This window comes from Pelodiscus sinensis, chromosome 21 (assembly GCF_052426305.1).
Source record: "Pelodiscus sinensis isolate ZL-2025 chromosome 21, ASM5242630v1, whole genome shotgun sequence".
NCBI lineage: Eukaryota > Metazoa > Chordata > Testudines > Trionychidae > Pelodiscus > Pelodiscus sinensis.
The window spans coordinates 11,239,346-11,473,700 of NC_143072.1; the positions used below are offsets into that span (position 1 = coordinate 11,239,346).

At 47.9% G+C, this 234,355-nt stretch overlaps 2 protein-coding genes, 1 long non-coding RNA gene and 2 other non-coding genes across 10 annotated transcripts; all 5 read left to right on the top strand.

Annotated features, from left to right (window-relative positions):
* Window positions 1–317: 317 nt before the first annotated feature.
* On the top strand, window positions 318–40,292 carry RASL10B (RAS like family 10 member B). 2 transcript variants are annotated; one of them, XM_006119606.5, is made up of 4 exons: window positions 888–1,025; window positions 12,936–13,307; window positions 31,780–31,904; window positions 32,751–40,292. In XM_006119606.5, the coding sequence occupies exons 2-4, from the start codon at window positions 13,092–13,094 to the stop codon at window positions 33,019–33,021; spliced, it is 612 nt and encodes a 203-aa protein (XP_006119668.1). In that variant the 5' UTR covers window positions 888–1,025; window positions 12,936–13,091; the 3' UTR covers window positions 33,022–40,292. The 2 variants fall into 2 exon arrangements, with proteins under 2 accessions (XP_089628214.1, XP_006119668.1); XM_089772088.1 differs by lacking the exon at window positions 12,936–13,307 and having other exon boundaries at window positions 318–1,025.
* Window positions 40,293–60,592: 20,300 nt separating this feature from the next.
* Window positions 60,593–65,974, top strand: LOC102449754 (uncharacterized). Of its 3 annotated transcripts, none has more exons than XR_016347648.1 (5): window positions 60,593–60,611; window positions 61,914–61,941; window positions 63,111–63,172; window positions 64,311–64,394; window positions 65,693–65,974. It is a non-coding gene; the product is annotated as an uncharacterized LOC102449754 (long non-coding RNA). The 3 variants fall into 3 exon arrangements; XR_016347649.1 differs by lacking the exon at window positions 60,593–60,611 and adding an exon at window positions 60,650–60,668; XR_016347647.1 differs by lacking the exon at window positions 60,593–60,611 and adding an exon at window positions 61,032–61,835.
* LOC112545211 (small nucleolar RNA SNORD49) lies at window positions 62,835–62,911 on the top strand. The gene has a single exon (XR_003088678.1). It is a non-coding gene; the product is annotated as a small nucleolar RNA SNORD49 (small nucleolar RNA).
* LOC112545213 (small nucleolar RNA SNORD65) lies at window positions 65,544–65,616 on the top strand. The gene has a single exon (XR_003088680.1). It is a non-coding gene; the product is annotated as a small nucleolar RNA SNORD65 (small nucleolar RNA).
* Window positions 65,975–87,013: 21,039 nt separating the features above from the next.
* CWF19L1 (CWF19 like cell cycle control factor 1) lies at window positions 87,014–180,514 on the top strand. Of its 3 annotated transcripts, none has more exons than XM_006119604.4 (14): window positions 87,014–87,138; window positions 90,359–90,443; window positions 98,487–98,565; window positions 102,131–102,232; window positions 107,955–108,169; window positions 119,219–119,337; window positions 128,960–129,044; window positions 134,646–134,786; window positions 146,873–146,984; window positions 157,671–157,750; window positions 162,058–162,267; window positions 163,002–163,121; window positions 170,502–170,599; window positions 180,190–180,514. In XM_006119604.4, exons 1-14 carry the CDS (start codon window positions 87,116–87,118, stop codon window positions 180,332–180,334), a joined length of 1,614 nt encoding a protein of 537 aa, XP_006119666.1. In that variant the 5' UTR covers window positions 87,014–87,115; the 3' UTR covers window positions 180,335–180,514. The 3 variants fall into 3 exon arrangements, with proteins under 3 accessions (XP_006119666.1, XP_006119667.1, XP_075761115.1); XM_006119605.4 differs by having other exon boundaries at window positions 163,002–163,117; XM_075905000.2 differs by lacking the exons at window positions 170,502–170,599; window positions 180,190–180,514 and adding an exon at window positions 163,560–163,657.
* Window positions 180,515–234,355: the final 53,841 nt, after the last annotated feature.

The following is a 234,355-nucleotide window of genomic DNA, read 5'->3' on the forward strand; positions in this document are numbered from 1 at the left end:
TGTGTTTTCTACCCGGTGCATTCACTCTTCCTTCTTTGAATATGTGTCTTTAAGGGCCTGATCTCAACCCAACACACAAACACACTCCACATGTGCCCCTGCACTCCTCCTCTACCCTCCCCCCCCCCCCCCCTCCCATGGACATGGTCTTGGTGCATTGATCCCCTCACCTACACGGCTTAACACTTCACGTCCAGCACATTGGTGCACCTATGCAAACTCCTGTGGTAGTAGTGAGCGCATGCACTCATAATGCACACCAGCTGGGCTTTGCATGAGCCCCTCCTCAGACCAGGCCCAGCCATCCAGTGCCACTAAGAGCCAAAGGGAGAGGGACGCTGCAAGTTCCTGATTCTTTCCCCAGAGCGCCCCCCACTCAGGACTCTGGGGAAAGCAGGATCCTTGGGGCTGCCGGGTGGAGAACTGAGGCGGGGCTCCTGGGAGGTATGGCAATCCAGGGAGATGAGGCTGGTCAAGCCCTTGGAGGAGCTGGACTGCGGCGGTTAAGTGACTTGCCAGAGGTCACCCGGGCGGGCAGGGGCAGAGCTAGGCAGTGGCCTGCTCCCCAGCCCCGCCCCTCCTGAGACCTCGGGCTGTTGCAAAGTGCTCAGGACGCCTCGGGGTCACCCTGGGTCCCTGCTTGCGCGGAGGGGGCTCGTGGCCAGCCGGCCCCAGGCTCGCCCCTCCCCGCGGCGCAGAACCTTGCGAACAGCTGAGCAGGCTCCTGGCTCAAGCCCGGCCCGGCCCGCGGGAACATGGCAGGCGCTGTGACCCAGAGGAGCCGCTTCAAGCCGAGGCGTCCTCCCTTCCCCCCTGCCCTGCACGCAGGGAGCTGGCGAAGGGGCAGCGAGCCCGGGGAAGCGAGGCGAGCTCCCCGGCGAGCCCGAGCGCGGGGCCAGCGAGCTCGGCCCCCGGCCCGCCCCCGCCACCTGGCCGCAGCAGAGCCCCCGGGGCCGGGGCCGCTGGATGGGAAAGCGCCCCCCGCGCAGCGCCGCGGCTCGTCCTTGGCATCGGACCGCGGCGAGGTGAGGAGCCGGGCTGGGAGGCTCCGGGCCAGGGGAAGCCCCCGGACAAGGCGCCAGCCGGGCGGGGGGCGCAGGTGGCCCCCACGGGCAGGAGCTGAGCCCATCCCCGGGGCCATAAAGTTCCAGCTGGGGGCGGGGGGTCCCAGCAAAGGAACAAACCAGGAATCCAAGTTGAAATTGTGCAGCGCAGGCAGCTGGGGGGCAGCGAGGCCGGGGGTCCTGGGACAGGACAGGGGGAGAAGCCGGTAAGTCCCCCTCCCGCCCAGCTCTGCACAGGGGCAAACCAGTGTTAGTGCATCGCCGGCTCCCTCCGCGGGCAGAGGATGGGCTGCTGCATTGAGAAGTGGGGCAAGCAGCGGGGGCAGAGGCAGGCCTGACAGCGGGGCGCTGGGTACCGGGAAAAGCCTGCTGGAGCCTTCCTGGCCGTGTCAGGGGTCCCGGGACGGGGGGAGATAGGGCAGCTTGGGAAGGTCCTAGGGAGTAGCAGGCAGAGTCCCATGGGGGGAGGGGCAAAGGGATGCTGCCTCTGGGGAAAGGATGAAGTTTAACCTCAACGTGACTCTCGCAGATCCTTCGGGCTCCCAGATCCTGGAATGCTGAGCCCCCCCTCCCCCACACACACTTGTCCCCCCTGCTGCTGTTTGGTGGGGAACTGGAGAGAGGTTGTCAGCCTGGTAAGGAGGGGAGGCTGAAATGTGAGATGCTTCCAGACCTTCCCGCTAGGATTCAGGGCTGGTCAGTGTCACCGGAGCCCCACTCCCTTGGCCTCCCTCTCCAGGGCTCAGGGATCTCCTCCCCGCCTGGCTTCCTGGTTGGTCAGTCCCACAAGCACTCCCCGGGCTCCCTGTTACACCCAGTTAGTTGCTAAGGTTCCATCTGGGTGTCCCTGACTTTCCCTACAGCATATTGTGGTGTGCGCTGGTGGGCGTAGCAGCTTATTTTTCTTCCAACTCTGCCACATAAACTCTCATGCATATTCAGGCACCGCGATCCTAACACACGGTCCCCAGTGACGCGTTGATGGGCACCTGCTGGCTGCTTGTGCCCTCCTGTGTGTGTGTGCTCACAGCATGGGCCGTGTGCACACACCAGAGTGCACGTGTCGTACATGGACCCTGGCACTCATGTTCCAGGGGTCGCGGCAAAGGCTGACTTGCTGGTGTCGCCATGGGCAGCCATGTGCGGAGGGCCCCCCGGGTGCACCCGTTCATTGCACACGTGCACTATTTACGTGCAAACTCTAACTGCTGAACTCTGCTACAAGGGGCTGTAAGAAGGTGGATGTTTGTCCAATATAAAAGTCTGCTGGACTGTGCTGCTTGCTACTTTGGCTCAGGGCCCAGCTGCCGATTTGGTTTAGCCATAGAGTTCACTTTTCAGTCTGTATAGCAGACCTCCCTTCAGAGAGGTGACCACTTCAAAAATGTGGAGAAAAACCAGGGGCCTTCCCACTCTGCCTTTATACGGCCCCCCGGCTGCAGGACCCCAGCACCTCACACTCGCTCCGTGTATTGAGCCTCATCCCTGCAAGGCAGGGCAGGGCGGTTGTCCCCATTGGGCAAGTGGGGAAACTGAGGCACATAGCAACTAATGGCCTCTCCAAGGCTTCATAGGAAGACTGTGGCTGCAGAGCTTATTGAATCCCGGTCTCCCTGATCCTAGTTTAGCACCCTAACTAGTGGGCCATCCTTCCAGTCTCTCACACCTTTGTGCAGTTGGCTTCCATGCAGGCCTCTTCCCCTGTGCCCAGGAAGGGGCCCCAGTCCTGGGAGGAGGAGGGTTTGCCTAGTGGTTAAAGCACAAGGTGGTCAGCAGATCTACAGTCTAGTCTCCGCCATTAGCCTGCTGGGTGACCTTGGACAAAGTCATGCCTCAGTTTCCTCCTCTGTTGGGCAGGGCTAACAGTCCAAGGAGGCTGGGGCACCCTGATTGGTTGCAGAGCACTGGAGGATGGGCTAGGAGATGTCTGATTATTTCCTTACCATTCCAGTTTCTTCCTTTAGAAATCCACGTGGTGGTTTCCTTTGGTGGGAGGGCAGGAGATGGGCCTAGAGACAAGACAGGGAGCCGTCTAGGGGGCTGCTGTGGCGGGAGGGAGCGAGGTGTGTTTTGGAGCTTTCTGCTTCCCAGAGCCCACAAACCACGGGTCTCTTCCTCAGACAAAACAAGCAGCTGCTTTGGATGCAGCATCCTATGCCGGCTGTCTGGAGACAGGGCCCAGCTGCGGGAGTAACCGGCTCCCTGCCAAGCCCCCTTGCCTTCTCTGGAAGAAGGACCTCCTGCGAAGGCAACTCATGGCTCCATCCTCTCCCCCCCCAACTCCTTCTTCCGGCAGCCTGGGGCCCAATCCCAAACTCTGGGAACGAGTGGGGCAAGAGAGCCTGGGCCTGGCATTGCCATGCACCCCCCCACAAACCCATCCCAGGCCCTCTCAAAAGCAAATGGAATTTCTTTTGGGGCAAAAAAATGTGGTGACGAATGCTGGCCAAAACCAGGGCTCGCCGGCTGCATCCCTCAGCTCCATGCACAAGGATCTACCTGTCTTATTAGCATTGGCCTGGCGGCTTGCTTCTCAGCCAGTAGTTATGTTGCCCTCAAGTGGAGGTGACCTGCAAAGAGGCTAAAAGCCTTAATACTGCTGTGAGCTAAGGGAGCTGCTCCAGCATCATAGAACCATAGAGCTGGAAGAGACCTCAGAAGGTCGAGTCCAGCCCCCTGCTCTAGGCAGGACCAATCCCAACTAAATCAACCGGCCAGGGCTTTGTCAAGCAGAGACTTAAAAATTTCTAGGGATGGAGACTCCACCACTTCCCTAGGTAACCCATTCCAGTGCTTCACCACCCTCCTAGGGAAATAGTTTTTCCTAATATCCAACCCAGACCTCCCCCAATGTAACTTGACACCATTAAGAACATAAGAACGGCCATACTGGGTCAGACCAAAGGTCCATCTAGCCCTACTGTGGACCCATCTGCCGACAGTGGCCAGCACCAAGTGCCCCAGAGAGGGTGGACCGAAGATAATGATCAAGCGATTTGTCTTCTGCCATCCCTCTCCAGCCTCTGACAAACAGAGGCCAGGGACACCATTTCTATCCCCTGGCTAATAGCCTTTTATGGACCTAACCTCCATGAAATTATCTAGCTTCTCTTTAAACTCTCTTATAGTCCTAGCCTTCACAGCCTCCTCTGGCAAGGAGTTCCACAGGTTGACTATACGCTATGGCTGTGTCTACACGGGCATGAATTTCCGGAAATGCTTAAAACGGAATACTATTCCGTTTTCAGTTTTTCCAGAAAAGGAGCGTCTACATTGGCAGGCTGCTTTTCCGGAAAAGCCCTTTTTCCGGAAAAGCATCTGTGGCCAATGTAGACGCGCTTTTCCGGAAAAGAGCCCCGATCGTCATTTTCGCGATCGGGGCTTTTTTCCGGAAAAGACTACTGGGCTGTCTACACTGGCCCTTTTCTGGAACAGTGTTCCGGAATAAGGACTTATGCCCGAGCGGGAGCAGCGTAGCTTTTCTGGAATAGCGGCTGATTATGTACAGTAGAGCGTCGTTGCTTTTCCGGAAATTCAAGGGCCAGTGTAGACAGCTCGCAGCTTATTCCGGAAAAGCGGCTGATTTTCCGGAATAAGTGGCCCAGTGTAGACAGAGCCTATGTGAAGAAGAACTTTATTTTATTAGTTTTAAACCTGCTACCCATTAATTTCATTTGGTGTCGTCTAGTTCTTCTATTATGGGAACTAATAAATAACTTTTCTTTATCAGCCCTCTCCATACCACTCATGATTTTATAGACCTCTATCATATCCCCCCTCAGTCTCCTCTTTTCTAAACTGAAAAGTCCCAGTCGCTTTAACCTCTCTTCATATGGGACCCGTTCCAAACTAGTACTTATTTTAGTAGCCCTTTTCTGAACCCTTTCCAAGGCCAAAATATCTTTTTTGAGGTGAGGAGACAACATCTGTACACAGTATTCAAGATGTGGGCGTACCATAGTTTTATACAGAGGCAGTAAGATATTCTGTGTCTTATTTTCTATCCCTTTCTTAATAATTCCTAACATCCTATTTGCCTTTTTGACCACCGCTGCACTCTGTGTGGAAGTTTTCAGAGAACTGTCCACGATAACTCCAAGATCTCTTTCCTGATTTGTTGTAGCCAAATTAGCCCCCATCATGTAGGTATAGTTGGGGTTATTTTTCCCAATGTGCATTACTTTACACTTATCCACATTAATTTTCATTTGCCATTTTGTTGCCCAGTCACTCAGTTTGGTGAGATCTTTTTGGAGTCCCTCACAGTCTGCTTCTGTCTTGACTATCCTAAACAGTTTGGTATCATCTGCAAACTTTACTACCTCACTGCTTACCCCTTTCTCCAGATCATTTATGAATAAGTTGAAAAGGATTGGTCCCAGAACTGACCCTTGGGGGACACCACTAGTTACCCCTCTCCATTCTGAAAATTTACCATTTATTCCTACCCTTTGTTTCCTGTCTTTTAACCAGTTCTCAGTCCAAGAAAGGACCTTCCCTCTTATCCCATGGCCTTGTAATTTACACAAGAGCCTTTGGTGAGGGACCTTGTCAAAGGCTTTCTGAAAATCTAAGTATACTATATCTACTGGATCCCCCTTGTCCGCATGTTTGTTAACCCCTTCAAAGAACTCTAATAGATTAGTAAGACAGGATTTCCCTTTACAGAAACCATGTTGACTTTTGTCCAACAAATTATATTCTTCTACATGCCTCACAATTTTATTCTTTACTATTGTTTCAACTAATTCGCCCAGTACTGAAGTTAGACTTACCGGTCTGTAATTGCCAGGATCGCCTCTAGAGCCCTTTTTAAATATTGGTGTGACGTTAGCTACCTTCCAGTCATTAGGTACGGAAGCCGATTTAAAGGATAGGTTACAAACCACAGATAATAGTTCAGCAATTTCCCAGTTGAGTTATTTTAGAACCCTTGGATGAATGCCATCCGGTCCTGGAGATTTGTTAATATTAAGTTTTTCTATTTGTTCCAAAACCTCCTCTAATGACACTTCAATCCGGGACAGTTCCTCAGATTCATCACCCACAAAGGACAGTGCAGGTTTGGGAATCTCCCTAACGTCATCAGCCATGAAGACTGAAGCAAAGAAATCATTTAGATTATCCTCAATGGCTTTATCGTCCTTTATTGCTCCTTTTATATCTCGATCGTCTAGGGGACCCACAGTTTTTTTTTGCAGGCTTCCTGCTTCTAATGTACTTAAAAACATTTTGTTATTTCTTTGAGAGTTTTTGGCTAGCTGTTCCTCAAAATCTTTTTTTGCTTTTCTTATTACGTTTTTACACTTGATTTGACAGTGTTTATGTTCTTTTCTATTTATCTCACTAGGATTGGACTTCCACTTCTTAAAAGATGCGTTTTTGTCCCTCACTGCTTCTTTTACATGGTGGTTAAGCCACGGTGACTCTTTTGTAGGTCTCTTACAATGTTTTTTAATTTGGGGTATACATTTAAGTTGGGCCTCTTATTATGGTGTTTTTAAAAAGTTTCCATGCAGCTTGCAGGGATTTGGCTCTAGTCATTGTGCCTTTTAATTTCTGTTTAACTAACCACCTCCTTTTTGCGTAATTCCCATTTTTTAAATTAAATGCCAGAGTGCTGGACTGCTGAGGTGTTCTTCCCACCACAGGAATGCTAAATGTTGTTATATTATGGTCACTATTCCCAAGCGGTCCTGTAACGGTTATCTCCTGGACCTGATCCTGCGCTCCACTCAGGACTAAATCGAGAATTGCCTTTCCCCTTGTGGGTTCCTGTACTAGCTGCTCCAAGAAGCAGTCATTTAAGCCATTGAGAAATTTTATCTCTGCTTCTCTTCCTGAGGTGACATGTATCCAGTCAATATGGGGGTAATTAAAATCCCCCATTATTATAGAGTTCTTTATTTTGGTAGCCTCTCTAATCTCCCTCAGCATTTCAATGTCAGTATCGCTGTCCTGGTCAGGTGGTTGGTAATATATCCCTACTGCTAATGTCTTATTATTGGAGCATGGATTGTTCCTTGTTCTGCCATCCGTCTCTACTGTGAACAGCCTTTCTCCATCCTCTTTGGAACCTCCCTTCAGGGAGTTGCAGGCTGCTATCAAATCCCCCCTCACTCTTCGCTTCTGCAGACTAAACAAACCCAAATCCCTCAGTCTCTCCTCATAAGTCATAGGCTCCAGCCCCCTAATCATTTTGGTTGCCCTTCACTGGACCCTCTCCAATGCATCCACATCCTTTTTGTAGTGGGGGGCCCAGAACTGGACGCAATACTCCACCATGGCTGTGGGTTGAGTGGGGGAGACATGTATCCGGCACGATGGGTGGGGGAGTGTGAGGACGGTGATGCAGGCCGGGTTGCTTTGTGACCCGACAGTGCCACATGCCTGTTGTTCGTGTGGAAACCTGACATGGATACTGGTGTGAAGCTGCCTGGCCAAGCGAGGCTTCAGATTCTCACCAAGTCAAATGCCCCGATGCTGGGACTCAGTGGCTTGGTTCCAGGAGGGAGAGCCTATTGTCGCCAGCACTCTAGTGCTAGTAGCTGAATTCCAACCTGGGACCCAGGAATATGGGTCAATGTGACCAGGGGGAAGCCTGTGGAGCGATCAGATGAAACCGTGCTCAGAGGAATAGGTGAGTGTGGCAGGCGGAAAGAATGCAGGGGCAAAAGAAGGCTCTGTAGTGCCTTCCATGTGCACATTCCCAAGAGCTTTACAAACATTAATTGAGGCTTCCAGCCCTCTGAGGGAGATCAGTAGTAGTATTCCCATCTTACAGCGGGGGGAAGCAGAGTCCTGGAAGAGAGAAGGGGCTAGTGCAAGATCAAGTTAGTGGCCAAGTCCGGAATAGAATAGTCCCAACTCCCCATCCTTTGCCATGGTCTTTTTGGGGACAAGAGAAGAGAAGCGAGCTGGCTGCGCTGTGGCTGCTGGTAGTCGGAGCTGCCGTCCTGTAAGAGCAAACTAGACAAACACACGTGTCAAGGGAGAGAAAAGAGCAGGCCTGGACTGGACTCTCATTTGCAGCCTTGCTGCCTGGCACATGGTCTGATCACTACACTGAGCCCTGGCGTGGTGGTGCTTAAGGCATTGCATAGAGCCATTCCTGCGCCCCGAGCAGCGGGTGCGCGACGCATGTGTGGCCCCGCCCCTCACCGCACTGCGCACCTTACAGCTGCCATCAGGCGCCCCCCATAGGTTGGTGCCCCGGGCAGCTGCCCGGCTAACCTCCCGCTTAATCCAGCCCTGCATATAGCCACCCCTCAGGTCACAGCGCTGGTGTAAAATCTACAGGCTTGACTGGCTTAGACAGGGTAACATGGGGAGGGGTAAAAGGGTGACGGAAGGTGGGGAAGGAAAAGGAGACACATGGGGAGCAGGCGCACTCTCAGCTCCTTGGCAGGGGTAGGAATTTAGTGGGAGCCTTTGGAGTTGGCAGTGTGATTGGGGACTGAGCTGTGGCCCTGCCTGCTCAGCATCAGGACCATGAAGGCACAGAGGTGTATCTCTGAGTACCAACAGGCGTGGCTTGCTCCTTCCTTGCCTTTAAATAAGCCAGCAGCCATGTCTGTCCCTCTCTTTATCGTCTGTGAGCTCCCCGAAAGGAAGGGCTGAGCAGAACCGCCCATCCCCCCTTACTTCGTTCAGCGGTTAGACTGAATTTCCAACCTGCCCATTTTGGTTTATTGCTTTCTGATCCCCCCCCCCCTCCACACACACTCTTCTTGCTTACCTGGCATAATCTAACCCGGTCCTTGAGTTAGAGCAGGAGGCCTTTGGGTTTGTACTAGTTCAGTGTCTCCCTTGTGCACTTTTGTCTTGTTGTTACAGTGTATGATGACACTTACAACTTTGTTCCACTTTTCCCCAGAAGTTCGCAGGCGGGGCAAAGTTGCAGGCCCAGTTATCCCCATATACTCAGGGACAACACTGGTAACCACAGTTGGCCAGCCCCGCACTGCTGCAGGGAGTGGGCCAGGGCTTGCCAACAGGGCAGACCTGAGCCCACACTGAGCTCCCTGTTTATTTTGGCTCTTATGAGGCCACATCTGGAGGATTGTGTCCAGTTCTGGGCCCCCCACTACAAAAAGGATGTGGACGCATTGGAGAGGGTCCAGCGGAGGGCAACCAAAATGATTAGGGGGCTGGAGCATATGACTTATGAGGAGAGGCTGAGGGAGTTGGGTCTGTTTAGTCTGCAGAAGAGAACAGTGAGGAGGGGATTTGATAGCAGCCTTCAACTTCCTGAAGGGAGGTTCCAAAGAGGATGGCGAGAGGCTGGTCTCAGTAGTGACAGGTGGCAGAACAAGGAGCAATGGTCTCAAGTTGTGGTGGGAGAGATCCAGGTTGGATATTAAGAAAAACTATTTCCCTAGGAGAGTGGTGAAGCACTGGGATGGGTTACCTAGGTAGGTGGTGGAATCCCCATCCCTAGAGATTTTTAAATCTCGGATTGACAAAGCCCTGGCTGGGTTGATTTAGTTGGGATTGGTCCTGCCTAGGGCAGGGGGCTGGACTTGACCTTCTGAGGTCTCTTCCAGCTCTATGGTTCTATGATTCTTTTCTGAATTATCTGCTTCCCTGGCTTAGACATAAAGAACCCCCTTTTCTTTCTTAACTGCCTATGTCTGGAGGGCGACACATGCATTTTAGAGTACAACCAGACCTCTGCAACAATGAGTCCATTGAAGTCAATGGAAGTTGGGTAACTGATTGTAGAGGAGCTAGAGTGCGGTTGTTTGAATGTGTCTCCAAATGCATCTGTACCGCTGTGTGTGTGCATTGTTATTTGCCTGTCTGTGTGACTGTAGCCAGGTGTGTTTGTCTGCGGGCAGCATTGGGGTGTGTGTCTTTGAGGTGGCGTGTGTGGATGACCATCAATGTGTGTGTCCATCTGTCTTTGTCTCTGCGTACAGTGCCTGTGTGTATCCATGCCTGTGAGTCCCAGAGCATGCCTCTGCTTGTGTGTGTGTACGCACGTGTCCTTGACCAGCGTGTCCACGTTTGTCTCCAGACATGAGTGTGCGTCTCTCCATATGTGTCTACGTCTCTAGTACTCAATGGATGTGTCTAGACTGGCCAGTTTTTCCAGAAAATCCGCCACTTTTCTGGAAAAACTTGCCAGCTGTCTACACTGGCCGCTTGAATTTTCGCAAAAGCACTGACTTCCTACTGTAAGTAATCAGTGCTTCTTGCGGAAATACTATGCTGCTCCCATTCAGGCAAAAGTCATTTTGCGCAAAACTTTTGCGCAAAAGGGCCAGTGTAGACAGCTCAGATTTGTTTTGCGCAAAAAAGCCCCAATTGCGAAAATGGCGATCGGGGCTTTTTTGCGGAAAAGCGCGTCTAAATTGGCACGGACGCTTTTCCGCAAAAAGTGCGTCCGTGCCAATCTAGACTCTCTTTTCCGAAAATGCTTTTAACGGAAAACTTTTCCGTTAAAAGCATTTCCGGAAAATCATGCCAATCTAGATGTAGCCAATGGATCTGCATGCTTAGAAATTAACCTCCATCAAGCTAATCGCATTACTGATCAAACCCTGAAATTAAACATTAAACCCCTTCATGCAGCAGAGTGACAGCCCCGGCTAAATGCAACTCCCCTTGTCCAAGCAAAGAGAAGATGGATTTCCCAGCTCTGGTGGGGGAGGTGTCGCTTTAGGAATTCCTGAAACTAGCTGCTGAATTCCACGTCTGCATCACCCCAAGAGCCTGTACTTGTTTATCCCCATTTCTCAAGGAGAGCTGAGTAAATAACTAGTTTTGTTTGGTTCCGGTGACAAACGAAAAAATCTGAGTCGGAGGGAGCTTGGTTCAGTTCAAACCAAAAAAGCTTTTTTTTCTTGCTGAAAGAAACCAAAAATAAATAATTTCAGGGCAAATAAAACACGTTGTGGGACCAAAAACTGGGTTGTTTTCAGGGATTTTTCACCTTTTTTTTTTCTATATGCAAAATTTCCAAATGTAACATCAAAATGCTCTAAAACTCTTTCGTCTCTGGCCTACACTGGGTTCTCGGAGGGGCTGCTACCTGGCCACCTTGTCTTTCTTTCCAGGGCTGACTCCTTTGGGATAGCAGCTGTCAAAAACTTTCACCTTTGGGCTGCCCAATTTTGGGGCCCACGGAAACAGCATGGAAAGTTAATCTAAATTAAGGTTTAAAGTGGATCATTGCGGGAAGTCCTTGTGTACCTATTCTTATTCAGAATTCACCTGGCCCTAATGCCTTTAGTTTGCTTCACGTGAATTAAGCTAACCTGAATTCGGACCACTTGAACGCTGACTAAGAGCAAGCGAACGGGTTCTTATTTCCCCGTGGTTGGAATTGATTTGTGGCAGCCTCTCTGGGCTCGTTGCCTAAAGCTAGGGAAGGGGTCGGTGGTGGGGGAAAGCTGAGCTGACAGGGTTCCCTCCGCCCAGGGAGCAGTGTGATTGCAGTCCTGCTGCTCCTCTGTTCCTGTTTTCCACCTAGGGGGTTTCAGTCATCTGGAGCTAGACCTGCCTTGTATCCTTTACAGGGAGCTGTGCATGGGCTCTGCTGTTGGGGCAGGTGACGTGTTGCTGGCTTAGCACTGGGGCGGCACCCTCAGCACGCGTATGCTTTGTGCTCTCCTGGCAAGCTGCAGTCACACTCGGGCCAGGACTGCTAATGCTGGCTCTATGAAATAAGGCTAATCCAGGCTCATGCTTCAGGGCAGAAGCTAGCTGCCTGCAGGGGTCAGGAAGGAAGTGGGGCCCCACCATTGGAAGCTCTGTGCAATGGGCTGTGGGGAGAATGTGCCTGCAGCTAGCAGCTGAATGTTGGAATGGGAACGAGGTGGGCAGGAGCGGACTATGGGCCTCTGGACTGAGCCAGCAGAGGAGGGGCAGGATGGCAGGCTGTGGAGCCCTGTGGAGTGAAAGGCAGGATACTGGTCTCTGGACCAGTCCAATATTGTTTGAGTCTGTTACAACCAGTGTGTGCTACTAGGGTGGCTGTGACCTGTTTGCTCTCTGCTGAGGTGTTACACCCTGGAAAGAGGGTTGCGCTGTTGCCCTTAAACAAAGTGCTCTGTCTGCAGCCCCTTTTTCCACCAACCTGTTGCACAATAGGGTATGTGCCTGGCTGCTTCCTCCACCCCAGAGGTGGCTGCATGTCCCTGACGCTACATGTAGCGAGTTTGTCAAACTGGGTGAGTTGCAGAATGCTTTCGCTGCTCATGACGGTCTCCCTTGTAATTGTTTTTAAAAAGGGAGGTTGTGACTTAATTTCTTGTCTCATTGCCCTGCACTATAGCAGGTTACCAAACTCTCTGGCACCTTCTGCCCCCTCTGAGCCACCATGGCTGTTGAAACGTTGCTGTGCCCTCAGCCCAGCCAAGAGCCAATCCATTCCCTCAACCTCCCTCTCAGCAGCCCCCTGCACCGGGGCAAGGGGGGATGGAAAGGTGCTGCTCTCAGGCAGATGATCCCTTGTGGACCTGCACCAGCTGATGTCATTTAAAACAGTCCCTGGTCAGAATAGGACTGTCAAGGAACTGCTCTCAAGGTGGCACTGAAAGGGAAGATCAGAGAGAGCCAAGGGGAAGAGAAGGGGCAGCTGTAGGACTGCCTAGTAGTTAGGGCTTTTATCTGGCCTTGGTTGAATTTCCTGCTCCAGACAAGTCGCTCACTCTTTCTGTGCGGCTCAGTTCCCCACCTGTGAAATAGGCGTAACGGCCAGGTGGGGCCAGGCAGGTGAATGCAGCATAAGGCTGGGAGAGGCTCAGGTATCATGGCGCTGGAGAAGAGCCGTGGCTAGCCAGGCAGGCCGTGTCATGTGCTGGCAGGAGGCTGCCAGGGCTACTTCTGGAGGAGTCACTGACTGGGTTGCTCTTGGTCTTGCAGTGACTGGCTGGCCTGAAGAGGAAATGCTTCCTGAATGGGGCTGAAACTGCAGCCGCTGGAATATGCAGCCCGGGGGCCTTCCTGGCAGTGCAAACGCAGTGGACTGTGCCAGAGAGCCAATCGCCTCGTCTCAGGGGAGGGCCACGGCCAAGCGGTATGGTGACAACCTTCAAGATCGCCGTGCTTGGGGCTCAAGGAGTTGGCAAGAGCGCCATCGTCCACCAGTTCCTCTACAACGAGTTCAGCGAGGCCTGTGCCCCCACCAAAACGCGGCGCGTCTACCTGCCGGCCGTGGTCATGAACGGCCACGTGCACGACCTGCAGATCATGGACTTCCCCCCCATCACCTCTTTCCCAGTTAACACGCTGCAGGTACGTGGGCCGGGCGCTGGCCCGGGGATGCCAGCCACAGGCCCAGGGGCCGGTTCGTAGCTGTGGGAGTCAGTTCTGATTCTTCCCCAGGTCAGATGTGTGCTGACTCCTCAACTTAAGAGACCCCATAGTATGAGCCTCGAGTCCCCTAATGTGGCATGTGAGGGCTGCCCTCTAAAGTCACTAAACCCCAGTCCGGCAAAGATGTTGCCCCAAGATATTGGTGCGGTAGTTTTTCTCCCAGGATCGTGTTGGGTCAGATTTGCCTGGTAAACAAATGTTGAAGGAGGGGGTTGCTTGGAGAAAGTTTTGTCTAGTACCTGGAGCCTAAGAGGGGAATCAGGACAACTGGAGTCTAATCCCCAAATCATATTATATAGTAGCCTCTAATCATCATGCCTCCATTTCATGTTTGCCAATTGCTTTGAGAGCCTTGGTTGGCAGGCGCTAAACCAGGGAAGGTGTCGTCACTGAGGCCTTGCCCACACTAAATGGAAGATTGTCACTGCTGCAATCCATCTTCTGGAGTTTGATTTAGTGAGTCTAGTTAAGACCTGCTAAATCAAACTCAGAGAAGGCATTCCGTGCTCCTGCTTTTGCAAAGAGTAAGGGAAGATGACAGGAGTAAGCCAGCTCCGGCTACGTATTCTATGTAGTTAGAATTGCATGCCATAAGCCAATCTGCCAGGTCTGGTGTAGACCTGGCCTTAATGTTAAAATATTGCCCTCTGGCTAATTCTCATGATAGGTACGGTATTTGGCAGAGGACAAGCTACAGACTCAGGGGAACTGGTGCCTTTCTGGACTGGAAAGAGTGTGTCTCCGTGAGAATTGCAGGAATCACGTAAACATTGTGACCCGATTATGCAAACCCCAAGTAACAAACCTGCCCAGCTGAGGCTCCGTGCTTAGCCGCTTCTCCAGTCAGTGCATTTGTCATTCTCCCCAGGCCTGAACCCCCAGTTAGAGCCAGATATTTGTAATGCCCTCAGAAGAGCATAGATCATTTTAGATACTTCATGTAGTTTCAGAGGAGAAAGGAGAAAGCAACATTGCCTAGTGGATAGAGAGCTGGACCAGCATTCAAGAGACCTGGCTTCTATTCCTGGTTCTGCCACTGGCTTACTGGGTGACCTTGAGTTCATCCCTGCTCTGTGCCTCAGTTTCCCCAGTAACTAAAAAGCTGGTGTCTTCTGAGCTCGTCCAAGGGACAGCAGGAGTTGGGCTGCTAAACATGGGGCACATTCGGCGTTCAGCGAAACATTGGCACTTGTGCTTTCCTGTAGACCCTGCTGGAGTCGTGCTGGATATGGCAGCCTGGAAGCGTAATTGCCAGCACACGCAGAGGAGCATGCACGGGCCTGGTTCTAGCTGTGCGCTAGGAAGAGCTGTGGCGCAGGCCAGCACAATCCTTTCTGAGAACCTGGGCGGCTCCTCCTGCCACCCCTACGACAGTGCTGTTATTTTTAGCATGCTAGCTTGATCAAAGGACTCGGACCGGGACTAGGGCTGGAAATTCCACCTCCAGCTGCTGTGTAGATGTAGCCACTGACTTAAATCTACGCGGCAGTTTGTCTGTGTGTCTCTTTGTCTGTCTGACTGGCCAAGAACTCCTAAATAGTAAGAACTAGGGCCACCAAATTTGCTATGCAGCTTCCTCTTCTAACTTAAAGCAAGGCCTGGGTTTGGTTGTGCCAAGAAGCAGGGACGTGCACCCCTCCCCCATTTATGACTGCCTCGGCCCCCCCAAACACCCTTTAGGGAGGATCGTGGGGCTGAAGCTCTGTGCACCTCTGATTTGTATAAGGACATTGCTGTCTGCTCCCCTTCGTCAGGGAGTGAGGGGAAAGTGCAAAGTTTTCTGCATTGTTCACTGGCTGGGGAAAGCAGGAGACAGGAAACTGCACTTGCCCTTCACCAGCTGTGCCTGCTGGAGCTGCAGCAGCCATAGAGAGGCGCTTCTCATCTGGCCCCACGCTGCTGTGGTGAGGGAGGGCTGGGGGTGTCCTCTCTCCCCAGGGCAGCTGCATCCTGATCCCCTCCTCCCCAGCCCCACCCAGAGCGCTGATGTATATGAAGCAGGGATGTCTTCATCTGATTCTCCAAAACCCCCAATGAATTGAGCAAAGGACCCGAGCGATGCCAGGTGAATCTTCAGAGAGAGAAGTGCAAGCTGAAACACTTGGCTGACGGGGAGAGTGAAGCTTGTTTCCCTTCTGCAGCGGGATAGAAACCTGGCCTACTGACGTGCCTCCTTTGGCCAGACTTCGGGACAAGCAGGTTTCGTTTCCCCATGTGCCTAGCTCCCAGCATGAGTCTGTCCTTCCCCGATGTGTTGGATGGATTTGATCTGCCAGGAACAAGGGGCTCCTCTCTTGGTTCTTCACAGAAAACACACGTAGGGCCCTTGGAGGACATTTGGCTGCTGCAACAGAGACAGGCGGTCCTGGGGAAAATTAGTCCTATGTGGGATAGTCTGTCCTCCAGCATCAGTCGCTGACTCAAAGGCCAGAATGGATGATATACCACCCAACTGACTGTGGGAGTGATGGACTACCCAGCATGCTGCGGTACCAGGGCTCTAAAGTGTTCAGCACCCTGCTGCCACCGGGCAGTGGAATTCTACTGATCAGCCATCAGATGCGGCACGTCCAGTCACCACAGATGTCTGATTTGTTTGCTGAGACATGACTTTCATGCCTTCTGTCTGGGGAGGTCAGTGCACTGCACTGGGCAATCAGTCAGTGGGTGAGGGGATTGCAGGGTCGGTAGGGGACCGGTGAGGGTTCTGGAGTTAGTCAGGGCACTGTGTCAGTCGTTAAGGTTGCAGGACACAATCCATGTTCCAATTCTCACCTCCCATGTAGAGATACCCTGTTGGTGGGTGCTCTGCAATTAGCCAAATGTTTATAGATTACCCAGGAACATAACTTCCAAAAATGCCCTTTGCTTTCTTGTGCTTAATTTCAGCCCAAAGCTGAATCCTCCCAATACCCTTTCTCACAGATGGGTAAAGCATAGCCCCAGAGGAGTTAAAGAAGAACACAAGAGGAACCAGATTGGCTCAGACCAAAGGCCCATCTCGCCCAGTCTCCTGTCTGCCAGCAGTGGCCAGTGCCAGGTGCCCCAGAGGGAATGAACAGAATAGGACAATTTTGAAAGATTCATCTTATTATCCATTCCCATGTTGACTCTTCCCAGCTTGTTGTGTTCATCTCTGTGTCTAAAATTCTGTTCTTGGCTGTGATTTCCAGTTTGCCAGGTACTGAGGTTAGGTTTGCTGGCCTCTAATGGCCAGGATGACTGTGGTGCCTTTTTTTACATTAGAGTTATATTAGCTATCCCTAGTTATCTGGTACAGAGACTGATTCATGCAGTGGATTATATACCACAGTTAATAGTTCTGCAATTTCATATCTGAGTTCCTTAGACTCATAGAACACTAGGCCTGGAAGGGACCCTGAGAGGTCATCAAGTCCAGCCCCCTGCCCTCCCAGTGGGACCAAGCACCATCTAGATCAGGGCTACTCAACATGCAGCCCACTGTGCTGTTTGGGTTTATACAGGGGCTCAACGCACAGCCTACAGATGGGAACCTTTGAACATGGCCTCCACTGGGAACATGTGAGCATTGAAAGATGCGAGCGAATGGGCTGGCTGGAACAGACCGATACGGGATGTTGCCGTTTCTAGCCCCCAGGGAGAAGGTGCCAGGAGCATCGAGGCATTGTGAGAAGTGCTGGTTGCTTAGCCCTGTGGGCAGAGCCTGAGCGGTGTTGACTGGCTCACACTGGCCACATTTGGGCCAGGCGCTGTGGCCAGGCAGCCCCGCCTCCATCCCGCACGGAGCGATGGACTCCCAGGTGGGGATGTCAGCCCTGCTGGGAATCCAGGACAGGGCTCCCCGGCACCTGTCCTTTTTTGCCTCTCCTATCCAAGCTAACTCGCCCAGCTCCCCGCCCGCCACCGTTTGGAGTGCTCTGGCTTGGAAATGTTTCTTTTTACAGTAAAATCGCTCAAAGAAATGCACAACCTGAAGCTTCAAGCTAAACACCCCAAACACTGGGTGTTTTCTTTTTAATAAGCATTAAAAGTGGCAATAAAGAAGATACACTTGTTGGATGAATGCAGGGTTTATAACCCTGTTTGGGAGATGGAATTCACTTTTGCAGAGAGAAATGGAAAACCAATGTGCCATCTTTGTTAAAACACTATCGCTGCATTAAAGAAAACAAACTTGCAACCGCACCATGAATCTTCTCACCCTGAGTTCAAAGAATTGTATCCACCTGACAGCAATTTAAGGAAAACCAAGATACTGGAAGGTTACCATATTCAACAAGATATGTTCCGTTCACAATTGTGAAGCCAAAACAAAAAAGTAGTCAATATAATTGTCTTCTGTTGATATACATTTTAGTAGTTAAATTCCTGGACTGTCATTGCTCATTAAGTGCTGTCATATGGATAGAAATTGGGTATTGCATAGATATTGCATTTTATTAATATCAGCAGAACTGACTGTTGTGTAGTTTTGCCTTAATCTTTGTATTCATGCCCGTCAGTGTGAAAGAAGCTATGTGCATATATTTGCATATTTATTTGTATGTATATGCAACAACACTTAAGTTGTGGGCCTCAGCATGTGCTGTGAGTATCATTGTGGCCCCCAGGGCTTCCAAAGTTGAGTAGTCCTGGTCTAGGTCATCCCTAAGAGGTGTGTCTGTTCAACCTGCTCTTAAATATCTCCATTGCTGGAGATTCCACAACCTCCCTAGGCAATTTATTCCAGTGTTTAACCACCCTGACAGGTAGGAAGTTTTTCCTAATGGCCAACCTAACCCTCCCTGGCTGAAATTTAAGCCCATTGCTTCTTGTCCTATCCTCAGAGGTTAAGGAGAACAATTTTTCTCATGCCTTCTTGTTACACCCTTTTAGATACTTGAGAACTCTTCAGAACTCCTGGGTAAACATCATCTGGTCCTGGTGTCTTTTATTACTCGTTAATTTGTCAATTTTCAAAACCTCCTCTACTGAAACCTCAATCTGGGACAGCTCCTCAGATTTGTCACCTAAAAAGAATGGCTCAAGTATGGGGACCTCCCCCACATCCTAAGCAGTGAAGACTGATGCAAAGAATTGATTTAGCTTCTCCACAATGGCCTTCTCTTTCCTGAGTGCTGGTTAGTGGTCCTGCTGACTGTTTTCTAATGTACTTAAACACAATTGCTGGTAGAAGAGTGATGACTAGCTAAGATCACAAAACCATTCTTGGCAAATCTTATCATACTTTTACACTTGACTTGCCAGTGTTTATATGCCTCCCTATTTTCCTCAGTTTGATTTGACTTCCAGTTTTTTACCTGTTTGCTTCTAACTGCCTCTTTTAGCCATGGTAGTAATATATATATTTTTTTCACTATATTTTTTATTTGAGGTATACATTTGCTTTGAGCTGCTGTTATGGTAGTTTGCATGCAGTGTGGAGGCATTTCACTCTTGTGACTCTTTCTGTAGATTTTAGTTGAACTAGCTTTCTCATTTTAGTGTAGTTCCCCTTCTTGAAGTTAAATGATACCTTGGTGGGTTGTTTTGGTTTTGGCATTTCCCCCTTACAAGGATGTTAAAGGTGGTTGCTATTACTAAGCAGTTCAGCTATGTGCACCTCTAAAGATCCTGTGCTCCACTTACGACTAAATCAAGAGCTGTTGCAAAAAAAAGCAAACTTCATTCTGGGCTCTAATTAACAAGAGCATTGTAAACAAGACACAAGAAGGAATTCTTCTGCTCCGCTCTGATTAGGCCTCAGTTGGAGTATGATGACCAGTTCTGGATGCCACATTTCAGGGAAAATGTGAAGAAATTGGAGAAGGTTAGATTAGATTAAAGGTCTAGAAAATGTGAGCTATGAGTGAAGACAGAAAGAATTGGGATTGTTTAGTTTGGAAAAGAGAAGACCGAGAGGGAACAATATAACAGCTTTCAAGTATATAAAAAGGTGTTACAAGGAGGAAGGAGGAAAAATTGTTTTCCTTAACCACTGAGGAGAGGACAAGAAGCAATGGGCTTAAACTGCAGCAAGGGAGGTTTAGGTTGGACATTAGGAAAAACTTACCAGCTCTTGGGGTGGTTAAACACTGGAATAAGTTGCCTGGGGAGATTGTGGAATCTCCATCACTGGAGATATTTAAGAGCAGGTTGGACAGACACCTGTCAGGGATGATCAAGATGGCGCTTGGCCCTGCTGTGAAGGCAGGAGACTGAACTTGATGACCTCTTGAGGAACCTTCCAGTTCCAGTGGTCTGTGATTCTACGAGTTCTAGGACAAGCAGGGATTAATTCAAGGCAGCTCTCTGGCTTGTGTTAGGAGGGCAGAGCAGATGATCACAGTGGTCTCTGCTGGCCTTGGAATCTATGAACTTCAAGCATGTGCCAAGGGCTAAGCGCAATGCCAGTGCCCCAGCTGCATCCCATTCAAGCCCAACTCACCCCTCTGTGCTCTGCACCCGGACAGATAGAACTGGGATTCAGCTGAGCGGCTCTGGGGGAGTTGTCTTCATCCCCCTCGGCTGGGGAGGGTTCCTGGGGTGCTGCACCTAGTCCCTCCCCCCTTTCTCAGGGAGGCGCATTGGTGTGATGCAAGAAGTCAAGAGAGCAAAGGATTCTCCCAGAGCAGCAGGAGGGGAGGTTAGGAAGAGAAGAGGAGGAGAAAAATGAAACACTGTGCACAAGGGAACAAAAGGTCAGCGGGAGAGACAGACAGAAATAGCAAAGGGTAATTTTTTGACATGGCAGACAATGCCTAACAAACTCAATTAGCTCCCCACCTCAGCGTGCATCAGCACGGGTAGGCAGTGCCAACAGGGAAGGGAAGGCCCCTGATCTCAAAGGAGGAAAGGGAGACGAGAACCACGGGGGGGTTGGCTCCCTCTTGTGCGCTAAGGACAAAGCTGTGGGGGAGAAATCAATGGAGAAGGGTGAGACTCCATTGCCTGGCTGAGAAAGAGGATGTGTGGCATGGATGGCTCCGGAGGTTGGTCATGGTTTACAAAGGCTTTCCCTTCTAGGTCACCCAATTGGTCCAAGTCAGTACTGACCAGGGAGTATTGCTTGGGGACTGGCAGTAGAACACGGGTTGGGTTAGAATTGATCCAGGGCATCAGATGCTCCCCATCAGAAGTGGCCCCTTTCCTGGCTGTGTCGGAAGAAAAGCTGAGGCCAAGTGAGGTGGGGTCCCTCCAGGGCAGGGATGAGGGGCATGTTCAACTCGGTGTGCAGATAGAGAATATATGCATGTCCACCCCCCACTAGGCGCTCTGGTTATGGTGAACACTGCACTGAGCTTCTGAAATGGGTCAGTCCCACTTTCCTGGACCTTGGGGAAAGTTGAGCTCTGGAGCGAAACTTCATAGCTTGGGCTCCTCTCGTGGCTCCACCCCCGGCGTGCTACACACCTTACAGCTGCAATCGGCTGCGCGGTGCCTGATTGCAGCTGTAAGGGTGCCGCACGGCCGGGCGTGCAGCGCCCCTTACAACTGCCATCAGGCACCCCCCCCCATAGGTTGGCACCCTGGGCAGATGCCCGGCTAGCCCCCCCCCCCCAATCTGGCCCTGCCCCCCTGTATTCCTCTGGGTCTGACTGAAAAGACCAAGTCCTGTAGATGCCACAAAAAGAGATGGTTCTTCAGGGATTCCAAGCCCAGTTGGTGGACTCCTCATCTTGTTATTTCTGTAGCGCAGCGCCAGTGGATTGGCAAGTGAATCCAACCCTTATTGGGAGGCCAGGCCTTCCAAGAGAAGTGCCCTTAAGTCACAGCACCATGTGGAGCCACGGAAGGGCCGGCTTTTCCATCAGTCCCAGCATCCCCCCCCTCCCCCATATCCTGCTTGTGGTCCTAGGGGGCCTATTTGGCTCCTTGCTTGGAAGGCTGCACAACAGCTTCACCTCCTGGCATCCCAGGCTATGCTAGGGGTTAGCTAGACATCACCAGGCTTCATGGACAGGTGCGGGGGGGGGTCACCCTAGCCATCTGAAGTAGGGAGGTAAAATCTCAGTTGATCAGTTAACCAGATAAATGTTCAGTTTATCCAGTTAAGCAATTAAACAGGATCACGGGCGGGAGAGGGCTCCAGCCTTGCGCCACCTCTGGCGTCAGTTAACCCATTACCCGTTCACATCCCTGTTAGGAAATTTAAACAGAAGATTGCCCAGGATTCATTGGGGGAAAGAAGGGGCAAACCTCACTCCTAAGAAAGGAAAAGAGTGATGGGGCCCCACACACAGAATCTCACATGGGGGACCAGCCCTGCAAATAGAATTAGCCACCAGGCCTGGATCCTGTCACCCTACCCTAGTTGCTTTAAGTAGCTTCCCTTGTGTCTCTGAACCAGAACTAGGGAGCAACAGGGCCCAGGCTGCTCTGGCACTGAGCGGAAGGCGATGCTCAGCAGTCTATAAATACGCAGTGTTTGTCAGCACACACCACAGAGGGCTGCTGGCAATGCATAATTCAGCAGGGCTGAGGCTGCGCAGGAAGCCAGCTAGCAGGAGCTAAGTGCCTCTCCCCAGGCCCACCCCAGACATCCTCCAGCAGACCCTTCTCAACAGCTTTTCCCAGAATGGCCTGATGGTAGCACCAAAGAGGTGCTGTTGTGAGGAAGAATGCACTCTTCTTTCTGCTGGAGGAACATGGACTTGGCAGCTGAGAGCACAGGGCTCTGTGCTGTGTTCTGGCCCAACAAACCCTGCCCCTTTGGAATGCTTACACATTGATCCCCGCCCTTTTGGAATGTTCACTGATTAATCCCCGCCCCTTTGGAAGGCTCAGCAGTCTATCAGGCTGATCTCCCCATCCACTAGGCTTTATAGCCACGGTGACACTCCTTCGGGGGACAGTGTACATGGTCCCCTGTCAGAGGAGATTCATAGAGAGAAGGGCGGGCCTCCAGACCTGACGGTCGCTCACTTTTTGGATGGTGCTTTCAATCAGAAAGAGCAGCAGGGACCAAATTCATAGCAAACGTTCTGACACTCATTCTGCAGGGGACACAACAGGAAAGCAGCAGGGTGAGCCAGGCTCAGTTTCAGGGGTGTGTCACATGGAAGATAATGCTGTAACACAAGGGGGGCAAGATGTGGCCCACGGAACACATCCAGCCAACCCAGCCTTTTAATCTGGCTCACTACCCACTCCTCTGGGAACCTTAGCCTGGGAGCAGCTCCACACTGTTCAAAGCATCTAGCTGCTCTGTGTGCGCTTCTGTACATGCACTGGGGAGGTGGAGGCTTCACGCACTGCCCCCGCCCCCAGCACAATCTCTCATAAAATCATAGAGCTGGAAGAGACCTCAGGAGTCATCAAGTCCAGCCCCCTGCCCAAGGCAAGGCCAACCCAACTAAATCAACCCGGCCAGGGCTTTGTCAAGATGAGACTTAAAAACCTCTCGGGATGGAGATTCCACCACTTCCCTAGGGAACCCAGCCCAGCGCTTCCCCACCCGCCTAGTGAAATAGCTTTTCCTAATATCCAACCTAGACCTCCCCCCACTGTAACTTGAGACCATTGCTCCCTGTTCTGCCATCCATCACTACTGTGAACAGCCTTTCTCCGTCCTCTTTGGAACCTCCCTCCAGGAAGTTGAAGGCTGCTATCAAATCCCCCCTCACTCTTCGCTTCTGCAGACTAAACAACCCCAGATCTCTCGGCCTCTCCTCATAGGTCATGTGCTCCAGCCCCCTCATCATTTTGGTCACCCTTCACTGGACCCTTTCCAGTGCGTCTTTCCTATAGTGGGAGGTCCAGAACTGGACACATTGCTCCAGATGTGGCCTCACCAGAGCCAAATAAATGGGAATAATCGCTTCTCTAGATCTGCTGGCAATGCTTCTCCTAATGCACCCTAATATGCCATTTGCCTTCTTGGCTGCAAGGACACACTGTTGACTCATATCCAGCTTCTCATCCACTGTAATCCCCAGGTCCTTTTCTGTAGAACTGCTACTTAGCCAGTCGGTCCCCAGCCTGTAACAATGCTTGGGGTTCTTCCCTCCCAAGTGCAGGACTCTGCACTTGTCCTTGTTGAACCTCATCAGATTTCTTTTGGCCCAAACCTCTAATCTGTCTAGGTCCCTCTGGACCCTATCCCTGCCCTACCTCTCCCCCTAGCTTAGTGTTATCTGCAAACGTGCTGAGGGTACAATCCATCCCCTCATCCAGGTCATTAATAAAGATGTCGACCAAAACTGGTCCAAGAACAGATTCTTGGGGCACTCTGCTAGAAACTGACCAGCAACCAGACATCGAGCCATTAATCACTATAAATTGGGCTGATGGTCTATCTAGCCAGATTTCTGTCCATCTTACAGTCCATGTATCCAATCCATACTCCCTTAACTTGCTAGCAAGAATATTGTGGGAGACTGTATCAAAAGCTTTGCTAATGTTAAAGTATATATCATCCACTGATATTCCCATATTCACAGAGTCAGTAATCTCATCATAGAAGCTAATCAGATTGGTCAGGCATGACTTGCCCTTGGTGAATCTATGTTGACTATTCCTGATCACTTCCCCCTCTTCCAAGTGCTTCAGAATGGATTCCTTGAGGATCCTCTCCATTATTTTTCCAGGGACTGAGGTAAGGCTGACTGATCTGTAGTTCCCTGGATTGTCCTCCTTCCCTTTTTTGAAAACAGGCACTACATTTGCCTTTTTCCAATCATCCGGGATCTCTCCCAATCTCCACAAGTTTTCAAAGATAATGACCAAGGGATCCACAATTACATTTGCCAACTCCCTCAGTACCCTTGGATGCATTAAATCTGGACCCATGGATTTGTGTATGTTTAGCTTTTCTAAATAGTTTCTAACTTGTTCTTTCCCCACCAAGGGCTGTCCACCTCCTTCCCATACTGCGTTGCCTAGTGCATTGGTCTGGGATCTGACCTTGTCTTTGAAGACAGAGGCAAAGAAAGCCTTGAGTACTTCAGCTTTTCCCACATCATCTGTCACTAGGTTACCTCCCTCATCCAGTAGGGCCCCACCCCCTCTCTGATCACCCTCTTATTGCTAACATGGCTGTAGAAACCTTTCTTATTACCCTTCACATCTCTTGCCAGCTGCAATTCCAGTTGCACTTTTGCCTTCCTGATAACTCCCCTGCATTCTCGAGCAATATATTTATACTCCCCCCAGTCATCTGTCCAATTTTCCACTTCTTGTCAGCTTCCTTTTTGTGTTTAAGCTCACCAAGGATTTCCCTGGTAAGCCAATCTGGTCACCTACCATATTAGCTTTTCTTGCTGCACATCAGGATGGTTTCTTCCTGTGTCTTTAATAAGGCTTCTTTACAATACTGCCAGCTCTCCTGAACTCCTTTCCCTTTCATGTAAGCATCCCAAGGAATCCTGCCCATCAGTTCTCCGAGGGAGTCAAAGTCTGCTTTTCTGAAGTCCAGGGTGTGTATTTTGCTTCTCTCCTTTCTTCCTTTGGTCAGGATCCTGAAATCTACCATCTCATCTACCTTCCCAGGGTGTCACCCACCTCTACTTTCCCTATTAGTTCCTCCCTGTTTGTGAGCAGTAGGTCAAGCTGCGCATGGCTCCTGGTCGGTTCCTTCAGCACTTGTACCAAGAAGTTATCCCCAACATTCTCCAGAAACTTCCTGGATTGTCTGTGTACTGCTGTATTGGTCTCCCAACTGATGTCAGGGTGGTTAAAGTCACCCATGAGCACCAGGGCCTGTGATCTGGAAGCTTCTCCCAGTTGTCTGAAGAAAGCCTCGTCTACCTCATCCACCTGATCCGGTGGCCTGTAGCAGACACCAAGCACAACATCACCCTGTTACTTCCACCTCTAAACTTTATCCATAGACTCTCAACAGGCTTTTCTCCCTCTATATACTGGAGCTCCGAGCAGACATACTGCTCTCTTACATTCAATGCAATTCCTCCTGCTTTTCTCCCCCGCCTGTTCTTCCTGAACAGTTTATACCCTCCCATGACAGCGCTCCAGTCATGCAAGTCATCCCACTAAGTCTCCGTTATTCCAATCAAATCATAGTTCTTTGACTGGGCCAGGGCTTCTAATTCTTCCTGTTTGTTTCCCAGGCTTCTCGCATTTGTGTACAAACACCCTAGATAGCCAGTTGATCGCCCTACCTTCTCCATTCGAATCAGGGGTCCTCCTTTGTTGCTCGTTCCTCCTTGTGTTTCTTCCCAGTATCCAACTTTCTCACTTGCCTCAGGGCTTTGGTCACTGTCCCCCAGTGAACCTAGTTTAAAGCCTCCTCACTAGGTTTGCAAGCCTGCCAGCAAAGATGCTCCTTCCTCTCTTAGTTAGGTGAATCCCATCTCTTCCTAGCAATCCTTGTGCCCAGAACAGAGTCTCATGATTGAAGAAACCAAAGCCCTCTCTCGGACACCGCCTGTGCAACCACGCATTTACTTCCTCAATTCGACGATCCTTACCTGGCCCTTTCAGCACCTATTGGCCAGAAACCAGTCAATGGGAACAGAGAGATTGTCCTAGGGGCGGGGGCAGCACACAAAGTCTCTCCCCTGCCCCCATCACATGGTGCAGAGAGGCACATAGAGCAGCCAGCCACTTTAAGTGGTCTGGGGCTGCGGCAGACAGGGAGCCTGGCTGAGGGTCCTGCTGGGCTGCTGGCTGGGAGCCCCTTAAGTAAGTGCCTCTTGCCTCTGGCACCCCACACTCTTCCTCTCCCCACAACTCCCTGCCCCAGGTCACCACCCAAACTGCAGCCCTCCACTTCAGGTCACATCTATCTCCCAGACTCTGCACCCCTTCCTACATCCCACCCCAGGCTAGCATCTTCTCCTGCACCCATATCCCCTCCACGACCAAGCACCCCAATCTCCTGCCCCAGGTCACAGCCCCCTCCTTCACCCAAACTCCCTCTCAGACCCCACACTCGCTCCTGCACCCTAGTCCCTCCCTTCTGCATCTCGACCCAGACCCTGCACCCTCCCATAGAAAAGTGTGGCCCTTGACCACTTACCAAAAATCTTGGAGTGCCCCCCCTATCAAAAATGATTGCCCACCCATGCTCTAACAGTTGAGAACCCAGAACAGCCTGCTGCGTGTACTGACAAAAGTCCAGGTTCACTCAGCTCACATTCAAGAGCCTAAGATTATGTACCTGCCTAGTCTCCTTTTCACTTACACCAGAGTAAATCCATTGTCTTCAGTGGAGTTACTCTCAGAAATTGTCCTACTAGCTCAGACCCAAATCCATCCACTCCTGTGTCCTAGCTGCAATAACGGCCAGTACCAGGTGCTCCAGAGGAAGGCATACAAACCCCATAGCTGGTGGGTTTATGCTATGGAACAACAGAGAACCAAGCTCAAATGGTTCAAGTTTCTCTCTAGCAGAACTCAACGGAGAAGAGTGGTTACACCTTATAGAGAAACCAAATAACTCACTATTCCGAAATGTGTCTTACTCCTCGTGAAATGAGGTTTACAGGGACATCAGAATAGTGAGCCTGAAAAAACAGGCTTGCTGTTAAGACATGGGATAGCTATTTCAGGATACTCTGGTATCCCAAAATAGTGTTGCAGTGTAGACATAGCCTCTCTGTCTAAACTAACCCAAGTGCTTAATCAATAAGCTACTCCAAACTGCAACTGATCATTAATGAACTAATCATTGTTCCTTGGGTTTTTTGTATGGCCAATAATTTTATTACAATGCTTAACTGCAGGAGTCATTAGACAAAGAGACTTGAAATCTATAGAAGATAAAAGCACCCTGGTAAAATCCTGGTGGACAATGCTGAAAATGAGTTGCGCAATGGCATTCAAGCAAATGGCATCCCAGCCTCAATATTCACAGAGTAATAAACTCATCTCTCAGGCATGTCGGAACTCTCTCAGAAAGATATTAACCCACGTCTAATCCGCTGCCATTGTACTAGTCTTTATCTCTTCGGGAACAGTCATGTGAAGAATCAGCCTGTCATTTTCATGCCCTGCCTGGGGGGTGGAGGTGGCCCCAGAACTGAACAGGTTTCTTTCTTTGCTAATTTCAGTGATTCAGTCCAACCTTTATGGCCTACAAAGCAGAGATCCAAGAAAGTGTCCCTTGCCATTTCCTCCATTCCCAGGGCTTTTTGTTTGCTTTATTCCCAAATACCATAACCTTGAGAGGGGGTGATTCATTGTAGGAAAATGTCTTGCTACAATAGTTCCTTCATAGGGTACAGCTAAACTACAAGTTTTTGTCGGAAAAAGGTACGCAAAATGCACTCCAATTCTTTTCTTGGCTCGGTCTAGACAGGCCAAATGTCAGAAAAAACCCCTCTTTTAAAAGCCCCTTTCTTCCTTAAAAAGCGGCGAGGAGTCCTGTGGCACCTTATAGACTAACTGAAGTGTAGGAGCATAAGCTTTCGTGGGCAAGGACCCACTTCGTCAGATGCATGTGACATTCATCTGACGAAGTGGGTCTTTGCCCACGAAAGCTTATGCTCCTACACTTCAGTTAGTCTATAAGGTGCCACAGGACTCCTGGCTGCTTTTGCAGATTCAGACTAACACGGCGACCCCTCTGATACTTGACACCTTTCTGCCTTGTAGAACAAATAAAGGGAAGAGCAAATGCGTTCCCTGGACCTCTGGTATCCCAGAAACCCCCCCCCCCCAGTCTAGCCATACCCTGGCTGTATGTTTATATGCCATAGTCAAGTCTCAAGAAATTTTGCAGTTTCGCCGGCATGTACAGCTGTCCCACTCAATTTGTGTCCCTATGATATGGAATCCTAAATCTCTCCCCAAAATCTCTCCCCACTTCCATAGGGTCAGGGACTCCTACCCTGTCCTCATTCCTTAGGGCAGCTGCCATGTACACGTGCGTGTTTCCTGGTTTTGTTAGCAATTGTGGTACGCTGGGAGAGGTCCCTGGGGTGTCCATTTGGTTGGCTTACAGGCTGCCAGAGATCAAATCCCCACAGCTTTGTGGCTCTGCCTTGGATTGGCTTCTTGTGTACTGCCACAGGCAGACGGCACGTCTCCTGTGTGTGTTTCCTGGGATTTGCATCTCTTCCATCCTTTGACAGCCGCTGTATTTCTAGCATTGCCTTTTCACTGGGCTTATGTCCGGGCTTAGAGCATTCAGTGAGACCTGATACACTGCAGCGTTAGCTGCTACTGAACGGTGGCGTTTAAGAACATAAAAGGAAGGCATAGTACGAACAACGCACTGACTGTTCTGTCCGGAAAGTGCTTGAAAAGCTCCATGGCTGTGTCTACACTGGGCCACTTGTTCTGGAAAATCAGCCGCTTTTCTGGAATAAGCTGCGAGTTGTCTACACTGACCCTTGAATTTCCGGAAAAGCAACGACGCTCTACTGTACAAAATCAGCCGCTATTCCAGAAAAGCTACGCTGCTCCCGCTCGGGCATAAGTCCTTATTCCGGAACACTGTTCCGGAAAAGGGCCAGTGTAGACAGCCCAGTAGTCTTTTCCGGAAAAAAGCCCCAATCGTGAAAATGACGATCTGGGCTCTTTTCCAGAAAAGCGCGTCTACATTGGCCACAGATGCTTTTCCGGAAAAAGGGCTTTTCCGGAAAAGCAGCCTGCCAATGTAGACGCTCCTTTTCTGGAAAAACTGAAAACGGAATAGTATTCCATTTTAAGCATTTCCGGAAATTCATGCCAGTGTAGACACAGCCCATCTGTTCCCCACACATCTTTTTGTAACATTTTATAACCCTAAACTGTGTAAGTAACATGCCTCGCCCCTCAGTCAGAGCTAGCCCCCTGCAGACTAGATGATGCAGGGGGAATACCTAGCCCTGGAACTAGGGACTGACACTGTGCTAGCTAGGGCATCTCAATCCTAACTCGCAGCATCCTCTGCTGTTATCCTGGACCCCCTTGGCTCGACTAGTACATCCCATGCTGATCTATGGCCTTCCAGTCCTGGAAGACTCTCTCTCCCCCCCCCCACACACACAAGCACCACCAGTCTTGATCTATAGCTCCTTCTGCTGTTCCAGTCCTGCAGCCCTACCCCATACCAGTGTTCTCTGTAAGCTGAGTGCTTGGGCGTCCACCCAGGCGAGATTCAGGTGCCACCCAGCTGACCACAGCTAGCAGCATGTGTTTCTACGGGTGGTGCACATCTGTACATGCCTTGGTACACATACCAAAATATATTCCACGTATGGGTGGAAAACCTCTTGGTTACTGAGGACAGGACAAGGAGTAATGGGCTTAAAGTGCAGCAGGGGAGGTTTAGATTGGACATTAGGAAAAAATTCCTAACTGTCAGGGTGGTCAAATATTGGAATAAATTGCCAAGGGAGGTGGTGGAATCTCCCTCTCTGGAGATATTTAAAACAGGTTAGATAGACATCTGTCAGGGATGGTGTAGACGGAGCTTGGTCCTGCCTTGAGGGCAGGAGGCTGGACTCGATGACCTCTCGAGGTCCCTTCCAGTCCTATTATTCTATGATTCTATGGCCCACAGTCATTCTGCGAGGGAGATGAATGGCCAGTCTGAAATCGAGTCAGAGCAAATGAATGTCTTCTCCTGCTCTAAAAAAATGTGTACCGCCTGGCTCAGCAGAGGGGAAAACTTCATGGAGCAGAATATTCAGTGAATTCCTTAGGCAGAGACAAGCATTATAAATCTAGCAAACAAGCTCATTCAGGACCATGGACAGATCACGAGCACCATCAAGTATCTAGCAAGCCAGGTGAATTTCATGCTGTTGAAAAGTGCTTACTAAGCAGATCTGGCGTCTGAGTTCTTTCACGTGCAAAAGTCCCCTACATTGCCCGGCCACTGGGGGGAACAAACTTTTAGGTGCTCGGCTTCTCACCCCTTCCCCCAACCTCCATCACAAACAGCCCACAAATATAAGCCACTTGGATCACTCTCTGACTGAGTCAGGTTTGAACCCACCCTCTAGAGGTGAAAGCGGACTTCGCCCAATGCTGTTCCCTGATCTCAAGATTGCCTGGAGGTGTGGTAGTTGGAGATGCTGGTGAGGGCAGTTTTTGTTGATGGGGTTTAGTCTGACCTCCTGTGTCACACCAGCCATAGGACTTCCCTGATTTAATTCCTGTTGGGGCTAGAACATGCTTTTATTTGCAAGGGTGGAAGTCAGAGGAGACTGAGAGGATAAAGAGAGGGAGAGGGGGAGGAAAGTTAGTGACTGGGCTGAGAAGAGGTTGAGGGGGCAGGTGGAGAAGAAATACAGGCACACAGCAATTAGGTGACTGCCCCATTGTCTCACAGTCAACAACATAGCCAGGAATAAATCCCAGATCACTCGACACCCCAGCACTAGATCAAGGATGGGCAATCATTTTTGATGCAGGGGCACTCCAAGAATTTGGTAAGTGGTCCAGGGCTGCACTCTTCCACAATATTAGTGGAGGAGGTACAGGGCTCTGGAATGGAGCTTGGGGTAAGGAATTAGGATGCAGGTGGGGGGGGATCTGAGGGAGTTTGGGTGAAGGAGAGGGGTTGTGATCCGGGGCAAAGGACTGGGGTGGAGGAAGTGGTGCAGGGTCTAGGACAGAGTTGTGACCGGGGAGCAGCGTAGGAGGGAATGCAGGGTCTTGGAGGGGGTTATGTCCTGGAACAGGAGAAGGTGCAGGGATTTGGTAGGGTATTGGGCTGCAAGTCCGGGAGGGGTTTGTGACCTGGAAGAGGGGGTGCAGGTGCAGGGTAATCGAGGTTTTGGGTTCCATGAGGTAGGGATACAGGAGGGGGGCAGAAGGTTAGAAGGAGGGGCTGTGGTGCCAGAGACAGACTCTGGCTGGGAGACACTTGGGCAGCTCCTGGCCAGCATCCCAGCAGGTTCCTCAGCCAGGGTCCCTGTTATCTGTGCCCTCGCGCTGGCTGCAGGGGCCACATTGGCTGACTCTGAACACTGCGAGCCCAGAGGGGACTGGTACTTTGCACACTGCCTCCTCCTGTAAACAGGCAGTTGTCATTGGAGGGAAACTGGACAATGGGACTTGCAGGATATTCTTGGGGGTGGGGGCAGCATGCAAAGCCTCTCCCCTGGGCTCGCTGTGTTCAGAGAGCTGCTCGCTGTATTCAGACAGCCGTATTTTGCCCGCCCCTGTGCCTGCTATAATTACCTGCTACTTATTCCAGCTGGGTGCGGAGGCTACTCTTGGGAAATCGGGCTGGGAATACCCCCGTTATGCCTATAAGATCACCCATCCCAAAGCAATGGTCCCTGCAGGCTTGGACCCATGGTACTGTATACAGCAGGCCCAGGGATGCTAGAAACAGACGAGCACGGTGGGTTCTGTGCCCACCCACCACACTTACAGAAGCAAGCCTGGCATTGCATGAGATGCAGTGTCCAGGACCCCAGTATCAGAAGGCCTGGCCTGGTCACCCAAAGGCCCGAGAGACACCCTGAGGGCAGTGCCAAGGGGGCTGTCTGTGCCAGAGTTTGGACTAATCCCTGTGTGTGTGTTACAGGAGTGGGCGGACGCGTGCTGCCGGGGGCTCCGGAGTGTCCACGCCTACATCCTAGTCTATGATATCTGTTGCTTTGACAGCTTTGAGTACATCAAAACTATTCGGCAGCAGATCCTGGAAACGAGGTAGGTGCCTGCCGGCCTTACTCCTGGCCTGAGCCCAGTTGAGCTGGGGAATGGGCCCTGCTCACAAAGTTAATCAGCTTTCAGTGGTGTGTCGTCCCCAGGGATAGATTGGGGAGGAAAAACAGGAGCTCCTGGGCTCTCCAGGAGTCTCATGTCCCCTTTACGGCTGTAGAGACTGAAATCTTCCAATAGGTGCAGGCTAGAAGGAGGCACCTTTCACCCACACAAAATTCACTCAAGCATCATAGAAAGGCAAAGGGCCACAAACAGCTCGGAAGGGAAATCTCTGAGCTGCTGGTCCCAGCCACAGACACATTAAGAGCCACAGTGGGGCCAAGTTTAGTCCTCGGGACAGCAGCTTTGTGGTTCTTAGCGATGTCTGTAGCTGCGCTGCCGCAACAAGGCAGGTGAGTAACAGGGCAGCTTGTGGCACAGACTCCGACATACCCCTCCGTGCAGAACAAGGCTCCCTGCTGATCGCCTGACAGCAGCTGCCAGTCTGTCCCCCTCACTCCTGCATTTCACAAGGAAGGTGCTGGGTCGCCATCCTCTGCCACTGGGACCTGAGGGGCTGGAGGCAAAGGATGGGAGGGGATCCCCGGGAGAGAGAAATGCTCGTGGGAAGGTAAAATAGAGGGAGAGTAGGGGTAAGCTGGTGGAAAGCAGAAGAGCTGTCACAGGAAACTGGAAGGTTGTTGGGGAAGCAGGGAAGAGCCACTGGGGGACAGGCTGGAGAGTACCGGCCTGTGGCCTTCACGCCATGGAAGAAAGTGACGTGTTTCTTGTTTTCTGTTACCAACGCCCCACCCCGCTACTCCACTGTCCCTCTGCCCTGCCTCTTTGCAGGGTCATTGGCACCACAGAGGCCCCCATCATCATCGTGGGCAACAAGCGGGATCTGCAACGGGGCCGGGTGATCCCTCGCTGGAACGTCTCCAACCTGGTGAAGAAGACCTGGAAGTGTGGCTACATCGAGTGCTCCGCCAAGTACAACTGGCACATCCTGCTACTCTTCAGTGAGCTGCTCAAGACGGTGGGCTGCGCCCGCTGCAAACACGTCCACACCACCATCCGCTTCCAGGGGGCGCTGCGTAGGAACCGCTGCACCATCATGTGAGGCCCTGCCCCTGCCGCCACCCTCCCAGACCTTTTTGTAAAGCGGAGGAGTGGGGGCGGGGTGACACGAGCCAAGGACGAGCCGAGAAGCTTGACAAAGGAAGCCAGGAGGCCCGGGTCTGCTGGGTGACACCCACTCTCCTCCCTACCCGACCCCAGGCACAAGCAGTGTGGCCTGTAGATTCAAGGAGGTGGCATCATGCTCCAAAGAGCAAAAGGCTGCGCAACGCCTTCCTTTGCATTGGCTTGTGGACTGGCTGATGTGGTGTTCAGCGAAGAAAGGGCACTTTGGCAAGAGCAGGGAGGGGAGATGTATTTCTGGTTACCACACAGTCGGGAGTGAGTCTCCTGCCATCCCCACCAGACAAGGCGGCTGAGTAGGACAACTGCCTGGGTGGGAGCCGTCCTTTTAGAGAGCCAGGATCAAGTCCGAGGAAGGGCCTGACCTGAAATCCTGGATCCAGAACACACCCCCATTTGGAGCTGTTTGGATCCAGATGTGAATGGCTCAGGCCCATCTTAGATAGTCCTGATCCATCGATTTATGACCGAGAAAGACTGGAGCTTGTCACTGGAATCCGAGCGTTAGAAGTCAGAGCGGTTGAATGGTCAGTCCCCGGTAGATGAACCTCAGCAGTCTCCGTGACTCTGCCCCCAAATTACCAGCACAATATTTAGCCTTGTGTGGCCACATCTGTGTTCCGCACCAGTCACCCCTGGCAGGCCCTTATCTCACTGCTCTTTCTTTGTTCTCCATGGCAATTTATTTGCTCCCTGCTTTGTGGCTGCTCCTCTCTGTTCAGCCTGCTCCATCTTCCCATTACCCTGCTCAAGAACAGGTGCTTTGGCCCCAACCTGGCCCTTTTCCAGAGCTTGAACCATCAGTGGTCTGCTTACTTGTCTGTCTGTGCCCAACGAACAGCACGTCTGCTCTGCACAAGTCTATGTCACCAGGCAGCTAACTCTTTATGCATCTATCCCATGCTGGGTCCATGCCATCGCCATCCCAGCTTTCTCTGTCTTCCCGGCCTGCCCTACAGCTCTCCTCCCATACGGTTTTCTTTCTGCTTGTGCATCTGTCCCACCAGCAGGAGCCTTGCTGCGTCAATCTCCGTCCTACCACATCTCTCTTCACAAGGCGTCTCTGTCTCCATACACATCCCACCACATCTGTCTCTCCAAGTCCATCTCCTCAGAGATCTCTCCTTTCCAGGCATCCGTCCCACAGTGTCACCTGCAACTTATCCTTCCTTAGCAAGGAGAAAGGAAGATCACGCTCAGGGGATAATCACCAGTGTTCCCTATAAGCTGAGCAGTTGGGTGTCAGCCGAGGAGAGATTCAGGTGCCACTCAGATGTTTTGCAGAGCGCCCACAGCTGACCACATTGGTGCATATCTGCACGTGCCTTGGTGCGCATAAAATGTATTCTGTACACAGCTGGAAAAACTTAGAGGGAACGTTGATGATCACACTGTCTGGTGTGTGCATACAGCTTCCATTGCCCTTGCTGACCAAGCCCTGGAAGTTATCTCTGAGGAAAGTCTCTCCTAGTCTTGACAAGTGGCAGATTTGTATGGAGAGCCATCTGAAATGCCAACTGCCACTCCAAGGTGTGGTGTGGCATCCCCTGCTGCCTGGGTAACCAGAGGTGTCTTCAACTGCCAAGAGGGATGCCAAGACCCAGTGAGCCTTCAATCAACAGGCCCTTCCCCCTCATGCCAGGAGAGTAGCATGGCCTCTAAGAAGCCAAATCCTCTCTCCTTTTGCCCATTGGATATGGAGCTACCTGGCAGCCAGAGGCATTTCTGAAATGGATTTTTTTTTTACTTCAGGACAATATTTCCAGATGTTCAAAACCACCCCTCCAAACACACACAAACCCCACACCCACTAGTCCACCCTTCCCTGTTTCCTTCCTGTGTTGTGTTTCTACAGGCTCAGAACCATATTTAAAAATATCTCAACAGCGTGAGTGCATGTCTGAGGGTGGCCTTGATTGGCATGTGAGTGTCCATTCTGACATGTGTTTGCATCAGTAGCCCTGTCTTTCCATTTCAAGACCTCCAGATTTGGCCATTAGCTGTATAATGTTTATTTTTTCTTTTAAATTGATTTTTCCCATCAGCTGGCAATTTGGCCCTAGGATTAAAGCAAAATGATCCTGAAATTCTAGGGTTAGTTCCACTCTCCTGGCCTAACCCCTGTCTGAGTGTACTAGATTTCCTGGACAGGTCCTGGAGTTCTACCTCTTGTTGGAGCCGACACGGTCAGTTTTGTAGAGATTTAAAAATGATCATAATCATGAAACAAAACTAGACACCGGCCTCCGTGAAGGATAACAGACATACTGTATATACACACGTAAGCTGATCTGGTGTGTGAGAGACCCTACAGCTAATATAAACATGATGGTTTTCATGCTCATTTACGTGCAGGCTCTTTTGCGCTCCTCTGTGTCAAGAGGCATGAGCATAAATAAGTAACAGAACTGTCCATTTATAAATTGTGCTGACCTACACATAACTGCATCTTGCTGTCATGATTTTGTTAATGGCAGGGAGAGATCAATGAAAACAAATTCAATTAGAAACACCTACTTTCCACAGTTGTTTCATGTAATTGACCTGCTCGATTCACCCCGACTTACGGCTATGTTGTAAAGACCTGCCAATGTCTCAGCTTATATGCAAGTATATACAGTTCCCTCACAGGCAAGTCCATTCCTTAAACTATTTAAAAGGGCTGATCAGGAGCTGCAGTGGATGTCACTAAAAGCAGCTTAATTCTCTCTCACACATACTCACCTCCCCCGGGAGAACTGTTGTAATAGAACAAACGAAACTTGAGCGGGATGGTTCTGTGTTCAGGCTTTACTCGAAGGAGGTGCTGTGATACTTCAACCGTGGTTACACTTTCTGAGTTCTTCTATTACTTTTGTCCTAGACCAGGGTGAGCAAATACCAGCCCAAGGGCCAGATCTGGTCTGCTAGGGTTAGCCCCTGGTGGGCCCCCACACTGCTATATTTACCTGCACCTCCTCAAGCACAGGGAATCACAGCTCCTCATTGGCAGTGTGGGAGGTCTAGGTTGACTCTTAGGAAAAACCATTTCCCTAGGAGTGTGGGGAAGCACTAGGATGAGTTACCTAAGGAGGTGGAATCTCCATTCCTAGAGGTTTTTAAGTCCCAGCTTGACAAAGTCCAAGCCGGGATGATTTAGTTACAGTTGGTCCTGTTTTGGGCAGGACTCAATGACCTCCTGAGGTCTCTTCCAGCCCTATGATTCTATGATTCTAATACAGTAAAGGGTCTATGACACACAGCCAATAAAGGGCAGTAATGCGTATTCACAGCAATCAATACATTACACTATGAATAGTCAATTGTAAATTCTAGACTTACGATTCTCCTGAGATGTTTGGAGGACTTGGTCATGGTTTGCAACATCAAGAGAACCTTTTGCTGGAACTGTGATTCTAGAATTAACTGTTGCTTGTTATTTATCCTGTACACTGCATGTAATACAGTGTAGTGACATGCTTTGCTACAGGTGGGTCTAATGCTATCTCTTTGGTATTTAATTCTTATTGACATGTTATGGCTGTGTCATTGGTCTCTTACCAGTTATCCCTTAAACTTCTTAAGAAATCTCTTCTTAAGAAATGGAAGCTGCGATTGCCCATACCTGCCTAGGGCCAGGTAAATACAGTGGCAGGAGCCCACCAGGGGCTAACTCTGGTGAACCACCACTGTTTTATTGCCCACCCTATCCTAGACAATCCTTCCCTTAAACAGGAAAAACTTAAAAAACAACAAATAGTCTAGTAGTACTTTAAAGACTAACAAAACATGTAGATGGTACAAATGAGCTTTAAAGGAAGATGACCCACGAAAGCTCATGATACCATCTACATGTTTTGTTAGTCTTTAAAGTGCTACTAGACTATTTGTTGTTTTTTAAGTTTTTCCTGTTACAGACTAATTTGGCTTCCCCTCTGAAGCTTCCCTTAAAGGGAATGCTTACCAGGAATGCTGGTGCCCTCTAATGGCAAACTCCTGAATTACATTATACGAAGGTAGTCAATTTGCTACAATTCCTACAAAGGAATGAAGGGGTTGAGGGGGAAGGATGCTAATTTATGATGGATAAAAAAAAATCTTTTCTGCTTGTATTTTACATTAGAAATTGAGGTCTTGTCTACCCTATTTTCCCCTGGTTTTCCCTCTCTTTAACTCACTCAAACATGAGAAACACTTAAAGTTTTAAGGGGGGAGGAAGTTTCCAACTCATGCCTGAGACCACCAAGTTCTCTAATAAAACCAGACCTGCAGCTTCTAAGGTTAAAAAAAGCCTTACTTATCTATCATAAAAAATAACAAATATTTTCCCATTAGTTGGTCCCATTTCACAGTAACATGATTATTGTCTTGGTAACACTTTTTATTAAGACATTTCTAAACTTTAACAAATTTGTTGTTATGACTAACACCCTGGAATTGTGCTGTCAGGGTTTATATGATCACCCAAGTCACCTGATGGAATAGAAACTAGTGAGATCACCTTTGCAACTTGATGGGCTTTGATTTAGCTAATTACCATTGACGCTAAAGAGAGGAGCATTGCTAGGTCATTATCCAGCATGCTGAACTTGCATACTGTGTGCAGTGAGGTTTGTAAATGGAATGCTATGGAATATACAGCAAGAAAACTGCAACAAATCTATGGCTACCTAGGTATTACACCATAGCCACTTGGAATTTCACAGTACAAGCCCCCTGCTCAAAAAATGCAGGCCTCTATCTACACTGTAAGGTGGATAGAAAGTTGGCTGGATTGTCAGGCTCAGCAGGTAGTGATCAATGGCTCGATGTCTGGTTGGTGGTGAGTGTTAAGAAGTGTGCCCCAAGGATGGTTGGTTTTGTTCGACATCTTTATTAATGACCTGGCTGAGGGGATGGATTACACCCTCAGCAGCTTTGCAGATGACACTAAGCTAGGGGGAGAGATAGATATGCTGGAGGGAAGGGATAGGGTCCAGAGTGACCTAGACAAATTGGAGGATTGGATCAAAAGAAATCTGATGAGGTTCAATAAGGACAAGTGCAGAGTTCTGTACTTGGGATGGAAGACTCCCAAGCATTGTTACAGGCTGGGGACCTACTGGCTAAGCAGCAGTTCAGCAGGAAAGGACCTGAGGATTACAGTGGCTGAGAAGCTGTATAGGAGTCAAAAGGGTACCCTTGTAGCCAAGAAGGCTAATGGCTTGTTAGGGTGCATTAGGAGGAGCATTTCTAGCAGATCTAGAGAAGTGATTATTCCCCTTTATTCAGCACTGATGAGGCCACATCTGGAGTATTGTGTCCAGTTCTGAGGCCCCCATTACAGAACAGATGTGGATGCATTGTAGGGGGTCCAGCGGAGGGCAATGAAGATGATTGGGGGGCTGGAGCACATGACCTACGAGGACTTGGGCTTGTTTAGTCTGCAGAAGAGAAGAGTGAAGGGGGATTTGATAGCAGCCTTCAACTTCCTGAAGGGGGGGTCCAAAAAGGATGGGGAGAAGCTGTTCTCAGTGACGACAGATGGTAGAAGGAGCAATGGTCTCAAGTTACAGTGTGGGAGGTCTAGGTTGACTCTTAGGAAAAACCATTTCCCTAGGAGTGTGGGGAAGCACTGGAATGAGTTACCTAGGTTGGTGGTAGAATCTCCATTCCTAGAGATGTTTAAGTCCCAGCTTGACAAAGTCCTGGCCAGGATGATTTAGTTGCAGTTGGTCCTGTTTTGGGCAGGACTCAATGACCTCCTGAGGTCTCTTCCAGCCCTATGATTCTATGATTCTAATACAGTAAAGGGTCTATGACACACAGCCAATAAAGGGCAGTAATGCGTATTCACAGCAATCAATACATTACACTATGAATAGTCAATTGTAAATTCTAGACTTACGATTCTCCTGAGATGTTTGGAGGACTTGGTCATGGTTTGCAACATCAAGAGAACCTTTTGCTGGAACTGTGATTCTAGAATTAACTGTTGCTTGTTATTTATCCTGTACACTGCAGGTAATACAGTGTAGTGACATGCTTTGCTACAGGTGGGTCTAATGCTATCTCTTTGGTATTTAATACTTATTGACATGTTATGGCTGTGTCATTGGTCTCTTACCAGTTATCCCTTAAACTTATTTCTTGAGAAATCTCATTTGTAAATGCTAATAAAGCATTTATAAATGTACTAAAATGTAAACATGTCACGTATTAAGCCAATACATGGATTACTATAACCCTGTAGCCTTTAGTTCATAACATTTGGTCTAATAAATGTTATTACCTCGCCCACCTTGTTTTTATAATATCCTGAGACAAAGACGGCTACAACAATACTCCAAATAGTTTATAATGCACTTAGTTACAGGTTTTATAGCATTACATATTTTGAAAAATGTTATATAAGTAATTATTATATTCTACAGTGATTTATAGACAGAGAAAATTATATTAGTAATAATACTTACAATTTATATAGCATTTTCAGCTTCAGAGTGAATTACACCTACCACTTAGAATCCTCACAATAGTCCAGTGTGGTGTGGTTATTTTACAGGTAGGCAAATAGGCTAAAAAGCTCATGTGATTTGACCAAAGCAATAGAAAGAACAAGTAGCCAAGCTGGAATTAGAAATGAGGAATTCCAGGGTTCCAAGTCCATGCATAGATCCCAAGGTAATAATGGTTGGTACAAGAAATGGGATGTGAATCCACAAAAACAGGAAGGAGACAAGAAGTGCAATAGTATTTATAATTAAGCTCTTTATAACTATTGTAATAACTAATCACATAATTATTTATGAATTAACAGCCCATTTATAAAAATATCCTTAATACAAAGTGTTACCATTCTGTTTCTTTAAACAAGATTCTAAGAAGGAATATACAGGCAGTCCCCGGGTTATGTACAAGATAGGGACTGTAGGTTTGTTCTTAAGTTGAATCTGTATGTAAGTCGGAACTGGCGTCCAGATTCAGCCGCTGCTGAAACTGACCGCCAGTTCTGACTTACATACAGAATCAACTTAAGAACCCCAAGTCAGCTGCTGCTGAAACTGATCAGCCGCTGATTCCAGGAAGCCGGGGGCAGAGCAACTGTGCCTCGGGCTTCCTGTAGTCAGCGCTGGTCAGTTTCAGCAGCGGCTGACTTGGGGACACCTGGGGCAGAGCAGCTGGGGTGCTGCTGGGTTGCTACAGTAGCGCTCCTCGGCGCTACTGGACCAACCCAGCAGCACCCCAGCTGCTCTGCCCCAGGTGTCCTGATTCAGCCGCTGCTGAAACTGACCAGCAGCGGCTGAATCAGGACGCCTGGGGCAGAGCAGCTGGGGTGCTGCTGGGTTGGTCCAGTAGTGCCCAGAGTGGCACTGCGGGACCAACCGGCAGCGCCCCAGCTGCTTTGCCCCAGGGTCCACAACAAAAGCCTGGTCTGCTGGGGGGGGGGGCACACTAGCTGTGCCCTCCCCCCCCCCAGCAGACCAGGGACACGGGGAGCAAAGCTTCAGCAGCGGGGTGCCTGCCTCTGAGGCTTTGCTCTGGGGCGGGACCCGCCGCCACTGCGGCTTTGCTCGCGGTGCCCCTGGTCTGCTGGAGACGGTCCCCAGCAGACCAGGGGCACTAGGAACAGCTTTTCTCGCCCCGGAGGTCGAGATAGCTGACCGCTGCCTTCGAGCTCCGGGGCGAGAAAGCCCCGTTCGTAAGTGCGGATCCGACATAAGTCAGATCCGCGTAAGTCGGGGACTGCCTGTACATTTTTATATACGCAACCTGGCAGGAAAATTGTTCACAAATCTTCCTTGTGACTCTCTTCCCTGGGAGGGTTCAGGGAAGAGCCACATTTCTCTCTGCACTGTGCACTTCTTATTTATCATTCTACATTGGAGGAAACATACAGACGGAGAAGTGAAAGTCTCTAATTAGGACTCTCTCTCTCTCTCTCTCTCTCTCCTGCCCCACTCCAGGATGTTCTTTATTTGACTCATTTTGTTTTCAGGGGTTTGGGACTATTTGGGACTATTTTTTCTATCTCCCCTTGGATTTCTTGTTGGAAATTCCCTGTGTGTCTGTAAAGTCTGTAACACACTACAACCCTGTTATCTGAAATCAGATTAAAATCAGGTGTATTTCCCCTTGTTTTTTACCTAAGTCTCTGTCATTTTCCTGTGATGTTTGCTTGCTTTCTTATAGCCACATGCCTTATCCTCACCAAGTGACCTTCTTGAGCATGTCTGCTTCTAGAAACAAAAGAATTGCCAGACTGGATCACAATCAAAACCCAACGGCTGTGTCTAGATTGGCCAGTTTTTCTGGAAAATCAGCCGCTTTTCCAGAAAAACTTGCTGGCTGTCTACACTGGCTGCTTGAATTTCCGCAAAAGCACTGACTTCCTACTATAGGAAATCAGTGCTTTTTGCGGAAATACTATGCTGCTCCTGTTCTGGCAAAAGTCCCTTTTGCGCAAAACTTTTGCGCAAAAGGGCCAGTGTAGACAGCTGAGATTTGTTTTCTGCCAAAAAACCCCGATCGCGAAAATGGCAATTGGGGCTTTTTTGCAGACAAGCGTCCGTGCCAATCTAGACGCTCTGTTCCAAAAATGCTTTTAACGGAAAACTTTTACGTTAAAAGCATTTGCGGAAAATCATGCCAGTCTAGACGTAGCCAACTAGTCTAACATTCAGTCTCTCCAAGGGTGTGTCTAAACTACACGGCTACATCTAGACTACATCCCTTTTCCGAAAAAGGGATGTAGTCTAGACGTAGCCCATGGCTCCATTGATGGAGCCATGTAGATTAGGCTGATCGGCAGAGGGAAATGACTATTTAAATCGCGGCATCATTTAAATATAAATGGCTGCCGCACTCTGCAGACCAGCTGATGATCAGCTGTTTGTTGGCAGATCGGGTCAGTCTGGACACGCCGCGGTTGACAAGGAAGCCTTTGTCGACTGGCGCAGGTATGCCTCGTGAAACCAGCTGGTCGGCAGAGCGCGGCAGCCATTTAAATTTAAATGAAGCCTCAATTATTTAAATCGCGGCTTAATTTCCCTCTGCCCATCAGCCTAATCTACATGGTTCCGTCGACGGAGCCATGTAGTTTAGACACACCCCAACAGTGGTCAGCACCATTTGCTTTGGAACCCTGCAGTAGAATCATAGACTCACAGAATGCTAGAACTAGAAGGGACCTCGAGAGGTCATCAAGTCCAGTCCCCTGCAGGAACAAGCACCATCTAGCCTTCCATCCACCCCATATTAGATCTGATCCTGGTCTTTAATAGTTGGAGGTTTTCTTAAACCCTGATAGATGAGGTTTAATCTCCAGATTTTTCTTATTAATTATGTTAATGCTGGCTACTTTGATAGCCATATAAAGATCCAATCAAGTTCTCATGAGCTTTCCACATACAGCAACTTCCAACAGTTTTATTTTTCTTTTAAATAATCTCATTCCATCTCCTCAATTGATACCAGCAATTTCTTGCTAAAGCAAATTAAGGACACTAGTTGGCTGTGTCTAGACTGGCAAGTTTTTCCGCAAAAGCAGCTGTTTTTGCAGAAAAACTTGCCAGCTGTCTACACTGGCCGCTTGAATTTCCGCAAGAACACTGACGATCTCATGTAAGAAATCAGTGCTTCTTGCGGAAATACTATGCTGCTCCCATTCGGGTAAAAGTCCTTTTGTGCAAAGCTTTTGCGCAAAAGGGCCAGTGTAGACAGCTCAGATTTGTTTTACGCAAAAAAGCCCCGATGGCGAAAATGGCGATCGGGGCTTTTTTGCGCAAAAGTGCGTCTAGATTGGCACGGACGCTTTTCCGCAAAAAGTGCTTCTGCGGAAAAGCGTCCATGCCAGTCTAGACACTCTTTTCCGGAAAAGCTTTTAACAGAAAACTTTTCCGTTAAAAGCATTTGCGGAAAATCATGCCAGTCTAGACGTAGCCGTTAGGATTTTTTTTTCTTTTAGCCAGAAATCAAGCTAATGTTGACTTCATGAGGTGAGATTTAAAATTGAAGAACACATCTTTTAGATGGTTACCTTGAAACTGCAGGGGCTTTAAAGCAAAACAAAAGGGGTTGCAATTTACAGTGAACACATGGCTTTTAACTCCGGTTGGCAGGTCAGATCAGCCAAAGCATGCCTATAGTCTTTTCATTTGACCTGCCAATCTGAGTGAAGAGCCAAGCTGCCATGACATCACTGCTATTTTAACTTGAACTAGCTAGCCCAAGCTAAGAGATCAGTTTTTGTGCACTCTACCTACCTTTTGTGGCACATGAACTGATTTTAATGGGTAGTTTTACATTGAATGAAGACTGTACCTTTTTTTTTTAAACCCAGCAGAAATTGTCTGTCCTGGTTTTAGTCATATCCAAGAAAAAGATGGCGGAGTTTTGCCTGGTAAAACACAACTGGCTTTACACCTTGATATTTAGCACTCACTCAAAAAGGCCACATTTACAAAGCTGAATACTCTTCTCAGCCATCTCAGCTAGGAGAAAAAATGTGAATGATCATTGGGAATTAAGAACACTTTACGAGCTGCCCAAAAAGCCAGAACCCTACAGTCAAGTTAGAAGGCGATATAGCCTGTGAGGTTCATGTTGAGCCAGTGGGCATGCAGCACTAAAAGCACCTTGTCTGTAAAGGCAGAAGCATTGCCTGAGCCTGATTTTCCACTGCTACTGCCAACTTGGGTGGTGGGGTTAGTGTTTTATAGCAACTGTGCAGAGCTGTAAGTGGGACAAAGAAAGAATCTGGGTCCTTTGGTTTTTGTCTTGTCCCGATTTCCAGCTGGATGTGAAGGGGCCTTTGCTGTTGTGCCTCCACACCACAGGAGCAGCCTTGAGAGAATTTGAAAACACTAGCTATGTAACAAACCCAGAAGGCATTCTCCCCCAGCCTAGAGTTGCTAAGCACATGCGGGAATAGTGGGCACAGCTCCACTCTGGAGAACCTGAGGGAAGATGGTTCCTAAAGAGAGCTTTAAAAGGAGGATAAGAAAGCCTAGAGGGATAACAGTCTCCTAGTCAAATTGCAGCCTGGACCTTCTTCCTCCAAGCCATATTAATCCAACAAGGTGAGACTTCCTGATCGCTAGACATGGAGCCTATGAATGGAGGCCTGGTTCATAGCAATAGTTGTTAGCTGCATTACAAGCTGGTGTAACTGGCACTTCTTGGGACGGAATTTCCCTGGGCCATGTCAGCCCAGCCTTTTAAAGCTACATCAAACATACCCTCATCACCTGAGTTAATTAAAGGCCCTGTTGTATTGAAGACCCCATCCTGAGGCCCTCACAAGTTTGGGACACTCGCTGAAGGGTGTCAGAACATCAGTGGTGTCTCTGTAATCCTGTGTTGATACCTAGGGAGGAGTATATAGCATGTAATGGAAAACAAGAGCATTTTTATAGAATTTAATAGCAAATCTTCTCAAGTGTTCAGAAAAACCTCTAGAAAGGAGGTCATGCTATATTAAAGGCTCTAGAACTTTCTAGAGCAATTTCTGTAGGCTACTTTCAAATTGCTGGGTGATGTAAGCCACAGCTGGCCATTTAGGAGAGGCCACTATGGCTCTGAGTCAAAGTCACTGGAAAGATTTCTATGTACTTTATTGGGGTTTGGCTCAAGCCATAGGTGCTGGAGCTCAGAAAAAAAGTGATGCCCATGCCCTTTCCTATACATGCTAATCACCTCACCTAACTGAACTGCCTAACTCTCATTCCTAAGTACCATGGAACCTGCAGGGCCTGAACGTTCCACCTGGCAGCATACCCTCACCCGTCCCTCGTCCCTCCCACCAACTCCCAAGGAACCTTCAGGGCCCCAATATTACCCCAAGTTTGCCACCAAACCATCCCCATCATCACTACCATCAAGCGCCATGGAACCTTGAGAGCCACCTGACAACTCATCCCCTGCTATGGTTGCCGGGGGTCCAGTTTTTGACTGGGAACGTCTGTTGAAAAGGGGATCTGCAGTAGGGGACAGTGCCCGCCCTGGTAGCAGGGTCCCCTGCTTAGCAGAGACAGGGTGAACAATTGTGAATCCCCTGGCGCAGGAGGTGTCCAGATGGCTGGGGGGTTTGGAGCAGCACCGACCACCTGACATCTTGCTCCAGCTAGCTTGAGCAGTGCTGCCTCTGGGGCTGGGGGAGGAGAAAGGAGCCCCCTATGGAGCCATATGGTGTCTTCTCTCTGGCTACGTCTAGACTGGCATGATTTTCCACAAATACTTTTAACGGAAAAGTTTTTCCGTTAAAAGCATTTGCGGAAAATAGCGTCTAGATTGGCACGGACGCTTTCCGCAAAAGCACTTCCGCAAAACCAATCTAGACACGGTTTTGTGCAAAAAAGCCCCGATCATCATTTTTGCCATCGGGGCTTTTTTGCGCAAAACAGTTTTTAGCTGTCTACACTGGCCCTCTTGTGCAAAAACATTTCCGGAAAAAGGCTTTTGCCCGAACGGGAACATCAAAGCATTTGCACAAGAAGCACTGATTTCGGACAGTAGAACGTCAGTGCTTTTGCGCAAAAATCAAGCGGCCAGTGTAGACAGAAAAACTTGCCAGTCTAGACGCAGCCCCCCATGTAGTGGTGCAAGTAGTAAGCAGTGCCTGGGACAATCCACTCCCGCCGAGCCCCTGGGAAACAAAAGGGCCGGTGCTTCCACCTGCCCCTACCAAGCAGATCTGTGCCTTACCTGGTTTCTGCTTGCTGGGTCCCTGCAGCCAGGCTGTGCCATGTCGTCCTGGAGCTCGGGAGGGCTTGGAGCAAAGGCCATCCACTGGGGGTGGACAGGGAGGAGACACCTCCCACCAAGTGCTGCAGCAGTTTTGAAGAGGAAAGGACTGGCCCCAGGCCTGTGGTGCCTCCGCTAGCTGGGTGGCAGAGATGTCTCTCAGCTAGGTGGGTGTGAGCCAACAAACTGGGGTTAACAAAGAAGAAGCTGCAGACAAGCATTGGGGAAGGGCAAGTCTCAGGCCCCAACTCCACTCCCCAGCAGCAATCCCAGGTAGGCATAAGCCCCCCCTCCATTCCCAGTAGCAGTGCCAGGCTGGCAGGGCAGGAGAAGCCCCAGGGCTCAACCCTGGTCCCCTGCAGAAGTGCAGGATAGGCAGGGGAAGCCCCAGCACGTGGGACTGCAGTACAGACCTGGGATTGGGTGAGCTCTGGCTCCCTGTGGTAGCCTTAGGGCTGGGGGAGTTCCCGCTGTCCACTGCAGCCCTGGCGGGAAGAGGGATACGGAGCTGCTCTGGCTTTGGGGCCCAGGGGGAGGCAGAAAGGGAGAAGAGGGATCACAGTGTGGGGGCAGAATGAGGCAGGGCTGTGGGTAGAACAGGGGCAGGTCCATAGGGTGGAATGGGGGCAAGACCGCAGGTGGAAGGGATGCCCCCTCACTTGTTCTGGCTCAGAACCCCACAGAACCTTAATTCACCTCTACTTCTATTTGTGTCACTGCCCAGTGGGCAGCCAGTGCTGCATGCCAGATAGTTGCACCCAGCACATGATGAGGGTCCGCCATTCAGGCCCCATTAAAATGAAGGGGCTGTGAAGAGCAAGCAACAGATGGAGAGGGACAAAGAGTGGGGACCTTGTGGGGGTGGGGGAGGGGGAGATGCAGGGCACGGCGTTCAGTTTTCAGCAATTAAAAAGGGGGCAACCCTTACCCCCACCCCCAGCTCCAGCATCATTACTACAGAACCTTCAAGGCCCCCACATGCCATCTGAGCACTTATCCTCCTGTAACGGGGGGGGGGGGGGGAGGGGTCGCGGCTCATCTCCCATGAGCACCCCCACCTGGCTGAGTGCATGTGCCTGCACTGCCTCTGTGTATCAGCCTTTTTTTGGGCTACTCTGCCCTCTGGCTGAGTCACACAGCCTGGTGTGAGTCACTAAAACTCCTTCCAAGGCACACACTTAACAGGAGCCCATCCTGGGGCCCTCTGCTAGTGTCTTCAAATCTGATCCCCACTCAGGCTACATCTACACAAAACTCACAGCGCATCCACACTACAAGCACATTTTTGCTCAAGAAAAAGTACAGTAGATCGTCAGAAGACAGGGCTTTTTGTGCAAGAGTTATTCCGGTTTTTATGAGGAATAAGACTTTTTGCACAAGAGCTCTTGCACAAAAAGGCACGTGTGGACGGACAACAGGGGTTTCTTGCGCAAGAAACCAGTATCAGAAAAAGCACAGGTGTTCTGATGGTCATTCTGTGAATGGCCATCAGAGCTTTCTTGTGCAAGAGCATCCATAGCAGTGTGGACACTCTCTTGCACAAAAGCACATGGCAGTGTGGACGGGCTTTTGTGCAAGCACTTTTTGCGGCAGATCTCTTCTGCAAAAAATACTTGCGCAAGAAGCCTGCAGTGCAGATGTAGCTTCAGAGAGAGTGGTGCCTCCAGGGCTTCCCCTCCTAGGCTGTTTCCAGACTCAGGGGTTTTTTCGAAAAAAGTAGGCTTTTTTCGAAAAAACTTCCCCTGCGTCTAGACTGCAGCCGCGTTCTTTCGAAATTAAATCGAAAGAACGCGGCTTTTCTTTCTACGGCGGTAAACCTAATTCCACGAGGAAGAACGCCTTCTTTCGAAAGTGCTCTTTCGAAAGAAGGCGTTCTTGAAAGCAAACAGGCTTTTTAGAAAGAGAGCATCCAGACTCACTGGGTGCTTTCTTTCGAAAAAGCGGCTTGCTTTTTCGAAATTCCGCGTGCAGTCTAGATGCTCTCTTTCGAAAGAGGCTCTCTTTCGAAAGAGCCTCTTTCGAAAGAGGCTTGCAGTCTAGACATAGCCCTAGAGACAGCTTCCTCAACCAGCCTCACAGTCAGCAACACTCCTTGAGCTGTGCTCTGTTCTGACTGCTGCTGTTTTGCAGCTCTCTTTGTAGGGATAGGGTGTGGCCAGATCTCTCTCTCTCTCTCTCTCTCTCTCTCTCTCTCTCACACACACACACACACACACACACACACACACACACACATATCCCTACCATCACTACCACCAACTGCCAAGGAATCTTTGGGGCTCCCTTTGTTCCACCTGATAATGTATCCTCCACCCCCTCATCACTGCTACCAATTATCAGGGCAAAACCATTCCAGGAGACAGCTCACCAAACACCATCACTTTCTACAAGCAAATTTCTATGCCCCTGAGTCAAAGAAAGAACATATCAAAGAATTGTCAGCCCCTTTTATCTAGTCCTCCTTACCCTGCCCACCCTGTTCACAGCTGGATTGTCTACTCTGCAGAGGCTATCCCTATTCATAAGAAGCTGCCTTGGCTGGCGGAGGGGGGGGGGGGGAGAATATAGGAAGTATACATGGAGTTATGAGAAAAAACAAGCTTTGTGAAAAGAAAAGAAAAAAAAGTCAAATTTCAGGTGTTAAAATTTCAGTGTTGCTGTTAAACATGCAGGCTACGTCTACACTGGCCCCTTTTCCGGAAGGGGCATGTAAATTTCACTAGTCGTCGTAGGGAAATCCGCGGGGGATTTAAATATCCCCCGCGGCATTTAAATAAAAATGTCCGCCGCTTTTTTCCGGCTTTTAAAAAAGCCGGAAAAGAGCGTCTAGACTGGCCCCGATCCTCCGGAAAAAGTGCCCTTTTCCGGAGGGTCTTATTCCTACTTCGAACCCTTTTTAAAAAGCCGGAAAAAAGCGGCGGACATTTTTATTTAAATGCCGCGGGGGATATTTAAATCCCCCGCGGATTTCCCTACGACGACTAGTGAAATTTACATGCCCCTTCCGGAAAAGGGGCCAGTGTAGACGTAGCCGCAGAGGGCAAGGTCTGCAAAAATGGAACTAACTAGGGCATTGATCCAGAAGACCTCCATCAAGAAAGAAGGAAAAAAATATCCCACACAGATTAGTGAGAGAGAGAGAGACTGTTTCATTTCTGTCCTCTCTTGACTTGGAGGCCTCACAATTATTGGTCATGAGACATTTCTGTCCATGCCGTCATTTGCTCACATACATTTAGGTACTTGAGGTTGGGTTTCTTTAGCTGCACACAGCCGCCACGCTGAGCATGAAGGGAGAAGGCTTCAGCTCCTTTAAAGCCCTCTTCAGTTGGAACCAAATAGGGCCTAATAATAGTGCTGTGTATTTCCTGATAACTGCCACATTAGCGCATCTCCCTGAATCCCTGCTGCCTCCAGCTAGCCTATCAGAGACAGAGTCCTGAAGAAGAAACCCCTGTATCACGGGAAGCTTGTCTTCAAACTTTAACTCCACAAAAAATGAGTTTCCAACAGATGTAAGACACAGATGCTCAACCCCTTCTCCAGAGATCTGCTTCCAACTGGATTCCTAATCTCCGACTGCCTCATTCTCATGTCACTTGAAACAATCACTAAATTGCTTCCTGATAATGAACCAGGCAGAGAGAGCTGTTTTACTCTTCCTGGCAGTGGAGGGGGTAGGTGTGTATAACTGATGATGAGTCATGGAGGACTGTAAAAAGTTTCAAATCCATATTGCTACAGACCTTATAGTAGCTACAGCAATACCAGGAAAAAACCCGTTGAGAGAGGGCTGGGTAAAAATTTACAATAAAAATGTTTGCAACAGAAAATTACGTTGACAATGTGTTGACAAACCTAATGCCCCAAAACTGGACTATTTCCTCTAAAAGCTGAACACTTGTGAAATGCTGCCATGCCGTGGTGCCTTGTGAGAATTGTAATTCAGATGTCTCAAACTCTCACAAGCAAGGATTCCCAGGACTTCATCTCCCATGATGCATTTCCAATGTGTGACTTCCAAGGATGCACCAACTAAGAAGGGAGATGTGCTGTGGCATGGCATATACATTTTGCAATCAAAATGTCTTGGTTTTAGGCAGAAATAGCTTACGAGAACCTCAGTCTTTTCTGTGAAAAGTGTCCTGACTTTCCCCACTCTACTTTCAGACTGTTTATCCGGGAACATGCAGTTCTACATAAAGAAAGTTAATCTGTATCCAATGCATTTAAATTAAATGGGTCTGCAATGACTCTTCTCCATTTGCGTTGATTCTGTATATTTCTGACACTATCCAACATGGTTATGTTTGCAAAAGTATTCTCCTGAGCTTATCACATAAGCCTGATCATAAACTAACTGAAACCACTCCAAGTGAATGAGTTTTGCTGATTAGCTAAATAATTTCATTTCATTCTTAAAAGATTCCTTTTGCCAAGTTGTCTTGTTCCATGAATATGCTAAAGTTCTGAGGTCGCTCCAGGGTGCTGATTGTTTTTGTAATTTTCACTGAAAAATTCATGGCTAAGTCTGGGACAAAATAGAAAGAAACCAGAATTCAAAGCAGACAGGCAGAGGCAGGAAATTTGTCAGAAATACATCAGGGTGCACGAATGGCCGTGCAGGGCAAGGGGTTGGACTTGATGACCCCCTGAGGGCTCTTCCAACCCTATGATTCCATGATTCTAAGGAGAATTAACAGATACAGGCAGTCCCTGGGTTACATGGATCTGACTTACAAACGGGGTGAGGCAACCCCGCACTAGCTGCATCCCCCCAGCAGACCAGGGAGACGCGAAGCTAGCGCCCCTCCCCAGCAGACCAGGGAGACGCGGAGCGGCTTTTCTCAGCAGACACCTCAGCTTGAGAATAAAGGACTGAGGGAAGTGAGGTGTAGGAGAATAAAACTGAGCTCTGGAGAAATGTTTGGCTAGAGTTTCCCCTACAATATGTACCAGTTCCGACTTACCGGTACATACAAATTCAACTTAAGAACAAACCTACAGTCCCTATCTTGTACGTAACCTGGGGACTGCCTGTACTTTCAATTTCTAATTTCTATGATCTATTTCATACTATACCTCTTGTCTTGCTAGATAATTTATTATTCTTTAGCTGCCTCCACCAACACAAACGGCTCAACTGTTGTCTTTTTCCGTCACTACTTGTAAAGGACTTCAGCAACAAGGATCTTCCTTATTATAATTACCTCAGCTGCTGCACCGAACAAAGCTGTGAAACACTGTTATACTCCAGAGGGAAAGATAGCAAGAAGGAAAGGATGGTCTTGTGGCTATGATATTGTATTGGGATTCAACACTGAATTTCCAGCAATGCAACACACTCCCTAAGCCATTTTAGACAAGTCACTTGTTTTGACTGTGCCAGGGTACCCAAAGGTTCAATGGGGCTTATAAGTGAACCGTCTATTTTATGTTTCCTTCTCTGAAGGCATTTTAAGCATTCAATGTTCAATTTTCTATTTTTATTTATTACAAAAATATTTTAAAAATAAAAATGAATCAGGGTTCTGTTTCTAAAATATAGATGATCATGACACTTAAAAAATTCTCTGTCAATAGACCAAGTAAAACAAAAGGGATACTTCAAAGGGCCAAGGAATGATGGGGGGACAGAGAAGGGCTCTCCCGGTCAGGGGGCATGGGGAGAGAGAGAAGGCCCATGCTAGCTAGGAGGGGCTGGGGAAGAAAGACAGACCATGCTGGCCAGGGAAGAGCCTGGGGGGAGAGAGAAGGCCTCTGCCGGCCAGAAGGTCTTGAGGGGGAGAGAGAAGGCCCATGCCAATCAGGGTTCGGGGCTGTGGGGAGAAAGAAGGCCCCTGCTAAATAGCAAAATGCAGGACAATGTAGCACTTTAAAGACTAACAAGATGGTTTATTAGATGATGAGCTTTCGTGGGCCAGACCCACTTCCTCAGATCAAATAGTGGAAGAAAGTAGTCACAACCATATATACCAAAGGATACAATTAAAAAAATGAACAAATATGAAAAGGACAAATCACACTGCAGAACAGGAGGGGGATGCGGGCGGGGGAGGGGGGGGAGGAAGGAAGGTAAGTGTCTGTGAATTGATGATATTAGAGGTAGGGAGAGTGGGATGTTTGTGAGTTAATGGTATTAGAGGTGATAATTGGGGAAACTGTCTTGGTAATGGGTGAGATAGTTCAAATGTTTGTTAAGTCCTTGTTGGAAAGTGTCGAATTTTAACATGAATGACAGTTCAGAGGATTCCCTTTCAAGTGCAGATGTAAAAGGTCTTTGTAGCAGAATGCAGGTGGTTAAGTCATTGAGAGAGTGTCCTTTCTGGTTAAAATGGCAAGAAACTGTTTTCTCTTTGTGATCTTGTCTGATATCTGTTTTGTGGGCATTAATCCTTTGGCAAAGTGTCTGAGATGTTTGTCCAATGTACATAGCAGACGGACACTTTCGGCACATGATAGCATAGATTATATTTCTGGATGCGCAGGAATATGTGTTCTTGATCTTATAACTCACTTGGTTAGGTCCAATAATGGTATCAGCAGAAGGAATATGTGGACAAAGCTGGCAACGGGGTTTGTTGCAAGGGAAGGTACCAGGGTTGGTATTAGTGTGGTATGTCCTGTGGTTGTTGGTAAGAATCATCTTGAGGTTAGGTGGTTGTCTATAGGAGACTATGGGTCTGTCTCCCAGAGCCTCTTTGAGTATGGTATCCTGTTCCAATATAGGCTGTAGTTTATTGATAATGTGTTGGACTGGACAGGTTTAAGTTGGGGGTTGTAGGTGATGACAAGTGGTGTTCTATTGTTGGTTTTCTTGGGTCTGTCTTGAAGTAGATGGTTTCTAGGTATTCGTCTGGCTCTTTCAATTTGCTTTTTTATTTCTCTGGGTGGGTAGTTGAGATTTATAAATGCTTGGTAGAGATCCTGAAGCTTCTGGTCTCTGTCAGTGGGATTAGAGCAGATGCGGTTGTATCGAAGGGCTTGGCTATAGACGATGGATCGTGTGGTGTGTTCTGGATGGGAGCTGGATGCATGTAGATAACTGTATGAGTCGGTGGGTTTTCTGTAGAGAGTGGTGTCTAATTTTCCATTGTTGATTTGTACGGTGGTGTCCAGGAAGTGGATCTCTCGTGTAGAATGGTCCAGGCTGAGGTTGATGGTGGGGTGTAGGTTGTTGAAATCTCTGTGGAATATCTCCAGTGTTTCTTGGCCATGCGTCCAGATCATAAAGATGTCATCGATGTACCGTAGGTAGAGGAGGGGTGAAAGGGGACGGGAGTTGAGGAAACGTTGTTCTAGGTCAGCCATAAAGATGTTAGCATACTGTGGGGCCATGCGTGTACCCATGGCTGTGCCGCTGATCTGGAGGTATAAGTTGTTCTCAAACTGGAAATAATTGTGGGTGAGAACAAAGTTACATAGGTCTGCTATCAGGTTGGCAGTAGTGTCCTCTGGGATAGTGTTTCTAATTGCTTGTAATCCGTCTTCATGTGGGATGTTGGTATATAGAGCTTCTACATCCATGGTGGCAAGGATGGTATTATTGGGGAGGTTATCGATGTTTTGTAGTTTCCTTAGGAAGTCAGTAGTGTCTCGGAGATAGCTGGGGGTATTGGTTACGAAGGGTTTGAGAAGAGTGTCTACATAGCTGGATAGACCAGTAGTGAGCGTGCCAATACCAGAGATGATGGGACGTCCGGGGTGCCCAGGTTTATGGATCTTGGGAAGTAGATAGAACAATAACCAGGAGGCAACCAGACAACTCTCGAACACCACATTTTACAAACCTCTCCCCTCTGATCCCACCTTGGACTACCAAAAGAAACTACACTGCCTCCTTAAAAGCCTCCCCACAGCTACTCGGGAACAAATCCTCACAGAATCACCTTCTGACCCCCGACCAGGATTGTTCTATCTACAGTTTCTTGCCATTTTAACCAGAAAGGACACTCTCTCAATGACTTAACCACCTGCATTCTGCTACAAAGACCTTTTACATCTGCACTTGAAAGGGAATCCTCTGAACTGTCATTCATGTTAAAATTCGACACTTTCCAACAAGGACTTAACAAACATTTGAACTATCTCACCCATTACCAAGACAGTTTCCCCAATTATCACCTCTAATACCATTAACTCACAAACATCCCACTCTCCCTACCTCTAATATCATCAATTCACAGACACTTACCTTCCTTCCTCCCCCCCCTCCCCCGCCCGCATCCCCCTCCTGTTCTGCAGTGTGATTTGTCCTTTTCATATTTGTTCATTTTTTTAATTGTATCCTTTGGTATATATGGTTGTGACTACTTTCTTCCACTATTTGATCTGAGGAAGTGGGTCTGGCCCACGAAAGCTCATCATCTAATAAACCATCTTGTTAGTCTTTAAAGTGCTACATTGTCCTGCATTTTGCTTCAACTACCCCAGACTAAGACGGCTACATTTCTATCACCTGCTAAACAGGACAGACAGAGAAAGCCCCACCTGATGGGACCCCTCCTCATCCCCAAACCTCACTTTTCCATACCCCCAGCCTCCTGCCCTGCCCTCTTCCATCTTCAAAGCCTTGCCCTGACTCCTGCACCCACCCCCTGCCCTGAAGGATCCAGGCAATCCCGGGTAAGTCTTCTCATGACAACCTATTTGTTCCAAAGCTTCCAGCTTCAGTCCCACTGACGTTCTAGGGCTGCACCGAGGACGAGTGATGGTCATGCCACCTCTGTTTATCATTATTCTTGCCTCCGTCAGAGTCATGGTGGAGCACAACTTCTGCTGCCTTGAATATGGAGAAAGCCATATTCGTCCCATATTAACAGACGGGGTGGGAGCAAAACCTGCTGCTATGGAACTCCTACCCCAGGGACAAACACAGCCCTGGCATTAAGCTGACACAATTTTCATGGCCTCCCAATTGTACCTGCTCACCCCAAGACTTAATCTGGTTCTCGTCTGCATAAACACATTTAAAATAGGGGGGCTTGGTTTTAGGTTGCCAAGGGGATGATATGCACATTGGGTATGTCTAGACTGGCATGATTTTCCGCAAATGCTTTTAACAGAAAAGTTTTCCGTTAAAAGCAGTTGCGGAAAAGAGCATCTAGATTGGCACGGACGCTTTTCCGCAGAAGCACTTTTTGTGGAAAAGCGTCCGTGCCAATCTAGACACGCTTTTGTGCAAAAAAGCCCTGATCACCATTTTCACGATCGGGGCTTTTTTGCGTAAAACAAATCTGAGCTGTCTACACTGGCCCTTTTGCGCAAAAGGACTTTTACCCGAATGGGAGCAGCATATTATTTCCGCAAGAAGCACAGATTTCTTACATGAGATCGTCAGTGTTCTTGCGGAAATTCAAGCGGCCAGTGTAGACAGCTGGCAAGTTTTTCCGCAAAAACAGCTGCTTTTGTGGAAAAACTTGCCAGTCTAGACGCAGCCATGATGAGATAGGCAATGAAAACTTTGATCCTGCAAATTCATCCCTTTTCCTGACTGCTGAGGACAAAACACACTCATGGGTCTTGTAGGACTTTTCATGTTCAGAGTGATCCCCTCCGAGATGCTTCTTTCTCTCTTCCATATTCTTCATTTTCCTGGAGGTACCGCCATATTCCAGTCCTTCCCCTGGTTCTTAGACCAACCATCTTAATGCAGGCTGGGCACTCAAGCACTCAACAATAGCTGAAGCAACATAATCAGAGTTGTATTTCTCAGAATCGATGTTCCCATTTCATGTCTCATACCTGCAACGGGGTTGTTCATGAGTTTTCCATGACAGCAATTGGACATAATGAAAACGGAACACATAGCAACAGTGTGGGCAATGGAAAAATGAAAAAAATACTTTAATGTTGACCCATTGCAATTAGGGTGTAAAACGGCACCCTCTACGCATCTCTCAAGTCAGTTCCCTGAGCCTTAAGGCTTTTTCTGAAGATGTATTGAGATTCTCACTGAATCTCTTGTCCTTGAAGACAGAAGCACTGCTCTGCCTAGTATGACTTGCTCAAAGGGTTATTAATGTTCCTACCAGCCTCACTGAATATACTTCAGCTCTAAATCTTGCTGAGGCCACTTTAAAAAAACAACCCGTGTGAGCTGTTCAAACAAATCACTCCTCATCTGGTTGAACAGCATCTCAGACCCCATTTGCCCTCCTAGTCTGGCCACAGTTTTAAATATGGAGCTGGATACAAGTGGACCAAATGGTCCTATTTCCTGCTCCCTTCTTTAAGAGCAGAAATTTTAAAATCCAGACTTAAAAAAAAATTCAAGTTTTTGTAAATCAGCATTCCAAAAAGAGACAATTTCTCTCCCACTCTAATTAACAGAGTCCCTGCAAACTCTTGAGTTCTCATCTTTACGAACTCATGTTTCTTATTTAATCCTCTCTTGGAAGGCCTGTTCTTAGGTCCGAGCTTAGGGATTTCTGATGACCCAAAGGAAAAGAAGGCTCTTTGGAAACGATTTAGCCCACGTAAAGTGCAACAAGGGTTCCTCTAGTAAGTTACATCATCCCTGGGTTATAGGAATAATTCCTACCAATGGTTCAGTCTTTCATTTCGCTACTGAAACAGCAGAATTACTGAAACTGAAGTAGAGGTTTTGGAATGTCTCTACTGCACACACAGTTAGGGTTACCAGGTAGACCCTGCCAAAAAAACAGACACATTTGATCATGGACAGGAGAGGGAGGGACCGGCCGGGAGAGGGGCTGGGCTGGCCGGGGTGGTGGTGGGGGGGGCGGGAAGCAGAGTTGGGGGGGCCGTGGGGCTGGCCGGTAGGAACGGGGGGAACTGGGAGGAAGGGGGACCGGGGGCCGTGGGGCTGGATGGGAGGGCCTGGAAGAAGGGGGGCGAGAAGCGGAGCTGGCGGGGGTGGGGATGGTGCAGCCACTGGACGCAGCTGGAGTCCAAGGGGCCACGCCCCTGGCAGGCACTACCTTGAGTTGCTCATAGAAGCCGGGCGGGGGCAGGGGCAGGGGCAGGGGCAGGGAGAGGGGCTGGAAGCCACTCCCCCCGCCTGGCTTCTGCACACAACCAGAGGCCCCCAGCTGGGAGGCAGAGCCGCGATTGGCGCTGGGAGCCTCTGGTTGTGTGCAGAAGCCAGGTGGGGGGAGTGGCTGGGAGTCCTAGACCCCGATCCTCACCCCCCCACTTTTGTATGTGACCAGAGACTCCTAGCGCCAATCATAGCCCTGCCTCCCAGTCACTCCCCCACCCCCACCAGGGTTCCATCCGGTGCCCAGCTGAGAATTCAGAAAATACCAGACATTGCATATGTCCGATATTTTCTGAATTTTTCTACCGGACAGAGGGCGCAAATACCAGACTGTCCGGTAGAAAACCAGACACCCTATGTACACCTATGTACACAGTCTGGTGCCCCTGATGTAGGCACCAGACTCACCCCCCCCCCCCCACCCAACAGGACATGTCAGACATAAGCCTGACATATATGGTCTAAGTTTACTTCTACCTGCCTCAGTGCAGTGGACTTAACTGCCTGTAATTTTGAGGCCTCTTCCAGCCCTATGTTTGTGATCAATCATATTTCTAGACTTTTAACATGACAAATATAATCACACCCATCCTTCTGTCTTCTAACCAGGTTGCCCATACTCTACAAAGTATAAATAGCCCCATGATCCCCTTCTCCCTGTAGGCTGCCCTGTACTACTGTGATATTTTCAGTAGAATCCTGTTTATAAATATACAGGGTTATAAATCATCTTGGTATCCTTCCCACCCTCTGCACCAGAAAGAGAATGAATTGCTGGTTATAAACTGGATGTCATTTCCCTCTCCCTCCAGCCTGTTAGCCACTCCAAATAATGTTCCCAGAAGCCTTTACTCCACTAGGTCTATTCTAGTCCTCTGGCCATGTTGAAAAGCATTCCGCTCTAGAATCCTCTCACTGGCCATTCACAGAAATTACCAAGTTTGCTGCCTCTAAAGAGTCAGTGTATACAGCTGCTTACTTGACTGACCAAGAAGGCACATCCTATATAATATCACAGCACTGAGATTGTATAAGATGATATAGAATGTATTAGCAACAACCAAAGATTCTCAGAATCAAGTAATCACGGAGTATGAAAAATGGAAACAGTGCTGGTTACAAATAAGACAAAAGTAAATACCATGCTTCTAACACTGAATAAGTTAGTCACTGGTCACATGTAAGGGGGATCTGAAAGGCCCTGTCATGCCTGCCCAAAGGCCCCCGGCCGGAGGGCGGCAAAGGGCCAGAGCCTCCAGATGCTCTGGGGGGGCTAGTGAGGAGGCGATGGGGGAAGCCTGTTGCCCACAGCAGGGGTCCGTCCCTCCTGCACTCACTGGTGGCTTCAGGGGGAAGCTGAGCAACTTCTCTGCTCTGCTCCCCCCAGCTGCTATTGGAGGGGTGGGAGTGTCTCCCTGCCTTCACCACCGGGAAGTGGAGTGACATGGCTGGCACCTAAGGAGTGGAGCTGTGTCACTTCACTTCCCCTGCTGCCACCACCATTGAGTGCAGGGGTGCTGGCACCAGACTCCCCTCCCCACTAGTCTCTGGGGAAAGGGACTTGGGGGAAGAGGCAGGAAGAGGTGGGGTAAGAATGTTAAAATGTATTTACATGCTGGGAGTGAAGTTTTCCCAGCCCCGCACTGCTGCCTCTATATCAGAGGTAGCAGCATGGGAGAGGGGGAGGCAGTTGGCTTGGCAGGAGCTGCTACATGCAGAGAGCAGACTTGAAAGCTGGCTGCCCACATATAACAGCTCCCACCTGCGCTGCTGCCTCTGTGGGAGGCCGCATGGGGAGGGGAAGGTGTCTCCGTGGGAGCCAGCATGCGCCTCCCCCCCACCTCTGAAAGAGAGGCAGAAAGGGGGAGCGCTGCATGTAACCCCGAGAGGGTTAACGATGAGTCCCACCTGACCCAGCTCTTCTCGGGGTGACAAGGGGAGAAGTCAGGTGGAGGGGAATCCCTCTTCAACAGTCACCCCTAAATTTTAGCAGGCTACCAGCCTTATCTTAAAAAAGCTTTGCTGTGTTGCTAGCCCTTCCCCTCCCCCCCTCCGCCTCGGGGCCAGCATTCAACTTTCATGATGGTAAAAAAAATGTCCTTTTGTGCTCCATTAGACACGGGCAACCAAATGTTTCATTTTCCTCCTTCTGATGATCCGGTGTCCCTTGGAAATGTGCCTTTTTGAAGCGCAGACTCAGATAAGATCCCCAGCGTTCTGAAGGCATGCTGCTTTCCCCTCCTCCAGAGAACACATTCTTGTTTAGCACAGGTGCCAACCAACTCTGAGACTGTCTCTACACTGGCGTGTTCTCACGCAAAAACTCTTTTGCGGAAGAGTTCTTGTGCAAAAACACTTCCACAAGAGAGCGTCTACTCTGGCATGTGCTTTTGCGCAAGAGATGTGCTTTTGCACAAGAGCATCCATACCAGTGTAGACACTCTCTTGCGCAAGAAAGCTCTGATGGCCATTTTAACCACAGGGGCTTCTTGCACAAGAAATTCATGTTGCCTGTCTACACTGGCCTCTTCTGGAAGAGCTCTTGGGCAAGAAGGCTTATTCCTGAGAGGGAGAGTCAGAGTTCTTGCGCAAGAAGCCCTGATTTTCTACAATACAACATGGCTGTGTCTAGACTGGCCAGTTTTTCTGGAAAATCAGCCATTTTTCTGGAAAAACTTGCCGGCTGTCTACACTGGCCTCTTGAATTTCTGCAAAAACACTGACTTCCTACTGTAAGAAATCAGTGCTTTTTACGGAAATACTATGCTGCTCCCGTTCGGGCAAAAGTCCCTTTTGCGCAAAACTTTTGCGCAAAAGGGCCAGTGTAGACAGCTGAGATTTGTTTTGCGCAAAAGTGTGTCTAGATTGGCCACGGACGCTTTTCCACAAAAGTGCTTTTGTGGAAAAGCATCCGTGCCAATTTAGACGCTTTTTTCCGCAAATGCTTTTAACAGAAAACTTTTCCGTTAAAAGCATTTCCGGAAAATCATGCCAGTCTAGACGTAGCCCATCAGTTTACTTATGCAAGAACGCACAGCCAGTGTAGACAGGCAGCATGTTTTTGCACAAGAGCGGCCGTTTTCACGCAAGAAGGCGCCAGTGTAGATGTAGCCTCCTGATTGTATTTGACTTGCCTCCTGGATGTCAGAGACCTAGGCAGAGAAACGAGTAGTCCTGTGGCACCTTAGAGACTAACATGTAATCTCTCTCTCTATATATACACACACGCCCACCCCCACTGAGTTTGTCAGGCCTGCACAGAGCTGCTGACACCAGTGAGCCACCAATGAGCCTGTCTGCCACAGCTGCCTGAGCGCTGTTAGGGCCCAGCTCAGAGTTGCAGAGTAAGGCACTCTGTCCCTAGAAATGCAGCCGTGTTAGTCTGGTGCAGCTGAAACAAAACACAGGACGATGCAGCACTTTACAGACTAACAAGATGGTTCATTCAGGGATGAGCTTTCGTGGGCCAGACCCACTTCCTCAGATCAACTAGGGGAAGAAAATTGTCACAACTTTTTCATGTGTCCATTTTTAACTGTCTCCTTTGGTATTTATGGTTGTGACTATTTTCTTCCCCTGTTTGATCTGAGGCAGTGGGTCTGGCTCACGAAAGCTCATCCCCGAATGAACCATCTTGCTGGTCTGTAAAGTGCTGCACAGCGCTGGGTGCTGGCCCTTGCGGTGGCAGACGCAAAGAGAACTCACTGGCTCACCCCCCCCCCCGTCCTGCGATCGAATGTTCCGTTCCACGGCCGCGAGGCGTATTGGAGAAGGCCCTCGAAGAGTCTCCCCTGCCTCACACGATGGTACATTCCAAAGCCTTAAAAGCCGCCGCCCGGCCGCTGCTCGCTCTCTTGTGTCTTGTACGTTGCCGGAGCTGGCCTAGGGGCGGGGCGGTGACTCGGGGGCGGCCTCCTCGTGCCCTGGCCGGGCGGGAGCGAGCAGCCTGTCTCCTCGCGGCACCCGGGCCGGAGGGCGCCCTGAGGCGGGGGCGATGGGCGTAGCGCGCCCGCGTGAGGGGAGAGGCGGGGCCCAGGCACTCGGCCTCCCCGCGGGGCAGCGGCCGGGAGCCGACCCCGCCCCCCCCGCAGCGGGCCAAGATGGCGGCTGAGCGAACCCTGTGGGAGGCGCGCGCCGGGCCGGGCGCCTTGCTGCACCGCGGCTGAGGGCGAGTTGGGCCGCGCGCCACCGCTCAGATAGTGGGGCCCACCGCGAGGGCGTGGCCGCCTTAAAGGGGCTCTGCCCGTGCTGCCTGGGGGCGCGGACCCCGTGGCACCGAACCCGGGTCACGCGGGAAGCGATGGAGCAGCCCGCGTGGGAGGAGGGCCCGGCAGAGCGCGTGTCCTCGAGCGGCGCCCCGCCCTCCTGGCGGCGTATCTCCGCGTGGGCCTCGGGGCGCAGCACAGTCCGCGCGTGGGGGGGCAGGCGGGGCCGCGGGTTTTAGAGCCGCCCCCCCCGCGGGCCTCGGGAAGAGCGGGCGTCACGCGCTGGTGTCGTGGCCGGCCCCGTGAGAACGGGGGGCCCCCGGGCAGAGAGAGGAGGCGGGGCTGTTCCTCCGCCGCTCCCGACACAAGCGCCGATGCAGGGTTTAAGCTGCTTCCTAGTGCTCAGGGTTGAGCAGTTTGCTCCAGAGCCGCGTGTCTGTGCTGTAGATGCAAATACCCTGCGATGGCTCTTCCTTGTGCCCTGTCAGTGCAGCACCGAGCTTCTCCAGCGCTGCTCTGGAGCGGGGGTCTAGTGCTGGATTCTCTCGTGCTGTTAACTTCACAGACTGAGGCACAGGGACTGTCGAGCCAGTTGTAACAGGCGCTGCTGAACGTTAGAAGCAGTGACTGTTGACTGGGCAAGTTTCTTGCAGATAACTTGAGCCTTAAAGCTCATTTTGAAATCAGCATCTTAATGTCCATAGAAGCGTAAGGGACCTGGACAGTCCCCCGGCTTATCTAGACCTATATTCCTATAGAATTGGTCAAATCAAAGGTGATGAAACAACACAAAAAGCAGCTGGAGTTGCCCGCAGTTTGGTGGTGGTGAGAATAAATTGACCAAATATTCTTTGTCTAATACTATAATGTTGTCATGTGATAATTGGTATTTCCTCTTTTTAGGGCAGAATGGTGTCTTGAAGTATATATGGTAAGCTTTATTCTTGCATTAACTTGTATAAATGTTTAGCCATTTCTGGGATTTTTACTTACTTTGTTGACAAACGAAGGTTGAAATGGGGGCCTTGCCATTCATCTTCCTGGTGGGTGGGGGAACTCTAGGTAAGTACTTGATAGTGATGTACCATATGGACTTGCCTTAATGCAAAAGGAAGAGTTGATTAGATTATTTAGGGTTTTTGAAGCTGCTCCATGAGGGTTGAAACTCTAGAAGCATTTCAGTAACTTAGCTGAATACACCAGTATAAATCTGATCTTTAGACTTGATTAAGTAACATGGATTTGAACATTTAGTGCCTTGGAACCTATTCTAGCCAAGCGGAACGTTCGAGGAAAAATTTGCAAGTGTTGACTAGGGATGTTAACTATCGGTCATGGTTTCTTATTGGTTAGTTGACTTAGTCTATACTCCGGAGGGGTGAAGCCGGCCTCACTCCCAAGGATCCCCCTGCCACTCTGCGGGGTACCAGACGGGAGCTGGTCTGTGAGGAGAGCCAGTTTAAAAAACAGCAGAGTGGCAGGGGGCAGCAGAGCAGGTTGGCAGCAGCCCCTGTCTGGGGGCAGGTTCAAGCTCCCAGAGCAGCGTGAGTCGAAACTGAGCTGCCTGCCCACCTGGCTCTTAATACACTTTCAATACAACACTGCCGTGGGTTAGGTCCCAGACCCTGCAGAAGCCAGGACTGAGCTGAGCTGCTGACCAACCTGCTTACATAATTTACTGGTGCATGGCCGGGGGGTGGGGGAGGAGGAAATGTGTGTAGCATTGACCGATAAGCTTTTGCTTATTGGTTAATCTACTACAGTATTACGTATCTAGTGTTGAGCTTGTGGTGTTTATCTGTACAAACAAATGCAAAAAGCTGTTGACATGATGATACCTTTTGAATAGGAAGTGCCGTCAGATGCGAGAACTGACGATAACCTTCTCAACTTGTCTGAAATACAGCTATATGTATATTGAATTCAGGTTGTCTGGAGCTCTGTATGCTAGAACTTGGTACTAGGAGCCAAAAGACAATTCGGTATGCAGTTTATCTGAAGACTGGCTATTCTGTGCTTGCTGTTGTCACTCCACCCTCAGCCTACTCAGGGCATCATGTAATCGTCACTTCTGTTCTCTTGTTTCCATTTGCTAAGCAGAGTCTTGACTTCAGTATTTCAGAGGAGTGAGATGTCGATATGAGTGGAAAGCAGCTTCCTTGGTAAGTGTTGATGAATTGCCATGTCTCCACTATACCGGAATCCTATTCCAAGGTCATGCCTGCATGACAGGAGAAGGCAGACTTCTCCAGCTGTCTCCTTGTATTTACCCATAGCTTAAAGCAGTGTTTCCTAAATGGTGTTCTATGGAACCCTGGGGTTCCGCAAAGTGAAGATGCGGGTTCTGTGAGAAAATTCCAGTACAATAACATTTTATGATTTAAAAAATTATTTAAGCATTTATGAATTTTATTGAAAACTATTTTCATTTGCATTTGCCATGATAAGTGTCCCTGTGTAATGCCAGCTTAGCCAGAGAGTGGGGATGATGGTGTTACTACTCAGTGCTGTGTGCACAGTCAGCGGTGCGATCACCTGTTATACACCACTGTAAATCCCTGTACTCACTCTCAGGGAGCGTGGAGCACGTGGGTGACTGAATACGAATATACTAACGTCGCGTCAGACAAAGTTGAAGCTTTAGCTGTCAAACTAGTTGCTGTTAGGGGTTCCGCAAAATTCTTTCAAGTTTAAAAGGGTTCCATGGCCAAATAAAATTGGTAAACACTGGCTTAAAGTATGTAAGGTGCCAGTCACATTTCACTAGCTTAAAGTGTACGGATTCTGTTTATGTAAGAATAGTGTCTAGTGTAATTCAGCAGTGCAATTCACAAACGTGTCAGCAGTGGACTGGTAGCATAGTCATTCAGGAATCTGGACAGAAAACATTGCCTCTTCCATCTGTTGTGATTCCAGATCACTTGTCTAGTGGTGATTTTTTCCTTTCCTGCTAGAATGTGGTGCTACCATAATGAAAGAAATACTCAGTTTCAAACACTTGTACTGTTAAAGGTATATGTGTGTAAACACTAAGCATTCAGAAAATAAGAGGCCAGACAACTCTTAATCACATCCCCCATAAGTTTCCATCGTGGTAATTTTGCAACTATTCTGCTTCCCTTGCCCTCCTCCCCATTCCCCAGTAAACTCTTAATTTTCTCACTTCTTGAGAAAGAAAAAAAAAAAATACTCCCTTCCTCCCGAAGTTCGCAGAACCAATGTGCCTAGACCTCACTAGCAACTCTCTGTAGGCAGTCCTTTATCACTTGAAAATTGGTTTCAAAACTTGTGTGTTTACAGCTTCCTCCCCCCCAACCAAAATATCATGGAAGTGGAATGACTTTCCTGCAGTACGGAAAGTACCGCTCTAGAAAATCTTTTTGGGTGAGTTTGAACACAAATATTGTATATGTTGAGCTATAAACTCATGGGCTACATCTAGACTGGCATGATTTTCCGCAAATGCTTTTAACGGAAAAGTTTTCCGTTAAAAGCATTTGCGGAAAAGAGCGTCTAGATTGGCATGGACGCTTTTCTGCAAAAGTGCTTTTGTGGAAAAGCGTCCGTGCCAATCTAGACCCATTTTTGCGCAAAAAAGCCCCAATTGCCATTTTCGCCATCGGGGCTTTTTTGCGCAAAACAAACCGGAGCTGTCTACACTGGCCCTCTTGTGCAAAAGCTTTGCTCAAAAGGGACTTTTGCCCGAACGGGAGCAGCATAGTATTTCCGCAAGAAGCACTGATTTCAGACAGTAGGAAGTCAGTTCTTGCGGAAATTCAAGCGGCCAGTGTAGACAACTGGCAATTTTTTCCACAAAAGCGGCTGATTTTCCGGTAAAACTTAACCAGTCTAGACGCAGCCATGAATGAGAGATCGTTAGCTACTTTTCTGTTCAATTCAGATTCTATGGGGCATAATTGATTTTTCAGACGCAGAGTGCGATATTCTTTTCTTAAACACACTGGCACAGTTCTAGGTGCTAATGCTATTTTAAAGGCTAACAGTTAACAGCTGATGTACAGATAGCATCAAGCACAAGTAATTTGTGCTCGGTAAAACTTTCAAGTGAACAGAAAGTGACCAGTAATGGAGGCATTCGATCTTCTAGATGAACACCCCTGTGGCACTGTGGGTATAATTCATAGTGTAAAAGCCAAAAATGGCTATGAATTTAGGTTTTATTGGCAATCCTGGAATCTTAACAAAAACTAGAAGATTTACCCAGCATTGCTTGGGTCCTTAACTGGAATGTTTTGTTCTTCATTGGGTGGGGCTGCTCCAGAGAGGGCAACTAACCCCAGCCCTCTCACAGCAGTCACTTGGGACCAGGTGACAAGCCCTTGTCCATGGTAGCTGTAGCAGTCACAGCTGGGGAAGGAGGCCATGTCTCCAAGCTGAGGGACAGACAATCTTGAGGCTCACTCACTAGCCTAGGTTTCCCATTGCTGTTCTACAATATACCTGTCCCTCCTGCCAGACCCCTCTTGTTGTATTTGATGAGAAACAGATGTGTTTCGCTCAGAACAAGATATCAGATGATGAAACTCACCAAAAATAGCTGGAATTACCGGCAGATTGACTAGTGGTGAACAAAGGTTTTCTGAAGACATCTTGTACACTAATGAATTGGTTGGGTAGGATTTCATATTGCAGTAGAACTTATTTGTCCTCTTGTGTTGTAGGTGTCCATATTACAAGCCTGGTGGTCTGCAATAGAAGAGCATCATGAAACAGCCAAATGAGTCTGAGAATTAGCCTCTCTTTTGTGAGCACTACCAAATGTGTAAAGAATGAGCAGACACTTAAGTATGAGATGGATACTGTTTAGTGCATAAATGTTAAAATTTTGATATTCTACTCCTTGTATTTCAAATAACTTGCATACTAGAAACCTACTGATCATAATAGAAGATACCCTTTATATATACTAAAGTAGTGCAAATAAAGCTTCAGTGTAACTAGAACATACTAGATTTTTGTGCTTATTTTTTTTAACAAAATTGCCTTAAAACACTGCCTGTAGCTGAACTGAGCTTTGGAGGAAACAACCTTTACATTTAAGACGCCTTAGTGAAATATTCTTCTAATACAGCGTTTCCCAAACTGAGCTGTGGCCCAATACCGGGCTGTGGGGAAAAAAATACTGGGCCTCAGCATGGCGCTGGGAGGGGAGCAGAGCAGGGCGGGCTGGGAGGAAGGGTGTGTGGAGTGGGGAGAAACTGGCCACCAGGAAGCAGGGTTGGGGGCAGCAGGGCTGTCCTGTGAAGATCTGGGCTGGCGGCTGGTGGAAGCAGGGTTGGGGGTAGTGGGGCTGTACTGCAGAAATGGGGGGGAAGGCGGGGGCGATGACACTCTTTTCCGCAAATGCTTTTAATGGAAAAACTTTTCCGTTAAAAGCAGTTGCGGAAAATCATGTCAGTCTAGATGTAGCCTGCTTGTTTTCAGTTGGTCTAAGTTACCTGTTCAATTGACATGGTGTTAACTTTTAAATGAGACGGTGGGTGACGTATGTTGGTCAGACTTGTGTTGGAGAAAGAGAAAAGCTATTATGAAGAGCCCTAAGAGTCTTTCCAACAGCAGCTGGTCCAAATCCCTAATTGGACCAGCTTCCGTTGGGGAAATTAACTTGCTAGCCTTTATTTTAGGATCAACAGCATCACATGATTTTGAATGACTCCTTTGTACTGAAATGACCCTTCACTTAGAACAAATAAGATTTAAAATGTGCTGGCTGTACAAAAGTCTCTTCTTGTCCCACATAGCTTCCATTTTTAAACAACTGAAAGGTTTTCATGTCATTGTCGTCTCTGACCTGGAATTGCAGATTCTTTTGAAACAAAAAATAGATGCTGAAGAACTCCAACTGTAGCAGGATGTGGAGAGGGCAGGGTAACACTACATTCAGAACTATATTGCCGACAAATACCAATTTCAAACAAATGGTTAAATTGTAAAATTTCAAAAGAAAGTCCTTAATGTGTGAAGATTATTAACCTGCCTGGTTTGGTGTAGCAAAAATGGCATGGAAAGACACCCTCTTGCAGTTTGAGGTGTTTTAGATATGAGCAGGGTTTGGAATCCAGGGGGCTGAGCTGTAACATTTTACCACTCTTTGTAGCCCAAGTCAGCATTTCAGATTTAATATTACCCATTGGAATATGGGTAACATTCACTTCGTCAGTGGAGAACCTAAAGGAGACTGCAACTTACCCATGTTCTTTATCATTGGTAAGCATTTATATTAACTAGTTCAGTTCTGTGTGAAAGTCCGAATAATTCCTGCCCTGAACTGCAGACTAAAATGCAGAGTGAAGAGAGTGGGGAAGCAGTGTTTCCTCTAAGCTGAGTACCAGAATAGCTTCACAGGTCATGAATCAGCTCAGTCAGTCAGCTAAGGGCACCTGTGAAGCTGTGTTGCCCAGCAGCTTACAGGGAACACTGAGGAGAAGGAGGCATAGAATATGTGAATTTAGTATAAAAGTAAACCAATATTCTGAATTGTCACAACTTTGTTTTGGCTTCTTGTTTACTACCAAGCTACTGTCCTTGTATGGGGGGAGAGTAAAATCTGAGTCTGAGATCAACTGTAAATAGTCAGGATTCTAACAGTAGAGAAATTTGATGTCTGCTATTCCATATGCTATCACAAGTGTCTGGCTTTAATGTAAAAAAGTGAGCTATCAAAGATTCCTTCATTATAAACTTTGCTTCAGACATGTTTGCTGAGGCTGTGGAACTAGCCTCTTACCACTGATGCCAATGTGTGCTGGGGTTGGGAGCAGGGTGCCAGTGGGTGCCGGGGCAGGATACTTGTGGGAGCCTGCGGGGGAGAGGACAGGGATCAGTACATGGTGTGGAAGAAAACATTGTCCTCACTCTGCGTTGTGTTTAAGCAACAAGTAGCCAGAGGCAGTTTTATTACAAGCTGCAGCAAGGGAAAAACTGGTTTGGACGGGGGGAGCCCCCCCCTCCCAGGCAGATCTTTGAATACAAGCAATTATGAAGAAGTTTATCTACTGTCTATTAAATATAATAACAATTAGTCTCCTTCCCCTTACAAACACCAATGGCTAACAGTTACTTAGTTCCACCCAGATGCTCCTTATCTCAAGGTCCCTGCCAGAGTCAGCATTCTAGCCTTATCTCTGTATAGAGGCAAAGGCAGCATCTAATTACAGATCTCGAGTTGTCAGGCCACAGACTTAGCCTGACTCTTGCTCTCTTGTTAACAAGACCAAGATGGCTGCACACAGATTCCCTTATTCCCTTTTCCTGCCTCCACAATGGGGATCCCTGTAGCTGCATGCCAAGGCTCTAGAAGTGTGCTGGCTGCTCCTCCATTCCCCAAACATTGGCTCAGTACCTGAAACACTGGTCTGTCACATACCTGATGCCTTCCAGCACAGGGGAAGGGAGAGTCCTGGACTGTGCCAACCACAACTGCTGGAGCTGGTGCGCTGGGGACTTTATTCCCCCACTGCCTTCCTGCTTGGGGGGAAGGGGAGTCCCAGACCATGCCAGCCCCAACTGCTGGGGCAGTGCATGCTTTGTTCCCCACAGCAGTGTGCACCACCCAAGCAGCCAGAGCTGGCACACTCCCAGACTCTCACCCTCTCCCCACGCGCAGGAAGGTAGCAAGGGAACAAAGTCCACAGTGCACTATGGACCTGCATTTTAGGTATCGTGCCAGCAGTTGGGGGGGGGGGGGGAGAGGAGAGCAGGCTGCACATCCAGAACCGAGCATGCAGCTACAGAACTCCCCCCGACCCCACAGAAAGCCCGCACTACCTCCGCAGTCCCTGGAAGTAGCATCAACTAGGTGTTAATCTTGAGGAGGAAGGGTAGCAAGGGGGGGAGGGCAAAGCCTCATGATCGACTGGTCGAACCTCCAGAACTAAGTTACCGGGTGCTACAGCCCCAGCTGTTCAGGCAGTGCGCCTGCTTCTTTGGGGAGGGGAAGTGCTTCCCTTCCACTGTGGATCATGTGGGGTCACCCCTGTCCAGCACCCCCCTATTGTGCCGGCTGGGAGCAACTGTTCCTCTCTGCCCCCGCCTTGCTACGCCTCTGCGTTGCCAGGATGGAAGAGGAAACAAGTGTGCTGCTTCTTTAAGAAGCTGACTAGCCGGCGCTCTCTCTTTCAGAGGGGGCGGGGGAGTGCTGGCTCCTCGCAGAACCTCTACTTTCACTTCGCAGAACCCCAGGGTTCCACGGAGCACCAATAGGGAAACACTGAATTAGTCGTCTTTGTGAATGCAGCTTGGAACACTAAAGAACACTGATTGTTCGAACACCGTTTAATTAAAATTCTTAATAGAATCACAGTCTGTTCTGCTGTCTTGTGAAATGGAAATGTAGTCAAAAGCACTTTTTGTATTACAACAAATATGAGGCAGTTTGTTTTTCTTGGTGTAGTTTTAGTATATTGCAAACTTGTTCAGTGTTTGTGTTGACATAACAAAATAGCTACATCTAGACTGGCATGATTTTCTGGAAATGCTTTTAACGGAAAAGTTTTCCGTTAAAAGCATTTTCGGAACAGAGCGTCTAGATTGGCACGGACACTTGTCTGCAAAAGCACTTTTTGTAGAAAAGCGTCCGTGGCCAATCTAGACGCGCTTTTGTGCAAAAAAGCCCTGTTCGCCATTTTCACAATCAGGGCTTTTTTGCAGAAGACAAATTTCAGCTGTCTACACTGGCCCTTTTGCGCAAAAGTTTTGCGCAAAAGGGACTTTTGCCTGAAAGGGAGCAGCCTAGTATGTCCGCAAAAAGCACTGATTTCTTACTGTCGGAAGTCAGTGCTTGTGCAGAAATTCAAGCGGCCAATGTAGACAGCTGGCAAGTTTTTCCGGAAAAGCGACTGATTTTCCGGAAAAACTGGCCAGTCTAGAAACAGCCAATATGTTTCTCCAATGCTGTTTTATGCTTAGAAAGGTTATTTTAAAAGCTAGAAAACATCATCTGGAAAGATAACTTTGGGCTACAAGGGGCTCCGTATAGCCCTACCCAGATACAAAATTGTATCTTCATCTGTATTGGCAAAAATGAACTGTGGATATCCATATCCACGAAGGTGGGTACCTGGAGATGTAAACCAGACATCTGCAGATTTGCAGCACCCAAAGAATCTGATCTCCATTGATATTAATGGCCATTATGTACTCTCGCAGATCTTGTTTAGACTGAAACAGCTCAGCAATTGTTTGCATGCTGGGGGTTTTATTTTTATGCAGTTTGTGTGGATACATTAGCTGCAGTCTATGTGACTAGTGTGGTGTTTAAAACCTTTGTTTTTTATTAACATAGGCTTCTTATATAATATATGGGAGTTTACTGAGATTACCAATTGGAAGAGCTCCCACTGAGCCAACCAGAAGGTGTTGATTTGGAAATGTTTGTCTACATTCAGAAGACACTTTATTAGCTGGAATTTGGATTTGAATAGTGTTTGCCAAATTATGTGGGGAGTTTCGATTATAACATTCATAATAGTGCTGGTGCTGTACCAGCGCTTCCAGAGTAAATTAAAACCCCTTAAATTGTTGCATTTAACCTGATGGGTTAAAGAACCCTAAAGTCAAGAGAAAGGAACTATAGGAGTATATTGAGGCAGCCCATGGTATCTTGCTGAGAACTGACAAACTCAAATCATTAGGCCAGCCTGAGAAGCATACTTACGGTGACCCTGGTTCCCCTGGCAACCACATTCCAAAGGGTCTCACTTTGATAAAGCCGGTACTAAACAACCAAACAACCACACGGGATTGTTTTTACGATTTGCTTTATTCCTAGGAAATAACCTTTGTTCCAAAGGAGCTAGCTGGCTTTTAGCTCAGAGGATAGAGACTCTTATGTCCATCAGTGAAAGACCACCTACTGGACACCAGAAGAATCAAAATATTACAAGGTGATGTGCTGGTAACCTCTCCCTGCATGATGCTGAACCACGACTGTTTCAAGAAAAAAAAGAGGAAAAGTCCGCTTCTCTGACACTGCCAAAGCCCAAAGATTTCTGACTACAAAAGGACATTAAGAACTGACGTTGGTGAAAGAAGCAAAGTATTGTATATTGTCAAGGAGAAACTTGTGGGAGTGGTTTGGGTTTCTCCCTTTGATCTGGACTCTGTGCTTATGGACGGGTACCATCAGCATGTACTGCCCTCCCTAATTGGTTTTTAGATGCAATTAACCCTTAAGTTCCAAATACCGTTTAATTGGATTACCTTAGTACCCGACCGATTCCAAAATCTGCGTTCACCAGAGGTCCAAAGAAATCTCTGAATTTCCATTTAATCCATAGCACATTCTCTCTGGTGTACTAATTATGATATGTTGTGTTATGTTACTAAAATTATAGAACTGCCCCATCATAGAATTATATTGGGGATATTAATGATTATATTGCTTTTGCTTATTAAAGGTTTCATATTTGATTGTTGTTGTAAAAGATGTAGTAATAGAAATAGCTTTTATGTTTGTACTAATTATGTAATGTTTAATGAAAATAAAGGTTTAGAAAGACAGTTGTGCTGTAAGCACAAAAGGGGGGATTGTGGAGGCAGGAAAAGGGAATACGGGAATCTGTGTGCAGCCATATTGGTCTTGTTAACAAGAGAGCGAGAGTCAGGCTAAGTCTGTAGCCTGACAATGCGAGATCTGTAATTAGACGCTGCCTTTGCCTCTTGCCTCTATACAGAGATAAGGCTAGAATGCTGACTCTGGCAGGGACCTTGAGATAAGGAGCATCTGGGTGGAACTAAATAACTGTTAGCCATTGGTGTTGGTAAGGGGAAGGAGACTAATTGTTATTGTATTTAATAGACAGTATATAAACTGCTTCACAATTGCTTGTATTCGAAGATCTGCCTGGGGTGGGCTCCCCCCCGTCCAAACTAGTTTTTCCCTTGCTGCAGCTCGTAATAGAACTGCCTCTGGCTACTTGTTACTTACAAACTCAGAGTGAGGACAATGTTTTCTTCTACAGCAGTTTATGCTGTATGTGTGCTGGAATGCTACTACTTGTACACCACCATCTCAGCATTGATGACTACTTGTACACCACCATCTCAGCATTGCTGAGTGTAACTATGACTGGTTCACACAAATTTTGATATGGCTTCAGAAATACCCCTGCCACACGTTCAGGACGACAGGAGAAATACATTCACACTCGAGATTTTCTTGGGAAGTTATTACATGCAGAAAAACACCTAATCGTTCATTAGATCTGTAAAGACATGTGTTACAAGCAGAGCCGGACCGAGGGGTGGGTGAGCTGGGCAGCTGCCCAGGCCGCCAACCGCGCCTAATGGCAGCTGTAAGGGGTGCGCAGCGTCTCTTACAACTGCCATCAGGCGCTGCGCGCCCGGCTTCCCGCAGCCCCGGCCAGCAACGCCCTTCCCCCCACGGCCGCGGGGCCATACACGTGCCAGGCTGTATACAAGTTGCTGTAGCCGGGCTGCGCATTGGGCCGTGTGTCCCGGGGGTGGGTCCGGGCTGCGTGCCAGCGGCTGCAGCTGAGCTGCGCATGCGCCGTTAACCCCGAGGCAGGGCCTGCGCACCATAGGAGGGCGGACCGGCCCCCCATGGGCGGGCACGCGCATCCGCCATGCGCCCGGGGTCGGTGCCGCGTGCCAATGCCCGGGGCACCAGAATACCTAAGACCAGCCCTGGCAAGAGTGATGCCTGTTTCCAATGCCTCCTCAAACAGCAAGCTTCTTTTCAAGCATAACGCACCGCAGTTTATGCTACATGTGCGTTAGAATGCTATGACTAATTCTACACCACTATCTCAGCTTTACAGAGGGTAACTATGACTAACTAACCACTGTTTCACACAAATTCTTATATGGCTTCAGAAATGCCCCTAATACCGTGCCACAAGTTCAGGACAACTCCAGAGCTACATTCGCCCACGAGATTTCCTTGGGACAAACTTACATGCAGGAAAAACACCTAATCGTTCATTAGATTTCTAAAGACATGTTTTAGAAGATTGATGCATGTTTTCAATGCCCCCTCAAAGAGCAAGTTTCTTTTCAATCATAAAGCAGCCCAGTTCATGATACATGTGTGTTAGTGGTGTAGCATTCATAGCATTCTATCTCAGCATTCCTGAGAGTGTAACTATGACTAGCTAGTGATAGAAATGTAGCCGTGTTAGTCTGGGGTAGCTGAAGCAAAATGCAGGACAATGTAGCACTTTAAAGACTAACAAGATGGTTTATTAGATGATGAGCTTTCGTGGGCCAGACCCACTTCCTCAGATCAAATAGTGGAAGAAAATAGTCACAACCATATATACCAAAGGATACAATTAAAAACAATGAACACATATGAAAAGGACAAATCACATTTCAGAACAGGAGAGGGATGCAGGGCGGGGGAGGAAGGAAGGTAAGTGTCTGTGAATTGACGATATTAGAGGTGGGGAGAGTGGGATGTTTGTGAGTTAATGGTATTAGAGGTGATAATTGGGAAAGCTATCTTGATAATGTGTAAGATAGTTCAAGTGTTTGTTCAATCCTCTTTGGAGAGTGTCAAATTTTAACATGAATGACAGTTCAGAGGATTCCCTTTCAAGTGCAGATGTAAAAGGTCTTTGTAGCAGAATGCAGGTGGTTAAGTCATTGAGAGAGTGTCCTTTCTGGTTAAAATGGCAAGAAACTGTTTTTTCTTTGTGATCTTGTCTGATATCTGTTTTGTGGGCATTAATCCTTTGGCGAAGTGTCTGAGATGTTTGTCCAATGTACATAGCAGACGGACACTTTCGGCACATGATAGCATAGATTATATTTCTGGATGCGCAGGAATATGTGTTCTTGATCTTATAACTCACTTGGTTAGGTCCAATAATGGTATCAGCAGAATAAATATGTGGACAAAGCTGGCAACGGGGTTTGTTGCAAGGGAAGGTACCAGGGTTGGTATTAGTGTGGTATGTCCTGTGGTGGTTGGTAAGAATCATCTTGAGGGTAGGTGGTTGTCTATAGGAGACTATGGGTCTGTCTCCCAGAGCCTGTTGGAGTATGGTATCCTGTTCCAGTATAGGCTGTAGTTTATTGATAATGTGTTGGACAGGTTTAAGTTGGGGGTTGTAGGTGATGACAAGTGGTGTTCTATTGTTGGTTTTCTTGGGTCTGTCTTGAAGTAGATGGTTTCTAGGTATTCGTCTGGCTCTTTCAATTTGCTTTTTTATTTTTCCGGGTGGGTAGTTGAGGTTTATAAATGCTTGGTAGAGATCCTGAAGCTTCTGGTCTCTTGTCAGTGGGATTAGAGCAGATGCGGTTGTATCGAAGGGCTTGGCTATAGACAATGGATCGTGTGGTGTGTTTTGGATGGGAGCTGGAAGCATGTAGGTAACTGTATGAGTCGGTGGGCCAGAAGGCAACCAGACAACTCTCGAATACCACATTTTACAAACCTCTCCCCTCTGATCCCACCTTGGAATACCAAAAGAAACTACACTGTCTCCTTAAAAGCCTCCCCACAGCTGCTCGGGAACAAATCCACACAGAAACACCTTCTGACCCCCGACCAGGATTGTTCTATCTACTTCCCAAGATCCATAAACCTGGGCACCCTGGACGTCCCATCATCTCTGGTATTGGCACGCTCACTAATGGTCTATCCAGCTATGTAGACTCTCTTCTCAAACCCTTCGCAACCAATACCCCCAGCTATCTCCAAGACACTACTGACTTCCTAAGGAAACTACAAAACATCGATAACCTCCCCAATAACACCATCCTTGCCACCATGGATGTAGAAGCTCTATATACCAACATCCCACATGAAGACGGATTACAAGCAATTAGAAACACTATCCCAGAGGACACTACTGCCAACCTGAGAGCAGACCTATGTAACTTTGTTCTCACCCACAATTATTTCCAGTTTGAGAACAACTTATACCTCCAGATCAGCGGCACAGCCATGGGTACACGCATGGCCCCACAGTATGCTAACATCTTTATGGCTGACCTAGAACAACGTTTCCTCAACTCCCGTCCCCTTTCACCTCTTCTCTACCTACGGTACATCGATGACATCTTTATGATCTGGACGCATGGCCAAGAAACACTGGAGATATTCCACAGAGATTTCAACAACCTACACCCCACCATCAACCTCAGCCTGGACCATTCTACACGAGAAATCCACTTCCTGGACACCACAGTACAAATCAACAATGGAAAATTAGACACCACTCTCTACAGAAAACCCACCGACTCATACAGTTACCTACATGCTTCCAGCTCCCATCCAGAACACACCACACGATCCATCGTCTATAGCCAAGCCCTTCGATACAACCGCATCTGCTCTAATCCCACTGACAGAGACCAGAAGCTTCAGGATCTCTACCAAGCATTTATAAACCTCAACAACCCACCCGGAGAAATAAAAAAGCAAATTGAAAGAGCCAGACGAATACCTAGAAACCATCTACTTCAAGACAGACCCAAGAAAACCAACAATAGAACACCACTTGTCATCACCTACAACCTCCAACTTAAACCTGTCCAACACATTATCAATAAACTACAGCCTATACTGGAACAGGACACCATACTCAAAGAGGCTCTGGGAGACAGACTCATAGTCTCCTATAGACAACCACCTAACCTCAAGATGATTCTTACCAACCACCACAGGACATACCACACTAATACCAACCCTGGTACCTTCCCTTGCAACAAACCCCGTTGCCAGCTTTGTCCACATATTTATTCTGCTGATACCATTATTGGACCTAACCAAGTGAGTTATAAGATCAAGAACACATATTCCTGCGCATCCAGAAATATAATCTATGCTATCATGTGCCGAAAGTGTCCATCTGCTATGTACGTTGGACAAACATCTCAGACACTTCGCCAAAGGATTAATGCCCACAAAACAGATATCAGACAAGATCACAAAGAAAAAACAGTTTCTTGCCATTTTAACCAGAAAGGACACTCTCTCAATGACTTAACGACCTGCACTCTGCTACAAAGACCTTTTACATCTGCACTTGAAAGGGAATCCTCTGAACTGTCATTCATGTTAAAATTTGACACTCTCCAAAGAGGATTGAACAAACACTTGAACTATCTTACACATTATCAAGATAGCTTTCCCAATTATCACCTCTAATACCATTAACTCACAAACATCCCACTCTCCCCACCTCTAATATCGTCAATTCACAGACACTTACCTTCCTTCCTCCCCCGCCCTGCATCCCTCTCCTGTTCTGAAATGTGATTTGTCCTTTTCATATGTGTTCATTGTTTTTAATTGTATCCTTTGGTATATATGGTTGTGACTATTTTCTTCCACTATTTGATCTGAGGAAGTGGGTCTGGCCCACGAAAGCTCATCATCTAATAAACCATCTTGTTAGTCTTTAAAGTGCTACATTGTCCTGCATTTTGCTATGACTAGCTAGACTTTGCAAAAGCGGCGGCGAGAAGTCCTGTGGCACCTTATAGACTAACTGAAGTGTAGGAGCATAAGCTTTCGTGGGCAAAGACCCACTACGTCAGATGCATGTAGTGGAAATTTCCAGAGGCAGGTATAAATATGCAGGCCACGATCAGGCACCTTGTCCCGCAAAGAAAATACTTCATGAACTCGCCGCCTTTTGCAGATTCAGACTAACACAGCTACCCCTCTGATAGCTAGACTCTGTTTCAAACAAATTCTTATACGGTTTCAGAAATGCCCCTAATTATGTGCCACAAGTTCCGGACGACTACAGAAATATATTCGCCCACGAGATTTACTTGGGACGTTCTTACATGCAGGAGAAACACGTAATAGTTCATTAGATTTGTAAGACGTGTTTTGCAAGACTGATGCCTGTTTTCAGCTGAAGACAGTTGTTGCGGTCTCTGGAACAAGTGACAGCTCTTTCATGCATTTCTGAAGTAAAACTGAGAGAAACATTGTCCCGCAAAGAAAATTCTTATTGGCAAATGAATTAGAGGTGCATATCCGATCCAACTAAAGAAAGCTGAACAGGAGAAACACCTTAGAATTTGCACACAAAAGCCTGCAGAAGGCCATTATGTGTGCTGGAATTTGCTGAAACGTATAGCGGTAGTGAGCTCCATTCAAATTCGCGATTAAGCTTTCCATAGATTATGCTCGCCCAAGGAAATCTTATAGATAAACAGAGGCGTTGCATTGTGCGGAACGTACGCCAGGTTTTTCATGTCTTTCTGAGGTCATCTAAGGAACAGAGTGGAAAAGTGTCTCACAAAGAAAACTCGAATTGGGAACAGTTGCTTTGCCTATCTCTGTGACGGAATCTCCTAAAACCTATAGAGTTAGTGAATCTGCGAGCGCTGTTCAGATTCAAGATTAAGGTTTCTGCATGTTAGTCTCACCCAAGCAAATCTCACAGATAAACATAGGCGTTGCTTTCTCCGGAACGTACGCCAGGGTTTTCACGTCTTCCCGAGGTCATCTAAGGAACAGAGTGGAAAAGTGTCTCGCAAAGAAAACTCCTATTGGGAACTGTTGAGGTGCCTGCCTCTTCTCTGCTCACAGAAACCCTTGAATGCGCTAGATCTGGCTGGAAAAGGTCTGGAAATGATCTTCAGCTAATGAGAGAGATTGCTGAAAGGGGAAGAAGTTGACAAAGCTCCACTCCTCTCTGTTGCGCAGGTCAGCTTTCTGCATGGAAGTGTAACCAAAGAAAGTCTGGCCAGCTGAAAACTGTTTTTGCGGTCTGTAGAACAAGTGACAGATCTTTCAGACATTTCTGAAGTAATAATGAGAGTCACATAGAAAATTCTTATTGGCAAATGAGTTAGAGGTGCATATCCGAGCCAACTAAAGAAAGCTGAGCAGAAGAAACACCTTGGAATTTGCATGCACCAGCCTGAAAAGTCTACCGGAATTTGCTCAATCGTATAGAGGTAGTGAAAAGTGTGAGCTCCGTTCAAGTTCGCTATTAGGCTTTCTGCATGTTAGTCTCACGCAAGCTTATCTGACAGATAAACAGAGGCTTTGCTTTCTCCGTAACATATGCCAGGACTTTCACGTATTTCTGAGGTTATCAACGGAACAGAATGGAAAAGTGGCACGCAAAGAAAACTCGAATTGGGAACTGATGAGGTGTCTAATTCTTCACAACTCACAGAAACCGTGGAATGCACTAGATTTGGCTGGAATAAGTCTGGAAATGATCTTCAGCTAATGAGAGAGCTTGCTGAAACGGATAGGAATTGACAAAATGCTACTCCGTTCTGATGCGCAGGTCAGGCTTTGCCAGGGAAGTATAACTGAAGCAAGCCTGCCACATGAAGACGGTTGTTGCGGTCTGTGGAACAAGTGACAGTTCTTTCATGCATTTCTGAAGTCAGACTGAGAGAAACATTGTCTCGCAAAGAAAATTCTTATTGGCATATGAATTAGAGGTGCATATCCGATCCAACTAAAAAAAGCTGAACAGGAGAAAAACCTTAGAATTTGCACGGAAAAGCCTGCAAAAGGCCATTATGTGTGCCTGAATTTGCTGAAACGTATAGCGGTAGTGAGATCCGTTCAAATTCGCGATTAAGCTTTCCGTAGATTATGCTCACCCAAGGAAATCTTATAGATAAACAGAGGCATTGCATTGTGCGGAACGTACGCCAGGTTTTTCACGTCTTTCCGAGGTCATCTAAGGAACAGAGTGGAAAAGTGTCTCGCAAAGAAAACTCCTATTGGGAACTGTTGTGGTGCCTACCTCTTCTGTGCTCACAGAAACCCTTGAATGCGCTAGATCTGGCTGGAAAAGGTCTGGAAATGATCTTCAGCTAACAAGAGAGATTGCTGAAAGGGGAAGAAGTTGACAAAACTCCACTCCTCTCTGATGCGCAGGTCAGCTTTCTGCATGGAAGTATAACCGAATACAGTCTGGCCAGCTGAAAACTGTTTTTGCGGTCTGTAGAACAAGTGAAAGCTCTTTCAGACATTTCTGAAGTAATAATGAGAGTCACACAGAAAATTCTTATTGGCAAATGAGTTAGAGGTGCATCTCCAAGCCAACTAAAGAAAGCCGAGCAGAAGAAACACCTTGGAATTTGCACGCTACAGCCTGAAAACACCTTAATGTCTGCTGGAATTTGCTCAATCGTATACCCTAATCCTAAACCCCAACCCCAACCCCTAGCCCTAACCCCTAAACCCTTAACCCTTAATCCTAACCCTAACCCTTAACCCTAACCCCTAAACCCTACCCCTTCCCCTAACCCTACCCTTAACCCCAACCCTAACCCTAAACCCCAACCCCTAGCCCTAACCCCTAAACACTTAACCCTTAACACTAAACACTTAACCCTTAACACTAAACCCTAACACTTAACCCTTAACACTAAACCCTAACCCTAACTCCTAAACCCTACCCTTTCCCCAACCCTACCCTTAACCCCAACCCTAAACCCAAGCCCTAACCCCTAACCCTAACCGCTTAACACTTAACCCTTAACACTAAACCCTAACCCTACCCCTAACTCCTAAACCCTACCCCTTCCCCTAATCCTACCCTTAACCCCAACCACAACCCTTAACCCTACCCCTTAACCTTAACCCTAACCCCCCTAACCCCAAACTCCAAACCCTAACCCCAAACCCCTTAACCCTACCCCTAACCCTAACCCCTAACACTAACCCTAAACCTTACCCCTAACCCTAACCCCCTTTCTAACCCTAACCCTAAACCCCTAACCCTAAACCCTAACCCTTAAACCTAACCCCTAACCCTTAAACCCTAACCCCCAACCCTAAACCCTACCCCTAACCCCCTAACCCGAACCCTAACCCCTAAACCTTAACCCTTAACCCCAACCCTTAACCCCAACCCCAACCCTGTGGCAGATAGCTGTGTGTCTGTGCAGGGGGGCAGTGAGCCTGTGAGTGAGACCCCCCACCTGTGTATGAGGCCCGGGGCCATCTGGGGCACAGATATTGCTGGGGTGTCGGAGGGGTTTTGCTCGTGAGGCTTCAGGCAAGCAGCTGAAGCGCTCTGTGGGACTGGTTTGTGGCCTGTTTGGAGAGGTCACCAGTCGGGGAGCTGTAAGGAGCCCCAAAGTTGAGCAATTCGCCCTGAGCGGACGCCCTCAGCTGGGGGACCCTAGAGAGGGGCGGGAGGGGGCATCAGGGGAAAAGGAGACAGGGGCAGTGAGGGAAGGGGGAGGCACCAGGAGGGTACAGGGGTAAGGGAAGGTGCAGGTGTCAGGGGATTCTGGAGGTGAAGCAGAAGGGCAGACACCTACAGGGGATGGACCAGCACCAGAGGAGAGAGGCAGGGCGGGGTGTAGAGGGAGGTGTTAGGAGAGGGGATGAGGAGGGGTAGCTCACATAATCAGAGTGGGGCTACTGGAGGAGTGGGCACAGGGGGGACAGAAGTGCTGGTGAAGGGGGGCAGGTCGCAGAAGGGCTGAGGGCAGTGAGAAGGGCAGGAATCAGGACAGCAGAGGAGGGTGAGAGGTTGGGAGCAGCAGGCACCAGGGGAGCTGATGGAGCAAGGGGAGGAGTGGGATCCTCACTTCTGCAGAGGGGTGCTGGGCTTGCTGGGAGATGTCTCTCTGCCTTGCCCTGTGCACTGCTTCGCACCAACATCAGTGACTCACAGGAGGAGCAGCTCCAGGTTCTTGTTTTGAAGTAGAGTCTCTCATATCATTGACTCCCTGCCATGCCTGTCAGGCACTGACCACAGTTCATACAACTGTCTCCTCCCATCTACACTATTCCCCAATTCCCCGAGTTATAAAACCATGGAGCTACATCTACATTGGCATGATCTTGTGTAACCCTTCTGCCAGGTAGGCTTGGCAGTAACCAGGGCTGGGTTCAATATCTTGGGGTCCATCTCACATAGAACCGGCTCGAGTCCCCACCCAGTAATCTGGGAAATTCACACACCCCTGGGCGCCTCTGAGAGGCAATGCTTCCCCACTTGCAAGCACTGAGTCTGAGTGTAGGAAAGAAACATTTAATGAAACAGAGAGAAAAGTCATACGGCATTAACTTGGGGAAAACACTACAAACAGAGTTCGTAACCCAAACATAAGCCAAGCCCCTAGCCAAGAATCACCCGAAGTCCAAAGAGTCCGACACCCCAAAAGTCTCTGTCCCTGGTCTGTGCCACCCAGAGTCCCAAAGTTCACCCACAGGGTTTCACCTCCCAACTTGGGTAGAAATGGGGGTGGAGGGATAGATAGGGGGCACCTTATATGAAACTCCGCCATGCTCCACCAGCTGTCTTGTCCCATACCACTGGACGCTCCGCTGGGTGCCTGCCACCACTTCTCGCCTGCTGCTGCCGCTAGTTGCCACTCCTCGCCTGCCGCCGCTCCAAGCCACGCTGCTGGTTGCCGCCACTTCACTGGCTGCAATAGGTCTGGCTTTCAGCCAAACCAGTGATTTCAGCTCTCTCTGATTTCAACTTTTTAGCCACCAGCTGGACTGGCAAGGAATCCAGCTTCCACTGGACTAGCAAAAGAAAAGACTCCTCAGGGAGTCTGCTTTAGGTCTGTCCTTAAAACAAAGGGGCTATATCTAGACTGGCATGATTTTCCGCAAATGCTTTTAACGGAAAAGTTTTCCGTCAAAAGCATTTGCGGAAAAGAGCGTCTAGATTGGCACGGACACTTTTCCACAAAAGCACTTCTTGCAGAAAAGCATCCGTGCCAATCTAGACGCACTTTTGTGCAAAAAAGCCCCAATCGCCATTTTTGCGGAAAACAAATCTGAGCTGTCTACACTGGTCCTTTTGCACAAAAGGACTTTTGTCTGAACAGGAGCAGCACAGTATTTCCGCAAGAATACTGACAATCTTACATGAGATCATCAGTGCTTTTGCAGAAATTCCTGAGACCTGCCCCCCTCCAGCAGCCCTTCTCTCCCTCTGTGCCCACTCCTCCAGTAGCCCCACTCTGATCATGTGAGCTACCCCTCCTCATCCCCTCTCCTAACACCTCCCTCTACACACCTGCCCTGCCTCTCTCCTCTGGTGCTGGTCCTTCCCCTGCAGGTCTCTGCCCTTCTGCTTCACCCCCAGAATCCCCTGGCACCTGCACCTTCCCTTACCCCTGCATCCTCCTGGTGCCTCCCCCTTCCCTCACTGCCCCTGCCCCCTTTTCCCTCTTTTTCCCTGATGCCCACCCCCTCACCACCCTCTGCCCCCGTTCCCCTCATACCCCTGTGCCCTCACACATGCCTTGCTCCATCCCTGCCTTCCTCATGCCCACCCCTTCTTTCAAGCCTCCCAGCACCTCCCCCCTCTAACCACCAATGCCCTTCCCCTCTCCTCTCCCAGCATCACTCTGTCCCCCTCCCACTGACACCTCCCCTCCTGCCCTTTTCCTCATTGTCTGCACTTGGCCCCCTGGCATTTGCCTCTTCTCTACTCTGTCCCTTGGTGCTTTTCCCTTTGGGTATGTCTACACTAGCGGGGGTAATGTAGTCATCCGCAATTGCAAATGAAGCCCGGGATTTGAATTTCCCGGGCTTCATTTGCATGAAGCCGGCCGGCGCCATTTTTAAATGCCGGCTAGTTCGAACCCCGTGCCGCGCGGCTACACGCGGCACGGAGTAGCTAGTTCGGATTAGGCTTCTAATCCGAACTATCTGTACTCCTCGTGGAATGAGGAGTACAGCTAGTTCGGATTACGAAGCCTATTCCGAACTAGCTACTCCATGCCGCGTGTAGCCGCGCGGCACGGGGTTCGAACTAGCCAGCATTTAAAAATGGCGCCGGCCGGCTTCATGCAAATGAAGCCCGGGAAATTCAAATCCCGGGCTTCATTTGCAATTGCGGATGACTACATTACCCCCGCTATTTCGAACTAGTGGGGTAGTGTAGACATACCCTTTCTTCTCCTGACCTGCCCCCCTCTCCTCAGCTCAAGCCCCTTCCTCTCCCACCCCTTCCTCTTATTTTTCCCTCTTTCCCTCCCCTCCCCTCTCTTACCTTCGGCTTCTGCCTTCCAATTCCTGGAGTCAGAGCTGGCCCAAGCTACAGGCCAGCCAGGCTCTAGCCGGGTGCCTCTGGGACACCGCGTGGTGCTGCTGGGCCGGGCAGGGGCATCCCCAGGGCGCGTCAGGGGGGGCCGCGTGGTGCTGCTGGGCTGGGCGGGCCTCACGGGGGGCTGTGCAGTGCTGCTGGGACGGGCAGGGGTGCTTCGGGGGGGGCCGTGCAGTGCTGCCGGGACGGGCGGGGGCATCCTCGGGTGCACAAAGGGCGGTGCTGCCGGGCCTGGGGCACAAAAATGGCTCGGGCTGGCCAGCATTTGTAGTCAGGCCCCAGCTCCTTCTGGAGCTGGGCCACGCAATTTGAAATTCCTGGGCCATGACGTCACACCATGCCCGGGCGTCTCCTCTCTTACCTCTTGTGCGGCATTTGAGCATGCCGCACATGCGCTCTCTCTGCCCCACAGTGCCCTGTTGATGGCCGCGTGGAATTTAAAGTGAGGGTGTGCGGGCGTCCTGTCACAATTCCCTCTCCTCCTCCAGCAGCCGCTAGTGGGCCCGCGACGTTAGGCAAAAGCATCCATGCCAGTGTAGACGCTCTCTTGTGCAAGAAAGCTCTGATGACCATTTTAGCCATCAGGGTTTCTTGTGCAAGAAATTAACGTTGCTGTCTTCACTGGCCTTCTTGCTCAAGAATACTTGTGCAAGAGGGCTTATCCCTGAGCGCGAGCGTCTGAGTATTTGCGCAAGGACCACTGATTTTGTACATTACAAAGTCAGTGTTCTTGCACAAATACTCGTGGTCAGTGTAGACAGGTGGCAAGATTTTGCGCAAAGGCAACCGCTTTTGTGCAAAATCATGCCAGTCTAGACGCAGCCCATGAAGAGTCTTTTTGCGATTCCAGTGGAAGCTGGAATATTTTGCCAGTCTAGATGGTGGCTAAAGATTTGAAATCACTGGGGCTATGTCTACACGTAATGGACTGGCGGACAGGCCAGCTGGAGGCTGCTGGAGGAGGAGGGGTGTGATGGGACAAGCCCATCCCTCCACCCCCACAAGAAGATGCTGGCGGTCGCCTATGGTGTCCAGTATTGGCCCGGACAGCCTGGTATTTGCGGCTTCTGTCTGATTAAAAAACCGGAAAATACCAGACATTTTTTCTTAGCTGGAAGAAGAAATACTTGGGACATTCCTCCCTTGTCATGTCTGGCGGGGGAAGGGAAAGATTTAAAGGTACGGTGACTCTTTGTTTTGGTGCTTTTTTTAATCTTTTTTTTTTTTTTTTTGCTCAACCAATTTTTTCCCCACAATGTTCAGTATTTTTTGTGAAAGTATCTGGCAACCCTATGCCCAACGCCTACGTGAGATGAATAGCTGGGGGCTGTGTCTAGACTGCATCCCTTTTCCGTAAAAGGGATACAAATTAGACACCTCGCATTTGCAAATGAAGCGGGGATTTAAATCACTCCCGCTTCATTTGCATAAAAATGGCTACCGCTTTTTTCCATCTCGGAGCTTTGCCGGAAAAAAGCACCAGTCTAGACGTGGATCTTTCGGAAAATAAAGCCTTTTCCGAAAGATCTCTTATTCCTTATTTTAAGAGGAATAAGGGATCTTTCGGAAAAGGCTTTATTTTCCGAAAGATCCGCGTCTAGATTGGCGCTTTTTTCTGGCAAAGCTCTGAGACAGAAAAAAGCGGCAGCCATTTTTATGCAAATGAAGCAGGGGTGATTTAAATCCCCGCTTCATTTGCAATTGCGATGTGTCTAATTTGCATCCCTTTTACGGAAAAGGGATACAGTCTAGACACAGCCCCAGGGTTTAGGTCCCTCTGGGTTGCCAGGCCTGGGGTACAGCAAGCCTGTATATAGGGGCTGTGGGTTGGTAGGATTTGGCCTCAGCCAGGCTGGGGGGGCTGCTAAGCATCTGATTAGTGGGTCTGTTCTGTACGTGGAAAACTAAACCCTCAACATGTTATTACCGCTAAGACTGGGAACAACAAACTGTCCAGTTAGCTGCTTGACCCAAAACAGTAATAAAATGAGTGCTGGAAAACGCAGAACAATTTCTGCAACATTTGCATACACAAATTATGGGTAGATCAACTGGATTTTAAACTTTTTTTTCTTCTGCTCAAAATCATTAGACTAATTAGGCAGAAACCAAAACAGATTTTGGTTAAAAAGCAATAAAATTTAATTTCATTCTTTGGGCCATGTAACTACTAGCTCTAGCTATTTTGTGTGTACACCAAACAGACATCAGATATTTTAAGAAGTTGATACATGCTTTACATGGAAAACCCTTTGCCAGAGGGCAAGGTGAGAAATTAACAACACTGATTTTAAACTGTAGTCATAATGTCAGCTGTCTTCCCAAAAAACTTCTATTAATTTGAAAGCAGTTACTAATCTTGAGGGAAGTAAATTCTTGGAATTCTTGGTATTTGAAATCAGAGTTAAAATGTATATGAAACAATACTATTTTAATGGAATGAATAATAGGCAGCAGCATATCAGCAGTGACAAAAAGGAGTCGGGGAAAAACTCACCACAAGGTGACGTGGATGGTTGTCCTGCTCACCCTGCCCCAAGTGTTTCAGAGCATCAGGAGCTTGGCCCTACCCTGGCTCTGCATTGCTCAACTCCTGCCCGCGGCCACCTGCTCGGAGCTGCTGCCAGCCCTAGTGCGTGAGCAGGGCCTTTTGCTCCAAGCTGCTGGCACTAGCCCAATTTGTAGGGCACAGATACCCTTGCCCCTACACACAGCACCAGCACGTACTTCACCCCTGCACACAGCACCACCTCCACACCCTCTGCCCTTGCCCACAGTGCCACACCCAGTCTTCCTCACACCGTGTTGTGCCACCAGAGCGTACTCACACATCCTGTCCCTGTTCACACTACCACACATATACTGCCCATAGTGCCACTTCCACACACCCTGCCACTACACGCAGCTGCTCCAGCAAAACCACTCCATGCCCTGAGGCACAGCACCACTAGCACAACCACCTCCCCACATACCCTGCCTCTACCTACTTCACCATCTCCACACACAGTGCCACCAGCAGCTACACACACCTGGCACAGCACTATCATACACACCCTGCCCCCACAAACCGCCCCCCCTACGGGCCCAAACCCACCCGACTGGCAAAGGGCGGTGGAAGGAGCTTTTAGAGGGGTCACACGACATCCTTTATTCCTGGTCATGTGACCCCCGGAAGCACTGCTACTCCTGCAACTGGTGGGCGAGGCCCAGGGGATCACTGTGTGTGACTGGGCTGGGGGCGGGGCTACCGTGTCCCCATCCCTAACCAGGGTGAATATTTTATTGAAAAAAGCCAAAAGCTTCACAGAATTCTTGGTGATCAAAGCACAACGCAGGACTCCCTGAGAGCCAGCGGGTACCGGGACTGCTGCTGAGCCCAGGGGCTATGGAAGGGGCATTTGCGGGGAGCTCCGCTCGCAAAGTGACAGCTCATTGGCCACCCGCTCAACCAACAAAGTGCCCCTCAAGGGTTAGTGTGAGGCACGCGGTGATCACCTTCCGGGGGGAAGGGTTAGGGTGTGGCACGCGGTGATCGCCTTCCGGGGGGAAGGGTTAGGGTGTGGCACGCGGTGATCGTCTTCCGGGGGGAAGGGTTAGGGTGAGGCACGTGGTGATCGCTTCCGGGGGGAAGGGTTAGGGTGAGGCACGCGGTGATCGCCTTCCGGGGGGAAGGGTTAGGGTGAGGCACGCGGTGATCGCCTTCCGGGGGGAAGGGTTAGGGTGAGGCACGCGGTGATCGCCTTCCGGGGGGAAGGGTTAGGGTGTGGGACGCGGTGATCGCCTTCCGGGAGTAAGGGTTAGTGTGAGGCACGCGGTGATCGCCTTCCGGGGGGAAGGGTTAGGGTGAGGCACGCGGTGATCGCCTTCCGGGGGGAAGGGTTAGGGTGAGGCACGCGGTGATCGCCTTCCGGGGGGAAGGGTAAGGGTGTGGCACGCGGTGATCGCCTTCCGGGGGGAAGGGTTAGGGTGAGGCACGCGGTGATCGCCTTCCGGGGGGAAGGGTTAGGGTGAGGCACGCGGTGATCGCTTCCGGGGGGAAGGGTTAGGGTGTGCGCACGACGGTTTCAGTTCCTGGGGGCAGTCTGTGCGGAGGCAGTTGCAATGTCCGGGAAACCTCTGAGAGTGTGAGGCGAGGCGAAGCGAGGCGGGGCTGGTGGGGCTCTGGGGTGCGAAGGCCCTTGTCCCTTCCCAGGCACGCGCTGCTGCCGGGCGGGCTCGGCCTCTGTCCGGGCCCAGTTGTGCTGCCGGCGCCCTGGGCTGGAGGCTTGTCCCGGAGCCCCGCCCACAGGAGACACTTGTCCGATACCGCCCAGTCCACGCTGCGGCGCGAGTTCAGGGCGTTGCTGTAGAACAGCGACCCCCACCGGGCGCCAGGGGGCGTGGCCGTTCGCCTGCTGGGCACCAGAGGGCGGGGACACTCGCGCACCTGGGGGCGGGGCCGTGCATACGCCACACCCCCATGAGCCACGTGCCTGGGGCCAGGAACCCTATGCGCCCTGTGGCCGCCCATTTGCAGCAAGCCTGGGGCCAGCACCTTCCCCCCCCATAGCCGCGCGCCCAGGGCCAGCACCTTCCCCCCCCATAGCCGCGCGCCCAGGGCCAGCACCTCCCCCCCATAGCCGCGCGCCCAGGGCCAGCACCTCCCCCCCATAGCCGCGCGCCCAGGGCCAGCACCTTCCCCCCCCCATAGCCGCGCGCCCAGGGCCAGCACCTCCCCCCCATAGCCGCGCGCCCAGGGCCAGCACCTTCTCCCCCCCCCATAGCCGCGCGCCCAGGGCCAGCACCTTCTCCCCCCCCATAGCCGCGCGCCCAGGGCCAGCACCTTCCCCCCCCCCCCATAGCCGCGCGCCCAGGGCCAGCACCTTCCCCGCCCATAGCCGCGCGCCCAGGGCCAGCACCTTCCCCGCCCATAGCCGCACGCCCAGGGCCAGCACCTTCCCCGCCCATAGCCGCGCGCCCAGGGCCAGCACCTTCCCCCCCCCCATAGCCGCGCGCCCAGGGCCAGCACCTTCCCCCCCCATAGCCGCGCGCCCAGGGCCAGCACCTTCCCCCCCCATAGCCGCGCGCCCAGGGCCAGCACCCCCCCCCATAGCCGCGCGCCCAGGGCCAGCACCTTCCCCCCCCCATAGCCACGCGCCCAGGGCCAGCACCTTCCCCCCCCCATAGCCACGCGCCCAGGGCCAGCACCTTCCCCCCCCCCCCCCATAGCCGCGCGCCCAGGGCCAGCACCTTCCCCCCCCCCGCATAGCCGCGCGCCCAGGGCCAGCACCTTCCCCGCCCATAGCCGCGCGCCCAGGGCCAGCACCTTCCCCGCCCATAGCCGCGCGCCCAGGGCCAGCACCTTCCCCGCCCATAGCCGCGCGCCCAGGGCCAGCACCTTCCCCCCCCATAGCCGCGCGCCCAGGGCCAGCACCTTCCCCCCCCCATAGCCGCGCGCCCAGGGCCAGCACCTTCCCCCCCCCATAGCCGCGCGCCCAGGGCCAGCACCTTCCCCCCCCATAGCCGCGCGCCCAGGGCCAGCACCTTCCCCCCCCATAGCCGCGCGCCCAGGGCCAGCACCTTCCCCCCCCATAGCCGCGCGCCCAGGGCCAGCACCTTCCCCCCCCATAGCCGCGCGCCCAGGGCCAGCACCTCCCCCCCATAGCCGCGCGCCCAGGGCCAGCACCTCCCCCCCATAGCCGCGTGCCCAAAGCCAGCGCCTTCCCTCCCCATAGCCGCGTGCCCAAAGCCAGCGCCCTTCCCTCCCCATAGCCGCGTGCCCAAAGCCAGCACCTCCCCCCCATAGCCGCGTGCTCAAAGCCAGCGCCTTCCCCCCCCATAACCGCGTGCCCAAAGCCAGCGCCTTCCCTCCCCATAGCCGCGTGCCCAAAGCCAGCGTCTTCCCCCCCATAGCCGCGTGCCCAAAGCCAGCGCCTTCCCCCCCATAGCCGCGTGCCCAAAGCCAGCACCTTCCCCCCCATAGCCGCGTGCCCAAAGCCAGCACCTTCCCCCCCCATAGCCGCGTGCCCAAAGCCAGCACCTTCCCCCCCCCCCCATAGCCGCGTGCCCAAAGCCAGCACCTTCCCCCATAACCGCGTGCCCAAAGCTAGCACCTTCCCCCCCATAGCCGCGTGCCCAAAGCCAGCACCTTCCCCCCCATAGCCGCGTGCCCAAAGCCAGCACCTTCCCCCCCCATAGCCGCGTGCCCAAAGCCAGCACCTTCCCCCCCATAGCCGCGTGCCCAAAGCCAGCACCTTCCCCCCATAGCCACGTGCCCAAAGCCAGCACCTTCCCCCCTATAGCCGCGTGCCCAAAGCCAGCACCTTCCCCCCCCCCCCCATAGCCGCGTGCCCAAAGCCAGCACCTTCCCCCCCATAGCCGCGTGCCCAAAGCCAGCACCTCCCCCCCATAGCCGCGTGCCCAAAGCCCGCACCTTCCCCCCATAGCTGCGTGCCCAAAGCCAGCACCCCCCTATAGCCGCGTGCCCAAAGCCAGAACCTCCACCCCCCCCGCCATAGCCGCGTGCCCGGGGGCCGGGGCGGCCACTTCGCCACGTTCCCAGGGCCGGTGCTCCGTGTGCGCCATGCTCCTGGGACCAGCTCCGGCACCGCACATGCGCTATGTGCCCGGGGCGGGGCCAGCCCCGAGCATTTGGCGGGCGCACACAAATGCCATGGCGCCCGCGGGCACCATGTTGGGGACCACTGGTTTAGAAGGTGTTGGAAACTCACAGTGCTCATTGTTAGTGCCTTTTAACAGTTTTAGGGCTTTTAATGAACGTCTGGATTGGGGTGTGACTTAGCTCTGTTCCAAGCCTTAGGTGTCTGAGACCTCCATAGCTTGTAATACAAATGGAACAGGGGCTTCCACTGGCATCAAGCACTTTTTTATTTCTTTGTGAAACTAAAAATACAGGACTCTTTAAAATTATAGAGTATTAATATTTTCCTTTAAATATGTAAAAATCAAGAAATTCTTGTTTTAGTTGCCCATGCAATCCTAATTCAGACTTGTGCCTTTTAATTCAAGTTTTAATTAGGTGATTTTATCTTCTATATTATACTATATAATACATTTGGTATATATAGGGTGGTAAAAATGTTATCTATTATGAAGAGATGTGCATTAGGCAGCACTTGATTTTCCCCAGTCCTCAGAGGTTGCAGGCCATCTGTTCTCAAATTCTTATTAATCTGCATTTAGACATTAGTTATTTTTTAGTTAGGATTTTACAAAACCTTGTTGGTGAATCATTGGCTGTAAGACAGGGTCACAATTTTTAATGTTACCAATTAAAAATTTAAAGATACACTAATTCATTATGGGTGTCATCTTGTTCTCAGTCTCTCTTATTTTTCTCCTTAGACTGGCCTGTGGGGATGTTGAAGGAAAATTTGATATATTGTTCAATAGAGTGCAAGCTGTTCAGAAGAAAAGTGGAGAATTTGATGTAAGATTTATATTTCTGCTTTTGTGTGTTAAATTAGAAGTGTTTCACTGTATAATGCCTCTCATTGGCAAGTGAAAAAATCCTGCCCTACAAATGGTAAAAAAGCCAAATGTTCATTGTGTTAGATTCTCCTAAATGTAATATGAATTAAAGCACAATAGTTTTTAGTTAGTGCTTGCAGCTTTAAAATATTGACCAAATATTAATATTCAGAACATTAAAGTTGGTACTAGGGATATTAAAATTCATTTAATTAAGTAACCATGTAAGTGCTCAGAATTTCAGTGTTTATGCATGGGGCAGCAGTCGGTTTCCCGGGAACCGGTGGGTGCTAGGAACCAGTCTTGGAGACGGCTCCCGATGCATACTGGCCCCTGCTTTTCCCCTCTGTCCCTGTACTGCAGTCTCTGATACAAAGAAAGTAGCGGGGGTGGTGGTGGTGGTGGTGGGGGGGGGGGGTGGTCACCAGGAGCCGCTGCAGGCAAGAAGCTGGCTTTTAAGCCAGATCCCCATGCGTACTGGGAGCCTGCATGTATCCATGAATGTTAACCTATGAGTCCAGCCTAATTGGTTAACTGTGTACATCAGTGGTCTCCAGCCTTTTTAACCACAAGATCACTTTTTCAATTTAAGTGCAATGTAAAATGTACCTCAAACCCAAATCCCCTTGCCCCACTTCCTTCCCACCCCTTCTCTGAGACCCTTTTTCCAAGGCCTCACCATTCCCCTGCCTCCCCCATCCTCACTCACTTTCACCAGGCTGGGGTAGGGAGTTGGGGTGCAGGCTTGGTCTTGGGCAAAGGGGTTTGGAGTGTGGGAGGGGCTCTGGGCTTAGCCCAGAGTGGGTGATTGGGGTCCAGGAGGGGTTTCAGGGGGTAGGTTCTGGGAAGGAGTTTGGGTGCAGGGGAACTCACATCTGGAATAGGAGGTTGGGTGTAGGAGGAGGTTCAGGGCTGGGACGGGTTCAGGAAGCAGGCTCTGGCTGGGCACTGTTTAACTAAGATGGCTTCTGAGTGGTGGAGCAGTGGGGTTAAGGCAGACTTATTCCTGCCCTGGCCCTGCACCCCTCCTGAAAGCATCTGGCATGTACAGCAATGGCTCTATGGTGCCATGTGCTGCCCCTCATCTACAGGCACTGATCCCACCGCTTCTACTGGCCACTATAGTTTATTGATCAATGGGAGCTGCAGGCAAGGACAGCCCGGGGAGACCCCCCCTTCTCTGCCTTTCTCAGGGGTTGCAGTGACATGCCAGCCACTTCCAGGACCAGCAGTTACCACAAGGATAACGACTCCAGCCACAATAGGTTAGGCATTTGAGAACTCACTAGTCAAAAAATGAAATTTAAGTGTGAGAGAAATGAAAATTATGAAATGCACAGACCAGTCAAAAACCCAAAATAATACACTTTGCAATCAGTAAATGAAGTAACCAACCCCTGTGTGTGTTGGGTCAGGAGGTGAGAGTGGAGGACAGTGTGTGTTTGTGAGAATAATAAAGACACACACACTGTGTGAGAGACACAGAGATTTTCATTGCCAAGCTCCTTTTATTTCAGGCCTGGACAAAATATAACTTGAGGGCTGAATCTGGCCTGCCAAGCCACTGGATCTTGCCCACGGACACTGTGGGGAGCTGCAGGCAAGCTTCCTGCTTGCCTTGCCCCACTTGCACACTGCTCAGAAACATGGCTGCGGGGCAGTTTCACTTTAAAAACTGACCCTGGCAGGGAGGGAGGAAAGCTTTAGGAGCTGCTTCCACCCCTAGCACAATCTCATTTGCCAGCTTCTGGCCAGAAACTGGCCAGTGGGAGCTTCCTGTTTCAGTAACAGGCAGTCACAAAGCACAAGCGGTTCATAGTTATTTACAGAGCACATGTGCAGGTGCGGGGCAGGCAGGAAGGCTCATTCAGGAGTAGGTTGTTGGCTGGTAAGTCTCCTGGCCAGAGCCTACCTCTGGCACCTCAACCCCTCCTTTCCCTAACCCTCTGCCCTCCACTCCTGCCTCCTTCTCCAAATACCCAAATCCTCTGCCCCCCTCCTGCACCCGTACCCCCTCCCAGGTCCGGCACTCCAATCCCCAGCCCCAGATCACAGTCCCCTCCTGCCTTAGCTCACAACCCAAACCCCTGCATCTCCTCCTGTACCCCAATTCCCTGCCCTGGGTCACAATCCAACCCCTTGCACCCCAGTCCAGTGCCCCAGGTCACAACTGTCTCCTTCACCCAAACTCCTTCCTTAACCCAAGCTCCTGTGTGCACCTAACCTCCATCCCAGACTCTGAACTTCCTCCACTAATATGGAAGAGTGCAGCCCTTGACCACTTGCTCAATTCTTGCAGTGGCCCAGTGTATAAAATTATTGCCCACCCCTGTTCTATCACCTTCTCTGTGTGTGGAGATAAGGTACAGAAGTGGGGGGAGGAGGGACACCCTAACATCAGTACCCTCCTCTTCTGCCTCCCATACTCTGCACAGTAAGCAGGAGGCTCCCGGGAAGGGGCAGCATGACAGTGAGTGGAGGGGCAACTGAAGTGCCAGTGCTTGATAGCTTCCTGGCCAAACCAGTCAGGATCCCCTGTCTGGCTCCAAGATCTACTGGTAGATCCCGATCTACTGGTTGGTGAGCACAAGTGTACATGGTTACACTTTCACATCCCTAGTTGATACTACAGATAAGTTGTCTTATTCTCATATTTACAGGTGGGAAACTGAAGCAAAGGGGTGCAGTGACTTGTTCAAGGCCTCTCACTGAGGGTATGTGTAGTGGGATGTAAAATCCCAGTTAATCAGTTAACTGATTAAACATTAGGTTAATCTAAAAGCAGGATCTGGGCTGGAGACCGTTCCAGCCCAGCTGGAGCTGACAGCCCAAAGGACTCTGCCCCCAGCCCTCACACTGGGACTGCTGCTGGCTCCCAGCCCTCCCTAACCCATACCTTGGAGCAGCTCTTACCCACAGTGGGGCTGGGTTCCTCACAGACAGAGGCTGCTCCAGATGCTAGAGCAGCCCCTGCCTGCGGCTATTGAGAATCTCTGCGGACAGATGCTGCTCCATGGGTGCAGGCCCTGCCTCTGGGGCCAGATCAGCCTCTTTTCATAGGGAGCCCGGGCCCGCTATGAACAGGAGCTGCTCTGGACTAGAACAGCCCTTTTCCACGGTGAGCCCCCTGCGAGGCGAGAGCAACTCCTGTCCGCTGGGAGGTGAGAGTAGCTCCTATCCTCTGTGAGGCTAGAGCAGCCCTCTGCCTGCAGCAGGCAGGAAGCTGCTCCAAACCTCTACCCAGTTACCAACATAACCCCATAGCATAGAAATAGTCTCTGCTAATGAACGGGTATTTCCATTGTTGTAAGAAAACTACCTCTCCAAGCCGCTTGTATGCTGGGGATTAGATTGTCATAGCGATGGCACTCAGGGTAGTGGTGGTGGCAGTGGTAGTGGATTTTTCACACACCCCGAATGACACAGCTATGCCAGCCTAATTTTAAACGCAGATCAGACCTCAGTGAGTAGCAGAGTCAGAAACAGAACCCATTAATTCTGACTTAAGCCTCCTGCTTGTTCTACATTAAACCAAGTGTAGAACTTTGTTTATTTTGCCAAAACTGATTTTTGATTTCTGACAGAAAATTAATACAAAGGTTTTGGGAAAATTATTTTTCTTAAAACTATGGGGCGGTGCCCCCTGCTTGCTATGCTCGCTAACCCCCGTCTCCAGAGGTAGGCAGCCCCGGCCACTCCCACAACCACCAGGGAGGGCCAGACCAAGGCGTGGCAACCCTGGCGTGCCCAGCTCTTCCTCCTCCGGCCATCGGATGGAAGGGTGGACCTAGGTTGTTGGGCTCTCCTGAGGCTGGCCCAGTTCCCTCCCTCTGGCTGCTGGGGGAGGTGGGAGTTGGGCCAGACTGTGTCCGAGGCTAGGCCAGGCCTCTCCCTCTGGCAGGGAGGGGGAAGGGTGTGTGGCCCCTAGCCCTTTTCCTCCAGCCGTGAAGGGGGAGGCCATGTGGCTCTGGTCCCCTGCCGGCAAGGGGCAAGGCTGTACGACTCCTGCGTGCCTCTCAGACCACTGGGGATGCTGCCCATGTTATGTGCACTCACCTACCTGAGCCCCTGTGAGGCTCTTTGGCTCACATGCGCATGCTCCCCCCCCCCGCCCCGAGCTCCTGCAGGCCCCTTCTACCCCCTCCTGAGCCCTAGAGAGGTTGCATGGCTCACCCAAACTCCTGCATCCCTCCTCCCTGCCAAATGCCTGCCACTCCCCCTCCTCCACCCTGTACAATGGAGGAGCCACGCGGCTCAATTTTAACTCCATCAGATGCCTGCCCACATTGTGGCTGCCAGAGGGACATCTCAGAGGGTGGAGCTAGTGGCAAGGCCTGTTGGGGGAGGTAGAGGGCCCCACTGCAGAGACCCAATGCAGGGTGGGTAGAGGGCTAGACTGGGGGAGGCACCCTGGCATGAGCCAGGGCTGTATGTCCCTCCAGCAGCTGCCACGAATGGACGGCTGCCGGAGGGGCACCCAGCCATGGCTTGGGCAGGGGTGATTGCCACTCCACCCCCCACACACTGGGCCTCTGTTGCTATCCCCCTCCAGAAATTGTAACTCCCAGAATCCTGCCATGTGGCAGCTGCTAGAGGCACGTGGAGCCCTGGCCCCAGCCTCAGCCCAGAGGCTGGGTTGCATCCCAGCTCGGCTCGGGCCAGAGTGTCCCCCATCTGGCAACCCCCCCACCCCTCCCTGCAGAGGCCTCTCTGGTGGCCCCCTGCCTCCCTATCTCGGGCCTCGCCACCATTCTCCCTGCCACTGGAGCTTTTTTAGCCCCCCCGCCTACAGTGGGCCTCTCTGCTGGCCCTCCGCCTCCCCCCCCCCCCCCCCCCACTCCTCAGAAGCTGCTCAGCAGCACCTTAGCTTCAGTGCTGGTCGCGAGTCATGGATTGCTGATCCCTGCTGGGTTAGCAGCAGGGAGGAAGGGAAGAGGTGGGGCAGCTGCGGGGGAGGGATTGTGGGATGTAGAGTGACATGATGATGTCACTGTCATTCCGCAGGAAAAACTTTTTAAAATAATATAGATAGATGTGGACATTTCCAAGTTCTTAAAATCTCTTAATTAAAGAGGGTGGAAGCAAACGTGGCTTAACTTATACAGTATTTTCCAGTAATATATGTTGTTCTTAAAAAAAGTGAGCTGTGTGACAAGAATTGTTACCTGCAGCATTGTTGTAACTGTCTTGGTCCCAGCATGTTAAGAACATAAGAACAGCCGTACTGGGTCAGACCAAAGGTCCATCTAGCCCAGTATCCTGTCTGCCGACAGTGGCCAGCACCAGGTGCCCCAGAGAGGGTGGACCGAAGACAATGATCAAGCAATTTGTCTCCTGCCATCCTTCTCCAGCCTCTGACAGACAGAGGCCAGGGACACCATTTCTATCCCCTGACTAATAGCCTTTATGGACCTAACCTCCATGAAATTATCTAGCTTCCCTTTAAACTCTGTTATAGTCCTACCCTTCACAGCCTCCTCTGGCAAGGAGTTCCACAGGTTGACTATGCGCTGTGTGAAGAACTTTCTTTTTTTAGTTTTAAACCTGCTACCCATTAATTTTATTTGGTGACCTCTAGTTCTTCTATTATGGGAACTAATAAATACATTTTCTTTATTCGCCCTCTCCACACCACTCATGATTTTACATACCTCTATCATATCTCCCCTCGGTCTCCTCTTTTCTAAACTGAAAAGTCCCAGTCGTTTTAACCTCTCTTCATATTAGAGAGACAAGGTGGGTGAGATAATATCTTTTGTTAGACCAGCTTCTGTTGGTGACAAAAACAAGCTTTCAAGCTTGCACAGACCACTTTTTCAGGTCTGGGAAACTTCGTGTCACGTTATTGGATTTTAAGGTGAGCAGGCAGATCATTGTTGCACCCGCTAGTGTGTGTTTGTGCCAAATTCTGTATGAAGTGGGCCAAGTGAGGTGTCAGATGAAAGTTTATGCAATGCTGATTCTATGTACGCTACTCATATACTGGTATGATATTTTTATGTACAGTTATGGATATGGGCTCTGTACTTGTATTGAAATGTCCTCTGTTTGGGAGTAAGCAATGGACCTCCACCACCTATTTTGAGGAATGGTTATCCAATGAATAGCTATGCTAATTAGTGATGCTGCATAGACTAAGGCTCTCAAGGTTGCCAATATACACCTGAGTAATGTGTCTGGAAACTGCAAACCATCATGGCTACTTGCGTGAAAGACACAGACAGGTCACTTGATCATGTGACCAGGTCCAGTTTGGGAGGCACCAGGAACATAAAACCCTAACAGTCCCATTCTCAACCCTTTTCTTTCTTTTTTAATAAACCTTTAGATTTTAGATTCTAAAGTATTGGCCCAGCGTGCTCTTTTGGATAAGATCTGAGAAATAAATTGACCTGGGACACTGGTTGGTCCTTTGGGACTGGGAGAACCTGTTCAGACATGGTGAGATTGGGTTTTATAACCTCTCATCTGTGTAAGGTCTGGGTCTGATTGTGGCACAGGGAATGCTGGGGTGTTGTAGGGGTTTTGGCTTGTGAGGCTTCTTGCTGGCCAGAGGGGCAGCTGAAGTGCTCTGTGTGACTGGTCTGGTGCCTTTACAGGGAAGGACATCAGTCGTGGGCTGTAAGTTGCCCTGATTCTGAGCAATTCGCCCTGATCCGACACTCTCAGCAGTGCCCAGACTGACCTGTTATGTTATACTTAGGCCTTCACTGCATATCTTTGATATAACTATATTACTCAGGGGTTTGAAAAATCTACAGCCTTGAATAACTTAGTTATGCCAGTGTTAAACTGCCATGTAGACTGCACTATGTTGGTGGAGAGCTCCAATCTGTATAGTTGCCCCTCTCAGAGGTGCAGTTACTAAGCTAATGGGAGAACTTCACCAGAAGTTTGTAGGGTTGACCTGCCCTTATTCAAAGTGACACATCTAAGTACAAGGTGAAACAGATGGAATGGTCCCTTAAAATGTGTGTTAACTATTTATGCTAGAGAAAGTGAAACAGCCAATTAACTTCCCACCAGTCATGGGGAGGAAAGAAAGATGGGTGAAGCAGCTGAGGAGGAGGTTGTAATAAATCATAACTCTAGTATCTCTTTAGTTCATGATTTTTGGTGTCTAGTTACAAATTTAAGCATTCTGGGTTTTTTTAAGTATGTTAGTTTTCCTATGAAATGATCTGACCGATAGGTCAGATACATAGTGCTTGCTTTGTGAAAAGCAAGGTGGATAAAAATTATTTTTTTAAAAGGGATTTTTTTAATTTAAATTGGATTTTTTGATAAAATGCTTTTGGAAGAAAAAATCACTAAGATACATTATAGCTTGAATATATCACATCATGGAATAGGAATTATAAATTTTATTTCTATACTATGAGACAATATGTTCATGCACTGTTTAAGAAAAGTTTTTTGTAAATGAGTTTCAATAGTTCCTGGATGAGGGATCCAATCTTACCGGATTCCAGAGGCTTTTGTATAGCTTATTTAAATTAATCTTTTTTTATCTACCCAATGAGACACAGAGCTCCGTGTAGAAGATACCATCAGAGATGCTTAGTTTTGCAGTTTTCAAACTGTGGATTTGTGTCTCCAGAGATACCATGCTTATTAACAGCAAAACATGTTTTTAAATAAATAATATATGGAGATGAGAAATAACAGACAATTCTGTGACTGGTGCTTTTTTTGTAAGAAAAATGGTGCCAGTACTCTGGGGCAAACTTGTTGAGCAAAAAAAAAGGAGCCAAAGCACCGTGCTGAGAGCCAGAGAAAAAAACACTGCACGTCCCGAGCAGGCTTCTGTCAGGAGCCAAGCCGTCCCAGTAAAACAGGTGCCAGTATGCGTGGGGGAAATCCCATTCCTTTTCTGTGGGCTGGGAAAATAGGTGTGACAGTAAGAAAGTAATGAGGAGGGCAGCCGTGGTATTTTAACATCATAATTATTTTCCTGTTCTTACAACTGTTCTCTTGTGTTATTTTTTTTAAATGATTTTAGCTACTTTTGTGTGTTGGGAACTTCTTTGGCTCTGCTTCAGAGACCGAGTGGGAGGAATACCGGACATGTGTCAAGAAAGGTAAGGAAAGGGCTTGTATATTAGATTACTACATAATGGAGGGAGGGGCGAGGGGAATGTAGGATGTGGCTGCACTGAGCAATGTCTTCACCACACATTTCATTCCTGTATTGCTTTATTAAGTTGTTCAGTGTACAATTGCATACTGAATAGAGGGATGGCCAGAGAGGGCAAGAGTTGTAGTGGGTGTCAAAGTATTTCAGCTCTAGTGTATGGAAGCTGATGGCAATGTACTCAGCACTGCTCTGTGGTGCTACAAAAAGGATTAGGGTGTGGCTTTTGGGCATGCTGAAAATGTTTGTTTGTATGCAAAAAGCTGATGACTGTGAATTGCTATGTGAAATATTCTATTATATTCATCTAGGCCCTGCTGCTTAGCATTGGTTGGATTAATAAGTCTCTGTGCAGTGCAACTTGCAGCTATATGTGTAACTTTTCCAGCGATGTACAGTTCTGGGGTGTCTTCTCTTTGCCATTTATCTGGAGGAAGCTCATATTTGTTAATTATCAACTCATGTAGTTGGCCATATCTATTTCCTGTTGCTCCCATCTTTTCCCTTTGGCAGCTGCACCAGACAGCAGCACTGTGCTGCCTTTTAAAAATTAATGAACAAGCAATGAAAATAATTAGCGTTAGTGTTCTTTCCTATTGGCTTTCCTATCTTGAGATGTGGTTCATTGTGATAGTTGTCTTGCACAGGTTTTCATCATGGGCAGGAGTGCATAATAAAAGGCCAAAAGCACTTTGAACGTTCTGTGTCTAGAACAGAGGCACATGAGGACTCTGTTTTCATTCAGCTGTGCTACAAAATATTTCTAAGTATGGAATGCTTTGTTTCTTATTGAGCCCATCTCTTATTACCCAAGCATAGGCTCCTCATTCCCTTATCCCACCGGTCCGTCTCCCTGCTCCCTTCCAGGTACCATCACCACATTTATATGAGACGCTGTCTCTGAAAATCTGTACAATTTCTGCCTTACCTAGAGTATATCTACAATTCAGGCTGGGGGTGCAATTTCCACCTTGTAAACATAGTTGCATTAGCTCTGGTCGAGCAAATATAAGTGACATGATACAGCTGGCAGGAGGGGCTAATATCTTATCTGTCTACGATATTAGGCACCAGAGTGGATGGATATAAAATTATAAACTTTTAGTCAGCAAGAAGGAAAGCTTCATTTAAATGATAGGTTTAATGGTGTTTTCCAGCTGTATTTTTTTAGTTATTTTCCTGAAGAAATTTGATTACCAGTGGTTGGTAACAATTAAAATATGTTGACTAGCAACTAAGTGTAGCCTGTACACTAAATTTGATGCTTCTTGCTACACATTTATTTAAGCAGTTATATAGCCTAACTTTACATTTATTCAGGTTTTTATTTTTATTAGAAAATAGTGGGTTTTTTACTTGTGATTTGTCAAGTAATATTAGATTGAAATTCAGATTAATTTAGAAACTCATGAACAACATTATTTTTTAAATAAAACTAGTTAAAATTTGCCGAATATGTACAAAAATTGTCTGAACATGCTTCACATTTAAAACTGATTATACAAAGAAAGTATTATAGGTAGTGAATGGAACTAATTATATCTGGCAAGTTTGGCCTTCAAGATATTGGAATTGGTAGATCTGATGATCTTCCACCTTGCTAGCTTTTATTAATAAATTGGAAAAGGAAAACAAGCTTTCCTGTTTTTTCAACTCCTAGTAGATTTCTCTGAATGGAATTGTCATTGAGTTGAGATATTTGCATGGAAATAAAGAAAATATTCTCACTGTACCTGCAAAAGAGTCTACTGCTGGGAGAAGATAGTTTAGCAGCTCAACGAATTCTAGGTCTGGGTGCTTAGCTAGTGATTCCCACCAGTTAAGTGACTTAATATTCTTTAAAACTCGACAGCAAATATGTACTGCTTATTTTTGGTATTTAATTAGAATTATTTTAATAGATCGGTAAATTTTGACCTTAGCATAGACTGTCAATTTTAGATTTAATTTTAAATTGGTTTATTTTAAAAATAAATCTGTTTTTTAATTTGATTAAATTCAATTTTTTTCAAACAGCTATCCACCATGTTAGGCCTGTACTAGCCCCTTCCACTCCTTGCCCCTTGCTGTGTCTGTTATTTTTAGCACACTAAAAATCAGTGCTAGATTATGTTTGTCTCTTCAAGTTGAGAATGATACCCCCAACTCAAGTGTAGACGTACCCTTAAGTTCCTTACTGAAACCTTCCTTTAGTAATTGGGTAGTAAGAAGGCAGCAGTGATTTTTGCTTTCCAGCTAAACTTTATTCTGTTGCTACCTCATTTCCTTCATCTAGCCCTACCCTATTCAGCTTCTTCAATCTGTCCTGTCTAATGTATAAATTGTAGTTTCTAGCGTAGGAACTTTCTTCTTTGTTACTTGCCCTTCTGTCACAGAAGGATTTGTTCTTGATTGGATTTCCTGGGGGCTTCCATAATATAAAGATATTTTTTTCCTAAGAGCAATCTAAGTTATGCAACTTCAGCTATGTGACTAGTGTAGCTGAAGTCAGTGTACTTAGATCTACTTAGTATGGTGTCTTCATGGTGGTGCGTCAACAGGAGGAGATGCTCTCCTATCGACTCTCCTTGCACTTTTCATTCTGGTGGAATACTGGAGTCGAAGGGAGAGCAATTGGTGGACGATTTATAGACACAGTAAATTGACCCTGCTGAATTGGTCGCTGCCTCATCAATCCAGTCTATAGGGAAGAGATGCTCAAAGATGGGGAAGATGGCAATTAACTTGTGTGTCGAAGCTTTGCTCTTGCCTCAGTGTGTTCAGTGCTTTCTGGCGGATTATGCTCATCTGAGAGGTTCACTGTGACTCTCAGTATAGCCCTTCTCTCTCCAGCGACCAGGGTTCACAGCCTATTGTGTCACTTCCATCACAGACGCAACCAGGAGGTGGGTGGGAGAGCTCCCACAGTCTCTGTTATCTGGTTTATCTGTTCAGCTTTTCGCAGTACATTTTTATAGGTGAAAACTAAACTGACGTAACCAGTTTTAAACTGATGAGAGTCCACACACAAATTGTACTGCTTTAACTAAACACATTTAAGTGACATTGGTTGTGTGTATAGGCAAGCTTTTAGATCTTCGGAGTCAAAGCTTAATGAGCTCCAAGTCTTGATTATTTATACTGGCTTTTCATGAAGGGGAGTTTATAGTTGATGGGGGCAGAATGGGAGAATCGTTACATCCTGTTGACATTGAGGGTGAAGATGTTCTTAAGAGATGCAATCAATGTGAAATCTGCCAAACAGTACTTTAATATGCAATACAAGTATGTGCTATAAGGTTCAAATCAGGTGTTTGGGTTTGTTTGGTTGGGTTTTTTTAAATGGTGAATTAATACATTCCAGTGAAATGGACAGGCTCTAACAAGCTCACTTTCTGGGTTCTTAATGTACATTATGCGTGTAATGGCTCCATTTTCTCTGTAGTGAATCTTTGCTTCATAATAGTAAATACAGAATCGGAAACATTTCACAATTCTGAATCGAGAATTAATTTTGTGTGTTTCTTCTCCAGCTCCTATTCCAACGTATATCTTGGGTGCCAATAACCAGGAAACTATATATTATTTTCCAGATGTGAATGGCTGTGAACTAGCTGAAAATATTACGTATTTAGGTATTGTTATGAATTTTATTTTTCTGATGTGCTTGTCTTTATGGGAGTATAAAAGTATTGCTGTTGTGGGACCTTAATTAAGATTGTGGCCTTTCATTCCAAACCCCTCCTTCATTTGTTGATACATTAAGCTCTTCAGAGCTGTTTGGGCCATCAAACTGAGTTTGATGGACAAATTTCAAATTCCAAATTGCAGGGAAACAAGTTAATGTCGAAAGAACATTACTCCTGGTGGAATTTTGTGCCAAAAGATTAAAATTTCTGCAAAAAAATTACTTTTTTTCCACACTCTTAAAGTTTTGCAAAATTCTTGTGACGGGTTCTGTCACAGAGGTCCCCTTGTGACTGTCACTTGATATGCTGAAATACCACAGAGCCTACTTTCCTGCCCTACGTGTACGCCTCAACACTGTCCCCCCTCTGGCTTCTTCCCACACTAGCACAGAGATAGGATCACAGCCTTTTGCAATTTAATACAGACACTGAGATCAGCTCGGCTAAAGAGACTTGCCTTAGCACCCAAATGCACAGCCAAATGGGATCTGAAGCCCAGATAAATCCACTTCATTCTATACTAAAAAACTTACCCGGGTCCTTTGGGGCAGGGAACTGGCAGGGGGAGAGGGGTGGGCAGAGGAGAGAGAGGTGTGTAGGAGTCACTGCTCCTTGGGATGGGGGGGTGGCAGTAAAGGAAGCTGGGAGTGAGGGGGTGCAATAGTGAGGGTTGGAAGGTGAGGAAGGGCTCAGGGCATGGGGTCCCATCTGGCACAGTCCTTTTCTTTCCCCACAGCCCCCCTTCCTGGCCACCCAGGGGCCTTTTGTCTCCCTGTAGGCCCTCTGCGCCCCGGTTACCAGGGGTCTCTTTTCCTTCCTCAGTGCTGCGGCCAAGGGCCAGGATGTGGGGAAAGGGTTTGGGGGGTGCTAGTTACTTAATTTGCTGGCAGGCAAGATGGTGGATCCCAGCACTGCTGGCCATTCCCTTGGTGGTACAGCTGCTCCCAGGAGACACTCTGAAGGATAGCTCTCACCTGTGGGCTTGTTGCCCCCAGTGGCCACACCCAATATCACTTCCTTCCGAACAGTCCCTCCCTTTCCATGTTATGGAAAACAGTCCCTTTTTCAGCACTTCTGGTTGTTCTAGCAGAACCAAACTCTGACTTTGCTCTAAGTTAGGAGAAGAGGAAGTTGTGTACCAATAATAACGGGGGATTTTAATTACCCCCATGTTGACTGGATACATATCACCTCAGGAAGAGAAGCAGAGATAAAATTTCTCAATGGCTTAAATGACTGCTTCTTGGAGCAGCTGGTACAGGAACCCACAAGGGGAGAGGAAATTCTTGATTTAGTCCTGAGTGGAGCGCAGGTTCAGGTCCAGGAGATAACCGTTACAGGACCGCTTGGGAATAGTGACTATAATATAATAACATTTAACATTCCTGTGGTGGGAAGAATACCTCAGCAGTCCAGCACTCTGGCATTTAATTTCAAAAAGGGGAATTACACAAAAATGAGGAGGTTAGTTAAACGGAAATTAAAAGGCACAATGACTAGAGCCAAATCCCTGCAAGCTGCATGGAAACTTTTTAAAGACACCATAATAGATGCCCAAGTTAAGTGTATACCCCAAATTAAAAAACTTAGCAAGAGACCTAAAAAAGAGTCACCATGGCTTAACCACCATATAAAAGAAGCAGTGAGGGACAAAAAGGCATCTTTTAAGAAGTGGAAGTCCAATCCTAGTGAGATAAATAGAAAGGAACATAAACACTGTCAAATCAAGTGTAAAAATGTAATAAGAAAAGCAAAAAAAGATTTTGAGGAACAGCTAGCCAAAAACTGAAAAAGAAATAACAAAATGTTTTTAAGTACATTAGAAGCAGGAAGCCTGCTAAAAAACCTGTGGGTCCTCTAGACGATTGAGACATAAAAGGAGCAATCAAGGATGATAAAAACCATTGCGGAGAAACTAAATGATTTTTTTGCTTCAGTCTTCACGGCTGAGGACATTAGGGAGATTTCCAAATCTGCATCATCCTTTGTGAGTGATGAATCTGAGGAACTGTTCCGGATTGAAGTGTCATTAGAGGAGGTTTTGGAACAAATAGATAAACTTAATGTTAACAAATCTCCGGGACTGGATGAACTAAATGGGAGTTCTAAAAGAACTCAGATGGGAAATTGCTGAACTATTATCTGTGGTTTGCAACCTATCCTTTAAATCGGCTTCCATACCTAATGACTGGAAGGTAGCCAACGTGACACCAATATTTAAAAAGGGCTCTAGAGGCGATTCTGGAAATTAAAGACCAGTAAGTCTAACTTCAGTACCGGGCAAATTAGTCGAAACAATAGTAAAGAATAAATTTGTGAGGCATGTAGAAGAACATAATTTGTTGGACAAAAGTCAACATGGTTTCTGTAAAGGGAAATCATGTCTTACTAATCTATTAGAATTCTTTGCAGGGGTTAATAAACATGCAGACAAGGGGTAGCCAGTAGATGTAGTATACTTAGATTTTTCAGAAAGCCTTTGACAAGGTCCCTCACCAAAGGCTCTTGTGTAAATTACATTGCCATGGGATAAGAGAGAAGGTCCATTCTTGGATTGAGAACTGGTTAAAAGACAGGAAACAAAGGGTAGGACTAAATGGTAAATTTTCAGAATGGAAAGAGGTAACTAGTGGTGTCCCCCAAGGGTCAGTCCTGGGACCAATCCTTTTCAACTTATTCATAAATGATCTGGAAAAAGGGATAAGCAGTGAGGTGGTAAAGTTTGCGGATGATACCAAACTGTTTAGGATAGTCAAGACAGAAGCAGACTGTGAGGGACTCCAAAAAGATCTCACCAAACTGAGTGATTGGGCAACAAAATGGTAAATGAAATTTAATGTGGATAAGTGTAAAGTAATGCACATCGGGAAAAATAACCCCAACTGTACGTACAGTATGATGGAGGCTAATTTGGCTATGACAAATCAGGAACGTGATCTTGGAGTTATCGTGGATAGTTCTCTGAAAAGTTCCACACAGTGTGCAGCGGCAGTCAAAAAGGCAAATAGGATGCTAGGAATGATTAAGAAAGGGATAGAAAATAAGACACAGAATATCTTACTGCCCCTGTATAAAACTATGGTACGCCCACACCTTGAATACTGTGTACAGATGTGGTCTCCTCACCTCAAAAAAGATATTTTGGCCTTGGAAAGGGTTCAGAAAAGGGCAACTAAAATGATTAGGGGTTTGGAACGGGTCCCATATGAGGAGAGGTTAAAGCGACTGGGACTTTTCAGTTTAGAAAAGAGGAGACTGAGGGGGGATATGATAGAGGTATATAAAATTATGAGTGGTGTGGAGAGGGCGAATAAAGAAAATGTATTTATTAGTTCCCATAATAGAAGAACCAGAGGTCACCAAATAAAATTAATGGGTAGCAGGTTTAAAACTAAAAAAAGAAAGTTCTTCTTCACACAGCATGTAGTCAACCTGTGGAACTCCTTGCCAGAGGAGGATGTAATAGAGTTTAGGACTATAACAGAATTTAAAGAGAAGCTAGATAATTTCATGGAGGTTTGGTCCATAAAAGGCTATTAGCGAGGGAATAGAAATGGTGTCCCTGGCCTCTGTTTGTCAGAGGCTGGAGAAGGATGGCAGGAGACAAATCGCTTGATCATTGTCTTCGGTCCACCCTCTCTGGGGCACGTGGTGCTGGCCACTGGCTACTGGGCTAGATGGACCTTCGGTCTGACCCAGTACAGCTGTTCTTATGTTCTTAATCTTGGTGCTCCTAGCTCTTACCATTTAGGAGGAGTTCTTCAACAAACAGGCAAAAAAGAAAGACACACAAACTCTCAAATATATATTAGATACAATTAGTTTTGCTTGCTTATAAACCCACTTTAAGTAATTGTTGCCTTGTGGGGGCAAGGTGTCTTTGTGTATCTCTCTTTACAGTGAGAAAGAAGGTGAACATGAGTTACCTTGGAGAAGCTTCCACTCACTTCTCCACTGACACTACTATCACCTCCTTGTGTTACAAATTTAGTACAGTTGCACCAATGCCTCTCAATTAAGATCAGGGCCTGCTTTTGCTAGGTAGTGAAGAAACAACCTTATTACAGTAGGCTTATAGTTGTAAGAGCTAAAGTTTTGATTAGGTAAGCATTTATATTATGGGCTTAACTTTTCAGGGGGTGAGTAATCTCTTCGATTTCAATGGGATTTTTCACCTATTTAAAATTAATCATGTCCTTAAATATTAGCAGAATTATGAATTCATTGAGCAAATTAACCTTTTAGGTTGTTTGGTAGTGCCTGTCAAAGTATCAGATTTCTAAATCTTATCATTCAACTAATGTAGATTTCCATTTTAGTTGTGTTTAACTTTTCTCCTCACAGTTAAACTTCTCATATGATCACATCTGTCAGATAGAATTTGGCAAATAGTACATTTAAATGGAATGGAAATGCATGTTCTTCCTTCCTACCTCTAGCCTCCCAGATTAGCATATATCATTGAATGCTACTCCATGTCTATTATGTGAGCATATACTGAAAGGGTCTATAGTATTGAATATCTGCAGAGGGTAGAGTTATGATGTTCTGGAAACCTTATTTCTGAACTAGCCAATTAGCCCGTCATAAGACGGGATTTTCAGGTCTCTCCTCCACGTCGGTCTTCTCTCCTGAGCCTCTGGTCTCTCACTTCGTCTCTCTCTCTCTCCTCTTCCTACTGCCTCCCTCCCCCCCCCCTCAGCTCTCCTTCACCTCCTGCCTCTCTTTTTCTCTTCTCCTTCTCCTGCCTCTCACTCGGGGGACTACGGAGCCCAAATGGCCATTTGGGCTACGCACTCCCTGTGCTGCATGGGAGGTGCGGAACCCAAATGGTCGCTTGCGCTGCTTGCTCCCCTGCGGCGGCCTGGCTGAGCAGTGCAGAAGTCAGCCGAGTGCCACGGTGGGAGACGAAGGGGGGCAGGACGGTGACATTCACAGCCAGGGGACGGGGCCTGGAGCCGCTATCACGCTGCACGTCACCGCCCCGCTCCTCTTCACCTCCCACCGTGGTACTCTGCTGAATTCTGCGCCGCTCAGCTGGGCCGCCACAGGAGAGCAAGCGGTGCAAGCAGCTGTTTGGGCCCCGCACTCCCCATGCAGCACGGACCGCCCAGAGGGAACAGCCAGCATTTCAGGCAACAGCACATCCCCAGAAGGAACAGCCAGCATTTCAGGCAACAGCACATCCCCAGAAGGAACAGCCAGCATTTCAGGCAACAGCACATCCCCAGAAGGAACAGCCAGCATTTCGGCGTTACAGACTCTCAGACACTGGGCTACTATATATATGATTTTCTGATTTCCATAGTTAAATTCTCAACCCTAATATCTTAAGTTTTGCATTTTAGTTGAATATTTTTTGTCATCCATCTTAAGCTGGTCAACCTTTAGGTTGGACGTTTGACTTTTATGTCATTGGGGTATTTTTTTTGTTTTGTTTTTTTATAGGAAGGGAGCAAATTGGGTGACTTTTTTGTTTTTAAATGGGAAGGGTTTCCAGTCATTGAGCCAAATCCTGGAGTCTGGCTGCAGTTAATGCATTACAAGAGTCAGTTTCCTCATAAGAAAAGACTGAATAAATAAGCAAGGACTGCAAAATTTGTCCTGTTGTTAGCATGATACATTTTAGTGCCTTACAACACTTAATGTCATTTGTGTTTTACTACAGGTCGTAAAGGTATTTTCAACAGTGTCTCAGGATTGCAGATTGCCTACCTGAGTGGTACAGAATCCCAGAGTGAGCCTGCTCCTGCCTATAGTTTCATCAACAAGGATGTGGCAGAACTAAAAACATCTTTATTATCTCTTCCAAATTTCAGAGGTGTTGATATCTTGCTGACATCCCCTTGGCCCCGAGATGTAGGGAATTTTGGAAATAAACCTGTAAGTATTCAGTTTTCAGTTGAAATTGGTTAAGTATTCAGCTTACTAGTACACTAACTCTATTCGCTGTAGCTGTTTGTAGATTTTTTTTTAAACACATTAAAATGGTTTGTCACTGATTTCTGTTGTGAGGATGCTTATCTTGGCATTTCCCGTGTGAATCTGAGCTCTTGAATTGGATAAGTAGGGCCCCATGCGTGTTTTTGAGTTCAGATAATGAGCTGCCTATCAAAGGATCATCTTTCTTGTGGACTAATTGTTTTCCGCACTAGGATTGTTTGTGGTACAAATTTGAACCACTTTTAATTCCAGTTAATCCTCTGAATTTTTTACTAGGTGACTTGCTGATTCTGTAACTTCTTAAGTTTCATGTGTGTGAAGTGTGCCATATAATTCGATTTCACCCACAGGCCTCTTGCTGACTGTTGCAACAGAAGCTTTCCTCTTCCTGTGGCCAACAGATAAGTCAGACAGGTTACTTGTTCCTTCTGGTTTCACCTCACCTTTGTCTTCTGAATCCTGAGACTCCTTTGAATTTGAGTCAGGGATGGTCATCCTTCTGCTCTTCTTTGTGTGACCTGCATCAGGGGCTGCTAATTGACCGTTACAGATGCCAGGACTGGTGCATGTCCCATGGTCAGGGCAGAAGCCTTTGGCTGTGTGCTGTCTGGCCATCAATGCTTTACCCATATCAATGGGATGCCCTACGGTTGTGGAAGTCCCTACCTTCATCTAGCTTGAAGACAAAATTTCTGGCCAGGTCTATGATGGTGACCAGTGATCCTCCTGCAGGCCCAGGCACCAGTGGTCTTTTTCCCTGCAGAGTCTCCAGAGTCATCCTATTCAGGTCCAGCAACCTTGGAACAGCATTTGGTTTGGCTCAGTTAAGGGCCTTGTCTTCATCTCCAGATTTTACTGCACTGCAAGGCTCATCCTTCCTTTCAGTACCAGAGGATTTTAAGGTGTACCAAGATCTTTTGGAGCAGTGTTGCTGTTCTCCTCTTTCAAAGTTCCTTTATGACCCCAGGGGAAGTGGCAAAGCTAGGGCCAATGATGCTAAGTAGCTTGAGCCAGCCCTGGGTGGCAGGGTTCGGGGAGGGAGCCTGTCTGTGTTGCAGGGGGCGCAACTAAAAATTGCAGTATCACTGCAGCAGAGATCTCCCCCTGCTGCCATCAGAAGGGCTTGATTCACAGCCGACCATGCGCTGTGTGAAGAAAAACTTCTCTTTGTTTGTGCTGTGCCTCGTTTGTTTGTGTCATGCAGATTAGGGATGTAAGCAAGTAGTTGACTATCCAGTAAACCTAGGCTTATCAGGTAGTTGAGTCAACTACTTGCATTTTGACACACCCTATCCTTGCTGCTTCTGTATCAGAGGCAAGTGTTAGGGGGAGCTGGCTTAAAAGCAGGTTCCCCTCCAATATCATCTCTGTGGTGCTGCTTGCCCCCGCCTCCCAAGCTCCTGCATGCAGAAGCTACTCTGGCCACAGCCCCTGACTGCAGAGGGGCCCAACTCCCCATTGGGACCTTCCCCCAAGGACAGGGCTGCTGCCAGCTGGGCAAGCAGCATACTCCTCTTCCCCTGGCTCCTACTGTGTTTTAAATTGCAGAGCTGCAGTGGGATTTGGTCCCAGCATGAGTCTGGACTGAGCCAGCTGCCTATCGACTAATTGAGTAGTCAACAGAATTTTTATCGATTGACTGCTCAGTTAGTAAATTAACTACTTCTTTGAGTGGTGTCCCCCTGGGTGCTCCACTGTAGATGTCAGGTCATCCCAGCACCACAGATCTGAGTTTCCTTGAGCAGTGGTCATCGGACCACACATGCGCGGCCCACGTCTCACAATGTTTATGCTCTTTGGACACCAGTTCCTTCTTCACCGCCCATGGTCGCAGAGCGTGCCATCTCTCCTCAGACAAATCATGTCAGGAGTAGAATTGATATTTGGTTAGTCTTTGTAGTTACAGTTACAGTTCTTATAGTTCTAGTTATTATAGTTCATTTTTATTAGTTTTAAAAAAAAACTCTCCCTGTTTTAAGAAGTGTGCCACAAGCCGTGACGCCATGCCAGCTTTGGACGCCATGCCAAGTGTATCAAGTGCCTCAGTGAGGCTCATGTACCTCAAAAATGTGTCCACTGTGCCAAGTTGACGGTCAGGGCACGTAAGGACAGGGAGATGAGATTAACAATATTTTTATTCAACAGTGCGTTTCAGCCACTGGAGCATTCTCCTACAGTTTCCACTCTGTGGTCTCCTAGGGTGGAGAAAAGAAAGGCCATTTTGCCATAGTCAGCACCAGCTCAGTCTTTATCGACAACATTGGCACCTTAATCATAGAACCATAGAGCCGGAAGAGACATCAGAAGGTCATCAAGTCCAGCCCCCTGCCCTAGGCAGGACCAATCCCAACTAAATCAACCCAGCCAGGGCTTTGTCAAGCTGAGACTAAAAAATCTCTAGGGATGGAGACTCCACTACTTCCCTAAGTAACCCATTCCAGTGCTTCACCACTCTCCTAGTGAAATAGTTTTTCCTAATATCCAACCTGGACCTCTCCCACCTCAACTTGAGACCATTGTTCCTTATTCTGCCATCCGTCACTACTGAGAACAGCCTTTCTCTAGCCTCTTTGGAACCTCCCTTCAGGAAGTTGAAGGCTGCTATCAAATCCTTCTGCTTCAGAAATGTCAGCAAACGTACCGATGACCTCAACACCGTCGACCTTGGCACCGTCCACACACATGCCAACCAGCGCAGCACATACAGTGGACTTGGATCTTCGGCACCATATGCCTTGTCCAGCTCTTTGATGCCAAAGAAAGCACTCCACAAATCCACCTTAGTGAGATCAACGAGTCCAGAACTACTTACGTTCTCACCGGCACCATCTTCTGCACTACTTTCTCCATATTCTCCTTGATTAACAATGGATGACATGGGTCGCATCCCATGTTAATAAGCTAGGCACCATGAGCCTAGGTACTGTTTATCACTGTCCCCTTATACAAGATACCTACCTCACTCTCCTCCTCCTTCTTCAAGAGCATTACCATGCTCACCTGGTTCCCACACCTACCAACGCATCATCAGATGTACTGCAGGAGTAGCATTTCATCTTGGCACGTTTCACCGGTGTGAATTTACCACAGACGACACAGTCCAACATACTACAAGTATTATTCTTGGCATGATTCAACTAATCATCGCTATCATCACTCTAAATATGGCTATCCTTGCTGTCACAGTCACCCTACTTCTCATGCTCCCTGTTTCCCTGCAGCCTTTACGTACTCAGGCAGTAGCAGTGTCTCCACCTAACACTCCCTCTACAGCTCATCAGTCAGAACCGGAGGAAGGTCAACTCTCCGAGGTAGAAGAACACCCACCAGATGTATCACTGACTGATCAGTCGTCATCATCCCCTGATGAGGTGGTCATACCTGATGACCAGTCTCCTCCTGACAACATGAGGCAGTTTCAGGAGCTTTTCAGAAGGGTGGCTGCATCTCAGGACATTCCATTAACTGAGGTACCTGAGAAACAGCACAGGCTCCTCAAAAATCTCCAGCCTTCACAACGGGGAGATGGCAGATATGGCAGACTTCAGCTTCAGCACCTCCAACTAACAGAAGAGCTGACAAAACATATTTTGTTCCTCCAAAGGGAGCTGATTTGTTATTTTCCCACCCTCAACCAAATTCTTTAGTTGTTGACACTGCTCAACACAGAACCAAATTGCCACAATACAAAAAAATAAACATGAAAAACAGAACTTTATTCTTTGGCCACCTTACTCTTGAGTATAGCAAACTCTTGAGTATAGTGCTGCTTTCTAATCACAACTTTGATAACTTCATGAAGTTGACTTCTCTCTTAGAACCCCTGCCAGTCTCCAAAAGATACCTATTAAAATCCATGTTCAGGAGGGCTATGCCTCCTCCAGAACAGCGCTCCAAATAGCACTTGACATTGCTGACACAGCAGCCAGAGCTATTGTGACATCAGTAGTTATAAGGAGAACCTCCTGGTTACAATCTGCGGGGGTCTCTTGTGAGCTACAGTCGAAAGTGGAAGATCCTCCTTTCGACAAGCAAAAATTATTTGCTGAAAAGACGGATGACGTGCTGCATTCCAGCAAAGACTCTAGAACAACATTGCACACACTTGGGATGTATACTTCCCCATTCCGTCATAAATAATACACTCCATATCAAAAGCAGCAGGAGTTCTCCTATTCCAGGTACCAACAATGCACTTTTGATTAATCAAGGAGCAAGCAACGCCCACAGAGGAGACGTCTACAGGACGCTTGTAATACCAGCAACCAGGCGAACAAGCAGCAGGTGTCACCTGTTGGTCGAGGGTCTGCAAAATCTCCCCATCTCACACGAACATCATATCGTTCCCTGGCCTTCCACCACCGTCGGAGGCCTTTTCATCATCACTGGGCTGCCATCATATCAGACTGTTGGATCCTTGAAATAATATCATGGTACATCATCCCCTTTACCTCGCTTCCTACCACCTCCCCACCCTTCTTCAGGGACCCCTTTCATGAAGACCTATTAGAACAGGAGGCACACTGACTACTCAGCCTAGGAGCAGTGGAGATAGTACCAGAGGACTTCAGAGGCGAGGGGTTCTACTCCCATTACTTTCTCACACCAAAAAAGATGGAAGGATGGCGGCCTATTTTGGATCTCTGCAAGTTGAATCCTTGTCTTGGAAAGCAATGATTCAAAATGGTTACCCTAGCTTCAATAATCTCAGCATTAGAGAAGGAAGACTGGTTTGCAGCCCTCGACCTGCAGGATGCCTATTTTCACATAACTATTCACCCCCGCGTACGGACGATTCCTACATTTCGTGGTGGGCACAGATCACTTTCAATACCAAGTACTACCATTCGTCCTTTCATTGGCACCCAGAGTGTTTTCAAAGATGTTGGCCTTTATTGTGGCCTACCTTCACAGACAACCCTTGATTATTTTTCCGTATCTCGACTGTTGCTTAGTAAAAGACCCATCAGAAGTGGAGACACAGCGAATGGTGGAATAACCAGGCAAACATTTGATCTCTTGGGTCTTATACTTAATGCATGAGAGTCAACACTACAGCCTACATGAATTCTAGAATTCATAGGTGCCAAGCTAGTTTCCGTAACTGCAAGAGCATACCTCCCTATGCAAAGATTCCAAGCAATCCAAGAATTGGTTACTACTGTTACTCTCAGCCCTATAGTTCCCATACTCACCTGTCTCCAACTTATGGGTCATATTGCTGCTACAACCTATGTGGTCAACCACACTCGTTTACATCTTCAATGTCTTCAGCACTGGCTTGTGATGGTATAATCCCATTACAAGAGACAAGTGCACAAACTGGTCTCCCCTGTAGCTCACATCTTAAAGTGGACCAATCCCTGCAATCTTCTAGCGGGGTGTACCATTTCATTGAAACCAACCATCTGTATATATAACTACCGACGTGTCCATCGGATGAGGAGCCCACATGAGTGCCATAAGGACGATGGACCACATGAGACTACTTTATATATCAATTTATTAGAACGATGCATGCAAGCATTTTGTTACATACATTCGAGGCAAAAAGGTCAGAATATTGACCCACAACATATCAACGATGTACTACGTAAATTGTCAGGGAGGTGCCCTTTCTCATGCTTTATGCACAGAGGCAGTCTGATTATGGAACTGGTGCATATGAAACAAAATTACCCTCGTCACTTCATATTTACCAGGAGTAAAGAATGTAACAGCAGACTACTTCAGCAGACACTTTGCCCCAGACCATGAATGGGAGCTGCACCCTCGGGTCCTCCAATCCATCTTCCAACAATGGGGTCCACTGGAAATTGACCTATTCGCTTCCTACATAGAATCATAGAAGGGACCTCGAGAGGTCATCGAGTCCAGCCCCCCGCCCTCAAGGCAGGATCAAGCTCCGTCTACACCATCCCTGACAGATGTCTATCTAACCTATTCTTAAATATCTCCAGAGAGGGAGATTCCACCACCTCCCTTGGCAATTTATTCCAATATTTGACCACCCTGACAGTTAGGAATTTTTTCCTAATGTCCAATCTAAACCTCCCCTGCTGCACTTTAAGCCCATTACTCCTTGTCCTGTCCTCAGAAACCAAGAGGAACAAATTTTCGCCTTCCTCCTTGTGACGCCCTTTTAGATATTTGAAAACCGCTATCATGTCCCCCCTTAATCTTCTTTTTTCCAAACTAAACAAGCCCATGTTTAGAGAACATGACCTATGAAGCCAGGCTTCATGAACTAGCAGGATTTAGAACCGTTAACAACAACTCTCTGACTACGGTTATCCAGCCAATTATGCACCCACCTTATTGTGGCCCTATCTAAGTTATATTTGCCTAGTTTATCAATAAGAATATCATGCGAGACCGTATCAAATGCCTTACTAAAGTCTAGGTATATGACATCCACCGCTTCTCCCTTATCCACAAGGCTCGTTATCTTATCAAAGAAAGCTATCAGATTAGTTTGGCATGACTTGTTCTTCACAAACCCATGCTGGCTATTCCCTATCACTTTATTACCTTCCAAGTGTTTGCATATGATTTCCTTAATTACCTGCTCCATTATCTTCCCTGGGACAGACGTTAAACTGACCGGTCTGTAGTTTCCTGGGTTGTTCTTATTCCCCTTTTTATAGATGGGCACAATATTTGCCCTTTTCCAGTCTTCTGGAATCTCCCCTGTCTGCCATGATTTTTCAAAGATCATAGCTAAAGGCTCAGATACCTCCTCTATCAGCTCCTTGAGTATCCTGGGATGCATTTCATCAGGACCTGGTGACTTGCTGACATCTAACTTTCCTAAGTGATTTTTAACTTGTTCTTTGTGTATCCTATCTTCTAAACTTACCCTCTCTCTGCTTGTATTCACTACGTTAGGCACACCTCCAGACTTCTCGGTGAAGACCGAAACAAAGAAGTCATTGAGCATCTCCGCCATTTCCAAGTTCCCTGTTACTGCTTCTCCCTCCTCACTAAGCAGTGGGCCTACCCTGTCCTTGGTCTTCCTCTTGCTTTTAATGTATTTATAAAAGGTCTTCTTGTTTCCCTTTATGCCTGTAGCTAGTTTGATCTTATTTTGTGCCTTTGCCTTTCTAATCTTGCCCCTGCATTCCCGTGTTGCTTGCCTATATTCATCCTTTGTTAGTTGTCCTAGTTTCCATTTTTTATGAGACTCCTTTTTTATTTTGAGATCGTGCAAGATCTCCTTGTTAAGCCAAGCTGGTCTTTTGCCATATTTTCTATCTTTCCTACACAGCGGAATTGTTTGCTTTGGGGCCCTTAACAACGTCCCTTTGAAATACTTCCAACTCTCCTCAGTTGTTTTTCCCTTCAGTCTTGCTTCCCATGGGACCTTACCTACAAGTTCTCTGAGCTTATCAAAATCTGCCTTCCTGAAATCCATTACCTCAATTGTGCTGGTCTCCCTTCTACCTTTCCTTAAGATCATGAACTCTATTATTTCGTGATCACTGTCCCCTATACTGTCTTCCACTTTCAAGTTCTCAACTAGTTCCTCCCTATTTGTTAAAACCAAATCCAGAACAGCTTCTCCTCTTGTAGCTTTTTCAACCTTCTGAAACAGAAAGTTGTCTCCAATGCAGTCCAGAAACTTATTGGATAGCCTGTGCCTCGCTGTGTTAGTTTCCCAACATATGTCTGGATAGTTGAAGTCCCCCATCACCACTAAATCTTGGGCTTTGGATAGTTTTGTTAATTGTTTAAAAAAGGCCTCATCCACCTCTTCCACCTGGCTAGGTGGCCTGTAGTAGACTCCTAGCATGATATCACCCTCGTTTTTTACCCCTTTTAGCTTAACCCAGAGACTCTCTACACAGCTATCTCCTACGTTCATCTCCACTTCAGTCCAAGTGTGTACATTTTTAATATACAAGGCAACCCCTCGTCCCTTTTTTCCCTGTCTGTCCTTCCTGAGCAAGCCGTACCCTTCCATACCAATATTCCAATCATGCGTTCCATCCCACCAGGTTTCTGTAATACCAATGATATCATACATAAACAAGAAGTATTGCCATTACTGTTCCCGAGCAGGCTTCGGACCTGGGTCTCTAGGAGATGCCTTTCTTCTCAGTTCGAAGAGCCCCCTTTAAATGCGTTTCCCCCATCCCGCTCATTCACAAGGTGTTGGAGAAGATCGCCAGAGACAGAGTGACAGTTATTCTCATAGTACCATTTTGGGCATGACAGATATGGTTTCCTTGTCTGTATCTGATTTCTCCTCAGCCTCCCTACCGCCTTCCAATTCACCTCGATCTTCTAACTCAGAACAGAGGAACCTGACTCTACCTGCAGCCACATCTTCTCTGCCTAACAGCATGGTTTATTGTTTGTTCCACCAGGAAGAACTACAGTGCTCTGACCAAGTAAAACAGGTACTTTTGCACAGCAGAAAACAATCTACCCAAACCACTTACCTTCAAAAGTGGCATAGGTTCCTCTCTTGGTGCTCTAGCAAGTATTTAGACCCCCCAGCACAGCACCATTACGTACAGTTTTGGACTACATACTGTCACTCAAGGATGCTGGATTAACCTTCTCCTCTTTAAAGGCACATCTTATCAGTGATCACTGCCTTTCTCTGACCAGTTGAGTGGTGGTCAATTTTTGCTCACCCTATCACAAAGAGATTTATAAAGGGTCTTTCCAACCTATACCCACCATGCAGGCTACCACCGCCATCATGGAACTTAGAAATGGTCCTGGACACAATTACCCGTGCACCTTTTGAAACTCTAGCTACTTGACCACTGTCTATGATGACACTAAAGGTATTTTTTCTGATGACAATCACTTCTGCCCGCAAAGTCAGTGAGTTAGCAGCCTTGATGGCCTAAGCCACGTTCAACGATGAAGAATGTAATATCTAATTTATTGGATGTACGTAAAGCTCTTGCATTCTATATAGATAGGATCCGATCTTTCTGCAAGTCGAATCGTTTGCTTATTTCTACAGTGGACTGCAATAAGGGATATCCGCTATCGTCAAAACACATCTCCAAACTCATAGTCTCCTGCATTACATAATGTTATATTTTAAGGAATAAACTACTACCTCAAACACCTAGAGCACATCAGTAAGAGCGGTGGTGACTTCTCCTGCTTTTCTCCATGGGGTTCCCCTCAAGGACATCTGCAGAGTGGCTACATGATCAACCAATGACACTTCTATGTAGAAGCATGCAATCTTGCAGGCTCAAGCAAAAGACATTATCGCGGCCTCCACGGTCCTATCGACTGCTGTCAAACCATAAATCTGAGGCCCACCTACCTCTTACACTGACGACTGCTATACATTCATCTACAGTGGAGCACCCATGGGGATACCACTCGAAGAAGAAGAGGAAGTTACTCACCTTGTGCAGTAACAACAGTTCTTCAAGATGTGTGTCCCTGTGGGTGCTCCACTACCTGCCCTTTTCCCCATATCAGATTCTTTCCTTAATATCTTCCAGATACTGGGGTGGGCTCGAGGAACTGGTGGGAGCCGGACTACACGGGAGATCAAAAGAGCGCAAACAGCGTGAGACGCATGCCGTGCATGCATGATCCGGCTGACCACTGCTCAAGAAAACTGATCTGCAGCACCAGGACAACCCAACACCTACAGTGGAGCATCTCTAGGGACACATCTCGAAGAACCATTGTTACTGTACCAAGATGAGTAACTTCCTCTTCCTTTTAACATCCCTAATGCAGATTCCGTGAAGGATTAAGCAGTTTCTTCCCAGATGATTTCTTAATGAATAACTTTCTGCATCAAGACTGAATATGAAATAACTTCATCTGTGCCTCCCTCTTCCCCGTCCCTCTCTTCCCCCATGAGGGCACAAGCAATGTCCATACCATTCTTCAGTGACATTTCCATTTTAGACATATTTTAGGGCTGCCAAGTGGTTGATGCATACATTTGTGAACCCTTCCAGGTAGACGTAGGCTTTGGTAGACTCCTCTTACAGTCTTTTTTTAGATAGATTTCAAGCCCCTTCTCCTGGGAGGGGCACTGCTTGTGAGTTACCTAAGTGGAATACCCATCCACATCTACTTAAGAAGAAATGGTTACTTACTGTAAATGTATTTGTTTGAGATGTGATGCAGTTGTCTATTCTATGACCTATCCTCTATCTCCTCTGCATTAGTCTCAATTCTGGGCATTTAGTGCAAAGGAATTGTGGAAGTGTCACAGTGGCACCACCTCATGTAGCTTGGGGAGGGGGTACATCCATGAGGCACATATGTCAACCCTCTATTAGTACTACTAGGCAAATTTCTCTTGCTCCAGCACACTTGGCATGCACACACACAAGTGGAATACCTGTAAGCATCACATCTAGAAGAACTGCAATTAAAGTAAGTAACAGTTTATTTTTGGCAATAAAATGAGCAGGCACAACTCTGGATATACATGGCTCACTCCTGATGCACTGACTGACTTCAGTGGAAATAGGATCAAGTCCCTGATTAATTAAAAAGATGCCATTTTTATAGTCACGTTTCAGAAAAGAGCTAGATTTGAATGCAGTGTTTCTCAACTTTTTGGTGCTGGCCATCCCCTTTGGAATCAAAAAATTGTGAACCTGCCCCACTGGAAAAAAATGCAAACCCCTACCTGAAGATTAGAATTGGGCTTGTACCCTGAATGGTGCAGGCTGAAACCGAAGCCTGAATACTAGAACCTAAACCCTTGTGCTGATGGGACCAGGGCTGAAACATTGAAATTAGCTTTTCAGAGTCCCAGGCAACTGTCCTGCTTCCTACCCTCTAACATCAGCCCTACTTGCAACCATCCTAAAACTCCTCTCTTCCCTTCCTCACCACCACCGTGGCTCACAAATCCCTAGTTTGAGAAACACTGCTGTCATAGCCATCAAAACAAACTGTAAAATACACAGAACACAGAAACTGTGCTGAACCATTTTTCTCTGTATTGCAAACCCACAGGGTTTTATTTGTATTTTATAGGGACAAGTGGATACTAAGAGATGTGGCTCCGTGTTAATATCTCATTTAGCTACAAGTCTGAAGCCAAGATATCACTTTGCTGCATTGGAGAAGATCTATTATGAAAGACTTCCTTATAGGTATGTAGGACCTTGTGAATCTACTCTTATTTTATAAGAAAGTTTGGTTTTCTAGTGCACATGGGAAGGAATTCTAAAATTATAATTTTCTAAAGCCACTAACCACTTTATCATTTTAGCATTTATTCTCATATACACCCCAACTTCATTTTAAGCATGTTTTGTGGCCATAAACCTTATCTATACTAGGAAGTTAACCCACTACTGATAATAGACGTCAACACTGCATCACCATGAACTAATATTGTAATGGCTGCTGTGGATTTCAGAAAACACATTTTCTCACCAAGAGGTCATGGCAGCATTATCATAGAACCATAGAGCCGGAAGAGACCTCAGAAGGTCATCAAGTCCAGCCCCCTGCCCAAGGCAGGACCAATCCCAACTAAATCAACCCAGCCAGGGTTTTGTCAAGCCGAGACTAAAAAATCTCTAGGGTTAGAGACTCCGCTACTTACCGAGGTAACTCATTCCAGTGCTTCACCACTCTCCTAGTGAAATAGTTTTTTCTAATATCCAACCTGGACCTCTCCCACCTCAACTTGAGACCATTGTTCCTTGTTCTGCCATCCGTCACTATTGAGAACAGCCTTTCTCCAGCCTCTTTGGAACCTCCCGTCAGTAAGTTGAAGGCTGATATCAAATCCCCTCTCACTGTTGGCTTCTGCAGAGTAAACAGACCCAACTCCCTCAGCCTCTCCTCGTAGATCATATGCTCCAGCCCCCTAATCATTTTGGTTGCCCGTCGCTGGACCCTCTCCAATGCGTCCACATCCTTTTTGTAGTGGGGGACCCAGAGCTGGACACGACACTCCAGATGTGGCCTCACAAGAGCCGAATAAAGGGGAATAATCACATCTCTGTAGTTCGAACTAGGAGGGTAATGTAGGCATACCGCACTTGCAAATGAAGCCCAGGATTTGAATTTCCCGGGCTTCATTTGCATAAGCGGGGCGCCGCCATTTTTAAAACCCCGCTGTTTCGAACCCCGTGCAGCACGGCTACCCGGGGCACGAACTAGGTAGTTCGAACTAGGCTTCCTAGTTCGAACTACCGTTACTCCTCGTGTATTAGTTTTCTTTCTTGTATTAGTTTTATACCTCTGCTACCCATTAATTTCATTTGGTGTCCTCTAGTTCTTCTGTTTAGGGAACTAATAAATAACTTTTCTTTATTCGCTCTCTCCACACCCCAGCAGACCAGGGAGATGCGGGTGGCGGGACCGCCTGCGTCCTCCATGGCTTTGCTCCCAGTCTCCCTGGTCTGCAGGGAGACGGGGAGCAAAGCCTTGGAGCACGCCCGCAGCGGGACAGCCCGGACGTGCCCGGGCTGTTCCACTGCGGGCGCGCTCCAAGGCTTTGCTCCCGGTCTCCCTGGTCTGCTGGGGGGGGCATCTGGGCGTCCCGCCGCTCCAGTCCTCCGGGGCGAGAAAAGCCCCGTTCGTAACTGTGGATCCGACGTAACTCAGGGACTGCCTGTAATAGGCACGTGGAAACTTGATGGAATGAGGACAATCAATGTGACACAGTCATACCAGGGTACAAAATATATAGGAAGGACAGAACTGGTCATACTGGTAGGGGAGTGGCACTATACGTGAAAGAAAATGTAGAATCAAATGAAGTAAAAATCTTAATTGAGCCGAAAAGTTCCATAGAATCTCTATGGATAGTAATTCCATGCTCCAATAATAAGAATATAGCTGTAGGGATATATTATCGATTATTAGATAATCAGGACAGTGATAGTGACTATGAAATGCCAAGGGAGATTAGAGAGGCTATCAAATTTAAAAACTTGATGATAGTGTGGGGGATTTCAACTATCCCCATATTGAGTAGGTACACGTCACCTCAGGACGGGATGCAGAGATAAAATTTCTTGATACATTAAATGACTGCTTCATGGAACAACTGGTTCTGGAACCCACAACGGGAGAGGATATTCTTGATTTAGTCCTAAGTGGAGCGCAGAATCTGGCTCAAGAGGTAAATATAACTGGACTGCTTGGAAATGGTGACCATAATGTAATAAAATTTAACATTCCTGTGGTGCGAAAAACACCTCAGCAGCCCAGCACTGTGGCATTTAATTTCAGGAAGGGGAACTACACAAAAATGAGAAAGTTAAACAGAAATTAAAAGGTACAGTGACAAAAGTAAAATCTGTGCAAGATGCATGGAAACTTTTCAAAGACACCATAATAGAGGCCCAGCTTAAATGTATACCTGTGACAGGGTGTACGAACCCTGCACTGGCAGTGGAGGGATTAACCAGGCTTGCTGGGCTGAGAAGGCCCCTCCCCTGAGGCCCTTCTGGGCATGCTCCAGCTGCATGATCAGTTTAAAGGCCAGTGGACCAACTCAGTCAGGGTTGACCACTGAAAGGGAAGGAGTTCCTGCCAGAGTCCAGGAGCAACTGCCCCCATGGAACCAGCCAGAGCTGCCGCCGGAGCCGCTGCCACACCAGCCGGAGCCGCTGCCTCACGAGCCGCTGCAGCCCTTGCTGCTGCGCCAACCACGGGCCACAGCCGTGGCACCTATAGCTACTGCTGCGCCAACTACAGCAGCTGTACCAGCCGCCACTGCCATGCCAACCACAGCCGCCAACACCACAGCATTTGCCAGCCCAGGTGGGGATGGGGCCAGCCAGCGGACGGGGGTAGGAAGCATCCCAGGGCAGAGAGCAAGAGGTATCCCAGGGAACTCGGCATGCTTCGGGAGCAACTCCCTGCCAAGCCAGTGGTGGGAATCACCCACCGCTGATAAGGCCTTGGGCTGGGGCCCAGTGGAGAGGGAGGGCCCCCTTACTCCCCTACCCTTGCACCCCAGACATGGGGCATTATAGACTCTGCCACTGGACCATATTCACCCCAGACGGGGGGGCATTATAGACTCAGCTGCTGGGCCATATTCACCCCAGACAGGAGGCATTATAGACTCGGCTGCTAGGCCATATTTACCCAAGCCCAGGGGGCATTATAGACTCAGCCGTTGGGACATATTTACCTCCAGACAAGGGGCAGTATAGACTTGGCCACTGGGCCAGATTTATCCTCCAGCGTGACCACTGTGACACCGTTGGAGAACGTGGGCAAGAGTGACAATCCCTCCCCTGCCATAACAGGAATGTAGAGTTCTTTTGTTTCAGTGCCGGGGAGGGAGAGAGGGCCCCTGCCAGGCACGGCGGAGTGCCACGATGGATCCCAGTAAGGTGTTAGAATGGCTGGCGGACCACCAGCAGAAGCATGTGGCACAAAAACAGCAATTACAAAACCAGTTGATTCAGCAATTGGCAAATCAGCAGCAGCTGCAGGCCACCCATTGACAGGAGCAGTGGCAGCAGCAGCTTCTGAGGGAGTTATCTACCCATCAGCAAGCCCAGCAAGTGCAGTGGATGAAACAAATCACCACACTTTGGAAGGTGGCCCCTCCTCCTGCTCACAGTACGACAGGAGCAGATACCGGCGGAGGGGTGACCGAGTTACCTATATGGCGTAGCAAGATGGGACCTCACGATGATCCTGAGGGTTTCCTGGTGACATTTGAGTGGGTGGCCACCACAGCCGGATGGACCCCTGACCATTGGGCCACGCTGCTGGCGCCCTATCTGACCGGGCCAGCTCAGATGGCTTACCAGACCCTGGACTCCTGTGAGGCACTATAGTACCTCTGAGTGAAAGCTGCCATATTAGACCAGCCTGGGGTGAATCCAGAGACCTATCACTGGCAGTTGCAGCAGGAGCAGTATGCACTGGGAGCCAGGCCCTGGGCCGTGGCTCAACAAATCCACGACCATTGCTGGTGGTGGCTGGAACCTGAACAGCGAACGACAGCCCAGGTAGCCGAGGTGGTAGCCCTGGAGCAGTTTGTGCAGATCATGCTCCCCGGAGGGAAGGAGTGGAACTGAGAGCACAATCGGTCCTGGCTACAGCGGGGCCGTGCAAACTGACAGCCGCACCGCCGACAGTGGGCACATCGGCACTGGCAGTGGGAATAGCTGTAATGCCCGCGGCACCAGCAGCAGGAACATCTGTGATGCCGGCAGCATCGGCGCTGCCAGCACTGGTAACTTCAAAGCATCAGGGGAGCTTGCCGGCACCAGAGCAAGCCTCCTCAGCACCTCATGACCTGGCACCGCTGCAGGCTAACATCACGACGGCACTGGGAGAAGCCTGTGAACAGGCAATTGTGCAATTGGGGCTCAATTCTCCGGCTCCAACTTTTTCACCGGGGCCACCCCCCTTCCTGACAGCACATCATCATCATTACAATAGGGCAGGCAGCCCAGTCTCTTCTGATGACTATTCCTGCTACACAGAGCCAAGATATAGAGAGAGGAGGCTCTCTCTCTTAGTCCTCATCTCCAAGGCATTCATTACATTACTCATGATCGCCCATCCGGTCACCAAGACTGCATTACTATACAAGACATAGCAGCGTGTTCTCTTCCAGGCATTCATCACCTGCATGCTCAGAGCAGTACCATGGTCATTACCACAGGGGATACTACAACCCTATTCATCATGACCGGACCCCCCAATGCTACAAGAGACACACACGCTGCTGTTCATCTACCAATTCTCACTTACCAGTACCTCAACGCACTCAATCGTCACCTCCTCCTCTGAAGAGCCCAACGATTCAGTTGGAACACTCTGAGCCTGAGGAGGGTCAGTTGTCTGACCCACAGGATCCTCAGCAGGGTCCTTCACCAACAGATCACTCATCATCTTCTCTAGATGAGGCAGTGATCCCAGCTGATGTCTCCTCATCAGATGACCTGAAACAGTTTCAGGATCTGTTCAAGCATGTTGCAGATAGTCAGGAGGTGCAGTTAGAGGATATTTGTATGAAACAACACCGCCTCTTAAAAAATCTACACCCAAAGCATCGCAATAGAATCGCACTTCCCATTGATGAGGCAATCATAGAGGTCACAGAAGAAATTTGGCAGACTCTAGCATCCCTTCCTCCAGCATCCAACGAATAAAAAAGCGGATTAAAGTATTTTGTCCCTTCGAAGGGTTTGGACTTTCTCTCTAACCACCCACAACCTAATTCATTGGTGGTTGATGCGGTGCAACATAGATCAAAGGTGCCACAGTATAGAAATAACATTCCAGAAAAAGATAATAAAAAGCTAGATATCTTTGGAAGGAAAGTGTATTCATCAGCTACGTTACTAATACGTATTGCCAACTATTCCGCTCACCTTTCCAACCACAACTTTGACAATTATTCAGAATTGGCAGCCCTTCTACAACATCTCCCTCACTCAAAAAGACCGCTACTCAAATCCATAGTACAAGGGTACGCCGCATGCACAGCTGCATTGGAGAGCGCCATGGATGTGGCAGACACTGCTGCAAGAGCCACTGCAACAGGTGTGGCAATGAGAAGATCTTCATGGTTGTCACCTGCAGCAGTCCCCAAGAAACTCCAGAATAAGGTTGAGGACTTGCCCTTTGACAAGCACAAACTTTTCACTAACAAAACAGATGAGGTTCTGCACTCAGGGAAGGATTCCTGAACTATGCTTCGCACACTAGGGATGTGTACACTCCCCTTCAGATGAAGGCATTATTATATGATTTCTCCTTCCATAAGCAGCAACCTCATACCCAGGAGCATCAATGAGTCTATCAGCGTCCTCAGCACAGATGACAGCAGCCAAACCGTACCTCAAATCAGACGTCTACGAAACAGCAAATTTGAAGGTGTAGTCGAGGATGCGAACAAAACTCCCGCCTCACTTCTTTTCCAACATCGTTTAAGACCCTATTACCATCGTTGGTCCACTATCACCACAGACAAATTGTAGCTTCTGGTCTTACCATTCCTTTCATTTCACCCCACCCATTCTGTCCCTTTTCAAGGACCCATCTCATGAGGATCAGTTGAAACAAGAGGTCCATCATCTACTCAACATTGGAGCAATAGCGAGAGTGTCCAGGGAAAAGGGTTCTAGTCTCGATATTTCCTTACTCCAAAGAAGAACGGAGTATGGAGACCTATATTGGACCTACGAAACCTAAATTGATACCTCTGGAAACAACGCCTCAAAATGGCCACCCTAGCTGCAATTTTACCAGCTCTGAATGAGGGAGATTGGTTCGCAGTCCTCGACTTACAGGCTGCTTATTTCTGTATCGCAATACGTTGACGCACTTGTGCATACTTACCAGCAGAACGCTTCTCCCTCCCCTCCATTTTTTTCCCCTTGTGCCCCCTCCTCCCCCATCCCTTCTTCCCTTATTTATTCTTGGATCCGGACTTCCAAAACTCCTGTCATCTGAAGAAGTGGGTTGTGTCCACGAAATCTCATGATACCATCTACATGTTTTGTTAGTCTTTAAGGTGCTACTGTTATTTTTTAATGTTTTCCTGTTACAAACTAACTCGGCTACCACTCTGAAGCTTAAAAAAAACAATGAATAGTCTTGCAGCACCTTAAAAACTAACAAAACATGTAGATGGTATCATGAGCTTTCATGGGCGCAACCCATTTCAGATGAACGGAGTTATTAATGGTCCATAAATAGAGAATGGGGGGAGGACAGAGAGGAGGAGGTAAAAAGGGTAAAGAAATAGTCAGTGTCTCCATGGTACATGAAGCTGATAGAGAAGGTGCAAATTGTTCTTAAGTACCCATTGTTTGGTTTTTCATGTCATTAGGATGTGGAATGTAGTGGAGTCCAGTCAATGTCTTTATTTATACCTTTGTTATAGGAATCAAATCCGTAAATGAAGTTAAGTTCTAAGGCTTCCCTTTGTAATTGGCTTGTGGAATTGGCCTGAAACAATGCCGTGATTTTGATATCCATTAATGAGTGCCCAGGCAAGTTAGGGTTCAGAGAATTGCCAGAATGGCGATTAAAGTATTAGAAAACACCCCTAATAGTGATGGACTCAAGGAGCTCAGTTCATTTAATTTAAGAAAGAGAAGGTTGAAGGCTGACTTGATTATAGTCAAAGTACCTACAAGTACCTTTGACTCTCTTAGATAATTGATTAGCAGGATCCCTTGGGAGGCTAAGATGAGGGATAGAGGAGTCCAAGAGAGCTGGCTGTATTTTGAAGAAGCCTTATTTTATTGAGGACACAGGAACATACCACGCAGAAAGAATAGCAAATATGGTGGACGACCAGTTTGGCTTAACAGAGAAATCTTTAATGAGCTTAAACACAAAAAGGAAGATTACAAGTATTTATTAATGGAGATCGCCTATCTCCTAGAACTGGAAGGGACCTTGAAAGGTCATCGAGTCCAGTCCCCTGCCTTCACAGCAGGACCAAGTACCATCCCTGACAAATTTGTGCCCCAAATGGCCTCTGCAAGGATTGAACTCACAACCCTGGCTTTAATAGGCCAATGCTCAAACCACTGAGCTATCCCTAAACAAATGACTAGGGAGGCAGGGGTGTAAAGAAGAAGGCCAAAGCACAACGGGATTTGTAACTAGCAAGCAATGTGAAGGGTAGCAAGAAGGGTTTTTACAGAGATGTTAGCCAGAAGAAAGTGTTCAGGGAAAGTGTGGAACCCTTACTGAATGAGGAAGGCAACCTAGTGACAGATTATGTGGGAAAAGATGGAGTACTTAATGCTCTTTTTCCCTCAATCATCACAGACAAGATTAACTTCTAGATTGCTACACTGTGCAGTACAGTGTGGGGAAGAGGTGAGCAGCCTTTGGTAATGAAAGAACAGGTTTAGGACTATTTTGAAAAGCTCGACATGCACAAGTTTATGGGGCCGGATCTAATGCATCTGAGGGTGCTCAGAGAGTTGGCTGATGTCATTGCTACAAGCTGGGGACTGACTGGCTAAGCAGCAGTTCTGCAGAAAAAGACCTGGGGATTACAGTGGATAAAAAGATGGATTTGAGCCAATATGGATACTGGCCCTTGTTGCCAAAAAGCCTAATGTTATATTGAGCTGCATTAGTAAGAGTATTACCAGCAGATTAAGCAAAGTGATTATTTCCCTCTATTCAGCACTGGTGAGGCCACATCAGTTTTGGGCCCTCCACTACAGAAAGCATGTGCACAAATTGGAGAGTATCCAACAGAAGACAACGATTATGGAGCAGGGGCACAGGACTTATGGGGAGAGGCTAAAGAACCTGAGCTTGTTTACGCAGAAGAGAAGAATGAGGGGGGATTTGATAGCAGCCTTCTACTACCTGAAGGGGAGTCCCAAAGAAGATGAAGCCAAGCTATTCTCAGTTGTGGCACAGGACAGAACAAGAAACAATGGTCGCCAGTTACAGTGGAGGAGGTCTAGATTGGATATTATGAAAATTTCACTAGGAGGATGGTGAAGCACTGCAATGGGTTTCCTAAGAAGGTGTTAGAATCTCCATCCTTAGAAATTTTTAAGGTTGGGCTTAACAAAGCCATGTCTGGGATGATGTAGTTAGGGTTGGTCCTTTGAGCAGGGTAATTGAACTAGTTGACCTTTTGAAATCTGTTCTAAACCTAATTTTCTATGATACAAGGGAGCAAATATTTAACTATCAACATTTTAGTCTACTAGACAAAGGTATAACAGGTGCAGTGATTGGAAGCTGGATCTAGACAGAGTCAGACTGGAAAGAAGTCATACGTTTTTAATGTAACTAATCACTAGAATAATGTACCCAGAATCATGGTGGATTCTCTAATGCTAACAGTTTTAAAATTAAGATTGGATATTTTTCGGTGGTCTATGTTACCCAAGACATCAGACTAGATGATCACAATAGGCCTTGAATTTGAACCATTACAAAAATCCTAGCAGTTACACGTGCTGCAGTATAAGTATAAGGCTTATACTGCAGATCCTGCAGCACAGCTGGCTCCCCAGGAATGAGGCTGGCAGCTAGAGCCAGTGCGCACCAGGAGCTGGCTTATAGTATACTATAAAAGCTGGCTCCTGGCATGCACCAGCTCCCGGCTGCCAGCCCCGATCTTGGTGAGGCAGCTGCATTGTGGGCTCTGCAGTATAAGCCTTACACTACAGAGCCTGCAGTGTAGGTCTGGCAGCCAGGAGGTGGCATGTGCCAGCAAGGCAGAAGAGTTCAACCAGGACCAATAAACTCCTGCTTATCAGTTAAATGGTTAAATTCTTAGGGTATGTCTACACTAGCCACCCTAGTTCGAATTAGAGTGGCTAATGTAATCATTTGAACTTGTAAATGAAGCCCGGGATTAAAATATCCTGGGCTTTATTTGCATGTACCTGGGCGCCGCCATTTTTAAATGCCTGGTAGTTTGGACTCCCTTCCAAACTACCTCATTGCAGGAAGAGTAACAGTAGTCCGAATTAGGGGCTTTGAACTACCTAGCCCGTGCTGCGTGTAGCCGCGGGCAGGGAGTCCAAACTACTGGGCATTTAAAAATGGCAGCACCCGGGAACATGCAAATAAAGCCTGGGATATTTTAATCCCAGGCTTCATTTGCAAGTTTGAATGATTACATTAGCCACCCTTGTTCAAACTAGGGTGGCTAGTGAAGACATACCCTTACATCCCTAGTTTATTCATTCTTTGCCTGGTAGTTAGTAATAACAGTGAGCAAACAGTAACTTCTGCTGTAATAATTTTGTCAAAATGCATTTAAAATGTTTGCTTTTTCCAAAGAAACCATGTGGTTCTACAGGAGAATACACAGCATGTGAGCAGATTTATAGCACTGGCCAACGTTGACAATACAAGCAAAAAAAAGGTAATGACAGATTTTGATTTTTTTCTTCTAGAGATATTGTGGAAACAAGCATATCTTTGGTCACTTAATTTATTTTTAGAGTATGACTGGGGTCATTTAATGGCTGATGGAGCCTTTCCGATGTCACATCTACATACAGACTTGCAACAGTGCAAAGTTGGAGTCTCATCACTCAAGTAATGTTCCCTATGCTCCTATATATAGGATCATCAGCTTCTCTATTGTTCCTAATACCTAGTTATTTATAGTTAAATAGTTATAGTTAATAGTCAAATAGTTCATAGTTATAGATGTAGCAAATTGAATAGTTAGTTTCTTTTTGGAAGGTTGATTTTTATCCCTCCTGTGTGCTTCAACACCAGGGCATACCTGGGTCTCCAGGCTTCAAAGCCTGTGACTTCCTTATCAAACATATGCCTACAAGTGACCCCCTCACTTCCTGCTATTTGGGAAAAAGTCATCAGAAGGACTGATGTGCAATTTGTAAAACCTTCAAACCATGAACTCTCAAAGGTAGAGATCAGCAACTGAAAGTTCTTTTCATGGAAGCAGCTCTGTGGCCCCAACCAAAACGTGCATCAGCTGGCTTGGCACTGAGTGCATCTTCCTTGGTGCATAGCGCTCCAACGCAATCAAGTCAACTTAAGGCAATATCAAGACTCTCAGCACCTGTTGGGCTTGTCTCGGAGCATGCATTGACAGCACTGCTCGCCATCTTCAGTGCCACAAAAGAAAGAGCCTTGACACAAGGGAGATCTCCCACTTACAAGTCCAAGAAGTGAATCTTCATGCCGTGGCTTTGTGCCGGGAAGTTCAACTCTTCCTTGGTCGTCTTGTACAGACACCTTGGAATCAGAGTCTGACTCAGGCCAATCCTATCAAAAACCAGCAGGCTGTCAACTTCCATCCAGGAATGACATTACGTGGCACCATGGGCAGATCAGTGGGAGCTAACTACCCAGTGGCCCTTTGGGTGCCATGGGCTTTTCACCAAAGCCAGGGTCAAAACCCAAGCCGTCACTCCAGGGCATCAACAATGGCATTGGCCACCTTTGTCCTGCCATGGGCACCATCAACTTTGGGGACAGCACACGGAATGGAACCCTCAATCCATTTTGCACCTATACTGGCTGCAGTGTCAACGCTGTTACCAGACCTGACACCGCAGATACTCCTTGCTCCTGGACCAACTGTGTCTGTAATACCAACACTGGTACCTGTCTCCTTGGCGCCGACACTGATACCATTGACAACACTGGCACCAATTCCAGATATAATCCCAGTACAGGTGCAGGCACCAGTATTGACCACTGCACCAATGCCAGTACCAACACGTCTGGCACCTCCCTTAGCACCATTAGAATCTGTTGACACAGCAGTGCCACCACCTACCCTGATGAGCCCTGTTCAACAGGAGCTCCAGCCCTTGATCAGTACCTCCTCCTCATCTTCTCCAGTTGAGGCAGTAGCAGACTCAAGTACTGCCCCCGTGTTGGAGGATTATAAAGCTTCTTAGAATTAGGGCTCAGGGTCTTAACATTCAAGCTGAGGAGGTTGTAGAAGATGTTGACCTTGTGATAGACATCCTGCCTTCCTCTACCTCTGGCCACATTGCCTTCTCATTGAGTCCATTTTGGATGCTACCAAAACTCTATGGCAGACACTGCTGCCCACTGCCAAGTGTAACAAGAGGTGATATTCATCCCATTGAGGGATACAAACATCTTTACTCTCATCCTCCCCTAGATTTCCCTAATGGTCAATGTAGCTAACCATTGGGAATGCCAAGGTCTTCAGGGCCATTCCCCAAAGAACAGAGAGGCAAAACACTTTGATCTTTATGGCAGGGAGTTTTGTTGTACAAAGGATCTTCAACCCTGAATTGCTAACCAACAAGCACTGGTTAGCAGATATGGTTTTAACACCTGTAGTGCCCTCTCAAAATTCACGGAACTGCTCTTTCAAGACTCCGGAGCCAAATTCTTGGTGGTTAGAGGAAGACTAGTTTCCAGGATGTCCCTGCAGGCTGCTTTAGATGCTGCAGATGAGTTACATGGATCATGGCCACTGGCATTGCCATGAGAAAAGGGGTCTGGCTACAAGATTCAGGCCTGCCTTATGAGGTCCAGCACGATACTGGACCTTCCTTTTGAGAGTACATCCTTCTCTGAGAAAACAGATCAGAGACTCCAGAGAGAGAGATTCTAGAACAACCCTTAGAACATTAGGTCTCCACGTCCCAGCCACCAGTGCAATCACTTTATGCCTCAAGCACAGTCATGCCCTTACCTTCCTCAGGGCCACCAAGAAGGCCTTAGGAGAAGAAACAGAAATGACAGGGCACATCAGCAGCAGCCATCATTGGGACAAGATTCTGGCCAGTCAAAACTCTCATCAAACCATTGGTGGCAGTTTTTGAGGGTATGGTGGAGGATCTGTTGTTCCCTTACCTTCTTTTCCTGACTATCTTCTGTCTACCAGACATGGTAGGTGACAGAGCTAAGCCAAGTCAAGCCCTTTAGGCAGTCCTCTCAATTGTTCAGAGTGGTGGCTGAGAATGAAGGATCAGCTGGTGTCATCGCAGTGCATTTTATCATGGATGTACCCTGCATCAAGGAGGGTATGTCTACACTAGAAAGTTAGTTCGAACTAACGGACGTTAGTTCGAACTAACTTTCCTATGCGCTACACTAGCGCTCCGCTAGTTCGAATTTGAATCGAACTAGCGGAGCGCTTAGTTCGAACTAGGAAAACCTCATTTTACGAGGACTAACGCCTAGTTCGAACTAGCTAGTTCGAACTAAGGGCTGTGTAGCCCTTTAGTTCGAACTAGTGGGAGGCTAGCCCTCCCCAGGTTTCCCTGGTGGCCACTCTGGCCAACACCAGGGAAACTCTATGCCCCCCTCCCGGCCCCGGACCCCTTAAAGGGGCACGGGCTGGCTACGGTGCCCGTGCCAGGTGCAAGCCTGCCAGCACCCAGCTAGCAGACCCTGCACCTGGCACGGCACAGAGCCACCCACCCGATGCCTCCCAGCCCACCCCCTCTTGCCGGGACCAGGCTGGCGGCTCCCGGGAGCTTGCCCTGGACCGCAAGAGGCGGGCACCTTCCTGGGCTAGTGCGGACATCGTGGACCTCGTCCACGATCTCCGCACTAGGCACAGGAAAGTGGCCGGCTAGGGCAGGAGAGCTGCCAGCCTGGCCACCCAGGAGCAGGTGTGCATGAAAATCAAGGGGGTCCACTGAGACCCCCGACCCTGAGCCCTGAGCTTACAATGGCCGTCCTGGGTCAGACCAAAGGTCCATCTAGCCCAGTAGCCTCTCTGCCAACAGCGGCCAACCCTAGGGACCCTGGAGGGGATGGACCGAAGACAATGACCAAGCCATTTGTCTCGTGCCATCCCTCTCCAGCCTTCCACAAACTTTGGGCAGGGACACCACTCCTACCCTCTGGCTAATAGGACTCCATGGACCCAACCTCCATCACTTGATCTCACTTCCCTTTAAACTCTGTTCTAGTTCTAGCCTTCACAGCCTCCTGCAGCAAGGAGTTCCACAGGTTAACTATTTGCTTTGGGAAGAAGAACAACTTTCTCTTACTAGTTTGAAGCCTGCTACCCATTCCTTTCCTTTGGTGTCCTCTAGTCCTTCTTTATGGGAACTCATGAAGAACTTTTCTGAATGCACCCTCTCCACCCAACCCCTGCTTTTAGAGACCTCTATCCTGTCCCCCCTCCGTCTCCTCTTTTCTAAGCTGAACAGTCCCAGTCTCTGTAGCCTCTCTTCATCTGGGACCTGTTCCCAACCCCTGATCATGTTAGTTGCCCTCCCCTCTCCCAGCCTTTCTCTTCCCCTCTCCCACCTCCTTTTCCCAGTCTCCCCCAGTTTTGTTCAATAAAGACAGAGTCAATGTTGGAAGAAACATTATCTTTATTTTGTACATCAATAAGAAGGGGGGCTAGGGAAGGGCAAGTGGAAGAAGGTGAGGGAGGAATGGGGCACGAGCCCCCGATGGGGAGGACTGGGCTGGCTCTGCGGGCTTCTGGGGGTGGAAGCTCTCCTGCAGCCCCCCAATTACTCCCTCTCCCCAGATGGCAGCCTGCGGCAAGTGCAGCCGGGCTGATGGCCGAGTGGTGTGATGTGCCCAGTGTGGGCACTCAGGGCACTCCAAGCCAGAACTTCTTTGCAAGCGGGGCACCCCTTAGAACTGTGTGTCCGGGGTGGGGGTCGGGACCCTTTAAGCGCAGCCCTCGGCTAGCCTGAGACAGTATCTCCACGCTCTAAGTCCTCCTTTTATGCCCTGCCGGCACTGCTTCCGGCCATCATTAAGCCCTGTTCAGAGTCCACTCAATGTGGACTTACTAGTTCGAACTAGCAAAACGCTAGTTCGAACTAGTTTTTAGTTCTAGATGCGTTAGTTCGACCTAGCTTAGTTCGAATTAACTAATTCGAACTAAGTTAGTTCGAACTAGCGCTGTAGTGTAGACGTACCCGGAGTGTTACTAATTAACAGACATAACTCTGCTGTCACTTTCAGCACATTCTACCTAGGGACATGCTTCATATGCACCTTTCCTGGCTCATATTCCTACTCAGGAAATCTGCAGGGCTGCAATGTGGTCCTCTAGTCGCACTATATTATCACCCAGCAGTTTAGGGATTATGTGACCTTTGGAAGAATCATGTTACAAATCATTATAGAGTTCCACCTCCTCCTGAACCTTGGTTTGGGAATCATCTAATTTGAAATGCACATGAACAATCACTCCTATCTCATAGAGCTGGAAAGGGACTTTGAGAGGTCCTTGAGTCCAGTCCCCCGCTCTCATGGCAGGACCGAGTACCATCCCTGACAGATTTGCCCCAGATCCCTAAATGGCCCCCCGCAAGGATTGAGCTCACAAGCCTGGATTTAGCAGGCCAGTGCTCAAACCACTAAGCTATCCCTCCCCTCCTTTCCACATGAAGAAAAAATGGCTATGTACCTTCTTGTAACTGTTGCTCTTTGAAATGTGGTGTTCATGTCCATTCCAATACACTCCCTCTCACCCCTCTGTTGGAACAACTGCCAAGAAGGAACCGAGGTGGGAGGAGTTGGCGGGGTGCTATATTGCACACCATGGAGTGCAACTCCAGGAGGTGCCCAGATCAACTCTACGGCTAGCTGCTGGAGGAAAAAATCTTCCAGCTAAGGTACACATGCATGCATGAACACCTAATTTGGACTAGACATGAACAGCACATCTCAAAGAACGGCAGTTACAAGAAGGTACGTAACCATTTTTGAGATGTTGGACCCACCAAAGATTCCAAGAAACCTTAGAGGGAAAGGTGGGTTTTGACTTTTTGGAGGGGAATGGGGCGGGGGAGGGGGGGAATTGTGAACAAGTGTTATCAGAGTAAAGGGATTTGTCACTTTTCCTTATTGTTTTCTATAATCCATTTATTGAACACTACTTCTAGATTACTCTTGTTGATCAGAAACATCCTAAAAATGGAAAAGTAAAAGGAATTGAATGCTTGTTATGAAGCAATGGTTCATTTTCAGAGCTAGCATCTGCACTGAAGCTGATTTTGTGTTAAGTCATTTTTGTTTTTTCCAGTATCTCTATGCATTCAGTATTCTCCCAATGAGCTCAATGGACCTCACAGAGCTAGTGAAACAGCCACAGGATGTCACTGAGAACCCATATCGGAAACTTGGGAAGGAGGCATATAAGCCCAAGATGCTGTCAAGTGCAGAGGTACATTATAGTCAGCCTTTGTGTGTATGAGCAGCTCCATTCTTCTACAGCACTAAACAGTGCTTGGGTTTCTTCTGCAGCATAAAACATTGCTTGGGTTTGTAATCTTTGAGTCTTTCCATCCAAAGAGTTTTTAATTTCTGAGAGATGGTTTGAGTTGATACACAACCCCAAGTACAGACTTGGTATGGCCCCTGGAATTCTACAAGTAGCACAGTGTATAACAGTGTGTCAAGGCTGCAGGCCAAGCTTCAACTTAATCTCAGTGACCAGTCTGCTTGCTAGGACTTGTTCTCCATGGTCCTCTTTGCGTTCTGGGCCCATGTAGGACAGGTGTCTACAGTGAAGCTGGAGTGATTGTGGTTGGCATGGTTTTTATCTCAGGGTACAGCCTTAGATTCCTGGTAAATTGTCAGTGCAGCCCTGAACTCTACTAGTTCTATTTCCTCCATGCACTTTCTCTTTCCTTCTACCAAAAGTGATTTTGTGCCTTCCCTAGGCCTCTCCACTCATAGACCACCACAAGGAACACAAGAACCTGGGAAATGCGTTAGCTCAAAAGGAATTATTTTGGTGTCTTTCTATGGCCATTGTTACACTGGAGGTCAGACTAGAAGTTGGCAATGGTCCATTCTGGCCTTAGAATGAAAGATTCCATCTCTAAATTAACTCTCCCCATGTGTCATGTCTTGGGCTATCTATTGTGTCCTTTGGACCAGAGTTACGTGCTCTATATAAAGTGATGTCTACCTGTGGTACCGTATACACACATTATTTAATGATCATCTGCAATCTGAATACATTATGGCCATGATTTTATAAAATAGTTCATGATCTGAATTTTTCTGTTACTAATGTAAATTTGTAATATTTTAATTTTTAGAAGAGCATACTCAGAATTGTTAGTACACTAAGGACTCAGTTGGTTTCCTCAGTAAAAATCACATCCATGTTTTTTGTGCCACTTAAAAAGCCATGTTGGTGAAGAAGTTTCATCATAGAATCATAGAACCATAGAGCTGGAAGAGACCTCAGAAAGACATCAAGTCCAGCCCTCTGCGCTAGGCAGGACCAATCCCAACTAAATCAACCCAGCCAGGGCTTTGTCAAACTGAGACTTAAAAATCTCTAGCGATGGAGACTCCATTACTTCCCTAGGTAACCCATTCCAATGCTTCACTACTCTCCTAGTGAAATAGTTTTTCCTAATATCCAATCTGGACCTTTCCCACTGCAACTAGAGACCATTGTTCCTTATTCTGCCATCCATCACTACTGAGAACAGCCTCTCTCCAGCCTCTTTGGAACCTCCCTTCAGTAAGTTGAAGGCTGCTATCAAATCCCCACTAATAGAATCATAGAATCATAGAACTGAAAGAGACCTCAGAAGGTCATCGAGTCCAGCCCCCTGCTCTAGGCAGGACCAATTTCAACTAAATCAACCCGGCCAGAGCTTTGTCAAGCCGAGACTTAAACACGTCTAGGGATGGAGACTCCACCACTTCCTTAGGTAACCCGTTCCAGTGCTTTATCACCCTCCTAGTGAAACAGTTTTTCCTAATATCCAACCTGGACCTCTCCCACCACAACTTGAGATCATTGCTCCTTGTTCTACCATCTGTCACTAATGAGAACAGCCTCTCTCCATCCTCTTTGGAAACTCCCTTCAGGAAGTTGAAGGCTGCTATCAAATCCCCCATCACTCTTCGCTTCTGCAGACTAAACAGACCCAACTCCCTCAGCCTCTCCTCATCACCTTCTTTTTGTTAACATTCCTGTAGAAACCTTTCTTGTTATCCTTCACATAATTAAGCCAGTTGCAATTCCATTTGCACTTTCGCCTTCCTGATAACCCCCCCGGCATTCTCGAGCTATACCTTTAAACTCCTCCCTGGTCAGTTGTCCAAGTTTCCACTTTTTGTAAGCTTCCTTTTTGTGCTTAAGTTCACCAAGGATTTCCCCTGTAAGCCAATCCGGTCTCCTACCATGTTTGCCTCTCTTGCTACGCGCCGGGATGGTTTCTTTCTGTGCCTTCAATAAGGCTTCTTTAAAATACTGCCAGCTGTCCTGGACTCCTTTCCCCTTCATGTTAACATCCCAGGGGATTCTGCCCATCAGATCTCTGAGGGAGTCAAAATCTGCTCCTCTGAAGTCCAAGGTGTGTATTTTACTACTCTCTTTTCTTCCTTTGGTCAGGATCCTGAAATCTACCATCTCATGATCACTGCTTCCCAGGTTGTCACCCACCTCCACTTCCCCTATTAGTTCCTCCCTGTTTGTGAGCAGAAGGTCAAGCTGCGCACGGCCCCTGGTCGGATCCTTCAGCACTTGTGTCAAGAAGTTATCCCCAACAGTCTCCAAAAACTTCACTCACTCTTCACTTCTTCAGACTAAACAGACCCAAGTCCTTCAGCATCTCCTTGTAGGTCATATGCTCCAGCCCGCTAATCATTTCGGTTGCTCTCCGCTGGACCCTCTCCAATGCGTCCACATCCTTTTTGTAGTGGGGGACCCAGAACTGGACATAGAACTCCAGATGTGGCTTCTCAAGAGCCAAATAAAGGGGAATAATCACATCTCTGGATCTGCTGGCAATGCTCCTCTTAATGCACTCCAATATGCCATTAGCCTTCTTGGCTACAAGGGCACACTGCTGACTCATATCCAGCTTCTCATCCACTGTAACCCCCAGGTCCTTTTCTGCAGAACTACTACTTAGTTGGTTGGTCCCAGCCTGTAACAATGCTTAGGATTCTTCTGTCCGAAGTGCAGGACTCTGCACTTGTCCTTGTTGAACCTCATCAGATTTCTTGTGGCCCAATCCGCCAATTTGTCTAAGTCACTCTGAACCCTATCTCTGCCCTCAAGCGTATCCACCTCTCCCCCAAGCTTAGTGTCATCTGCAAACTTGCTGAGGGTGCAATCCATCCCCTCATCCAGATCATTAATAAAGATATTGAACAAAACCGGTCCTAGAACTGAACCTTGAGGCACTCCACTAGAAACCGACCGCCATCCTGACATTGAGCTGTTGATCACTACCCGCTGGGCCCGGCCTTCTAGCCATCTTTTTATCCATCTTACTGTCCATTTATCCAATCCACATTCCCTTAACTTGCTGGCAAAAATATTGTGGGAGACCGTATCAAAAGCCTTTCTAAAGTCAAGGTATATCACATTCACTGACTTTCCCATGTCCACAGAGCCAGTTATCTCATCATAGAAGCTAATCAGATTGGTCAGTCATGACTTGCCCTTTGTGAATCTATGCTGACTATTCCTGATCACTTTCCTCTCTTCCAAGTGCCTCAAAATGGATTCCTTAAGGATCCCTTCCATGATTTTTCCAGGGACCGAGGTAAGACTGACTGGCCTATAGTTCCCTGGATCGTCCTTCTTCCCTTTTTTGAAGATGGGCACTACATTTGCCTTTTTCCAATCATCCGGAATCTCTCCTGATCTCCCCGAATTTTCAAAGATAATGGCCAAAGGCTCCTCAATGACATTTGCCAACTACCTCAGATGCATTAAGTCCAGATCCATGGATTTGTGTACGTTTAGCTTTTCTAAGTAGATCCTAACCTGTTCTTTACCCACCAAGGGCTGTCCTTCTTCATCCTATCTTGCATCACTTAGCGCATTATTCTTCTTCTAGTGGTCCCCGTGGGTGCTCCAGTCTTGGTGTCAGGCTCGTCCTGGCACCACTGGCTGGAGGTTTTCAGTAGCAGTTGTCAGCCGGACCGTGAGTGCGCGGTCAGCGTCTCACGGCTTTCATGCCTTTGATTGCGCGGTCTGGCTCCCATCAGTTCCTTTTAACTGTCCTCGGTTGCTGGCAGAGCTTCTCTGTTCTCCTCAGTGAAGCTCAGCTTCTATAGACAAAAAGAGTTAGTTGTAGTTATAGTTTCATGTAGGATAGTAGTTAGTAGTAGTTAGTTAATTGTTACTGTTACTGTTTAGTTATTGGTTAAAAGTAAGAAACTGAAATGGACATGCCTGGTTCTTCAGGCTTCAAACGGTGTTCCCATTGCTGTGAGGCTGTGCCGGCATTGGACAGGCATGTGGCTTGTATCCGTTGCCTGGGAGAAGCTCACATCCCTCACAACTGTGAGCACTGCCTGAAACTGACATCCAGGAAGAAAAGGGAAATGCACCTCAAGCTATTTTTATTTGATGAGGCTCTACAGCCTTCAGGCGGCGTTCTGCCACTGGCTTCAGCTAGTACTGGGGCACGAAAGAGGAGTGCTTTGTCCCCTGGACCATACCCAGATAAAAGAGTGAGGGCATCTCCCACCCACTCTCTACCAGCTGCACTGAGAGCCAGCGGAAGGGGCGAGCCGGGCATGCCAGGATCTGCAACTGCTGCCCTTAAAATGACTGCCGGGGCCGCAACAAGGAAATCAGCTGCCCCGGCGCCACGAGCAGGTGCTGTGCCAGCATGGAAGGCGGCCTCGGCGCAGGTCCCAAAAGCCGCACGGAAGGTCGGCTCGGACCTGCCGGGACAGCTGTCAGCAGCAGAGGCGTAGCAGGCACCGACACTAACAGCTGCGCATGGAGCTGGCTCTGCACCGCCCGAACAGCTGGTGGCAACGGAGTAGCAGGCATCGGAGCCGGCACACAGAGCCATTCGTAGAGACAGCTCTGCACCACCAGCATAGCTGGCGGCACCGGAGGAGCGGCAAACTCCGGTGCCGGCACCAAGAGCCGTGTGCAGAGACAGCTCTGCACCACCAGCACAGCTGGTGGCACCGGTAGCGCAACACACACTGATGCCGGCACCGATAGCTGCGTAGACTAGTGGCTCAGTACCGACACCACAGCTGTTGGCACCGGACATGCTGCAATCATTGCCAGAGGTATCGGCACCGGAGGGGTCAGCTGTCATGGAGGCAGCAGAGCACAGTGGGGAACCAGGGTACTCTCCAGCACTGATAGTGCATGACAATGGAGACCATGCCCAGCTGGAAAACAGAGCAGTTGCAGCACCAAGAAAAGCCGCTTGCAAAACGTCCATGTGCCTGACAGTTCTCTCCCTGTTGCCAACTTTCTCCCTGGTACCGTCTCCTTCGCTTCCTAGGCACTATTCCCCCATGCAGAGGGCCATGCACTACCATGACTCTTGGGGGTCTTATTCGCCCCGGCGCAGTCTAGACCCCGGAGATGTCACATATCACCTCGTCGCAGATACTCATCGGCAAGGTGCTTGTCTCGCTTGCCACGTTCGCCGAGGCGTTCTCCCTACACAATCTATTATAGGTATCGTGGCAGTGTTACATCCTCCAGACGATCCTCCCCAACCTATTCTGACCGTTACTATGATCGATGCCACGGAGCGTACAGCTACTACAGGTCCCGCTCCTATGCTCAACCTACATGCTGCTGCCATCCCCCGGACTATCAGCATGCCCCAGCGGGATCACACACACAGCAGAAGAGCTACCTGTCTGTACCATCTTTGATCAGTCCTCAGGCACAACCACAACAGTCTGATCCTGAAGAAGGACAGATATCTGAAGCCGAGGATCAGCCTGAGCAGATGTCACCGACAGACCAGACCTCAGTAGCTCCAGATGAGGCGATCTGTCCTGAGGGTATGTCCCATCCAGATGACCTGAGACAGTTTCAGGAGCTGTTCAAATGAGTTGCTGAGTCTCAGAGTGTGCAGCTGTCAGAGGTGCAAATCAAGCATTATCACCTACTGCAGAATCTCCATCCACAACAATGTTCGAAAATTGCTCTTCCAATCGAGGAGGCAATCATGGAGGCTGCAGACGAAATATGGCAGTCACCAGCCTCGACAAGGACGTTTTGCAATCCCAACAAGCAAATGGGTCGACAAAAGATATTTTGTCCCACCCAAAGGCTTCAAGTTTCTCTTCAAACACCCGCAACCTAATTCCTTGGTTGTGGATTCCGCTCAACAACGATCGAAGGCACCACAATTCAAAACCGTTGGTGCAGATAAAGAGGCAAAAAAACTCGATATCTTCGGCAGGAAGTCCTAACCCTCTGCCACCCTACTGCTGAGCATAGCGAGTTATGCTGCCCTACTTTCAAATCACAATTTTGATAATTATTCCAAATTGACCGAGCTAGCTCAATATCTTCCAGATTCCAAGAAGCCGATCTTGAAGTCAGTGGTACACAAAGGTTATGCTACATTGGGGCAGGACGTCAAATCGCACTGGATGTCACGGACACAGCAGCACGCTCTACGGCCACAGCCATTTCCATGCGCAGACCGTCCTGGCTGGCCACAGCAGGAGTCCCCAAAGAACTGCAGGCAAGGTGAAGGACTTTCCCTTTGACAAGCAGAAGCTGTTGCAGAGAAAACAGATGAAGTCCTCCACTCTGAAAAAGATTCCCGTACAACCTTATGCACTTTTGGGATGTACACCACTCCATTTAGGCGCAAACGGTATTATCTGTACCAGAGGAGATGCGACCAGTATCAGAGGCAACAGCAACGTCCGTATGAGCAGACGCGTCCAAAACAGTGACCCCAGTGCAGATGGCCTCAGCCCATACGAGCAAATAATCCATCATCTGCGAAGCAGCAGGTTTGACTTCTTGGTCGAGGGCATGCAGACATCGCACATCGTCGCAAACCAACATCACGTTCTTCCCTTGTTCCACCATCGATTACGGCCCTTTTACCATCAGTGGGCTGCAATAACATCCAACCGATGGGTGTTGGAGCTGATGACATCCGGATTCACAATTCCACTCACCTCCGTCCCTTCTACTACCCCACCAACCACGTTCCTTTTCAGGGTCCCATCTCACGAGGAACTCTTACGACGAGAAGCCCACTGTCTTCTCTCCATCGGGGCAATAGAGGGAGTTCTGAACCAGTTCAGAGGAAGGGGTTTTTACTCCCGCTACTTCTTAACTCAAAAGAAGTCCGGAGGATGGAGACCCATTCTAGACCTGCGGGGATTGAATTGTTACCTCCAGAAGCAGATGTTCAAAATGGTGATGCTAGCTTCAATTATCCCATCGCTCGACAATGGGGATTAGTTTGCAGCCTTCGACGTGCAAGATGCTTATTTCCACATCACCATACACCCAGTGCACGGGTGATTCCTTCAGTTCATAAAAGGGAACGATCATTTTCAATATTGTGTCCTGCCCTTCGGTCTGGCGGTCTCTCCAAGGGTTTTTTCGAAAACGCTTGTAGTTGTGGCGACACATCTCCGTAGGATGAACGTGGTGGTATTTCCTTACCTGGACGATTGCCTCGTGAAGGGCAGGACACGACAGGAGGCGGCACACGCATGATTATGTTGACCGTTCAGACTTTCAACTCTCTGGGCCTTATAATCAATGAGGAAAAAGTCCTCTTTGGAGCCTACTCAGGACATAAAGTTCATAGGTGCCATGCTTGACTCCATTGCTGCGAGAGCGTACTTACCTGTAGAAAGGTTTCACACAATACAAGACCTCGTGCATGAAACTGATGGGCCATAAGGCCGCTACCACTTTTGTAGTTCTCCATGCCTGGCTACATTTTCGATGTCTCCAGCACTGGCTAGCGTCCATATATGTACCTTCAAGGCACAGCATCCAAAAGATAGTCATGCCCCAGCCTATGTCCGCAAGTCCCTTGCATGGTGGACGAAGCAGCACAACCTCGTGGCGGGAGTTCCATTCCATCGGCCACAACCTTCCCACCAAATAACAGACACTTCCCTCATCGTTTGGGGCGCGCACATGAATGGAGGGAAGGTGCAGGGCAGGTGGTCGGACTCCGAGAGACTTCTCCACATAAACCTCCTAGAGCTGAGAGCTATTTTTCTTGCATGCAAACACTTTTGCACCCATATCATGGGTACTGTGGTCAGGGTGTTGACAGACAACGTTGCTGCAATGTATTATACCAACCGGCAAGGAGGAGCGAGATCACGTTACCTGTGTGCGGAAGCAGTCTGTCTATGGAACTTCTGCATCCAAAACAACATCACCATCACAGAGTCATACTTACCTGGCTCCGACAATACGATCGCAGACTCTCTGTCGACAATTCCCGCTGGATCACGAGTGGGAAATATGTACGGACATCCTTCATCAAATTTTCTGCAGATGGGCAACACCTCTTACAGATCTATTTGCCACTCCATACAACAGGAAATGCTGTTTTTTCTGCTCCAGGGCAGGAATTGGGAAGGGATTACTGGGGGATGCACTCTTAATCAGCTGGAAGGGATCGCTACTTTATGCATTCCCTCCAACAGTACTCATACCCAGAATATTGGAGAAAATCAATGCCGACTCAGCACGAGTAATATTACTGGCCCCGTCCTGGGCAAGACAGGCGTGGTATCCGTTCCTCCACAGGATGTCGGTGAAACCGCCTTATCTGCTTCCCCCCCATCAGATCTCCTATTGCAGAAGCGAGGTTCTGTCCTTCATCCCAGGCCAGGAACTCTCCACCTCACGTCCTGGTTCCTGATTGGCTCAAAACAAACGAGCATCTCTGTTCGGAGCAAGTGAAGTCAATCCTTTTGCACAACAGGAAATTATCTACCCGAAAGATTTACCTGGCAAAGTGGATGAAGTACACACAGTGCAACAGTCAGACTAACCCCGAAACAGCTCCTCTCCATCGAATCCTTGATTACGTTGTTCATCTACAGGGTTCCGGTCTGGCGATCTCTTCTCTGAAAGTACATATGGCGACGATTAGTGCTTTTCATCATCCTATAGAGGTATTCTCCATTTTCTCCCACCCAACTACTAAAAGGTTTCTAGAAGATCTGACTAACCTTTACCCTCCACGGAAACCACCTACTCCTTCGTGGAACCTAGATTTGGTACTCGATACCATGATGTATCCTCCCTTTGAGCCATTAGTAACTATAACATGTCGAATGTTAACAATGAAAGTAGTCTTTCTACTGGCGATTACATCAGCACATAGAGTCAGTGAGTTGGCTGCACTGATGGCAAATCCACCGTTCACAGTGTTTACTAAAGAGTTGGTCACATTATGCTTGCACCCGACATTTATTCCGAAAGTATGTTCTTCGTTCCATCTCAGTGAACCCATTGTATTAACATCATTTTATCCAAAGCCTCACTCATCACACAGGGAAGCCTTATTACACACCACACCCTTGATGTGCGCAGAGCACTCTCGTTCTATATCGATAGAACTCGGGACTGGTGCACAACGGACAGATTACTAGTGTCAATAGCACAACAATTGAAAGGCAGCACGCTTTCCAGCCAACGTATTGCGAAGCTCATTGGCACATGTATTACTAATGTCACGCTACCCGAAACAGACCTCTTCTTTCACAACCAAGAGCTCATTCCACGAGAGCGGTAGCTACAACCACAGCCTTTGCCTGTAGGGTGTCCTTGGAAGATATCTGCCGGATGGCCACATGGACATCAAATGCTACCTTCGTACAGCACTATGCAATCACTCAATGTTTAGCCAAAGACTCAGCTGTAGCTTCAGCAGTATTATCGATTGCGGACAAACATTAAGTCCGGAGTGCTATCTGGGTACTGCTCTACAGTCACCAAGAGTGGTGCACCCACGGGGACCACTCGAAGAAGAAGACAAAGTTACTCACCTTCGTGCAGTAATGATGTTTCTTCAAGATGTGTCCCTGTGGGTGCTCCACATCCCGCCCTCCTTCCTGCTCTGGAATTTGTTTCTTTCTCGTTACAGACAACCGAGCGGTAAGAGGAACTGACGGGAGCCGGACCGCGCGATCAAAGGCGTGAAAGCCGCGAGACGCTGACCACGCAAGCGCGGTCTGGTTGACGACTGCTACTGAAAACCTCCGACCAGTGGCGCCGGGATGAGCCCAATACCAAGAGTGGAGCACCCAAGGGGACACATCTCAAAGAAACATTGTTACTGCATGAAGGTGAGTAACTTCGTCATCTGGGAGCTGACCTTGTCCGTGTATACAGAAGCAAAGAAAGCATTGAGTACTTTATACAGAAGCAAAGAAAGCATTGAGTACTTCAGCTTTCCCCACATCATCTATCACTAGGTTACCGCCTTCATCCAGTAGGGGCCCCACACCGTCTCTGATCACCTTCTTCTTGATAACATGCCTGTAGAAACATTTCTTGTTATCCTTCACATCCTTTGCCAGTGGCAATTCCAATTGCACTTTCGCCTTCCTGATAACCCCCCGGCATTCTCAAGCTATACATTTATACCCCTCCCCCTGATCATTTGTCCAAGTTTCCACTTTTTGTAAGCTCCCTTTTTGTGCTTAAGTTCACCAAGAATTTCCCCTGTAAGCCAATCCGGTCTCCTAGCATATTTGCTTCTCTTGCTACGTATCAGGATGGTTTCTTTCTGTGCCTTCAATAAGGCTTCTTTAAAATACTGCCAGCTGTCCTGGACTCCTTTCATGTTAGCGCCCCATCAGGTCTTTGAGGGAGTCAAAGTCTGCTTTTCTGAAGTCCCAGGTGTGTATTTTACTACTCTCTTTTCTTCCTTTGGTCAGGATCCTGAAATCTACCATCTCATGATCACTGCTTCCGAGATTGTCACCCACCTCTACTTCCCCTATTAGTTCCTCCCTGTTTGTGAGCAGAAGGTCAAGCTGCATGTGGCCCCTGGTCGGATCATTCAGCACTTGTACCAACTTGTACTTCTTGGTACAAGTAGAAGTTTGAATAATAACATTTGTGTATCTTAACTGTTTTGTGAATGTTAAGTAACTGAACTATGGTTGATATTCACTTCATAAATCTTTACCACAGTTGCGTAGCACTGCTTCATGTCCTCCCAGAGCACTGAGATATACTTCTGACTGGGATCTCCCTCCTCTTTAGCAATATAAGAAGGCAGTCTGGTCACACATATTGGCACCTGTTTGTGACTGTTTTAGGAGATGTAATTTCCAGGCTGATAATCCATGTCATATTCTGTGCTTTGAGAGCATTCAGAGTGTGGCCAACTGCTGATCAGTGCTGATGAGTACAGCAAAGAAAATCTTGTGCCTTCTGCAGAGCATAGTTAAAACCCAGCGAGGAACAGACTTGACATGGAGTGTCTGTTTCTTCACATAATATAGTGAAGAGGCCTGTAACAGGTGGCAAACCCCAAATTAAGGAATGTAAGATTAAGGGACTGTGCGATCATTTGTGTATCACACAAGGTAGCTTAGTTAAGCTTGCACATGCAACATGAATTGTTCTGGCAATTGATAATTTTGAGTGCTTAACTATACTACCTTAATGTTATTTAAACATAATTTGTGTTAAATTGTAAAATTACACACTATAACAACGTGTCAGGAGGCCCCTGACCCTGCACCCTCATCTGCAGCCAGATGTGACTCTCAGCCAGCCAGTAGAATAGAAGTTTTATTGGTTCACAGAGACACGACCTAGCTTAGGGTCGATGTTACCACAGGAGACAGGGCAACCAGCCTTATTCCTCTCGGGGGGAAAGGGGTTAACGGGCCTCTGAATCCCCCTGTCCTGGACTTAGTTTGCTCTCCTCAAGCTTCCCTCAGCCAAGACTGACCCAGCTCCCAGGCCCTACCCCCCAGCCAGGTGGCTGTCTCTGCCTATCTTCCTTTGTCTCTCCCTCTCAGAACAGCCTTCTTATCTGCTCAGGCTGGGACTAAATGTCTGGGCCAATACACATGTGAAGTGAATCATTGGGAATCAAACAACACAGCTAGGCATGTGTGTGCACACACGCACGCACACACACGCACGCACGCACAAAAGGTTTGTCATGTATGGCTACTGAGAAGCCAATCAAAATTATAATACAAATGAATGCCCTACCTTCAGCACCAGCTGAGATATGGAAAAATATCTTCTGAATAATTCATAAAACTCAACAGCTCTGAAAGTAAGAGGGGCAGCTGAATGGACAATGGGAGTAACTGTTTTATATCACTCTCCAAGGCTGGGGATGTGGTTACTAGGCAGATGGGCTTCATTGCATTAGTAGAGGAGAAGATCAAACCATTACACTCAATGCATCACTTATCTGCTGAGTAAATAGCAGTATTTTCAAAAGGACCTCTTTGTATATTAGGTGGGGCTTCATCATATAGACAGAGTACAATTGAGTTTGGTTTTCTTTTTCTGAACAGGAAGAACCAGCTTGTCAGTTTTTCTTTGATTTGAGCAAACAGCATGGAAATAAGCGGCAGTCAGATGAAAAAGGAGGACAGCATTTCCAGCGCAAGCAGCTTAAGAAGATCTGTAAGTAGCAGGCCATTTGGTGCTTTTGGCAAACTCCCTGGAAGCTATCCTAGAAAAATAAGACCGCAAAATATTCCTGAATAGTGGTTGTAGTTCTTTAAGCACCATCAGTTATGGTGCACCACTGTAGGCATATCTGCGCCCTAATCAGAAATTATAGGTAGCAGATTCCATTCATTCCACACATGCACTCTTCTTCCTTTGTGATCTGCCTCAAGGCTATGTAGTACTGTGAGAGCAAATTGTCAGATGCTTCTTGACCATCTTTAGCCTTAAAGGAAGGTACAGCAGTCCCATTGTCTACTTCACTGCATCACAGTGTTAGCATAATCTATTGGGTATACGACACACTTCCTCCTCTTCTAGAATTGTCATCCCAATCAATGAGGTTCCTCTGGATCCATCTAAGGTCATTTGGCAGACAACGGCTCTGTTGCATCAACATCCTAAAGGGCTGGTAAAAAGTATTATATTCCCCAGGAGCTGGACTCTCTCTTTACCACTCTCAGCCAAACTATTAGGGTAGATGCAATCAATGCTCCGGGAAAGCAAATATCACTCCAAATCCACTACTTAAGATAGAGACTGGAAGAGGTTAAACATCCTTGGACAAAATGCATGTTTATCTGTGTTACTGTTATTTATGGGCCTCAAACTATCAGGACCTAAACTATCAGGACCTCAAACTATCAGGACCTAATTCCCAACAAGGCTTTCTTGAAGTAGAGAAGGAACTGGGGGGCAATTCTCCCTCTCAGTGCTGCATAGTCTCGAGGCAGACCATAAGAGAGCAAGGGTACATGTGTGGGATGAATAGATACTGCTACCTAAAATCTTCAAACCAGAGGTCCAGTGGCACAAATACATTTACAGTTGATAACTGATAGGGGAACACATCTCAGCTATCATTACTGCACAAGGTAAGTAACTTCCTCTTTTTAAAAACTTAAAAAATAACAAATCAGCACCTTAAAGACTTAAAAACCATGTAGATTGTATCATGAGCTTTTGTGGGTGCAACCCACTTCTTAGTTATGTTGTGGTAACATCTGAATGCCCCACTCAACAACAGAATCCCATTATGCTAAGACCTGTGCAAATACAAAGAAATGGTCCCTTGCTCCAAAGCAGCTTGCAGACTAAATCAATTACACAATCACAGGGTATATCATACTCAGCATTGATACAAAACTGTCAGTGCCACTTAAAAAACTTAAGTACGAAGCTGGTGTGATGTAGAGCAAACTGACTTTACATATGGGCTATGTAGGTTGACTAGTATTAATCTAGAGTTGCTGCACATGGAGAACTCACTCACATCTGTGTGCTCTAACACAGGAGAGCTGAATATTTTCACTAGCAGTGTCCAGCAGTGATTGTTGGCTGTGCCTTGTATGCCCTCTCAGCCCCCATCCTCCAGGATACAAATGAGCCACCAAGCCTGGATGTTTCCATAGTTCAAGTACCACAAAGAGAGTAATATAGATGGAGAAAGAACAGTGAGAAGGATCTTCCTACTATATTTGAGGATGCTTATTATGGTTTCTTCTGAATTGGCAAAATATCCCTTTCCTGTATAGATGACAGCCATGGTCATAATTTTTTTTAGTTTGTGAAGCTGGCTCCATTAAAAACCAAGTGCATATAATCCTAATCTGGACTCTGTTATGATTGTACACAGTAAATGGTCAAGTTATCATTTGTTCATAAATTGACATTAATTTTTAGTTCTGTGATTACTTCCACTTTATCTCTTATAGTCTGATACAGAATTCCGTTGTATTGGTTGCAACATTTTTTGAGATAGGAAATTATTTATAATTCTTAGAAATTCCTCAGATTTTCTCAGTAGTGCCAGCATGAGACATAGAGAAGACCTCTTTGTGGCTCGAAGGCTTGTCTCTCTCACAAACAGAAGTTGATTGAATCGGAGCTATTACCTCACCAATCTTGTCCCTTTAAGATCCTGGGACAGATATGGCTACAAATTCACTGCATGACTCCAGCATATATCACTCAGATTGAAGCCCCCATGATAGCAGTTTCCCCCCACATTATAAACAGGTGTATAAGGAGGCAGTCATTCTTTTCCTTTAGTATAGTTTGGTGGTCTGTTGCAGATACCAGCTGGTATTTTATCTTATTCTTTATCCTTAAGTGATAGAAATGTAGCCGTGTTAGTCTGGGGTAGTTGAATCAAAATGCAGGACAATGTAGCACTTTAAAGACTAACAAGATGGTTTATTAGATGATGAGCTTTCGTGGGCCAGACCCACTTCCTCAGATCAAATAGTGGAAGAAAGTAGTCACAACCATATATACCAAAGGATACAATTTAAAAAAAATGAACAAATATGAAAAGGACAAATCACATTGCAGAACAGAAGGGGGATGCGGGGGGGTGGGAAGGGGGAGGAAGGAAGGTAAGAGATCCACTTCCTGGACACCACCGTACAAATCAACAATGGAAAATTAGACACCACTCTCTACAGAAAACCCACTGACTCATACAGTTACCTACATGCATCCAGCTCCCATCCAGAACACACCACACGATCCATCGTCTATAGCCAAGCCCTTCGATACAACCGCATCTGCTCTAACCCCACTGACAGAGACCAGAAGCTTCAGGATCTCTACCAAGCATTTATAAATCTCAACTACCCACCCAGAGAAACAAAAAAGCAAATTGAAAGAGCCAGACGAATACCTAGAAACCATCTACTTCAAGACAGACCCAAGAAAACCAACAATAGAACACCACTTGTCATCACCTACAACCCCCAACTTAAACCTGTCCAACACATTATCAATAAACTACAGCCTATATTGGAACAGGATACCATACTCAAAGAGGCTCTGGGAGACAGACCCATAGTCTCCTATAGACAACCACCTAACCTCAAGATGATTCTTACCAACCACCACAGGACATACCACACTAATACCAACCCTGGTACCTTCCCTTGCAACAAACCCCGTTGCCAGCTTTGTCCACATATTCATTCTGCTGATACCATTATTGGACCTAACCAAGTGAGTTATAAGATCAAGAACACATATTCCTGCGCATCCAGAAATATAATCTACGCTATCATGTGCCGAAAGTGTCCGTCTGCTATGTACATTGGACAAACATCTCAGACACTTCGCCAAAGGATTAATGCCCACAAAACAGATATCAGACAAGATCACAAAGAGAAAACAGTTTCTTGCCACTTTAACCAGAAAGGACACTCTCTAAATGACTTAGCCACCTGCATTCTGCTACAAAGACCTTTTACATCTGCACTTGAAAGGGAATCCTCTGAACTGTCATTCATGTTAAAATTCGACACTTACCAACAAGGACTTAACAAGTCTTTGAACTTTCTCACCCATTACCAAGACAGTTTCCCCAATTATCACCTGTAATACCATTAACTCACAAACATCCCACTCTCCCTACCTTTAATATCAGCAATTCACAGACACTTACCTTCCTTCCTCCCCCCCCGCCCGCATCCCCCTTCTGTTCTGCAATGTGATTTGTCCTTTTCATATTTGTTCATTTTTTTTAAATTGTATCCTTTGGTATATATGGTTGTGACTACTTTCTTCCACTATTTGATCTGAGGAAGTGGGTCTGGCCCACGAAAGCTCATCATCTAATAAACCATCTTGTTAGTCTTTAAAGTGCTACATTGTCCTGCATTTTTATCCTTAAGCATTCAAAACAATTATCGTTTTAGTTATCAGCAACTTGGAAACAGGCAATGCCATTTTTCACAGTCCAACTTCTCCTTTTTTGTTATTCAGAAGGTCATCTAGTCCAACCCGAACTAAATCATTCCAACCAAGACTTTGTCAAGCCTGCCCTTAAAAACCTCAAAAGATGGAGATTCCACCACCTTTCTAGGTAGTCCATTCTTGTACTTCACCACCCTACTTGTGAAATAATTTTTCCTAATATCCAACCTAGTCCTCCCCCCTCCCGCCACTACTACTTGAAACTATTGCTTCTTGTTCTGCCATCTGCCACCACTGAGAATAGCTAGGTCCATCCTCTTTGGAACCCACTTCAAACAGTTGAAGATGACTGTCAGATCCTCCCTAACTCTTCTCGTCTATGGACTAAATAAGCACAGTTCTTCTTCGAATGCTTGTTCACTTCAATTCCAATGAAGGTGTGCGCATGTTACATGCACGGTCATCAGAAACTTTTCCCTAGCAGACTCCATAAGGACAGCCAGGGGTCTTCCTGGGGTGGCGTTGGTATGTGGTGCTATATATGAGCAGGCTTACCCCTCCCTCAGTTCTTCTTACGGTCTGTGAATGTGTTGGAACATCACTCACTTGTTCTGCAAGTGCCCTATTCCCTAGCTTACTTCTTATTCACCGTTGACAGTTTGTTGTTCTCACTTCAGTGTTGTTATAGTTGTTAAACAGTTGAGTGGTAAAAAACAGCTACCGCCTGCCTTGAACAGTGTGCTATGCCACAAACCCAAGGCTTCAAGCCTTGAGGTTCCTGTTATAAGCCTATGATGAATAGTGGCCCCCACAACTCCTGTCTACGCTGTCTGGAGGAAGCTCACCAAGTAGGGCAATATAAGTTCTGCAGATAATTCAAACCTTGCATGAAAAAGGAGAGGGACTTTCATTTATGGCAGTTCCTGATAGAAGCAGCTCTTAGGCCAGTGGCTGCATTTCGGAGGTTAGACATACTTCTCAACATAGGAAAGTCAACTCTCATCCTCTCACGAGAGGTCTGGCAACTCTAGTCTCACCTGGCTTTCCTTCCCAAGGTGGAGTCGCAGTTCCACGTAGGTCAGGATATCTTCCTCTTTTTATTCTACCCTAAGCCACATACTAATATGCAGCAACAACTGTTGCTCTCTCTAGATGTATGTAGAGTGCTCACTTTTTATATAGAGCACACAAAATCTTTTAGGAAGCCATCGCAACCACCATTGCAGAGCTTGTGAGAGGGCTTCCAGTTTCCTCTCAGGCTGTGTCCAGACTCAGGGGTTTTTTCGGGAAAAGTAGCCTTTTCCCGAAAAAACTTCCCCTGCGTCCAGACTCAAGCCGCGTTCTTTCGAAATAATTTTGAAAGAACGCGGCTTTTCTTTCGATGGCGGTAAACCTCGTTTCACGAGGAAGAACGCCTTCTTTCGAAAGTTCCTCTTTCAAAAGAAGGCGTTCTTCAATGTAAATAGGGCTTCCTCGAAAGAGAGCATCCAGACTCGCTGGGTGCTCTCTTTCGAAAAAGCGGATTGCTCTTTCGAAAGATCCGCCTGCAGTCTAGACATAGCCTCAGTGTGTCTCTTTGTGGATCACAGGCTGTATCCATAAGTGCTATGAGTTAGCAGGTGTCCCATCTCTCTTGATTGCTGCACATTCTACGGGGGCCATTGCCTCTTCAACAGCCTTCATAGCCCAAGTTCCAGTCCAGGATGTCTTCAGTCCACACATTCACGGTCCATTATGTCACTGCCTACCAAGCCCAAGATGATGCCGCTGTGGGCAAGGCAGTCCTACAATCAGTGACCAACTGACTCCAACCCCACCTTCTGGGCTTCAGCTTCGGAGTCACCTTCATTGGAATTGATGTGAACAAGCACTTAAAGTAAAAATAGTTACTGATCTTTCATAACTGTTCTTAAAGATGTGGTGGTTGCATCCATTCCAATACCCATCCTCCTTCCCCTCTGTTTGTGTAGCTGGTAAGAAAGAACTGAGGGAGGGGCAGGTCAGCATGTCCTGGAGGAGAGGTCAATCAGTGGCTACTAACCAAGCTGGTCAGGGACTCAATTCATGTTCTGAGTGGCCTAAACCTTAACTGTTGGAAGCTGGGACTGAATACCAAGATGAATCACTTCAGATTGCCCTGTTTTGTTATTGAAAGATAGAACCATAGAGCTGGTAGAAACCTCAGAAGGTCAAGTCCGGACTCCTGCTCTAGGCAGGACCAAGCCCAACTAAATCAACCCAGCCAGGACTTTGTCAAGCCAAGACTTAAACACCTCTAGGGATGGAGATTCCATCACCACCCTAGGGAACCCATCCCAGTGCTTCACCACCCGCCTAGTGAAACAGTTTGTCCTAATCTCCAACCTAGACCTCTCCAACCACAACTTGAGACCATTGCTCCTTGTTTTCCCATCTGTCACTACTGAGAACATCCTTTCTCCAGCCTCTTTGGAACCTCCCTTCAGGAAGTTGAAGGCTGCTCTCAAATCCTCCCTCGCTCTTTGCTTCTGCAGACTAAACAGACCCAACTCCCTCAGCCTCTCCTCATAGGTTATAGGCTCCAGCCCCCTAATCATTTTGGTTGCCCTCCACTGAACCCTCTCCAATGCATCCACATCCTTTTTGTAATGGTGGGCCCAGAACTGGACACAATACTCCAGATGTGGCCTCATCAAAGCCGAATAAAGGGGAATAATCACATCTCTGGACCTGCTGGCACTGCTCATCTTAATGCAACCTAATATGTCATTAGCCTTCTTGGCTACAAGGGCACACTGCTGACTCATATCCAGCTTCTCATCCATTGTAACCCCCAGGTCCTTTTCTGCAGAACTACTACTTAGCTGGTTGGTCCCCAGCCTGTAACAATGCTTGGGATTCTTCTGTCCGAAGTGCAGGACTCTGCACTTGTCCTTGTTGAACCTCATCAGATTTCTTGTGGCCCAATCCTCCAATTTGTCTAAGTCACTCTGGACCCTATCTCTGCCCCCAAGTGTATCTACCTCTCCCCCTAGCTTAGTATCATTTGCAAACTTGCTGAGGGTGCAATCCATCCCCTCATCCAGGTCATTAATAAAGATATTGAACAAAACCAGTCCTAGAACTGAACCTTGGGGCACTCTGCTAGAAACCGACCGCCATCCTGACATCGAGCCGTTGATCACTATCCGCTGTGTCCGGCCTTCTAGCCATCTTTCTATCCATCTTACCGTCCATTTATCCAATCCACATTCCCTTAACTTGCTGGCAAAAATATTGTGGGAGACCGTATCAAAAGCCTTGCTAAAGTCAAGGTATATCACATCCACTGACTTTCCCATGTCCACAGAACCAGTTACCTCATCATAGAAGCTAATCAGATTGGTCAGGCACGACTTGCCCTTGGTGAATCTATGCTGAGTATTCTTGATCACTTTCCTCTCTTCCGAGTGCCTCAAAATGGATTCCTTAAGGATCCCTTCCATGATTTTTCCAGGGACCGAGGTAAGACTGAGTGGCCTATAGTTCCCTGGATCGTCCTTCTTCCCTTTTTTGAAATTGGGCACTACATTTGCCTTTTTCCAATCATCCCAAATCTCTCTTTTCAAAGATAATGGCCAAAGGCTCCTCAATGACATTTGCCAACTCCCTCAGTACCCTCGGACCCATGGATTTGTGTATGTTTAGCTTTTCTAAATAGTTCTTAACCTGTTCTTTATCCACCAAGGGCTGTCCATCTTCATCCCATCTTCTGTCACTTAGCGCATTAGTCCGGGAGCCGACCTTGTCCGTGAATACAGAGGCAAAGAAAACATTGAGTACTTCAGCTTTCCCCACATCTATCACTAGGGGTGTGTCTAAACTACATGGCTCCATCGATGGAGCCATGTAGATTAGGTTGATCGGCAAAGGGAAGTGAAGCCGCGATTTAAATAATTGCGGCTTCATTTAAATTTAAATGGCTGCCGTGCTGAGCCGACAAACAGCTGATCAGCTGTTTGTTGGCTCAGCGTGCTAGTCTCAACGCTCCCACGCCAATCTGAAAGCCCTTTATCAACCTCCCCGTTATGCCTCGTAGGATGAGGTTTACCCGGGAGGTTGATAAAGGGCTTTCATGTCGGCAGGGGCGCGTCCAGACTGCCCCGATCTTCCGACAAACAGGTGATCGGCAGAGCAGGCAGCCATTTAAATTTAAACGAAGCTGCGATTATTTAAATCACGGCTTCATTTCCCTTTGCCAAACAAACAAATCTACATGGCTCCGTCGACGGAGCCGTGTAGTTTAGACGTACCCTAGGTTACCTCCTTCTTCCAGTAGAGGCCCTACACCCTCTCTCATCACCTTCTTCTTGTTAACATGCCTATTGAAACATTTCTTGTTATCCTTCACATCCTTTGCCAGTCGCAATTCCAATTGCGCTTTCGCCTTCCAGATAACCCCCCGGCATTCTCGAGCTATACATTTATACCCCTCCCCCTGGTCATTTGTCCAAGTTTCCACTTTTTGTAAGCTCCCTTTTTGTGCTAAAGTTCACCAAGGATTTGCCCTGTAAGCCAATCCGGTCTCCTACCATGTTTGCCTCTCATGCTACACATCAGGATGGTTTCTTTCTGTGCCTTCAAAAAGGCTTCTTTAAAATATTGCCAACTCTCCTGGACTCTTTTCCCCTTCATGTTAGCATTTCAGGGGATTCTGCCCATCAGGTCTTTGAGGGAGTCAAAGTCTGCTTTTCTGAAGTCCAAGGTGTGTATTTTACTACTCTCTTTTCTTCCTTTGGTCAGGATCCTGAAATCTACCATCTCATGATCACTGCTTCCCAGGTTGTCACCCACCTCCACTTCCCCTATTAGTTCCTCCCTGTTTGTGAGCAGAAGGTCAAGCTGCGCACGGCCCCTGGTCGGATCCTTCAGCACTTGTACCAAGAAGTTATCCCCAATATTCTCCCAAAAACTTCCTGGATTGCCTGTGTACTGCCGTATAGGTCTCCCAACAGATGTCAGGGTGATTAAAGTCCCCCACAAGAACCAGGGCCTGCGATCTGGAAGCTTCTCCAAGTTGTCCAAAGAAAGCCTCATCCACCTCATCCACCTGATTCGGTGGCCTGCAGTAGACAACAACCACAACATTGCTGCTGTTGTTTGCACCTCTAAACTTAACCCATAGACTTTCAACAGGTTTTTCTCCCTCCTATATACTGGAGTTCAGAGCAATCGTAGTGCTCTCTTACATATAGTGCAACTCCTCCTCCTTTTCTCCCCTGCCTGTTCTTTCTGAACAGTCTATATTCTTGCATGACAGTGTTCCAGTGATGTGAGTCATCCCACTAAGTCTCTGTTATCCCAATTAAATCATATTTCTTGGACTGGGCCAGGGCCTCCAGTTCTTCCTGTTTGTTGCCCAGGCTTCTCGCATTAGTGTACAAACGCCTCAGATAACCAGTTGATCACCCTATCTTCTCCATTTGAATCAGGGGTCCTCCTTTGTTGCTCGTTCCTCTTTGCATTTCTTCCCGGTATCTGACTTTCCCACTCCCCTCAGGGTTTTGATCACCGTCCCCCAACGAACCTACTTTAAAGCCCCCATTGGGTTTGCAAGCCTGCCCGCGAAGATGCTCCTTCCTCTCTTGGTTAGGTGGATCCCATCTCTTCCTAACAATCCTTGTGCCCGGAACAGAGATCCATAGTCGAAGAAATCAAAGCCCTCTCTCTGACACCACCTGCACAACCACACATTTATTTCCTCAATTTGACGATCCCTCCCCAGTCTTTTCCCTTCGACAGGGAGGATGGACGAGAACACGACTTGCGCTCCAAATTCTTTGATTCTTCTTCCCAGCGCTACATAATCCGCAGTAATCTGCTCAAGGTCATTCTTGGCCGTATTGTTAGTTCCCATGTAGAGAAGCAGGAAGGGGTAGCGATCCGAAGGTTTGATCAGTTTTGTAAGCCTCTCAGTCACATCCTGAATTTGAGCTCCCAGTAAGCAGCACACCTCTGGAGATTTCAGGTCCGGACGGCAGATGGATGGCTCAGTCCCTCTTAGGAGGGAGTCCCCAACCCTCCCCCCCCGTTGTCTTCTTTTGGGGGTGGTGGTCATGGAATCCCCATCCCTAGGACTGCGCATCCCATGCCTTCCAGTAGATGGTGTTCCCTTCCAGTTTCTTCCTTGTGAGGTCCCTTCCAAAGCATTCACCAGTCCAGATCCTGTGGAGAGAGCCTGAAAGCGATTATTTATTTCTGTAGCATTGGGGGATTCCTGTGTTGGCCTTTTCCCCCCTCAAGAAGTTACCTGCTGCCAGTTCTCTTCCTGGTCCCATGCTGCCCTCTCTGGCTCTTCCGCCTGCCATGCTTGCAGAATTAAACACTGCCTTCTATCGAGGAAGTCTTCATCCTTTCTGATCGAGCGTAGGGTCGACACTTGGGCCTCCAGTCCCCTAATTTTTTCTTCCAAAATGGTGACCAGCTTGCACTTAGTGCAGATGAAATCTGTTCTTTCTTCCGGGAGGAAGACAAACATGGCACATGCTGTGCAGGTAACAGCGGCAGACCTATCACCATCCATACCTCCTGTCCTGGAGAAAAGATTTAAAAGAAAGGCAAGAGAATCTTGCCCCTTTCCCAACTCCCTCTCTAAACTCCCAATTCAAACTTTAATTAGAAGCCAACAGTTTCTACCTGCCAGTCACAGCACACACTCTGTGAAAGGGAAGGGGAAGAGAAAAAAAACCCTATCTGGTTGTAGTCACTGTCAGAAGACAAGATATTGGGCTAGATGGACCATTGATCTGATCCAGTATGTTTGTTCTTCAATGGACAGGATACCAGAAAACATAACTCTGGCCTTCCAACCAGTTCTTATACCAAAATTAAGTATATTTACACTAACATACATATGCTAACCTTCCAGTGTTTAACTGCAATTCTGTTGTCACTATGAACACAATGTTTAACGCTTTTTTTTTTCTTCTTCTAATAAAGCCAAGCCAACTGGCCCCTGCTGGTTCTGTCTTGCCAGTCCTGAAGTTGAGAAACATTTGGTGGTTAGCATCGGCACACACGTGAGTACTTGGCACATTCTTCTCTGAGTGCAGTGTTGTGCTGACACTTACGTTTTAATGCCATTTTCTTTTTAACACTTGACATTGAACTGCAATCAAAGAAACCTAAACTATACAGAAAAGGCTTGTTTGTCAGATACAGGTTACAGAAACCCTCTGATTATCCTTTCACAAATCTCAAAGGAAACGTGACATTGCCCAGTGTGATCACCATTCAGCACAAGAGGCACCACACCTCATTTGAACTATGTGTTAACACAAACCATGTCTTGAGTGTGAGCATGTAGTTCTGTGATTCCAACTTAAATCATCTACCTGAGGAGGTATAAAATCTCCCAGCAGGGCAATTTACTCTACTCTGCTGTTAGATAGTAACCACAGTAAGCCCAGATCTGCATGGTAAGATTTGCAAGTATAGTGTAGTCAGTTGGGGTGATTTTTCTTTAATGACATTTCTATATCTGCAAAAGCCCCAGTACAAATTCAGTTATTATTGGGGAAAAAATACTTATCAGTATAGTTTATTCTGTATGGAAAACCATTATAACTGTTTGGACAAAATCACTTTTTTGATATTACAAGGCATGACTGCACTTCGTTAGTCTTTAAAGTGCTACTTTTTTTTGTTGTTGTTAATTGCAAACTAACAAAGCTACCCCTCTGAGACTTTTGCAGTAGGAGGGTTTGCCATTGTAATTGTGTCATGAATCCATAAAATAAGTGCTACAACCCAGGTTTAGAATGGTCTCTTGAAGAAGTCCCTTCCATGTGCCAAACTCCCAAAGGGGTCTCGCTCTTCTTCCGGAATAGACTACGTAGCTTCACCTCCTCCTGAGACTGACTTCTAGGGATTCAGCACTTCTGCTTCATACCAGGAACTCTGCTTGCCAAGTCTAGCTGAGACAGACTCTTATTTAGAGACCTGTACACTCTTGAGGGACTAATGTGCTTCACTCAGTATATGCAGTGATTTTCAAGCAACATTTTCAGATCAGTAGAATGTATCAGTCTGCTGGGATATAGCATTAGTTAGCATAGAGCCATAAATGTTTAAGTGTATTCTGTGCTAGTCAACCCAGAGGAATTCACCAGCCAAGTTCTAGCAAACTCCATTTTCAGGCTCTATCTCAGACTTCCTTTGGGTATGTCTACTCTACAAAGTTAATTCGAACTAACAGCCGTTAGTTCGAATTAACTTTGATAGGCACTACACAGGCAAACCGCTAGTTCGAACTTAATTCGAACTAGCAGAGCGCTTAATTCAAACTAGGTAAACCTCATTCTACGAGGAGTAACGCCTAGTTCGGATTAAGTAGTTCGAATTAAGGGCTGTGTAGCCACTTAATTCAAACTAGTGGGAGGCTAGCCCTTCCCAGCTTTCCCTGGTGGCCACTCTGAGCACCACCAGGGAAACTCGTCAGCCCCCCTCCCGGCCCCAGAGCCCTTAAAGGAGCACGGTCTGGCTACGATGCCTGTGCCAGGTGCAAGCCTGCCAGCACCTAGCCAGCAGACCCTGCACCTGGCACGGCACGAGCCAGCCACCCGCTGCCACCCAGCCCTCCGCCTCTTCCCGGGACCAAGCTGGCGGCTCCCAGGAGCCTGCCCAGGGCCGCAAGAGGTGGGCGCCCGCCTGGTCTAGTGCGGAGATCGTGGACCTCATCGAGGTTTGGGGGGAGTCCTCCAACGTCCACGACCTCCGCACTAGACACAGGAAAGTGGCCGTCTAGGACAGGATAGCTGCCAGCCTGGCCACCCAGGAGCAGGTTTGCATGAAAATCAAGGTGGTCGAGTGAGACCCCGACCCTGAGATTAGAAAATAAAAAAATAAGAATGGCCGTACTGGGTCAGACCAAAGGTCCATCTAGCCCAGTAGCCTGTCTGCCGACAGCGGCCAACAGTAGGTACCCTGGAGGGGATGGACCGAAGACAATGACCAAGCCATTTGTCTCATGCCATCCATCTCCAGCCTTCCAAAAAGAGAGGCCAGGGACACCATTTCTACCCCCTGGCTAATACCACACCATGGACCCAACCTCCATGAATTTATCTAACTTCTCTTTAAACTCTGTTATAGTTCTAGCCTTCACAGCCTCCTGCAGCAATGAGTTCCACAGGTTGACTATTTGCTTTGTGAAGAAGAACTTTCTGTTATTAGTTTGAAGCCTGCTACCCATTCATTTCATTTGGTGTACTCTAGTCCTTCTATTATGGGAACTAATGAAGAACTTTTCTATATGCACCCTCTCCACACCACTCATGCTTTTATAGACCTCTATCATATCCCTCCTCAGTCTCCTCCTTTCTAAGCTGAAAAGTCCCAGGCTCTGTAGCCTCTCTTCATATGGGACCTGTTCCAAACCCCTGATCATTTTAGTTGCCCTTTTCTGAACCTTTTCCAAGGCCAAAATATCTTTTCTGGGGTGAGGAGATCACATCTGTACACAGTACTGAAGATATGGAGTACCATAGTTTGATACTTCCCCTCCTCCTTCTTCCCCTGGCTTCCCCCTTCCAGCTCCCTCCTCCCAGGTTTCCTCCTCCCCTCCCACTCTCTCTCTTCCTATCTCCCACCTCCTTTTCCCAGTCTCCCCGAGTTTTGTTCAATAAAGAGAGTTTCTATTTTTGAACACACGTGTCCTTTATTTTGTACATCAGGAAGGGGAGCTAGGGAGGGATAAGTGGAAGGTGGTGAGGGAGGAATGGGGTACAAGCCCCCGATGGGGAGGACTGGGGTGGCTCTGCGGGCTCCTCAGGATGGAAGCTCTCCTGCAGTCTCCTGATTGACCCCCCTCTCCGGATGGTTGCCTGCAGCAAGTGCAGCCGGGCTGATGGCCGAGTGCTGTGATGTGCCGAGTGCGGGCATTCAGGGCCCTCCAAGCCAGGACTGCTTTGCTGTCCCTCATTGAGTTAGACAAGCGAGCGGGGAACCCCTGAGAACTGTCTGTCCGGGGTGGGGGTTGGGTCCCTTTAAGCACAGCCCTCGGCTAGCCTGAGACAGCAGCTCCACGCTCTAAGTCCTCATCTGATGCCCTGCCGGCACTGCTTCCGGCCATCCTTAACCTCGGTTCAGGGTCCACTCAATGTGGACATGCTAGTTCAAATTAGCAAAATGCTAATTCGAACTAGTTTTTAGGTCTAGATGCACTAGTTCGAATTAGCTTAGTTCGAATTAACTAATTCGAATTAAGTTAGTTCGAATTAGTGCTGTAGTGTGGACATACCCTTCCTTAGTCAGTTCCCAGGTAAAAGAACTTCAAATTTTTACCAGAGCCTAAACTTATTTCCTCACCTTGTACCTATCCTTTGTTTTAGAGCTGAGTGTCTCTGCTCAGCTTCCCTGCTTAGAGGCAGGGAAATTCTTCTCCTTTTGGGTCATTGGTTGCTAGATTTCTGTGACCTGGTCATCTGGATTTTCCATTACCTTCTCAAATTTTCTACTGTTATGGGTTCATTCTGCTCAGACACACACTTATGTCTATTAGTCTGCCCTGAAAGCAAACTTAATCTGCCCTCCTTCTCTACAGGTTAGCAAAGTATGGGGGAAAACTGTAGCACGCACAGGTGTCACAAACATACTACAAAAAATCCCAATTCACCACAAGCTACATTAACAGACCTTTTCTAATGCAGACCTGGTCTAAAACTGTCCTGAGATGGGAACCTTCTTCACCTGTAGAACCCACTGGCTCTCAGCAAAATTCTAGCTTAAATCTTGAAAATTTAAATGCATTTCTTGAGGGTTAAACTTTCTAATTTATAGTCTTTGGTGATGTTTTTCTGCAGATAACTTTCTAGGTAGGTAGAGGCAATTATGTCTTCTGCAAGAACACCTGAATAACCTGGGGGTTAAACAATTTTGATAGTTGGCTATAATCCTTTGCCTGAAACGGCTGCTGCTGTGAAGTATAAACCAAACTTTGAGCTGAATATGAATTGTTATAGGATCAAATTTAATTCACTGTTTATTTAAAATAATAAATCCCCAAATGGATTTTTTTCAGGCTGTATCATATCCAGAAATCGTATATATTTACCACTCTGACTGAAGCCCAGCTCAGCAGCCTTCTTGCTGGAGGCACTTTGCCCTTCATCTAAATTCATTTTTTGCCATTCCTTACACTTTTCTAAGTTAGCTGGTAACTAACAGCCTGCTACAGAATCTCCTTGAAGTAGAGCCTGGAATATTTTTGTTGATTTTTGTCTTTTGAACTTTGAAAATTGTAAGACGAATTAGTCATGGAGGAATTATTATGGCAAGGACTGAATTAGTTTGCTTACGTATTTTCTGACTTCTTGTTCTTTTCTAGTGCTATCTTGCCCTTGCCAAAGGTGGTTTATCAAATGACCATATCCTGATTTTACCTATTGGGCATTACCAGTCAGTGGTTGAACTTTCTTCAGAAGTGATGGAAGAAGTAGACAAGTACAAATCTGCCCTGAAGGAGTTTTTCAGAAGCAAAGGAAAAAGATGTGTGTTGTTTGAAAGAAATTACAGAAGTCAGCACCTACAGTTGCAGGTATGGTTATAAAAAAGCAATGGAAGGGTAAGTACAACCTAAGATGCTGTGAAAAGAAACAGTTCACATTTCAACCTATGTACAACTCACGTCCTTCTTGACATCCCAAATTATAAATAAAAATCCTGCGAGCAGTAGATGGGAGGCAGGATAAAGGTAAAACCCCTGTAACCATTTAAATGGTCACTTGAACATGTGTAATTTTTCCTGTTATATCTAGCGCATAAAGCTGTAAGATGGATTTTTTGTTTCATCTCTGCTTCATGTGAACCAGGTGCCTCTTCTCTTGTTTTGGTTTTAGCATCTGTCATTGGCATGTGTACTGGGTTATTGTTCAGAGTACTGAGGTCGTCAGGAAAGTTAATAGTGTGTGCTGTAACATGTTCAAATAGTTGGCCAGTGTCTGAAAATGTTGCTGCTCGGTGACCAGTTTCTGCCACACTGATTATGGAAAGGTGCATTGGCAGCTTTTTTACTTGGTGGATCTGTGACCATTTCAGAGTGGCCTTCAATCTCTCCACAAAGAATATTGGAGGATAGTTTTTAGGAACTTTTAAATTTCAGTTATTCTTCTAGCTCCTACAAGGCAGACTTACCTCATATGTTGCCACTTAAGTCTGATGTGTCTCACACGATACAAGCAGTACTGAGAGGTGTGCAACCCCCAGTGATGGATTGATTGCCTTATTTAAGTATGGTTTGTGTATTTTTCTTTGTGTGTCCACCATCTATAGGTGATTCCTGTACCACTCAGCTGCTGTACTACTGAAGACATTAAAGAGTCCTTTATTTTACAAGCACAAGAACAGCAGATTGAATTATTAGAAATCCCAGAGCACTCAGATATCAAGCAAGTATGAAACAAGACAAACTTCTCATTTATTTATCCTTTCTGGTTTGGTATTTTATCTAACGACAGCCTTACATGCCCAGGTTAAGCAGTAAGTAGGAGTTGTGATACAGTGTAGGCCTGATTTTCACAGGTGCTGAGTAATTATTGCTCAAGGTGAAAACATTGTGAGCCGCAGGTGGTCTGCATCTCTAATGTTAAGCCCTGTACCAATAAATGCTGTATGCTAATAGTCTTGGGCAGCCCTTAATTAAGCATTGCTTATATGATCTCTTGTTCCTTTTATTTGAACAAACCCCTGAGGTTCCCATAGGTTGGTGCAATTTTTTCTTCAGTTTTCTGCATGATTGAATTTTTTAAAACCCTTTGCATTTTGTAAAAACGTAAGAAACAACAAATGGTCCTGCAGCACATTTTGTAGTTAGTCATCTCTTTTTTACAGTGAATGGAAATAAAGCTCAGAAGCCAGAAATGGCTGAGAGGAGTGGATATAAGAAATAAATCTGCATCTAGCATGCCATTCATGTGCATGTGGCTGGGTGAATTTGCTGCTAATGAAAGTAGGTACAGTTCCATTTGCTTCAGTGACATAGTGCCAATTTATGCCAAGTGACTGGCTCTTGGTGCACTTGCCTGGGCACAGTTTAGAAAGCGCTTGCACTTCTTGCTGGATCAATGAGTAGTAACTTGGAGCAGTCCTCCTTGCTGTGTTCTTTGGACCTATTACTCCATGGAAACCACATCTGCAAGTGAAATAGGAATAGGCCGAAAACTAGCTCTGAGCTATTTCTTTGTACTCTGACTTACAGTGCTTTGCTTCTGAGCCTTTCCTAAAGCTGGCTAAGAGAAAGCCTGTCAGGAAATGGCAACAATATTATTTAACTTTGTAAAGCAGCTAGATGTTTTTTCATGAATAAAACCAGATCACTTTCCACAACAAGTATTACCAGCTCTTCTACACAGCTCTTCATGTTCCAGAGGAGTTGCCTTGCTATTGTCTGGGCAGTAACACAGCTGTATTAGTAGTACTGTTTAAGACAATACAATGGTTTAATAATATAAACTATAATGGCTTGATTTTCAACAGGCTGGGCTGTGGAACTGATTATTTTAATTTGGCCTTAACATAGAAAGATGAAGATGCTTCATACTGGTCAGTAGGAGCTTAACAAACTTCAGCATCCTCCAAATGCTTTTCACCATGCACTAGCTTCTTCTTCAAGTAGTGTCCCCGTGGGTGCTCCACTGTAGGTGTCGGGCTCATCCCGGCACTGCAGATTGGAGACTTTCAATAGGCGTAGTCAGCCGGAACACGTATGAGCGGTCAGCGCCTCATGCCGTTCACGCCCTTTGCCTGTCACGCGCGGTCCGGCTCTTGCCAGTTCTTCTCAACCATCCCTGATCATAGACAGAGCTCGTCAACTCTCCTTGTTTTCCTGTCGGAGTTCTCCTGTGAATAGTTAGAATAGTGATATAGTTGTTAATTTAGTAGTTAGTGAGTTAGTATTCCTTGCTGTTCCAGTTAAAAACTCATTAGACTGTTTCTTGGTCTTTAGCTACAAAAAAAAAAAAAAAAAAAAAAAAGGGAAAAGGAAGAGGGGGCACGAGTTTCAACCGTCCTCTGCAATGCCTGGTTCACCTGGGTTTTAAAAGTGCAGTCTTTGCTGCAAAGCCATGCCGGCCTTGGTTGGCCATGCAACATGTATTTGATGTCTGGGTGAGGCGCATGTTCCACAAAAGTGCACCCACTGCTCCAAGCTGACAGCCAGAGTTCACAGAGATAAGGAAATGCGCCTCAAACTGATCCTTTCCGACAAGGAGCTTCCACCTCCAGACACTACTCCATCAGCACAGCTGGAGTCTACTGTACCTCAAAAATGCAGAGCGTCGTCTCCAGAGATGACCCCAGCACGTAAGACACAGGCATCTCTGGTGCACTCTCTGCCTGCTGCTCGAGTGAGCAGAGTCAGCATGGGGGATAAGCCAGGTACACTAGGCACTATCCCTACGAGTTCTAAGGTATCTATGAGTGCCAGACATAAGAAAGCGGCAATCCCGGCACCGACAGCTAAGGCACTGCCAGCACCGAGTTCAGCGTCGGCACCAGATATCCCTGCAGACCAAGCGTCCATTCTATCAACGGCACCACCGGCACCACTACCATTGCGGGCGCCCTTAGCACCGGCTTCACTGGCACCACCAGTGGAACCACTCCTAAACCGCCAGCACCAACACCTCCAGCAGGAGATGGTACTGTGTTGGCACCAAAGAAAGCCATCGCAAAGACTTGCGTGTGTCAGAATCCTATTTCTCCTTCTCCCCGTCCCATCTCCCTCTCCTCCAGCACGTGAATCTCCTATACCAAGTGCCCGTTAATACCATCACAAGGACTATCCATATTCTCCTCAATATAGTCCCCGGTCCCCATATTGGGAACCACAGTGGAAGGATGCAAGGCACTATGGGAGACACTATTCCTTTTTTCCATCACCTTCCTCCAGGACCTCGCTGCATTTCCTCTGCTCGCCTACACATTCTCTCCGCTCCCTATACTATAAGTGGCATACCAGTGTAATCTCGTCAAGATGATCATCGCCAGCACGTTCTGACAGTTATTATGGATATCATCATAGACCGTATTATTCCTCACATCCACGTTCACCTAGTTGTCAGCTGGTTACCGCTGAGTCACAGCAACAGCAACCACGTACTCCTCCATTGCAAAGCCCTACCACCCAGGCTCAACAATCCGACCTGGAAGAGGGTCAATTATCTGAAGTGGAGGACCACCTTCACCTACAGACCAGTCCTCATCCTCCCCCGACAAGGCAGTCTTTTCGGGGGCTATGTCCCCACCCAACGACCTGAAACAATTTCATGAATTGTTTAAGTGGGTGGTGGAAAGCCAGTAGGTTCAGTTGGGGGAAGTGCTGCAAAATAAGCAGTATCGCCTGTTGAAAAATCTGCAGCCTCAACATCGGTTTAAGATCGCACTTCCTATCGATGAGGCAGTCATGGAGGCAGTAGAGGACGTTTGGCAGACCCTAGCCTCAGCACGGCCAATGAGCAAAGCAGGCTGACAAAAAGTACTTAGTGCCTTCAAAGGGGCTAGAGTTTTTGTTTAATCATCCGCAGCTGAATTCCCTTGTGGCAGATGCAGCTCAACACAGGTCAAAAGCTCCGCAATACAAGAATATCCCCACTGAGAAGGACAATAAAAAATTAGATATTTTTGGTAGGAAGGTTTAGTGACTCTTACTTCGCATCGCGAACTATGCCATCCTGCTCTCAAATCACAATTTTGATAATTATACCAAACTGACAGAGCTTATTCAATACCTTCCGGACTCCAAGAGACCACTCTTAAAAGCTGTGGTACAAGAGGGCTATACATTAGCAAGGGCTGGGCTGCGGATCACTCTAGACGATGTGGACACAGACACATGTTCCACGGCTACAGTGATTGAGATGAGGAGATTGCCCTGGTTCGCATCGGCTGGCAACCCAAAATACCTTCAAACCAAGGTGGAGGATCTCCCATTCGAGAAACAAAAGCTCTTTGCTGACAAAACGGACAAGGTCCTCCACTCTGGGAAAGATTTGTGCACCACTCTCCAGATGCTTGGAATGTACACGCTTCCATATTGACATCAGAGATACATCACATACCAGAAGCAATACGATTACCTGTACCATAGGCAACAGCACCACACATATGACCAGTCTTGTCCGGGCAACCCCAACCGCCTCGCGCCTCCAATCAGCTGGCTGTGAAACAGCAAATTTGACTTCTCGGTTGAGGGCGTGCAGACTTCTCACGTTGTCAGTCCACAACATCAGCTCCTTTTTCACCATCTTCTAAGGCCATTTTACCAACAGTGGGCCAACATTACATCTGACCGTTGGGTCTTGGAAATAGTGGCATCTGGCTTCATGATCCCATTCTTATCCATACTGCCCACTACCCCCACCCTTCCCGTCCCTCTTCAGGGACCCTTCTCATGAGGATCTGCTAAAGCAAGAGGTCCATCATCTCCTTTCCATTGGAGCCATAGCGAGGGTTCCTGGAGAATTCCAGGGAAAAGGATTTTACTCCCATTATTTCTTCATTCAGAAGAAAACGGGAGGTTGGAGACCATTCCCGGCCTTCGGCAGCTGAATCGGCACCTCTGGAAACAACAGTTCAGAATGGTGACACTCACCACCATTATACCATCACTAGACAATGGAGATTGGTTTGCGGTCCTCGACATTCAGGACGCTTATTTCCATAGCACCATTCACCCAGCACACAGGCGATCCTTTGATTTGTTGTCGGCAATAAGCATTTCCAATATTGAGTTCTACCATTTGGCCTTGCATCCGCTCCCAGGGTTTTCTCAAAGACTCTCGCAGTAGTGGCAGCACATTTGTGCCACAGAGGCGTCATGATATTTCCTTACCTCAACGACTGCCTCATAAAAGGCCGGTCGCACGAGGACACATGCCATATGGTCGCATTAACCAAACAGACCTTTCACTCCCTTGGTCTCTTCATTAATGACCAAAAATCCATGGTAGAACTGACTCAATCTCTAATCTTCATAGGGGCTTGGCTCGACTCCGTTGCGGCATGAGTGTACTTACTGTTGAGCGTTTCCAGGCAATTCAAGACCTAATAAACATTCTGGCACATGCCCCTACTGTCTCAGTACTAACTTGTCTGCAACTGATGGGCCTCATGGCTGCCACCACATTTGTGGTTCAGCACACAAGGTTACGTTTCCATTGCCTTCATCATTGGCTGGCTGTTTACATCCCAACAAGACACAGTATCCACAAGATAGTAACTCCCCCACTCCAAATTCACACATCCCTATGCTGGTGGATCAAACTGAGCAACCTCACGGCAGGTCTGTCATTCCATCAACCCCAACCACTGAATCCGATAACTACGGATCTTCCCTTACCAGTTGGAGTGCCCATATATTTGGCATGATGGTGCAAGGCAAATGGTCAGCAATAGAGACAACTTTTCAGATAAATCTTCTCAAGCTCAGAGCAGTCTTTTACGCGTGCAGGCACTTCCAAGTACACACATCTGGTACGACCATCAGAATGCTTACCTTCCAGTCGAAGATGCATGTTAGCATCAGGTGACCAGTCATCTGACTCCATCAGCAATGAGTCAGTAACATTATGGAATATCCATAGGAAGGCCATACCTATTGACGGCCCATTAGCTAGAACAATGGACTATCAGCCTTCAGCCCTGTCTGTCTTTTCTGCTGTAGTCCCTGAAGTGACAAAAGTGGGAGTGACCCAGAGTAACAAATATCAACCATAAATACACAAGCCAGTATTCCTAACTTCAAATGCAAAAATGATACATGCATACAATGAGATAATCATAGTCAATAAATCATAACCTTTCCAGTGTTACCTTACGTGAATTATCATGCATAAAGCATATCTCAGTTATGGCATATTCTTATAAGCATATTTTCATAAAGATATGAAATATTATGTCAGACTACTATCATCACATATGTATTCCATCCATCTGGATGCACATAAACTAGATCATCAGACAGATGGTTAAAGTTAAACCAGATACCACAAATTTTCAATCAAAAGCTTCAATTAAGTCTCTTATTGCATGGGCTGATGGTTGCTTTCAGTCTGATTTCCAGCACAGTTAACTTTCCATGTTGTGACATGAGTTAACGAAAGCTAAGAAAAAAGAAGATACACATCTGCCCTTTCACATTTTTTCTTCAATAAAAAGTTGAGTTAATCTACAGCAGTGTTTCTCAACCTTTTTTTTTATAAAGTACCCCTTTAAAAAAATTATAAGTACCCCCAGTACCTACAGTTTTCAGACACACACTTTTTTTTTCTACCATTGCAACACATTTGTTTAAACAACTTTATCGTAGCCAGGCGGGCAATGACATTTTTGAGTGTAAAAAGTGCAAAAATAATAAAGCACTGTAAAACTTAAAACAAAAATTCAGTTTTTTCCAAATTTCAGTTGTGTTGTCGTACCCTCTAGACTTCTCTCGAATACCCCAAGGGTACTCATACCACTGGTTGAAAAACAATGATCTAAAGATTCATTTGCTGTCTTTTGTTGATTAATTTCACAATGTTAGCCTCACAAAAATGTAGTGTCTGTATCAGTGTCATCTTGTTCTGCACTTTGTGTCCCAACCATAAAAGACACTTAACTGGCAAAATTACGCTGGTTCTCCCCCCTCTCTACTAGCCGGCATTTGCAACAACTTCAGTTATATTATAAACGGTTCTAAGTGATTGAGCAACAAAACGGCAAATGAAATTTAATGTTGATAAATGTAAAGTAATGCACATTAGAAAAAATAATCCTAACTATACATACAATACGATGGGGACTAATTTAGCTACAACTATTCAAGAGAGTCATTCTGGATAGTTCTCTGAAAACATGCACTCTGTGCAGCAGCAGTCAAAAAAGCAAATAGAATGTTGGGAATAATTAAAAAAAGGATAGCGAATAAGATAGAAAATATCTTATAGCCTCTATATAAAACCATATTAAGTCCACATTTTGAATATTGTGTACAGATGTGGTCACATCATCTCAAAAAAGATATATTGGCATTGGAAAAGGTTCAGGAAAGGGCAACAAAAATTATTAGGGTTTTGGAATGGGTCCCATATGAAGAGACATTAAAAAGACTTGGACTTTTCAGCTTAAAAAGGGGGAGGATATGATAGTGCTCTATAAAATCATGACTGGTGTGGAAAAAGTGAATAAGGAAAAGTTATTAACTTGTTCCCGCAATATAAAAACTAGGGGTCACCAAATGAAATTAATAGGCAGCAGGTTTAAAACAAACAAAAAGGAAGTTTTTCTTCACTCAGTGCACAGTCCGTGGAACTCATTGCCGGAGGATGTGGTGAAGACTAGGGCTTTAACAGGGTTCAAAAAAGAGCTAGATAGATTCATGGTGGTTAGGTCCATCAATGTCTATTAGCCAGGATGGGTAGGTAGGAATGGTGTCTCTCTCCTCTGTTCTGTTTCTCTGGAGATTGGTGACGGGAGGGATCACGTAAAGATTACCTGTCCTGTTCCCTGCCTCTGGGGCATCTGGTGCTGGCCACTGTTGGCAGACAGGATACTGGGCTAGATTAACTTTTGGTCTGACCCACTATGGCCTTCTTATGTTCTTTTTTATGGGAATTTTATATCTGAACATTTCACAACGATATGTATTTAAAAACCAGCTGCTCTGCTTGCTTTCTATGAATGATCAATAGTCACATTATTTTACTTTTTCACACTTGGCTCAGGGAATCCTGGTCCCTACTGTGTTAAATGCCGATTAACATTTCTGCATTTTTTCTTTCTCTCCTCTTCTAGATTGCACAGCCAGGAACACCTTATTTTTATGTTGAACTGGACACTGGAGAGAAGCTTTTTCACCGTATTAAGAAAAATTTTCCCTTGCAGTTTGGAAGGTTTGTTTTTCCATCTATTTAAATTCACGTGTTTAGTATAATAAAATATGCCCTTGATATGCTCTGCTGAAGATGGTGTCCTACAGCAGTTGAATGGGGACCTGGGGCTATTTAAGACTAATGGCTTAGAGAGTTGAAGAATTACTAATATCTTAAAATGAGTTTATTTATGTATGGAATAACACACAGTTCTTTAAGAACTGACTTCCTTTGTAGATCTCATTCACTTACAAAAGAGGAATTATATAGATAGTTGCCCAGTGTCTGTGCGTCTGTAACGCTGACGTACATGGCCACGCCTCCTGGCTGTGTACGTCAGCACCCCGCCTCCCTTCCCCTCGCTCCCTGGCAGTTCCGGCCCCCCGGACACTCCCCACCCGCCAGCGCTACTTCCCTCTCCCCTTCCTCTGGGCCCCCCCCCATCCTCTCCTCCAGCCCCACAGCCCCCAAAACCTCCCAGCTCTGCTTACCACCCCCCTTCCGGCCAGCCCCGCCCCCTTCCCCTCCCTCTGTGGCACGCTGCGCCGCTCACCTGAGCGGCGCTCCCGCCGGGCCCCGGTGGGAGAGCAAGCGGCGGCAAGCGGCCCTTTGGGGTCCGCGCTCTCCACGCGTGGGGAGCGTGGATCCCAAATGGCCACTTGCTTGCCGCTGCTTGCTCCCCTGCCGGGGCCCGGCCGGAGTGCCGCTCAGGTGGGCCCGGCGGGAGCGGGGGTCAGCTGGGCCCAGGGCGGCAAGCGGCCGTTTGGGGTCCGCTCAGCTGGGAGCAGCGCAGTGTGCCATGGAGGGAGGGAAAGGGGAGTGGGGCAGGGCACCACGCAGGGAGGGGAAGGGGGGTGGGAAGCAGAGCTGGGGAGGGATCAGGGGCTGTAGGGGAGAATGGGGGGGCCGGAGGAAGAAGGAGGGAAGCAACTCTAGCGAGGGGTGGCCGGGGGGCCGGGGGGCTGGCCAGCAGGAAGAGGTGGTGGGAAGCAGAGCTGGGGAGGGGGGGTTGGGGGCCATGGGGCTGGATGGGAGGAGGGGGGCAGGAAACAGACCTGGCGAGGGGGGCGGGTGCAGCCACAGGCCGCTTGCCACTGCTTGCTCCCCCGCTGGGGCTCAGCTGAGCGCCGCTGAGGGGAGCCCAGTGGGACAGGAAGGGAGGCGGGGCGGTGATGTACACGGCCGGGGGCACGGCCATGTACGTCACGACTCCCCCTTCCTCCTCCTGCCGGGGCGCTAAGTGATGCGCTCCTCAGCCAGGCTGCCGGGGAGGGGTGGGGCAGTGACGTAGACAGCCCCGCCCTCTTACCGTGTACATCACTGCCCCGCTCCTCCTCTCCTCTCTGCGGCGGCCCGGCTGAGCGCACAACACTCAGCCGAGCCACAACAGAGGGAGGGGAAGGGGGCTGGGTGGTGATGTACACAGCCAGGGGGCAGGCCGTGTACGTCACCACCCCGTTTCCCCTCCCGGTGTGGCACTCAGGTGAGTGCTGCGCCCCTCAGCTGGACCGCCGGGGGAGCCAGCAGCGCAAGGGGCTGTTTGCGCTCCCCTGGGGTGGAAGGGGAAGGGAGAGCAGTGATGTACACGGCCCCACTCCCAGCCATGTACGTCACCACCCTGCCCCCCTCCCTCGCAGCAACCTGGCTGAGCGGGCAGCACTCAGCCAAGCACCATGGCCGGGGGGAAGGAAAAAGGGGGCGGGGAGAGACGGAGGGGAGAGAGAGGCAGGAGGAGGAGGAGGAGAAGAGAAAGGGAGAGTGAGAGGCAGGAGGGGGAGAAGAGAAAGAGATGGAGAGAGAGGCAGGAGGCGGAGGAGAGCTGAGAAGGAGGGGGGGGAGGCAGTAGGAATTGAGAGAGAGAGAGAGAGAGAGAGAGAGAAAGCTCAGAAGACCTGAAAATCCCGTCTTATGACGAGCTAATTGGCTAGTAAGTATATAAAGATGAAGAAACTGAGAGACAAAGATGTCAAGTCATTTTTATAAGACCATGCAACAGCATGGTACCAGGACAAAGAACAGAATGCCAATTGCCTTCCTCCTTGTCCTGTGCTTTAACCAGATGGTCTTTCATTATTTCACATCTCCAGTTGAGAAATGAGGTCTAGAATTTCATACTCATTTGTAAAGATTCCACATGCCTCCACTTAGTTACATCATGTGTTTCTAGCTACAGAGCTAGTGTGTCCAGATTCTTAGCTACCTTTGGATTATAAAATCATAGTATTTAAAATGACGAGATTAATTTGGTGATACAAAATTTTGTGTGTGTGTCCTCCCTTATGTGATGAGTTCAATCACAGAAATCCCATTGAGACTGTCATTTGATGTGCTGAAAATACCACTGAGCCTGCCTACCTGCCCTCTGAGGCATCCCCCCCACCCTGTCCTGCTGAGCGAGAACCCCTGATCTGGTCTCCCTCAGCAATGGCACAGAGTTGGGGTCACTGACCACAGCAGAGCAACACAGACACTGAGATCCATTTGGCTCCGGGAAGGCTAAGTCAAAGAGACTTGACATAGCATTGAGGTACACAATCCCAATGGGACCAAACCCCCAGATAAATCCATCCCAGTATACATAAAGTCTATACAGAGTGAGCTCATAAGTTGTTTTCCTCCTTTATCAGTGAAAGAGAAGATACACAGTTGTTGTCGCATCCCCCTCCCTTCCCGGTAACAGTTATTTACACTGGATTTATTAATAAACAAAATTGGTTTTATTAATTATAAAAAGTAGGATTTAAGAGGTTGCAAGTAATAGCAAACAGATCAGAGTAAGTTTCTTAGCAATATAAAACAAAACACCCCACCTAAACCTAATGTAGTAAGAGAAGTTTGAAAATCATAATTTTTCACCCTAGTTCCTATTTCAGGTGAAATCCTTCTTAGACCAGAGGTTTCCTTTCTGACCTAGGTCCAGGAGTTCTCCACCCTTGTTACAGTCCTTTTATTACCAGGCATATTCATATATCTTCTCCACGTGGGGAGAGAGGCTATAAAAGCCAGCTGACGACCATCATTATTTACTTTGCTGTTCTTATATAGAATTTCCCTATGGAGGGAAGTCTTTGTTCAGTTCCCTGCACTGCTGTGGAAAAATATAAACTCGAGTGATTCCAGCACAGAATGCACTTGTAAGGCCACATACACTTGTAAGGCCAACTAGTCCAGGTTTATAGGAAAAGCAAGACTATTCACAGATCATTGTCCCAAATACCAGGCCATTAAGTTCCTTAAATCCTCTATTATTGGAAATTTGGATGACAGAAGAGGGATCGCTTGATGATTACCTGTTCTGTTCACATCCTCTGGGGCATCTGGCATTGGCCACTGTTGGAAGACAGGATACTGGATTAGATGGACCTTCAGTCTGATCCACTATGGCCATTCTTATGTAACAGCCCTTCTTTAATATATCTAGATTAGTAAACAGGTTTATATTTCAAACTTTAAATACAAGAATGATGCATCAACACAAATAGAATATACAGATTCATCAGATTATATAATCATCAGATTATAACTTTTAAAATGATATGTTTTCTAAAGTATTTTGCCGAAAGCATATTCAAGTTGTGTTATATTCTATAGACATATTTCTATAAAGAATATGGGTGCAATGTCACACTTTATAAAAATGAGGAGTCCTATGGCACTTTAAAGACTAACAGATTTATTTGGGCATAAGCTTTCATGGGTAAAAACTACTTCGTAGGATGCATGGACCATGCATCTAATGAAGTGGTTGTTATCCAAAATAGCTTATGCACAAAAAAAATCTGTTAGTCTTTAAGGTGCAACAGGACTCCTTGTTTTTGTACATACGGACTAACATGGCAACCCCTCTGAGACTTGACACCTTATGAAGTAATTCCCTATGGTTTACATTTCATTTTCCATAGTAAAATGCCACTTTCTTTGAGTCCTTGCTCATGTCCATTCATTGCAGGGGAGCATGGTCACCATGTGCACTAGCACCATAAGACTTTTCCTCAGCAGTACCCGTAGGAGCCGGCTTCAGTACCCCTTAGAATAGGCACACATACGCCACACTAAATAAGGTGCTGTTGGTCTCCTCCTCCATCAGTTTCTTCTTGCTGCCAATGATGGTGCTGGGAACGTCAGTGATACAGCTCTTGCCGTCACTTCTCATAACTCTTGTTCTTAATAACTTGTTGTCAGAGTTGTTCCCCGCTCTAGCACTCCAAGTGCAGAAGGTGGGGGATCGCAAAAGACCTTAAATACTTTGCCTCTATAGGCTTATTAAAAACAAAAAACCTCCCCAGAGCCACAGATGCACTGACTCTGGAAGATAGGCTGCCACCATCAAGTGATTTTTAAGAATCCTGAAAAACTAAGAAGGAACATTTGAATTCCTTCCACAGAGGTACCCCAAGCTCTTCTGCCACAAGAGAGCTTGGAAAAAGAAACAAAAAACACAAAAAACAAACGGTGTCTCTGAGAGCTGACCTCTCAGGTTAGGCAGGCACATGAACAGACCTCCTGTTACCATGCAGGACACAGGAATCAAATTATCACCTTAAAAAAGGTGATTTTATTAACAAAACAAAACTTGATAAAGCATACTTGGTTGCTGGGTGTTAGAGAGCAACTGAGAAAAGAACAGATCAAAACACAAAGAAAAATCTCTTTGGGCTGTAACTTAAATATGGTGAGTGGGAGAGGGAAGGTACCTGGAATTCACACAGAGAAATTTAACCAAACACAACACAAAGAAAAATACCCTGATCACAACTAAATGTACATTTTTCACTTATCTATGCACAATCCCTTCATGGTCCAGTCCACTTCCATGCCCCAAATTCCTTGGAGGTATGGTGTTCCTGATTATTGCATATTGCTCCCTCTAACCCTTAACTTAAACTAGGTATCTATATACAATTCAAATTTCAACCATCTTTCCCATTGGCTTTCCTGACTTTCTGCCAATACCCCCCACAAGCTACCTGAGTTTAACCCTTTAGTCACTGCGTGCTGGCCAGCACTCCTCCTATTCATCAAACTTGTAAATAGTTCTCCTCTAGTTAGTTGTAGTTTAGAGCAGTTAGAGATACCTTAGGGACATTGGTTTTGGAATGGGACATGTCCCATTTCCTCTCCTCCCTCCCCTCCCCCCCCCCCCCCATTTTAAGTTGTGCGCTAGCTGCCACAGTCCTGTGCCTGTTAGTGACCCTCATGACGACTGTTTACGGTACTTGAGAGAAGCACACATTAGCAATAAGTCCCAGATCTGCCAATACTTTAGTCCACGAACAAAAAAGAGCGACATTTATTTAGAGGCTCTCTTGATGGAGTTGACTCTTGCTTTGGCACATTACCAGTGTTCTGATTCAGCACCAAGCACGACTGCTTCAGTGCACAGCCTGAACAGTGTACAGCGACGTGCCCCATTTTTGACCCTGACTAATAAGCCAAAGAGAATCCAGAGGGGTAAATCTCTGGGTCTATAGAAGGAGACGGCCAAACAATTAATTACTGCAGACCTGGAGGTGCCATTGACTTCTAAGGCCGTGTCAGAGCATGATCATCCATGAGTCAGTCCAAAGCAAATTCAAGCACTGTTGGAGGAAGCCAAGTAAACAACCACAGCCTCTGCCCCACGCAGGCTCCACTTGCTCAAAGACTTCAGCGAGTTGGTCCTTGTGGGGTGTTCATGAGGATGGTGTAACTCTTATCATTCTAAATCTACCTCTGCTTTTGTTCTCCCACTGTTTGCACCCTTTCCTCCTTGAATGGCACTTAATAACTTTAGACTTTAGTTAGTGCCAGTACAGAAAATCTAGTTTATTGGAGCATTGCTCTCCCCGGACAGATTTCGCTTCCTGCTTGGTCTCATTGGCCAAGCCTCCACATCACCACTTGCCACAACAAGGGTATGCCTTCGTTTCCTTGAGCACATGGCTGCTTGTACCTATGTCACATCCCATGCCAGGCTCAGGCTATGCCTTTTCCAACAGTGACTGGCATTGGTCTCCTATCCCTCGAGGCATTCCCTGAACTGGGTCGTGACCATTCTCCCCTTATTCACCTGGTGAACGAGCAGAGCAAACATTAGGAATTGTGTCCGATTTCAGACCACACCACTCTCAGTGGAACAGGTGTCCAATGCCTTGGACCTCATTTGGGGTAGTCATCTTGGTGACCTGCATACTCAGAGTGCTTGGTTCCAGGACAAAATGGCACTCCACATACATGTCAAGGAGCTCAGGGTGGTGCACAGTGAATGTGAGGCAGAGGCAGTAAAGTCTTCACAGACACCACCACCATGATGCATTACACCAGCAGCCAGGGTGGAGGATGCTCATCAGCACTCTGCCAGGTCCATCTCTGGGATTTCTTTGTTCTTCATGACATTTCTGTGGAGGTATCTCACCTGCTGGGAGTCAAGAATATCATGGTTGACTGAGCAGAGTTATTTTCTAACCACAAATTGGCTTTCTACCTGGAGATGGCTTCCATACTCTTCCAGAGTTGCAGCACTCCCTGAGTGGTCCTGTTCATCACCAGACAGAATAAGAAGTGCCACACTTTCTGTTCCAGGAGAGGCCTGAGTAAAAGGTATCTTTCAGATGCCTTCCTTCTCCCAGGCTGCTCTATGCTTTCCTCCAATTCCCTTTATCTGCACGGTCCTGCTGAAGATCAAGCAGGACAAGGCTCGGCTCATAGACTTTAAGGTCAGAAGGGACCATTATGAGCATCTAGTCTGACCCCCTGCACAATACAGGCCACAGAATCTCACCCACCCCTCCTAGAATAATCCTCTCACCTATATCTCAGATATTGAAGCCTTCAAATACTTTGAAGACCCCAAGATACAGAGAATCCTCCAGCTGTGATCTGTACCCCATGCTACAGAGGAAGGCGAAAAACCTTCAGGGTCTCTGCCAATCTACTCTGGAGGAAAATTCCTTCCCGACCCCAAATATGGCGATCAGCTAAACCCTGAGCATGTGGGCAAGACTCACCAGCCAGACACCCAGAAAGTTCTCTGTAGTAACTCCTATCATCCCTCCATTGACCTATTTCCCACTGATAATGAATGGTCAATTAGTTACCAAGATCATGTTATCTCATCAAACCATCCCCTTCATAAACCCATCTAGTTTAATCTTGAAACCAGATAGATCTTTTGCCCCCACTACTTCCCTTGGAAGGCCGTTCCAGAACCTCACTCCTCTAATGGTTAGAAACCTTTGTCTAATCTCAAGTCTAAACTTCCTACTAGCCAGCTTATATCCATTTGTTCTTGTGTCCACATTGGTATTAAGCTTAAATAATTCCTCTCCCTCCCTGGTATTTATCCCTCTAATATATTTAAAGAGTGCAATCACGTCTCCCCTCAGCCTTCTTTTGGTTAAGGTAAACAAGCCAAGCTCCTTAAGTCTCCTTTCTTAAGACAGTTTTTCCATTCCTCGGATCATCCTAGTGGCCCTCCTTTGTACCTGTTCCAGTTTGAATTCATCCTTCTTAAACATGGGAGACCAGAACTGCACACAGTATTCCAAATGGGGTCTCACCAATGCCTTGTATAATGGCACTAACACCGCCTTATCCCTACTGGAAATACCTCGCCTAATACAAAATCCACTCCTTTGGACGTCAACTGTCTCTTAATATCTGATGAAATCTCTTCAATTCTCCGTGCTACAGTGTTACGAGCCAGGCAAATGTTGGCAAACTCTTGCTTCTTCTCGGGACAGATATTCTCAACCATTTTCATAACGCATTCTTTGATAAAGTCACCCTCAGCAAAAGATTTGCAATTTTTAGCAATTAACGTTGCCACCTCATAGCTCGCCCTTGTGGCATTTTCATTTGACTCACGGGCTCTTGTGAAAAATCGCTGTTGTGACATTAAAACAGCTTCAAGTTGCTTCAACTTTTCACTGCGGTCACACCCTGTTAGCTTGTCGTATGTGCTATGTCTCGACTGGTAGTGTCTCTTGAGCTCTCTCGCTTTGTCTCTCTCTCTCTATCTCTCCTCCTACTGCCTCCTCCCCTCTCTCTCAGCTCTCCTCCGCCTCCTGCCTCTCTCTCTCTCTCTTTCTTTCTCTTCTCCCCCTCCTGCCTCTCACTCTCCCTTTCTCTTCTCCTCCTCCTCCTCCTCCTCCTCCTACCTCTCTCTCCCCTCCATCTCTCCCCACCCCCCTTCCCATTCCCTCCCGCCGTGGCACTTGGCTGAGTGCTGCCTGCTCAGCCGGGCTGCCACGAGGGAGGGGGCGGTGACGTACATGGCCAGGGGGCGCGGCCATGTATGTCACTGTCCTCCCTTCCTCTCCCACCCCGGGGGAGGCCAAACAGCCCCTTGCGCTCCTGGCTCCCCTGGTGGCCTGGCTGAGGGGCGCAGAACTCAGCTGAGTGCCACAGCGTGAGGGGAAGGGGGTGGGGCCGTGTACATCACCGCCCCGCCCCCTTCCTCTCCCCCTCCCTCCGTGGCGGCTCGGCTGAGTGTTGTGCACTCAGCCGGGCCACTGCGGGGGAGGAGGGGCGGGGCAGTGACATACACGGCCAGGGCGAGGGGCTGTCTGCGTCACCGCCCCTGCCCCCCTCTCCCGCGGAGGCCCAGCTGAGGGGCGCACCACTCAGCGCCACGGCGGGAGGAGGAAGGGGGAGCGGTGACGTACACGGCCCCACCCCCATCACCGCCCCGCCCCCCTTCCTGTCCCACCAGGGATCAGCTGAGCAGAGCGGCGCAGCGCCAGCGCCACTCAGCTGGGCCGGGAAGCAAGGGGCGGCAAGTGTCCATTTGGGGTCCAGCTGCGGCCAGTGGCCGCCCCCCTTCCCCCGGCCAGGTTTGCTTCCCGCCCCCTTCCTCCTGTCCAGCCCCGTGGCCCCCGATCTCCCCCCAGCTCTGCTTCCCGCCTGCCAGCCCCATGGCCCCCTGGAAATCCCCCTTCTGCCCCCCCTCCAGCGCTGCTTTCCTCCCCCCTTCCTCCAGGCCTCCCCATCCTCCCTCACAGCCCCCGATCCCCCCCATCTCTGCTTCCCACCCTCCTTCCAGCCAGCTCCGCCCCCCCTTCCCTTCCCTGAGTGGCGCCCTGCCCCCCTTCCCCTCCCTCCGTGGCGTGCTGTGCTGCTTGCTGCCGCAGGCCCAGCTGAGCGGGAGCACCGCCGCTCATCTGAGTGGTGCAGCGCACCACAGAGGGAGGGGAAGGGAGGCCGCTCAGCTGGGCCTCGGATGGCAAGCGGCCGTTTGCCACTTGCCCCCGCGCCGGGGCCCAGCTGAGCAGCGCAGCGCTGGGTCAAACCGCTATGGAGGGAGGGGAAGGGAGGTGGGGCGCTGACATACACAGCCAGGGGGCGTGGCCGTGCACATCAGTGTTACAGACTCACAGACAATGGGCTACTATATATATGATGTCATTTACAGTCACACACAAACCTATGAAAAATATTTCCATCCGTTACCAAAAATTACTGATAAGAAAGAAAAATGCTGCTTGTGACATGTAAGGTTGGCAGAACATAGCCTCTCTGGCAGCAGAGTTTTGATGCCAACTCTATGACCTCACTCTTACAAGTCATCTATTTTCAGTTTAAAATATTTGAGCCTTTGACTTGGGTGTTTCTGTGTTTTGATTTGCTGGCAGGGAAGTGTTGGCGAGCGAAGCCGTTCTGAATGTTCCAGAGCGAGTGGACTGGCGCCAGTGTACGGCCAACCGGGATGAGGCAGAGGCCACTGCTAGGGCCTTCAGGGAAGATTTCCAGATTTTTGATTTTTCTGAACTGCAGTAATTCTGTTCCCTCAGGGCTGATTCTATGGACCCTTTTTCCTGATGGTCAGCACAGCTGCCCTTGCCCAGGCTTGGGCGCACAAGTTGAATTCAGCCTATGCTGGGGCCAAGGGGCAAGGTGCTGGGCAGGATGGGGAGCATGCATCTTTTATCCCTGCAATAAACTTTATACTTTTCTGTGCCACTGATTTGGTGCTTTGCCAGAGACAGCCTGATGTCAGGTTTGTGGGGCCCATTGGGGCGTGAGGATGAGTCTGAACGCGGGCAGCTCCACCTGGAAACAGTAAGCATGGTGGAGTCAGAGTGCTTGGCTCCAGCACACGCCTGTTGTTTGCAGGGAGGGAGACGTGAGAACAAGGTCTGTGTTTCCCAGCCTGTCCTGCTATGACTCTTGTGGGGAGAGATGTGAACGAGCCCATCTGAGAGGTGCTGGGTTCCAGTCTGGTGGGTGTTGCTGCAGGTCTCAGAAACATCAAGCTAGTTTCGTGTGATTTGTTCTTGGTAAATTCATGTGGATTGTTAGTGATCACCCCTTTATCCTTTAAGTAATTTGCAAATTGAATATATTTCTCTGATAGTTTACCAAATATTGAGGTCAGGCTGACTGGTCTATAGTTCTCCAGTTCTGCCTTTTTCCCTCTTTTAAAGATGGGCACTAGATTAGCCCTTCTGCAGTCTTCTCTGACCTCTGCTGTCGTTTGCAAATATTGCCAATGGCTCCCAAATTTCTTTAGCTAATTCCTCCATTTTTGGAGTGTGTTCACACACATACTCAGTATCTGTTGCTTCTTAGGAGTTCCTGTATTTTAGCAACACAAGCCGTACTTGTGCTAAGGGCATAATCAATCAGTTAACTTGTAAACATCTTACTTTAATCATAGAATCCTAGAGCTGGAAGAGACCTCAGAAGGTCATCAAGTCCAGTCCCCTGCCCAAGGCAGGACCAATCCCAACTAAATCATGTTTAATACATGGCCTGTCTTTAGTTCACAGCCTCTGGTTCAGTCCTCGGGTCTTGCACCTGGCCTAGTGCTCTAGACTCTATCTCCTTCAACTGTAATGGTAAAGTAAGGGTACGACTCGGTCATGGAGATCACAGATTCCATGTCTTTCTGGAACCTCTGGGACTTCTGTATCAGCAGGTTGGAATAGCTGTTAAGCCTGGGGCCACCAGAACAGCAGCCCCAGCACTGAAGCAGTGTGGGGGGAGAAGTTCATAGAATCATAGAATTGGGAGAGACCTCTGGAGGTCCAAAGCAGGACCAACTCCAATTAAATCATCCCAGCCAGGACTTTATCAAGCTGGGATTTTAAAACCTTCCAGTGCTTCACCACCCTCCTAGTATAAAATAGTTTTTTCCCTAATATCCAACCTAAACCTCCCGCTCTGCAACTTAGAATCATAGAACACTAGAACTGGAAGGGACCTCGAGAGGTCATTGAGTTCAGTCCCCTACCCTCACAGCAGGACCAAATACCGTCCCTGATAGATGTCTGTGTAACCTGCTCTTAAATATCTCGAGAGATGAAGATTCCACAGCCTCTCCCTAGGCAACTTATTCCAGTGTTTAACCACCCTGACAGGAAGTTTTTCCTAATGTCCAACCTAAACCTCCCTTACTGCAGTTTATCCCCTTAGTCTTGCTTCCTTTGGGACCTTACTGACCAGTTCTCTGAACTTACCAAAATCTGCCTTCCTGAAATCCATTATCTCTATTTTGCTGTTCTCCCTTCTACCATTCCTTAGAATCATGAACTCTATGATTTCATGATCACTTTCACCCAAGCTGCCAAATTCTGAACCAGTTCCTCCCTATTAGTTAACATCAAATCTAGAACAGCTTCCCCCAGTAGCTTTTTTAACCTTCTGAAATAAAAAGTCTTCAATGCAGTCCAAGAACTTATTGAATAGTCTGTGCACCGCTGTGTTAGTTTCCCAACATATGTCTGGATAATTGAAGTCCCCCATCACCACCAAATACTGCGCTTTGGATGATTTTGTTAGTTGTTTAAAAAAAAGCCTCATCCACCTCTTCTACCTGGGTAGGTGGCCTATAGTAGACCCCTCGCATGACATCACCGTTGTTTTTTACCCCTTTTAACCTAACCCAGAGACTCTCAACACATCTGTCTCCTACGTCCATCTCCACCTCAATCCAAGTATATACATTTTTAATATATAAAGAAACACCTTCTCCCTTTTTTGTGGTTAGATCAGTCCACCTAGGACTAGAGCAGATAACCAGTGGCCAGCCCCAGGGTTGTCAGAGCAGCGGTCCCCAGGACCCATCATAGCAGGTGTAGTGAGAGGAGAAGTCCCTGCGGAGGTGATTTGCTAGGACATTCCTGACTCACGAGATGCGACCTGCTTTCAGATGAATGTTGTAGCTGATATAGAAGTCGCAGAATCAGAGACCTCATAGCCTAGAACTGACAAGTACACTCACCCTTTGTCACTTCATGTAGAACATTGGGTTGTGTTGTCTCTGTGGACTCTCAACCTTGTCTGACATGTGCATCAGGAAGACCTCCGCAGGCCAGCTAAACCACTCTAGGCTTCTTGATGTTGATATGTAGCGTTGCCTCTTCCGGGGTCCAAATCCCTATGATACAGAGAACACGGAGCTGCACACCACAGCCGAGGTCTGAGGTATCACATGAGTTTGAGAGGTGGGAGACATCAAACTGACAAATGGAATTCCATTGAGGGTGTTCTCTGGATTAAGTCTCCACTGAAGGTAGGTAAGCACCATCAGGGGAATAGTTACTATGTGGTCTGAAAACATACTGATGCTTGCCATTGCTGGATAGGTTGCACATGGAGTCTGGTATGGAACAAATACTTTTGCACTGCTCAAGTTGAGCACTGCTCAAATGAATTCTATTAGTTGAACTGATATCAACATGGATTTCTCATCATTGGCCAGAAGCCCTAAGCAGCAACATGTGACTAGGAGGACTTGGATGTCATGTTAGACCTGCCTTTGAGAAGCCAATCATCGAGGTACATGTAAATCTGAATATTTTGGCATAAGAGGTAGGCTGGGAATACCGCCATGTGCTTGGTAAACACTCTAAGTGCTGTAGCCAGGCTAAAAGGGAGGTCTACAAACTGGTCGTGAGCCAAATTCATCAAAAAACATAGCAAGTGCCTGTGCCCTGGGGAAGATTGCCACAACTTTCAGGTCAAGGGCGGCATGGAATACCAGTAAAACTTCAGTTTTTGTTAGTACTTGTTGAGATCTTGTAAGTCTAGGATGAGACATAGACTGCCTTTGGGATCAAAAAATAACAGGAATAAAAATCCTTGCTCTCGAATTGAGGTAGAACCTCCTCTGATGCTCCCAGAACCTCCTGCTCAAGGAGGTGCTGTTGAGAAGGGCCCTGAGAGGAATTGGGGGAGGTGGATATAAACTGGAAAGTGTAGCTGTGAGCTACAGTAACTGAGGACCCAGCAGTCCAGAGATATTGTTGACCACACAGTGCAAAAGATGGTAGTCATAAACCAGGAAAACTGGATCCAGGAAGAGGTCTGGTATGTTGTCCTCAGATATGTCCTCAAAATGACTTTATCCCCTTTCTTGGAGCAGGCTGAGCCTGACGAGGATGAGGGAGGGGGTGCTTGGCTTGAGCACCATTTGTAGCTCTTGGGCTTCTGTAGCAGATCCTTCTGGAGCCTGGTCCCTTGATCTTGAAAAGGTTGTGGTTTAAACTGCTTGCACTCCAGACATTGAGCATAAAGGCCCACAATTTTAAGGGTAGCTTGGTAGTCTTTTAGCCCATATAATTAGGTATCTGCCTGCTCCTCAAATAGTGCCTGGCTGTCAAAAGGGAGGTCCTGAATCGAGCGCTGAGCCTCAGTGGATAGCCCCAGAGAGGATCTGCATGCTAGAGCCAGGCCAAAGTGAGCAGCATGGGCACTGACAGAGACTGAGGTGGGTGATGTGCTCCTGAGATCCCAGGATCCCTGCTGCATTGAGGGCTTATTTAATTAGGTCCCCAGGTAAGAGAGCAATTAGCACTGCCCCTTCACCCTGTGCCCCACGAACAGATGGATGCTGTGACCGTTAAGCTTTCTGAGCAGAGAGACCTATCTCCTCTCTCTACTCTTATCAGGTCTGCCCTGGGTTGGGGTAGGGATGTTAAATTATGTTTAGTGCAACTGTGGGGCTAGACACAAACCAGGAATTAGCTGTCCCAGCTCGCACCAGGTCCCAGATGCTGTGCCTGGAATGTATTAAGAGCCGCCCAGGCTCGCACCCGGTTCCAGCTTGCACCAGATTTGCATCCGGTCCCCCCTCCCCCTCCCGCCGGCTGCGCCTCTGAATTTTAAATGTATTAAGAGCCTAGGAGTTCTTAATACATTTAAAAAGCAGATTTGCAGCGTCTGGGACTGGGTGTGAGCTAGGACAGCTGATTCCCAGCTTGCACCTGCTCTCCCTGCTAGCCTCTGTCTCCCGCCCCCTGCATGTAGTCGACTAGTCACATCCCTAGTTTGGGGCTGGTCTGGGCAGCAGCAGCATTCCAGGTTTTGGTTTGAGCAGTGTCTGTAGAGCAGAGAATGATCTGACCCAAATTTAGAGTCAACTCCCCAAACCTTTGAGTGGATAGGATACAGCCTTTCAGCCTTTCAGTAGTAATAACTGTCAGTAATTGTAGTATGATCTGAAGAAGTGGGTCTGCCCTATGAAAGCTCATTACCTAATAAACTACCTTGTTAGTCTTTAAAGTACTACTTAGTTTTTCCTTTTGTTTTACCAAGATCAGACTAAAACAGATAACTCTCTATTACTTTTCAGTAATTGTAACTGTCATCACTCGGGGTAGAAGAAAAATGATTCACCAAGGGCCCAAACCTGGATCTAGATTTCATAATTTCTCTTTTTATAATGGATCCAACCAGACCCTTTGATGCAAACAACCTCTCCCAGGGCTCTGTGAGTACGGGTGAAGGAGTTTGGAGTGCAGGTGGTATTCTCTTTGATCCTTCCTGTTGAAGGTAGGGGCCCAGGCAGAGACAGGTGCATCCTGGAGGTGAATGCCTGGCTGCAAAGATGGTGTCACCAGGAGGGCTTTAGTTTCCTCGACCACAGGATGCTATTCCAGGAAGGACTGCTAGGCAGAGATGGCGTTCACCTTTCAAGGAGGGGGAAGACCCTATTTGGACACAGACTGGCTAACCTAGCAAGGGGGACGTTAAACTAGGTTCGATGGGGACAGTTGAGAAAAGCCCACAGGTAAGTGGAGAACATGGAGACCTGGGAGATGGGTCGGAAATGGGAGGGAGTGTGAGCTATAATGGCGGAGAAAGGAGGATCAGGGGAAAACTGGGAGGCAAAGTCAAATCAGTATCTTAGATGCCTATATACAAATGCGAGAAGTATGGGTAATAGGCAGGAAGAACTGGAAGTGCTAATAAATAAGTACAATTATGACATTGTTGGCATCACAGAAACTCGGTGGGATAATACACGATTGGAATGTTTGTATAGAAGGGTACAGCTTGCTCAGGAAGGATAGAGAGGGGAAAAAGGGAGGAGGTGTTGCCTTATATATTAAAAATGAACACACTTGGGCTACGTCTACACTGGCATGATTTTCCGAAAATGCTTTTAACGGAAAACTTTTCCGTTAAAAGCATTTTCGGAAAAGCACGTCTAGATTGGCAGGATGCTTTTCCGCAAAAGCACTTTTTGCGGAAAAGCGTCCGTGGCCAATCTAGACGCGCTTTTCCTCAAAAAAGCCCCGATCGCCATTTTCGCGATCGGGGCTTTTTTGGAGAAACACTACTGTGCAGTCTACACTGGCCCTTTTGTGCAAAAGTCTTTCGGAAAAAGACTTTTGCCCGAACGGGAGCAGCATAGTATTTCCGGAAAAGCACTGACAATCTTCCATGAGATCGTCAGTGCTTTTCCGGAAAGTCAAGCGGCCAGTGTAGACAGCTGGCAAGTTTTTCCGCAAACGCAGATGATTTTGCGGAAAAACTTGCAAGTCTAGACACAGCCTTGGAGTGAGGTGGAGATGGACATAGGAGACGGAAGTGTTGAGAGTCTCTGGGTTAGGCTAAAAGGGATTAAAAACAAGGGTGATGTCATGCTAGGAGTCTACTAAAGACCACCTACTCAGGTGGAAGAAGTGGATGAGGCTTTTTTTAAACAACTAACAATATCATCCAAACCCCAAGATTTGGTGGTGATGGGGGAGTTCAACTATCCAGATATATATTGGGAAAATAACACAGCGGGGCAAGACAATAAGTTCTTATACAAAAATGAGGTAAGTTAAACAGAAATTAAAAGGCACAGTGACTAGAGCTAAATCCCTGCAAGCTGCATGGAATCTTTTTAAAGACACCATAATAGAGGCCAACTTAAATGTATACCCCAAATTTAAAAAACATAGTAAGGGACCTGAAAAAGAGTCACCATGGCTTAACCACCGTGTAAAAGAAGCAGTGAGGGACAAAAAGGCATCTTTCAAGAAGTGGAAGTCCAATCCTAGTGAGATAAATAGAAAGGAACATAAACACTGTCAAATCAAGTGTAAAAATGTAATAAGAAAAGCAAAAAAAGATTTTGAGGAACAGCTAGCCAAAAACACATAAAGAAACAGCAAAATGTTTTTTAAGTACATTAGAAGCAGGAAGCCTGTTAACAGTGGGTCCCTTTGACAATCGAGGAGCAATCAAGGATGATAAAAGCCATTGCGGAGAAACTAAATGATTTATTTGCTTCAGTCTTCACGACTGAGGACGTTAGGGAGATTCCCAAATCTGCACAGTCCTTTGTGGGTGTTGATTCTGAGGAGCTGTCCTTGATGGAATTGTCATTAGAGGAGGTTTTGGAACAAATAGAAAAACTTAATATTAACAAATCACTGGGACCCGATGGCATTCATCCAAGGGTTCTAAAAGAACTCAAATGGGAAATTGCTGAACTATTATCAGTGGTTTGTAACCTATCCTTTAAATCGGCTTCCGTACCTAATGACTGGAAGGTAGCTAACGTCACACTAATATTTAAAAAGGGCTCTAGAGGTGATCCTGGCAATTACAGACCGGTAAGTCTAACTTCAGTACCGGGCAAATTAGTCGAAACAATAGTAAAGAATAAAATTGTCAGGCACGTAGAAGAACATAAATTGTTGGACAAAAGTCAACACGGTTTCTCCAAAGGTAAATCATGTCTTTCTAATCTATTAGAGTTCTTTGAAGGGGTTAACAAGCATGCGGACAAGGGGGAGCCAGTAGATATAGTATACTTAGATTTTCAGAAAGCCTTTGACAAGGTCCCTCACCAAAGGCTCTTATGTAAATTACATTGTCATGGGATAAGAAGGAAGGTGTTTTCATGGATTGAGAACTGGTTAAAAGACAGGAAACAAAGGGTTGGAATAAATGGTAAATTTTCAGAATGGAAAGAGGTAACTAGTGGTGTCCCCCAAGGGTCAGTCCTGGGATCAATCCTGTTCAACTTATTCATAAATTATCTGGAGAAAGGGGCAGCAGTGAGGTAGTAAATTTTGCGGATGATACTAAACTGTTTAAGATAGTCAAGACAGAAGCAAACTGTGAAGAACTTCAAAAAGATCTCACCAAACTGAGTGATCGGGCAACAAAATGGCAAATGAAATTTAATGTGGATAAGTGTAAAGTAATGCACGTTGGAAAAAATAACTCCAACTATCCGTACAGTATGATGGGGGCTAATTTGGCTACGACTAATCAGGAAAGAGATCGTGGAGTTATCACGGATAGTTCTCTGAAAACTTCCACACAGTGTGCAGCGGCGGTCAAAAAGGCAAATATGATGGTAGGAATTATTAAGAAAGGGATAGAAAATAAGACCCAGAATATCTTGTTGCCCTGTATAAAACTATGGTACGCCCACACCTTGAATACTGTGTACAGATGTGGTCTCCTCACCTCAAAAAAGATATTTTGGCCTTAGAAAGGATTCAGAAAAGGGCAACTAAAATGATTAGGGGTTTGGAACGGGTCCCATATGTAGAGAGGTTAAAGTGACTGGGACTTTTCAGTTTAGAAAAGAGGAGACTGAGGGGGGATATGATAGAGGTCTATAAAATCATGAGTGGTGTGGAGAGGGCGGATAAAGAAAAGTTATTTATTCTCATAATAGAAGAACTAGAGGTCACCAAATGAAGTTAATGGGTAGCAGGTTTAAAACTAATAAAAGAAAGTTCTTCACACAGCGCATAGTCAACCTGTGGAACTCCTTGCCAGAGGAGGCTGTGAAAGCTAGGACTATAACAAAGTTTAAAGAGAAGCTAGATAATTTCATGGAGGTTAGGTCCATAAAAGGCTATAAGCCAGGGGATAGAAATGGTGTCCCTGGCCCCTGTTTGTCAGAGGCTGGAGAAGGATGGCAGGAGACAAATCGCTTGATCATTGTCTTCGGTCCACCCCCTTTGGGGCACCTGGTGCTGACCACTGTCGGTAGACAGACTACTGGGCTAGATGGACCTTTGGTCTGACCCAGTATGGCCGTTCTTATGACTGCATTGGAGACAACTTTTTATTTCAGAAGGTTGCAAAATTTACCGGGGGGAAGCCTCTTCTAGATTTGATCCTAACAAATAGGGAGGAACTGGTTGAGAATTTGAAAGTGGAAGGCAGCTTGGGTGAAAGTGATCATGAAATCATAGAGTTCACAATCCTAAGGAAGGGTAGAAGGGAGAACAGCAAAATAGAGACAATAGATTTCAGGAAGGCAGATTTTGGTAAGCTCAGAGAGCTGATAGGTAAGGTCCCATGGGAATCAAGACTGAGGGGAAAAACAGCTGAGGAGAGTTGGCAGTTTTTCAAAGGGACATTATTAAGGGCCCAAAAGCAAGCTATTCTGCTGTGTCAGAAAGACCGCCTTGGCTTAACTATGAGCTCTTGCATGATCTAAAAATAAAAAAGGAGTCATATAAAAAATGGAAAGTAGGACAAATTACAAAGGATGACTATAGACAAACAACACAGGAATGCAGGGGCAAGATTAGAAAGGCAAAGGCACAAAATAAACTCAAACTAGCTACGGGAATAAAGGGAAACCAGAAGACTTTTTATAAATACATTAGAAGCAAGAGGAAGACCAAGGACAGGGTAGGCCCATTGGTCAGTGAGGAGGGGGAAAAGTAACAGGAAACTTGGAAATGGCAGAGATGCTTAATGACTTCTTTGTTTCGGTCTTCATCGAGAAGTCTGAATGAATGCCTAACATAGTGAATGCTAGTGAGAAGGGGATAAGTTTAGAAGATAAAATAAAAAAAGAACAAGTTAAAAATCACTTCGAAAAGTTAAGTATCAGAGGGGTAGCCGTGTTAGTCTGAATCTGCAAAAGCGGCGAGGAGTCCTGTGGCATCTTATAGACTAACTGAAGTGTTGGAGCATAAGCTTTCGTAGGCAAAGACCCAATTCATCAGATGCATGTCAGATGCATGCAACTTTTTTAGAAAAGTTAGATGCCTGCAAGTCACCAGGGCCTGATGAAATGCATCCTAGAATACTCAAGGAGCTGATAGAGGAGGTTTCTGAGCTCTAGCTATCATCTTTGGAAAATCATGGGAGACAGGAGAGATTCCAGAAAACTGGAAAAGGTCAAATATAATGTCCATTTATAAAAAGGGAAATAAGAACAACTCAGGAAATTATAGACCAGTTAGTTTAACTTCTGTGCCAGGGAAAAAAATGGAGCAAGTAATTAAGGAAATCATCTGTAAACACTTGGAAGGTGGCATGGTGATGGTGATGGGGAACAGCCAGCATGGATTTGTAAAGAACAAATCATGTCAAACCAATCGGATAGCAAAATGCAGGACAATGTAGCACTTTAAAGACTAACAAGATGGTTTATTAGATGATGAGCTTTTGTGGGCCAGACCCACTTCCTCAGATCAAATAGTGGAAGAAAGTAGTCACAACCATATATACCAAAGGATACAATTAAAAAAATGAACAAATATGAAAAGGACAAATCACATTGCAGAACAGGGTGGGGGGGGAGGAAGGAAGGTAAGTGTCTGTGAATTGATGATATTAGAGGTAGGGAGAGTGGGATGTTTGTGAGTTAATGGTATTAGAGGTGATAATTGGGGAAACTATCTTGGTAATGGGTGAGATAGTTCAAATGTTTGTTGAGTCCTTTTTGGAAAGTGTCGAATTTTAACATGAATGACAGTTCAGAGGATTCCCTTTCAAGTGCAGATGTAAAAGGTCTTTGTAGCAGAATGCAGGTGGTTAAGTCATTGAGAGAGTGTCCTTTCTGGTTAAAATGGCAAGAAACTGTTTTCTCTTTGTGATCTTGTCTGATATCTGTTTTGTGGGCATTAATCCTTTGGCGAAGTGTCTGAGATGTTTGTCCAATGTACATAGCAGACAGACACTTTCGGCACATGATAGCATAGATTATATTTCTGGATGCGCAGGAATATGTGTTCTTGATCTTATAACTCACTTGGTTAGGTCCAATAATGGTATCAGCAGAATGAATATGTGGACAAAGCTGGCAACGGGGTTTGTTGCAAGGGAAGGTACCAGGGTTGGTATTAGTGTGGTATGTCCTGTGGTGGTTGGTAAGAATCATCTTGAGGTTAGGTGGTTGTCTATAGGAGACTATGGGTCTGTCTCCCAGAGCCTCTTTGAGTATGGTATCCTGTTCCAATATAGGCTGTAGTTTATTGATAATGTGTTGGACAGGTTTAAGTTGGGGGTTGTAGGTGATGACAAGTGGTGTTCTATTGTTGGTTTTCTTGGGTCTGTCTTGAAGTAGATGGTTTCTAGGTATTCGTCTGGCTCTTTCAATTTGCTTTTTTATTTCTCTGGGTGGGTAGTTGAGGTTTATAAATGCTTGGTAGAGATCCTGAAGCTTCTGGTCTCTGTCAGTGGGATTAGAGCAGATGCGGTTGTATCAAAGGGCTTGGCTATAGACGATGGATCGTGTGGTGTGTTCTGGATGGGAGCTGGAAGCATGTAGGTAACTGTATGAGTCGGTGGGTTTTCTGTAGAGAGTGGTGTCTAATTTTCCATTGTTGATTTGTACGGTGGTGTCCAGGAAGTGGATCTCTCGTGTAGAATGGTCCAGGCTGAGGTTGATGGTGGGGTGTAGGTTGTTGAAATCTCTGTGGAATATCTCCAGTGTTTCTTGGCCATGCGTCCAGATCATAAAGATCTCATCGATGTACCGTAGATAGAGGAGGGGTGAAAGGGGACGGGAGTTGAGGAAACGTTGTTCTAGGTCAGCCATAAAGATGTTAGCATACTGTGGGGCCATGCGTGTACCCATGGTAATAATAACTGGAAATAATTGTGGGTGAGAACAAAGTTACATAGGTCTGCTATCAGGTTGGCAGTAGTGTCCTCTGGGATAGTGTTTCTAATTGCTTGTAATCCGTCTTGTAATCGGATAGCTTTCTTTGATAGGACGAGTCTTGTGGATAAGGGAGAAGCGGTGGACGTGGCATACCTAGAGTTTAGTAAGGCGTCTGATACGATCTCGCATGATATTCTTATCAATAAACTAGGCAAATACAACTTAGATGGGGCTACTATAAGATGGGTGCATAACTGGCTGGATAAGCGTACTCAGAGAGTAGTTATTAATGGTTCCCAATCCTGCTGGAAAGATATAACAAGTGGGGTTCCGCAGGGGTCTATTTTGGGACCAGCTCTGTTCAATACCTTCATTAACGCTTTCGATATTGGCATAGAAAGTACCCTTATTAAGTTTGCAGATGATACCAAGCTGGGAGGGGTTGGGACTAATCTGAAGGAAATGGTCTGAGGTAAACAGGATGAAGTTTAATAAAGACAAATGCAAAGTGCTCCACTTAGGAAGGAACAATCAGTTTCGCACATACAGAATGGGAAGCGACGGTCTGGGAAGGAGTACGGCAGAAAGGGATCTAGGGGTTATAGTGGACCACAAGCTGAATATGAGTCAGCAGTGTGATGCTGTTGCAAAAAAAGCAAACATGCTTCTGGGATGCATTAACAAGACACGAGAAGTCATTCTTCCCCTCTACTCTGCGCTAGTTAGGCCTCGGTTGGAGTATTGTGGCCAGTTCTGGGCATTGCATTTCAAGAAGGATGTGGAGAAATTGGAGAGAGTCCAGAGAAGAACAAGAATGATTAAAGGTCTAGAGAACATGACCTGTGAAGGAAGGCTGAAAGAATTGGGTTTGTTTAGTTTGGAAAAGAGAAGATTGAGGGGGGACATGATAGCAGTTTTCAGGTATCTAAAAGGGTGTCATGAGGAGGGAGAAAACTTCATCTTGGCCACTGAGGATAGAACAAGATGCAATGGGCTTAAACTGCAGCAAGGGAGGTTTAGGTTGGACATTAGGAAAAAGTTCCTAACTGTCAGGGTAGTCAAACACTGGAATAAATTGCCCAGGGAGGTTGTGGAATCGCCATCTGTGGAGATATTTAAGAGTAGGTTAGATAAATGTCTATCAGGGATGGCCTAGACAGTATTTGGTCCTGCCATGAGGGCAGGGGGCTGGACTCAATGACCTCTCGAGGTCCCTTTCAGTCCCAGTATTCTATGATTTTAACCCCTGAATTTAGGGATCAGGAATGCAAATCTGGATACATACTTGAATTCTGTGTCTCAAATCCATCTCTACGAGGTGAGTGATCTGTTTCCCTCAAGTCAGTCCCTGAGGACAGCTGGTGGGAAAAGGAGGGTTTTGACTTAAATTTTAGGCAGTGGATAAAGTTTGTAAAGTGAGAAATTCAAGACCATCATGGCTGCAGGTTTGTACATATAGTGCAGAATTTCAGCACAGTGCTGAGGGCCTTCAGAGCTGAAACTATCTAGCTAATTGCAGCGCAGACATCTTCATTATATAATATAATATAAAAGAGCATTGTTAGGGTATGATGGCTTTGCTGTGAACATTCAGACCAGCATGTAAGCGATGGCTGCTGCCTAAAAAGAACTGAGTCCTATATGGACAGGTGATTTGCTCATGTGACAAAGGCTATGTCTAGACTGCAGGCTTCTTTCGAAAGAGGCTCTTTCGAAAGCATCTTTCGAAAGAGCCTCTTTCAAAAGATCGCGTCTAGACTGCAGGCGGATCTTTCGAAAGAGAAATCCGCTTTTTCGAAAGAGAGCACCCAGCGAGTCTGGATGCTCTCTTTCGAAGACGGCCTCTTTACATTGAAGAACGCCTTCTTTCGAAAGAGGAACTTTCGAAAGAAGGCGTTCTTCCTCGTGAAACGAGGTTTACCGCCATCGAAAGAAAAGCTGCGTTCTTTCGAAATAATTTCGAAAGAACGCGGCTTGAGTCTGGACGCAGGGGAAGTTTTTTCGGGAAAAGGCTACTTTTCCCGAAAAAACCCCTGAGTCTGGACACGTCCAAACTGCATCTCCGGACATACTTTCACACAAGAACAATGGAATTCCATCCACATGGGCAAGGGTATTAAGAGGGCTCTGGGGTTTCCTCCATTTTTCTCTTCAATCCTGTCTTCATTCCAGCTCATGACTTCTGAAGCATCTCTGCTAGGAGCTGAGCCTGAAAGGACTGAGGACCCATCCTAACAAAGGATGTCTTCCAAAGGCTTAATGAAGCAGCACATTATTCCATCTCTGCTACAAGTCTGCACCAAGAACTTTGCAACTAGTGTATGTAGTGGTATTCCTTTAACAATTTTACTCTCAATCTTTTTTTTCCTTAATAAACCTTTAGATTTTAAGGATTGGTACAGAATGCTCCTTTAGGGAAGATGTGAGGTATACATTGATCTGGGAATGTGGCGGGTCCTTTGGGATCAGAAGAACCTGCTCAGATTTGGTGAGATTGGTTTTCATAACCTCTCATCTGTGTAAGGAGCAGTACTGGTTGTGGCACAGGAGCAGCTGGAGCATCTAAGGCAGTGATCTTCAATCTTTTAAACCACAAGCTCGTTTTTTCAATTTAAGTGCAATGTAAAATCTACCTCAAACCTAACTACCCTTGTCCCACTTCCTTCCTGCTCCTTCTTTGAGGCCCTGCTCCCATTCCACGCTTTCTCTGAGGCCTCATTTTACTCACTCCATCCCTTTTCCTCCTTCCCCTGCCCACTCACTTTCACCAGGCTAGGTAGGAGGTTGGGGGTGCAAGGGGTTTGGACTGTGGGATGGGCTCCGGACTTAGCCCAGAGTGGAGGATTGGGGTCCAGGAGGAGGTTCAGAGTGCAAGCTCTAGGAAGGAGTTTGGGTTCAGGGAAACTCGCAACTGAGGCAGGAGGTTGGGTATAGGAGGAGGTTCAGGGCTGGGATGGGGTTCAGGAAGCAGGCTCTGGCTGGGCACTGTTTTATTGAGACTGCTTCTGAGTGGTGGATCAGTGGGCTTAAGGCAAGCTTACTCCTGCCTTGGCCCTGCACCACTCCTGTAAGGAGCTAGCCTGTACAGCAATGGCTCCTTGGCAGCATGTGCTACCCCTCATCTACAGGCACAGAGCCCACAGCTTCTACTGTAATAGAGACGTAGCTGTGTTAGTCTGATCTAGCTAAAACAAAAGGAAAAACTATGTAACACTTTAAAGACTAACAAGATGGTTTAATAGGTGGTGAGCTTTTGAGGGCCAGACCCACTTCCTCAGATGGGCTCATCACCTATTAAACCATCTTGTTAGTCTTTAAAGTGCTACATAGTTTTTCCTTTTGTCACAGCTTCTACTGACCACGGTTCCCCGTTATTGATCAATGGGAGCTGCAGGAGTGGTGTCTGCAGGCAAGGACAACATGTGGAGACCCCCTGCTCTGCCTCTCTCAGGGGCTGCAGGGACATGCCAGCCACTTCCAGGAACAGCAATTACCATAGGGATAATTACTCCAGCCATGACAGGTTAGGCATTTTAGAACTCACTCCTCAAAGAATTAAATTTAATCATAAGAGAGAAATGAAAATTATGAAATACACAGACCAGTCAAAAACCCAAAATAATACACTTTGCAAGCAGTAAAAGAAGTAACAACAACAACCCCCCCACGTTTGTGGTTAGTTGGGAGATGAGAGTAATGGACAGTGTGTGTTTGTAAGAATGACAGAGACACAGAGTGTGAGAATGACAGAGTTTTTCATTGCCAAGCTCCCTTCATCCCATTCTTTTCTGTCTGGAGAGAGGGTACAGGAGTGGGGGAAGGAGGGACACTTTGACATCAGTGTCTCCCCTCTTGTCCCTCCCACATCCTGCACAGCAAGCAGGAGGCTCCTGAGGAGGGTCAGCTCCAAGGCAGCAGGCAGGAGCAGCATGACAGTGGGTGGAAGGGCAACTGAAGAGCCAGCACTTGGCTTCCTGGCCAAACCAGTCAGGATCCCCTTTCAAGAGGCTCCCAACAGAGGCACTGGTTGATCCTGATATACTGGTTGGTGACCACTGGTCTAAGGGGATTATTTGTGTGGCTTCTTGCTAGCCGGTGTAGCAAACAGAAGAGTTCCTTGTGACTGGTTTGGTGCCTTGTAATGGAGGACTCCCAGGCTTGGGCTATAAGTAGCCCTGGTTCTAAGCAGTTTGCTGATTTGACTCTCCCAGCAATGCCCCCAGAAACCACCTACGTTACATGCCCTCATTGAGTAATGGCCCTGCCCTGGTCTTTATCTTCCTTCTAATGTATTTGTAGAATGTTACCTTGTTACCCTTTATATATCTAGCTAGTTTAATTTCATTTTATGACTTGGCCTTTCTAATTGTATCTGTAGATGCTTGTGGTGTTTGTTTATATTCATCCTTCATAATTTGATTTAGTTTCCACTTTGTGTAGAACTCTTTATTTTTTCATTTCAGATCATTGCAGATTTCCTGGTTAAGTCAGTGTGCTCTCTTGTCATACTTCCTGTCTTTCCTGTGTAGTGGGAGAGCTTGATCTTGCACTGTTAAAAAGTCTCTTTGAAAAACTGCCAATTCTTTTCAACTGTTTTTCCCTTTAGACTTGCTTCCCATAGGTTCTTTCTTACCATCTCACAGAGTTTGCAAAAGTCTGCTTTCTTGAATTCCATTATCTTTGTTGTACTGTTTTTCCCTCCCACTATTCCATAGAATCATTAATTCAGTCATTTCATGATCACTATTATTTAAGCTGCCTTCAAGTTTCAAATGCTCAACCAGTTCTTCCCATTTGTCAAAATCAATCTAGAGCAGCCTCTCCTCAGTTGCTTTCTTCACTTTCTGAAATAAAAATTGTCCCCACTATATTCCAATGGTATGTTGGATAATTTGTGCATGGCCATATTTTTCCCCAAAAAGATGTTTGAGTAGTTGAAATCTCCCATTCGCATCAAGTCCTGTTCTGTGGATGATTTTGTTTGTATCTATTTGTTCTTGTATCAGCATTGACATTTAACTTAAATAACTCCTCTCCTTCCCTGAAATGTTTCCCCTCTGATGTATTTGTAGAGAGTAATCTCTTCCCCTAGCCTTAACTTGGTTGGGCTAAACAAGCCAAGCTCCTTGAGTCTCCTCTTGTAAGGCAAGTTTTCCTTTCCTCTGATCATCCTAGTAACACTTCTTGGCACTTGTTCCAGTTTGAGTTCATCAAACGTGGGAGACCAGACGTGAGATTGGCTTTAGTGCTATGCCACTTGTGCTGATAGTCTCTAAGATCTGTATGAAAACAAGAGATTGTCTACTGGGAATTTTGCTGGCATTCTCAGTCAAGCTCTGAGGGTATGTCTAGACTACATTGTTTTTTTGAAAGAGAGTGTCTAGACTACTAGGATGCTCTGTCGCGAAAAGGCCACCTGGAACCACTTCTGGCAGGGCATTAGGGCAGCAGTTATTTCCGGGTGCTGCTGCCTGAGGCTAGCTGAGATGGGTACTTAAAGGGACCCCCCCGGACAGCCGTTTTTCTGCTGCTGCTGCCGCTTGCTTGCCTATCTCTCCAAGGGACAGCAAAGCTTTAGCAGTGCATGCTCTGGTTGCCCAACTGTCTTGGGATCCAGGGCGAGAGTCTCAGGGCTGAGCTCTTAGTTGAGCTAGGCCTGGACCATCCAGACAGTCCAATGAAAGTGCTGCAGAAGCTGCAGCATGGCAGTGTGAGGCCATCGTCAGCCCAGGGGCAGCTCCGGCTCCATGGAAAAGGATCTGCTTCTGCAGCACTTTCATTGATTTGCGATTTTGGAGGCTGGACACCAGTTCCAACTGGTGGAACTGCCTCATCCTGGAGCGGGGGGGATGACCAGCAGTGGCTCAGCAACTTCCACATGCGGTAGGCCACCTTCATGGAGCTGTGTGCCTGGCTCACCCCTGCCCTCCAGTGCCAGGACACCCACCTGCAGCCCACCATCTCCCTGGAGAAGAGGATCGCTATAGCCATCTGGAAGCTCGCCACCCCGATAGCTGCAGTTTGGTGGGACACCAGATCGGTGTGGGGAGGTCCACCGTCGGGGCCATCTTGATGGAGGTAAGGCATTCTTGGGGGACAGTCCCTGTAAGGGGGACTGGAAAAGGCAGGGGGAGTGGGGGGCAAGGCCCAGCCCTGGAGGAGGGTGGGGTGTGGCGTCCTGCCCTCACCCAGCCCTACTGGTGGAGGGGTAGCCTCCTGGGGAGTGGTTCCCTGTGGTCTTTGGGGGCGAAGAGCACCCTCGCATTCTCTGTGTTGTGTGTTTCTGTGTGTCCTTCTGCAGGTGGTGAGGGCCATCAACTCCGAGCTGCTGCGCAGGATCATCTGCCTCGGAGACCTGGACCCCATCGTGGCTGGATTTGCTGCCCTGGGGTTCAAAAATTGCGGAGGAGCGATCAATGGGACACATATCCCAATCATCACACCGCCCCATGGAGTGGCTCAATTTATTAACAGGAAGGGCTACTTCTCAATGGTGCTGCAGGCCCTGGTTGACCACCGGGGACAATTTACAGATAGTTGTATCAGGTGGTCAGGCCGGGCACATGATACCCACATATTTAGGAGCTCTTGCCTCTATCACAGACTGCAGACTGGAACATTCTTCCCACAGTGGGACTTTGCGCTTGAGGACCTGCAGTGCCAACTCATAAAGCACTACACTGGCCACCTGGACTCCACCAGGGAATAATTTAACATGCACCTGAACTGGAATGTGCCTTTGGGTGCCTCAAGGGCCAGTTCAGGTGCCTGCTGACCTGCCTCAACATGGGGAAGCACAACATCCCCAAGGTGGTCTCTGCATGTTGCGTGCTCCACACCCTGGTGGAGAGCAAAGGGGAGGCCTTTCTCCAGGCATGGGGGATACCAGCTGGTGGCGAGGGAAGGCAGTTTGAACAGCCCTGGACAGCTGCCATCCACCAAGCCCATCAGTTGGGGGTGCGCATATGGGAGGCCCTGAGGGACAGGATCTCTGAAGGAGCCCAGTAATTCTCCCCAGGGCCTCCACAATGGGGCCTTGTCCCCCCCCCCCCCCCAATACCATTCCCAATACAACCCTCCCTTCCCTAATTTTCTGCACAATCCGTAAAGACACCATTTTTTATTTAAAAATAAACTTTGTTTGAACTTGTAGAAAATGTAAGTAACTGGGGTGGATGGGGGCTCAGAACCTGGAGGAGGGCTCAGTGCTGGGAGTGGCGCATGGAGCACCTGCCACTGCCGCCTCACGTCTGGGTGGTGAAGGATAAACTTAATTGTTGTCAGTATGACCCCTGCTGTGACCTGGATGTTAAAGTCTGGTCTTTGTAAAGAGGTACGTGCTTGAACACAGGTATACAAAAGGAGGAGACAGGTGAAACTGGTTTGAACCTGTTGTAAGGCCTGCAAAAGGACTGTGAGGGGACAAATGATGATTGGAGGGAATTTGGTGCAAAGGGGCATGACCTGTATATGCATGCAATTGTAAGTGGTCAGTAAAAGGGGGGTAATTACCATGTAAGAAAGTACAAAAGACCTTGCCTTTTGTTTGGGCAGTTGCAGAAACTTTGCAGAAACTTTTTTTTCTCCTGAGTATCCTGGAGGTTTTTGCCCTGGAATGCATTCCTGAATAAAGCTGGTTGCTTAAGAAGGGTGTCTGGAATTGATTTGGTAGGGGTTTGGGGCCCCCATCCGAACCCTCGGATTAAATTCTCCGTCAGTGGGTTCTGCAACAATAGGGGGCTGGGCAGGAGGAGGGGCTGCAGCTGCCTCAGGGATGGCGGGGGGGCAGGACCCAGGTAGGTAATGCCCTCCCGGATCGCGGCACATATGTTATCTCCCTGCTGCACCACCCTCGCCCCATGTGCGCTCATGCCACTTGGCTTCCTTGTGGGTCTTCTGGGTGAGGGTTTGCTAAAGTTCATGGTGAAGGAAGCCGGCCACTATGTGTGGGTCTCATGGCTTCGGCTGGCTGGCTGGGCTGGCGTGGTTCGCCCCTCATCATCAGTTGGTCCAGCTGTAGAGGATAAGAGGGAGAGGCGGTCAGTCATCCCTGCACACCGGCTCTGACGGCATGCCCTCTTCCATGAGCAGTCCTTGATACAGGGGATGCTGACGTCCCGAGAGTAAGGCCACACGTGGCCTGCCCAGCAGCCCCAGCCTCACAGGGGCCCTGAGGTGCCCAGCAGACCATCCTGCCTGCTCTCCCTCCTCCATCAACTAGCAGGCCAGGGAAGTGTCCAGCCACAGTGGGTTCCCAGGTGCAGGAGAGCAGCCTGGCCCTCCCTTGCTCCTCCACCCCACTCTCCTCCCCCCAACACACACACACCTGCACCTGGCAGCGCTGTCTGGGCCCAGAGCTCCAGGAGGGCTTGAATCTCAGCCCCCGACCAGGAGAGTGCCCAGCATTTGGTGCCCCTGGGTGGGTCCTGGGACCCCTGGGGAGGCTCCCTGGGGAGGCTCCCTGGAAGGGTCAGAGGAATCTCTGGGGCCTTGTTGCTCAGCCATGGCTGCTGGCTGGTGTGGCAGGGAGAGCTGCGTGGTCAGACTGCTGCCCTGAGGCCGGCTTCCTGCCACAATGCCTTTCCCTGGTGCCTGCAGCTTTAACTCCTGGCTGGCGACAGGAACTAGAGAGCTGTGATTAGTCCAGGGTACCTGTGCTTTTTCCTGGAGGCCTATTTTTTTGAAAGAACTGCCTCTCCTGCGTCCGCACATACCTTTTTTCGAAAGTGCCTTTTTCGAAAGAGCTTTCTGCCTCGTAAAATGAGGTTTACCAATGTTGACAAAATCCCTGTATTCTTTAGAATTAATTTCGAAAGAATGAGATTGCAGTCTAGATGCAGGTGACTTTTTTTTTTTTTAAGCAAGTTTATTTTTTGAAATAAAAATAAACAGAGTCTAGACAGACCCTGAGTAAGGTGCTCACACTGAGAGCTGGTATGCAAGCATATTGGGGGCTAGTGTGCTGAAGCTGTACATGTATATATTCTTCAGAGAAATCAAGGATGGTTGTTTCTTGGACTGTCCATCAGCCCATCTTTTTCCAGTACTAAGTTCTCATGTGTTTCAAAAACAGCTCTTTTTGCTGTCTAGCAGATGACCAACTGGCAGGCAGAGTTGTGTTGTATTGTAAAAATTGTTTCGTTAAACATTGTCCTAATTATTTGATGACTGAGTATCTGAGCATGAGCAGTCTGTTCCCCTTCTGTGGATTGGCAGCCATGGAAAAGCAGAACAGAAGAACTGTACAGTACAAGGATAGAAAGATGATGTCTGTACAATGAGTGCAAGAGGTTAGCAGTTGTATCACTGAGGAAGGGATCAGTTTTCTTGATTATCATGTAATGTACATTCTCTGCCTCTCCTGCCCTGCTCCCTTTGTACTGAACTACTTTGGGTACCCAGAACATGTGGATAAGACCTTTGGCACAAACTATTACAGGAGGACTTAGAGGCTGATGAAGTTTGGAGAAGGTAAATCCAGACTGAAGACCTAGTCCTCATGGTGCAAAGCCATAAGGATCCTGCCCCTTGTACAGCCCTCTGGCTGTGCCAGTACATGAAAGCCATGTGTAAGGTTTGTGCTTTCAAAATGCTGTAAGATCTAAGGGGTGGCATTATCGTTTGTAGGTTTTCAAGCTACCCTGAGCCTTTGCCTCCTGATGCCAGTTGTGGGGGAAGGGACACCTGTCTTCCCTTCTTGGAAATGGATCTGAAGGGGACATAAGCTACCGGTGAGGTTTGAATTTGGCTGTAGCTTGCAGCTCAGAGTGGATACTTGCATTGATTATGAACATTGTAGCCCATGCTTCAACTTAAACACTATTTACATTCCTGAGCTGGAGGCAGAAACGAAGTCTTGAAGACTTCCAGGCCTCTGGGGTGTGGGTGGATCATTTGGTGATCCAGGGTACATGCTGTATGTCTGGATGTGCATGAACATTGCCGTTGCAGGTTCACAGATGCTGAACTTTGGGAAAGCTGAGGCTTGCACACCAGTTTTTGAGACATTGGTCCTTCAAGTTGAGGATTTTGAGGCCCATGTTAAAAGTTCCACTTCTTGTTTGGCCAGAGATTACGCTGCTGGGCATGGAGGTTCGCCTGCTGACCATGAAGAAGGGAGAGTTGGCAAGATTTCTCTTTTCGCTGTGTTATGCCAATAAAGCATTGGGTTGCCCTCTTTTAATTCCCTCTAGTGCAGGAGTAGGCAATAACTTTTGCGGGGGGGGGCCCATTTCACAAATTGTGGACAGTGGTCGTGGGCTGGTTCTGCCCCCAGAAAGAATGGGGCCTCAGGTGGAAGGGGCCCCTCTCGTGCCCGTGGTGAGGGAAGGAGACTTCATATACTCCCTGCTCTCAGGCCAATTGGGGCCTGGGAATAGGGGAGTGTGCAAAGTGTCATCCCCTCCGCCCCTGCCCTGCCAGTGGCATGCAATGCCTAGAGGGAACCACCAGCCATTTTAAACAGCTGGCATCTCCCTCTAGGCACCGTGCACCCTAGGCAGGGGGAGGAGACTTTGCACGTTCCCCCACCCCAGGTCAATCTAAAGCTGGGGGTGGGGAAGTGCACAAAGTCACTCATGGTCAAAACAGCTTGTGGCTCCTCCTTTGAACAGCAAATGACTTCACGCACTCATTTGAGATCCAGGGCCATGGCAGGGCAACCACAGGCTGGGTCAAACAGCTTGGTGGGCTGGATTTGGCCCATGGACCATAGCTTGCTCATCCCTTCAAAACACTGCGTATTTCACTCCCTTAGTGGGGGTGGAGGGAGAGATAGCTCAAGGGTTTGAGCATTGGCCTCCTAAACCCAGTGTTGTGAGTTCAATCTTTGAGGGGGCCATTTAGGGATCTGGGGCAAATCTGTCAGGGATGGCACTTGGCCCTGCTATGAGGGAAGGGGATTGGACTCAATGACCTCTCAAGGTCCCTTCCAGTTCCATGAGATGGGTATAGCTCCATATATTATGAACACTGCAGGATTATTCAGTCTGAATGAGGAGAGTGTCACAATCTTTAGGGGTGTGCTGACCTAGTTTGAAGGGAGGGTGACCTAGTAATGTAAATTGCCAGAATAGAAGTCTGGAAACTCCCAGTCCAGCTACCAGCTTTCACTTTCTGACCTGAAAATGGGGTATCTCCTTGATGGACAATGAGTCTGAATTCACAAATGGCCTCATCCCACTCTTACTGAAGTTGTTTGGAGTCACAGCAGGCCCTGCATGCCTTGCCTACCCTTGGAACTGTCCTTCCAAGTGAAATATTTGCAAAGTTTTTTACAGCCATCTGACCAAAGAGGATTTTCTTCTGAGATAATGCGTAAAAGCATTTTTCCTACCTCCTGCTGTCCCCTGGCCTCCCTCTCCCTCTCTCTGTGAGGCAGCTGGTTTCTTCACAGTTCCCAGGCTTTTGTGTTTGGTCAGTGAGTGGAAAGTTGTGAGCTCTTCTCCTTCATGTTGTTGCAAGAAATAAATACAGGGAAGTTAATTTTTAAAGGCTTGCAGAGTGGGGTGATGACTCAAGAGCTATGGAGCCAGCTTGATAAACAGACTGAAATGGAGAGAGCTGTAACAAGAGAATGGGTCTCTATGGGTCTTGAGCTATGAGAAGGTAAAACACCCACTGCAGATACACTAGTTTTGTTTTTCAGTTATCATTCCCTAACTCTGATTCTGCATGAACAATGTGGCTTGCCTCCTAGTGAGCTTGCAATGGCTTTTCTTGGAAGCCTGAAAGTAAGTGAGGGGACATGTGTGCAGCAGAAAAAGGCTTGATCCAGCAGTGAGTCTCAGAGCCTGAGTTGACTGACTCGAGCTTGCAGTGCAAAGTTAAAAATAGCAGTGTGGAGAGTCAGGGTCAGGCCTGCGCCCAAGCTCAGAAACCCAGCAATGGGGAGGAGTTGGAAGAGTTGGGCTCTTGCCTGAGTCCACATGCCTATGCTGCTGTTTTTACTCCAGTAGCTTGGACCCCATGTTGAGCTGGGGGATTCTTGCTGCATAGGTGTACCCTGAATGGGATTATTGCATGAGTAGTTCTAAATCTGGGTTGGTCCTGTCTGAGACACACCGTGTGGCAAATGGCCAAATATCTTCTTGGTCCTCGGGGCAGCATAGAACCATAGAGCTGGAAGAGACCTCAGAAGGCCATCAAGTCCAGCTCCCTGCCCAAGGTAGGACCAATCCCAATTAAATCAACCCGGCCAGAGCTTTGTCAAGCCGAGACATAAACACCTCTTGGGATCGAGACTCCACTACCTCCCTAGGGAACCCAGCCCAGTGCTTCACCATCCTCCTAGGGAAATAGTTTTTCCTAATATCCAACCTGGACCTCTCCCACCACAACTTGAGACCATTGCTCCTTGTTCTGCCACCTGCCCCCACTGAGAACAACCTCTCTCCAGCCTCTTTGGAACCTCCCTTCAGGGAGTTGAAGGCTGCTATCAAATCCCCCCTCACTCTTCGCTTCTGCAGACTAAACAGACCCAACTCCCTCAGCCTCTCCTCATAGGTCATGTGCTCCAGCCCCCTAATCATTTTGGTTGCCCTCTGCTGGACCCTCTCCAATGCATCCACATCCTTTTTGTAGTGGGGGGCCCAGAACTGGACACATACTCTAGATGTGGCCTCATCAAAGCCGAATCAAGGGGAATAATGACATCTCTGGATCTGCTGCCAATGCTCCTCTTAATGCAACCTAATACGCCATTAGCCTTCTTGGCTACAAGGGCACTGCTGACTCATATCCATAATGAGCATTTCCAATGCTACCCCTTGTGACTGCGACCACGGGTGCAAATAGGAGGTATGCAGGATATGCCATGTATGCGGGCCTAGAGCCACAGGGGGGCCCAAGTCCATAGATGAAAGTTAACCAGTGTGGCCCTATTAGAACACTGGCAAGAAGAAGGCGGCAGGTTGGGGCACTTGGCTGCAACTGCTCCCAGCCATGCTCCCAGGACACTCCTACAGGCTGCCTTGCTAAGAAGCAGGCAGCCATACAAATGAAAGAGGCTGGCTGGAGATGTGCAACCCCTTTCCTCATCCATGGTTGCCCAAGCCCCAAACCTCCTCCCAAGTCAGTTCAGGGAGGGCTGCAACTGTGAGAATTCAGACCTCTGCTGCTCTTCCCCTTCTCCCAACTCTCAGGGTATGTCTACACTACCCCGCTAGTTCGAACTAGCGGGGTAATGTATGCATACCGCACTTGCTAATGAAGCCCGGGATTTGAATTTCCCGGGCTTCATTAGCATAAGCGGAGAGCCGCCATTTTTAAATCCCCGCTGCTTCGAACCCCGTGCAGCGCGGCTACATGGGGCTCGAACTAGGTAGTTCGGACTAGGGTGCCTATTCCGAACTACCGGTACACCTCATTTCACGAGGAGTAACGGTAGTTCGGAATAGGAACCTAGTCCGAACTACCTAGTTCGAGCCCCATGTAGCCGCGCTGCACGGGGTTCGAAGCAGCGGGGATTTAAAAATGGCGGCTCCCCGCTTATGCTAATGAAGCCCGGAAAATCAAATCCCGGGCTTCATTAGCAAGTGCAGTATGCATACATTACCCCGCTAGTTCGAACTAGCGGGGTATTGTAGACATACCCTCAGGAAGTAAGAGAAAAGTGTTCAGCTTGTGCACTTTCCTCTTGCTCCTGGCTGCCCAAGGGAAGGGCAAAGGAGCACTTCATGCAAGCTATTCATTTTCCCCTTGTAGCTACTCCCTGATGGTCAGAGGAAGGGGAAGAGCAGCAGCTACCTCATATATACAGCTGCAGCCTCCCCCCACCCTGCCCTTCCGAAATGGCATCCTTGCTCCCCCCCCATCCTCCACATTCACTCTATACACCGTCAGTTCCCTGCCCTGACTGCCCCACCCCACTCAGCCCTGTCCTCAGCTCTCCCGTCCCCAATTCCCTACTCTTTATTCCTGAAACCCCCCAAACCTCCCCATCCCTAAACCCTCCTGCCGTGAGCTCCCCTCACTCTCAGGTCCCTGCCTTGACCCCCAGTACCAATCCCTTGCCCTGATTCCTGCACCCCCTAATTTACTGGTGGTCTATAATGGGCCAAGAATGTTTCATGAACCTGGTGGTCATTTCAATTGGGCACAAGCTTGCATGAGCTACCCCAGGACTACTCAATTTTGGAAGCCTCAAGGGTCACAATGCTACAGCACATGCCAAGGGCCGCAACTTAAGTGTGGTTGCATTTACATGCACTTATATATGCAAATAGCTTCTTTCACACTGATGGGCATGAATACAATGCATTTCCCACAATGCCCCGGCACTCCCAGCACTTCCTCCCTGGCAGCTAGAAATGGTGACACCCTGTATCTGTCTGTTCCAGCCAGCCTATCCACTTGCGTCTTTCAATGCTCACCCCGCCTGAGAGATTCGTCACCATTGCCAGTGGAGGCCATGTTCAAAGGATCCCACCCACGGGCCGTGTATTGAGCCCCACATAAACCTAAACCGTACCACAAGCCACAAACAAATGGGCTGCAGGCCACATGGGCTGCATGTTGAGTAGCCCTGATCTACCTTCTTCACAGAAGTCTTGGACACATGGGCTGGCATGAAAACAAGATAGATGAGACTATAACTTGAAGTATTTAAATGCTGCTATAGTGTATGTTGCACCAAATCTCCATGTTGAATAATTAGTGGATTATTTTATGTGATATTAAGCAATGCAATTAATTGTGCTCAAATTTAAAGTATGGGCCATTTGATTTTATTAACTTGAAAAGTGCTTTTTTGACTTGCATAATGTCACTGGTTTTGGTGTTCTTTAAATGAAATACCAGGTGGAATTAAAACTATGCAAACTTATTTAATCGCTCTTTTAACACACTGAGAAGATGGGGTAAAATAATGTTAGCTAAGCAATAATGCTTAAGAGGTGAGTCATCAGAGGAGAGGGTGGGCCAAAGTCATATCTTGCATGCCTTCCCCAAACATCTAGTTGTGCTCCAGCTGAAAATAATTCTGTTTGTTGTGGTGTCCTGAGCTATATGATATTGAAATGGGGGACAGGGCTTCATGGAATCGTGAGTCACAAGCAGCAGGGTTAAACTTAGGAACCAATCCTGCTTCATGCACTATGGTTTTTTTAGGTCGCATTATGAAACTGGAGAATACAAGTAGCATAGTATGTGTGATATAGCTGGGTTTTAGTTGCACACTTGCAATGCCTGTGCAACACTGACAAAAATCATTCAAATAGATTTGAAGAAGAACAGCATCATTTGGAGTGCAAACTAGCTGAAGGACTAAAACTAAAAAGAGACAGCCGGGTGAGGTAATATTCTTTGGGCCAGTGCCTGCTGGTGAAAGAAACAAGCTTTTGATCTACAGAGAGCTCTTCTTCAAGTTTTGTTAAATGAGAATGTAAAGTGGGGGAGGAATCCAATGACTCCTATAGAGTTTGGAAGAAAATAATCAAGACTGAAACATCTTAATCTACAATAAGATGATAACGTAGGTGATGCAAGGACCAATAAACACCACAAAAGGACTCTGATTGGAAACAGAGACCAAAAAAATGACAGGCTGTGTCTAGACTGACCAGTTTTTCCGGAAAATCAGCCGCTTTTCCAGAAAAACTTGTCAGCTATCTACACTGGCCGCTTGAATTTCCGCAAGAACACTGACTTCCTACTGTAAGAAATCAGTGCTTTTTGCGGAAATACTATGCTGCTCCCATTTGGGCAAAAGTCCCTTTTGCGCAAAACTTTTGCGCAAAGGGGCCAGTGTAGACAGCTGAGATTTGTTTTGCGCAAAAGCGCATCTAGATTGGCCACGGACGCTATTCCGCAAAAAGTGCTTTTGCGGAAAAGCGTCCATGCCAATCTAGACGCTCTTTTCCGCAAATGCTTTTAACGGAAAACTTTTCTGTTAAAAGTATTTCCGGAAAATCATGCCAGTCTAGACGTAGCCACAAAGTAGAAAAATGCCAACTAACGGTTTAAATACAAATATTCAGCAAGCAGAAGAAAGCAGTGAGGCCGTAATGCTGAAGAGAGGCGAGTGTGATTGCAACATCGCATTAGGTGGGAGTTTGTTGTGGATTCTGCGGGCTTTTTATGTAAAATGAGTAAGGAGGTGACACTCAGGGACACCTCAATCCCAAAAAGGTATTGCCAAATTTAGAAGGGAGTGAATGAGGAACAGAAATGATCTTAGGGCTGGGGATATTGTCTGTGATAGAACTGAATTACAAAATATGTATCTTGGTATACTAATGTGAGGCTAGAACTGTCTTCAAGTCATACAAGAATAAGAAGGCAGAAGATACTAGTGAAGGGAAAGTTACTCAGTGGACTACAAGGCTAAACAACTGCAAATAATGAAAGGAACACTAACCCGTGAGGGAAAATAAACATACTGATCTGTAAAGCCAATCCTTGAGGGATGTAATAGAAAATCCCATTGCTTGGGCCTGTTTAAAGACTGCACTAGATGCAGAGAAGCACTAGATGTTTATTAAATGGAACAATTCTATGGGGTGAAGAGACTGTACTAGATGTCTGTAATAGTTATTTCCAGATCTCGTGTCTGTGCTCCCAAAAAGGCTAGATTGAAGTAGGGATGTTAAAGACTAGTCAACTATCCAATAAGCAAATGCTTATCGGATAGTCAACAGGATAGTTGACTAGTCGCTTTCCCTTGCCTTGCTGCGCCTATCATATAGGGGCAGCAAGGGGAGGGAAGAAGGGGATAATTCAAAGTGGCAGAGTTTTGAAGAGGCAGCACCACACAGTTGAGCCCAGGCTCCGTGTGGCACTGATGATTTGAAATGCAGTGGCAGCGTTTCAAAGGGGCAGCGCCACACTGAGCCCAGGATCAGCTGTGTGGTGCTACCCCTTTGAAACGCCATGGCAGCGTTTCAAAGAGGCAGCGCCGCATGGAGCCTGGGGACTCCCTAGCTGACCCAAAGTTCCATGCAGCATTGCCTCTTTGAAAAACTGTGGTGGTGTTTCAAAGGAGTAGTGCCTCATGGAGCCCACGATCAGCTGTACGGCACTGCATGTTTGAAATGCTGCAACAGCATTTCAAAGAGACTGCATCACATAGAGCCTGGGGTCAGCTGGGGAGTCCCCAACTGATCCCAGGCTCCATGCAGCACTGCCACTTTGAAATGTTGCAGCAGCGTTTCAAAGGGGCAGTGCCGCCCTATCAACTAATTGAATAGTCAATGCAAAAATTCATCGACTATTTGATTAGTCAGCTACACAACATTTAACATCCTTAGACTGGAGTCCTTAACATTCAGAGATGGCATTCTCTTTCAGGCCACAGATGAGGCTGTTGAAGGAATATTGAGGGAATTTCACGCTTACTGTGCTCTGTGAATAAATACAGAATTCTTCCAGAGCCAGTAACGTCAATCATAAACCAGATATGTCTAAGAATAAACTAGTATTTAAGCAGTTACAGCTGATCAGAGCTTGTCAAGCAATATTTGTGAATGTTGCTGATGATGGGGTTTTTATTGTAGAATTCTCTGCAGGTGAAAGGAACAGTTCCATAACAGAAAGGAAGCCTGCCTCTAGCCTACAAATATTGCATCAGGTGAGGAACTATATAAATGTGTATATGACAGGGTTTTTTATTTCTAAGAAATTCGAAATAAAAAGTGCAAACAAAATTTTCCAATACCATCTTCAGACACACAGTTGGCCTACTAGGGGTATATCTACACTACCACCCTAGTTCGAACTAGGGTAGTAATGTAGGCAACCGGAGTTGCAAATGAAGCCTGGGATTTGAATTTCCCGGGCTTCATTTGCATATAGCCGGGCGCCGCCATTTTTAAATGTCCGCTAGTGCTAGGTCGAACTAGGCTACCATTTCACGAGGAGTAACGGTAGTTCAGAATAGGAAGCCTAGTCCGAACTACCTAGTCTGTGCTGCGTGTAGCCGCGCGGCACGGAGTCCGCACTAGCAGACATTTAAAAATGGCGGCGCCCAGCTATATGCAAATGAAGCCCGGGAAATTCAAATCCCGGACTTCATTTGCAACTCTGGTTGCCTACATTACCCCGCTAGTTCGAACTAGGGTGGTAGTGTAGACATACCCTAGGAGAGTTTGAAGACTGACTAAGGTAAATTGGCATTAAACTCTATTGAAAAGGCAATTCAGCCCCTGGGTTTTACTCTGTCCAATCAATGGAGTCCTGCATTATTCACAGAAGCTAATACTTATTTTGAGGCAGACTTTTTCTTCATCTTCTCCTACATTTTTCAAGTTTTGTGCTGTTCAGAGGAAATACGTAAATAGATAGTAGCCCAGTGTCTGTGTGTCTGCAACGCTGACATACACGGCCACGCCCCCTGGCCATGTACGTCAACGCCTTCCCCCCCCCGCACACACACACCTTCCCCTCGCTCTGTGGCAGTTCAGGCTGCACGGCCCCCCCGCCAGTGCTGCTTCCTTACCCCCTTCCTCCGGCCCCCACCCATCCTCCCCTCCAGCCCCCAATGCCCCCCAGCTCTGCTTTCCACCCCCTTTCCAGCCAGCCCCGCCCCCTCTCCCTCCCTGTGTAGCACGCTGTGGCGCACTGCGCCGCTCCCGCCGGGCCCCAGTGGGGAGCAAGCGGCGACAAGCGTGGACCCCAAACGGCTGCTTGTTGCCCCGGGCCCAGCTGATCGCCGTTCCCGCTGGGCCCACCTGAGCAGCACTTGCCGCTGCTTGCTCCCCTGTCGGAGCCCAACAGGAGCGCCGCTCACCTGGGAGCAGCGCAGCGTGCCACGGGGAGGAAGAGAGGGGCCATGGGGCACCACGCAGGGAGAGGAAGGGGGCAGAGCTGCCCAGAAGGGGGGTGGGAAGCAGAGCTGGGGGGGAATCGGGGGCTGTAGGGATTGGGGGGCCGGAGGAAGGGGGGAGGGAAGCAGCGCTGGTGGGAGGTGTCCGGGGGGCTGTGGGGCTGGCCGGCAGGAAGAGGGGGTGGGAAGCAGAGCTGGGGTGTGATCGGGGGCCGTGGGGCTAGACGGGAGGAGGGGGGCGGGAACCCGACCTGGCAGGGGAGGGACACTGGCCGCAGCCGGACCCCAAAGGCTGACTTGCTGCTGCTTGCTCTCCCGCCGGGGCCCAGCTGAGCGCCACTCAGGTGGGCACAGTGGGACAGGAAGGGGGGCGGGGCGGTGATGTACATGGCCGGGGGCGGGGCTGTGTACGTCACCGCCCCCCTGCCTCCTCCCGCCGTGGCACTGAGCAGTGCGCTCCTCAGCCAGGCCGCCGTGGGAGAGGGGAGGGAGGGGCAGTGACATAGACAGCCCCGCCCCCTGGCCGTGTACGTCACCACTCCGGCCCTCCTCCCCCGCACACTCAGCCGGGCCACCACAAAGGGAGGGGAAGGGGGCGGAGCAGTGACGTACACGGCCAGAGGGTGGGGCCATGTATGTCACCGCCCCCCTTCCCCTCCTACTGTGGCGCTCCTCTGAGTGGTGCGCCGCTCAGCTGGGCCGCCGGGGGAGCCAGCAGCGCAAGGGGCTGTTTGGGCTCCCCTGCAGTGGGTGGGGAAGGAAGGGCGGTGATGTACATGGCCCCGCCCCCGGCCGTGTACATCACCGCCCCGCCCTCCTCCCTTGCGGCAGGTGGGAGGGAAAGGGAAGGGGGGGTGGGGAAAGACAGAGGGGAGAGAGAGGCAGGAGGAGGGGGAGGAGAAGAGAAAGGGAAAGTGAGAGGCAGGAGGGGGAGAAGAGAAAGAAAGAGATGGAGAGAGAGGCAGGAGGCAGAGGAGAGCTGAGAGGGGGGAGGCAGTAGGGGAGAGAGAGAGAGAGAGAGCGCGCGCTCAGGAGAGAAGACCTGAAAATCTCGTCTTTGACAGGCTAATTGGCTAGTATGTAAATAGAAGTCAGATGCCATGGAATTTGTATTTACGCAGATCATTTTTAGATACATTTACAATTTGTTTTTGTATTGAAAAAAATAAACAGATCTCTGGGAAGTAATCCTACCAGGACTGGTCCCAATTTATTGGAAAAGGGTTAAAAAAAAAAGTGAGAAATCAGGATTTGAAAAGATAGTTTGGTTTGTCTTGTCTTGCCAGCTTGCTGCTTCACTATGCTCTGTGAACATTCTTGTGTGTGTTGTCATGAAATTTCAAATTACTTCAGAATATACAGCTTACTGTTTCCTCTTCCCCTAAATATCAGATCTGCCACTTAGTTCATGTAGATTTCCCATTGAAGAAAAACATAAAACATTCCCTGGACTGTTTTTGAATGGTTCTCCCTTGCAGAGTGACTGAATTGCTCAATGTAGATTTGAATGCATGCTAGTGAACAATATAGCAAATATAAAATTATTAAGAGAAACCTCTTACAAAGATTCCATGGCAGGGGAAAGTGCCCAAGCAGAATGTAATGCTCCCACCCTATACATCCCACCTCATGCTTGGCTGGGATGGGCAATGCACTGTAGACACTGCTCATTGCCTTACCAGCGATGTGCGGATTGTGAAGGGGAATCGCCTGTGGCGAATGCACATTCCAGAGATTGCTTGCCAAGAAAGAAACCTCTTGAACTTTCTGAACTAGTTTTTCTCCACCTCCACGAGCACCTTCTGGCTCTTGCATCCCACATGAGCAATACACTTACTGGTTGTTATTGACTGACTTAAAAATCAAGCAAGGATACTACTCTGGCAATCTAGGGTGCCAAAAGATGTGATCTATCAGTGTCTTATTTAATTTACAGCATGGTTAACTTTTGCTGGGTTCATTGGTTATGGAGAAAGGACGTCCCACACTCCTGTTTGGCTAGGCAGAATGTCAAATTCGCCTCAGTGTCATGATGTAACTCTCCCAGGGCTGGTCTACACTAAACCAGGTAGGTCAGTTTAACGTGCACAACTCCAGCTATGCAAAATGTGTAACTGGAGTTGACTTTCCTTAAGCTGAGTCATGGTAGCATCCACATAGTGGGAGGCCGACAGGAGCACATATTCCCATAGGCTTACCTTACTCCTCACAAAATGAGGAGTACTGGATGCTGGAAGGGGCTGCCTTCAGTGTTCAATTCACAGGTCTACATTAAATCCACTAACTCGAATGCTGGAAGGTTGACCTCTGGAGGGTCGATCTTCTCACAAGTGTAGACATGCCCCCATTGACCGCAAGTTACAGTCACACCTGTCTGTCTCACAGTAAAACTGGGCCGAAGGCGAGCGTGTTAGGAAAAAAGTTAAATGAAGCAGAACAGTTCAGACTTTTATATCTGCTCCTTTTTAAGGATCAGAGGAGCTTAAAACTTTCCTTCAGGGAGAAGGAAAATGCACTAGCTAGTAGCTTGCACTAATAACTGTCCTAATTTGTAATAGATTTAGGGGTTTTGGCTCATGTTAGGTCTTGATTAATAGTACATTGCAGTAATCCATAACTGACCTGAGTAGGAAATTGAGCTGGGTCATTAGTTGTGAATTACGAAGCCAACACAAATGTAGATAAAATTGTAAACGTGACCTGCCACTTCTGTTTTGTGCATATATCTGATCTTGTTTCACTTGACAGATTTTTCTACAGGCCTCAGTAGCAGGCGAGACTTAATCTTACTCCTTGCTCTAACTTGTATTGTCAGATGTACTGTGCAGAGAGCTTCTCAAGCAAGTTAAATTTTAGCTCTGTTTGCTATTTTTCTTTCAGGATGATAAATATTTGGGTTCACATCTCTTTTAGGCCCCCATAGGTTTCAAGAAACAGGTTAATACTGAAGCTGTTAAAATGAGTTGTAGATTTGAAGTAGACACTAGGTGGCAATATATCCCACCTCTTCATGCATAAATCAAGTAACTTTGCTGGTTAGTGTATAGCTGAATATTAATGATCTTTTCTATCAATTGTTTCAATAGCTTCCTTGATCAGAAACTGATAGCGCTTCTCTGCCAGAATTGGAGCGCTTTCATATCTTGTGTCTCCACATGAGAACAAGGAACATTCTCAAAGAAGGTGCAAGTGTAATGAAGTTCTGCTACACAGCTACCCCTGTTTTCCCACTATGCTTCCAACTTCATCGCAGTAGTCTTCTCTGTGAGCATGATCACTATAGTGAAACTAGCAAGTCTATAAAATCTTAAGTTATTTACTTATTCCCACAATATAAGAACTAGGGGTCGCCAAATGAAATTAATAGACAGCAGGTTTAAAACAAACAAAAGGAAGTTTTTCTTCACTCAGCGCATAGTCAACCTCTGGAACTCCTTGCCAGAGGATGTGGTGAAGGCTAGGACTTAAATGGGGTTAAAAAAAAAAAACAGAGAGATTCCTGGAGGTTTGGTCCATCAATGGCTATTAGCCAGGATGGGTAGGAATGGTGTCCCTGGCCTCTGTTTCTCCGGAGGTGGGTGACAGGGGAGGGATCATGTGAGTATTACCTATTGCGTTCCCTCCCTCTGGGGCACCGGCATTGGCCACTGTCAGCAGACAGGACACTGGGCTGGCTGGTTCTTATGTTGTCACTTGCACTTGTGGTTAGTGAACATGGGAGCTGTAAGCTAGGGATGAAAAGCTATTTAATCTATGTCAGTGTTTGACTCCATCTTAGACAAAGGCTAACTCTGCCAGCTACTAAACTTACACTCTGTGATTCAAAGATTCTGAGGCCTGGGTCCTGCTGAAATCTCAGGCCTAGGCTTAACATAATGCATATACATGTGCAATGGGACTGCCCAGAGAGCATTAAGATAAGCAATGCTGTAAGTCTGCAGGACTGGGCCTTAGAATTTCCTGCAGTATTTCCTGCCGTGAAAGGAATTATCCTTTTCATTTCGGAGGGAGAGGAGGGTGACTAGAGTTACAAGGGGATGTAAGCACCATTCACAGAGCACAGGCAGAGAGATCCCTTCTCCTGCCCCGCCTTACACCCAGTGATTAATAGGCATATCCACTTGGAGCGTGGACTTTAACCCAGGTCTCTCCATCCCAGGTGAGTGACCTGTGTGATAGATTGTTGGCTATTCTGGGATGGGGGTGGGGCTCTGAGTCTCGCCCATTAGAGCTGTTCCACTGATTACAAATTAGATATTCATTGGAACAGGACCTGCAGCCCAGGTGTCCCATGCCCCAGGTGAGTGCTCTGAGCATCAGGCTAAACTCCTCACATGATGGCTCAATGAATATTTGATTCTACAAAGGAGAGCAGCTTTTGGAGTCTCATGCCAGAATAGCAGAGAGCCTGGTGGTTAGGAAGCTGCATCTGCTTATGCTGGGTGAGGGCCATTGGGGTACAGGGAAATTGCCGTCTCCTGCCCACAGAAACTGTTTTGGATTCCAAACTCTTTTGAGTCTGAATTCTCAGTTCATCAGAAATAGTGGAAAATTTCAGGTGTTGGGTGACCTGAAACATAACAAAAAAAATGAATAAAAGAGTTATTTCCTCTATCTCTATTACTATTCTCCTCTATGTAACTGCGGGTTACCTAGAGCACATCCCTAGGAAGACAAACAACAGATTTAAAGACCTCCAAGTGATTTAACTAGAGCTCGCCAAAAATCCCAGTTATTTCCTACAGGAAATAGTAGTTTTGCTTCTGAAATTTACCAGCTTCATGAAAAAAAAATGAAGAAAGAAATGGAAATTTTTACCAAAATCCAAACAATTTTACTGCGAATATTATGGGGTTTTTTCATGAACCCAGAAAACTCTGACCGAATGAAAGGTTTCCATGAAAATTTAATTTTGATCAAAAACCTATCTTTCATCAAAAAAACAATAAAATGCTTTTGATGGAAAACTTCAACCAGCTGTAAACTAGCCACATCCCTTGGAAAGCTGTTCACAGCGTTCGCCATTAAAATGTTACTGTTTCCAGTTTTAATTTTTCTAACATCAACACCTAGCCATGGGATCTGGTTATGCCTTTGTCTGTTGAATTAAGACACACATAAGATCAGCTCTGAAAATATTTGACCTTAGCCAGAAGACCAAGACATTGTCTGCTCCCAGTTCTACCCTTTTGTCTGTGAAGTTAAGATGAAACACATTAATTCTAAAAAATAAATGGACACATTGGCTCTTATGGGCCTGAGAGATGAGTCAGTATTTCCTGGTTATTACCAGCTCTTGCAAATTGCTTCTTTGCTAGTAACCACACAAGAAATGTAATACAAATGTAAATACAAGTGAATTTACTATAGTTTGAATACTGTGGGAGCTTGGTTTTCAACATCTAGGCAATCCATGGTAAGCTAATGTACCAACTGCATGGCACTTCACATTGTCTTTCTCTTTTGGGATGGCCCCAACTGGCTCTGTCTTTTGGCTGGAGTCCTATTAGGCTGCAACTGGAAGTAGATAAGCAAGATTTGGAATGGCAGTGACCCACTGCATTCCCTTCTTGAACCAGTTGCACCACTCATTGGGACTGCTTGGCCATGGAAGTTTGAAGCACCAACACAAGCTAGTTGATGACCAGCATAGTAATTACTTGATCACTGATTGCAAGAACTCATTCTGTTTCAAACAGTGGGTCAAATTCACAGGGAATGCCTGCGAGTGACAGTCGAAACTTGGTATGAACCTAATAGAGACTGAAAAACCACAAAAGGCTCCCCAGCATCCATTCATCTTTGATTATGGATCCCAGAGCCGGCGCTTGCAGCTCCTCTACCAGCACTGAATGCCAGGTGGTGCAGGCACCTAGCTAAGAACTCTGAATTGTCCAAGTTAGTTGTTTAATTGTCTGATCTCAGTTGCTCTATTAGGTGAAACCTGTGACTATGGCTCTAGCAAGGGAAGCTGAAGCCCTGGATTCTAATCCTGGCACTGCCTGACCTTGGGTGAGCAGCTTTTCCTCTCTCAGGTTCTTTCACCTTCCTGCCCTTCATCCGTCTTGTTTATTTTCAGTGGAGCTGTCTGTGTAGCACCTCACAGGGAGTTGGGTCTGTTTAGTCTGCAGAAGCGAAGAGTGAGGGGGATTTGATATCAGCCTTCAACTTCCTGAAGGGAGGTTCCAAACATGATGGAGAGAGGCTGTTCTCAGTGGTGACAGATGGCAGAACAAGGAGCAGTGGTCTGAAGTTGTGGTGGGAGAGGTCCAGGTTGGATATTAGGAAAAACTATTTCACTAGGAGGGTAATGAAGCACTGGAATGGGTTCCCTGGGGAAGTAGTGGAGTCTCCATCCCTAGAGGTGTTTAAGTCTCGGCTTGACAAAACCCTGGCTGGGTTGATTTAGTTGGGATTGGTCCTGCCTAGAACAGGGGGCTGGACTTGACCTTCTGAGGTCTCTTCCAGCTCTATGGTTCTATGATTCTCACACGCTGAGTTCTGTAGGCACTGCTGTAATAGAACACTGCTCTATGCCTCTTTGCATTATGACTGTAGGGACTCTGAGGATCGTTTCCCCATGGCAGTGGTGGAGTGCTCAATGTCACGGGAGACAGGCCCTAGGCTCTGCTGCAGGGAGAGGAAATGGATCAAAGGTAGCTTGTGTGATGGTGCGTTGGGGGTCCCCCGCCTCCTGCACCCCCGAAATGGCACAAACAGACTCCACCAGCCAGTAGAATAGAGGTGGTTTATTGCTTCTCCAGGATACAGCATAGCACAGATGTCATCAAGTTACAGGGCAGGCCTAGGATGCCTCAGCCCCCCTTGATATGGGGAAGGGGGTCTCGGCTTCTAAACCCCCCAGCCTGTTGCTGAGGCTGCTTCCTCCATGCTCCCAGACAGAAACTAACTCTCCTCCAGCCCTGCCCCCCAGCCAGGGCAGCATCCACCTTCCTTTGTTCCTCTCCATGGGGGGTAGTTGGTCGGGCAGGTTGAGAGACCCCTTTGCATAATGACTCATCCCTTGTCCTTCTGGGCTGTGGTACCGGTGGCAGCCAGTGGGGGTTCCACAGACCCATAGAAACCAGCAAGTTCCCCCCCACTACGTCACAGCTTGTTAAAAGCCATTTTCTGATATAATTTTGCACTGGAGCAGATGCCCAGAGTAACAGCTCAGTGCCCTTGGGGCCCTCAGACAGCGAGGTGCGTGCGTGTCTTAAGACAACTCCCCTCTCTGCTCACTGTCCTCCAGAGCTGGAGTGACAGGGGAATTCAGTGCCTTCTTTCTTGAATGGGACCTTTCCCAAATTCATTGTACTCGCTCTCACTGCTTCCTCCTCTCTGAGCTGGTCAAATCTATTTCATTGCAGAGACTTCTCAGTCTGCCTGAGCTGCGCCGGAGCTGTAACATAGGCTGCCTTTTTCTGGGCTGCTGTTTCTGAAACTCAGCAGAGTGGAAACTGCTCACTGGCGCCAGCTGACTCGCTGTTGTGAACCCCAGAACTGGCACCTTTAGTGCTACTATTTTTGCATGTTCTCGTCTCCTTCTCCCCTCGTTTGTGTTGGCAGTTGCTGGAGAATGAAGCTGATTTAATTGGCAGTTGTGTTTGTGGCCAGGGTGTTATGAAAAGGTTTTCTGTGTCTCTCTGTAACTCACACTGACTGTGTTTTCATTCTTAATATAATATTCACTTCATTATTAGCTGAAAGAGGTTCTTTGAAAAAGTCCCTCTTCCAAAAAATATACAAAAGTTTCTTCATGCAGCAGAATTCTCAGGGCTGGGATTTTCTGGTTAAAGGGAAGTGAGAAACCTGATGGTATCTGTGATTTAGACAGAAATTCCTTTCTTTCCCAGGCTGGTGGAACACTGCCCCAATGTGCTGATACTGCTGTTGGCTGCAACATCTAGCCATCGTTGTACCTTCTCCCAAATGGCAATGCTGCACTTCTTGTATGTGTGATGGTCTCTGAGGGCAAATTCAGAGGAGAGCTGTGCAGTTCAGTTTTGTGGTTTGCTTGCTTTCTCCTATCACAGGTTTTCCCTATTGTATATTGGTTTAAGGGGGATTTTTCTCTATGGAGCAGGGATGCAAGTGAATGGCTGCTGCCTGCTGGCATTGTCTGTTGGACTGAAATCTGGCATTTCCTAACACGACTTGATCACACATAGTAGGGGCTCAGCCTCAGGAAATCCCGTATGTGCTTCACAGGGTTACTCAGCTCATTCCTTCATTAGGTGGTAAAGACTTTTCCTGCATCAGCAGTGTTCAAGGAAACGTAGCTTCATGAAATGTATTTAATGGAAACCCATTCTCCCTTGAAAGGGGACTGATGCAGTGAGAGCTCTCTTGCATCAGAGGATGCAGCTGCAAGGCAATGCGAGGTGGCTTTTCCAGTTCTGCAGCTTCTTGTGATCCTTTCCCTGGGAAAGGCAGAAACCCCATAGCCTGGGGGTGGGGCAGAAAGGACTGGAGAATGTTTCAGGCATGCTGTGGGGCCATAGGAGGCTCATCATCTGCTGAGCAGCCAGTCTTGCACTCCCCAGGAGAAACACTGAGGGCTCAGAAACAAGAAGTCCTGTGATGCTTTGGAGACTAACAGATTTATTCGGGCATAAGCTTTTGTGAGTAAAATCACTTTGTCAGATGCATTGGAGCGGAGTTTACAGAGGCAGGGATACACACAAACACACATGCACAAAAGAAAGAAGGTACTTGGGTACTTTCTTTTGTTGTTCTTCTGTCTGTTCCCCTGCTTCTGTCACTTCCATTTCAACGCATCTGACAAAGTGGTTTTGACTCACAAAAGCTTATGGCCACTTAGATTTGTTAGTCTCTAAGGGTGTGTCTAGACTACATGGCTCCATTGACAGAGCCATGTAGATTAGGCAGGATGACAAAGGAAAATGAAGCTGCGATTTAAATAATCGCCGCTTCCATTAAATCAAAATGGCCACCGCGTCGTGCCGATCAGCTGATTGTCGGAACAGCGCGGCAGTCTAGACGGGGATCTGCCGACCCCAGAACCCTTCTTCGGCAGATCCTTTATGCTTCGTTTCCTTTTTTCGCATAAACTAAACTACATGGCTCCGTCGACGGAGCCATGTAGATTAGATGTACTCTAAGGTGCCGCAGGACTCCTCGTTTTTGCAGATACAGACTAACACGGCTCCCTCTGGGTATGTCTACACTACAGCGCTAAGTCGAACTAACTTATTTTGAATTAGTTAATTCGAAATAAGCTAATTCGAAACAACACATCTAGACCCAAAAACTAATTCAAATTAGCGTTTTGCTAATTCGAAATAGCGCATCCACACTGATTGGACACTGGGTCACGTTTAAGGGCAGCTGAAACCAGTTCCAGCAGGGCATCAGGTCAGTAGTTGCTTTGTGTGGCTGCTGTCTGAGGCAATCTGAGGCTTGTGCTTAAAGGGACGCCCCTGGACAGCCAGTTCTCAGCTTTTCCGCTTGCTTGCCCACCTCGCCGAGGGACAGCAAAGCGTTTTCCTCTCTGCCTGCCTGTGTCAGTGGTTCCCATTGGGGACGCCGCCGCAGTTGGCACCATGGAGCCAGAGCTCGCCCTGGGCATGCTGCTCCAGTTTTTGGACTTGCTGCTGCAAGCCTGCCAGCAATGGCTGGAAGCTGCCTGGTGCCATCTGGTGTACATCAGCCCCCTGCCTCTCCCCCTGGCCTCCCTGGGGGCCATGGAGGAGTCGCAACAGCTCCCGGACGCCAAGTGCCCAGCCGCATCTGGCATCTGGACACCAGCAGTGACTGGTGGGACCGCATCGTCCTGGGAGACCAACAGTGGACCCAGAACTTCAGGATAAAGAAGGACACCTTCCTGGAGCTCTGCGAGTGGCTCGCTCCTGCTCTGTGGCGATGGGACACTCACATGAGGCCTGCCATCCCCCTCCAGAAGCGTGTGGCCATCGCTCTATGGAAGCTCTCCACGCTGGACAGCTACCGATCCGTCAGGAACCAGTTCGGCATGGGGAAATCCACCGTCGGAGCAGTGCTCATGCAGGTACGGCACTCGCTGGCCACTGGGCTGGGGGAAAGAGGGACTGCAAGGAGGGAATGGGCTGCCCCAGGGAAAACGGGGGGGAGGAGGCAAAAGTGCCCTGCACAGGAGGTTTCGGTCTGTCCCGGCTGTACTACACGCTGTCCGCGGCAGCCAGGATCTCAGTGGGGGTTGCTTCCGGGAGTGGGGTGCAGGGCAGTGCCAGGGAACGAACACTCCCAGCCACTCGGGTGCCCCAGTGATTCGCGGTTTGCTGTCTCTCTCTGCAGGTGGTCAAGGCCATCAACCGGGTGCTTCTCCGCAGGGTGGTCTGCCTCGCCGACCCGGACGCGGTCAAGGGGTTTGACGCCCTTGGCTTCCCCAACTGCGGGGGGGCCATCGACAGGACGCACATCCTCATCTGTGCCCTGGAACACCAGGCCTCCTAGTACATCAACCGCAAGGGCTACTTCTCTATCCTCCTGCAGGCTGTGTCTGACCACCGGGTCCAGTTTACAGACATTAATGTGGGCTGATCCGGCCAGGCACATGACGCCAGAGTGTTCCACAACTCCTCCGTGTGCCAGAGGCTGCACGCCAGGACCTTCTTCCCTGACCACCACATCAGGGTCGGGGACGTGGACATGCCTGTGTGCCTGGTGAGGGATGCAGCCTACCCCCTAAAGCCCTGGCTGATGAAACCGTACATGGGGCACCTCAACCCCTCCCGGAAGGCCTTTAATGCCAGGCTCACCAGGGCCCGCATTGTGGTAGAGGGGGCCTTTGGATGCCTGAAAGCCCAATTTAGATGCCTCCTCACCTGCCTTGACCTCGCCGAGCACAATATCCCTCCCATGGTGGCAGCATGTTGTGTGCTGCACAATTTATGCGAACGGAAGGGGGAGGCTTTCCTGCCAGCCTGGATGGCTGAGGCTGACCGCATGGCTGGCCAGTACGTGCAGCCCCGCACCACCACAATCCGGGAGGCCCAGCAGGGGGCTGTCCAGATCCGGGAAGCCCTGTGGGAGAGCTTCCATGTGGAGGAGGACTGAACTCTCCCTGCATGCCCCACTGGGGCCTTCTTGCACCCTCCCCTCCTTCCCCTTTCCCCTCCCTAACCCCCCTTCCTAATGTCAAATAAAGATACCTGTTTTGCCAACAAAAATCTCTTTTTATTTTACATAACTGGGGTGAGGAGAGGGAGGAGTGAGGGTGGGAGAGGGGAGGGGGAAACCTGGGAGGAGGGAGCTGGAAGGGGGAGGAAGGGAAGGGAAAGCTCAGGGTTGGGGGGTCCTGCTGGCTCTCCCGTCTCACAGCACTGCGGGTGCGGGGGCGTCGGGGGGGAGTGGGTGTGGAGGGTGGAGCAGGAGGGACGGGGGGTGCGGAGGAAGCTGGAGGAGGAGCAGGGGTGGGAGGAGGAACAAGAGCTGTGGCAGCCGTAGGGGCTGGAGCAGGAGGAGGCAGGAACCTGTCCACCAGGGTCTGGAGGTGACCTCTGAGGGCATGGTCCTGCTCCTCCAGCGCCTCCAAGCCCCGCTGCCACAGCCACAGGTCCTCCCAGACCCAGTGGTCCTGGGTGTGGAGCTGGTGCTCCAATAGCCGCAGGTGCCACTGCTGGTAGTCCTCCAGGTTCCTGGGTGGTGCGCTCTGCAGTCCCAGGTGCTGCGGCTGTGATGAAACAAGAACAGTGGTCATTTCTCCCTGGGGACACAGTGGGTGAAACCCAGCCCCCCTCTGCATGGTGAAGTTGGCGTGTGGGGAACGGGCCAGGGCCCCTGCATGATACCCAGCTGCTGCTCCATGGTGGGCAAGGCCCAGGCGCACGGTTCCTGGGCTCCCTCTCCCCCCACCCGCCCCATGCACATAAGGGGAGCATGATGGCACTCACATGTGGAGCCCTCCCTGGCCTCAGACGACACAGCAGATGGGTTCTGTGGGGTGCCTCGGGGGTCCTGGGCAGGCTCCCTGCAGGCTCCTGGCTCTCGGTATCCTCCTCCTCCTCCTCCATGTCAGGGACAGGGCCCTCTGCCCCGGGGTCTATCACCACCCGGGGGGCATGGACTGTGTGAGCCCCCAGGATGCGGTCCAGGGCCTCATAATGAGGGCATGCCTCCAGGTCAGCCCCTGGCTGGGAGGCCCTGGAGTAGGCCTGCCGCAGGTCCTTGATTTTACAGCGGACCTGCTTTTGGGTCCGCATGTGGTCTCTGGTGGCCAGGCTGGCAGCCATGCGGCTGTAGATGGCCACGTTCCTGTGCCTAGTGCGGAGATCATGGACGTTGGAGGACTCCCCCCAAACCTCGATGAGGTCCACAATCTCCGCATTAGACCAGGCGGGCACCCGCCTTTTGCGGCCCCGGGCAGGCTTCTGGGAGCCGCCAGCCTGGTCCTGGGAAGAGGTGGAGGGCTGGGTGGCAGCGGGTGGCTGGCTCATGCTGTGCCAGGTGCAGGGTCTGCTGGCGGGGTGCTGGCAGGCTTGAAACTGGCACAAGCACTGTAGCCAGACCGTGCCCCTCTAAGGGCTCCAGGGCTGGGAGGGAGGCAGAAAAGTTTCCCTGGTTTGGCCCAGAATGGCCACCAGGGCTTTGCTGGGAAGGGCTAGCCTCCAACTAGTTCGAATTAAGTGTAGCCACAGCCCTTAATTCAAACTGCTTAATTCAAACTAGGCGTTAGTCCTCGTAGAATGAGGTTTACCTAGTTGGAATTAAGTGCTTCGCTAGTTTGATTTAAATTCGAAATAGCGGTTTGCAAATGTAGCCCCTATGAAAGTTAATTCGAACTAACGGCTGCTAGTTCGAATTCACTTTGTAGTGTAGACATACCCTCTCAGACTTGAGGCCTTGGGTGTGCCCAGGCTAGAGGCCTTGCTTAGTCCTGGGGTGAATTGGTTTGTTCTCATCTCTTGTGTTCCTGCTGATGTGTGGGGCAGCAGGAGAAGGCACATCCTGAAATGGTTTTGTTTGAGTTAGTCACAGCGCTGGACACAGGTCACTTTGCATGCTCTGATGAACTTGAGGCTCCAGCTTAAGAAATGCCTCCTCTCCAGGCCCCAAGGAAAGGGAGTTGTAAGGCAATGAATGTATAACTCGTGGCAGCTACCCGGCAAGCAGCAGGTGAACACAGAGCAAACCTGCCTGTGTTTGCTTTCAGTGATACACAGCAGTTCATCTGAGGAGGAATGGGAACTTCCTGAGTGCATCAGACATATCAACAGCTTCCTGCTGAGCACTCTGCTGTTTGCACAGCACCCCTGGAGTCTGCATACGGCTGTGTCTGAGGAAGTGGGAACCTGGCTACAAAAGACTCAGAACATCTCAGCACAGAAACCTGGCTGCCTTATGATTCCTGCCCTTTGGGCCCTGTAGAGGTCCCTGGGATTGTGCTGGTGGGGAAGCCAGCAGCCTCCATGCATCCATGGGCAAGAAGGACGGGGTGGGGAGGGGTGCTGACCCTGCACTCCCAGATGATGCGGGGCTTGGGGTGGAAGGTATGATTTACAGAGCCTGGGGCTCCAGCTGCTGTTGCCTCTTTGAATGACTGGGGCCTAGGGCAACGGCCCCTTTTGCCCTCCACTGTGAGCAAGCCTGTGTGCTGGCTGTGGGAATGTGCAGCAGGGAATGTGGCTAACAACAAGGGGCCACACATCGGATGTGGGGCTTGGCTGGAAGTCATAATGATGTGTCACTTCCTGCTCACTGGCTCAATCCAGCCCAGAGCAGTAAGGAGCCAAGTGCTGACAAGACAGTGAGCGAATGTGCACTTGTCTCCAATCAGCTTGTATCAGAAGCTGCCCTTGGAGGAAGACACACCCTTGGGGAGGCTGAAGAGTGAAGGAGCCATGGACCTGCCCCTTTTTCTCATGTGCCCATGTGACCGAGCCTTGGCTGCTTGCAGATGCTCTATCTGTTGAGCCCCAAAAAAGTTTCCCTTCCACCAAGTTCCAAACAACCAATGATTTCAGGATCGGGGCCTAACTAACACTCTCACCATCACGCAGGAAGCTTGTGGCAGAGAAGGGAATTGTCTCTAGGTGTCATCCAGGGCCTTAATTACACAGCAAACTTGGCTGTGGTTTTCCCTTTCTGTTTCTTAAGTATTGTGCATTGTTGCTGTGTGCTGTTAAATCAGTGGCCATGTTCCACATGAGAAGTGGCTGCATTTCAGGAACAGGTAAAGTGTCCTCTTACACCAGTGGTTCTCAAACTTTTTTGTCCACAGCACATCCCGCTCAATGCAAACCTTTCTGCAGGCCATCAGACATCCACCCTTGATGACAAAATGCCTTTACTTATCTCTAAATACCTTAAATATTACATTATGCATAGTAAGCTACTGGAGCATAAAAACATAAACACACAGCTATAACATAAGGGGGCATATTTAACTGGTAAGAAAGGAAATATCATTAATCAAAATCATTAAACAGATTAAGTACTTTAACTTTATCATGTTAGTTTACCAAACTTCATTTTAAATAAAGTAAAATATTAATTTATGTCCAAAACAAAAGGTAATTTTGGTCAATGGGGCAGTGGGGAAAGCCTTCAGGCAAGCGGTTTCCTGTGCTGCTGTCCCCCAGCAGGGGGGAGAGGGCGTGGCAGTGTGTGGAGCTACTTCCTCCTCAGTGTGCTAGATTCAGCCTTCAAGACTCATGGCTCCCCCGGAGCCGGCAATGGAGCTCCAGCCACATGGGGGTGGGGGACCCAGGGCTGGAGCGCCAGCAGGAAGGGCCATGCCCCGAGCTTATGACCCACCTGCAAGATGGTCACAGACCACAAGTGGTCCATGGACTGCATTTTGAGAACCACTGCCCTAAACCTTCATTATCTACCTTATAATCATGGTGAGACATAATTAGCTGCTGTTTTATGCCTGTTCTAAGCTCAAATGAAAGGCATGGAGAAGCGTAGAGCAGTAGTGTTCCACAAGCATTTTTCTGCTTTTAAAGGAATGTAAAAACACAACCCTTCCCTCCCTCCCACTGTGCCTGGCTTCAAAACACAGACGCCAAGTGGATGTGTTTCTTTTCTCTGTGGTCAGTTATCATTCTTTACAATCTTACAAAATGCATTAGGGAAGATCCCGTGTAATTATGAGCATTCAAGAGGGGGCATAATTGGTAAAAATTAGCAGTTGTTTCAGTGAATGTTTGTTTGCTTTTGCTACTGATGCTGATGTCTGTGTCACTACATGATCATCTCCCTCCCCATACTGGGAAAACTCTTTGAGTTTGCCTCTCCAATACAAAAGTGCTTTAAGAGCAGAGCTAAGGCTAGTTATTTATAGGCCATGAGCAGAAAGAACCTTCTCAGAATGTTATGGTTTAAAAAAGCTTTAGCGTCTACAACTGAAAACTCAGATAACTTGCCAAGCCAAGCTGGTCAGACATCATATTCATGACCCGTATCCTGACCCACTGTCCCCTTAACGGGCATATAGAAGATAATGTAGTAGCTCACAAACTCGGGGTTCTTGACATTACACTGGCTTGAACTTGGCCCTGTGTGTTGAAAGGGCAGTGGATAAAATGCATCTATATGGCCCATGCATCTAAGGGCTTGTCTTCATACCTGCGTGAGTTAGTACACAAGGGCTGTGTCTAGACTGGCAAGTTTTTCCGCAAAATCATCTGCTTTTGCGGAAAAACTTGCCAGCTGTCTACACTGGCCGCTTGAATTTCCGCAAAAGCATTGACGATCTCATGTAAGATTGTCAGTGCTTTCCCGGAAATACTATGCTGCTCCCATTTGGGAAAAAGTCTTTTTCCGAAAAACTTTTGCGCAAAAGGGCAGTGTAGACAGCAGAGATTTGTTTTCCTCAAAAAAGCCCCAATGGTGAAAATGGCGATCGGGGCTTTTTTGCGGAAAAGCGCTTCTAGATTGGCCACAGATGCTTTTCCGCAAAAAGTGCTCTTGCGGAAAAGCGTCCTGCCAATCTAGACACACTTTTCCGAAAATGCTGTTAACAGAAAACTTTTCTGTTAAAATCATTTCCGGAAAATCATGACACTGTAGACTTAGCCAAAGGGATTACTTCACTTAGGAGTTAACAAAAGTCCCCGGCCTGCACACACACCCTTCACTTGAGTACAATAATGCTTTTCACTCCAATTGGCTGGCCTGAGAGAGGAGAGAAGTGAAAATCTAAGTAAAGAACAGCTCCTGAGCTGCTAGAGTGATCAGTGTGTAGTGTGTACACAGCTTGGCTCCACTCCAGTCTTGCCAGTTCTCTACTTTCTTCCCACAATGCCCCCATGTGTCCAGAAGGGACAGGCACGTTCTCCCACAATTCAGGTGGCAGGAGTTCCAGGGCAGCTCAGCCTGCTGCGGTGCTAAGAACCCTGGGACATAGCCCACAAGACTAAGTGCCTCATTCTGAATTCAGTAATTCAATGCTCTTTTGCAGAGCAGGTGCTCCCTCAAGCTAGGCTAACTGGAGAGGAGTAATCCAAGTGTTGATAACTCGAGTGAACCCTGTGACAAAGCTAGACCCTAAGACTATTATCAGAAGGGTGAGTGAAGTAGATCATAGAATCATAGAACTGGAAGAGACCTCAGAAGGTCATCAAGTCCAGCCCCCTGCTCTAGGCAGGACCAATCCCAACTAAATCAACCCGGCCAGGGCTTTGTCAAGCCGAGACTTAAACACCTCTAGGGATGGAGACTCCACCCCCTCCCTAGGTAACCCATTCCAGTGCTTCACCACCCGCCTAGTGAAATAGTTTTTTCCTAATATCCAACCTGGACCTCTCCCACCACAACTTGAGACCATTGCTCCTTGTTCTACCATCTGTTACTACTGAGAACAGCCTCTCTCCATCCTCTTTGGAACCTCCCTACAGGAAGTTGAAGGCTGCTATCAAATCCTCCCTCACTCTTCGCTTCTGCAGACTAAACAGACCCAAGTCCCTCAGCCTCTCCTCATAAGTCATATGCTCCAGCCCCCTAATCATTTTGGTTGCCCTCCGCTGGACCGTCTCCAATGCGTCCACATCCTTTTTGTAGTGGGGGGCCCAGAACTGGACACAACACTCCAGATGTGGCCACACCAGAGCCGAATAAAGGGGAATAATCACATCTCTGGACCTGCTGGCACTGCTCCTCTTAATGCAACCTAATATGCCATTAGCCTTCTCGGCTTCAAGGGCACACTGCTGACTCATATCCAGCTTCTCATCCACTGTAACCCCCGGGTCCTTTTCTGCAGAACTACTACTTAACCGGTTGGTCCCCAGCTTGTAACTATGCTTGGGATTCTTCCGTCCCAAGTGCAGGACTCTACACTTGTCCTTGTTGAACCTCATCAGATTTCTTGTGGCCCAAACCTCCAATTTGTCTAAGTCATTCTGGACCCTATCTCTGCCCTTAAGCGTATCTACCTCTCCCCCCAGCTTCGTGTCATCCGCAAACTTGCTGAGGGTGCAATCCATCCCCTCATCCAGGTCATTAATAAAGATATTGAACAAAACCGGTCCTGGAACGGAACCTTGGGGCACTCCACTAGAAACCGACCGCCATCCTGACATCGAGCCATTGATCACTGCCCGCTGGGCCCGGCCTTCTAGCCATCTTTCTAGCCATCTTACCGTCCATTTATCCAATCCACATTCCCTTAACTTGCTGGCAAGAATATTGTGGGAGACCGTATCAAAAGCCTTGCTAAAGTCAAGGTATATAACATCCACTGACTTCCCCATGTCCACCAAGCCAGTTACCTCATCATAGAAGCTAATCAGATTGGTCAGGCACGACTTGCCCTTTTTGAATCCATGCTGACTATTCCTGATCACTTTCCTCTCATCCAAGTGCCTCAAAATGGATTCCTTAAGGATCCCTTCCATGATTTTTCCAGGAACTGAGGTAAGACTGACCGGCTTATAGTTCCCTGGATCATCCTTCTTCCCTTTTTTGAAGATGGGCACTACATTTGCCTTTTTCCAGTCATCCGGGATTTCTCCCGATCTCCACGACTTTTCAAACATAATAGCCAAAGGCTTCTCAATGACATTTGCCAACTCCCTCAGTACCCTCGGATGCACTAAGTCCGGACCAATGGATTTATGTATGTTTAGCTTTTCTAAATAGTTCCTAACCTGTTCTTTACCCACCACGGGCTGTCCATCTTCATCCCATCTTGCGTCACTTAGCGCAGAAGTCCAGGAGCCGACCTTGTCCGTGAATACAGAGGCAAAGAAAGCATTGAGTACTTCAGCTTTCCCCATATCATCTGTCACTAAGTTACCTCCTTCATCCATTAGGGGCTGTACACCCTCTCTGATCACCTTCTTCTTGTTAACGTGCCTGTAGAAACCTTACTTGTTATCCTTCACATCCTTAGCCAGACGCAATTCCATTTGCACTTTCGCCTTCCTGATAACCCCCCTGCATTCTCAAGTTATACCTTTAAACTCCTCCCTGGTCATTTGTCCAAGTTTCCACTTTTTGTAAGCTTCCTTTTTGTGCTTAAGTTCACCAAGGATTTCCCCTGTAAGCCAATCCGGTCTCCTACCATGTTTGCCTCTCTTGCTACGCGTCGGGATGGTTTCTTTCTGTGCCTTCAATAAGGCTTCTTTAAAATACTGCCAGCTGTCCTGGACTCCTTTCCCCTTCATGTTAACATCCCAGGGGCTTCTGCCCATCAGATCTCTGATGGAGTCAAAATCTGCTTTTTTGAAGTCCAAGATGTGTATTTTACTACTCTCTTTTCTTCCTTTGGTCAGGATCCTGAAATCTACCATCTCATGATCACTGCTTCCTAGGTTGTCACCCACCTCCACTTCCCCTATTAGTTCCTCCCTGTTTGTGAGCAGAAGGTCAAGCTGCGCACGGCCCCTGGTCGGATCCTTCAGCACTTTTGTCAAGAAGTTATCCCCAACATTCTCCAAAAACTTCCTGGATTGCCTGTGTACTGCTGTATTGGTTTCCTAACAGATGTCAGGGTGATTAATGTCCCCCATGAGAACCAGGGCCTGTGATCTGGAAGCTTTGCTCAGTTGTCCGAAGAAAGCCTCATCTACCTCATCCACCTGATTCGGTGCCTGTAGCAGACACCAACCACAACATCACTGCTGTTGTTTGCTCCTTTAAACTTAACCCATAGACTCTCAACAGGTTTTTCTCCCTCTTTATACTGGCGTTCAGAGCAATTGTAGTGCTCTCTTACATATAGTGCAACTCCTCCTCCTTTTCTCCCCTGCCTGTTGTTCCTGAACAGTCTATACCCTTCCATGACAGCGCGCCAGTCATGCGAGTCATCCCACCATCTCTGTTATTCCAATTAAATCATATTTCTTGGTCTGGGCCAGGGCCTCCAGTTCTTCCTGTTTGTTGCCCAGGCTTCTCGCATTAGTGTACAAACACTTCAGGTAACCAGTTGATTGTCTTACCTTCTCCATTCGAAACATGGGTCCTCCTTTCTTGCCCCTTCCTCTCTGCATTTCTTCCTGGTATCCGACTTTCCCACTTCCCTTAAGGGTTTTGGTCACCGTCCCCCGACGAACCTAGTTTAAAGCCCTCTTCACTAGGTTTGCAAGCCTGCCCGCGAAGATGCTCCTTCCTCTCTTCGTTAGGTGGATCCCATCTCTTCCTAACAATCCTTGTGCCCGGAACAGAGTCCCATGGTCGAAGAAACCAAAGCCCTCTCTGCGACACCAGCTGCGCAACCATGCATTTATGTCCTCAATTCGACGATCCCTGCCCAGTCCTTTCCCTTCAACAGGGAGGATGGACGAGAATTTGGGACTGGGGAAAGGAATGTCTCTGGAAGCAGTGTGGAAAGTAAAAGAAGATATGGTGATATCTGGCACATCTTATGAGACTCACCTTGGAGAGGATTGTGGCGCCAGCCCGTGTGTGGAAGGCAGTGCTGTAACTAGTTTTTTTTGCTCTCGGGGCAGAATATTAATTATGCACTCCCTCTTCTTAGGTTAGCACACATCACACTCTTTATTTTTTCAGCTTATTATTTTTATTTATTGCGTCTTTGATTTTATTTATTGCACCCTGATTAAGATGCACCTAGCGTGAGCAGCCTGCTTCCTGACCCTTATTAGAGCCCTGGTGGAAGGTGTAGACAAGAAAATTAGGTCATAGTTACTAGTAGTTACCTGCAATCTGCGGTAGCCCAGTCTGGCAGTGGAGATCATAGAATCATAGGCTGGAAGAGACTTCAGGAGATCATCAAGTCCAGCTGCCTGCCCAAGGCAGGACCAATCCCAACTAAATCAACCCAGCCAGGGCTTTGTCAAGCTGAGACTTAAAAACCTCTAGGGATGGAGACTCCACCATCTCCCTAGGTAACCCATTCTAGTACTTCACCACCCTCCTAGTGAAATAGTTTTTCCTAATATCCAACCTAGTCCTCCCTAACTTGAGACCATTGTTCCTTGTTCTGCCATCCATCACTACTGTGAATAGCCTCTCTCCATCGTCTTTGGAACCTCCCTTCAGGAAGTTGAAGGCTGCTGTGGAAACCATTTCATATTTAGCTAGAAGCCATTCTGTATAACAAAAGCCATTTCAGTTTCTTGTGTTTGCACATATACTAGAGGGAGTGAACTGGCCTTCACCGAGGTGGGGAGAGGCCAGAAGGCTGTGCTGTTGGAATGTATTAATGAACTATTTTAAGCTGAAGCCCTTACTCCCTAAAAAACCTGTTTCTTTCTTTGCTGATAATAATTCCTCTTTGAAGTTCACTATGATTTCTTGCCCTGATGTCAGACTTGTTTGGTTAAGGGTATAAAATACTAGGATTGATTGTATTAGCCAGCCTTATTGGGCCCGGCTCTGTTGTGGTCATGTTTGGCTCACTTTTCCTCATTGATCAATAAAGCTGTTTGTTAGCTGCCAAAACAGAGGGAAGCTTTTGCTTCAACACTGCTATCAAATCCGCCCCCTCACTCTTCTCTTCTGTAGACTAAATAAGCCAAAATTCCTCATCTCTCCTCATAGGTCATGTGCTCCAGCTCCTTAATCATTTTGGTTGCCCTCCACGAGACCCTCTCCAATGCGTCCACATCCTTTCTGTAGTGGGGGGCCCAGAACTGGATGCAGTACTCCAGATATAGCATCACCAGTGCAGAATAAAGGGGAATAATCACTTCTCTAGATCTGCTGGCACAGCTCTTTCTAATGCACCCTAATATGCCATTAGCCTTCTTGGTTATAAGGGCACACTGTTGACTCATATCTAGCTTTTCATCCACTGTAACCCCCCAGGTCCTTTTCTGCAGAACTGCTACTTAGCCAGTTGGTCCCCAGCCTGTATCAATGCTTGGGCTTCTTCCATCCCAAGTGCAGAACTCTGCACTTGACCTTGTTGAACCTCATCAGATTTCATTTGGCCCAATCCTCTAATCTATCTAGGTTACACTGAACCCTATCCCTGCCCTCCAACTTATCTACCTCTCCCCATATCTTAGTGTCATCCGCAAATTTGCTGCGGGTGCAATCCATCCCCTCATCCAGGTCATTAATAAAGATATTGAACAAAGCCAGCCCTAGAACTGATCCTTGGTGCACTCCGCTTGAAAGCGACCGCCAACCTGACATCGAGCCATTGATCATTACCCATTGGGCCCAACACTCTAGCCAGCTTTCTATCCATGTTATAGTCCATTTATCCAATCCATATTTCCTTAACTTGCTGGAAAGGATATTGTGGGAGATCATATCAAAAGCTTTGCTTAAGTCAAGGTATATCACATCCACTGACTTCCCCATATCCACAGAGCCAATTACTTCATCATAGAAGCTAATCAGATTGGTCAGGCATGACTTGCCCTTGGTAAATCCATGTTTGACTATTCCCCTTTTCCAAGTGCTTCAAAATTGATTCCTTGAGGATCCCTTCCATGATTTTTCTGGGGACTGAGGTAAGGCTGACTGGTCTGTAGTTCTCTGGAATGTCCGTCTCCTCTTTTTTAAAGACGGGCACTACATTTGCCTTTTTTCAATCATCCGGGATCTCTCCTGATCTCCACGAGTTTTCAAAGATAATGGCCAAAGGCTAATTCCATCAGTACCCTTGAATGCATTAAATCCAGACCCATGGATTTGTGTATGTCTAGCTTTTCTAAATAGTTCTTAACCTGTTCTTTCTCCACCGAGGGCTGCCTACTTCCTTCCTATACTGCATTGCCTAGTGCAGTAGTCTGGGAGCAGACCTTGTCTGTGAAGTCAGAGGCAAAAAAAGCATTGAGTACCTCAGCTTTTTCCACATCATCTGTCACTAGGTTACCCCCCCACTCATCCAGTAAGGGCCCCCCATCCTCTCTGATCACCCTATTAGTGCTAACATGCCTGTAGAAATCTTTCTTGTTGCCCTTCACATCCCTTGTCAGCTGCAATTCCAATTGTTCTTTCATCTTTGAAGTAGGAATAAGAGATCCTCCGGAAAAGGGCTTTTTTCCGGAGGATCGGGCCGGATCGGGGCCAGTGTAGACACTCTTTTCCGGCTTTTCTAAAAGCCGGAAAAAAGCGGCGGACATTTTTATTTAAATGCCGCGGGGGATATTTAAATCCCCCGCGGATTTCCCTATTACGATCTGAAAAATTAGCATGCCCCTTCCGGAAAAGGGGCCAATGTAGACGTAGCCTCTGTGTACTGCTGTATTGGTCTTCCAACAGATATCAGGGTGATTAAAGTCCCCATGAGAACTAGGACCTGTGATCTGGAAGCTTCTCTTAGTTGTCTGAAGAAAGCCTTGTCTACCTCATCCACCTGATCTGGTGGTCTATAGTCGACACCAACCACAACATCACCTCTGTTGCTTCTGCCTCTAAACTTAACCCAAAGACTCTCAACAGGCTTTTCTCCTTGGCTACATCTAGACTGGCATGATTTTCCGCAAATGCTTTTAACGGAAGTTTTCCGTTAAAAGCATTTTCAGAACAGAGCGTCTAGATTGGCACGGGTGCTTTTGCGGAAAAGCGTCCGTGCCAATCTAGACACGCTTTTCTGCAAAAAGGCCCCGATCGCCATTTTCACGATCGGGGCTTTTTTGCACAAAACCAATCTGAGCTGTCTACACTGGCCTTTTTGTGCAAAAGCTTTGCGTAAAAGGACTTTTGCCCGAACGGGAGCAGCATAGTATTTCCGAAAGAAGCACTGATTTCAGATAGCAGGAAGTCAGTGCTCTTACGGAAATTCAAGCAGCCAGTGTAGACAGCTGGCAAGTTTTTCTGCAAAAGCAGCAGAAAAACTTGCCAGTCTAGACACAGCCCTTCCGTATACTGCAGCTCTGAGCAATCATACTGCTCTCTTACTTACAGTGCAACTCCTCCTTTTTTCCCATGCCTGTTCTTCCTGAACAGTTTATACCCTTCCATGACAGTGCTTCGGTCAGGTGAGTCATCCCATCAAGTCTCCATTATTCCAATCAAATCATAGTTCTTCAACTGTGCCAGGGCTTCTAATTCTTTCTGTTTGTTTCCTAGGCTTCTTGCATTCATGCACAAACACCTTAGCTAACTAATTGATTGCCCTAACTTCTCCATTTAAATCATGGGTCCTCCTTTGTTGCTCCTTCCTCCTTGTGTTTCTTCCCAGTATCCCACTTCCCCACTAACCTCAGGGCGTAGGTTACTGTCCCCCAACGGACCCAGTTTAAAGCCCTCTTCACTAGGTTTGCAAGCCTGCCTGTGAAGATGCTCTTTCTTTTCTTATTTAGGTGGATCCCATAGCTTCCTAGTAATCCTTGTGCCTGGAACAGAGTCCCATGGTTGAAGAAACCAAAGCCCTCTCTCCGACACTACCTGCGCAACCATGCGTTTACTTCCATGATTCGACAATCCCTAACTGGACCCTTTCCTTCAACAAGGAGGATGGACAAGAACACCACTTGCGTATTGAAGTCCATGATCCTTCATCCCAACACTACATAATCTGCAGTGACCTGCTCAAGGTCATTCTTTGCTGCATCGTTAGTTCCTACATGGAGAAGCA

Excerpts from the sequence above, each read along its gene's own strand:
- CWF19L1 (XM_006119604.4), top strand. The coding sequence starts at position 87,116 with ATGTCCGGGAAACCTCTGAGAGT. Across the intron at positions 90,444-98,486 it reads AGAAAAGTGGAGAATTTGAT|CTACTTTTGTGTGTTGGGAA; the intron begins GTAAGATTTATA and ends AAATGATTTTAG. Across the intron at positions 119,338-128,959 it reads TATGAAAGACTTCCTTATAG|AAACCATGTGGTTCTACAGG; the intron begins GTATGTAGGACC and ends CTTTTTCCAAAG.
- RASL10B (XM_089772088.1), top strand. The coding sequence starts at position 756 with ATGGCAGGCGCTGTGACCCAGAGGAGCCGCTTCAAGCCGAGGCGTCCT. Across the intron at positions 1,026-31,779 it reads TGGCATCGGACCGCGGCGAG|GAGTGGGCGGACGCGTGCTG; the intron begins GTGAGGAGCCGG and ends TGTGTGTTACAG. Across the intron at positions 31,905-32,750 it reads CAGCAGATCCTGGAAACGAG|GGTCATTGGCACCACAGAGG; the intron begins GTAGGTGCCTGC and ends GCCTCTTTGCAG.